Source organism: Vigna umbellata, chromosome 5 (genome assembly GCF_029865625.1).
Source record: "Vigna umbellata cultivar VRB3 chromosome 5, Vumbellata_1.0, whole genome shotgun sequence".
Taxonomy (NCBI): domain Eukaryota; kingdom Viridiplantae; phylum Streptophyta; class Magnoliopsida; order Fabales; family Fabaceae; genus Vigna; species Vigna umbellata.
Window position 1 is genome coordinate 16,507,898 of NC_142169.1, and position 256,968 is coordinate 16,764,865.

The window sequence follows — 256,968 nt, forward strand, 5'->3', positions numbered from 1 at the left end:
TCCATTAAATTTTGATTGAACCATAGTGCTTCTTACAGATATAGTTATCTCATTACTTCTATGTTTCAAATCCTCTCAAGTTCAGAACAAGATTTATGACGAATCTCTCCAAGTTGCAAGTTCCACTCCTTCAAAATTTTTTCGTTAAGTATGATTTTAGTTCATGCATTGTAATTCGTCTTTCTTTCTAATTTTAATAGGTTTTGATTTGAAAATTTAAAAGTGAATTAATACAATTATATTAACCTAATGACATTAATTTTAATTTTTTTAAGTTTGCTAAATCATAATTTAAGTGAGATTAAACTAAAATGTAAAAAAAATAGTCTAAATAACTTCATCATAATTTTAAAATGTGTTTAACAAATTAAAAAATTTAGTATAGTTAATTTAAAATATTATATTCGTTAATTTTTAAAATTTAAATACATAAATATAAAGTTTGAGACAAAAATTAATATTTCAATTTTACATATTTAACTATTTTTATTATTTTATTTCCAAAACCGTAATCAATACAGTTTTTTGAGTGAAAAACCTAATTCTTAATCCAACCGCAATTTAATTTATTTTGTTTCTTAATGCAGTGTAATAATGCTTTGATGAATAAATTTAGTTAGATGTTTTTGTGTATCTGTAATTCAGATAATTTATTTTTCTTATCTTATCTTCAATTATTAATTAATACTTTATGTACATGACGATTATTGCAGAATTATGATCTTGAGTGATTTTTTATTAAAAAGTATATCTTTATAAACATACTCTGCTAATTGTACCGTTCTTTGAATGATTTTTATAATCTAACAAAATGATGATATAGAGCTTATTTGACTTATACAGATAAAATACCAACATTTTAATAAAATACTGTCACAATTTATATGTAATTAAATTATTGAGATGTGTCAATTTTTTATTAATAACGGGTCTTTTTAATCATGTAATTAAATTATTTATATTAAAGAGGGATCTCTTTTACAAAGTTAAATTCCGAATTTCATTATAAAACAGCTATAAAAAAAATCAAACAGTAACTAAATTTCTTAATTGTATGGATTAAGAAAACTAAAGTTTTAGAAAATGCTACATTTAAAGAAAAAAGAAGACATAGTTATATAAAAGAAAATTACCATGGAAAGAATCAAGTCTCACGGTGTTGCAGGCGATAAGCTTTGCCGCAACACTGCCCCAATTGCCGCTACCAATAACAGTGACTTTATACATAGCTATGTTTTGGTTTAAGCGCAAGGGATAGGGAAAACAAGAGAGAAGCAGAGGAAATCCAAAACTGTGGCCTACAATACAACAAAACGCAGTTTAAAGAACATCCAATTGCACAAAACATTATATAAAGGAAGGGAAATGAAATTATTGCCATACACGTTTCGTCACAAACTTTCTAGCAGTTAATTGCGGTTATCGCGTACCTTTTATTGGTTCAGCGCGAATATCATTATATATATATATATATACACACGTTTCTGATAAAGGATAAGTAGACGTGAAAATTTAGTAGTTAAAGATATTTTAACAACATTTTTTTATAACATTTTAACATCATTTACGTATCATTATGTGATTAGTTTATATTGGTATTTATGATTAGGATAATGATATTTTGACAACATTTTAACATCACGTCTTATTTTGTAATTAATCCAAAATTACTTCACAATTAATAATAATAATCATAAAAATTAGCATGGACCAATAACAGAATGACACGTGGATGATGTTAAAATGTTGTCAAAAAAAATGTTGTCAAAGTATCATTATATTAGGATTATTATTATTGATTTTGGAGTAATTTTGGACCAATCACAAAATGACACGTAGATGATGTTAAAATGTTGTCAAAAACATATTGTGAAATTTAATTAATGGTCTTTAGATTAGTTTTGGTTCACCTTTCAATAAAGCCCTCTTTTAGACTTTTATTAGGGGTCAAGGAAAAGTTCTAATCTCCAAAACTCTTTTAAAATAATGTTAGGATCATGATTAAAATAAGATGATTTTATTATAAGTTATATAGTTATCTCATTGCTTGTATGTTTCAAATACTCACCAAGTTCAGAACAAGATTTATGACGAATCTCTCCAAGTTGCAAGTTTCAACTCCGTCAATTTTTTTCATACGTTAAGTATGATTTTAGTTCATGCATTGTAATTCGTCTTTCTTTCTAATTTTAATAGATTTTGGTTTGAAAATTTAAAAGTGAATTAATATAATTATATTAATTTAATGACATTAATTTTAATTTTTTTAAGTTTGTTAAACCGTATTTTAAATAAAATTTAAATTAAAATGAAAGAAAATAGTCTAAATAACTTTAACATAATTTTAATATGTGTTTAATAAGTCTAACAAAAATTAATATAATTAAACTAAAATTATTATATTTATTAATTTTCAAAATTTAAATACATAAATATGAAGTTTGAAATAAAGATAAATATTTTAATTTTATGTTTAAATTTAGAGATTAAAAATATATTTAATTATTTTTTATTTACTTTATTTTCAAAACTGTAATCAATTTATTTTTTGGAGTGAAAAACCTAATTCTTAATCCAATCTTCAAGTTAAGTTTGCAGCCGTCAATTTAGCCCCTCTTACATGGTTTGGCCTTGATCCACATGGGTTGAGACTACTAGAAAAATCCACATGACCAAAAAGTCTTTATAGAAAAAGTTCATAAAACTAAAATATCTACAAAAACCCCGTAGGTCAGGGCCAACCATAGAACTTTTTTTTAGAAAAAAATATTCATTTTGAATATAAAAAAATAGTGAGTTATTACATATTCATTTTGAAATATTTCTCATATTTTCGACCACAACACCATCTTTCATTTTATTATTGTTATTTTACTCATCAAATTCTTTTTTTTATATATACATAAAGTTCACTTTTTTAATAACTACTTTTTATAAGTGAGTTGTCAAGTAGCTCTTTTAGTGTCAACAAATCATTTTCTTTTGTCAAATAATCAAGTTTTCAACTTATTTTAAGTCTCTTATAATTATAAAAAGAATTGAAAGAAACATACAAAATTTACCATGAGCCTTTTTTTTAAATCAATTTTTTTTGTCTCAAAGTTGGCGGAAAAAACCATGGATATAGATCTCAGACAATCAGTTACATGCTTACTTGGGAATTATTCTTACCAAAAATGGATTGACTTAATGCTAGTTGGGTTAAAGATAGCATTCTCATGCAAAAGTTTGAGAATGGTTGGATCATCACACAGGTCAACATAGGTCGACCTAGGATGAAGGTCATGACGATTTGAGTCGAAATAAAGGTTGAGACAAACCGAAATAGGCTAAGGATTGAAACGAGTTGTGTAAGACCCAGGAAAAATAAATAACTAGAAGAGTGGTATGGATGTGGATGACATTAGTTAAAATAATAAAAGATAAACTACACCATAAAATGTAGCATAATTGGCTAGAGCTCTTTAATATGGATTGAAGCTCACATGTTTGATTCTTTTTGTGTGCATTGGATATAAATTATTTCGTTTTATTATTATATTTTTTGGACGTGTCGTGTGCGAGGCTATTTGTATTGTTTGTTGTGTATGTGAATAACAAGATAAAGGTATTTGTCTAATTTGGAAGGTGATTTAAGGTTTTACAATTTTTGTGAAAGGTGAAGAGATGAGAACAAATTCATTGTATCTTATTACATGTGTAAGATTGAGGAAATTGTAGTAGTTAGAGAATAAAGTGATTATGATACTTAAGTATTATTGTTTGGTAATTAATGTGTAATGCTTAGGTGTTTCTCTTTATGATTATAATTGTTATGTTTATTATTTAATGTTATCGTTGATTAGTAGAACACATGATTAGTATGTTGTTATTTTGGTGATTGTGTGTGTGATAGTATCAATGTATTGTGTTGATTTGTTGATAAAAGGATGATTTAATATTGAATAAGTGTGGGTTCAATTTTAGAAATGAAATGAGAAACTTAGATTTTAAGTGTATTTTTGGTCTAGGGGCAAAAGGGGTTTTTTTCTCCTTCATTAAATGGTGCAAAAATTAAGTTAGGGGCTGTAGAAAGTAAAAGAATAAAATTCAAATATGAAATTAAAAGATTACGTGAATCTTTTTAGAAGAGATAGTTGTTGATATATTTTACAAAGTAGTTGAGATAAAATATGAGAGAAAATCTTAGTGGGTTTTAGAAATAAAGTGAGAGATTTTATTAAAGCCAAAAAGATATAGATAGAATAAAAGAAGATAAAAGGAGAAGGGGAAACTAGGGTTTGTACATTGTTCTCTATATCTTAAAATGAAATTGAGAGAGATAAGGGAGAGAAAAGACGTTTTCTAGGAGAAAAGAGGAAGAGTTGTAGAAAATCGTAGTGGAAGGAAGGATTTATGGTGTTTTTGAAGTTAGATAAAACCCTAGTATTGACCAAGGTATGAAAAAACTTACCTGTGTTTGTTTTCTTATTTTTTTTATGATGAATAAGGTTTGCTTTTGATTATCTTGAAAGGTAATGTTGTTTTAACGCATGTGGATGTATGAGAATATGTTTCTGCATGGTGATAAGGTTTATATCGTAGTTGTGTTGGGTTTTCCCTATGAATGTATGTATGCTTTTGTTGGGTTATTCCATAATAGGGTTTCTGATGCAAATGGGGTGGAGAAGCTCGAAGTTGCAGCGACTCAAAGCAAGGCAAGGGAAGCTTGCGCCGCAAAGTGATCACGGTGGCTCTCGAACTCGTGTTGGAAGAGGAGTTCTATGGTTCTGCTTTTCCTTTTTACAAGTTGGGATTATGAGGATGGAGGACGAAGGTGAACTCGAGATGAAGAAGAAGATTCGCGATTAGGTTTTGTGGAGGCACGATGGTTGCGTCTTGATTCTAGCTTCTGCATGTTAGATTTCGTGAAGAGGAGATTGGCGATGAAGGAGACTTTGGGATTTACATGTTCTATTTCACGACTCTTAATGGGGATTTGTGGTGGTTAGGGTTCAATGGTGCAAAGAGATCAAACCTGTGGTGGGTTCATGGCGCCGCAGGGCTAGTTTTGCATGGAGGAACGCTGATTGCGACTGGGTTCGTTTTGGTGCTAGGGATTTCTGCTGGTCTTTGTGATTTAGTTTTTTTAATTTTCTGCTTGTTGGTGTTTCTGGGCGAGATTCATATGTGAATGGCCGGAAAAGATGAACCTATGGTGGTTCTTGGTTGAAGATCAGTGGAGGTACGAAGAAGATGAACATGGTTGCGGTGTGAGATTGGACGTTGGTGGTTCTATTGCGCGAAGAAGATGATGATGATGATGATGAATGCTAGAATGGAGGTGCTGCCATGGTTGATGACCTGCCCTCGGGGTAGTGGAAACAACGACTGACAACGATAGTGACAACACATGAAGGCTAGAGTTCTAATGGAGGGAAAATTAGGGTTTTATAGAGATGAAAGATGATGCTGACGTGGCAGGGCTGATGTGGCAAGGTTAATGATGTGGTAGCTTCATAGTGGTCAGAGGTCGATTGGGACACATAGCAATATCTTAGAGTACCTGACTAATTAGTGGTGGAGGGGTGTATGCTTGTAAAACCAGGGGTGTCTTTAGCTATTTGTAATTTCCTTTCAAAATTTTGATTTTGGGCCTCATTTTATAACTTTGGATGAACTAATTCCATATTTTAAAAGAATAAAACTTTAATTTCAATTGCAAAAATAAACATTAGAATATTTAAAAATAATTTATGTAATTAAAAATTATTTTTTAAGCCCTTTTAATTTCTAAACCCAATAACTTTAATTATTACAAATCTTCTTCAAACTAACCATTTAAATAGAAAAGTTTTATCAAATTACAACATTAGTTATTATCTAACGTATTCTACTAACTTAAGTTGTTAGAATGTTTTGTATAATCACTTATCATAGTAAGACTCATATTTCACGTTATATACTTAATTACCTAAATACATAAATGAATAACAATCTTATAATAACCAATAAAAAATTCAACTATAGAAAAGCGGGAGAATCAAACTTTTTTTATATGTTTGTGTTTATTTCTTTTTGTCTATTTTAAAATCCTCCTTTATTGTTTTTATGTTCTAACATTTATTGAAAATATTTTATTGTAAGTTACATATTCAATTGAATTCATTGAAAGACTATTTAAGTCATTTTAATTCTATCTATATTCTTTTTGTTAATATTATGTGCAATAAACATCTCAGTTCAAAACACTAGACCATTGTGCATACCATTGAAAAATTACTGCAATGTTGTTTTATTAGAAGATTAACATCTGATTGTGAAAACCACTTTATCTTATTTTCTACCACTTTAATGTACGAGAAAAAAATTAAGAGAAAGAAAAATAATTTCTCTTTATTCTCTAAATAGTTATATATTTTATTTATAACAAAGCGCGTTATTATTCTTTTTTCAATTTTTTTAAAAAAAGATATTTCAATTTTATTTTATTTAACAAAAATGTAATATTATGTGTGGTTTGTTTTATCCTTCTTTCTCATATTTTATTTCAGTTTTGAGTTATGATGTTATTATGTATTAAATAAAACGGATATTTTACTTAACACAGATCTTTTTCTTATCTACATATCTATTGAAAATACATTTGTATATTTAAAAGTAGAGAAAGGAAATTCGATGTGTTTTGTGGGAGTCGTTCATCTAGAAGCATAAAAAAGATGGAGGTGTGAAAGTTTGAAACTGAAGACGAGCAATACAGTTTGAAAGCGTATTGAAAATTTCTGCTTGCTTACACCACCGTATGCCAAACGTATGTATGATGTAATTAAAACGCCAGTCAGGACTGGTTGGAATTGACGGGACTTATCAGGTCCACTTGGAATTGACGGGACTGAAAATAAGAATTATTATAAAAGTTAAGATAATGGGTAGTGGAAAAATTGTAACGTTTCAATTATAAAAAGATAATGGTATTTTATAATATTTTTTTTATAATATTTTAATATTATTTGTGTTATTTTATGATTGGTATATGTTGATGTTTATGATTATTATTATTAATTGTGAAGTAATTTTATATCAATTACATAATGATACGTAAAGTTGTTAAAAAAATATTGCCAAAGTAATTTTTATAAAAAATGAAGAAAAATATGGTTCAAAAGTTCTAAACTTTTTTAAACGAATAATAGAAGAGAATAAAAATAAATAAATAAAAGATGTATCATTTAACAGAAAAATGATGTGAAAACAAAAGAGAATGCATGGCCTCCAATTCATTTTTTAGGTTAAAAAGTACTGTCTTTTACATTTTTTTTTATTTCTACAAATTAAATCACGAAATATTGCAATATTGTATCATTTGATCGGAACAAAAACTATTACTGCAATATGGAATATTTTTTGCATTAGATGAAAATATTCTTTTAAGAAAACAAAATATAAATATGATATTTTATCTTTTTTTTCAAGATATTTCCACAAACCAATATAGGGTTATGCTAGTTAGTAAAAAACATATAAATATAATATTTGCATTCAATGCTTATAGGTGCTTTAGTATGATGACGAAAATACATTTTGTCCATAAATCCCTTTTTGAACTATTTGAAAGTTCGAGTTCAAAGAAACAATCACACTACTTTTAAAAGTTTTTTTACATTTTGTCCATAACAATCCCTTTTTGAACTATTTTGGGGATATCACTATCATAGGCTTTATTTAGATTGGTAAAATTGTGATGGGAATAGAAAGGCGATGAAAAATAAGGTAGTTTGATACTTTAAAATATATTGTATTTATTATTAAAAGAATTATTTTTATTTTAATAATAATATATTAATTATTTATTTTATCATGATAAAATATTATAAGGAATCACACATTGTAACTTTATGATACTAATACTTTAATTTGAGTTATACTTTAAAATACTTAACAATAAAATATTTAAGTAGTAATATTTATATGGTGACAATAATTTATAATGTTTTATGTTAAAAAATTTAATATATATAATTTTAATTTTAATTCACACAATAACAATTGTATATATGTTTTTAATAACTATTGGACACTTTTTTAATATACATATATAAACTATAGAATAAGGAGCGGTTCGAGAGGCTTAAAACAAACATAAAACATGAGGCCTTTTATTTAAAATTTATTTTATATTTAAAATTTATTTTTTGAGCTCTGTTTGATTCAAAATTATTTATTAAATTATCATAACTAATTTCATTTAATATTTCTTCTTCAATAGATAATAAGACTATAAAATCTCATAAAATAATATTTTAGAAGTGATGATAGTATAAAAATAATGAAACTCGATTATTTTAATATTAAATAAGTTATTTATAAATAATTTTGTTATAAACGAGTTTCATTATTTTAAAACGTACCATCTCTCCAAAAATAACTTTTTTAGAGTTCTTTATCTTCACTTTAAGAGTTTTAATTCCTAAATTATCTTTTTGACTATTAGGAGATACCTAGGAGATCACGACAAAATAATTTACACATCTACCTGATTAGTTTTTTGTTTAGAGCAAGGAAGTTTTTATTCCTGTTTTTGTTCATTCTCAATTTGTGATTCTGTCCAAGAATCCTTTCTTGCATGTAACAAATATGTTTCTCCTTTGGTTCTTTTGTAAACCGAGGTCCTAAGGACTCTTTTCACCTTCAATTTGGTGTTTCATAGGTGTTTGTAGAATTTTCTTGTGTTTCAAGCAATCAATGAGGTGTTCTTAGAGTTGGGAAGTTCCTTGTAAGGTAAGGTAAGTTAGACCTTGTTTTAGATTATGTTTGTGGTTTGAATTTAGTATCTCTATGAATGATAAAATGATTTCAGTGAAATAACTAGTTGGTTGTTAATACTCTTTGTGTTTAGATGATGATAAATGATTGTATGATGTTGAATGCTTTGTATGGTGTGTTTCAATGTTTCTACTGTCATGATTGTGTGTGGTGAAATTGTATGATTGTTGGAAATTGGATTCAAAGTGTTTGGATTGAAGAAGAGTCAATGACTTGGGTTTTAAGTCTAAAAAGGGGATTTTGATAGGTGAGTTTGAGAAACGGGAGTTGATGTGAGAGAACCACTATTATAAAACTGTGATGAAGTCATTTGAGACTTGTTAGAGGTATTATTAAATTGAAATTTGATAGGTAATTAGAGGTAGTTCATTATTGGGGTTTTAGGGGTGTTTTTATTGTAAAAATTGGATTTTTTTAGTAGTGGAATTCTGAAATAAAGAATTAGGACAGGTTTGGGAAGTTTGGGGCCTTAATTGAGTTTGCTGTTTTGGTGTATGGAATGGTAGAATTGGGTTTAAATAGTCTAGAATGGGTAGTTTGGGGTTTTGAGTGGTCATTTCAAGTTAGAGGTTTGTTCTTAGATATTCCTTAGTGCCTAAGAAGTTGTAGGAACTATTTAAACCTGTGTAGATGGTTACCAAAGTCCAAATAGCTAAATTTAAGAAGCTGATGCATCGCTAAGCACCCCCTGAGCGTCCTTTTTCTAAGAAGAACTCTCCCGAGCGCCCTCAAGCACCCTCTAAGCACCCATGTCTAGGGATTTGGCGTTTGAGCACCCTTTTAAGAGGGGCGTTGAGGGCTATTGCACCATTTTTGGAATTTTCAGGTTTAGGAAATCTCAAATTCAGGGTTCTGGATATTAGTGTTGGACGTTCTTTAGGTTGTCATTGTGGTTTTAAACCCTTCTGAAGCTATTGGTAAGGGTTTCAAAGTTGTTTTCCTTGGCTAGTGGGGGTATCAAGCTACAATGAAGAAAATTTGTGTGATTGTGTGATTTCTGATGAATTGCAATGGTGTTTCGAGTTCTTTTAGTGGTTTCATGTATTGGTATACAATGTAAAAGTGAAAGGAAATGTGTATACATTATCAAATGAATTCAATGTAAAGGTGAATTGATATCAATGGTTTGAAAGTTGTGAAAAATAGTTTCGAGGAGGAACTTCTTGGTGGTGGTTTCAAGTATTGATAGTATGAATGATCGGAATTAAGTACAGAGTGATGAGTCATGTCGTGAGAATAGTATGAGGTCTGAGCTTGAGGGTCCTTTCTCCAATTGGCAAAAGGGCGTTTGTAGGACTGACCTGGTGTGGTAGCTTGGGGTAGTCCAGTTGTTCCACCACACCGGTGCAAGAACCTCTGTAACTCGACATTCTATACAATATTTGGATAATCAATCTAGGTCCTTACATGTTAAGATGTGATGACAACCTTCTTGAACTAGGTTGGGCCAAAGCTTAGGAGGAATCAAGGAGATGGTCCCTATGATGGATATGGTTGTGGAAATGGGTGGGAAAAGGGTGATATGATGCGCAAATGATGGTGGTGTGGTGATAGGCTCACGACTTTTAGTGATAGGATGAAAATGGTGTGTAGTTCGAAGGTTGAAGGAGAGGTTAAACCAACTTCATGAGGTAGGTGACTAGAAGGGCCTGTGTTGTTCTAGTCTTGATCAAGGAAGAATGAGGCTACAATTTGGCAGCATAATATTACTAATTTCCAAGATGAAATACAAGGGTGGAGACACCTCTACTTATAGGCCAAGGGTGTCTCCTTTTAATCCTAAAAACATGATCTCTCACTTTTGTTCTCATTGGAAAAAAATGAGGCCTTCTAACATCTCTAATGATGGAGGACATGTGGCCACCCACAAAACACAATCATCTCCATTCCTAAAGTGTCATGTGACCGCTACTAAAAGCATATCCTCTCCAATGGTGGAGGGACATATGATCACTACCAAAAAGAAAAACTCTCCACTCCTAAGGTACCATGTGGCTACTTTTTAAAAAGCAAATCATCTCCAATGGAAGCATGACACATGACACACACTTTCCACTTGGTTTGGATATCTAACTTAGGGAAAATCCTATGCTACTTAGGCCTTAATACAAGTCTTAATCAAACCTACACTACATGGTCGAATACAAGGACTAAATCCTACATTGCTCCTTTTTCTTCCATGATGGCTCAAGTGAAACACACATTTGTTTCTCCTTCTTTGGATGGTTCTTCCTATAGGAGCTTGACTATTTTTCTAGTGGTTGAACCCTTGAGTATGAGTTTTTCATCATCCCTTCCTCTTGAAAAGGATTTGACTTCAACAAATGGAAGAGTTAAAAAACCATATGGCAAAGATTTTAAAATGTAATTTCTATGGAGGTGAACACCATAATGGTCATTGCTCTATTGTAGATACTATAAGATAAGTGGAGTTACACTTCATGAATCACACTAGAAAGCCAAATAACTACTCCAACAACTAGAGATCAAATCAAAATCAACAACAAAGTTGGAGGCAAGATGGTGGTTCAACCAACAGGCAATTTGCATAAGCAAATTATCATGGACAACAACCTCAAATTGAGGATGCATTGACACAATTCATCTAGGTATCTACTTCAAATCAAAAGAACTAGAAGCTTCACTAAGAAACCTAGAAGTGTAGATTGGACAGCTAGCACAACAGCTGGAAAATCAATAAGAACCAAAGCTCACTGCTAACACTAAGATCAATCCAAAGGAGCAATGTAAAGCCATCACAAAAAGGCAAGGAACTGTTATAGGAAAAGGAAGGTCGTTCGGAGTATCTTCAATTCAGATATTGTTTCCACTCGGTTTCAAGTATGCCAATTTTCTTTTCCCTTTTGGTTATGATTGTTACTATGAGAAATCCTGAAAAATGTGTGTTTTGTGCAAAATTAATTTATCTTGTTTTTTATTGTTCAGAGAAGGGATATATATGGCACATGGGAGCAATATCTTGGACTTGAACACACTGATAATACTCCTAAAAGATCGAATGCAACGAGGGTATAATATTATCATGAAGCTAGCTCTTCATTTTTCTTCGAGGAGTGAGAGCTGGTGAGTTTGTGCTCGTTATTGTAAAATGAGATTACGTTGACAATGATGATGAATGAAAAGAGGAAATTTGTTACAACTGTAGAAGAACGAGATGGGAGTGTCACTGACGGCAACGAAAAGAAGAAGAACGAGATAGGAGCGTTACTGACGGCACCATCGACGTTTTCGGTTCCACCATAGCGGCGCGATGGTTGGTGTTGGTGTTGCTCCTTGGTTTCTGGGTGTCCTCCTTTCCTTTTACATTAACATTGTCACATCAATTATGTCACAACTACCACGTAATAAAAAATTGGACAAGTCACAATTGTTACATCATTATGCTGTTAGCGTTACCGTAACAAAAAATGATCAACTTAAATCATTTTTACATAATATAGGATAACCGTGAACATTTGAACAAAAATAAGACCACTTTAAATACTCAACGAACTAAAATTTGTATTAAGCCTTAATATTCTCATCTTCAAGTAACACCTTATAAATGTTATAATATGAAAGGATAAGAATATTGAATGTATTCTATCAAACAACCATATAATTGACTGATAAATAGTAAGTAGTAATTGTTAGAAATTTTTGGAGCAGTTCTTAGCGTCCTTTGTACTTCATTGTTGTTTATTGATAAAGTGCATTTAATTGAAATATGATCGGATGGATGATGGAATATTGTGGATCTTGTCTCAAACAAACTAGTCCATTATAAAAAAGAATTTTGTAATGGATAATATATAGACGCAATTATAAGTCTTGTATGTTGGTGGGACTATTTTATAACGCAAACGTTACTTTCATAGTGTCCTTTCAGCACTGAAATTGAACTGTCACCCATAAAAAAAAAAATTGAAATGATTATAAAACCCAGTCAAAAATGACGACCCAGTCCATATAACTATAACAACAGTGCTATACGGTACAAATATTTAATGTCAGTGGGTGGATTTCAAACTAATTAAAAATGGAGAATTTATTGTTTGATGTCTTTGAGAGTAAGAAAAGAATAAACAAGAGAATTCAGTAAAAAATAATTGCCATTTTTAAAGGATGTAAAATTTAGTGGAGAAAAAGTCCCTGTCCTATCTAATACGACAAAATTCGAGATAAATTTGAAAATTTAGTTAGATCGAATCAAATAGATGAATAATGTTAGATAAATCAAAAACTAAATTTAGATAATAAATTAGAATTGTTAAAATATATAACTTAAATTTATATTTTAATATTTATAAATTCATAAATATATTTTAATTTTTTAATTCTATTTTTGCTATGATTCTTTTTTGCTAAAATTTAATAATAAAGTATATAAAATTATAATTAATATTAAAAGCATATGTGTTACATTTTTAAGTTTAAGATTGAAAATAACTTTTTTAAAGAAACTAACTAAATATATCCGTAATGTAAATAATTTAATCAAATTAATCTGGAAATAATTTGAATTTGACTAACCGATCATTTAGTCTTTGTTCATTTTCACGAATTTGTTAGTACTACCATAAATTTGCTGTTCAGAGATACATGAGAGAGAAGATATTTGGAGTGGGGAGGAGATGGGAAGGGATATGATGTTATTTATTGTAGCTGTGTGTTTTCACCAAATTGTATCCATGTGCTTTTCTTATGTTGGTACAGGAATGCCCAAGGATGAACATGGAAAAGTGGAGATAGGCAACTGAAATGTCAAATATGGAAGTTTCAAGGAAGTTGAAGTCATGGTTTATGAAAAATTGAATTATTATTCGTATATTAAAGTATATTAAAGGATTTTCTGGGAAAGAGATGTTATATGATTTAGTAATCACACAAGAGTAGTTTGTTATTCTGATGCTGAATGGGTAGAATCTTCTTCTGATAGAAGACTAACATCCTGATATTATGTTTTTATTGGTGATAACTTAATTAATTGTTTAGAGAATTACAATTTGGAGATATCACTCAAATGACGTTTATATGTAACAATTAGGTTCTAATACTATTTTAGAAAGTAGACTTTAAACTAACTAAACCCCACTAAACCGGTTTTTAAAGTGAGGTTTTGCACTAACTTATATATTATAAATTAGTTATATCTCTAGTCGACATGTAACTTGTAACTTCCAACTGTAATAATAATAATAATAATAATAATAATAATAATAATAATAATAATAATAATAATAATAATAATAATAATAATAATAATAATAATAATAATAATAATAATAATAATAATAATAATAATAATAATAATAATAATAATAATAATAATAAAATAATAATAATAATAATAATAATAATAATAATAATAATAATAATAATAATAATAATAATAATAATAATAATAATAATAATAATAATAATAATAATAATAATAATAATAATAATAATAATAATAATAATAATAATAATAATAATAATAATAATAATAATAATGATAATAATAATAATAATAATAAATATAATATTAATAATAATATATTAATTTAAATTATAAAGATAAAATTACAATCTTATATTTTAATTTATTAAAATATATTTTTATCTATCAAATTATTCATGAATTTTATTTTTAAATATTTTTCTTTGACCTTCAAATCTTTTAAAACAAATAACACAAATTTTATTTTCAAATTTTTCTAAATTTATTTATTTATTCTTCCTCAAATTTATTTTAGAAGTAAACAAACTGAATATCAAATATAAATTTTTAAATATTGTATATTTAATTGAAGTGATCAAATTGATTTCGAATTCGATTCAGTCTTTCCAATGTAGTATACAAACAAATGAAAAATACAGTAAAATCATATGTGTGATTCACTTATTTTATTAATTCTCTCTCTTTTTCCTCTTTATCAAATAAATTTAATTAAATTTATCTCTCTTAGTTTTACTCACCCTTCAATAAATACATCGCACGAAAAGGGTGCCACGTGATGAGACTTTGATAAGCGTGCACATTTGTGAAAAAAAGACACTTTTTTCTAATAATAATCTAATTATTATAATAAGTTGTGTTAAAAAAAAACTTAGACTTTGTAATATTTTATTAAGTCTTTGTAATATTTTAGTTTTTAACATTTTTAAAAGTGTTATATCTTTAACATTGAAAACGTATAAAAAATGTAATTACGTGATAATGATACGTTAATATCATGTCAGGGTATCGAGTCAACACCATGATGGTGTTTAAGCATGACGAGGAAGCGACTAAAATAATTTTTTATAGAATAATAAATACATAAAATAATAAAATTTAAAAATAACAATTTATAGAAAAACTAGGCATTTAAATCTCAATATATAAAAGATTAATTTAAAATAACTATAAATTGTTATACTAAATTTTTCTTTTTACAATATAAGAAACAAACTAAGTTTCATAAAATAGGTTAAAAAATTATAAAATATTGAAATAATTAGGTTCGTCTTACTAAAATAATTATTTTAATTTATCATATTTCAAAACTGGGTTGACCCGTCAAAAATCTAACATTTCTAGACTCATGATTATCACAAATATTTTCCCATTCAAATCTTCATCTTGCTCCACCAACCTCAAACAACTTCCCATTTTCTTAGTGAGCCTTCTTGTCTTTATATTAGAAATATCGTTGTTGTTGATTTGTGCATTTTATGATACCTTATAAAGAGGAGACCAAATTATTAATATGTAGGTGTAATAGGTTTCTTATCCAATTATGTTTTTAGTTATTTTAATTCTATTATTTTAAAACTCTTAAATTTTTTTCTTGGGCTTTGTTGGGTTGAGGGTATTTGGAGGAGATGATATCGGAGAGACTCATTGAATGGATTTGAGAGTACATTTTTTGTTGTTTATTTGAGTGAATTTTAAGGTAATTAAGAGAGGATTTGAAAGTAAAGTTTGTGAGAATTAGTGTAGGATTTCATTGATGTGATAAATTTAAAAAATTTGTTTAATGAATAGAAATTAAAGATGACCAAAATACCCCTAGTTATTAAAATAATATAAAATGATAGTTATTAATTTTATATTTAATTGTAAAAATATTTATAAAGAGTAAAAAATTAAAAATAATTATTAAAATTAAAAATAATTTTTAAAAAGTAAGCAGATCGTGATTATTAGAATACACATAAAAAAACAAAAAAAAAATCAAAAGGAATATGTATAATTTGTCATTGTGAAGTTGTCGGAGAAGGTGAAGCACTACGAAAGAATTGGATCGTCTTGGATTACATCATTACACGCAAAATCATTTCGAAAAGGAAAAGAAAAATTCTCTTCTCAGTCTCCACTTACCTAAATTCCCTGCAACATCATTTGAAGTAGAAAAATTGAGAAAGATAGAGTGAAGAGAAAGAAATGGAGAAAATAGAGCAGAGAATGGTCAGGCCTAGTGGTTATGTTCCTCCACGGCTTCTCAGAACTATGGTACTCTAGCTATGGAACCGAATACGTTGCCTTTAAGTTCGTCATCAACCACTGTTCATCGTCTTCTTCAGCTTAAAACACGCAAATCCCATTTCACACTTTCTTCTTCATGCCATCAACACCTTCGTCGTCCTCATTTACAAGCTTGGAACTCAAAAACAACAAGAAAATTGGACAACCAACATACAACAATACTCACCTCACCTCAGACCTTGCTCGTTGTCGTCAATGGAAGAACCGTCGTTGCTCTTCGTCGTCAATGGAAGAAACCCAACACATTAGACTTTGAACACCGTTGTTACTCTTCCTGTTTAACGACTGTGTCAAACAACTTCAGTGCTCAGGGAATCTATGCAACCATGCCAAGCTTCTTCAAGTTTTTAACATGTTGGAATCGATTATGAAGCTTTTGTGAATCAATTTTTTACGTAAAAGCTGATATACATATAGGGAAATGTATAATAAGTTGAGGGTATATGTGACATTTCAGTCACAATCCCTCCAAATCTCTTCAAAGTCGTGGGTGATGAAAAACAGTGGTATCCTGCAAATCCGTCTTCGCCTTTCCTCGCATTTCTTCTCATTAGAACACAACTGCATTCTGAAATCATCGCTTGCATTCGCGTTATAAACAATAAATTTTGTTCAAGCGAACACTGCGTTAAAAAAGTTCGATGTTGGTTAAATTTTTTTGTTAACGATAATTAGAAACTCCTTCGATGAACGTTGTTTGATTCTCATTGGTGGATTAAAGTGTCTCGTGAGTACAAAGTGAGAATGTTTTTGAGTAAATCTTCTTATACCTATTTTACTATATGAACTCAATACGTTTTAATTTTTCTTTTAATTGAAATAAAATTTTGAGTTTTTACGATGTTCAACTCTTGTTCTTTAATTTTTCTTGCAAATTTTATGTTTTCAGTTAGTCATTTTTATTGTTTCTGCACTCTGAAATTAGTTCTTTAGGTCATAATTGCTTGATAATTGTGATACTAGAATTTTATCTTTCTTGTATTATATATTACATTTTATGATAGAATTCTTTGTTTTGATTCTAAATTTTGGTTCAAAAATAACATAGATAAATGTTAACTCTTTTAATTCTTGTCATAGGTTCTGAGTTTAGTTTTGGTTTACTAGATTTACGTTTAGTGATAATTGGCACGCCATGTTCACATATTCTGTTTGAGGCTCAATTCAAATTTTAAAATTTGCTTTGTTTGGTTAATTGAATGAGTTTCCAATTAAGTTCTTGAAATGGAAACTACAAGATCCCAGGATTGACTGATTCAAAAATTCTTTTTGAGCGAAACAGAGATTCAGTTGACCAAATGAATTCACTGTTTAGTTCTGAGTTTTGCTCTCTTGAATTGAGTGTTTACTATTTTTTATTTTTTAATCAAAATACTTTTAGTTATTTATTTATTTTTATTTTTATTTTGTATTTTGATTCACTTTTTTATAATGACATTGATTGAACTTGACTAATCTATAATTAACTGGTGAGGGTTATCGTGTTTTGTTTTCTTTGGTGTTAATTTTAGTGAAGTATTCATATACAATTTTTTTTCCTTAAATCAATATTCATGTAATGGTACAATCACGCGACCCTCACAATCATTAATAATTTAACATAACTAAAAAAAATATTTATGAAGTCCGTTTATTATTAATGTTTAGATTACACTAATTTTATATGGTTTTAAAAGAATTATATAAGTCTACGGTTTTAAGAATGTTTTTTTCTTTTTATTTTATTTTAATGTAAATAATTGTCATCAATCATACTGGTCAATCTAAAAGAAATAATGTAAGATATTCTTATATTTTTTACTACTTTATATAAAAAATTATAAAATGAAATAATTGCTTTAGAATAATATCTTGCAGTACACATGAAACATATTCCATACGATACACACAAAATAGAAGAATCACAATCTTTTAGAAAGATTTAGAATAAAAATTAATCAACACTTTGGGGTTTTGAAATTGAAACATTGTGGAAATTTTCAAATTTATATATATAAGACTAAACCATATTGTACCAGATAAATTTAGACTAATAAAATTAAATTTTGAAGTATTAATGATTAATTAAAGATAAATTCGAAATTAATTATGTTAAAATTGATTATGCTAAATATTTAAAATGATTTAACATTTGAAATCAATTAGGTTGAAGAGAAGTCGTAAATTCACAATATGAATGCAAATTGGATAGAAAACTGTAAACTCCATATAAAACGTTGAATATACACTAAACACAAGTACAGTTTGGTGCCTTGAACGCGTTTACTTGATGGTGTTAGTGTTATTACTAGAAAGCAGAAATTTCCAGTGTAAATGCATGACAAAATTTCAAAGCTTTCAAACTATTATTTTATATTATTCAACATTAACAGGCTAGAAGATTGAATTTCTTTCCTTTTTTTTTTTAAAAATAGTGTAGTTGGAGTGTTACTGATCTAGCATTTTAAGATTATTTTTTATCCACAAATTAGAATAACTATTTTGAATGAAAGTGCTTGTTGAAATTATTCTTCAATTAGAATATTAAGAATTTTAAATAATAAATTTTAAAATTGACATCTTATATTTTTTAATCTATCATTTTAGTTTCTATTTGTCCATGAAGTTTTATATTTTAAATTTATTAATAATGAAAAACTTGGAATGGTAATATAAATTGTTTGTTATTAATCTAAATCATAATTTGTTTACTTATATCGTGATTTTATATATCATAAATAACATTTATTGCATTCTTTGATTTCTTTATAAGAATTCTTCTTCTTTTTTCATCTAATTGAAGAACTCATATCATATGATTGATCATTGTCACAAGATCTTCAATTTGAATGGATTAATTTCTCTATTCGTGTAAGTTAGTATTTTATCCTTTCCTCTTGGTCCAATTTGTGTTATCCTTGCACGCAGTCTTTCTTTTGGTTGCATGTGTTGTTAAGTGATCTAATCATATTTGTGTTCTTCCTAGGTATAGATAAAGTATCTTATGAGTTTGAAGAGGGTTTGGTATTCTTAGAGTAGGTTAAGTTGTCTCACATGTAAGGGAAGCTAGTCTTGATCTGTGTTTGTGTGATTTTTGTTAAATTTGATGAACTGCATGTTGTTGCTTTATTGAATTTGAGGATGAAATTGACTCTTCTTTATAAATATGGTTTGGTGTTTGTTGATATGGTTTTGTATGGTTTGGATGATAGTAATATATTTTGAGTGTTGTGATTGTTTTTTGTTGTGAATAAGAGTGAAATCTAAGGAATTGAGTAATTTGGTATAAATTCCATTCTATGTAAAATTGTTTTTAAACAAAGGGACTAAAAGGAGTACCAAATTAATCAATTGAGCAGGTCCTAATTACTCGATCACATCATGAAATTTTCTGGTTTGTTGATACAACACTAAGTGGTAGTAGATTGAAGTTGAGCACTAGCTTTGTGCTACAAGTTTGGGAGCATTTTAGCTCTAGGAAGATGAGCACCATACTATACTACTAAGTGTCAGACTGTGCCACTGAGCATCAACTTTTATGAATGCTTTAGTGTTGAGCAACAATAGGGTACTACTTAGTGCCAGCTTCGTACTACAAGTTGGAGTATTTTAGCTCCAGATCGTTGAGCATTGGAAGTGTCATTGAACACCCCTTTTTCCGAGTGGTCTCATGCTAAGCGTCAGAATTGTCATTGAGTGCCAATTTCGTTGTTATGTCTTCTCTTTAACTGGTTCTTAGTGTTTTTGTTGATTGGTATATTCGCGTTTATGGCTTTAATAGTCAATATAATTGATGTGTAAGTGTTGTTTAGGGAATGGTTGATAAATTTATGGATAAATATGCATGTGAATAATGATTTATGAAATTGTGATGATGATATACTTGTTAATAAATTTGAACATTGTATGTGTTTGGCGTAATTCCATATGTTTAATGAGGAGATTCTATGACGACCTTTCTTTAGTGTATGTATTGATGTATGGATTTCGTAAAGGAGTATCATGAACTCTAATAATCATTCATGCATATGTATAGTAGAATGTGTTATTTGGTGAAAGTCGTAAGAGGCCATAGTCAATAAGTTTGTTTGGCCCAAGTTGCAAACGAGATTAACCTTGTGTATAAGGGTGATAACCCCTTTGGCTATGGCTCTAAAAAGCATAGAGACCACCACAAGTGTAGGTCTCTAATGAATTCCAATATCAAGGGCATGTATTCGGATAATTGAGTTTAAAATCCTCTATTTCGTGTGCATATATATTCATTGTATTTATATTCATGTTTAGTTTGTATGTATAATATGATTTATTGGTTTCAGGATAACTCTTTTGTAGATTAATTTACCCTTCGTCTGTATTTTTGCCTTTTTTGTCTTTTTTTTTTGCAATGATCACTTTTATTGGTGCGAGTAAATAAGGAATCATGAGTTGATATACTTCAAAAGGGATATTCATTTTTGTTGTCTCGTTGTTAGATTATTTTTCTTTCATCCCTAGAATCTTAAGAAAGATTTTAAAATTTTCCTAATGTATCATAGTTTCATTTAAACTATATCTATATATCTCAATATTATTATGATTATGTCTTAATAAGATAACTATAATACAAATTCTCTATATTGTGATTATCAATTTTGAATATTTTATTAATTTTATACTAATAAAATGAGATGTTATACTTAGGGATGACAACGGGTCGGGTTGGGCACGGGTAGTGCCTACCCGCAATCCGAAAATCGTACCCGCTACCTGATCCGCTACCCGCCGGGTACCCGTTTAAAAATATCCGCGGATATTTTAAAGCCCGCGGGTACCAGCGGATACCCGCAAAAAAAATATTTAATACATTTTAAAAATAAAATTTAAATAAAAATACAATATATATATATATAATATAAATTAAATTAAATGTAAATTAAAATTTAATTTTAATTAAATTTAAACTAATAAAATATAATTTTATTTTATTTTTAATTAATTTAATTAAAAAATATATAAATTATTTGTTTTTAATTTTTTGCGGGTAACTACCCGCCCTGTTTAAAAGCGAGTATTAAAATACCCGCTACCCTTTACTTGCGGGTAGTAAATATTCGCGGATAGTTACTACCCGCCGCGGAGTTTACCCACAGATACCCGTGCCCGCGGGTAAAATTGTCATCCCTAATTATACTATTAAAAAATAATGAATTTTAATATCTTATTTAATTAGAAATTAAACTAAATCAATAATAAACTAAATTGGATATGTTAAATGTAACGTGGTCTAAACCTGTTAACTGGTTACTATAACAACAAAATAATAGAATATATAATTTTTATCCTACCATTAAATATATGTATTTTCTAAGAATTCTATTTTAGTCATTATCAGTAATTATGATTAGTTTAACTACAAAAGTAAAAATAAATGATTAATATAATTAAGGGTTAAATATGTTTTTAGTCCCTAAACTATCAGACGATTTTGTTTTTAGTCCCTGCTCAGAACTTTGATGGTTTTTAGTCCTTATAGTTTTGAAACTCTGAGTATTAGTCCTTAAAAATGGACGGCGTTAAGTTTTTGAAGATGTGGCAAACGGCGATGCCCACGTGATCACTGATCTCTGCCTTCACTCTCTGCCACGTGGGATGTTTAACTGTTGAACTGAGATTAAGGGTTAAGCACTTCGTTGTCTTTTATATATGAGATTTGAAGAAGTTTGGTTGTTCTTCGTGGGTGCAGCTAAGGAGAAAGAACTTGGGTACATCTGAAGGTTGGAGTTGGTATTGTTGAGGTAAGTTTGTATGTTTTGGTTTTGGTCTTCTTCTTCTTCTGTTCTTCGTGTGAATATGACGATTTGGGATATAGGGTTTTTGTGGGCACCAAAGCTGATGAAGGGATTGTTTTCTTGTAGTGAAATGAAAGGTGACAGTGGAGGAAATGGTTGGACGCGAAGGTCAATTGGTTCGTCTAAGTCGCAAAGCTGTGGATCATCTTCACGGTTACCTTCTAAATTGTGTGGTTGTGGTGAAACATTGTTAGTTTTGAAGGCAACTACTGTGAAGAACAAAGGAAGATTGTTTTATAGATGTAGAAATTGGGCAGTAAGTGATTAAATATTTCATTTCATTTGCTGAATTTTGAATTAATCCTGTGTTGTTTTGATTGCAGAGTAATTCAAGTTGTAATTACTTTGAATGGCATGATGAAGGAGTTTCTGAAACTGAAGGAAGCTTTGAAAGAAAACGTGAAGAACTTCAAATGTGTTTGGAAAATGAAAAACTCGTATTGGATCTAAGGAAGAAGAACGACAAGTTGAAAAGGAAATTAGAAGAAGAGAAGAAAGTTGGAAAAATGATGTTGTTGTTGTTTATCTTGTCATGGGCGTTAACAATTTTCTTTTGTATTATGTTTTTGTTAAAGATGAATTGTAACTAAGAATTATGGTTGAATAAAATGAGGATTGTCTGGAAATTGTTTATGTTGTTGTTTGTTTTCCCTTTAACATTGCACTGTTACTGGTATATTCATTTATGTTAATAAAGAAAACAGCTCACAGCATAAGAAAGCACAGGCAGAGTATCTGTAAATGTGGACTTGGAATAAATAAAGTTAACTTGCCATTATGCAAAGATGGAATACAACTGGAAGTTTAGTGGTCCCTTTGAAAATGAAGTGGTCACATACTATTAAATAACATAAGTTCAGTGGTCCCTTTCCACTACAAAAAATATTAAAAGCAACCACACCAACCACTGTAGGCAGTACTATAATTGTTCCCTTAGTGGGTAACTGTGAATTACAAAATTCAATACAATAAAGGGTTGGCTACAATAATTCTTCAATTGGTACTAGCTTGGGACCCTAGATGTTGTGTAGCTAGTCTTGAGGATGTTCTTCTTCCACCGTCGTCCCTTGATGCAGGTCCTGCTCCACTGGCACTTCTTCCCCGTTTTGATGTTCCTCCTCCTTGGTGACTTGATGCAGCTCCTGCTTCACTGCCAGTTGTTCTTCCCCTTGTTGATGTTGGTCCTCCTTCTGACGTTGATGGAGGTGCTTGTGGTTGAGAACCTCCTGCACTGGAAGTGGCCCTTGTGCTGCCAAATCGTCCTGAACTGGAAGTGGCCCTTGTGTTCTGTAAATGGAAGTAAGCAATTGTAAGATTGTAAATAAGTTTGAATGTGTAAATAAGTGAAGTTGTAAAAGATTGATTTTGTACCTTTTTGTTTGCCCTTTTACATGTTCTTACATTATGACCAAATTCATTGCAGCTGCTACACTTCATAAGAAGATTCGTCTTTGATAATTTTGTATGAGTGACATATTCATCAGCCTCCCTTCTTCTTAGTTTTCTAGGCCTCCCAGGGGGTGTTTTATAAATTGGAGGCAGTAGGGAACCAAATTCAGAAGTAGACCACAATTGTTGTCCATTGATTGGAACAATCTCAGGGCCATAACAAGTGTCATAAGCCTCTCTCTTGTAATAAGGATGTACATAGTCTTCAGGGTTTTCTTGTTTGTAATTGATGGCAGCCACAGCGTGCCTACAAGGAATTCCTACCAAATCCCAAAAGTAACAACTACATGAATGGTTACTAAGGTCAACTACAAATTTATCCATAGTAAACCCGTGAGTGATTTCAAATTTTGCTCCCCCTGCCCAAGTTGGAATCCAATTTCCACTCTTCTCAACTTCCCCAGCAAGCCTATTTCGTGGTTTAGGCATCACAACTCCTGTATATGTCTTTGCTTTTTCTCTAAGTGTTGCAAACCTCCTCATAATGTAAGTTCTAATCCATTCCATCATAGTTATGATAGGTTTGTCTCTAGCTAGTAAAATTGTACTATTAAATGACTCAGACAAATTATTTAACAAGACATCGCATCTAGGATAACTACTAAATGCATGTTTACACCAACGATTAGTTGGAATAGATAACAACCAATTGTAAGCATCAATGTTAACATTGGACAACTCACCCATTTTCTTTTCCCAATCCTGTTTGAATGTGGCCTTTGCAGCCCCCATCATAAGATCTCTAATAAGCACTCCTCCACCAAACTTCTTCTTGTAATTGTTATACAAGTGCCTTAAGCACAATCTATGTTCCACTCCTTCCAAGATCTCATCAAAAACTGTCATTAGTCCCTGCAAATCATAAAAGTTTGTTATTAGTCCCTGCAATTCAGAAAAGGTCTTGCTCAATAGTAAGTATTCCAATTGCTACTGTATAAAAATAGGGAAATATTAAAATGAAGATACCTTTTGTTGATCAGAGATGAAAACCCAACGTTGACAATCAATTCCTCCAATATCTTCCAGTAGTAGTGTCAAAAACCATCTCCAACTCTCTTTGCATTCATTTTCAACCACAGCAAAAGCTAGTGGGAAGTATTGGTCATTCGGGTCTCTGCCCACTGCCACCAACAGCTGACCCCCATATGTTGTCTTCAAATGACAACCATCTACCCCTATGAAGGGCCTGCAACTTCCTAAGAAGCCTTGCTTACAACCCTCTAAACACATATAGAATGAGCCAAATCTTGGAGGCAAACTTGGTTGGGGTTGATTGACTTTAATTTTAAATGTTCCAGCCTTCACTCTTAGCAATTCACCCACATAATCATATACACGACCGTATTGTCGCTCTCCATCACCAACCAAAGAATCCAAGGCAATTTGCTTTGCCTTTCCAGCTTTCCAAGCAGTGATTCCAACACTGAATGACTTCTTAATGTCATCAATTATTTGGTTGACAGTCATGTTAGCCACATTTACAAACCTATCTACTAATACTTGTGCAATCCAGTTCACATTTGCACTTTTGTTTCCAAAGGTCCTTCCACAACTGTGTCGTCCAACCAAGGTTTTCACCCTAAATGTTTGCTTCCCTCCTACCTTGCTAGCCATAATCAGAAAACCACATTTGTTTTTACAAACTGCCCTTACTCTGTTCAGGTCATTCTTCACAAACTTAACCTCTTTTCCATTTAATACACTATGCTCCAATAGTGCATTTTTGAATTCCTTTAAAGAACAGAACTCCATCCCCAATTCAAATCTGAAGTTCTTGTTCATATCATCTTTTCTAAACTTTTTAAATTTCCCCTTTGATAACCTCACATCCTCATCACTATCTACATTTGAATCCAATTCATCACTGTTGTATTCTTCATTGATCTCATGATCTCCAACTTCTTCATTCAGTAAAAATGAACCTTCCCCAACATTGCCTCTTCTACGCACACATTTCTTCTTCTTTTTCATTCTATTCCACCTATCCAAAACTGGATTAATGTTTCTCCGACATTGGTCCACCCTATCATTCTGAACATCAAACCCATCATCTTCATTAGCCATTCTGTCTTCTTCACTGTCATCCATACATTCTTCAGCTGAAGCTTCTACTTCCCCCTCGACAACATTCCCCCCTTCCTCTTCTTCCCCAAGATAATCATATTCATCACCACCAACAAACTCTTGTTCTTCCTGACCCATTTGAACATCTTCATGTTCATCATGACCATCACACTCTTCTTCTTCCTCACCCATTTCAACCTCTTCATGCTCATCATCACCATCACACTCTTCTTCCTCACTCATTTGAACCTCTTGTTGTTCATGACCACCACCAAACTCTTCTTCTTCCTCACCCATTTGAACCTCTTGTTGTTCCTCACCACCATCACACTCTTCCTCCTCACCCTTTTCAACCTCTTCCTGTTCATGACCACCATCACAGTCTTCCTCACCCTCTTCTAGACCCATTCCACCCTCTTGTACAATCTCATCCACTTTGGAAACCATTTCCTCCGTGTCTATGTTTCCTTTTTCAACATCATCCTCTTCCACTTCCTCAGCCACTTCACCACAACTAAGAAAGTGAACTTCCACTGCCTCACTAGGAACATGTTGAACATAAATTTCTACCTCTTCGTTATTCTCCTCTGCATAATTAGCCAAGTACAGTGCTTCACTGTCATCACTCAATAATCTGACATTATTCATCAGCCTTTGTTTGGACCCCTTCCACCAAAGTTTGAAGTCTGCATCATACTTAAATTCTTTAACTATTCCAACCGCTTCAAAATATGACCAACGATCCGGATCAACTCCTTTGATCACGTGTATCTCTCCTCCAACATACTGTAGCCCCTTATTACTAACAAACTTCCCCATGTGATGCAAACAAATGTCGAAAACCATTTCTAGACCTACATTCACACATCAACGCTTTACGCACAAATTGGAACAACCATAACCGAAACACAAAAACAATAGCTTAACTTACCTTTACGCTTGTCTTTGACGACCACCGGAACGACCACCGCAACCACCACCGCAAGGACAACCAAGATACAATGCTTCCTGTCAAAGGTTTCCACTACAATGCTTCCACTAAAACTACGTTTTCCCCCAATTCAAATATTTACTTTTGACAAATTCTGAACCCTATACCTAATTTCAATCAACGAAGTGCTTAACTGACTTAATCTCAGTTCAACAGTTAAACATCCCACGTGGCAGAGAGTGAAGGCAGAGATCAGTGATCACGTGGCATCGCCGTTTGCCACATCTTCAAAAACTTAACGCCGTCCATTTTTAAGGACTAATACTCAGAGTTTCAAAACTATAAGGACTAAAAACCATTAAAGTTCTGAGCAGGGACTAAAAACAAAATCGTCTGATAGTTTAGGGACTAAAAACATATTTAACCCTATAATTAAAGTAATATAAATTATTAAAAATTAAAATAATTAAATTTTTTATAGACAAATATTAGTTGATAATATTATGTTAATAGAAAAGTTGAAGGAGAGTCTATTCCTTCCTCCTAACTCCTTGACTTGGACATTATTTTATACACCAAAGTTATTGTGTCTATTTTTTAATAAAAATTTATAATTAATATACGAATTAAACATTAAATTGATCTTGAAGAAGATTTTATATGCTTATTATTATTAAATATTAAATTAATATCTAATTCATAACATAGACTAACATATTAAAAGATATATAATATATTAAAAGATGTTTTATAATGTTGTTAATTAAAGATATTAATACAATGTTTAAAATGATATTTATTTTAGTTTAAAGAAAATTATATGAAATAAAATTATTCTTAATAAAACACAATGTTAAAGTAAATTATTAATGACTTAGTTATATTATTTAAAATTTATAGATCTTAATTATATTAATTGATATATCTTATTTTAATGCTAAACTAGGTATAATTAATTCTAACACTCAAATACATTAAAAAAATTTAAAGCTAACAAATATGTTTGACATACATTTAGAATAAATTAAGAACGTACTTAATTCTCATAAGTTATATGGGAACCAAGATTATTTAATCTAACCACCAATTACATCATTAAGTTTGATTTTTGATTCACCTGATGACAACCTCGTCTACACTGTCTAGTATCCCTTTTAAAATAGCTTACCTACCCTTTGTTTTTCTAACTTCGAGACGATGGAAAATTGATAGATCCATCGCTTTCATATCCCTCAAAATCAACTGCATGGCCCACTTCAGAGAAATTGCTATGGCTGTTGGTATTATTGACTCATCCATGATAATGTTACTATAATTTGCACCAAAGATGATGCCAACTGCACTATCATTTTCCCTAAAACCCAGTCGTCTATGTTGACTTTGAATTTTGCATGTGCATCTTGTCTACTTGCTTGCAAGTGTACATCTTACTGTGGTTTTTTCTTCTTAATATCTACTAATTTAATTTCTTAAATTCACTTTTATTTTTACCTTAGATTTGATGAGAAAAAGCGTTTATACATGTCTTTCTCAAATCATATTGAATATAGTTACAGTAGTTTTAAAATAAATATTTGTTTTTTCAAATTTAATAAATAGAAACCATCTTTCAAATTATTAAAAAAACCAATATTTATCTCTATACTTTTAATAAAACTATACGTAAATTTGTAATATTTCTACAACAGTAACCCTTAATTACCTCTATTGTTTTATTTTATAAAATATATATTAGTTAAAATTTAAATAAAAATATGAAAAAGGCTTTATTTACAAATATTCATTTTTAAAATTTAAGTTTTAGATTATATATTTAATTAAATTTAATCTATGTTATTTTTTTAATAAAAGAAAGGAAGTAATGACACTTTATTAACGATATGAGTAATGTCATTATATTTAAATTATAAGGATGGAAAATACCATTCTATTAAAAATTAGAAAAACTAGAGCTGGTATGATATGTATTTATTTTAAAAATATTGAGTATAATAAGTATAGTTGTTTAATTATAAGTACTTTTTATAACTTGGATGGAGTAATATAGAAACAAAATTCATTTATTTAGAGAATTTTAAATTCTTCATAATATAATATAATGTTTGTTTGAATAAAGTAAAGTAATTAAAATTAAATTGAAAGTTAAGAAATTTTCAAATGTATTTTAAATGAATAGAATAAAAAATTTACAAATATATTAAAAAATACAAGTTATTTGATATTTTACGTCACTCTTACTCTATTTGTAAAGTTTGAGTCGAGTTGGTTGTTAAAGGCTCAATTGAATTGTCCTAATTGAGAAAGGTTGATAAAAGTTAAAGGTAAAAACAAATTGATTTTGATTACAGATCGGGACTAGTTCGTTCAGATCAAAGATTGGATGAGTCAATCTTGACAAGAAACGACATAAGTCAATTTTTTTTCTAGGTCAAAGATCGAGACGAGACGTCTTCGAAAATCAAGACGAGTCCTCTTTAACCTAGGATCGAGATAATTTATTTCAAATCCAAAGTCGAGTTAAATCGACTGAACCTAGAATTAAATCCAATCATTCAAATGTTAGATTGAATCAACCTGAGTCAAATGTTAAAATGAATGCGAGAAGAGTTAATTTAGCCTAAATATCAATTATAAAATAAAAAAATCTTGAAGAACTTTCACAAAAGAAAAATAATATAAATCAATATTTATTACAAAAGATAACCAATATTAATATCTTTTAACAATTATTTAATATTTAAATATTTTTTAAAATTTGGTAGTAATTTAATACTTTGGAAAAAAAATTAAAATTGACTATATTTGAATTTCTTTGTCTAAACAATAAATCTGAAAATAAAATTAAAATAAAATCAATTAAAATTTAATGTATTTAAATATCTTGAGAATTGAAAAATATGTATATAAAATTTTTAAGATGAAAAAGAAAACGAATAAACTAAAAAAGATTATAGAACAATTTAAATATCTTTCAACTTGGGGATAAACATTGTGTGGTTTAACAGATAAAGATAGGTGACATTTTAACAGTGAACATATGTCGTATAAAGAAGGGAATATGACGGTAACAGTATAACGTGGATAATACGCTGTAATAACAACGATTCTAGACCAATTCAACGAAAGAAAAAGTACAATATTTCTTGACTTGGGTTTTTATATATGTCACGCTCAGAAGTATTTGCAAAATCCCATCAACTGCATGCAAGTTATTTTCTCTTGTAATTGAAAATTTCATCATGGTGTTCGTCTTTCCAACGCTTCTGTCCATGAAGCTCAAACCTTTATCGATGCTTCTTGTAATGTTGTTTTGTGCATTTTCACATTATGATGCTGCCAGTTCTTCTGATTCGGAAGCAAATGCTTTGTTGAAGTGGAAAGGCAGCCTTGACAGCCTCAGTCAAGCTTCTCTCTCTTCATGGAATGGCAGTAATCCTTGCAACTGGCTGGGAATAGAATGTGATAATTCCCATTCTGTTTCTCACATAAATCTTACACGTGTTGGATTGAAAGGTACACTTCAAACTTTTAACTTCTCATCACTTCCAAACATTCTCGGTCTGAATATGAGTTTCAACTCCTTGTCTGGAAGTATTCCTCAACAGATTGAAAAGTTGTCCAATCTCAGCGCGCTTGATTTGTCTACCAATAAACTCTCCGGTAACATTCCCAAAACCATCTGTAATCTTTCTAAACTAAAGTATCTGAATCTTAGTGTCAATGGTCTCTCTGGTTCTATTCCTAATGAAGTGGGCCATCTTCAGTCTCTTCTCACATTCGATATATTTACCAACAACCTCTCTGGGCCAATCCCTCCTACCTTAGGAACTCTGCCCCTTTTAGAATCCATTCACCTTTTTGAAAATAAACTCTCTGGACCCATTCCTGCCAGTATTGGGAATCTGTCCAGGCTCACCATGTTATCTTTATCTTCAAATCAACTCACCGGATCCATCCCTCCCCATATCGGAAATTTATCAAACGCCAAGGTCATATGTTTTATTGGGAATGAACTTAGTGGCGAGATTCCAGTAGAAATTGAGAAGCTTACTGGTCTCGAATGTTTGCAACTTGCTGATAATAATTTTATAGGCCATATACCTCAGAACATTTGCCTCGGCGGAAACATGAAATACTTCACAGCTGGTAATAACAATTTCACTGGCCCAATTCCACAGACTTTGAAGAAATGCTACAGCCTTAAAAGACTCAGGCTTCAGCAAAACCATCTTACTGGGGATATAACAAACTTTTTTGATGTCCTTCCAAACTTGAACTACATCGATCTCAGTGAAAATAATTTTCACGGTAGTCTTTCACCTACTTGGGGAAAATTTCGCAGCCTCACGAGCTTCATGATTTCCAAAAACAATTTGTCAGGTGTTATTCCACCAGAACTAGGTGGCGCAACCAAATTACAGGTGCTTGATCTATCCTCAAACCATCTTACAGGAAACATTCCAGAAGATTTATGCAACTTGACCCTCTTGTTTGATCTTTCAATCAACAACAATAATCTTTCTGGAAATGTTCCCTCGAAAATAGAATCACTGGAGGCACTTAAAATTTTGGAGCTCGGGTCAAATGATTTCACAGGCTTAATCCAGAAAAAAATTGGAAATTTGCGCAATTTATTGTACTTGAATCTGAGCCAGAATAAATTTGAGGGAAATATTCCTTCAGAGCTTGGCAATTTGAATTATCTCTCACGTCTTGATCTCAGTGGAAATTTGTTGAGTGAAAGATTACCACCAACGCTTGGTGGAATAAAAGGCTTAGAAACATTGAATCTATCCCACAATAGTCTTTCAGGTGGTCTCTCTAGCTTACATGATATGATGAGTTTGACATCTTTTGACATATCATACAACCAGTTTGAGGGTCCACTTCCTGACATTCCAGTCTTCCAGAATGCCACCATTGAAGCTCTGAGAAATAATACAGGCCTGTGTGGCAATGTCACAGGCTTGGAGCCTTGCCCGAAAGTAAGTGGGAAATCTCATAATAATACTACAAGGAAAGTGCTAATAGCAGTTTTACCCGTTACTGTGGCCATTCTAATGCTTGCACTATTTCTTTTTGGTGTCTCCTACAATTTATGCCGAACTTCAAACGAAGAACAAGAGAAGGCTCTAAGTTCACGATCTGCCAGCATGTTTCCAGCATGGAGTTTCGGAGGCAAAATTATGTTTGAGAATATTATTGAAGCCACCGAATATTTTGATGACAAATATCTCATTGGAGTTGGAGGTCAAGGTCGTGTTTACAAAGCAATATTACCCACAGGTGAAGTTGTTGCTGTGAAGAAACTCCATTCAGTTTCAAACGGAGAAGTCCTCAATCAGAAAGCTTTCACAAGGGAGATCCAGGCTTTGACAGAAATCCGACATCGTAACATTGTAAAGTTTCATGGGTTTTGTTCGCATTCACAATATTCACTTTTGGTGTGCGAATTCCTAGAGAGGGGCGATGTGAAGAAGATTTTGAAAGATGATGAACAAGCATCTGCATTTGATTGGAATAAAAGGGTGGATGCTGTTAAAGACGTGGCAAATGCTTTATGCTATATGCACCATGATTGCTTACCTCCAATTGTCCATCGTGATATATCAAGCAAAAATGTTCTTTTGGATTCAGAATATGTAGCTCATGTCTCAGACTTCGGAACAGCTAAGCTTCTTGATCATAGTTCAGCCAATTGGACATCATTTGCAGGAACCTTTGGATATGCTGCTCCAGGTTAGTTTCCTTTCTATATTGAGTATATATCATGATATTTCAGGTTGTGTTTGTTGATGATTTACAAAATATTTTTAATTTTATACAGAACTTGCATACACAATGGAAGTAAACGAGAAATGTGACGTGTATAGTTTTGGGGTCTTGGCATTGGAAATATTATTTGGAAGGCACCCTGGTGATGTTACATCTTTAATGCAATCTTCTTTATCAACTGGTATGATCTCAACGCTTGATCATATGGCATTGATGGATAACTTGGATGAACGTCTACCTGTTCCAACAAATTCTACTTTGAAAGAGGTGGTATCAATTCTCAAGACAGCAATTTCTTGCCTGACTGAAAGTCCACGATCCCGACCAACCATGAAGCTCGTAACCAACGAGCTTGCATTGTCGAGGTCATCTTCAATGTCACACACAGAGCTGAAAGACTGAACATCCTACATATACATGCTTGAGTTGTACTTGTTCCCTTGATTTTGTACTGTATTTTCTTGTTTCTTATTTTATATAATCTCTTTAATGTTATGAAATATAGATCTTGTAATCGTGAAGTTAGCTTGTCTTTGTAATATAGTACTACACCACGAAAAGAATAAAACTTCTAACCTTTGTTTATTTAGACTATGATATATAGATTAACAATACGTAACTATTTTATTGACTTATTTGAATTTATTTAAAAAAAATATTTAAAGCAGACCAATAATAATGAGTCTTCACGTTGTAAAAAAATTGTAAAAAAAAACATTTTTTATTTATTTTCCTCTGCTACTTTTTACTTGGAAAGCAAACCTTTCTTTTAATGGCAGAAGGGTGCCATGTGCTAGTATAAAAAATGAAGCTGATCTCTTTAAGCTGAGAAAATAACGCCATTTTTCATATTTTCTACTAAAATAGCAGCCGACACCAACTTATTAATTACTTAAATAAATAAGAAAATGACGTTTCATCCTCAAGTGGATACCTACACTTCCTCGATATCCCCAGCCACTTATTACACTCTATTATTAAGTTTGGATTTTCGTTATAAGTTGGAGTTAAATTTATTTAAAGTTGAAAAATATTTTTTTATTGTAGTTTATAAGTTAATTGAAGTTTAAAGTGAATCTTCATTTTCACTAAGTTCATTTTTTCCCAAAACATTTTAGTATATTATTTTTCCAAAAACATTTTAGTATTTGAGTTGAAACTTAAACATACCAAAATTTATATAAGTTAACATTTATAAAATTTATCATAATATATACTACAAGAAAATATTGAAAATAAATATTTAGTGTATGACAAAAAAAATTGTACAAGATTTTCTTTTCTCACACAAAAGTAGGGAACCGTAATTTGATTACTTTTCTTCTAATATATTAAAGTCTTCGATTTCTATTTTTTTTTCTTTTAAAAGTGGAATTGTGCATTGTAAGCACAGTTTCAATTGTTTTATTTTTAAATTGAAGTCGAGTATTTCAAACAAAAATTTAGTTGTTTTTTAAAAAGGTAAAACCATGTTTGTCATGCACAATTTTAAAATAATTGAAGTCGTAGTTGCCCGGCATTATATCAGTTCAAAAATGGAACAATTGATATCATACTTGTAATGCACAACTTCAATTGAAAAAGAAATTGGAAATTGTGCTACCATGCATGTCTTTAATATTATAGTAAAAACTTTAATCACATTAAAATAATTTTTAATATGAACGATTGACTTCCATTAGTATGATTTCTTTAATATGGAGTCATGAACCCATATGATTTACCTATTTTATATGTTGTCTACAACTAGATGATGGTGAAAATAACTCTAGAAAGGTAATTGGGGAATTGAATAAAGACAATTTTTTCCATTTTAAGTACTCTGAAATATATAGCAAAAAACAAATCAAGAATAAAGAAAAATATTTATATTGATTTTCCAAATTCATGGGTTATACGTTGAGTTATTTCTCAATCAAACTACTATTTAAGAGGTTCTACAAACAAATCCAATTGATAATTTATTATAACAAATACATTTTGTTGACAAGTCGCGTTAAGGAAAAAAAAGAACAAGTTTTCCCCTTAATATTTTGTTGGGTAATAGGTTGATGTGGGAGAGAGAAATTAACATCAGAGTCGATGGTTCAGGTCTGGTGATCGGGCTCAAACGAGTACGTCTCTCCATGATAAGGTGAAGCCCTGACAGGTGGCCAGTAGAAGATAGCCAGATGAATCATGGGAGATGAAGAATAAGAAATGCTCAGTGACATGACCATGGGTCTGTAGTGTACTCGGATAAGAAAATACTTCTGCTGTAGGAGAGGTGGAGAACCATAGTCATTTGTTTGATGGGAGGATTGTTAAGATACAAACAAAGTCTCAATCTAAAATAAAACAAGAGATGAACATGAGTTTATATACACATAAGATAGATACATTCCTTAGTAAGATGTCTTTTTGAGTGATATATCAAAAACAAATCCGTAAGGACACGATCCAAAGCAAACAATATTTTATTAATGTATGTGTGTTAAACCTCCCTATACAATTTGATCCTACAAAAATACAAAGAAATTTTATACCTATACAATTTATACAAGACTAAGAAGAAGAAAGAAAATCCTAATATTACAATCTTAAAGTGAAGTCTTCCTCAATGACACTTCATCTTCTTCTATTTTTAGCCAACTGCGTTATCAATGGATGGTTTCCATCAAAAAAGATTTTATAAAGTCTGTACATTCTCGATGATTGCAACCATGCGCTATTGATCATAGCTTTACCGTCTTCTTTCAGCTTGTTCCCAGAGGTGGTATACCAAATTCCTAATATCATTTTTGTGGTAAATTGATTAAGTTATCCCTTCAAGATTAAATCTTTTATATTGTTGGGCTCAATATAGATATGATGGTCATTGTAGCTTATTTTTTAAGCAAGATACTAACCCCATATTTTCTCTCCCAGGATTTGTTCTTATGGGTGATATTAAAACATATTGTCATTTAGATGGTGTGACTTGAGTGAGGTGGTTTAAATGGTCCATCGTCTCTTAGGCATCTTCGTCTAGTGTCTCGCTTTCACCTAATCCATTCATGAACATATGGATCTTGCTCTCTCTCTTCATTTCACTTAACAATCTACAAATCTACAAAGCCATTTTCAAGATTTGATAGTCTCCTAACATTCTGAGAAACATCATCGAACTTGACATTTATGGTTTAGTCTACATAAATAGATTTGATTTTATAATATTCTCTATGAACTTAACAAAGAAAATATTTTAAAAGGTGAAGTAATTTGATTTTATTATATGTCAGATATTTATTTTTCAAAACCTCGATCGTTAGCTAAGAGCAATAATAAATTATTACTAAAAATTATTTTCTATTACATTCTTTCTTCCCAAACTTCCTTTTAGAGTATATAAATCTTCGATTCAGTATGAACACCAAATGCTAAAGAATCCAAAGAGTGTGCTACTTTAGTCTAGAGGTGTCATTTGAGCCCCTGGCCCATGGGTTGACCCTAACCCCTTCTAAAATCAAGCCCCAATTTTCTAGCCCCCTTAATAGGGGGCTTTTTAAAAGCCCCAACCCCTAAAGCCCCACATAAAGTGGGCTGGGGTAGGGTTATGATGGGGCTAGCCCCCAAACTAAATTAGTTCACTTTTAATGTTTTTTTAGTTATTTCTTTTATTTACTTTACAAGTTCAATAATTTTCAAAATTTACATGATATTTAATATCTTTTTAATTAAATATAAATGTATAAATATTGATTTTATAAAAACTTATTTAAAATAATTTTTTAATTATAAGTATATTTTAAATATATAATTTTATTATTTTGGAAAGTTAAAAAAGAAAATTTTTATTATTATTTTTATTTAAAAGAAAATGAAAAAAAATTCAAAAAATAAATTATAAAAGTAACACAGTTGAAAATTCGATTTTTCAATAATCGAATTCTAATATCTATATAAATATTTGAAATATTAATTATGGATAGATTTTAAATTCAAATCTACTGATTGGATAAATTTTTAATATCGGTGTAAAATTTTTATTTTTTATAGTTTGTCATATAAAATTCTTTTGTTGAATGTTTTGTATAGATATATATACATTAAAAAATTAAACCACAAACTTTGTAAAGTTTAAAATTAATTTCACGTAATAAAAAAACTAACTTTTTAGTGAAAATCCTTGTTAGGCAAAATTCTTATAAATATCATATATGTTAGTATACAAGATCTAGATGTAATCCTAGTGGTTATAAAATCATATTTTTTTTCTAACCTTTTAGATTAAATTAATATTTTAAAATCATACTTATCTTTATCCAACAAATATCATTTTTATTGAATTATTTATCATAATTGAGCCGATTGTAATAAAAAATAATTATTATAATAGATACAATATTTTTAAATAAATATAATGTTATAATTTATAATACTAAAATTAAAATTATTATTGTATTTAATTATTAACATATAAAATAAATAAAAATTATAATAATAAATAAATTACATCAATGTCTCTTAATAAGAAACTAATAAAAAAGACAAATGAATATAATATAAAATATATGAAAAAGACATAAAAATATATAAATTGATGTAAATGACTAAATAATACGTTTCATAAATTTTTTTTTAAAAGAATTATATAACTTTGTAAATAATAAATATTAATTTTATTAAATTTGGAAAATTAAAAAAGTTAAAAAGTTATTAAGTCAAAATTTTAACATGCTCACACCAATTAAAAATAATGTAATTTTGATCACAAATCTTAGTCGAATGATATTGATTTAAACTAGTGACAAAATAGATTACCATCTATAAATAAATTCGTTAGTTCATCAAAATTTTATATATTAAATTAAATTTTTTAACTTTTAAACCTATTTTATGTGGATATCTCTGAACCGTCAAATTTACAAACCAAAATTAAGAAACCAAAATTAAGATGAAAAATTATCAAAACAAAATTTGAAAATTAAGAAATAATTGTATAAAAGCATTATTATTAAACTAATTAATATAGAAACAGTTATGAAGTAGAAAATTAATTTTATTGGTAAAAAAATATAATTATACATGAATCAATTATGGTTATAAGTTATTACTAACAAAGATAAAATGAGAGCTGGATAAAAAATACATATGATTTGTGATTACTTGTATGATGATATTATGTTTCTAGACGTTAAATTTTGTAAAAAGGAAAGCCCATGGGCTGGCCCTGGCCTATAGGGCTTTAGGGGTTTTTAGCCCTGTGGGCTTTTTTAATAAAGAATTTTTTTGGCCCTGTGGGCTTTTTTGGCCCCAACCCACATGGGTTAGGGCCAAATCTTATTAAAGGGGCTCATTTGACAGCTCTACTTTAGTCCAATAAAATCGAGTGAATATTTGAAATATAGTACCAAGTTGCATGGAATCTTCCAACACCCCTTCGAAATAGCCTTCTTTTTCCTGTCTTTTCCTACAATCACCCACTTCGAATGGTCATTGAAAATGGCCTCTAGACAATTATTTTTTTTATTTTTTGAATCACAGTCCTCCACTGAATAATTGATATTTATCCCTTTGATACTCAGTTTCAAATAAAACTAAGTCTATGATAAGTGCTTGACCCACCGTAGAGCAATTTGTCTCCATTGTTGTTGACCTTTACAGCTCAATATATGCACTCAATATCAAGTTCAGCAGCTAGTGCTTCCACCATGGAAGCGTGATATTCAAATATTTATCCCACTCTACTACTCCATTATCCTCCGGAGAACGGCGGCGTCTATATTTGACTTTGATTCTTTTCATGTCCAAAGGTCCATAAACTATAACTTTATATTTTGTATTCATAGGAATACATATATTTAATTATTGAACGAATTTTTATTTTATCTTTTATAAAAAATATATTTTCGCTTTTAAATTTTAATGTACCGTTTATAGTTGCTACAAATACCAAGTTAATTTTTGGTTGAATTCTCATAAAAGTTTTCTTTCCAAAAGTTAAAATGTCACTTGTACCGTATTATTTCATTTCAAAATAAATAAATTTTAACTGAACTTAATTTTCTTTTTTTTTTTTTAGAAATGTCATGTACTAACTACATCATAGCCATCTATCTGTCCTTCAAACAAACTATTGTTCTTACAGAATCCAAGTTGTACCAACAAACACTTCAATTCCACAAAATTCTTCGATCTTCACTTTCCAAACTACTCATCTTGTTGGTACTCGTCCTCCATAAGGTGAATGAGTATTGTATTTACAGAACACACATTAACATTCAAGTCAAATTTAAATCTCAAATACAAAACTTAGAAAAAAATAAAGTTGCGGAAAGATGTTTTGGACGCGGTCTATGTTTATTATAATAAGAAATTGCATGGTTATTAGCATAGATAGTTAGAACTCCTTGTTTGCATTGGTTGTCATATGCATTTAATTTTTTTGGTACATAAAATGTGTTTATTTATTTCAATACGCTGTTTAATTAACGTAATGTATTCAATTATGATAGCATGCTTGATTTGGTGAGTTTACATCTTGGCTAGAGATAAAAGGTATTATTACTATTTTCTTAGTCACATATGTTTTCAGTGGAGAGTGAAGTAGGTTCGTTGAATTTAGAGATATGCACTTGAGTATGAGGTTAATTAAGGAAAGAAGAAAGAACATTTTTTTAACGTGCAATCATGATAATATATCACCAAATTTTGTATGCTAAATAAGGTAACGAAGGATTATAATTTCTACCGTCCAATCAAGGAGTTATAAATAGATTTTTTTTTTTTTGTTTAATGTATTTGAGAGTGAAAGGAAACCTTAATCAGATTTGATCAGTAATTAACATAAAATTATTCTTGCAAGAGGAAGGAAAAACAGTTGATGACAGGATTAGGGTAGGCAACGTAATATATTAATGTTTATGCTAATTCAGAAAACATAGCATCGAAAAAAAAATTGAGTAAACCGTGAGCCTGAGTCTGGTGAAACGTAAGTCGTGTTTCTTCTTAGATTAAGGGTAGGGAATCATGAGTCGGGCTGCTGGAATATTAGGGGCTGAAGTTTTATTGGGATAGAGGTAAAGGTGATGACCTTTCTTGTTGCTCTTGGTAAATTTATGTTGGCATGTAATATTTTTCCTGAAGGTGAATTTTGATTGCTGAATGGTAGTAGTTTTGTTTTGGTGCAGGCTTTCATGCGGTATTGGTTCTTACTAATCGGTATGCCATTGTTTTCTTGTCTTATGCAATGCTTCCAATAAAATAATGTTGCGAAGCTTTTTTACGGTGCATTGATATTTTTGGTGCAGTTTTATGTGTCCTCGCAGTTAAATTGTTGTTGCCAACCTTTTGTTTACTATGCATTTACATTTTTTTTACGATGCAAAATTGTGTAGTTTGTTAAAACAAGACCGTCTAAAGACAAGACTCTCCAACACTTTCATGTTTTGAAGTTTAACAAACAATGATAAATGAAATGAGTATTTGACAAAGTATTCTCATTGTAAAAATAATATTGTTGCATGAAGGACATTTTATGAAAGAAGCGTGATGACATCTGAATAAATAAAGAAAAGTTTCAATAAACACGTTACAGCCAAACGATCCTTTTGACAATAGACACATTATTACATAACGATTATTTATTATGAAAGTGTCACTTCATTAAACAGTATTTTAGTAAACGCATCAATATGGTACATGATATTTTTGCTAAATGCACTCTTATTATATTTTACTAAACAATGCAATACATGATGTTTTTTGTAAATGTGCTAAAGCTATAAACAATGCTTCAAAAAAAATGTGTTGAACAACACTTTCTTAAATGTGTTCTTATACTAAACAAAGATCCCTAAACGATGAGTTGTTAGTAAACGCCTTTAAAAGGTTAAACAATACCTTATACTAAACAATGTTTTCATCCAACAATAAAATCTTTATGAACCAATACTTGATATTTTTTCAAAAGTGCTTAAACGATCTACATGTATATAAAAATTAACAACCAAGTTGTTCTTAACGCAATGCAAAGCATTAAATTCACAATGTTTCAAACAACAAAAGTAATAAGATAAAAAACATATATGTCAACATACATCTCTACTATACTCTGTGCAGATGCCTTTTGCACATATCCACCTACTCCATCATGAACAAGTTAGAAGTGGATGTTAGAAACAAGAAAGACATTCATGGAATGATCTCTCCATCAAAAGTCATGTTGAAGATTTCGTATAAACTACTTTGGTTAAAGTACTGCAAAAAGCATGCTTGCTCTAATACATTGACTTCAACCTATGGTTGCTACCTACAAAAAGGCTACGGAGATATGAGGATTGAAGGAAAGCCTTGTCTAACGAATCTTTTCCCATGAAGCCTATAAATAGAAGATCCCTTAGAAAGAAGATCAAGAAGGATAACTACACAAATAACAAATAGATCATCTAAAAGAGAAACTTATACTCGTGCAAGAACAAAAACTTTGAGATACACTCTCAAGCTTTATAGAGTCATAACCTTACATCTGTAAGAAGAGAGAAAATCCTACAAGGTCTATTATATTGAGTTGTAAAGTAAACACATCCTCTTTGTGAGAGTTATCATCGAAGACTTGTAAACAATCTGATTGATTGTACATTCTAAAGAGAATTCAAACATTTGTTGGTTAACTTAGTTGAATTAAACGTCTGCTAGACAAATGTCTAGGGGAAACCAAGAGTGGGTAAAGTCAGACTAGTCAGTGTAAAAGGTGTTACCAAGATTGACTAGGGTTGCCAAGAGCAGTGTCTAATACTCAATTCTAGTAAGCGTAATAGGTGTTACCAGGATTGACTAGTATAACCAAGAGTAGTGTTAATACTTAGTTCTAGTCAACGTAACATGTGTTATTATGATTGACTAATGTAACCAAGCGTGGTGCTAATACTTAGTGGTAATCTTGTTGAGGTTATAGGGGAACAATCTAAGAGGTCCTAGAGGAGAACTCGACATTGCTCAATTAAGTGAATTAGTATAAAATAATTGTATGTTTAATGTTTTAGCTTTACAAAACACCTTATTTATAAATAGTACAGTTGTCTTCGAAGTTAACCATTGATAAACGATCTTGTCATTAGATGTTATTTTTCTCAAGAGTTATTTTTCTTAAACGTTGTATTAGTTTTGCTAAACACTTGAAAAGTACTCTATCTCTAAACGTTGTGGTTTAAACAATGTCTTATAAATCAAGCGTCTAACAACCTGGGTAGACCAACTAATCATCACCAAGGTTGCTACACATCCATCTACGAAAAAGTGTTTCCATAATGTAAGATCCGAGAAATAAAGGTCTTAGAAATAAGGTAGTCTTGTGATTTTGGTGTTTTTTGTTTGGTAATTAGTGTTATTGAGTGTACACCTTTGTTAGAACATAATTGTTATGTTATTTTTTGATTTTATTTATATTTTGGTCTAGGGGTAAAATGGTCTTTTACAATTTGTTAATTAGGTGTATAAATTAAAATAGGGGGTATAGAAATGAAAATCATGCTTATTAAATAATATGGAAATTTAATAAAAAATATTATATAAATCTTCTCGAAGATTTAGTTGTTATTATTTTAAAAAGTTGTTATTTTAAAATGTAACTGAGAGAAAATAGGAGATATAATCTTTGTTGGTTTAGAAATTAAAAGAGATATTATTATTATAAAAATTATTATTAGATATTTTAAAAGATATTTGGAAATATTGTTAATTAAAAGATATCTTGAGATATTATTATATATAATTAAATATTATTGTTAGATAATAATAATCATATAATGCATTATTTAGGGATTTATCATAATCAATTGGTAAAAATATTTAGATAAAATATATTACCTAAGGACTTATTAGAGTTAATTAAGTTAAAGATAAATTTATCTTATCTATATCTTTTATTTTAGTTGGTTTTTATTACTCCTTATGGACTTTTATTATAAATAGAGTACCTTATGTATATTCCACACATAGTTGTAACTATATTACACACCTCTTATAGAAACTCTTACCATTAGGAAAATAGGACAAAATCCTAAAACCTAAAGGTGAGAGAGAGAGAGAGACATTCTTGGAGAGAAGAAAAGGATTCAACTTCAGAAAACTTTAGTGCAAGGGGATATTTGTTGTGATCCTTAGGGTGTAGATAAAGCCCTAGTATTGGTCAAGGTATGAGAAAACCAACCTTTGTTTGTTGTATGCTATACATGCTTGATTTTCTTGCATGGAAATCCTTGTTTGTTGCATGTGTAAATTATTATGGTTATGATTATATGTTGTTATTGTTGGCTAAATGTATGTGTATGTTTGATGATAGGGTTTATGTTATGTTTGTGTTAGGTTTTTCCTATGAAAGTATGTATATTTTATTGGATTATCTCATGATAATATGTATTGATTCTAATGGAGGATAAATGTATGTTGTTTGGGGGTTTTACCATATAAAGATATGTTATAAAGAGTGGTATGATAATCATATGCAATATGTTGGGTTTGTTTGAGTTGTAATCTGCATAATGATGAGTTTTGGATGATTCGAGTGATGCAACATGTGTATTAGGGTCTATTCATAAGGGTATATGAGGTTTGAATGCATGCATGATGTGTTAGGTATGTTCCCTCGTGGTCTAGGGTTGATGCATGTGTGTTTTAAACACTTAAATTCTATCTAGGATGTGTTTTGATTCGATAGGAATCAATTATCATTCGTTATAATCGATTATGTACGCATTGATGTTGAGTTTGGTTTATGAATAATCAACTATCAAGGATGATAATTGATTATCCTAATATGAAAATTTGATGTGCTAAAGCCACTAGAATAATTAATTATCACTAGTGATAATCGATTATCACAGTATATTTTTGTGGAATTGTGAACTTCTTGGAAATAATTAATTATCACTTATGATAATCGATTATCCCAGTATATTTTTGTTAAAAATGACAAATTTGATGAAGAATGAATGTATAAAAAGCTTAGGAGCTGTAGAACGTGGTGACAATCAAATATGAGATTAATGGTTATGTTTAGGGCCATTTTTGACTTGTATTTGAGATTGGAGCATGAGTAAGTGTTGGGATGTATCTGAATGTGTGGTTGATGAACATAAGAGTGAAGGATATGTCTACTTGTATCTAGTAAATCCTGATACTATTTATGGAAAAGGGATGAATGTTCTCTTTGGCAAATAGTTGTGGAAAAGATAATGATGTTTGAGTATTGAACCTTCCTTGTGTGGGGGTGATGGTATTTTTCTTGTCCTTGTATAGTGGAAAGGCATGTTCCTAAGTTGGATTGCAGGACTATTCGAGCATATCTACAAGGGAGGCTACAGATGGTTTGTAGGAGTTATTACAGGCAAGTGAGGTGGGGTACAGAAATGAGACTAATTCTTTCCACTATGGTGTTTATGATATTGTGGTGCTCATGGTGTGGTTCATGATGGTGTTAGTCATGATGGAGCTACATGTGTTGATGATCGTAATAAAGATGATACTCTAGAGGATGTTATGTTAATAGTGATGGTATCATGTGGTGTAGTTAGCATAGGTGTTGATGAGCGGATAGACCAATGGTCTATGTGTGATATGTTAGTGATGACATCAATGGTTAAAGATCAAAGATCGAGGATCAAGGATAGAGAGTCAGGGATCGAGGATCGAGTAATTCATTATGATTGAATTGTTTATGTTATAGGAGGATTAAGAATTATATTGTTATTACTACTATGTTTAGGTGTTTGTTTATGGTTCATATAATCAGTGTGTTTATATCTTGTTATTATGACTGTTTTAATGGTAGTTTATCCTATACGTGTGTGTGTTTGTGAAAATGAATTATAGGCGATGATCGTATAATGTATTATATGTGAGCATATGCTATTGTAGATGTTCAAGAAGCATGATAAATGCGAGAGATGATGGGGAAAGATTCGAGTTTCTTTAAAAGTTCTTTTGGTATAGACTTTTGAGACAATGTAATTCAAAGTTATCTTTATTCCTTTGTTGTTTTCATTATTTTTGAATAATGTAATTGAATAAGATTTTTGAAATTATTAAATTTGATTTGTTTTTGCAAGTTTAAATATTGAGGTTTTTTAAACATATGATTTTGCGTTATAAGAAATTTTAAAGTATATGATTTTTGCAATAACCCATGACACTCTGAAATTTTGAGCGTTTCACATAATTCAACCCCTCCTCTGTTATAGTGTTTTCCTATAATTTCATGGTTTCTTCCAATTGACTTTTGTTGTTGCCATGTGCTTGTATGTGGTGCATTTATATGAATTATTATGATGCTTTTGCCACAAGATTTTATGTATGAAATGTTATTTCCTTTGGTGATAAATGATTATTGTTATGTATCCTTTGTTCTTATTCGAACAGCACACTATACATTTATTTGCTATGCTTCTGTGTGTGTTTGTGTTATGCGGAAACTTAGATAGGAAGGCAAATGTTTTGTAGAAGCTTCAGAGATTTCGTAGATCTACGAGAGGGGAAATAGAATTTCGAGAAGATATTTCAATGTGTATTTTAAAGAAATTATATTAAGTTTTAATAGAATTATATTTTATTTCTAAAAAAAAAATTCAAGGCTTTATGTATACTTATACAACTTGTAAATATTTATTTAACCTTGTATTTTGTATGAAATCAATTTAATTAAGAAATTCTCTTCTGAATTTAATAATTAACTTAAAGTTTATTTGTAAGTGAAATCAATTGAAAAAATTTTAGTCCTTGAGACTTGTGACATCCAAATTAGGGATGTTATCTACAACCTCAAAACTTCTTCTCCAAGCTTCTCACGGTACACAACTCCCTCCCGGTCTCTTCACATCTCTCCTCCCAATGTTACACTCTCTCACGTTTCTATACTCTCTAATAATTCTATCCCATTTCCCCAATCCCTCTTTATGTACTTATTCACCAAGAAACAAACCCTAACCCCTAAATATATCTTCCTTGTCAGTTTCTGTTATAACCATATCTATCTTATGCCCAAACTCAAATTCCTTTAAAACAACATAAATGTGGACCCATGCACATACACAAACAAACAAAAGACCAAAAATTATTGTCCCTGGCAAGTTTGAACCCTGGGCCATGAAATCATAAACACATATCCTAACTTAGACTAAAAACTTTTCTTTGAATAATATACACGTAAATACTTATATAAATCATATAAACCACACACATACTATTAAATTATAAATTAATTTATTTATTTCATTTTATTATTTTTCATTATTATATATTATTATTTTATTATTTTTTTGAGTTAAAAAGAAAATTATATTCTGAATTTTGAAATGCACTTTTTATTTTACATTTCATATGGTATAATTCAAAAAAACAAATTTTATATTTTGAAACTGAAATATATATTTCGGAATTGAAAATGAAAAGAAGTTGAAATTGGAACTTTAAAGTACGGTGCAGGAAAACATTACGGAGGTGGAGGAAGAAAATCCCCCTAAAAGGGCCGCGGTGTTCTCTTAACCTAGGAATTGGGAGATGGGCACCCGCAGCGAAACAAAGATCAAGGGAGGAGAATAGCTTAAACTGGAAAACGAGAGAAGACACGAAAGGTTAGGAAGGAGTTTCTTTCTTTCTTTTTCTTTCTTTTTCTTTCTTTTTTCTTTTTTATTATTAATCATCCTTAGGGCATCGAAAAGCTTGATAGGTAATTTTGCTTGAACATTAACTTTATCTTTACTGTAAGCATTCTGTCAAAGTCCATACACTACCGCACCAATGGTTGGAAAGAAAAGGGATTGGAAGAGATTCTACGGCTCTGTACAGTGGTCATGCATTACGACATTTGCAGAGAAGAAAAGTTGGAATTAGGTGCTTAGTCATGTATAAGAATGTTGCTGATGTTTTGATACAAGGGGTCTAAATTGAGATGATTTTTATTATTGGTCTTTCGTTTCAAGCACTTAGTATTCAATGGGTATAAGTATATTACGCCTGTTATGATAAAGCTTATTATACATGAATGGGAAAAGGAATAGTAATTTGTCTTTTATTATGAATGAGCTCATGTGATGCAGTCCAGTTTAGTATTTTGATTCTCTAATACGTGTTTGGTTTTTTCCCCTCATTTGAGCTGTTGATGTTACAAGGCCCTGGCTAGTATCTGTTTATTTTTATATTTTTATTGATTTCAATTTTTTTGTTGTTCATGTAGTGGACAGTTGCTGTGCTTCACTTTCCTGCCATGTCAATTGATTCAAGTTTCACTGCATCTGAAAAATACGAAAGAGTAGGTCCTGATTACTTTGGGTATTACTCTTCTGAAATTGCAAATCTATTGTCGCAAGACGAGGATGCATTTCCTGTTTCTGACAAAATCTCCGAGTTACCTAAAAGTAAATATGAAGAGGGAAGAAAAAAGAGTTTAGTCAATCAGGGTGATAATTCTAGTCCGCTATATACTAATGGTGTTGGAGCTGGGCTTTCAGACTTTAGAAAGGACAGATTAAAATCCCTTCTCAGACAGAGTGTCAATTCTCTTTCATCTGAAGTTGATGAGGTACATTAAGCATCTTGAACCTTCTTTTTATTTCTCGATCTTGGAGCTGTGATGACTCAGTGCTTTAACTACTTTTATAAGTAGAACTCACGGGTTTGATTTTTGTACATTTCAAACAATCTTGATGATATTATATTCCCATTGATCGTGTTTTTTTTTCTTTATTTCCCATTCGATCATTTATTAAGAGGGGTCTTTTATTAAGATTTTTAATTTATGATCCTTCCTATGAGAATCACATGATATAGATCAATCGGCGATATAGCTCAATTTGTACCAACCACAGCATGAAAGATTGGGATGCAATTTTTAAAGGACAATCACCATCCAGGCTACCTATTCTCCTTCCTTTGATTCCCTTCACCTCGAAATCCCAAATGACTACATGATATCGATGAAGGATTTAATTTGGGAAATTCTAACTGTGAATATTTGATTATTTCTATTCAATTTATTCTCATGGCTTCCATTTCAAAATTTATGCATGTGGTTTATCTACTTCAATTAGTACGTGATTTACTATATTGAGGAAATCTAAGGTATTTAGACACGATCTGATTGTTTAACTGAAAAGCAGATGGTAGAGCCAGTTGTTGCGGCATATCATTTGCAATCCAGGATAAAATGTAAATCAGACTCCTTGAATTGTAGAGTGAATGCATATGATGATTTAGTGCAAGGTCCTAGTAAAAGGATAAAGGTGTCCTCATCTTCATCTTCAGACCTGTTACTTCCACAAACTTCTAACGTCAATCTCCAATGCAGTACCAAGGTATAATTTTTATCCAAGGTTTGATTTGATATGGCCTTTTGTTTGCTTTACCCTTTTAAAATCATAAAATCTTTGTTGGATAAATATTTGTGCTTACCATTGTTGGGGACTCCTCTCCATTTCCTTTGTGCTTTTCCAATAAGCCTAAAGTATTTTAATAATAAAAAAGATGACATATTTATTGAGAATTGACCACTAAGCTTCAACATTTAACCTATTTAGCATGGTTATCTGTTAGGTTTCTTGGAGACAAGAAACCAAATTTCAAATTCAGTTTAAGAAATTATCACACAAATCTTACTACACAATGTATGATCACACTGTAATTAGAAAAAACATAATACAAAAAAATCCAACATTTTCCAAGGGAAGAAAATCCCTTCTACACAAAACAAGCCCTATTCTAAAATGAAAAGACGCACCTCTATAGGAGGAACACTTTCTTCCTTAAACCTCACCTTACAAGCCGGTTTTGTGAGGTTGAGTTAGGCTTAAAGTCCACTACTTAACATTTTCCGATTATTGTTAAGTGTTTTGTAACTTGTAATTTGAACCTTTTTTCTAACATACACCTTAAAAGTCTTACCAATACCCTCTGAATTCTGAACAACCTTGTCCTCAAGGTGAAAATCTAGAAATTGATTGCAAATGGTCCTTATTTTCTCATTCTTTAGGCTCCTCTTCCTCTTCATTCTCCCCCAAAATTAACACTCGAAGGTTCTTATCAGGATATTTATGACTAGGACTGTATGGTCCTCCACATATGCCCTCTTCTCTTTGCTTAATATATTCAGGGTAGGGTAAATTCTGCCATCCCCTTGTTCCATTTTCTCCTGGATGCGAACTACTCACCTTAGACTTTAAGGTTACTCCCCCTCCATCTCTTCTAGCCATGCTAATATGACTAGAACTCTTTGATTCGGTTTGAGTCCCTTTCAATGTTTCTACCTGAGTTACTTCTAGTTGTCCTCTCACCAGACCTTTCATCACTAGAAACTCCTTCCACTTCTCCTTTTTGCAGCCAATTTTTCAAACACTGATGCTCTATCCCTTACTCCAAACCTTTTCATTAATGCTTTCATCAATCCCCTCATGAAGGATTTTTGGTTTTCTTCCTCCAAAATCTGAACCAATGACGGGCTCCACCTTGCATACTAATGAAGGCCAATTTATTTCGCTCCTTGGGTGAAACTTCCTTGACTTCAATTTTTTTTTTAACTCTAGATATCCACCCAATTGGATTCCCTCCCTCAAACGAAGGAAGTTCCACTTTTTTCATCCACCCTGTTGGTATTCTCTTTGTCCTCCACCCATTCATCATCAATCTCTTCTCTTCTTCCCACTCTATCCCCGTTTACAAAAACCTGGACTTCCTTCAAACCCATTTTCAATATTTTTAAGTCTGGCATAACATCTTGTATCATATCATTGAGACTTTGAAAGCTGGCTCTAGATTCCTCCCTCATTTCCTTAATTACCCTCTCTACTGTGCTCACTCTACTCTCCATGACTCTCTTGGTGTTTTTGATCCGGCAGGTCGTTTAACACCCTAAATTTCAAGTGTCACGAAAATGTAGTAATTGACATGTTTTCTTTTTTTAAAAACCATTAATATGCCAACTTAATTCTTGTAAAATTCTTGTAGTACACATTATAAAATAATACCGGAAAAATGTATGAGATGAATTCAATTTCATAATTGGCATTACATTGCCTCAAAAGAATAAAATCTTATTAACAAATGAATTAACCAAGATTCACATTTTCTGATCTTCCCCATCCTCTCGTCATTTCTACATAACATCCATAACATTTGCATTATCAAATTTTCCCATATAATAGAAAAACTAGAATTACACAATGATTGAGATCTTTTAGGAAAGATAGATTTAACATGTTTTCTTAGTTGACATGACTCACATTCTAAGGTCTGGAGACCACCAAGTTTAGGACATATCTTTTTTAATTTGGACAAATGAGGATGGTTAAACCGATCATGTAACATTTTAGGACTAAGAGCTGCAACACAGGATATCCGTGGACGTGATTCAAAATGTTATAAACCTTTGGCTTCATATCCTTCTCTAATCTGTCTTCTCGAGCCACTCTTCTATAACAAAAGATTTTGAATAAAATGTTATTGAACAATTTAACATTTTGGTTAACTGGCTTAAGGAAATTAAATAGAAAGGACAATTAGGGACAAAATGGGTAGATTTCAAATTTAGAAAGGAAGACAGAGAGACTTGACTAACTCCCTTTGAACAAGTTTTAGAGCCATTTGTACAGGTAATGAAATGAGGTTTTTCTTGGAAGGAAAGGGTTGAGAACAAGGAGTTATTACCAGAGATGTGATCAAAAACACTCGAGTCAATTATCCATGAATTTTGACCTTCTATGGATTGAGAAATGTAGGCAACCATGATAGATGGTTCCACTGGTTCATGGGCTTCTTGAGATTTAGGCGTTGAGACACGAAGAAGGCGTGTGGTCAAGGTTTTCATGGAAAGGACCTCATGATCGGTCAGAAGTTGATCTCTGATACGATCAAAGTCGGGATGTAAAGCACATAGAACCATTGCCATATAATATTTGTCAAGCTTCTTCTTGATGTCCTCCTAAGATTCGACTTCCAAGAAGATTCTCAGCTCTTCCACAACTGCTTGGGTTTCAATCATGAAGGAAAGCATATCATGGTCTGCCATTTTGGGACATGCTAGCTTGTTTGTCGTATCATAGAGACACTGAATATTGTTAGCATATGTTTTGAGCTTTCTTCCAAAAAGAGTGACATGTTTTGAAAGCTCTAAGAGATATCAAAAGTTGTGGTTCTATAGATTGCAACAACAAGGCACACAATTGGAAATCTGCTTGTTTCCATTGTTTAGTTTTTTAAGCAGGATTCTGGCTTCCATTTTGCTCAAGGTGGTCATAATGTTCTCGGCCAAGGAATCACATTTCCATGGCAACAAACCAAGATAGATAATTTTTTCCATTTAGCTTGTTGGAAATAATTGAGAGACATCCGGATAATGAAAGAACACTTTTAGATGCCATTTTTGATAAAAAGAGGTGATGGGCACAACAACAAGGAACCAGAAAACCCTAGGGGTTTTCTTCAACACAGAGAGAGGGGGTTCGACGAGTAGAGGGCAGCACATGAACAACATGCGCCTGTTCGTGGCACACAAAGATGATGTGTGTGGCGGCGCGTGGAGGAGAACTGGACTCTGGCACCGATGGGGTTGGTCATTGCTAGAGAGATGAACTAGATCCGGTGGTAGCTGAACGAAACTGCGATGGTGGACGGTGAACGGCGATGGATGGTGACAGACAATGATGAAACAACAAGAATAGTGGTTGACAGTGTTGAAGAGCTTCAAACAGTAGTAGATAGTTACTGGACAACCGTGAACAGTGGCAAACGACACCGAACAGACGCATAATAATTAATGCTGGTGGATAAGGTGGAACAAAAACCATAGCAGGATCGACTTGCTATGATACCAACTTGAGATTAAAATAGATAAAATATATTTCTAGAGGGCTTAAGAGATTCTTCTCACTATCTTCTATTTATAATGAAAATACAAGAGTACATGGAATATTAAGGGATTGCACTAGACACCTAGGTACAAAACTAGGTATGATTAATAAATTATCTAGCATTCTGCATGCCGCTTAGGCTTAATGATGATACATAGATGTAATTATTCTAACACGTATATGTAATAGCTTGGGATACATCATATATGATGAACAAAATAGAATTCTTGAAGACATTTCAAGGAACTAGGTCAAGCACAAAGCACACAACACCTAGCAATAAATTCTATTAGAGATAATTTATTCTAACAAATCCATCTCTTTTTGAATTTTTAGATTAGTGATGATGTTCAATTCCTACTAAAGAATGATAGTGTGGAGGTTGCGGAGATGGTGAAGAAACATTCCAATGAACTCTCTAAAACAGTAATTTTTCTTGAACTTTTGTCATTCCAAAGTTGCTATCAAGTTGTGTTTGGTAATATTCCTGGAAATCACATTTCTTACTAAAAATATGTTTGGGGAATCATATTTCGTCGGAAATATATATTTTGTTAATTATGTTTCTTGGGAAAGTGATAAATATGTTTGATATGTCTAAAATATTCTCAGGAATGAGACGTACTTATAAAAAAATTCCCTTTCCTGAAATCTTGGATTTCCACCCTTTCACGAGGAAGTTTTAGTAAAAAGCTTAATTTAAACAGAATTAAATATGTTTTTAGTTCTTGATCTTTGACACAAAATTGAAAATCCTTTCTATTTGAAACTTTAATACATTTTGGTCTCTTATTTTAAAAATGAATTGATATAATTCTTTTAGTTCAATTACATTAAATTTTTTTGATGTGTCTAACGCGTTTTATGCTAGCGTTTGTTTATACTGTTTGACACATTTTCTTCAATATTAATTTGGGAAACGTGTTTGACACGTAAAAGTTTTTTAACATAATTGGGTTAAAATGACTATATCCATTAATTTATAAAGTTTGGAGACCAAAATGTATCAAAGTTTTGAACAGGAACAAATTCTAATTTCGCATCAAAGTTCACGGACTAAAAACATTTAACCCATTTAAAAAAAGTTCCAACTAATGTTGGATTCTTGTAAACAAATTTTAAAATTGTCACACGAAAATAGGAATACTTCAATCTAACACCACCTTTATGTTTGTATGATTATGAAAATCAGAGTAACTATGATACTGAAGCATTTGTTGTACATTATATAATATGTTTATCTAATTTTTGTTTAATGTTTACTCTTAGCTAGGGTATATGGAAGAAAAACTTGAGTTCCTTCTGGATACTATAATGCTCAAGTGCAGGTATTTTTTTATTACTGTTATACGAATATTTAGAGGAATAATAACTACTTAGAAGAAAGTAGTGACTATTAGTATTTTGAAATTTGAATGTGTCTCTTAGAAGAAAGAACTTAAATAGCTGAATATATTGTTTTATTCCTTTATAATATCTGTTATCAGAAGATATTATTCTGTTTACTGTACTGATTGCTTTTTCTCAATATAAATAAAGTATTCTTACTGTCTCATAAACATAGTTTAACTCAGTATTTCTCTCTTCCTTGGAGTTTAACCTATAATCTAGAGTCCTTTTTAAAATCGTGTTGGCTCGATAGTCTCACTGTCTCCGGAGGTGTTCCTTTATTTTTTTTTTTTGCAAACTTTTCTCCCAGGTTCGCTTTCATAGTTTCCTGGGCTGACATTCATAACTCAATCCCACAAAATCGACTTGTAGGGGAAAGTTTGCACCCACTTATAAACTATGAACTGGCCTTATCTCTAGTCGATGTGAGATTTCCAACACACCCCCTCATGTCGAGGTATAAGCGTGGGATTAATCATATTTAATGGGTGGTTTGATAGCGGCCCGTAGGAGGTGGAACAATATGTCTAGCAAACAACAAATTATCGTTAAGATAGGCTCTAACCATGACTCTGATACCATGTTAGAACTGGACTTTAAGCCTAACTCAATCCCACAAAACTGGCTTGTAAGGTGAGGTTTGCATCTCACTTATATATTATAATTAAGCATTATCTCTAGTCGATGTGGGACTTCCAACACATCCCTTCACGCCGAGGTATAGACATCTCGTGTATGATAGTAGAAATTGGGTAGTCTGATAACGGCCTGATAGCGAATGGAATAGAAATGCCCAAGAAACAAGAAATGTCGCTAGGATAGACTCTAACCACGACTCTGATACCATATTAGAAGGTAGACTTTAAGCCTAATTCAACCCCACAAAACTGACTTGTAGGATTAGGTTTGCACCCGTTTATAAACTATGAATTGGCCTTATCTCTAGTCGATGTGGGATTTTCAACACTTTTTTGTATCAAAAAGAGGGTTATTTATATTGAGAAATAAGATATCTCAAAACCTTATTACTATTATTTTTTTTAATCTTAAGCAATAGCCATATCATCACTAACGTTTACCATCTTAGTGTAACCTTTAGGGGTTCTTATTTACCAATAATTGATATCAGGAAAAACAAAAGATATTTTTGAATAGGTTGAAAAGAACAATGGATAGGAGATAAATCTCTCCCGAGGGTTTCCCTTTCCCAAACTATTTCTCCTTTGACAAAGAATCAAGTCTCAATTTACGACGACAACCAATATCCTTACATCCTTCCATTGATTTAACTCTTTCACACCCTAGCCAACTAATTAGTATCCAAACTATATAACTAACTCCCTGTTTCACAGAAACTTCATATCAAGTGGCTCATTGTTGTGGGGCTAAAGAGAGTTTTTCCCTCTTTTGATATTTTTTGTCCAAAGAATATTGTCCAAATTGGTATGGGCTTCCTCTTCATCTAATGCTCTATATTAGACTCGTCTTTATCTTTTAGAATTCTCTCCCCCTGAAATGGAACTGACAAAGATTCACTTGGTTTCGTGAAAAGTGACACCCGTAGAGACCAATGTTAGACTTTGAAAATTATAAAACTTGTACCTCTTATACACATTTGTGCGCTAAGATCGAACTTGCATGGTGAGGACTATAAGAATGAGCAATGCTATCTATATACACAAATCTTCATGACATGGTGAACTTGACATGGGCAGGGTTTCCACCACGTATATACATGATTTTGCCCATGTCAGTTGTTGATATCTCTAACATTTCCCATGCTAATGAATCTATAGAAACATGGTTTACGACAGATTGAGTCACTCTGATGTAATTGCGAATACTGTCATATTCACAATTCTGTAGTTGAATTACTAGATGAAAAATGCTCCCAAAAAAAATACAAAATTTATATTTCTGGTCATTTGTTTTTCATTTTTGTTGTACTCAATCTTTTTGTTTTCGTTCATTACAAAATCAGACATGATTTGGGGATTCAAGTGACCTCCAAAACCTTCTGCCTACTCTGTTAATCCTTTTCTCCTTTGATGTTTAGTTTGAACCAGACATTCTTACACAACTATATTTTCACTCCTATATACAGGTCCATGACCCTTGCTGAGAAACAACAGCTACAGTGTTTAATTCAGAAGCTACCAGCAAGAAATCTTGTTCGTGTAGTGGAGTTACTTCGTCGAAATACGCCAGCAGAAAAACAAAGTTGTGATGAAGTAATTGTTGATCTCGAAACAGAGGTAGTACTCTAATTGGGTGTGTATCATTGGGTGTGTATATAATGTAAAATTTATTATCTTATCTGCATACTATGTTTCATGATTACAGACTTGATCAGCATTATAAGATGTTCACCCTGTTGATTTGCTGCAGGATAATGCTTCACTCTGGAGACTGTATTACTATGTTGAAGCTGTTGACAAAGCCAAAAGTCTTTCTTGTAGCATAGTGGACTAGTTTTGTAAATGCTTTTGAAAGCCTTAGCCTTATTGATAGTTCCTCATAACTCATTCTGATCTCGTATTTCCAGAGTATACAGATTTTTAAACTCTCTCTTTCGGCTATATATAGGATTTAGTGTCTTTTACCCTGACCTGACATTTCTAAGCATCGTCCGAGATTGTTATAGCAAAAGCTGGACTGTTTCTTCCTGCACCTACCTTTTTCTTCCTGCACCTAAATAAACACAAATACTAAATTACTCATTAAAATTATAATTAAAATAATAGAAAGGTAAAAATTATCTCTACACCATTTTTTTAATGTATTTCGGATAGTACCGTCAAAAAGATATTTATGTTGAATTGTATAATCTAGAATATATTAAAAACGCATTGTATAATCTAGAATATATTAAAAAAAGTTAATGTAATCCGAAAGTTTCTTTGGATTTAGAAATATTTAAATTTCATAATTTGGAATATATTTTAAAAACTTGCATTATGAAATATACATTGAAGAAGTATTTTCTAGATTTAAAAATATTATTTAGATAGTTTGGAATACTTTTTGTATGGTATGTGACCAAAGAATTTATTACTCTATCAGTTAAATATAAACTTGATATTGTATACTAATATCCTATGGGGAGTATATGTTCAATGTCGAATACTTTGTGAAGGATAAATTACCTACACGAAAACATCGATGGGGTCGAATAAAACCGAAGATTAAATGTGATGGTCGAATAAAACCGAAGATTAAATGTCATCCGAAGATAAGTGTGTTTTTTACTAGAGTCAAGTGTCACCTACTAAATCTATCTTTGTTTTTTAAAGACATCGATGTACTAAGTAACTTAGTCAAAAATGGTTGTATATTATCATAAGTAAGATGACCACCTCCGTATGAGCTCATGAATACTTTTATAAATATTATTTTAGTCGAGTTTTGACTTCACTTTTATAATAATTATACTTTTACTAGAATCTTTGACCCAATGTACTAACTTAAGTATTGAAATCTTTTTGCAAGCACCTTACCAATAATGAAGATTTTACTCAACGCTTGGTATCTTTAGAAGAAAAGCTTAATTGTAAAATATTACTTTAACAGTTGGAAATTAAAAAAACACTTTGTTATTTTGAGCAAGCATTAAATGACATTAAATACCCAACATTAAAAAACAACAAAAATGATAAGGAAAGACATATCTACTGCATGCACAATCTACTCTATTCTTTGTAGATGGGCTACTTTATACACATCTACGAGCTTTAGATCAAAATATCAAAAGTGAACGTTAAAGGCAAAAGAGATATTCACAAAATGTTCTTCACTTGAAGCGATGTCTAAAATAACGTACAACCTACTTCAAGCAAAGTACTGAAAAATCATGCTTGTTCTGACAAGTTGACTTTAATTAACGAATGTTGTACACAAAGAAAGAGAAAACACAAGAATTAAAGCCATGAGCTTAGTCTAACAGACATTTATCCAAAAATCCTTTAAATATAAGATCTTTCAAATGAAAAATCAAGAGGATAGCATAAAACAAAATATTAATCCTAAGAAGCATTCAAAAGAAAAACGCATAAAGAGCTAAAGAAAAAGAAGATATATGAGCAAGAAAAAGAGAAGAAAAGAGAAAATAAGAAAAGAAATACTCTCAAGCTTCATTGTAAAATTGCTTACTGATTGTAAGAAAGAGGGAAAGAGAGAAAGAGAAAAGAGAGAAACACCTACGAGTGTTTAGACTGCATTGTATTGTAATCATATCTTCTCTACAAGAGTAATTATCTGAACCACTTGTAAGCAATCTTTGATTTCAATTATGAAGGAATCAAAACACTTGGTGAACTTAGTTAAGTTAAGGAAATCTAGGAAATGTTGCTTAGTACCAAGAGTGGTGTGAATACTCCTCCATGTCTAGGGTAATAGGTGCTTATTCCCTGACTGTGGAGACCAAGACTGGTAGAATACTCATCCAAGTCTAGGGAAACAGGAGGTTATTTGCTGATGTGGAAACTTAGAGCAGTGCGAATACTCAGTTGTAATCTGGTTGAAGATTATAGTGGAATCCTCTGTGGAGGAACTGGACATAACTTAGTTGGAGTGAACCAGTATAAAAATATCTATGCAATTATCTCTTCTCTTTCCTAAATGCTTCTCTTACAAAACCTACAATTATGTTTTTATTTCTAAACACAAGAACCTTCCAAGCTAAACGATTATTCTTTGACAAAAGAAGTTATTACAAACTCTGAAGTGCACATTTTGAATAGTAGAACAAAAGCAATTCTCCTTTATAATTATTTATTAGGTCGAGCATCTAAGCGTTTAAAAGAAAATCCCAAAGCTCAACAACGTGGCATATCAGAAGGGTTGCGAAAAGAATTTTTCAATTAACACTATTCAACAGAATTTTTCAATTAACACTATTCAACACCCCCCCTCCCTTCTAGTGTTTTTCAGGTAGTTCAGATTAAACTTCACATGAATGGCTTCCTCAACTTTTAAGGTTCTAGAGTTGTAGGCTCTAAACGCTCTTGATGTTTCTGAATAGTCAAGCATGATTCCTTCATCAATTTTGGAGTCAAACTTCCTAAGATTGTCCTTAGTGTTCAAAATGAAGAATTGACATCCAAAGGGATGGAAGTAGGAGATGTTGGGCATTTTGTCTTTCCATAGTTCATAAGGCATTTTGTTAATGATTAGCCTAATGTAAATTATACTATGAAGATAGCATGCAGTATTGACTACGTTTGCCCAAAAAGGCTTAAGAGAGTTAAAAGCCTTTAACATTGTTTTGGCCATCTCTTGTAAAGACCCGTTTTTCCTCTCAACGACTCCATTTTGTTGTGGAGTCCTTGAAGTTGAAAAGTTGTGCTTAATGCCAGAGTTTTCATAAATTTTTTTAAAAAGCTTATTTTCAAATTCTCCTCCATGGTCACTTTGGATAAATATGATTTTAAAATTCTTTTCCATTTCTATCTTTTTACAGAGTTTGCAGAAGGCATCAAATGTCTCGTCCTTGTGAGTTAGAAATATGACCTAAGTCCACCTGGACAAAATGGTCTACTACTAATAGTCCATAGTGTTTACTACTCATAGACGTTGTTCTTGTTGGTCCAAATAAATCTATATGAAGCAACTTTAGAGGTTGTTTTGTAGAAACAATATTTTTACTTTTAAAAGACTCTGACCTATTTGCCTTTCATGCAAGAACTACAAAAGATTGTATCATTGAATGATACTTCAGGCAATCCTGTTATGAGATCATGATGTTGTAACTTTGAGATTAATCTGATACTTGCATATCCATAGTTATTGTGCCATGATATTGCCTCATCTTTCATAGATACCAGACATGAAACACTTTGAGACTACAATTCATCTAAGTTTATTTTATACAAGTTACATTTCCTATTAGCTGTAAATACTACTAAACTACTATCATATAATACTTTACATTTTCCTTTTTCAAATACAACATTTTATTCATTGTCACATAATTGATTTATGCTCCATAGATTATGTTTAAGGCCATCTACTAACAAAACATTATCATCGGAAGGGGAGAGGGTTGTACCTATCTTTTCAATTCTAATGATCTTTCCCTTTTGGTTTCCTCAAAAGGTGATTAATCCTCCTTTCTTGCTCCTTAGGCTTAGGAAGATACACTTTTCTCCCATTATGTGTCATGAGCATCCATTGTCCAGGTACCATGATAGGGTTTTTCTTTCGGTCATTAAGCATATATGTAAGAGGAATTATTTGACTCTTAGGTACTCATTGGGTCGTTGTTATTTAGTTGTGTACATATTTTTCTTTCCTAAAAATGATGTATCACTAGTTGAACTAATGAACCTAGTATTCTTGGTTTTAGTATTGAATTTACTAAACCCTAGGCCACATTTATATGAGGGATGCCTACTGTCCTTTAGTAGGAGATATAACATGTTATTCCCTTTAAGTGTTTTATTCAAAACTTTGGTGATAGTATCATTTTCATGCCTAAGGAATTCTACATGTCTAACACTTTCAGCTATGGTTATATCTTTTACAAGTCTTTTATTTTGCAAAAGAGTTTTCTCCTTCTTTTGTTCAGAGGCGGTTAACCCTTTCCTAAGATTACTAACATTTTGTTGTAGCAACTTCACATTACCCTTGGATGAATTAACTTCCTCTTTTAAAGCATTGTTTTCTACAAAAAGTTCTCTACTTTGTTTACATAAAAGCCTGCATGCTAGATAGTTTAGATGAATTTGAAAGCAGTTCATAGTATGTGCGAATAACTGAGTGTATCTATGAGAAATCTACCTTGTCATCAGAGTCGTCTAATGTACTCTCAGTGTTTCCTACCACAAGCCATACTTTTGTGTCTTCATCCTCATCAGATGTGTTCAGGTCCTCCCAGGTTCTCATCAACATCAAATGTGTCCAAAGACCTTATAACAACTGAACAAATGGGCAGAGACCTCATAACAACTGAACTCACTGACTTAGACCCTTGACCACACCATATTTACATTATTAACATATTAAGAGTGCTAAGATAGACTTTGAAAAACTACCAATACTCGAACCATTCAATTAACGTGAACTAAAGGAACCTGAATCTACCAAGACAAAACTTCCTTGTAATCAACCAAACACGAAACCAACCCCCTTTAAAATAACCCAAACCAAGATCAATGGCAAAAGGAGTCAAAAAGCAGGCCAACATAAAAGGACAATTTCTAATACACAGAAAGACATATTGGAGTCTATCAGAAAAGAGGCATGGTACTAAGTTGTTCACCCCTACACTCATAGTTCAAGACAAAAACCAAAGTCTAAACTCGTAATTCATATTATCACAAACATTACAGGTTCATTTTTCATCCAAAACAGCAAACTACAATCAACAAATATCATATTCTTAACCAAGATCACACCAGGCATGGGAAAATGAACAAACAATTGCCATATATCCAATATATCCATTCAGAATCATAAGAATATTCACTTACAAATTTTACATAAAAGAAAACAGTTTGGCACACTCTCATTCAATAGAAAAATAAAGACTAGATCAACTTCCCCATACCTTGGCCAATTCTAATAGCTTTGATATGCACAAATTTACACAACACAACCTAACCCTCTTTCAACTCGCATTCTTGCTGCGAATTAGAAATTCCTTTCACGCTTTTAAACTTTCCCAGCCTTTCTCTCTCAGAGTGCTCTCTCTAAATTTCTCTTGTCTGCTCTCTTTTTCTAAAACATGTCTCCTTTCTCTCTGCTGCCACGGTTTTAGGAACAAAGCAACCTTTTAGTCATTCAAACATTGTTCCATTCACCTCTAAACACATACCCAAACAATTATAACTACACAACAACCATCTTTAATTTAGTAAAACTTTAAACAGTTTAGAATGCAACCCAATTGGAGTGATAAATAGTAGAGCCTAGAATTCCAGCAACACTTTACCATTTGAAACCAACATCAGAGTTCATGATAGCAATTATTCACACCACGTAGTCATACCACATCAGCTACTTATAACTCGAACATGATGTATCATTCAAACCATATTAAATTAAATGATAATCACTTTCCAAACACTGCATAAATAGATACACATATCTTCTATATTACCCATTGCATCATTATAATTAAGACTAACTTTATATGTATTCATTATTAACATTACCCTGCACAACCCAACAACAGAGTAGACTATTTTCTCACACCACACAGGGTATAAAAGAGCACAATAACACATAATGTACATTGTCAAACAAGCTAGATACCACATAATACACTAGTCAGGTTTTATGTATACATCTTGGTCTATTTCAACCTGTCATAGTTATTAACCATCTAAAAATACAATCCATCAAGTCTACTTAATTATGTTAATCTAACATAATTACCTAGTTATGAGCTATTATCATTCATACTGATGCATCATCAAAAGCATGTTATCATAGCACTCTCAACAGGTTTAATATATGTACACTCAAACAAAGCAGAAATAATAGACTTGCACAACTTTGTAAAATAACATTCAGTTGTTCAACCCAATGCAATGTAGTCAACCTAAACACGAACATCAAACAAATATAGGCCTTTTTATGGTTGAACCCAATGAATCACATGCCCATTATACCCAAGTTGGATCGGTAATGTTAGCTCCCCATACTTGGAATGTGTTCCTTCACCACTCTGTTCACTCCCTGTCCTTGTGTTCTCCCTACAATCTTCTCGCTCTTTACCCTTCTCTCTCACCCTTTTTTCTAGACTTTATCTCAAACCCCAATACGAACCAAGATTTCTTGTCAGTCAGGTTCAAACACTTTTTTCTTAAGGTTTGCACACGCGACCTTTAACCCCTTCACAACAAGCTCTTACCATATTAACCACATAACCTTAATGAAAATAAACATTATTTCATTAACTGAGATATTTCTATAGTTGACTTATAGATAAAAGTTATATTAATTTCTCGGGTCTTACAAGCATCGTTGAAGGACCTAGACGCTTCAATATCAGACATTGCTTCGTTAAACACTTATTCTATCTTTCCCTTGCTTATCTACATATAAAAAAAATCTTCATCTAGCTCTGACATGTTATTGTCGGGCTTGTTTTCGTTAAATTTAACATGAATAGCTTCTTCTACCTTAGAAATTCTAGAGTTATACATCGGGAGGGCAACACGTCGGGTCGAGCATGGATAGTGCCTACCCGCAAAGTAAAAATCCAACCCACAACCCGTCCCCTACTTGTGCGAGTAACCGCTTAGAAAATTCTCGCGAATATTTTAAAACCCACATATACCCACACAAAAAAAATTATACATTTTTAAAATAAAATTACAAAAAAAATATATAATATAATATAAATTAAATTAAATATAAATTAAAATTTAATATTAATTAAATTTAACCTAATAAAATATTATTTTATTTTATTTTAATTAAATTTAATTAAAAAATATATAAATTAATTTTTTTTTATTTTTTGTAGGTAACGGGTACCTACGGGTCGGGTAGTATAGTACTCGTACCTGATCTTCTTAGAAGCAGGTATTAAAATACCCACTATCCGTTGCCTTCGAATAGTAAATATTCGCGTGTAGTAACTACCCGCTACGGATTTTACCCGCTAATATATGTAAACCGCAGATTTTTGAGTCAAATTTACCTAAATCATGTTTAGTATTTAGGATGAAATGTTAACATCCAAAAGGATGAAAGTAAGATATTTTGGACTTTTTGTTCTTCCATAATTCATATGGAGTTTTGCAAACGATTGACCTTAAATAAACTCTATTTTGAAAATAACATGTTGTATTGACTACTTCAACTCAAAAGTGTTTTGGAGTGTTAAAATTATTTAACATTATTGTGGTAATTTCTTGCATAGATCTATTCTTTCTTTCAATGACCCCATTTTGTTGTGGTATCCTTGCACTTTAAAATTTCTTATTTATGCCAGAGTTTTCACAAAAAATTTGAAATTGTTCATTTTCAAATTCTCATCCTTGATCACTTTTGATTGATACAATCTTATAGTCCTTCTCATTTTCTATCTTTTTAGAAAGCCTATAAAATGCTTCTGAAGCGTCATCCTTATGGGTCAAGAACTTTACCCAGCTTCAAATAGTAAAGTCATCAACGACTACTAGTCCGTAATGTTCACCTCTAACAGACATAGTTCTTGTAGGACTAAATAAATATATATGTAGCAACTTAAGATGTCTTCCGGTGGAAATAATAATTTTACTCTTAAAATACTCTTTGACCTTTCACATAAGTATTACAAAAGACTGTGTCTTTGAGTGACACTTTAGACAACCCTCTCACGAGGTCATAGCGTTGCAGCTTTGAGATTAATCCCATGTTTGCATGTCCATATTTACTGTGCCATGATATTACATAGTCTTTTATAGATAATAGGCATGAAATGCTTTGATTTTGTAGTTCATTTAGATTTATTTTATACAAGTTACTTTGTCTATTAGTAGTAAGTATAGTTAGACATTCATCGTCTAATAATTTACATTAACCTTTTTCAAAAATAACCTTATATTTGTTGTCACACGATTGACTTATGCTAAGCAAATTATATTGGAGGCCATCAACTAATGAAACATTTTCAATAGCTGGGGAAATGTTTATACCTATATTTCGAATGTCTATTATTTGACCTTTTTGGTTTCCACTGAACGTAATTGTTCCTCCCTTCTTGTTCCTCAAGCTTTGGAACATAGATCTTTCTCTCGTCATGTAACGTGAACACCCACTGTCCAAATACCATGACAGGGGTTTCTTTTCTACTGTCAAGCAAATCTGCAACAAAAATTATTTTGCTTTTAGGTACCCATAAAGCATTGGGTCCTTTTTTGTTAGACTTGATTATCTTATTCTTTTCATAAGGAGATTTATCATCAATATATTTAGCTTTAGTAAAATTGATAGTTTTTTATTTACGAAAAATGGTTTTACCTGAAAAGCCTAATCCTGTTTTGTCAAACGGATGTTTATTGTCCTTGATCAGGAGCTTTAAACACTAGTTTTCTTCAAAAGTTTTGTTTAACACTTTATGTAAAGTATTATTTTCCTTTAGAAGTACTTCGACATGCTTAACGTCCTCAACAATTGTTGAATTCTTGGCAAATCTCTCATTCTTTAGAATGAGATTTTCAACTTCACGTTTTGCCTCAACAAGCTTCCTATTTAGGTCGTTATTATTGTTCTTTAATAGTTTGACCTCATCTTCAAATGACATCAATCTATTTTTCAAGGAATCATTTTCTTTTAAAACTTTCTATTTTATTTTCTTATATTTTATTTTCTTATATTTTTAAAAGCCTCACAGAGTTTAGAAGAATTGGAAAGCAATTCATTATATTCTTGAAGTCTACCTCCTCATTAGAGTTGTCTGATGAGTATTTAGCAACATTTGCCATTAGACAAAGGTTGGCTTCCTCTTCAAGCTCTTCTTTTGAGTTTAATGTGTCTAAATCTTTCCATGTACTCACGTAAACTTTCTTCTTGTCCTTCTTTTTTAATATTACTTTCTTCTTGGACTTCTCAAGATCCGGACATTTTGACCTGAAATGTCCCAACTTCTTGCACTCGTAGTAGACTATTAGTCATTCCTTTCTTTTGTCCTTTGGATCACTCCTCGAGGTTGATCTAGTATGTCTCCATCTAAAAGAAGTTTTTCTCTTGTTTTTCCTAATAGAGTGGATTCTCCTTGAGATGAACAATAACTCATCTTCCTCTTCTTCATTGTTAGAGTCTTCATCCTCGTCAGCCTCTTCTGTGGGATCCATAGCCTTAAAGGATTTTGTTGGTGTCCTTCTAGTAGGCTTCTAAGCTTTGAGAGGAATGTTATTTTCTTTTCTCAGCATATCATCTTATTGAAGCTCTTACTAATGGACTTTAAGGATTCTAACAAGTTCTTTTAATCTTATCCCATCAAGATTTTTTGAGGTTCCTAGAGTTGTAACTTGTGGTCACCATTGCTTAGGAAGGCTATGAAGAATTTAATCAATATTATCAAAGTTTTCATAAAATCTCACATAGTGATCTTAACTCATTTAAAATCGTTTGAAATCTATTGAGCATTGCCCATATGCTTTTATCGTGTAGCATCGAGAAATGCTTATACTGTCTAGTTAGCAGATTGAGCTTATTTCTTTTCACTTCGTTTGATCCCTCAGAAGTGATGACCAAGGTATCTTATATCTCCTTTGCTCCTTTGAAGGCGTGAACCTTCCTATACCTCTCTTCAGAAAGAGCACACATTATAATGTTTCTAGCTTGGGAGTTTAAAAGGTACAATTGTTTTTGGTCATCAGACCATTTGCTTCTTTCCACAACATCCCATATATCAATGTGGAAGGACTCAAAAAATGCAATCATTATGTGTTTCCAATAATCAAATTTTTCTCTCTTAAATAAAAGAGGGTGGTTAACAACGTCCCTTCATTTTCCATCATGCAAGTAGGATCTTTTCCTCGCGATCTTTTAAGAACTAACCCCTGAGGTTAGCTATGATACCAACTGAAATAAAAGAAAACACTAGAAACGGGAGTTTGAATAATGTTTTAAAGATTTTTTGCAAATAGTGATTAAGTTACTTAGTAGTGGTTAGACATATGCACAGTAGTTTAAACACTTGGTTAAATAAAGCGTTTGAATGGAAAATGTTGTTTGAAAACAAATGCGATAGATCAAACTTTTAGTTTTATACTGATTCACTCAATCTAAGTTACACTCAGTTCTCTTTCAACAATCTATTAAGAGGTTTCACTAATACGAGTTTAACCACTCCTGGTTTACAACACTAACCAACTGGTTAAACAAGTTTAACCACTCCTAGTATTAACACTAGACAAATTGTCTATAACATTTAATTCTACTGAGTTAAAGTATACAAGCGTTTTAATTCACTTTTGAATCTAAACACAACAAGTGTTTTTGAGTTCTTACAAGGCAGAAGATTTCTCTCGTAGAAAGGATATATAAATAATACAATGAGCTTTTGAAAACTTGTAAAAGATCTTTTCACAAATGAGTTTCAAATAAAATAACTTAGAGAAAGATAATGAGGTTATAATATTCTTGATAGCAAAAGCTCTACTTTCTTCTCTTCAACATTTCTCTTTATATAGAAATCTTTAAAAAAGATTCATTACTCATAGCTTTGACTTTCTTCTAGGTATGTAGTACTTATGATAGAGTCAGAAGCAATGTTGCTTCCTTGTAGAGCAACTATGTTATGTACGGATGAGACAGACAAAAGACATGTATGAAACGTTCTTTGAATATCTTGGTGTCTCTAAACTTTCTTCCAATTCAGAGTAAGCTTTTGAATAAAGTTGATAATTTGCAAAAAGAAAGATAATACAACACAATAAATAAAAAGTACTTGAATATACATGCATTCATATCATTATGCAGACTTAGGCATTTAATGCGTTAGACAATTTAAGTATTTAAGTGTGATTCCTAGTATAATGATTTGTGCAAGTTTGTTTTGAGTAACTTGTACAGTCGTTTGGTTATGTAACATCTAAAGAAACTTATGTTCAGATGTTTTATCTTTTTGTCAGACGCTATAACGATTAGAAGCTCTGTTAGGAGCTCTATAATGTTTAACGTTTTTTATGTATACATTAGATGTTCTACTGAGTTAAAGTAGCGTTTAAAGCTTTTAACAGTCGTTTAGATGTTATGTTAAACTTGGAAAACAATGTTTGCTTCGAAAACATGATTTCATTTTAATTTTTTTATAAATAATTTTGTATTTTAAGATAATATAGTATAATTATTTTACAATTTAGTTGAGTTTGGTTAATTTTTTCCACCTTTATGTCCGACTAAAAAATGACGACGATTAATTAAAAAAAAAATTAGAGTTACCATCTTTAGCTTTAGCTTGATGAGCAAGATTCATACGTTCATAGTAGCGCTTACTCGGTTTTCGAAGCTACACCTTATACTTCACACCGTTGGGCAACATTGGGGCCCGCCCCTCCAAACCACAGGCTCGTTAAGAAAACACCCTTGACGAGACATAGGTTCGGACACCCAGCCTCTTCCATACCAATTCCAACATAAGCCTTAGTGGAATTTCCCGCTCACTTACGCAGTTGCTTTCGCCTTGCCGACTGAGAACAGTAAAAAAATTGTTCAAGTCGAATACGCCGAAGGTGCCTATTGGATGTGGTTTTTTTCTTCTTCGATACAATGGCTAGGTGAGTTCAGAATAAGTGATTCTTAACACTGCCAGCAAATATTTCGTTTTTGAAGTTGGAGGGATACGTTTTGTTTCAAAAAGCTGTTTCCTTTCTTTTTTTTTTCTTGAGTTTTGAGGAAAAGGGATTTTGTGCAGTACAGGGTATGCCAAAGTTTATTTTATTATTATTATTATTATTTTGTGTGTCTTCTGGTGTTGATGATGGCCAACGATGAATATGGATGCCTTTTTTCCATGTTTTGAAATTATTGTTTGAGGGTATTGTGATATTCCCATTTTTGTTGAGGGTTTGTGGCTTCTGTGTGACAATGGGGCGGTGTCTTGCATTCTTGCAATGTGCGAACGGGAAAAGTTAGGAAGTGCTGCACAGTGAATTTGATGTTCTTTTGGGAGTTTGAAATACACCCATTAATAGTAGTGAATGTTTCAATGAAGCAGTCTGGAGGGTCAGACTTGCTGGAGGCTTCATAGTTACTTATGTCAGTGAAACTATAGGGGTAGACTGTAAGAAAAGTTGTGATGAATATGGACAATGAGTGAAATTGGTTTGCATCACAGGATATTTATCATCCTTGAAAGAAACTACATTTTGAGCTTTGAAGTTGTTTTTATTGTTTTTGGCCATCCGATCCTCAAATAAGCCTCTTGTTAAAACAGTTTTTTCTAGAGGGAATATGAAGAGTGAAATCTACATTAAGTTCAATTGAATGTTATGTCTGTCATGCATCAGGGAGCAGGGTTTCTTTCCGATTGGGTGATAAGGTATAAACAATCCTTGGTTGCGGATTGGGTGGGAAAAAATATTTCTTCTGCTTATGATTTTATTTAATGTCGTTGTACTACATAACACTACTCATCTGCACCTTGCCCTTGCATGCCTATTTTCTTGCATGATTTTATTTGTTTACCCATGGTTGGTATTCAGAATATGAAATTGACATTCTTAAATAACAGGGTGTTTTGTCTTTCAATGATGGAAAGAATCGGGTTCACTTTTGATAATATAAATAACCTTGAAATTCAAGTTTCATCCACCTTTGCACGAATTATGTGAGTCCTTTCAGTTATGAAATGTTGATTTCGTAATAGTTTACCTCTTCATACCTGCTACGCTTCCTCAACACATAACCTTTTGTTTGCAAATAGAAACTTTTTATGTGAAAAAACTTATTTACTTCCGTGTATTTTCTTAGTGTTTTTGTGTCAATTAGACACTACAATTTATAGGTCTGTATAGTGGTCGGGTTTACCACATTTAAAGCACTCAACTTTTGAGTTGCCTTATCGACCTCCTCTCCACTTTCCTCGTCCACCACGACCATGAGTGTTCCAAGCTTCTCCTTTCATGACAAGCTTTTCTTGAAGTGCTTGATCAAATGGCTTCCACTTCTTTTTCCTACTCCGTTGCTCGTGTACTTCAAGCGACCTGACAAACTCTTCAACTGAGAGCATTGACAAGTCCTTGGACTCCTCAATGATGTAAACAATATTCTTAAAGTCATCTGTCAATGACCTCAGAATCTTCTCCACAACTCGGTTAGTAGGCAACATCTCTGCGTTTTTGCCGAGTTAGTTCACCTTGGCTTCAACCTGAGTTATATACATGGCTAATACTTTAGCCTCCTTCTCTTTTGACGGCCAAACCTGCTTCACACCATCATTTTCCTTATATGCCTTCTCCAGAATGTCCCACACTTCTTTTGAAGATTTAACATGGTTATCTTCTCTAAGCCAGACTTATCGACAACTTGGTACAGGAAGTACAGAGCAACCTTGTCCTTCACATGCGCTCCTTTCAACGTGTTTATCTAGGCATTCGAGCAATTTGTGGTGTTGACTGGTTCTTTGCAACCATCTTCAACCACCACCCAATTTTCTTGGGAGCCAAGGAGAACCTTCATCTTTGGACTCCAATTATCATAGTTGACTGCCTTTGTCAACTTGGGCAAAGACATATTGTTTGCAAGGTTGGCCATCTCACTCAAACTCTACCCTAGCTCTCTAACTCTTTTTTCTACTCAGGCATTCAAGCTAATTGGCTCTTGATATCAATTTGTTAGCAAATCGGAACTCTTTATGTGAAAATTCTTATTCACTTCCTTTTATTTTCTTATTTATTGTGTCACCTAGACACTACAATTTATAGGCCTTACATTTTGCTTCTTTACCAAGCCACAATATCTCCAAAATATAACCCAAATCATAACCTATTAAACTACTGATATTTTCTCTCCTAAAACATCCAAATATTACTACTCATAAAATCTCTACTAAATATTTCCTTATTTAAGTTTACCCGAACACCTTTTAGGGCTTACTGATTGATTTTTTGTTTTCTAACAGCCATTTTTTAACTGTATCCAGTTAATGTATTAAAATTTCTTCATCTATTGTTGTTTGTTGGTTATGGAGTGATGACACAGAATACTTTTGTTAATTTTTTTCTGCAGGAGTTGGCTTATTGACTTTGGAGGATTTGCAAAGAAAGTGAAGAACACTACTCTATCTTCAGCTGATCAAATCAAGGATTGTGGGGCATATCGAGAATGTCCTAACTGTCATTATCGTATTGATAACAGTGATGTATGTGTGTTGGAATTCAGAATTATATTCATAGCTTACTCAAATTCAAACATGCACTATAAATAGATTATTAGAAGCAACCTTTGCTCTTCATGTTACTGCTGAGTTCAGTATGTTGATGCTCTACATTATGTTTTTGTTTCATGGTACACAAATGTGAAACGTGCTTGTGAAAATGTTTGCATACTTTACTTCTGTACCTGGATAAATTATTGAAAAAGTTTAGCACGAGTTTGAATGATAGCAGATGTTTTATTACGAATATTTCTCTGCATACAGGTTTCTAGTGAGTGGCCTGGCTTTCCTCTTGGTGTAAAGTTTGATCCTTCTGATGTAGAACTCTTGGAACATTTAGCAGGAAAATGTGGTGTTGGAAACACACAGCCAGATATGTTTATCAAGGAGTTCATCTCAACTCTGGAAGGAGACCAAGGTATTTGCTACACTCATCCAGAAAATCTTCCAGGTAATAATTCTCTGACCCTTCTCCTTTCAATTCAAATATATAAACTTTGCACTCTTTCCGTCATACTTGATTGATAAATAAATGAACTTGTAAAATAAAGTCATCTGCCATACCAGAAAAATACGTGGAGGGAAGACTGATAAAATACTTTCTTACATTTGTAAGTGACAAGGGATGCCCCTTGTGGAATGGAGTATAGATAATATGATTGAATGACCCGTTAATGTTATTAGAATTATTTCTGCACCTTAGAATTCAATTCAATTTTTTAAAAATTTATTTTTGAAAAGGTTAAATAAAGCATAATATAATCCATAATGTTGAAAGTTTAAGTTTATCAAATCTCAATTTACCCCTTTAGATATTATCCTAATCAAGATTCAAACCATGCTAATTGATAGATATGTTTAATACTTTAGTGATAGATTTGAAGGGAGGCAACATTCTTTGATTGCCAAAATATGAGTTGCTGCTAATTATGATTATCTTTAGGTTTAATATCACTTTTGGTTCTTATTTTCGTTGACTTTGTTTAATGTAGGACTCATTTTTTTCGAGTGTTAAATGTGGTTTAATTTTCTTAATTTATGTTTAATTTAGTCTTTTTTTCATGATGTCGTTTAAATAGTTTAAATTTATGTTTAATTTTTATTTTTTTTAATTTTAAAAATGTTGAACACATGTCAAGTCAACAATGTGATATGTGACAATGTTAGTGTCATGTGTTAAGTTAGTGTGTCAGGTGTCAAGTTAGTATTAATGTCATGTGTTAATGTCACGTGTTAGTATCTTATATTCAATTTAGTCTCCATTTTGTTAATTTTGTTCAATTCAGTCCCAATTTTAAATTTTAGAAGAATTTTTTTTCCTTATTTTTAAGATTAAAAGGAAAATTGTTTATTATTTTTAAAATTAGAAGGAATTTTTTCATTATTTTTAAAATTAGAAGGAATTTTTTTCATTACTTTTAAAATTAGAAGGGAATTTTTTCATTATTTTTAAATTAGAATAAAAATTCTTCATTATTTTTAAAATTAGAAGGAAAATTTTCATTATTTTAAAAATTAGAATGAAAATTCTTCATTATTTTTGAAATTAGAAGGGAAATTCTTTATTATTTTCAAAATTTAAGCAAAAATTCTTCATTATTTTTAAAATTAGAAGGAAAATACTTGATTATTTTTAAATTCGGAGATTTCTTCATTATTTTTTAAAATTATAAAGAAAATTCTAATTTATTTTTAAAATTAGAAAGAAATTTTTTATTATTTTTAAAATTAGAAGAAATATTTTTCATTATTTTTAACCAACTCTAACTCTAGTTTTTACATGTAGGAAATATCAAACATAATACGGTTAGAGTTAGTTTTTACAAGTAGAAAATATCAAACATAATACAGTTAGAGTTGATTTAAAAATGATGAAAGAAATATTTAATAAAAATGTGAATTTTAATAAAAAATAAATTTGATCTCAATTTAAAAATGAACAAATTTGGAATGGAATTGAATAAAATTAACAAAAATTGAAATTAAATTGAACAAAATTAACCAAAATTTTATAAGACACTAACACGTGACATTGATACTGACACGTGACACTGATACTAACTTGACACGTGATATTGACATTGTCACATGACACAAGGTTGACTAGACACGTGTTGAACTTTTTTTAAATTTAGAAAAAAATTAATAAAGCTTAAAAAGATAAGAAAAAAAAACCCACTAAGTGACATATGACACGAACGGTTTATCTTCAGTTAATTATTCAAATGGTATCATGAAAAAAAATCAAATTGAATATAAATTATAAAAATTAGAACCACATTAAATACTCGAAAAAATAATTTCACATTAAACAAAGTGGACAAGACAGGGATCAAATATAATATTAAACCTTATCTTTATTATAATTTAATGCCTAAAGGTTTGGGCTATTGTCAAATTTGGTCTCTTTCGTTTCTTCAGGTGCTAAAAAAGATGGTAGTTATTTCCATATCTTTCACAAGACAATCAATGCTTATGCAACTAGTCAAAGAAAGCGTAGAAAGATTCATCATCCACAGGGTTTGAGTGAAGAACATTGGCATTGGCACAAGACAGGTAGGACGAAAGCTATAATGCAAAATGGAATGTGCAAAGGCTTTAAGAAAATCATGGTTCTTCATGTAAGATCTAAGAGTGGGTCCAAACCCTTCAAATCCAACTGGGTAATGCATCAGTATCATCTAGGGACGGAAAAAAATGAAAAGGAAGGTGAGTATGTGGTTTCTAAAATTTTTTATCAACAGCAAAAGCAAACTGAGAAAAATGAGGACAATCCAATGGTTGAAGATCTTGACAATATAGTGTCAAGAACAAGTCCCAGGACTCCAAAACCAAATCCTCCCCATCCACCTCGTGCAGGAAACTCTGTTGATTGTGATGATTGTATCGATGAAACTGTACCTCTGCCTTTTGTCCAGGTGAGTAACTATATTTGATGCATATTAGTTAAATATGATTATTAGTTTCACTATATGGTTAATTATCTTTTAGAAAGATCAAACGGAAAATAGCAATCAACCATAATATTACCAGTGAGATAGCCAGCATAAATCAGTGTCTTGATTTTCTCTGTAGTGTGTTCTAATTCTAGTAGTAATGAGTACATAACTTACGCAACATTTTTACTATTTTTTTACCATCTACCTTTGGCTTACTAAAATTTACTTTTTTTTTACGAATTAGACAATTCTTGGAGAATCACATGCCCCTATATCTGATGTTCAGGACCTAGACAATTCTGCATGCTTACCTGGCGAATTACAAGCTGAGAAACACACTGAATATGATGGCTTGGACGACATATTATTGTGCAAGGAAATCTTAGATTCTTCTGATCTGTTAAATGATTCTGGATTGGACTCCAGCAATCTCTGTGACTTAGAATTCTATGATAATCAAATAGCTAGAAATGATAACGAATCTTGTGGAATATCTGTCCTGGATACGCTGGAATTAGACACTCCGGACTTTGATCATTCTGTAAGCATCTTATTCCCCTTGTTGACTCCACTTTTTATTTAGAGTTATGCAACTTTATAACATACTCTCGTTTTCATTGTGTCAGAATTTGAACTTCTGTTCTCAGTACAGTATCCTTGAGTGGATGGGCAGACTATGAAGTTCTTTTTGATACTAAATCCAGAAGTTGTTTCTTTCATCTCTTTCGGATGACTTAATATAGGGCATCAAGCTTAGGTTTTCGTCATGTGAAGAAGCTTTTGTCCTTGTGAGCTGAAACGGTACTGCCTTTGGTTACCGAACTCAACCTTTTTTGTCAAATCATGTAGTTGAGCTCAATCTAAGCTAGAGCTGGACTTGTGGCCTTCACGTGGGGGTTATTTGTGATCTTGTTTTGAGGCATATTTGTTTCGTCTATGGCCTATTTTATACTGTTGCTTTGACTCTTTATGTTAGCCATGGAAGCGATGAATACATCTTTTTCGGCTAGATCCGAAATGTTGTATTCGACTCTGAATATATTTAGTAGATGTGGTGATGATAGCGGTTCTATTGGAATATTGTGAACACATAATTAATACCTACATTAATTTCCTGTATATGAACAAATATGCTTTGTAGTAAAGATAGAACTGCTTAAACTTATTTATGGACACATGGTGATGTGCGCATGATGGTAGTAAACTAGAAGACTTGTGCTAGAAAATACTAACTCTTGCAAATAAGTTAGTTGTTTTCTTAATTAACAGGGAGAAATATATTTAAAATACAGTCTGAGTGCAAGGGAAGTGATTTATTTGAATTAGTAAAGTTTTTCGTAAATAAATGATTGCTTTTATTGAATTTTAATTTATTTTTGCTGAAATTTGAGATGCTATTTAATGTTTTCAAATTTCCAAGAGAAGCAAATAATGGAATGTAAGCAAGAATAATAAAGTGAGAGGCTTAAGGGATAACAAAAACAGATTTATACTAGTTTACTATTAGAAAAAAAATTATGTCTAATTTAATCATTTTACATTGCATCTCCATTGTTTTTCCCAAAATCAACTTGTTTGGTGCTAATATATGTTTCTCCTGACTGAGGCACATGAGGTCAATTACATGAGTGACTTTATCACTATCAAACATTAATGACCTATAATTGGTACATCACGACGAATATAGATATCATGCTAGACCATACTTTAGGTTCTTAGGTACTAATTGCTCATGGTGAATGCCCATTCTGCATATTAAATATGGCTTTTGACTTGCTTCGGTGTTGATTGCTGATAAACTTCATTATATGCACCGAAAATTGATCCGTCAGAGTTGCTTTGTGCATTAAATACCCTCATTCTTATTCATTGTTGAAATGGTGCAATGGTGATATATATATATATATACATATACATATACATACATACACATACATATACATAGATATAGATATACATATACATATACATACATATATATATATATACATATACATATACATATACATATACATATACATATTAGAAATGAAAGTTTGAATAATGTTTGGATCATGATATATTAACAACTTTTTTATTAGATACGTGTCGTCATTTTATTGGTTTGCTTGAATTTAATTTTAAAAAAATATTTGAAACGGACCCATTACAAGTCACAACCTATGCGTTGTCAAAAAAAGTTGTTAATTTTGTTTTTCATATTGTTTTTAAAGTTTTTTTTTTTTACAAATAATGATTAAGTCACTCGATAATGGTTAGACAATTTACACAATAGTTTAAATACTTAGTTAAAAAGAGTGTTTGAATGGAAAACAAATGTTATAAATCATACTTTAGTTTTATATTGGTTCACTTAACCTGAGCTACATCAAATTCTTCCTTAACAACCTGTTAAGAAGTTTCACTAATCTTATACAAAAATTACAAGTACAAATCATTCTTGGAATACAAGTTTATCAGTCACTTATAGTTCCAACCCTAGTCAGTTTGACTAGAACAAGTTTAACGACTCCTGGTATCCACACTAGAGAATATGTGTATAACATTTAACTCCACTGATTTAAACAATATAAATGTTTGAATTCACTTTTGAATATAACCCAACATGTGCTTTTAATTTCTTATAAGACAAAAGACAACTCTCTTGAAAAGGATATATGAATAATACAATGAACTTCTAAAACTTTGTAAAAGATCTTTCCATGGATAGTTTTAAAGAAATTAGCTTAGAGAAAGATAGTGAGCATGTTGATCTTGATGGCTAAAATTCTTTTTCTTCTCTTTAGCACTTCCCTTTAAATAGGCATCTCCGAAAAAGATATGTTACTCATAGTTGTGAATTTCTTTTAAGTATGTAGACTTCATGATAGAGTCAGAAGTTATGTTGCTTTCTTACAAAGCAATTGTGTTATGTACAAATGAGACAAGCCAAATGCATGTATAAAACATTCTTTGAATATCATTATGTCTCTAAGCTCTCCTGATTCTAATCAGGCTTTTGAATAAAATTGATAATCTACACAGAAAAAGAAAGCACAACACAATATACAAAAAGTACTTGAATGTACATGCATTTAAATCATTAGACAACCTAGCCATTTCATGTGTTAGACGACTTATGCGCTTAGACATGATGCTTGGTATAATCCTTTGATGTTAGTCTGTTTTGAGTAACTTTTTAAAGATGTTTAGTTTTAGCAAAACTTGTATTTAAACATTTTGTCTTTTTGTTTAGACGTTATGACGATTAAACGCTCTGGTAGGAGGTCTACTGCGTTTAACGTTTTTTATGTATACCTTAAATGTCTTGTGATATTAGACGTTCTCATATCATTTAGTCATTTTTAAAGGTAATATTTAACACATTTGATAGTTATCATAGATGATTTAACATTATTTTGTTTAGACGTTATGTTAAACTTTAAAACAAGGTTTGCTTATACAATCTTATCATTACAAGGCAAGGAAATGTCGTAGGTAAAGAGATTGGTGATGATTTGAGAATTGAAGAAATGAGTAAGGAAACTGAAATAGAAAAAGAGAGAGAAAGGGAGAAAGAGTGTGAGACTTACTGTGAAAAACTAATAGCAAAAAAATAAGAAGAGTGCGTGCAAATCCTGAAGAATTGAGAGAAAAACAAAATGTAGAAAAAGATGAAGAGAGTGTACCTAGTCGAAAAGAAAAACTAGGGAGTGAAAAAGAAAGAGAGAAAAAGAGAGAAAAAAGAAAGAGGGAGAAAAGAATAAGAAGAAACCTGTTTGAAAAAGTTTTTGGATATGATCAAGAAACTATAAATCAATACACCATTTACTGAAGTCATGGAGCAGATGCCTGTAGGGAGGTTTCACACCACATACACATAAGATTCCACACTGGTAAGATATTGTCCACTTTGGGCCTAGCCCTCACGGATTTGCTTTTGCTATCACTCAAAAAGGCCTCTTAACAATGGAGGTATCTTATGTGTATATAAACTCATGTCCATCTCTTATTTTATCCGATGTGGGACTTTGTTTGTACCCAACATTCTCCCCTCAAACAAAGGACTACCTCCACCTCCCCTACAGCGGAAGTTTTTTCTTATCCTCGAGTACACCATGGTCATCACTTCTCTTTCACAATCCATGGTCAAACATTGAGCATTTCTTGCTCTCCACCTCTCATGATTCACTTCCAGGCTATCTGCCACTGGCTACCTGCCAAGGCTTCACCTGATCATGGAGGGACGTACTCGACTGAGCCCGGTCACCAGACCTGAACCATGGACTCTGATACCATTTGTATGGAGGTTCAACACACACACACACATACATATACATATAGATCTATCTCTTATTTTATTCGATGTGGGACTTTGTTTGTACCCAACATCGGATAAAATAAGACTGTTGGAAAAAACGTGACCCATACAAATAATAATACTCTTCAATTCTCTGAGGTTACTTTTTCATTAAAACTTGACAACCTTTAAATAGGTGCAAATAGGGCCTTGAGCCAAGTACAAATAATAAAAACTAACAATAGAATATCAACTAACTTAAAATAAAATCTACCTAATCTATCTCTATCTTATATCAATAAAATAAAACAACACTCTCCTTAATAAATGGAAAATTAAAACTACCTATATCTATTTTATCTTTATCAAAATCTAATCAAATATTACTAAACCCAAGACTAATAAAATAAGATTTTAATGAATCCCTAAAATTTAAGTTTATCCCAACAAACTCCCCCATAAACTTAAATTCTTCCTTCCTTCATTCGACTTTCCATGTGCATCATCCCACTCCGGGTTTGCATCTTCTCTCCAAGATTTTTAGCTCCAGTTCATACAACCGGTTCTTCTTTGCTTTTACCTGGGTTGTTAGACGACCATGTTTATCCTTTAAATACAATACCTGGTCCTTCATAAAAACTGAATTACCTTTTTCAATTATCTGACCCATGCTTAAAATATTGCTCTTCAGCTCCGGAACATAGTAAACATCCCTAATCTCTCCAACTCGTCCATTCTTCTGCATATGTCGGATTGTTCCACGCCCTGTCACGACCACCTTGGAGTCATCTCCGAAAGACATAAATTTGGCCTCCACCTTGGTGAGTTTATAAAAAAAGTTCTCGTTTTCACTTATATGATTGCTTACCCCAGTATCTAGATACCATACCGTGTTGGTAGAAATCTCATAGCCTTCATCTCTCCTTCATCTTCTTCTTCCCTATTTTTATCTGGTTCATGAACGCTATATGCTTTCTCTTCCTATTCAAGAGTCGCCTTCTTCAGCTCCTTAAGCTCAACCCTCTGTTCATCTAGAAGCCTCCCTATCCGCTGAATCTCTTCATCTTTTTGTTTGAGTTCTTTCTCCAGGTTTTCCTTCTCCACAGTTGTTGCATCCTTTACCAATATCACTTCATCATTATTGGGATTGGGCCCTCCATGTCCACTGCATCCGAGCTCTTTACCAGTAATAGTTCTTCTGCATCTTCAGTAACGAAATTAGTCTCCCCCTTTATCTCGATCTTGCAATACTTTGCAATATGACCAAACTTGCCACAGTTGTAACTCTTTGTTGACCTACACTTGTTTGCATAGTGACCATACTTGCCACACTTAAAACACTCCACTCTTGACCGATCTCCTCGGCCTTTCCCTTGTCCTCGGTCACACCAATTCTGCTGACCGGTTTGCTCTTCATCATTCTCAAAATTACCTCGCCCACGTTCACCTCGTCCTCGGCCTCCTCGTCCTCTGCCTCCAGGACCTCGACTCTGAGTAATCCGAGTTTTATTCGAGTCAAATTGTACCTATAATGCTTGGTCGTCGGGTTCAACCTGATCATCCCAACTCCTTCTCCTTTGTTCGTGGGCTTCTAATGACCCAGCAAGTTCATCCACTGTGAGAACCGACAAGTCCTTCGATTCTTCGATGACGCACACGATACTTTCGAAATCTTTTGTAAGAGATCTCAAAATTTTTCCCACAACCCGGCTAGATGGCCTTTGTTCTCCATTCTTACTCGAGTTATGTAAGAGTTGGTTGGCCACCTTCTCCACCCGAGTTATGTACTCGGTTATATGCTCTTTGGGCTCCATCTTCAACTGTTCAAACTCTTCTCTAAGAGCTTGTATTTGAACTTGTCTAACGCAATTGTCACCTTTATACACAACCTCCAATATCTCGCAGGCTTCTTTTGCTGATTTGGCATTCGCTATCTTTTTGAATCCCGACTCATCTACTGCATTGTAGATAAAATACAATGCTGACCCATCTCTTGCACGAGTTTTCTTCAACGCTGTCATTTGTGCCACCGTCTGATGTTCATCCTCATCAGGTTCAATATACTCGTCTTCCACCATATCCCAAATGTCTTGGGATCTCAATAACGCCTTCATCTGTAGGCACCAATTATCATAATTGGTTTTTCTCGTCAATTGTGGCATACGCATACCATTAACAACCTTTGCCATCTCTCTCAAAAAATCAAGCACTCACTTTTTCTCTCACGATGTTTGACTCTTTCCTCTCTCTTTTTCTCTCTCTCGGTACTCAGAGCATAAAGCTCTGATACTACTGTTGAGAAAAACGTGACCCACACAAATAATAATACTCTTCAGTTCTCTGGACTTACTTTTCATTGAAACTTGACAACCTTTAAATAGGTGCAAATAGGACCTTGGGCCAAGTACAAATAATAAAAACTAACAATAGAATATCAACTAACTTAAAATAAAATCTACCTAATCTATCTCTATCTTATATCAATAAAATAAAATAATACTCTCCTAAATAAATGGAAAATCAAAACTACCTATATCTATTTTATCTTTATCAAAATCAAATCAAATATTACTAAATCCAAGACTAATAAAATAAGATTTTAATGAATCCCTAAAATTTAAGTTTATCCCAACAATGCCTAGCTAGCTATGCAAAGTTCATGAAAGACTTATTAACCAAAAAGAGACAAATCTTACAAGATAAAATTGTGGAACTAAAGATGGATGCAGTGCAATTATTCAAAATTTTTTTTCGCAGAATCCTGTTGTTTCAGGTAGCTTCACATTGCCTGTAACTATAAGATAACTGACAAGTGGAAAAGCTTTATTAGACCTTGGAACAAGTATCAACCTTATGCTATTGTCAATGATAAAAAAGGATTGGTGATGTGGAGATTCTACTTTTACAAAGATGACACTGTAATTAGCTAATAGATCAATGAAACATTCTTGTGGAATTGGAGAAGACTTGCTGGTATAGACTTTGTGATAATGGACGTTAAGAAAGATATAGAAGTATCATTGATTCTTGGTAGACCATCCATGAAAACTACTAAAGTCATAATAAACATGGGCAATGACAATCTAAAGGTTCAAATACAAGACAAAAAATAAAACGTTGATGTATTTGAGACTTTAAAATATCTAGTTGAAAGAAAAGAGTGTTTTAGAATAGATGTATTGAATAAGATCTGCATGGATAAGCTGTTTATCGAGCAGATCCTCTACAAAAAAAAAACTAATATTATGTATTTTCAAAATTTACAATATAATGTACATAAATGAACTTTTTTTCCGTAATAAAATATAATTAAACACATATCTAATTTAATCCATAAATATTATATATATATATATATATATATATATATATATATATTCTATAAAATAATATAATAAATATATTACAATTTTCTCATAATAATTACAAAATATATAAAATAAGATCATTTAAATTTACTTTTTGATGGATATATTAAAAAATACATTTTAAAAAAGTTCTAATATATTTTTGTTTTGTCATCACAATCAATAAAGACAGTATTTTCTGTTTCAATTTTTTACATGTGGTTAACTTGATTATTAAAAACAAATAAAAAATTAAAAATATTTATTTTGGATCAAAATAGAAATGTTATTATTCTTAACTATTAAATTTATTTTCAAAGATAAATTATTTATTATGGAAAACATTGAAACTAATACATGATATTTGTTTTACATAAATAATTTATTTGGTTTAATCATTTCCAAATTTAATTTAATTTATTATAAAAAAATTTAATTATAATTTAAATTAATATAAGTAAGCTTTTCAATAATATTTTATTCGTAATAAGTATTATTATTTTAATTCAAAAGTTACATATAAAATGAATTAATTTTATAAATTATAAAAGTTATTTATATTATTAAGGTTTAAACCCTCCCTTGGTCCTCAAGTTTGTATGAAAATCTCATTTGGGTCCTCAAGTTTTTTTCTGTCTCAATTGGGTCATATTTTTTTGTAAAAGTGAGCACATTGTACCATAACCGTTAAGTGGTGTGAGACGGCGTTAAATTCATGTGAGCTGGTGCACAGAGAATGTGGTGATGTGTTTAGGGTTTCTTACGTGGACTGTTTTGTTTAAAAAAATAGTGCTGATGTGGCATAAGTACCCTTTATTCATATTAGGTATATCAGAATTAGGGATTTGAAATTGGAATTGGGGATTTAATTTCGTTGTTGCGAGACGAAGCGGAGGACGAACAAGAACTCGAATCTTGAACAAGACGAAGAGGCCAGCTAATAGTTGACGCGACTAAGGTAAGATACTTCGTTTCGTCTTTGGTTTTCTGTTTCAGTGCATAAGTGTGATTTGTGGTCTTCGACAATTGGGTTTTTGTCTTGGTCTGTATGAATTTTTATAATGATTTGTGGTCCCCATTTTGCATGTTCAATTGTTACATTGTAGTTTACATATTGTGGTCCCGAATTTTGTTTCTTGAATTGTTTATCAGTTGTAGTGGTCCCCTGTCTATGAGTGTTTCGTTAGTGGGGATGTTACTTTGTTCCCTGTCCCCCTGTCTTTGTCGGTGTGAGTGTTTAGTTAGTGAGTGAGTGTTTCCGTAGTTGTAGCACTATAATATTCGAAACAGTTGTTAACCCCCATAATGTACAGGTTATAAAAGCAAGTTGTTGATATGGATGACGAACGTATTAAGGTGGTGGTCCACCATTCTGGAAATTTGGTGAGTGATGATAATGGGAACTTAAGCTTTGAAGGAGAGAGAGCAGAATGGTCTTGTGATCCAGACTTGTTTAGCTATTTTGGCATAGTAGCGTCAGTCAAAGAATTAGGTCATATGGACATCAAAGAGTTATGGTACGGTTTAGGAGGTCAGTCTGTGCACCCAGATAGGTTAGAATTATTAACTGATGATAGGGGTGCCATGCACATGTTGAACATTGCTAGGTTAAATGATGAAGTTCATCTGTATGTGGTTCATAATATGATGGAACCAGAAATAATAGAAATGATTGATTGGGTTGGTGGTCAAGTTGATGATGAAGGTGATGTTGCAAGACAATTGGAGGAGGTTGAGGTTGAGGTTGTTCGTGATGGTCAACTTGGAACAGAAATGGTGGAGGGTGAGGGGGATACCCATGAGGGTGATGTTGAGGTCCATACTGAAGTTGGAACAGAAATGGTGGAGGGTGAGGGGGATGCCCAGGATGGTGATGGTCTGGATCATACTGCAGTAGGAAGAAAAATGGTTGAGGGTGAGGATGATGCCCATGAGGGTGAAGGTGATGGGTATGAGGGTGAAGGTGAGGATCATAGTGATGCCTATGAGGGTGATGGTGAGGATGTTGAGATCCATCATGTAGAGGAAGCTGAGGTACATGATGTAGATGATTTTGAGCTAGAGGATTATGGAGAGGATGATGATGTAGAAGACAGTGACGGTGATGCACATCAGGCAGAGTCTGAGGACGAAGATGTAGATAGAAGTGAAGGAAGTCTAATTGATGTCAGCGTGCATTGTGACATTGGGACTTCTAAAGGAAATGTGGGAGAACAAGCTTCCAGTGCGTTACTTAAGTCTGAACGGTCAACAGATAATGAATTTATTGATGATATGTGTGGGTTGTCTGACAATGAGTGGTTATCAGAGGAGTTGTTTAGTGGATCAGATAGTGAGGACAATCATGTGAGGACTAAGATAAGGTTTCCCACTTTTAGTATGCCTAAAACTTTGGTGGGTTATAAATGGGAAGTAGGAACCTATTTTGCTGAGAAAAATGAATTCACAGATGCCATAAGGACTTATGCACTAAGTAATGGGAGAAGTTTAAAATTTATTAAGAATGACAAGAAAAGGATTTCTGTCAAGTGCTTGGGTGGAAGAGGAAATTGTAAATGGTATGCGTATTGTTCCTTTAGGACTGATGTCAGTGCATGGCAACTGAGAAAAGTGTTTGATAACCACAACTGTAGTAGAGATTTCAATGTTAAGTTGATGACTTCAAAGTGGTTGAGTCAAAGGATGGAGAAAACTGTGAGAGAAAATCCTACAATGAAGGTCATGGACATTAGGGACAAAGTTACTAGGAAATGGAATGTAGGAATTTCAAGAAATATGGCGTTTAGGGCAAGAGCAATGGCAAGAGATAAGGTTGAAGGATCATTCAAAGATCAATATAGAAGACTTCACGATTATGGTCATGAGCTGCTGAAAACAAATCCAGGAACAACAGTACAAATTAAAGTTGATAACAGTAATGGTGAGGTCATATTCCAAAGATTTTATGCATGCTTGAAGGCATGCAAGGATAGCTTCATTTGTTGTAGACCTATTATTGGCTTGGATGGATGCTTTCTGAAAAGCAAGTATGGAGGGGAGTTACTAACAGCAGTGGGAAGAGATGGAAACGACCAAATGATGCCCATAGCATATGCTATTGTTGAGGTAGAAAACAAAGACTCCTGGACTTGGTTCTTGGAGCACCTTATTGAGGACCTTGGTGGGGCAGCTATATGTGCAGGATGCACATTTATTTCAGACCAACAAAAGGTCAGTGAATGTTCAATATGTTGTACATATAACTGAATATCTTCATTAAACAAATGTTAATTACAATATGTTGAATATGTCAGGGTCTTTTGCCAACAATACAGGATCTTCTACCTGGTGTAGAACAAAGATTTTGTGTTAGGCATTTATATTCAAACTTCAGAAAAAAATTTCCTGGAAAAAACCTTAAACGTCTGATGTGGCGGGCAGCAACAACAACACACCCACAACAATGGGAGACTGAAATGAGGAATATTAGAGACATAAATTTAGACGCATTTAAATATCTACTTGCCATCCCACCTAGGTATGCATTAAGTCTTCTAATTATTAACTCTTAACCATATTTCAATATTTGCTTGCCATGACACATACTTGACTAGTTATATTCACTTATCCCAGGTTTTGGTCAAGATCTAGATTCACCTCTAGATCACAATGTGACACTCTTGTCAACAACATGTGTGAGGGCTTTAATAGTGTGCTAGTTGATAGTAGGTCTAAGCCTATTATTAGCATGTTAAAAGACATAAGGGTTTACATAATGAAGAGATGGGCTACCAACAGGACAAAGATCACATCATATCAAGGTTCAATCTGCCCCAAGGTTTTTAACAGATTTGAGAAAGAGTCCTGGTTAACTAGATATTGGTTACCAAGGTAACTTTTATGATGTGTGTTTCCATTCATGTTAACTTTCTTTCCATTTATAGTCATCCATCTAATTGTGTTTTGAATTGTGTATTACATATAGGTGGTCAAGAGAAAAATTATTTGAAGTGAAACATCTTTCAGAATTTGGTCACCAATTTGTTGTGAATATTGACAACATGGACTGCACATGTAGAAAATGGGCAATTACTGGCATTCCGTGTACTCATGCCATCACTGCAATGAAATTTTTGAATATAAATGCAGAAGAATACATTGGCCACTGGTTTAGGAAGTCTACTTATGAAGAGACTTACAACACAATAATTAACCCTATCAATGGACAACATGTCTGGGATGTTACACCCTATGCAGATATATTACCACCAAAGAAGAGGACAATGCCAGGAAGGCCCAAGAAGAAACGAAGACTAGAGGAGTGGGAGTTGAAGAAGAATAACAGTGAATTAAGAAAGGGTGGGCAGAGGAAAACATGTGCCATCTGCAAAGAACTTGGACACAACAGAAAAGGCTGTCAACAAAGACCTCCAACAGTAGAGGTTCCTACAGCCCAATCTTCTCAAGTCACCCAACCTCCAGCAACACATGTTCCTATTAGTGACCAAACAACTATGCCTTTATCTGATGAATGATGTGATCAATGATCTAATGTACTGAACACAGTCTGTACTGATCCTAAATTTATATTTTGGTAGCAAATGTTTGCTCTATCATTTTGAACACAGTCTGTGCAAATGTATTGTTATGATGTATTTTGGATATGTAAGACAATTGTTATCATTTTGAACAGCTTCTGTTATCATCTAACACAATGTTTGTGGTTATCAGAAAGTGATTACTTTGTGGACAGTTGTTATCATTTTGCTCATTACTTTATCATCTAACACAATGTATTGTTATGATGTATTTTGGATATGTAAGACAGTTGTTATCATTACTCCACTTAGTCATGATTTTGCTTTATCATTATTCCACTTAAAGTAACAATACAATTAAATGAAATTAAATGACACACATTATCACTGTAATAACTCACCAACATTAATAAAACACACATTACATATAAGCCAAGTTTCAAGTCTGATCACAAATGACACAGCATCAACCAACTTTCACCAACATTGCTAATACAATTACATTCAAAACAAATATGACAAAGATCATCCCCACTAACAATTTAAACCACTTATCTAACTTAACTAAACTTTTCTCTATACAACCCAGTCTGATCTTTGGACAATATGTTTCTTCCATTTGCAACACACTGTCTTCCATGCTCATCACACCCACTTCTTCATTTCTTTCACTATCAGTCCTTTCTTCTACATTAAGCCATTTTCCTTCATTTCCTTCGTCAATGCACCACTTGAAGAAGTTGCAACCAACCAATTCTCCACTCCCACCCTGTTCAACACCAACACACACTCCTTCGTCAAAACCCAAATAAATAGACATAGATTTATTGTTATATCAAACTGACCTTGAAGTTAGGGCAACCCCAGAATTTTTTCCCCTTGTTTTTAGGGGTTCTCGCAATACGAAACACTGCACTGTGACCACAGAGGCATCTTGGGTTTCCATCGAAGCTCCTAACACTGCCACTACTGCGTTGCATGGCCGAACCCAAACATTTGCAAGAGGAAGATGAACGAGACATCCTTACCACCACCTCAACAGTGCTTGCCCAAGACGTAAGACAGCAGCTCTGGTTCACCAAGACGAAACACGATCCTCTCCAACACGAAAATATACTTTGGATGAGATGGGATGCCCTTAAATGTTAGGGCTTCGTAGCCTACGTGGATAAAACACAACAAACAGTCAATTTTAATGCACAATGCCACGTCCGTAAATGGAAAAATCCAGCTCACATCAATTTAACGTCGTCTCACACCACTTAACGGTTATGGTACAATGTGCTCACTTTGACAAAAAATATGACCCAATTGAGACAGAAAAAAACTTGAGGACCCAAATGAGATTTTCATACAAACTTGAGGACCAAGGGAGGGTTTAAACCTATTATTAAATATTAAACTTTGCTATGAAAGAAAACCTGTGCATTGCATTTATAACTGTTAATGAAGAAAATAAGATCATTATACTTTTTACAAATATTTCATTAATTATAATAAATAAAATTTATTTACCATTTCTTATTGGCAATAAATAAAATAAATAAATGGGTTAAATATGTTTTTCGTCCCTGAAGTATCACTGATTTTTGGTTTTAGTCCATACTCAAAACTTTGATGGCTTTTAGTCCTCGTTGTATTGAAACATGTAATATTAGTCCTTAAAAATACGGCGTCAAGTTTTTGTTGATCTGGCAAACGGTGAGGTCAGGTCTTCTGCCAACTTCTGTCTTAAGTATCTGCCACGCTGCATTTTTAATTAATGGAATGAGATTAAGTGATTGGCACGTGTGTTGTTGAAATCATATTACGAATTAGAGTCGAAATCTTTGAATTGGGGAAAAATAGTTTCTGGAAACATTGTTCTGGAAACCTTCCACTTGAAACGGTCCTTGTGGTAGTGGTCCTTACATTGGTCAGGTGGAGAGCTCCACCACCGACAGTGGCAGAACAGGGTTCTATAACTCCATCACCCTTCACCCGGGGGACTTCTGCAACAAGGAGTTGCTCACCTGGGCCCTCATGTCCTCCTCCAACCTCAACCTCCCTTCCTCCACGCGCACCATAAAGTCCATCTCGGAAGTGGAGGCTTTCGCGCTCCGCGCTGAGGAACTAAAGTTCGTGTCGAACCAGTTCAAGCGGTTCCACAGCAAGAAGCTGCACCACGCCTTCCGCTACGATTCCCACCAGTGGAGGGCATGGGGGGCCCACTTCATCCAGGCGGCGTGGCGACGACACCGCAAGAGGAAGCTCGCGATGAAGCTGCTGGGGAAGGAGAGCCTATACTACACGAATGTGGTGGAGATAGTAGAGGAGGATGATGTTGATGGTGATGCAGGTGATGATGGAGGTGGTGCGGGTGAGAGTTCAAGTGGTCCCAACGTGGGTTTTCAGAATCTTGGGACTACCATTTTGGCTTCTAAGTTCGCTGTGAACACTAGAAAAGGAAAGATTAAGACGGTGAAAATTAATCTTCCTGATTCTGATAATTTGAAGATGCCCAAGATGTTCAAGCCTACGGACACTGTGATTCATAATAAAATATGAATTAAATCGTTGAGTTTAAAATACTATTATAAAATGTTCTTAGGAGGTGGGATGAGTATGAATGGTTCGCAAAGTATCATCCAGTATACGACTCAAAGATTGAATTCTTTTCTGAACTCCCACTGCCTCACTGGGACCTCTTCGAGTGGAAGGTTTCCAGAAACTATTTTTTCCCAATTCGAAGGTTTCGACCCTAATTCGTAATCTGATTTCAACACACGTGTCAATCACTTAATCTCATTCCATTAATTAAAAATGCAACGTGACAGATACTTAAGACAGAAGCTGGCAGAAGACCTGACTTCACCGTTTGCCAGATTAACAAAAACATGACGCCGTCCATTTTTAAGGACTAATATTACATGTTTCAATACAACAAGGACTAAAAGTCATCAAAGTTTTGAATAGGGACTAAAACAAAAAATCAGTGATACTTCAGGGATGAATAACATATTTAACCCTAAATAAATAAACGCCAAAAAAGTTTTAAGGAGGGGTTTTGTTTTAAGAAGAACAGGTAAGTAGGGATGACAATTTTATTCACGGGCACGAATATCTGCGGCTAAAATACGCGGGTAACGAATAACGGGTATTTTAATATTCACATATAAACGGATTGGGTATGGGTAGTATACTACTCGTTCCGCGGATATCCTTTACCCAAAAAAAATTAAAAAAGTTTAATAATTTATATATCTTTTAATTAAATTTAATTAAAAATAAAATAATATAATATTTTATTAGATTAAATTTAATTAAAATTTAAATTTAATTTATATTTAATTTAATTTAATTTAATTTAATTTATATTATATATATTTTTAATTTTATTTAAGTTTTATTTTAAAAATGTATTAAATATATCTTTTTTATTTTTTTACGTATCCGCGAGTTTTAAATTAGTGCGAATAATTTTTAAACGCGGATACAAATTTATCCAGGGGATCTGGTTGCGGATAGTCACTGTGCCCGGCCCGTTGCCTTCCTAGGCATCACTTTCTCAGCAGGAGCCACCCACAAAACTGCGTCTCAAAGAAATCAAAGGCAGAGCAGGGAATGGAGGAAAACAATCTCTCCTCCTTTCCCAGAAACCCCGGCGCAACTTTGGAGCAGTGCCAAAGCATGATTCATAAGAGTCTCCTTTGTATGTATTCATCAAATGTCAACACTCTCTGTTCTTAAACTCCAATTGCTCACTCTCTTTACAAAATCACTTAAAAAAGAAGAAAACTTCTAATTTATATTATGTTGCGGATTCATTTGATTTGATTATTTCAGACATTTCTCAGCTCCGCAGGTGAGGTTCTTGAGGGAGCAGTTGGAGAAAGCCGGGTGTCTCGTAGGGGATAATTTCATCAAAGCTGTTAAATGCAACGAGACCGGAATAGCCGGTGGTTACACTAAGGGTAAAGGGGTACTTGTCTCTTTCTCTCTTGGGAGTTTGGCTTCTACATGTTATTATACATGCAATTTAAATTGTGTTTATTCAATGAATGATGCATCACACACTCTTTTGAATATACCCTTCACTATTGGCCAGAAATTTATTGGATGTTACAACTTTTTACAGGGTCAAAGTTCTCTCATTTTATTTAGGTGATTTTTCTGGTGTAGTAGCTTAAAAAACCAAGTTACACAATTAAACTAAGTTGCTATAAGATATAATGCTTGAATAATTATACAATGGCATAATCAAGGTTTTCTTTTGTTGATAACCTTAATTAGGGTTTTCTTTATTAACATGAACAATGATTTTTAGTTTATTATGAGCAATTATTTTGTTTAACATCAACAAATATTATTTTAAGTTGATATTCTTTTTTGTTGTTCTCAACAACATTGATTAGAAAGTGTGAGGTTATTTCTCAACCAACATTAATCAAATTTTTTCTTGACCAATATTAACACAACAATTTCTGGATTGATGTCAACTAGGATGTTTTTTTCAATGCCAATTAGACTTTTTTTTCGAGTAATATAAGTTAGAGTTATTTCTTGGGGGATGATTTTTAGGTTTTTCACAACCAATGTCGGTGGGGTTATTCTTCAGTGCATGTCAACAAATTTTTTCTGTTGAGGTCTTTATTGGTTATTTTTTCTCAATGTTTGAATGGTTGAAGTAGTAATTTTCATATTTGATATTTTTGGAGTTGGTGGTATTTCAAATACTCTATTCAATTAAGATTGAATATATTTGAATTGCCTTATTCAACAAAAAAGCATCTACAAAGTTAAACAATTTGAAATGAAAGGAAGTCCAAATTCAATGTATTTGAATTTCTTTAAATTTTAAAATTCCCTATCCAAACAGAGAATTATGTTAATTATCACACAATTCAACAATTTTTAGCTATATGACAATCCATGATCAGATGACAATTAAAAAATATAAAATCGATAATATTATGCTTGATTGTGATATTATGAGCATTGCAATGGGATAACATCCTTTTATTACACTGGTGTGACTTTGTCTCAGATAGTTGTGTGCTGCAACGAGATGGAATCTCAAGATGATGTTGACCAGGTGTTAAAGCATGAACTTATTCATGTATTTGATGACTGTCGTGCAGCAAACTTGGATTGGACAAAATGTGCTCACCATGCTTGTAGCGAGGTTCCTATCTAACAATGTGCCCCTTATCCATCTAATGAATTTGATGGAGTACCTGCAATTAATTTTTCTCAATGATTATGTGAAACAGATCAGAGCTGGTCATCTAAGTGGTGATTGCCATTTCAAACGGGAACTTCTTAGATTAACTTCCTTGAAAATTCGAGGGCATGAACAAGTGCGTTGATTCTTTCCTTTCTCAGTATATACGAAACAATACTTTTATTTTCAGTGATACATGTAGGATCTTATATTTGATTTTTTTTTTCTCCTTTCCCTTTTACTATCTAAAGATTGATAGTGTAAAGGATAAATTATTCATAAAAAGACTTGGTCTCAGTTTTTCAATTATTATTTGAGTCATCCATTAGTACTTTTGAACATCAACCACGAAGCAACTTCTTTATCCTCATCTTTGACAAAAGAAAAAAAAAAATCTTTTTAGGATAAGGATTCCACTGTAACAAAATGTAAAGAACAAAGAAAAAATGAAGCAATGCTAGAATGGCACGCCCATTAGAAAGACCACGTGACTTGAGTGCGAAATGCCTTAGTTTTATTCTAAATCAAATGTTGATTCAATGAAATCTCCTTTAAGATTTATATATATATGAGCTAATTCCAATTGAATAGATGGATTGCACATTGCGAAAAGGCTTCGGTTTTTTACCACCACCAAAGTGCCTAATAAATTAATGAATTCAACAAGGAAACATCAGCTGATCAATGCTTAGTTTGAGCTTGCACCATGCATATCACACATAAAGGGAAATAAGTTTGCTTGGCCTTCAAACCTGCAAAGTGTCATCAATATGATAGGTACCAGAAATAAGAAAGCACAGTACAACTGAATAATCACTTTATTAGTAAAGAAAACAGGACTGTATCATAATGATATCAGTGCCTGAATCAGGAAAGAAAATACAGAGCAGTAAGACAAGTGGAAAGTATCTCTAGTGTGGGTTCTCCAAGTACTTGGAAACTTATTAAATAATGGGAGATGCTTAGTAAAGTGAAATAAGTTTGCTTGGCCTTCAAACCTGCAGAGTGTCATCAATATGATAGGTACCAGAAATAAGAAAGCACAGTACAACTGAATAATCACTTAGTTAGTAAAGAAAACAGGACTGTATCATAATGATATCGGTGCCTGAATCAGGAAAGAAAATACAGAGCAGTAAGACAAGTGGAAAGTATCTCTAGTGTGGGTTCTCCAAGTACTTGGATACTTATTAAATAATGGGAGATGCTTAGTAAAGTATTTATGTATTTGTTTCTCCCATTTAATAGCTTTCTTTTTAGGGTGGCTTCCCCAAGTGCTTGGATATTTATTAAAGGTTTTTGGACCAAAGGGAAGCTGTGTCTATTCATAATTAACTATTTTATGGAGAGAGAAGTTGTTATGGGAGAGAGAATGTTACTGGAGAGGAATCGAAATTCTGTGTGATATAGTGGAATGGGGGATTGATTGGAGTTTAATGATATTCTGCCTTAGGGGAGGTTTCCTCTCTTTCATCTTTTTATTTTCCTTCTTTTCCTTTTTGATCTGGTGGGAATTATCTTGACCCCAATGATTTGAGTTCATCTTATGTTTTTAAGAGTGCAAGGTGTTCGAGTTAATGTTGCTTAAAAAAGCCACAAGCAAGATTTCCACTGGATTAAGATAAGAAAGAGGTTATCTATATGTGAAGGTACACTTTCAAGAGCTCAAGGAAGAAGTAGATGATTCAATTGAAACAAGAAATTAAGTCAATAAATGAACAATAAAGGGAGGAAGCAATAAAGACTTGATAATAAAAGATCATGAATTAAAGAAGTGAAAAGAATATAAGGGGATAGGGACTGGGAAGGAGGCACGCCACTTGGAGGATGGACCAACCCAAAAGGAGTGGTAGTTGCCTCTACTTAAACCAAGGTTCAAGATAAGACTAAGAGCTAGAATACTCTAAATTGGGTGCCAATTTTTGCAAAAACCATATCTCATTCTCTTCCAAGGCTCGTATATCATTAGATATCTTGGCAGCGGGATGTTGACAAGTTTACGTTACAGAAAATGGTACCATTTTAGTGTTATATAGATATTATAGTGATTTAGGTGCTGAACAACTAATAGAGAAGAAAAACTTTGAATAGTATGATATTATCGATGATGATGTGTTACAGTTAACCCTTATTTATTATACTAGTAATAGATTCCTAATCCTATGAAATATATTGAGATAATTTTTCACATATTCTAAACATTTACTAGGATAAATAGAAGCATGGTTTCTCTTATCTTGGTGATTTTGGTTTATGTGCAAAAGTTGAGTGAATGATTGGTGGAACTTGTTCTTACACCTGCTTTATATATGAGGATTAGGTGGACATTAATTCATATCATAAATGCTTGACTATTAATATTATAACTTGGTATATGATAGTTCGTTTTTTGAAAGACCAAAGCAACCATTGGTCTGTAAATTATGATAGACTGTTTTTGTAGCTCAAATTAGAAACATAGCATAAATTGCTACACATTGGACTTTTTGCTAATAATTTTACCGCATTCATCAGAAAAATGAATAAAAACAGAATAAACCAACTCTAGGCTATTGCTCTCATTGACTTTTGAACTGAAAAATGAAATGTTTCAAGGGTAGTAGTTGAAGTCTTTTTTAGTTTATTCTCCTATTGCTTTGCTAGTAACACTATATGCGTGGTCTGCAATTGAATTTTCTCCTTGCTTTTCAAGAGTTTAGACACTGTTTCTGTTACTTGATGAGTACTGAACCAATGCAATGTAACTTGAAGGAATGCATCAGAAGAAGAGTTATGAAATCATTGTCTGCAAATCCTTATTGCTCTGGTGTGGCAAAGGCTGCTGTGGAATCTGTATGGGATGTTTGCTATAATGATACAGAGCCTTATGACCGAACTCTGTAAAAACTGCATGATTATAACTGGTATTTACTATACCTGCGTTGGGTACCATTTTGGGCTTGGAACTTTTAAGGTGATGATGGCAAATTCAAATATAAGAATGAAGTTTAGCCAGCCAATTCAATGAGAGTTGCACTGGTTCATATTTAAAAACTTAATTGTAGTCTATATGCACTGTCATTTATAGATAAATGATTTCTGTAATAATGTTAGAAGTCAACCTATTAACAAGTTAATCGAGTGTACAAGTCCCGTAGAAACTGAGTATTGAGATGAAAATACGTGCTCAGATATTGAGCTACGAATCTATGAAAAAAAAATTCAAGCTTGTTCACAAGGGAAATGTTAACATGTTACCACATTGATAGTTACAAAATTACCACTGATGTATTTATTTTAAAGTTTTATAATAAAAGCTGTGAAAATGGAAGTAAAAAATAACATAGCATCTTTCGAAATATTGAACATAAATAAAAATTTAATAAAAAACTCAAGTAGTTTTAGAAAAAATTAATTCATATCCCACTTATACGTTGGGCCTTTTATTTTTATTTATGAACAATTTTGAAAGATTACTGCACCTCCAAATATTTCAACTTGGATCCAATGGAGGGTGATAAAATGATTTATTATTCCTATCTTTTTCACTTGGTCTTTTTCCAACATTGACTTGCATCCATTCTACACCTTCCTCTTTTAGTTTTTGTTTCAGAAATTGCCTTAGACATACATTGTCTTGTCCTCTTGATTGAAGAGATTGATTTTTGTAACTATTTTTTTTATTAGTGTATGTTTATTGAAAAATAGATTTAGAATTGCTTGTATTCTTTTTTATTTTCTGTAATGCACAATCTGGTATATAGTTTGGAATTTACACTTTTGAATTACAAATTTTGTATACTTTAATTTTATATTTTAGAATATACTTTATAGAATATTTGAGGTTTAAATCCTCGGATGGTTCTCGTATTTGTTGGAGAATCTCAAGTGAGTCATTGTTTTTTCAACGGTCTCAATTGGGTCCATATACTTGTAAAACTGAGCCAATTAAGTTATGTTCGTTAAATTTTCACAGATGACGTTAAATTGTGATGACGTGTTTATGTTCATGTGCATTGTTTGATTATGTGGAATTTTTATTTAAATTAAAAGATTATGACATGACAAAATTGAAAAGGGAATTAAGGATTTGGAAACCACTCGCGTTTTTCATCCATTTGGAGATGACTGTACTCGTTCATCTTCCATTTGGTTTTTCTTCCCATAGGGGCCTTTCCTTTGTAGAACACCATGGATTTCTTCACCCCAATGACTTTGTTAAAAACAATTGTGTGATATTTAGGTTGCAAGGTAAGGTGGCTATTATCACCGGTGGGAATAGGAGCGAAAGTAGTGAGGATATTCGTGGAAAACGGAGCATTTGTGGTCATAGCAGACATAAAGGACCAACTGGGTCATAGTTTGGCAACTTCGTTTGGCTCAGACAAAGTGAGTTATCAGCACTGTGACGTGAGAGACGAGAATGAAGTTGCAGAAACAGTGGAATTCACAGTAGAGAAATATAACAGCTTAGACATCATGTTCAGCAACGCTAGCATCACATGATTTTATTTATCCATACTAGATTTGGATCTCAACGAATTCGGCAACATCATGGCCATTAACGTTCGTGGGATAGCCGCAACCATCAATCATCAACCCTAATAAAAAGACATATTGAATAACCAGATTCAGTGACTCACAAATACACCAAAATATCTATCCCCATGTGAATGAATAGTTTAATTTCAAATATTCTCTGAATAGTCAGAAGCATTTTTCGGAAAGGGTTAGAGAGATTGAAAACCGGAAGACAAAGGGAATTTCGATAGCAAAAAATCAAACTTCCCTTATTGAAGATAATTGAAAAGATCTCAACTTTACATGTTCATCTCACAAACTCCCCAACAAGAAGAACTTGGGAATACATAACATGTTAGGAATTTTCCACATTAGAAAAAAAAATGCGAGAACATTTCCCTTGATAGATTAAAAATTGAAGTACATTTTTTTGCTTTTCTGCAAGAAAGCCTCCACAGGCTTGGGTGAATGCCAGAAATCACGCAGTCCAAGCGATGGACACAGAGTTGGTCACCCATCTAGACTTTTGCAAAGAACGTCCAAAAGAACGCGATTAGTTTCCAAATCCCTAATTCCCTTTTCAATTTTGCCATGTCATAATCCTTTAAATTAAATAAAAATTTCACATAATCAAACAATGCACATCAGCATAAACACATCATCAGAGTTTAACGTCGTCTGTGAAAACTTAATGGACAAGGCTTAATTGGCTCAATTTTACAAGTACATGGACCCAATTGAGACCGTTAGAAAAACAAGGACCCACTTGAGATTCTCCAACAAATACGAGGACCATCCAACGGTTTAAACCAATATTTGATTTGTAACTTTGTGGATGCGTACAAATAGTAGAGTAAATTGTGCATGCAATATATATGTCTTTCTTATCACTTTTGTTGTTTTTAAACGTTGAACATTTAATGTCATTTAATGTTTGCTCAGAACAATTTTTTGATTTCCTACCGTTAGGTAGCTTTTTATAGTTAAACTTTTTTTTTAAAGATACCAAGCATTGTATAAATACTTCATCGTTGAACGAAGTATTGTTTAGGCTCATGATATCGTTTAGTCAAGTAAAAAATTCTTTTGGTTTTGTATCTTTTTAGATAGATAATGTTTAGTTTATTAAAGCTTTCTTTTCATATTTTAATAATTAAAGTCTTTTAATGTGTTTTGTTAGAGACATCGTCTCAACTGTTTTGGTTTTCGAAAGTTATGCTAAATGTCTCTTTTAGGTATGATAAGCATCAAGCATTTCACTTCAACTCTTTTAAACATTTTAGGCACAATAGCATTTAGCCATGCGTCTTAGTGTTTAAGCCTAGATGTTTTTCTATTACCTAAAATCCTAAATGTTTTCCTAAGCTTTTTTATGTTGTGGATTCTAGTTCTAAGTCTTTGTGTATGTTTTCTATGTTTGGGGATTCTGGTTCTAGGTCTTGTGTTTACACCCTAAGTTGTTTTCAAATTATTATCTCGCTTTAATATTATTTGATTAAACTTCAAAACATGAGAGCGTTTAGGCGCATAGACGATTTTGTCTTAACAATGTATTTTAAGTTAATGAATATTTTATAAACTACCTGTGACATCCTGAACAGGGTGTTATAATTTCAAGCTTGGGTCTTCAAACAAGTAAACTGGTCTCCACATATTGCAAAATGAATTTATATTCAGGGAAAGCCTCGCGATTGCCACTCTCACATCACTAGTGCAACAAAGGGAAACAACAACGGTTGTTTTTGACAATGTGCTTCGATTTTCGAACTGAGACATATACCAGCAAGGTAAAAAGTTGGGGAATTTTGGCCTCAATTCAAACCGAGGTAATAACACGGGCTTATAGCAGCGGTTCAAGCTAGAACCAATGTCAAAGCCCTTTGTTTTTTTTTTTAAAAAATCACGTGCACTCTAAGCTGCCAACCCAAGCAAAAAATACATCATTGGGCTACTGGCCCAAAAGGTTCACTCCAAGTCTGCCAAAACGGAGTTGTCAACGCCGACCACCTTGACACGCATGGCCACCACCATCAGCGCCTTCCTCTCCACCACTTGCGCAACTAAAGAACAACCCAAAATCAAATAACGAACGGGAAACCCCAAATTAAGAGACGAAACCCATATCCCAGCCATCGACCTTAACCAAAATTACAAGATTAAAACACCATACATAACAGGAAAGACCCTAAATTCAATTTGAATGAAACCATACATCTCAAATCACAAAAGAAATCAGATCATCAGTTCATCATAACAAAAACCCCCAAAATTGAAGAACAACCTAAACCCTAAATCGCAGAATCAGCACCACCAAAATCACAGTGTCGTATTTTACGTTGTCGTCATCGGATACTCAGCCCTTCACCCTCGTCGTCACTGGAGGTCACTCGCGACACGTCGCCATTGTCTTCTTCACCACCATAACGCTGTTGGCACCTAGGCTCGGTCAGAACCGAACCTGCGTTTGCTTCGAAGGAGGAAAGCTAATGCGATTCCACCACCACGAGAACGCCCACTAAGACGCCAGAAAAGAAAACCCTCCCTGCGATGCTTGAACCAACACGAAAGAAAAGGATGGAAAAGGGGAAGAAGAGAGTGGTGCTACCTTCTCTTGCATCGCGAGCCAGAAAAAGAAAGAGAAAAGGATAAGGTCTACCAGCGCAACGAAAGGACCCTGAAAGTCCACCACGAACCGCCATCGAAGGCGAGAACACGCTTGAGTCACGCTTGTGTAGTGCCACCATTCTCGCCGCCGTGAGGTCATTGTCTCTCTTTGAGACGCAGAACTTCTCGCCCCCAAGATTGGGTGGTCTACGAGAAGAAAAAGAGGAAGAAGTTGGTTTCTCGCGCTAACGGGAATAGAGAAGAGAATGGGGAAGAGTTTTCTGATTAGGGTTCTTAGTCTGAACCCATTTAGAAAAAAATTCGAAATAAGAAAAAAAACCTACGAAAGGGTATGGCCTCGGTTCTCTGCCTAATCGAGGCCTATTCTATTAAAAAAATTCAACATTGATTTGAAATGGCAATTTTGAAATATTTTTCAACTTTTTTGCCTCGGTTCCCCTTAGAACCGAAGCCAAATCTCTAACGGTCTGACTGCATCCTTTATGACAACAGACTACAGATGTGGAATGTCAGAGTCTTGTAGGGATTTTTGGCCTCAGTTCTATAGACAACCAAGGCCATATACCCTATATGGCATCGGTTCTAAAACAACCAAGGCCTATATTGTCAAGAAAATTTCAAAAATGCCACCGTACCATTTTATGTATCGGTTTATGGTGAACCTAGGCATAACAGGCGTGGTAATATCTCTTTTTTTTACTAGTGCATCCACAATCATTGGATCATCTTAGATCCAATGAACCTATCTAGGTGATGTTATAATATTGCAAAGTTTTGGAACGTTTTACAACATTCATATTCTTTTATTAATTGGCAAACGATAATATTTTTATCAGGTAGCAACGTTAATCATTTATGATTTTTTAATTTCTTTTATTTAATTAATTTTTTCCTAGCTCTATAAATAGAGAGTTCTTCCCTCATTCCAAGACAAAAAAAATCAATCTTCTTTTATTCTCCTTTCTTCTTAGTTTCATCTTCTTTTCCTTTTCTAAAAATATTCTGGCTTATTTTTATACTCTTTTTTGAGATCCTTGCTAGTTATGAGATCCTGAGAAATTCTTATTATATTATGGAAGTTTGCACAATACATCACGGTTAAGTCATTAAGGACAATGAATCTACACGTTTCAAGAAATATTGTTTGGTAAGCTTTTATACAATGACTATCACGCTTCCTAATAAAGCAATCGTCAAATCATCATAACCCTAATTTCAACAACACCCAAGGTCAGATATGTTCTAGTCTCTTCATCTCTTTGGTCCTTGAGACTAGAGGACTACTATACCATAGAGCCCAATAAATCAAGAAAGAAAATTTCTCTTGCAAAAAGAGGCTTTTGGCCAAAACACCTCAAGCTTGGGGCCTAACGTGTAATCGACAACGTGTATCATGACATCATGAAGGCGAGGTAACCTTGACATACAAACCATTAAGGGGTAGTGTGACCTCGACGCCCCAATGTAAATAATGTTGCTTTATTAGAAATAGTATATGGAATTAAAAGAGGATAAAAGACAACTAATCATCGATTAGGAAATCCTAAACCAGGACAAAATCCCATGTAGATATTATAAATAGGCATTATTCACTATGTATGAGATCTGATCCAATTTGTTGAATTTATTGCTTCTTATTATTGTTGACTTGAGCATTAGACTGAGTTTGCAGGCTCCCCTATTGAAGACCAACGAGATCAAATGAAGAAAGAACACTCAAAAAGATTAACTGAAGGAATATCGACTATGAAGAACAAGGATGCAAAAAGGAGTCGACAGATATAAATGTGTATTTGACGAGTGCATCTGGGTCTTTGTAAGACCATTACTTGTACATAAAAATCATCTTATATAATACTTTTATAACTGTTTGGTAACATTTTTATTCATAAATAAAATTCATACATTCAATTATTAACTTTCAATTTATTCATTATTTAAAAATTATTTAATCATAAAATATTATTTCATAAATTATTTTATTTCAATATTATTGTTTAATCAATAAAACATATAATTTAAAGGATTAAATATGTTTCTGATCTTTAATTTTTGAATGCAAAATTAGAGTTAGTCGATGTTTTAAATTTTAATAGATTTTGGTTCTCGAATTTTTAAAAATGAATTAATATAATCCTCTAGTGTTAATTTTTGTATTAAACGACTTTCAAACTAATATTTGAACATGTTTAAAATAGTATAAATAACTCAAACACTAACCTAAAACTCCGCTTACACATCCAAAAAAATTTAACATAAGTTGAAAAAACTATACTTATTCATTTTAAAAACAATATTTAACCCTTATTTAAATGTCAAATTATCCATAAACATAATAAAATTTTCAAACTACATAGCTTAGTTTACAACAAAATTAATATTTTAATTATTTAATAAATAATTATACTGTAATTGATAATCGCAACATACTTCTTTTCTTTTTATCTCTGTTGCTTTAAAAGTTTATAGCATGTCTGACAAATATTCATTGATATTTTTTATTACTTAAAACCAATTTGATGTTTATTTAAAACAATATATATATATATATATATATATATATATATATATATATATATCGTATTAAAACACTTTTTATTATTTGGTTTACTTTCATTATTTATTGTTTCAAATCCTTCTTATGTTCGTTATCTATACAAGTAAAAAATATAGAAAAACTACAAGATATCGGTTTCCGAAAACAAATTATTTGTTTTCTTTCCTGATTAGCTTATTTGCAATTTTTTTTTCTTTAAAATAGGTTTAAATGGAAAAAAAAAGTTCACATAAGATGACTCTCTTTCTCCTATTAATAATAGTTTCTGATGACTGATAAAGATAGAGAAGTGTAACAAAGTTGCCACAAACTATTTATCATTTATACGCAGTGGTAAACTACGCTGTCATTCTTACATGCTTGAAACCAAGTTGGGATGTCAATCTTGAAAAAAACATAACGCAGCATAGTACACAACTGGCACATATGCAATAATGTCGTTTCTACTTTATACACACCTATAAATAGTTTAAAGCTCATTGGCGATGTCCTTCTGGAAGAAGAACCACTTTATGGAAGGGCACAGTCCTTTGAGGTAAAGATCCATCTTCTTCGTCATCATCAAATTCCAACACATAGCTGTTCCAATCACCGCAAAAGTAATCAAACAGGGCATAAACTATTACTCGATTAGGGAGAAAAGCAACACAAAATATAAAGGATAGAAATATTAAGAAAATATAATAGAAAAGGTATGTTATTTGCATAACTAAAATAAGGAAAAAAGTTTAGAAATTTCTTTTTGCTTATCTGGACGAATGAGCATAAAAAAATTAAGATATATAACAACCTTTTATACAGACTAAAATTTAAAATTTCGTATATTATTAAAAATTTATTTTATCTTAGAAAAAACATTTATTTAAATTTTAAGAAAATAAAAATAAAAAATATGAATTTCCCATCTCTTTATGTTCATTAAACCATACAAAAGGGTAGAAAGTAAAAAGAAATAGTGATGTGACTTGATTTTCTATGGTTAAAATAGTAATATTTATAACAAAGTAAACATTCCGTGAAGCCTTAATGAAGTATACTTACTCCTCGGTTTTCCTCTGCACAGTTACGAAATGTTGAAGAATAACCCAGAACATGGGAAATAAATTGGTCAGTATGAAATCTGAGTCACAAAAGTTAAACTAACCACAGGGATTAACAGGCTACAAAATAATGAAAGGAAATCAGGAAATAATCTCACTATACTGAAGAAATGAGAGAATTATTACTCTGCGAGGGCCTTGAACAACTGTTGCTTTATAAAGTGCAGTAGTTCCTGGATAGACCGCCAAAACATGTTTTCCAGGTGGGAAATCTTGAGCACTAGAAGGATCATTACTCTTGGGAAAAGCAATGATATTTCCCATGGGAAGCTTGTACTGTCTGAATGCAGAAAGAGAAACAAATGAACTAAACATGCCATTCAAATGAAGTAACAATTTAATACACGTGGAAACAACGAAACTCCCAAGTATGTTTAAGATGGCACTTCCAGCAAAGCAAGCACATGAATAAACATGACAAATGTCATAATATGGTTCGTTACCTTTGGCCACTGCTTTCTTCGTCATCACCTGGTTCCTCATCTAGTACTTCAAATCTGTAAAACAAATCAAGAACATCAAATAAAATAATGAAAAGGGGAATTAAACAATACTTATGTCAAGATGAAAACTATTCCTTCAGTTACTGATTACAAATCATACACAAGAAACACTACTTTTAACAATTTTTTTCCTTTGTGAAAAAATAACCGTATTACAACAGTCGCAACAGGTTTATTTTAAGTCCTAAAGCAACTAAGCTTGTCCTTAAGTACTAGGAAATGAGTTTAAGTCAAACTCATTCTCATAAAGCCAACTTTTAAGGTAAAATTTTCCACTATTTATAAATTGTAAATTGGCCTTGTTAAAGTGGGATCTCCGATACGCCACCCTTATGTCGGCATCTCATCCCTCAAACTAGATATTTGTAAGTAGTCTCACAATAGCCCGATAGCATGTAGCACGATAAGTCCAACAAAGCTCAAGATCAGTAGATAAGGGGAACATGGGGTATAGGTCAAGTTGGCCAATGAGAAGTTATTCACGGGAAGGAGGCAATCACATGGCCATTATAGGTAGAGGAAAAGGGGAAACTGTGGAAGTCATGAATTCTTCCAGTAAAGCTGAGAAATAGTTCAAATGAGCTTCGATACTTATTGGGTTCATTGTCCTGGGAAGGAGAACAAAGTAGTTGATGCTTTGTCCAGGAAGGTGGTCTGCAATACCATATCTATTGTGCAGACGAGAGTGGGAGGATTGGGAATTGGAGGTTCAAAAGGATGACAATGCATTAAAGCAAGATTTGGTTGTGGATCCTAAGGCTCATGCTAACTATGAATTAAAACAGGAAAGATTATAGGTTTAATTAGTATTTTGGTCCCTATATTGAAGGTAAATATTCAATTGATTCCCAATATTTTGTTTTTGACTCATTTGAATCCCAATTTTGTTTAAATCACACAATATTGACCTTGTAGTTAAATTGACGTCAACACGGTTTGGTGGGTGTCATGTGTTAGTATTCTAAATTTTTATTTATTTTATCTTTATTTTTATTTATTTATTTATTTACTTTTCTTCTTCCCCACACCACCAAAATAGGCAAGCCACTACCAACTCCACCGGTCTTGAGAGCAGAAACTACTTCATGCACCTGCATGCACATCCTCTTCGTCATGCATGTCAGGTTAATGTTGTCCACATGCAGTCTTCCAGCACGAAGGGACACCACCCAGCCATAGTTGGGTTTGATGTCCACTGCACATCCCATTCCAGCACCTATTTGTCCTTTCCTTGCAGTTTGGTTGTTTGACTCTTTCTTTTTCTCTTTGTAGAGTTCCCCATTTTACCCATCATTTCTGGTTGAAAAAAGATTAATAGGAAAATTTATTTGTCTTGAAAATATCAATTTGTTGTTGAAGAGGAAAGACGAGGAGCAAGAAGATGGAAGGGTGGTGTAGGGGAGGAAGAGGAGCAAGGAGATGGAGAGGTGGTGTAGGGGAGGAGATGAAAGGAGATGGAGAGGTGGTGTGGGGGAGGAAGAGGAAGGAGATGAAGGATGAAAAAGAAAACCCATAAAAAATAAAAAGAAAACAAAGAAACTATGAATTGGTCTTATCTCTAGTCGATGTGCGACTTCCAACACACCCCCTCACGCCGAGGTATATACATCTCGAGCATGGGATTAGACATTTTCAACGGGTGGTCCGATAGTGGCTGGAACAATATGCCCAGCAAACAACAAATATCGCTAGGATAGGCTCTAACCATGGCTCTGATACCATGTTAGAAGTGGACTTTAAGCCTAACTCAACCCCACAAAACCGGCTTGTAGGGTGAGGTTTGCACCTACTTATAAACTATGAATTGGCCTTATCTCTAGTCGATGTGGGACTTCCAACAGTCTGGTCCAATATTTCCATGGATTTTATTGGTGGGTTACTTAAGGTTAAAGCCAGTGACACAAATTTTGTTGTGGTAGATCGTCTTACTAAATACATTCATTTATTTGCTTTGTCACACCCATATATAGCAACTATGGTGGCACAATTATTTGTGAGAGAAATTGTTAAACCTCATGGTTTTCCTTTGTCCATAGGTTTTGAAGGGGACCAAGTTTTTCTCAGTCAGTTTTGGAAAGAAGTGCTTAAACAAGCAGGGACTAAACTAAAGTATAGCACAACCTATCACCCTTAATTTGATGGTCAAACAAAAGTAGTTTACCATTGCATTGAGACATAATTGCGTTGTGTGACAGTTCTCAACCTAAACAATGGCCTAACTGGTTATGATGGGGCATGCCTCTTCTACAATGGCTCCTTTTAAAGCTCTTTATGACCAAGACCCTCCTACTCTCCTTATCTCTAGTTGATGTAGAACTTTTAACACACCTCTCACGCTGAGACGTATACATCTCAAGCGTGGGACCAAATATTAATAGATAGTTTGATAGCGGCCAGATAAGCGGGTTGAACAATAAACCTAACAAACAACATGTTTCACTAGGATAAACTCTGATACCATGTTAAGAAGTGGACTTTAAATCTAACTCAATCCCACAAAACCGGCTTGTAAGGTGAGATTCGCACCCACATATATACTATAAATTCACTTTATCTTTAGTCAATATGAGACTTCCAACAAAATGAACAGCTATCCCTTCTTGAGTGGAAAGTGTGAACCGCTCCCAGGTGGAACAAGATGCAATTTTAAAGGAATTAAAGGCTAACTTATGCAAAGCACATGATGATAATTTCGTTCAAGCTAATAAACACAAACTTGAGGTGGTTTACCAAGCAGGCAATTGGTTTTTCTGAAAATTCAGCCATATTGCTCTAAATCACTACCCAGTAAGCTTAAGGAGAAACTACATCGTCAATTTTATGGCCCTTATCAAATTGTAGAACGCATCAGTCAGGTTGCTTAAAAGTTGGAACTTCCTCTGCTGAATCTTATTCCACTGGTGTTTCATTTGTCTTTGCTTTTAAGCCAGCAGTACAGTCTCCAAATTCATATCAACCATAACCAAGAAATTGTTGGACATACAAATTAATTTGTGTGGTGAGTTAGATGTTCTTAAATGGTACCAGCTTCCAGATATAAAAAATAGTTGGGAATTGGTTGCTTCATGTTTAGATATATTGTGTTTTATGTTAATTAAGGAAACATAGTCCCTATCTTTATTATGTTATTTTTACATATTCATTTATATTTGGGCTTAACCCACTTCTCATTATTATAAATAAAGTACCCTATGTGTATTTTCTACACGAGGGAGATTAATCTTATACCTAGTTTTACTATATTCAATACTTTCATTTACTGAGAATTTCCAGATTTTTACCTTGAGGACAAGGTGACTTCTTCATGTGCAGGGTAGATAACAGAATTGTAATTCTTTCAGCCTCTGTTCTATTCCTAAAGCAGTAGGAACTGGATCCGAGTATAGCAAAAATGATTGACACAGAGTGTGTTTTTCATTTTGTTATGAATACTTCTATTAAATAGACTACGATATTACATTAGAAAGTGAGTTTAAACTTAACCTATTTTCATAAAATCAGTTTGTGAGGTGAGATTTGTTTGTACTTATACATTGTAAATTAAACTTATTTTTATTCAATGTGAGATTTCTAACACTACTAAGATAGCACAAGCTAAATATACACCGTTAGAACTCAACTCAATTTAATACCCTGCATTTAGTTAATGTCTTGGCATCAATGTGGTAAAATGGTATAAGTATGTCTTCAAAAATTAATATGGATAATTGCACTAAATACTCCTATATTCAGCACTTATTACACCCTAAATCCTCTCTTTTGGAAAATTACTGCCTTCACATTCTGTTACTACACCTATATGCTTGGTGTATAAAAAATTACACATAGAGTCTACACAAACCTTAGTGAAGTCATAAAAAACAATGTTAGTATCATAAGCAAAACCATAGAGGAGGTGACTAACTACCCCAAATTTATATGCAACTGACAGAACAAAATTGCAAAATTAATATTATACTTACTCCTTTGATTCCTTGTCAAAATGAATCACTTTTACAACAAACCATTCATCCTTATCAGCATTTCGTGGTGTGACCCTAGCTGCCACCTGACAAGAAATTAACTAAAAGGAATAGAACTCTAGATGCTTTAGAAAATTGTTTCCAAAAAACATTCTTCATCATAAACAAGTTGAGTCTATGAAAATGTTACTACAAGTTATGCATAACCTTGTAAGAGATTCAGATAATAGATTTCACTAAAAAATTAATAACAGAATCACAACTGTGAACAGCTCAATAAACTAACTATAACTGAATTTCTAACAGCTGTAATGATAGAACCTTGAGAGTTTATGTAAGGAGAAAGGAAATAGAAAACAAGGCATAGTTGTTAGGAGGGTTAAGAGGGGGGCAGTTATGCAGTTGGCTGTTATGTGTTTTGTGTGAGGGTGGGTATATTAGGGGGAAAGTGTCTTAAGAGCACACGTCTGTTTTGTATCTTTGTTTTGACAGGAGTATTACATCCTGTGTGAGGGGAGGATTGCTCCCTTCGATGCTTACGGACATCATTCTTTTGTTACAAGAATAATAATACAGTTTGTTCCTTGTAAGATTGAGTGTTGTGTATGTTTTTGTGTGCTAATCCGAGGGTTTCCTAGAAACCTATTAATTGGTTCAACCTCCCGGGTCACAAAAAAAGGAAGAACATGGAGGGGAGAATCAGTACGCTGGAGAGGCTGGTCAGGAACAAGGAAGAGCCATAGATGATCTCAGGGAATAGACCAGGGAAAATCATCAAGAACTTAAATATTTGATACTTATGCTGAAATCAAAGAACCAGGATAGTGGTTCTGAGGACAGTCAAGGTTCGGTTAATGAGGAAAGAAGGGGAAGGAACGAAGAACCTGAGGAGGATCTAGAGGAAGAAATGGGGGAAATACAAAAGGGCTGGATGAAAAGTGTAGAATTACCTACCTTTGAAGGAGTAGATCTGGTGGGGTGGATACCAAGAGCTGAAAAGTTCTTTGAGGTGCAGAATGTTTCAGCCAGGGAAAAGATGAGACTGGCCTTCGTTAGCATGGAAGGGAGCCAATCATTGGTTCAGATTTTGGAAAAAAAAAAACAAGAACCCTTCTTGGAAGGAACTAGCAAAAGCCTTGATTAAGAGGTTTGGAGGAAGAAACAGATGCTCTTTTTTTGAAAAGCTGGCTACTGTAAGGCAAAAGGGGCCAGTGGAAGAATATATCCAAGAATTTGAAATGTTAGTATCTCAAACTACAAGTTGACTGAGGAACAATTATTGGGGTACTTCTTTGGGGGTTTGCAAAATGATATTAGGAGCCAAATCAAGCCCCATAATCCTAGGGATTTGTTAAGGGCTATGGAGATAGCCAAGGATATGGAGGAAGTCACTCAAGATCCAAGATTGGGAGGAGGAGTGCCAATAGAAACAGTCAGTCTTCCAAAAGGTATAAGAAGGAATTGGTGCCATTTCTAGAACTGAAATGTTCAAAGGGGCCAGAAGTGGTCAAGGTACCTCTAGCAACGTAAGCACCACAAGGAAATATGAGACTAGCACCACGGTGGGCTCCAACATTTGAGGGAACACTACAAGAGAAAATAGGAACAAGGGGATAAGGAATGTGCCTTACCCAGAATATATCCAGAAAAGAGAGGAAAGGAGATGTTTCCACAGTAGGGGTCCCTACAGCTCAGGACATAGGTGTCCAGAAAAAAAAATATGAGGATACTGATCATGGCTGAAGATGAGAAGGAATGTGAAGGAGAAGAGGAGGAAGAAATGGAGCAGAGGCAGATGGAGCTCTCGGTTTTTTCAGCAGGAGGCTTGACACAATCCAATACTATGAAATTACAAGGATAGGTGAAAGAGAAGTAAGTGTTGGTGTTAATTGATAGTGGTGTCAGCCACAATTTTATTTCGACTAAGTTTGCTTGAGTGATGGATATAAGAAGACAACTAGAGGATGTTGTCACGACATCCCATTATTATTTGAAGGTTTGGAGGTGAAGGAGAGATTTTACTTGTTTGAGCTGGGTGGTGTGGATCTAATTCGGAGGTTTATAGGAGGTTTATATAGAATTATGGATGGAAAGCTAGGCCTTTAACAAACTTGCTAAAGAAAGCATAGTTTGATTGGACACAACAAAGCATGGAGGTCATGCAAGGCCTTAAGGAAGCCATTACTACAACCCAAGTAGTGCTGCCTAATTTTTCTCAAACTTTCCATGTAGAGTGTAATGCATCCGAGAGAGGGGTGGGAGCTGTGTTTTCATAGAACAAGAGGCCTATCACCTATTTCAGTAAATCATTGTCAGAATCCTCTCTTTCCAAGTCCATTTATGAGAAGGAGTTGATGGCTTTGGTGTTAGCCATCTAGCATTGGAGACTGTACCTATTAGGCTAGAAAGTTTTGGTCCATATAGACCAGAGGAGTCTAAGATACCTCCTAGAACAGGGATAACCACCCAAAACCAACATAATTGGTTGGCTAAATTGCTAGGGTATGAATTTGAGATAGTGTATAGGTCTGAGGCCTCCAATAAGGAAGCAGATGTCCTGTCTAGGAAGGCTGAAGAGATGGGGGAGCAGGAGAAGGAACTTAGGGTGATTACTAGATCCTTTAGGCATTCCAAGCTGTTTTGGAGGAGGTAGAAGGAGACTTGGTGCTACAAAAAATCAGGAGGGATCTGGTGGAAGAACCAAGCTCTCACTCAACTTTCATGCTGGAACATGATCCCCTTCATTACAAAGAAAGGTTGGTTTTGTCAGCCCAATCAACATGGATCACGAAGTTTATAGCAGAGTTTAATGTGACTGCCACAAGAGGGCATTCCAAGGTCTTCAAAACGTATAGAAAGGTGGCCTAGCCGTTATATTAGGTAGGGATGAAAAAGGCAGTAACAGATTTTGAGGCTGCTTGATTGGTTTGCCAGCAGCATAAGTACTTAGCTTCTTCACCACAAGGGTTATTACATCCTCTACCTATTCTGCAGGCTGTATGGGAGGAAATCAGCATGGACTTAATTGTAAGTTTACCCAAATCCAATGGGTATGTTGCGGTGTTGGTCATGGTAGATAGGCTAAGTAAATATGGTCATTTTATACCCATTATGCACTCATACTAGCAAAGTCTATAGCAGAAGTTTTTGTTAGGGACATAGTAAAACTGCATGGTATACCCTCCTTTATAGTCAATGAAAGAGATCCAACCTTTCTTAGCTTGTTTTGGAAGGAGTTCTTTAGGCTCCAGGGTACTAAATTAGTTATGAGCACTGCCTACCATCTAGAAACATATGGCCAAACAAAGACTCTTAATAAGACCTTACAAACCTACTTAAGATGCTTCAGTTCGAAATAGCCTAAACGTTGGAGTTATGTTCTTGGGCAAAATACTGGTATAACACTAGCTTTCAAGATTCGGCAATGCACTCCTTTTGAAGTGGTGTATGGGAGAGCTCCTTCATCCTGTTAGGTACAAAAAAAGTCCCAATTCAGATAAAACAAGAGATGGACATGGGTTTATTTACACATAAGATACCTCCATTGGTAAGAGGCCTTTTGGAGTGGTACCAAAAGCAAATCTGTGAGGGCTTAGCCCAAAGCGAACAATATCTTACCAGTGTGGAGATCTATGTGTGTATGTTGAATCTCCCTACAAATGGTATCAAAGTCGATGGTTCAGGTCTGGTGACCGGACTCAAACGAGTACGTCCCTCCATGGTAAGGTGAAGTCTTGGCAGGTGGCCGGTGGCTGATGGTAAATAGCCAGATGTATCATGAGAGGTGGAGAGTAAGAGATGCTCAGTGTGTGACCATGGATCGTGAAAGAGAGCAAAGAGAAGTGTTGATCATGGTGTACTCGAGGATAAGAAAAGACTTCCACTTAGGGGAGGTGGAGAACCATAGTCCTTTGTTTGAAGGGAAGATTGTTAGGTATAAACAAAGTCCCACATCAGATAAAACAAGAGATGGACATGGGTTTATATATATATATAAGATACCTCCATTAGTAAGAGGCCTTTTGGAGTGGTACCAAAAGCAAATCCGTGAGGGCTTAGCCCAACGCGGACAATATCTTACCAGTGTGGAGATATATGTGTGTATGTTGAACCTCCCTACACGTCCCTCACCTGTTTTGTGTTAGGAGAAACAACTGTGGAAGCAGTGGCACAAGAGCTACAAAATAGGGACGAGGCCCTCAAGCAACTAAGGGATCATTTAGAGAGGGTACAAGATCAAATGGCTAAATTTTCCAACAAGAAATGAAGGCCATCACTGACAAGGAGGGAGATTAGGTATATTTCAAGATCAGACCCTATAGGCAAGCATCCATGCCTACCAAATTGCACCCCAAGTTGTCAGCCAGGTATTATGGTCTTTTCCAAGTGACCAACCAGGTAGGACTAGTGGCTTTTAGGGTGCAGCTGCTAGAGATAGCCCGTATCCACCCAGTCTTTTATGTGTCTCAACTTAAATTGGCGATGGGCACCCAACAAGTGGAAAGGGGACTACCGGAGGATTTACATGGGGGAGGGCAAGTTTGTTGTACCCTCAAAGTATTGGAAAGGAGAACAAATCAGTTGCAAGGAGAACCAACACAACAGGTGCTCATTGAGTGGCAGGAAGGAGGGCCAGAAGCTGCTACATGGGAGGATGAGGTGACCATAAGGGAACAATTTCTTTCACCTTGAGGACAAGGTTGTTCAAAGGCCGGTAAGTAATAATAGGACCTTGAGAGTTTATGTAAGGAGAAAGGAAATAAAAAACAGGGCATAGTTGTTAGGAGGGTTGTTAGGCGGTTGGCTGTTATGTGTTTCGTGTGAGGGTTTGGCTATATTAGGGGGAAAGAGTGTCTTAGGAGGACACATCTGTTTTGTATCTTTGTTTTGATAGGAGCATTACATCTTGTGTGAGGGGAGGATTGCTCCTTTGGATGCTTACGGACTTCATTCTTTATTACAAGAACAATAATACAGTTTGTTCCCTTGTGAGATTGAGTGTTGTGTGTGTTTTGTGTGATAACCCGAGGGTGTCCTGGGTTTCTTGCTGCCAAGAAATCTATCATGTAAGCTTTAAACAGACAAACTTATCAAATGCAATGTACTGCTCATACATGTAGTATAACTAACATGGATAAAAACATTGTCAATAAATGTTAATGGAGTATTTGATTTGTATTCATCAAACTTCAGCATAAATGCATACCTGTTCTCCTTTAAGACTGGCACAAGCTTCAAGATGATTTCGCATAGTAGGATTTAGTCTTGAAATATCTGACTCAGTCTTTACTCGTTTCCTTTTCTGCTCATTACCTTCTGTAACACGGATATACTTAGGAGCTAGACTAGGTAAATAAAAACTAGCATCTCAAGGAAATCATAATAATAACAAAGTTTAAGGAAATTATTTGCTTCAACCACAATACTCCACAAACGCTTCCACATATTTGTTCGTATTTTGATTCATAAGTTTGCATAGCCTTGTTTATCAACTGAATGTTGTACAAAATCATTACCATATTGTTGGGGAGCAATGCATCACCATGTATTAGCTGGGGATAACAAAAGCATGCTAAAGCACTCTTGCTAACGAGCTGTAAGTTTGGCTAATCTGTACCTCCGAATCATGATTTTCATAGATATACCCAGCACTTTTTCCATTCTACTTCCACCATATCGGCAGAAAAGGATCGAATGTAAAAATATAAATGAATTGATTAATACACAATTTTCAGTTTTACTTTAAGTTACACGTTAGCATGCCCTCCCTCCCCCATTTTCTTCATGTAGCAGGACTATACAGGACTGACCCACATTGCAGCAGAGATGAGTATCCAAAGAGTAGACTTTACCTTTTCCTGGAAAAAAAAAAGGAGGGAAAGAAAAGATCTTAAAACAACCAAAAATTTACATCAAATGAATTGAAATTTGGCATGTAGTTGTCACAAAATTGTGAGACATTCTTTTCCTCCCCGTTTTCTTATTTTATTTACTTCCTACACTCCTTCCCCTTAAAAAGCATATCTCTAATGCTTTCGACCCTAACTTGGGTTGTATCATTTTGGTTAATCATACCTAGTCTTTGTGGTTAATACATAACACAAATGAAAAGAAAATATTAAAAGAGCAACATACTAAAAGGTTCTACGTTGACAGTATTTATTGTCAACAAATTCTAAATGTCCAAGCCTACGTACAGAGGTTATAATATTTCAAGTGAAAGATGAATATAATTATCTTATGGATGAATTCTAAATGTATAACAAATATGATAATGTTTCAAATGAAAGAACATATTTGTCAAAAATGTGAGGCAAACCTATTCTTCTTCGTGTTTGCCCCTGTGGACCCGTAGGGAGTATTCCATCAATTTGGCTTAACATTAAGCTGGAAATACTGCATCAAAAATCAATACAAGAATCACATGCAATAGAATGCCAAGCCTGGACAGTATATCAAGCGACTCTCATATCAAAATGCATAGCTTAAAGATTTTCAGCATAAATGAAAATAAAATGTAATTCATATAAAATGTTTCTGAGCTACGGACAGATTAAACATACTTTGCTTCACTTTCCGAAAGATCTTTTGCTTGAGTGTACAACACTTTAAGCCTTGCCAATGAGGTATCCCCAGGCTTCTCAACCACTTCAGGAGCTGTATCGAAGTGACAATAAAATATCAACAAAAAAAACAGATATCATAGCAGAATACAAGAATAAACATCAAATTATGATTCTCAGAAATGGAAACAAGTTCAGCCACTCCAGTCAAGCAAGTACAAAGAGTCTTTGGCTAGTCAAATTAGAGTCATTCTAAGTAATTGTTCCCAGCGACTGATTGACTTAAATCTTAAAATTTCAAGTTTCACATTCAAAAGGAAGGAAACTAAAGCAAAGAAATTAAATTGTTTAGTGTGTCATTCCTTAAAATCACTGAAGTCAGAATGCTTCATGAAGAAAAAACCGATAAGTTGGTTGTTAGAAAAAGATAAATGAATGTATTTGTATCATGTCTCACACGTTCGCTCACTCATGTGCCATTGTCATTGAAATGTGCATAATGATCTAGACCTCCTACCTTGTTCTAAAATCCAATTTGTTTTGGGGAGACAAAATTAAATTGTAGAATTGGGGAGGATTTTATACCATATGAACCAAGACATGAATTTTACCCAGTGAAATAAGTGTTTTGTTGCTGTTAATATATACTTTTCTTCAATAATCAACATTTATTTAACATGCCTATTTCTCATGTATTAAATGTTTGCATTTGTTGGCAAAGTGCCTCGTCTTTAAAGGATCATTAATCAAATACCCAAATTATAATGGAAATATTGATTTTAGATTACTTCTGAAACTCAAAGGATTGTTTGTTTTTGTCAAAACAGTGTTGCTCATTATGTGTTTTAGGAATTTTTTATTTTATTCTTGCTTAACTTTTAATCTTTATTATAGTTGTATCTTGCTATTAAAACTAGGATTATAAATTTATAAACAATCCCATAACTACAAGGGGATTAGTTCCCTTAGAATTAGCTTATAAAATAAACAGCAGACTTTTGGAAGTCTCACATCGACTAGAGATAAAACCAATTTATAATATATATAAGTGGGTGCAAACCTCACCTTATAAGCCAGTTTTGTGGAATTGAGTTAGGCTTAAAGTTCACTTCTTAACATGGTATCAGAGCTAAGTTAGAGCTTATTCTAGCTAGATTTGTGTGGACATATTGTTCCACCCGCTATCGGGCTACTATCAGACCATCCATTAATGTCTAGTCTCACACTCCAGATACATATACCTTAGCGTAAGGGGGGTATAAGTGGGTGCAAACCTCCCCTTAAGAGCTAGTTTTGTGAGGTTGATTGCAAACCTTACCTTACAAACTGGTTTTGTGGGGTTGAATTAGGCTTAAAGTTCACTTCTTAACACAAACCCATGTTTTTATAGGTCCATTGATCTCATTATTGAAATATAGAAGAAATATATTATTTCTTCCTAAATTATGAAACGGTTTCAGAACTCCTTATCTTTAGGAGTATCTGACTTTGTCTATCAATCTTAAAATCCTGAACTGCTATAGAATTGCAGAATTTCAAGCACACAGGGACATGCTCTCTAACATATTCTGGTAATTTTCCATTTTCTTTTGATCTTTAATGCTTCAGCTACTCCTTTTCTCATTATTGGCAACTAGACTTTAGCGGCACTGAACATATAACCCCACTACCCATATATTTCTCCATGTGTTCTCCATGTCCTAAAAATAAGAAAATTTCAACAGAAGATGGAAGTCTTATAACAGCGGCAGGACAAGAGATCCAAATAAGCCCATCCATAACCTTTAAAAATATCATTCATGTCCCTAAATAGTCCACTAATCTGATTTTTGTACAAATACACAAAAGATCTTTCATGTAATAAATTTTTTTCCATAGCAATTATTGTATTTTACAGGACAAGAAATCAAGAGGATGATTGGACATGCTAGACAATGCAATGACCTTTACTACACAGAGGACCCTAATCAACCTATCAATAGCCACTCCCTCGTATCTTAATCCATCATGACTAATTAAGAGAAATCTTAACTATAATATACTATTGTCAGCTGGGACATCCTTCATTTCAAGTGATAAAATTTATTTTCCCTTGGCTGTTTAAGAATTTAATGGTGGAAGCTCTCCACTATGAGGTGTGTGAGTTTGAAAAACCCAAGTGCACAAATTTTTCCATTAGCAATATCTTGTTCATACTAATGTATGGAGTCCTACTAATATTGGTAGTATCTTAGGTGATAAATAGTTTATAACCTTTATAGATGATTGTATTCAAGTGACTTGGGTTTTCCTATCGAAACACAAGGTTAGTTCTACCTTTATTCAGTTTGTCACAATGATTAAGAATAAATCTAGAGTCAATATTAAGAGAATTAGGTCTGATAATGCTAAAGACTACTTTAATCTTGGTTTCAACTCTATTTTTCCATAAATAGGAGATAATCCATAATCTTCATGTGTTAACATGCCTCAACAAAATGAAATTGTTGAAAGGAAAAATGGGCACTTATTACAACAAACTAGAGCTCTACATTTTCAATATCATACTCTTTAGGAGAAGCCCTTTTTACTGTCACTTATTTCATCAATAGATTGCCCTCAAAGTATAGAGGAGGATATTGTAGGAGACAAAGAAATGTATCAAAGACTTGTTGACAGACTTCTATAAACGCATGTAACTTCTATAAACTTGAATTGTAGAGTTAACTTGTAAACTTTCAAGGTTACTTAATAGAAAAAATATTATTAAAAAACTTATTTCATAGCATATAGGCTTCACAAAATACTCTTACACGTCAAGAATTCAATAACTCAACTTTACAATAAAACAAAATAGCAAAATAACAACAAAGTGTACACATAAATTAGTACTGAAAAAGATCAGACAACTAAACAACCAAATTATATGTAAATTCATAAAAGAAAAAAAAAAATATTAGAGAAAACATATTAAAAAGGAGTTAATTTCATCAAATCCTTTGAGTCAAGGTAAAGCCCTATCATACATATTGGGGTCAATGATGACAAAAGTTAAAGTTGATTTCAAATACATAGCCTCACTTTTTTACTTCAGCATTTATGCCTGGCCTAACCAAAATAAGAATTTGACAGAGAGCTTGACAATTAAAAATCACAAAATTGTAGGAGTTAAGTTGAGATTGACAACCATAGTTGCAACGTTTCATAAAATAAGCCAAGAAATAGGCAGGCACAATAAGAGAAAACATTACAGAACTTCTAATTTATTGCTGAACTCTAACTTGGCCAAAGATATCCACTTTTCACAGGCTTAAGAGCATGACATATTCCATTTCAAGTTTGGATATTAGTAATCAGCAACAAGAACCAAGTCTTGCCCCATTGCCACAACTTGATGTCTGTTAGAGGTTATATTGATGATCAATCAATGTTATCTTAGAGTAAAGTATATTTTAAGCGTTTCTCTTAATATTTTCTCTACTTGACTCAAACCACAGTTGGCATGGCCATTAAGTTGCTGAAGAGCTCCCATCCAAACTCAGATGAAAATCCAGGTCATGAAACTGAAACCTGGATTCTGATCAGCCATCTGAGATTGAGCCCAAACTGAAGTCTGTATACAACCACGAGAAGATCAAGACGTCGATGCCCAACACCACTCAACCCTGCAATCCTCATACCGTTATGGATATCCAAGGATCCTACCAAGGGCATTCATTATTCTCACTAATATACCCGTACATTGTGACTGACAGTCGAAACTACCTTACCCATGGAAGTGCCTTTAAAACACATTAAAAGCAGTGTCCCACTTGAAATTCACATTGTGATAACAAACATTTCCTTATGTATTTTTCTGTCCTTTTAAAGGGGGCTGACGTCCATTTTTTCACACTAGCACTTCTACTGATGTCCATAACATTTGCCACAACCATATTACACCACTACGTAAGCATGTTTATCACCATTTTCTCTAATAAACTTTCCTGTCCAATATTTTATCTTAATACCAATCAACATAAGCAAATCAAATTTTTTTATGTATGAAATACAAAAAATCACTATTAGTATCTATGTTCGTAAAATTCAAAATCTAAAAACAATTTCAACAAAAAATGGCAATCCAAAAAACAACATAAAACAAGGGCATTTTTGAGGTTAATAAAAGTTGTAACTCCACAAAAGAAACAGCCTACACACTCAAAACAGTTCTTTTTTATAATTTTATATTTTAATTTCAATTTATCCAAAACTAAAATGGATAAAAAAAATAAAACAGAAGAAAGAAACACCTGATTTACAAACAAACATAAACATTAAGAACCTCAGGTCAAAAAAAGGAAAAAAATGCAATATTGAAAAAACAAAAATCAGGTAAAAATAAAGTATTGAATAAGAGATAACTGACTAGTCTGAAGCTTCTTGTGGAGCTTGTTGATTTCTGAGAGAATCTCCTCCTGTTCTTTCCTTACCCGATCGAGCTCCTTCGAGCTCTCCAATAGCGAGACAACGTCCGGAGATGACATCGTTTTGATCTTGAAACAACAACTGCTGCACAAAACCAGATTCTTCCAAAGTTGCTATCCAATTAAATCGAAAATCGAGAGTTGGAATTTCTAATAATATATTTTTCTCAGAAAAATTTAAAGAGTGGAATGTTTTGCTTTCCGCTTGCGTTCTGTTATATATTTTTATTTGATTTTATTTTTGAAAAAAAAAAAAAACTTGAGCAAAAAAAAAAACTTGAGCTTATTGTTACTCTAAAATAATTGGAAACTTTTGGCACCGAAATAATCTTCTCCCAAAAGATAAGCTGATCTTATTCATGAAATACCTTAACCATCCCTCTGCCTAACATGTATATTATAATTAAATTTCGACAGTGATTAATTATTATTTCTTATTTTGTACTCTATTTATTATATTATTATATTTTTAAATAAATATTATTATAATAAAAACATAAACTCGTAAATCATATTAATTGTATAATATAATTAATATTTTTTAAGAAATACTTAAATTACTTTAAACTTTCACTGTCTATCTAAATGTCCATACTTAAAATTTGGATAACAAGACTGTATATAATTAAAGGAAAAAGTAATACTAATAATGAGTAATTATATAATAGTCACTTTAATTATTTTCATAATTTACTTTTACTTTTTAATTTTAAAATATGAGCAAAGATAAAATATAAATATAAATTATGTAAATCAAAATGAAAATTTCTAACATATATATATTATATATATAATTATTATTTTATGAATGAAAAAAAAATATTTTTATATAATTTATAAATATTATTTTTTCATTGCACATACTTGAACTAATTTATATATCTAAAAATAATAATAAACTCCCTGTTATGAAATGTGTGGGAGATAACATTGATTTTTAAGAGGTATGTATATTATATTAATATAATGTGTTAATATATCTTTCCTAAGCTTAAAAGGTTTATAAACATTTAACTACAACACTAACACTGATTTTTAAGAGGTCTATATATTATATTAATATAATGTGTTAATATATCTTTCATAAGCTTAAAAGGTTTATAAACATTTAATTATAAGGGTATCTCAATTTTTTATACTCGACATTATTTCCTAATATCACATTATTCACTCATTTTTACGAACTTAAGCGTCCGAGAGTTGTTATAGGTTCACATATTCTTTCCTCAACAAACTCGTTGAAACTTGTTATAGGTTCAACTATGTATGAGAGGTTTGATGGTAGGTATAGGAGAGGGAAGTTGAAGTGTCTATAGGGTTTGGGGATGGGTACGAAGGTGTGAGAGCTAAGGGTAAGAATGATTTTAGGAGGATCAGTTGTTGTGGTTATAATGGTTTATTGGTCGTCTTAGTTGTTAGTTGAAGGGGGTGAAGGTTCTCTAGGTGGTGAAGGTGGTAATGTTTGAGTTGTGATTTGAGGAGGTGAAGAGAGTGGAGTTTAGGTTGAAGGTGTAGACAATCTAGGTGAGATGGGTTTAGTTGAGGGTATGTGTGGAGATGAAGAGAGTTGGGCTTGAGTGGGAGGAGTGGACAGTGTTTGGGAAGGTTAGTTGGGAGGTGGCAAAGAGATGCCAGACGTTGTGAGAGGTACAAACAATGTGTCTTTAGATGTGTCGAGATGAACGTCTAAGGACTAATTTAGGTCTTTTTGGAGAGGGCTCTGCAATGGTTACTCCTTAAATGTTGAGGGGCATTTCCCGACACATTTTCTAAAGCAGTAAAAACATGTCCATCATTAAAGTATGATTTCTCTTCAGGACATTTCTTAGGTGAAGAAGGCTTATTCACTTTCTTGGCCTTCTTCTCTTTTGATGCAGTAGGTCGAGGTCTTTTTGAAGACGTTCCACCCTTAGATGCTTGAGCCTTTGTTGATGTAGAGTTGAAAGGTTGACCAGACGTTGCTTCCTCAGACGATGAAGGGGATGCTTCAGAATATCAGTTGCTTCCTTTTCCTTTTCTAGCAGCCTCTACCTTTTGTAACCCCTTAGGGCTTGGTAACCCTTTATATCCATCTTCAAGAGATTCAGAGTCTTATCAAATCCTATAACTCTGACGGATTCTTTCTTTTCTACGTCCATGTGAGGATGATTTAGATGATTATTCCTTGTGTTTGCAAACCTTACAGTCTCCAAAGAAGGGATCTTTTCTACCTTCTTTACTTCCAACTGCATCTGTCTAATGTTGGTTATGTTGAATACTTAGCCACGAGAGGTGCCACTCATTACAATATGGTTCCTTATGAGAACATGAACATTTTCAAACATCATATGCTCAAGAACCTTTCGATCAACAATCAATCTGACCAATGAAGTGTAATAGTAGTTGTACACCTTCTTGCTCAAGTCTTGATGGACTGGACGACGTGGATAAGAATCATGTGTGGCAGGTTGAAAGGCATCTCAGTTATCAAATGATATATGACGAATCTACCCATCTTAGTCACATGATCTCTAGAACTGCTCTTATGTAGGAACATCTTCGAGCATACATGTTAGAGGACTTTTGCATAAGGGCTCAAGTTTAACAAAAAAGCATTAAACGAAATATCCCTCTGAATGAAATATTGTTTTAAAGAAATAGTGTTTAAAAGAAATATAGTTTAGAAGATCCTTTCTAGACAAAAACAAGCTTATAACAACGTTTTCTAGACAATATTGTCAGATAAACAAAGCTTTATAAACAATGTCTAATGAAAGGAAGCGTCTTTTTAAAGAATCATCTAATAGACGATATGTGTTACAAACAGCATTTTAACAAATAACGTCTTACTAACATAAGCATCTATCTTTATGCTAACATTGAAGCTTAAAATATGTTTTACTCAAATAATGTTAATTCAAGCAAGCGTCTTATAAAATGTATCGTCTAACAAGAGTCCGTTAAATGTTGCATATCTCAAACAGGTTTTCAACATAAGCATCTAATGTTTACACCGTCTGATATTCATATGTTGAATGGTTTATTAAACGATGCATTTATTAATAAGTTGAAAAATGAGAAAATGTATTGAACATGTAATACAGCCTAACGCTTATCAATGTTCAAAATATTTAATGTATGTACATAAAGTGCTTAGATGCTTGCATACATTATTCTTGATATTTTTGCAGATCACAAAAGTACAAAGACTTTATCAGAATCAATGCACCAAAGATAAAGACGTTCAAAGATATGAAGAATATTAATGTTTCCCTTGAAGACTTATACTCTAACACATCGTACAAGCTATGTTTTGATAAAAGCTATGGCAAATCATTCTACCTTTGCAAAGTAGATTGAGCCTGATTTCTTAAAGGCCACCAGTTTTACATGAAGTCAACCTTATCTAACCGTCATTTCTTAAGAAAAGCTATAAATAGACAAAAGCTTGAAGAGAAGACAAGAAGCATAACATTGAGAACTTTTGAACCCTCATACAAGCTTGCTATTACTCTACTCTTATATCGTCTAATGCAAAATTTTCTAAGAGAAAGAACGCTAGCAAAATCTTAGATTTTGTTGTACTATTTTTATCCTCTTTTTGAGAGTTACCATCTGTATTTGCTCTTAACACTGACTATATTGTACATTCTGAAGAGAACTAAAACACTTGGTATTTAGCTCAGTTGAGTTAAATAGTCTAAATAGTTGTCTAGGATTGATACCAGAAGTGGTTAGAATACTTGTGATGAAAACTCATTTAGGGAATTTCATTCAAAGGGGTATCAACTAAAGCTAAGGCTAAGAAAGGGAAGTGAAGAAGGACTTTTAAAGGCTCTTTCTTGATTTTCTTTCTCTAAGTCTTAGAAGGATTCTCTAAAATACTTATATTGTTGTTTTGTAGGGTCTAAAAAGGCTTGGAGATCATGGTTGAACCACCCAAGAAGCATGAGAAGCCAAGGGAAGCAAAGGAGCAAAAGTTAGGAAGAAATAGGTGGAATTTCGGATTGGGAGGTTACCTTCCGGATTATACTTGTGAAGAAAAATGGCTTTCGCATTGGAATTTCTCCCAGCCAAATCCACTGCACGCCCAGCCACTACTAGATGCATTTTACACATGTTTAATTTTGACCTTGATCAAGGCATGGCTTGCGTGAGCTGATTAGTTGGAGCTTCTTGCACAAACTAATTTAAATTTGGGAGGGAATTTGGGTCAGAAACATGACTCATCTTTACCTATAAATAAGAGAGTCATGGCTATGTAATTTCTCACTTTTGAGCTTAATGAAATGCTCCAGCTTCTTTTGTTCTTTAGTCACCTGAGAATTTCTAATTCTCTCACTCTCCTCTAGCTTCCTTCCTTAGTAGGAAGGTCTTTTGAGCTTGGAGGCATCATACACACACCACACCTTCATCCAAACTTTCATCAAACACCTTATGTGCATCCAATTCACTGCACCAAATCTCATTCCGTTGTGCATCTGTTTTGGAGCTTCTTCTTGCGTGCTTAATGCTAGGAGAGGGTTTCATCAACTTGTATACCAAGAGTAGTTAAACTCAGACTAGCAGTATTGACTAGATGAACCAGGAGTGGTGTTAATACTCGACGTAAACCTGGAGAGGTGAAACTTGTGTAATTTTCTTGAAGATTAGTGGAACCCTTTCAAAGTTCTTAAGGAAGAACTGGATGTAGTTTAGGTTGAAGGAACCAGTATAAAATTTGTGCTTTATTGCTTTGCTTCTTAAAAAAATTTTCCTTTATATGTCCTTCATAAAAACCATCATCTAAACATCTTATTTTAAATCATCTATCTTTTGAGAATCCATTAGACGCTGCTTTGTGAAAAGTTTTAAAACATTATTCACCTCCTCTAGTGTATTCCTATGATTTCACATATTATGTTCCATTTGGTGTCTTGGTTTTAGTTTCTTTTGATTAAAATTATCTTCTTCTCTAGAGTACTGGAAGTGAACCTTCACATCTAGATAACCTTGGTTATCTTAATGTCCAATGAGAATCTTTCTTGAGCTTTCTTAATCACTTACACACCATATAATATTAAACCATAATCTTTATCATTCATTGTGAGTCTTGAACTCATCATCCTCCTCTTTTTGGAGAAAATACAACCACAAATTCTTAAATTCTACATAAAAAGGAGAAAGATCACCCACATTAAAAGTGTCATGTTATAATTAGGGGGTAAATCTAACTTATAAGCATTATTGTTTATTTTCCTAACTACTTGGAAAGGGTCATCCCCTCTAGGGTGGATTTTGGAATTCCTTTGAGTAGGGAACCTTTCTTTTCTCAAGTGAAGTCATACCCAATCACCCTCTTTAAAGGTAACCTCTTTCCTACCTTTATTGGAAAACCTTTAGTATTACCCTACCTTCCTTTCTATGTTACCCTTGACTTAAGCATGTAAGTCTTAGATCATCTTAGCATGCTTTTCTCTGTCTTGGCAAGTCCATGCCTCACAAGTGGGAAAGGGAAAGAGATCTAGAGGTGTGAAGGGATTAAGCCCATAGGCAACCTCAAAGGGAGAGTGTGAAGTAATGGAGTACATCATTCTACTGTATGCAAACTCTATATGAGGCAGAAGATCTTCCCACTTCCTAGGATTATGCATTATCATGCACCTAAACATTTAACCCAAAGTCTTATTAACCACCTCGGTTTGGCCTTCGGTTTAGGGGGTGACAAGTGGTAGAAAATAGAAGTTTAGTGCTAAGCTTTCCCCCACAATGTCCTCCAAAAGTGGCTTAAGAATTATGATCACTTACTATGGTTCTAGGGATGCCATGAAGTCTTACTACTTCCTTAAAGAAAAAATCTGCAATTAATCTTGCATCATCCACTTTTTAGCATGGGATAAAATAAGTTATCTTTGAAATCCTATATATCACCACAAAGATAGAATCCCTATCCTTCTTTGTCTTTGGAAGCCCTAGTATAAAATCCTAAGGTCTCTAGTACACTCCTTAAATAATGCACATGTTCTTCCTTAGACAAGCTATATATGAGAATGTCATCAAAGTAGACTATTACAAACTTGCCTAAGAATTATGTAAGCACATGATGAACGAGTCTCATGAAGGTACCAGGTGTATTAATCAAACCATAAGGCATAATTAACCTCTCATAGTCTAAACTTAGTGTCAAAGGTATTCCTAATTTACATAAGAGTAAAGAAATCTAATGTAAATTTATGTCAGAGTTATTAACAATATAACATAAATTTACGTTGAAGAAATAACCAAATATCAATTTACTTCTTATACAATGTTTGACCTTTAGAAGCCATAAAAAGTCTAAAATAACAAACATAAAAAATCTTCTTTATGTTAGTCTCAACAAGAAAACACTAGGTTCTATAACAAAAAGAATCATGGACAAATGTGTCCACCCAATTTGCCAAAAGATATACATGCATCTTGGTTGAAGGTTGACCTTTTTTTTTTTTTGAAAACAAAATTGCCAAAGACATTTTATTTATTAAAACTATATACACTACATGGAAATTTGCTACAAGTAATCGCTGAGACAATGCCAATCCAGCCTAAATATGTGAAAAGATACTTATGATAGTTGAGGAGTCCCCACTCCAAAAATGACCCAACATTTAAAGTCTTGAAGCATCCAAAATAACACTATTTAAACCTTTTTGCTTAGTTTGACTCAAGGTTAAGGGATTATATATATACCATTATAAATGGATTATATAGACTCTAATCATGAATTATGACCCACACCCTCAACATTCGATTTGATAAAGATTCAATGCTCATACATTTGTCTTTTAACATAAAATCTTCTTTACGAAAATTAAGTTGTCCCATAACCAAATTATTAATCACCTAGAGGCCATGTGTATTAGTTTAGTCTTCTAAAGGGAATAAAACTTATCCAAGTTGGTTATATAGTTTGCTAGTTACTAACACAAAGATCTAATAAAAATTACAAAGAATCTTAAGCAAATTATCTTTAATAAGTTGTTTATTACTCTTTTTTTAGTGTACCATTAAGATCTCAAAATGAATCATATTCATTAAAGTGAGACGAATGCAACCCTTTTACCTTAAATGGCTCAAGGCTAAGGGACTGCATATTGTAATTGTAATAGTTAGAGTTTTATTTGATAATCAGCTAAGAATAAAGTTTAGTGTAGTGTCTACTTTATAACTTAACTAATCATGTATAGAATGATCTGATATTTGAATATACTATTTACTTATAAAACCATATTCTGTGATAATCTTCAAAACACTTACCTTGAATATAGGACTGATAAATCCATGAATAGTTTTTCAATTTTGGTTTAATACATCATTTGATCCCTAGTTTGGGGCGTTGTGTTCAAAGTCGTCATACCTTTTAAATAGTTCACTATTGTCCCATATTTAGTTAAAAACAGTTCAACTTGGTCCTTTTGGCTTACGGCGTTAAAAACATAACGGTGCAATGATGTGACAACAGTGACTTGTCCATTTTTTATGATGCGAAAACTGTGACCCAATTGACGTGGCCAGAAACCCTAATTTTCCTAAGGCCAGAAACCCTTGTGCCATTACCGTGAAACCCTAGCCGCCGCCGTTGTCGTAGAACGAAACACGCCACCACCAAACCCTCACGCCACCATGTCACCGTCACCACTATCAACATAGACCTACAATTCGAAGTAGAGAAACTGTGACCTGTGCAATGTTTATGCGAGAGAGCCTTCATGATTCTGCACCTTGACTCGCAAACAACCCATGGTGGCGCAACGCATTTGATCAGCGATGAACGAAGAAGAAGCTCTCGTTCTAGGCTTTTGCTCTTTGCAAAGAAGACGAAGATGGAGGACGCATGAAGAGGCTTCTTGCACGATGCATGGAGGCACATTGTTTCTACGTTTCTGGCTTTGCAATTTGTAGGTTGGTGTCCATGGATATTGTTTGCGAACTAGGGTTTCTGCGATTTGGGTAGCGATTATGTATGTTTATAGTTTTCTGCAAGTGTGAATTGAGTTTCTAAGTGTCGCAATTGCGATATTCTTGTTCATATTTAAGTTGAAATTTTTAGTTTGCAGGTTAGGGATTTCGATTCAGTTCTTACTTAATGGTGGTGAGGCGCAACACATGGTGGAGATTTTGCCTTGATTACTAGTGACGCGGTTTAGGGTCTCATGGTGGCTAGGGTTTGGTTGGAATTAGGCGATTTGGGTTTGATTTCTGGGTTTTTTGTTGCTTTTCTCTACTTCGAATTGTAGGTCTGTGTTGATGGTGGTGATGGCGGCATGGTGGCCAAAGGGTTTGGTGGTGGCGCGTTTCGTTCTACGGCGGCGGCGGCGGCTAGGGTTTCACGGTGGTGACACAAGGGTTTCTGGCCTTAGGGAAATTAGGGTTTCTAGCCACATCAATTGGGTCACAGTTGTCGCATCATAAAAAATTGGACAGGTCACAGTTGCTACATCATTGCACCGTTATGTTTTTAACGCCGTAAGTCAGAAGGACCAACTTGAACCGTTTTTAACGAAATATAAGACAATAGTGAACTTTTTTAAAAGGTAGGACGATTTTGAACACAACGTCCCAAACTTAGAATCAAATGATGTATTAAACCTTCAATTTTATAGTATTCTCATGTACACAAGATTCCCTAACAATCACTCGTATTAAAAAATAATAGCAGTGACACAAGAAAAAGATAAGCAAATATTGAAACCCTACCCTAAGCTTTGTTCTAGTTCTAGTTTACCAAAATCTAAACCAGAACAAAAGTACGTAATGCGATTCTTCACGCATTACAATGTGTATTCTTCACGTAACTTTCTATTACGTACACATTTAGATCTCTATAATAATATATGAATAATAATGTATGATGAAATATCTTTATTTTATAGAATTTTATGTTATTATTTAACTTCAATTATATTTTAAAATATGATATTTTACACTTCAAAATTATTATTTTGTTACAGCAATACAAAATAATAAAAATAAATCACATATTTATTTAATTGTAAATACAAATGTTCTATAATATAATTGCGCTCTTTTATTCTTCTTTCAAGCAGAAAGTACAATCTATATCATTTGACTATCTTTATTTAAATAATATAATATTAAAATTAATATAAATAATATAAAATGATCCATTCATTCTTATTTATTCATTTTTATTTGTTATCTGTTATTTTGATATTTATACAATTACAATTTCTTTTAACATTTAAAATTTGAAATTTAAAAAAAAATATATATTTTGATATTAAATATTTGACATTATCACTTTTTTTATTATGCTTTTTATATTTTCATAAAAATTATTTAATTAAGATTAGAATAGTAAGAATGCAATTACCAAAACCCAAAACGTATAAACTCTTTTCTGTTCCGTTCCCTGTCATCTCTTACTAATTTAAGGACGTTTCGAAGACTTTTATCCTTTGGGAACTGTGTGCATGAAAGTATATTATTTTTGCCAGCACGTTAGAGTCCGCTCATATATAAAAGGCCACCGAACAATGCCCCAAGAATGTATGAACACGTACGTAGTGGAATACGCTATCACAACCGTTTGGAAAGACCACATTTATAACACTTTCAATTCAAAACATAAACTGTAATAATATATATCTATATCTATATATCTATATCTATATATCTATATATATATATATATAAAGTATATTTCTATACGCGAGATTTGTGGTTTGTTCTTTGAACAAGTGAAGGAAAGAATCATGGCTGCTTGGAATTCAGTTCCGCTGCATGTCTCCTATGAAGTTATGGGTTGGTTTGCTTTTGCTTCCTGGTCCATCAGTTTCTATCCGCAAGTCATCTTGAACTTTCGCAGAAAAAGGTACCATTTACTACCAGTTTTTGTGTAATTTTTTTTCTTTTCAGTTCCTTATCTTATGACTTTTTGCTTCTATTTTATTGTGTTTTGTATTGCTTTGTTGTATAGTGTGGTGGGCTTGAACTTTGATTTCGTGTTGCTGAATTTCACGAAACACTCTTCGTATCTCATATACAATGCATCTCTGTACATCAGCTCTACTGTTCAGAAACAGTACAGAAACAAATATGGTCAGAAAGAGGTTTGTTCATATCCATTTTTTTTATTGAAGTTAAATTGATTAATCTCAGTGTGTGCTAAAGTGAAAGGGGAAAGTTATGTTTGTCACTTTACACAGTTTCGTATCGAGATATTTTGATAATCTGATGTGCTTGCGTTCCAACTTCAAATTCTTGCACTGCATTGTTAGGTTATCGACCCTTATATTGTCCACGGTGGTTCTTGTGGTTAGCACAGTCTTTTCCTTGTATAAGTGTTTGGGCTTTGTCGTTTAATGTTAGGAGAAACTACACATGAGCCAACAAACCCACTAATCCATGAAAATGCCTATTAAAGAAAAAATTGTGCAGACTCATGATTATAGAGTGTGGAGTACTTTAAATATGATGACAAACAAATTTAAGGTTGGAACAATTTGTAAATTATTTTATAATTAATATCTTCGTTCTTGGTATATCGTGTGTATTCATTCTGTCATGCCTCAGGCAAATGCAACTTACGGAAGGCTAGAAGTTTTTTCTTTCTTTGTTTAATGTCTGCATAAATTCATTATTAGCTGAAGGTGATTCAGCATTTTTTGATATATTTCAGATGATACCTGTGGCAGCAAATGATGTTGCTTTTTCAGTCCATGCTGTTTTGCTGACAGCAATTTCCTTGTTCCAGATTGCTGTATATGATGTTAGTACTATGCTCCCTCTAATTGAGCTTATTGTTCTTGTTATGAATTTATGATTATCCTAAAACAGGTTAAGTTTTCATGTAGCGGGGAAGTCAGAAAGTCTCTAAAATCGCATATGGAGTTCTCCTTGTTACATGGACCTCTGCAGCAGTCTGTTTCTTTGTAGCATTGCACAATCATAACTGGCTCTGGCTAATCTCAATCTTCTCGTATGTTTTCTGTTTTAGTTTGTTACATGACAATTGGCATTAATTTGACTTCCTATTGTGGATTATTAAGAAATTTGCGTTGGAGAATCATAATAAGACCAAGTTTTTTACCATGCCATTGTTACATATAACATGCATCATGAATGATGAATGTGTTAACAAATTTCTTTCTGACTTTTCTTGAAACTGATTCACTTGCAGTGACATTCAAGTTTGTATGACGGTTATAAAATACATTCCCCAGGTCAGGACCTATTCGAGTTTTTATGATTTCCTTTTAATTATAGTTTCTCGTGTTTATATTATCTCAATTTGATTGCTGAGATAATTTAGCTCTAGGAACTAGGGACCAGTAAGATTATGATAGTCTTGTCTTCAATGAAGCATATTTTGGAATGCAAACATAAACAATCTGAAGAAGGGCTTTTTACTAAATTGGCGAGAACTGCTGCATATTTCTTTGGTCATAAAGTGAACTTATTGTTTGTTGAAACATGCTAACCATTTTATCTCAAGTAGTAAGTTGTGATATTGAATATAGGCAGTGATGAACTTTATGAGAAAAAGTACAGAAGGCTGGAGCATTGTTAACATTCTACTCGACTTTTCTGGCTCCGTAGCTAACTATGCGCAAATGTCTATGCAATCAATCGATCAACGTAAGTCATCTTCTTTACCAAAGGATTTTGTTCCATTTATAGTTAAAAAAATGCTAGTAGCATACTCTTTTAAACACTCTACTATTGATTGCAAAACATTTAAAATCATATCATTTTGGCTGTTGAACTTTTTGTTAACAAGTCTCAATCATGATTTTGCAATGTTTAATAAGTTCTAAAAATCAATATTATAAAAGAGTATGTAGCTATTATCTTCTTTACGGTTTAAATTGATATCCAACTTTGATTTCCAGATTCTTGGGTGAACTTCTATGGAAATATAGGGAAACTGCTGCTATCTCTGGTGTTTATTTTTTTTTTCTGCAAGAGATTTTACTTGTTAGATAGTTATTCTGATCCAATAGAACTTTTAACTAATATAGCTATTCATAAAATGAACCATTGCAGGTGTCTGTATTCTTTGACATCCTTTTCATGTGCCAACATTATCTGTTATATCCTGTGAAGAAACGAAAATTAGAGGCATCTCCTGAACGTGATAGTGCCAAGTCTTCAGATAAACCATTTGAGAATGTCTAACATGGAACTTGTGTCATGATTTCTCTTGTAATGAACTCAATCCTAATTGATCCTTTTGCATTGAAAATTCAATAACCGTAAATGCTATTAGTGTATAAAGATAAAAGCATCAAACAAAAAGTTGTTAGTGTCCTTATCATTTTCTTCTTTAATTTCCAACCAACTATTCACCCTCTATAAGTATTGGATTGTGTGGCGATGTGAGCTGATATTGTTTTGTAAAATTTAGCATGGTTTGTTTGACCACAATGGCTGACTCGGGTAATTGAGATCCTAAACAAATTTTCTTTTAGTAGCTTGCTCCACTATCCCAAAACAACTTTAACTGTATTGATCTTGCTAAATATTAAAATCTAGTATGTGCTCTTATTTTAGTATTCAGAGTGTGTACTTTAGGTAGAAAAAAGGGTTACATTTACCTTGTGTTTGGACGTGACATTTCAACAATTTCAAGAAACTGAAGTACATTGAATTATTTTCATTTTATAATTACTTTGTTTGGATGAATAAATTAAAATATCTTATATTTCAATTTTCTTATTTGATAAAAAAATTTAGTTTCTCTTACATAATTCTATTTTAAAAATATTTAAACAACTCGACTTTATCCTTTAATACGATACGAGGTGATTTAACTTCACGATTAAGAAATTATGATTAGCTCGATACTTGTTGATCCATCTTAGGTATTCAAGAGAGTAACCTAGAACATGGTACGGTAAGAGCCTGGGATAAGAATGGCAAAGTGGACTAACCCGCTAACCCATTTTGACCCATCTCGCCAAATTAACGGGTAAAAGATCGGCCAACTCATGCTAGTCCGCTTTTCTTTAATTTAAAAATAAAAATAAAAAATAATTTAAAATATTAACTTTTTTATATTATATCTTTTTAAAGATGTAAAAATTCAATAGTATTGTAATTTAAATCATTAACCCTTACAACTTCTAATAATTAGTTATAATGGAATAATTTAACATGTAAATGCATTAATTAGTTTTAGAAATTTTTTTTATAATTAAATATGCTTTTAATATTTATTTATATGTATATATATAAACAATTTATAAAAGTAAAAAATTTTAAAAATAAAAAGTGCTCGCTTGCCTGTCTTGTGGCCAAGTAAGTTAATATTTTTTGTCATTTTAATATGGCGAGCTAGCTCGACCTAACCCATTTTTGGAGGGCCAAGGATGGGTCAGGCCAAAATGGGTCAGATTGGCCCCTTTTTACCACCCTTAGCTTGTGGTTCTTTCTCTTTCTTGTATCCTAGAAGGTGTAAATAACAAATAATTGGAGGTGTTTTTAGCAAAGGAGGCATGGACAACATGGGAGAGGTTTCATTAGGAGCGCAAAGAGCACATGGGGGTTGTCTTAACCCAAAGGAGAACATGGATCAGTTGCTTGGCTTGCAAAGGAAAAAAATATGACGTGTTTAAATGTGTTACATGTTTCAAATCTAAGATCTTAGTTTAGTAGCAACAAATTACGGAGTTAATCATGTTTAAGTTTGATTTAATCTTTTTCCCTAATCAGTTGGCCTCTCATCAATACATAAAAAGCCTCTACTTTTGTATTTCATATTTTAATATTAGTAAAGAAACTTTGGTGTTTTTATAGAGGATCAAGTGACTACTCATGTTTTTAGTCTTATCTTGATTTTTATGTTTAAGTGGTGAGTCATCTTCACTCATATTGGATAATCCTTCTAAGTGACATTGTAGCGAATGTTCTAGCTTCAGTTGAAGTTTGTCCAATCACATGCATCCTTCATTCAGTTCAGTTGATCTTCAACCAAGTGAAAGAAAGTTTAGTGAATCTAAAAGCTTCAAAAACCTTCTTCAAGAGTGAGGATGCATGTATCTTTTCAAGGCACCTTGGCCTCCAAGAAATGTGCTAAGGATTACTTAAGGCCCAAGTAAGCCTAAAAAGCACCTTAGTTCAAATAGTCACTTAAGAATCAAGTTAAAATGTTAAAATTGTAATTCTACAAAATGTTGTATGTTTTAATCGACTATGAAACTTACATATTCGATTAAATTAAAGAAATGCACTCTTCGCATAATGCTATATGTTTTAATTGATTAATTGATTTATATAGTCGATTAAATTAAAGATTATTGTTGGGTGTGGAACAACCCAAGTATATCAGCAAGTATATTAGGTAGTTAGTAGTATAACAAGTGTTGGATTTATAAGATTTGACAAAAAATACTATGTTTTAACTAGTTTTGTCATTCAATGTAAAGTAACAAAGATTTTAATGTGAACAAAACAAGTTTAATTTGTGAAATAAATGTGATATCTGTTGGAAAACACATTAGATTGATAAATGAGTTAATTTCATATGATAAAACTGTGTTGGAGTTCGACCTTACCACTTTTTCCTTCTCTTATAGAAAATCTATCAATACATATGATGATGCTAGTGATCAAGTCTTGGGAGTTCTCTTAGGTGTAACTCTAGATCCATTCCTAACACCTGGAACTTAGAATCATCACCCTTTAGTATGATTTTCAGTGGCTGCTTGAACAGATCACCTACACTAATACCAACACTATGACTCCAACTGCAACTCTAGATTTATTCCTAGCATCTAAAAGCACACAAGATAATTGATTTGACCACAACTTAAAACTAATTCCCACTAAATCTTAAGCTAGTGAAGTAAGACAAGTAATCAATTCATCCAACATTAAGCATAAATCAATTAACAAACTTTGAGTCAAAAGGAAGTAGACATAAATAAAGATCATACCAAATATAAGAGAGTTCAAAGCAATTACACCTCACTCCAACATTTAGGAGATTTAGTTCTTCATAATGAGTAGAAAGAAGTTACAACTTGGAGGAAATTCCATCTCCTAATCCTTTAATGATGTTCTATTTAATATAGAGGAAATGTGTAGAATTTCTCTTTAAATCTCTCTAAAAATCCTTTAAAAAAGGTCTCTCAAAGGTCTGATCCATAAAATAAAAGAGAAACTCTATTTATTTATATAGACTCTGAGACAACATGACTGGAGTGGTAACTTTGTGTGAGATTTTTTTTTCTAGGTGGGTTTCCTCCATGAATTGAGCCTTAAGTCAAAGCTTTTTGAAACCTTCCACGATGTTTTCTTCTTGTGGAAGAACATGGTATCACAATTTGGAGGTACACACAATTATATTGAAGATAAAGCCATATTTCAGTTTTTGTTATTGAATAGATGAAATAGATTATTTAGTGTCTTTAGGTCAATAAAGTCCAATAAAAAAATTATTCTGTTCATAAATTAAGGTCAAATGATTCTACTCTAAGTTCAATAAATATCCAATTCCTTAATTATTGTATTATTAAGCTTTTAATTCGAGCATTGGTCAAAATAAGATATATAAATAAAAAAATACTAAATATTCATAACATGGTGCTGAACGAAATAAGAACGGAACCTTTTTATGTTGAAATTATGTAGTTGGTGAATTTTCAGATATTTAAAATAGATTCAATCGTTTACGTCAGCGTTATAGTCTTTGATATTTAAGGAACGCACCTACGCAGTTGATGATTGCTGTTGCGCGAGCGAAGAAAATGGCTTCGTGGAATTCGTTTGAACTCGAAGTTGTGTACGAGGCTCTGGGTTGGTTCGCTTTCGTTTCCTGGTCCATCAGTTTCTACCCTCAAGTCATCTTGAATTTTCGCAGGAGGAGGTACCATCTTCCTCTTCTCTCATCCTCTATGTTTTTGATTAAACTTAAATATTTTATTATTAATTTTTCTTTTTAATTTAGTGTGGTTGGGCTCAACTTCGATTTCGTGGTACTGAATCTGACAAAGCACAGTACCTATCTCATATACAACGCTTCTCTCTACTTCAGCTCTGCTATTCAGAAGCAATACTTCGACAAATACGGTTATGGAGAGGTTCCTTCTCAAACACTCTTCAATCGTTTATCAATTAAATGAACACGACAACGTTTCATGTGTGCTAAACTCTTCATGTCATATCATATCACGCTCTGAAAGGCAATTTTATCATTATCTGAGAGAGTGGTTCTTCGCATAAATTTCTTAGACTTCCAGGAAAATATGAAGAATAAATAAAATCTACTTTTCTGCATGGTAAAATAAACTTATTTATAAGTTAAAAAATTCAGATTTTTGGAAAAGCTGATGTAAAATACTTTATGATAAATAACTCTACATAAAGTTTTACTGTAGGAAAAAACGCATTTTATTTTTTCTCTTCTAAAAGTGGTTACATTGAAGTTTATGTAAACAAACCCTATATGAATTATGTTTGAATCACAAATTGTCGTATAAGTTTCGTTTATTGAATGTAATATAACTTTAGAGTAGAATGAATGGTGATTCCCGATCGATTGGCTAGTGTAGAAGTGGTTCATATCGTGAGAACAAAAATAGGAATTGCTCTTGAAGGAACGGTTAAGGACTCTTTTGTTGTTGTTTTTTGGAGAAAATTTTGACGATTGGAAAATTGTGAATTGTTTGAGAGTTGAAGTAATATTTGTTGTGTGTATAAACATTTAGAGATCGATGATATGGTTTTAATTCCGCCTACTTCAGATGATACCTGTGGCTGCAAATGATGTTGCTTTCTCGATCCATGCTGTTCTACTGACGGCAATCACGTTGTTCCAGATTGCAATCTACGAAGTAAGAATGATATTGTTGAAAAATGAGAATATTCTTCGTTTTTGTTCTATGGACTGAGTTATCGATTTTTTACTGAACTTAATAATTGTTTGTTTGCAGCGTGGGAGTCAGAAAGTGTCCAAAGTTTCTATTGGAATTGTCTCTGTTGCTTGGCTTATTGCAGCAGTTTGTTTCTTTATTGCTTTGTCAAATCATTCCTGGCTTTGGCTTATCTCCATATTCAAGTATGTTGTCCATGCTTACTTGGTTAATTGCTTTTGTTTCGTTCTTTATGGCCTTCAATTTAATCTCAGAATATATTCGTGGATATAGTTTTTGTTTTATAGGGGATGTTAATTGTTTTACTACTGAAGATTAGATATTGTTTAGTTTCTGACACCAATTTATGGAGCTCGCATGTGGTAAATTTTTCGGTGCTTTCTTGAGACCACTAATTCATCTCGAGCTGGCATGCTATTCACAGAATAGGAGAAAGCTTATTTCTTTTTCATCAATTACTAAGAAGATAATGTGGTCAATCTAAGCAAACATTTTCTGTTTACTCTTTATTTGGGTTGGCAGGTGCATATGAAATTGAAGATTTGGCTGAAAGTATTTATATTCTAATTTGAGAACCTTTATGATTTATTATTTTGTGACCAATCTTATAAAGAAGACATTTCAATTTTTCATGTGATGGGGTTCTTACCACCATGGACTCAGCTTACGGTATGATGTTAAGACAAAGCTTAGAATCTTCTTCTGTATATCGAACTACCTCAGATCCACCTTTGCTGTAGTGCTACAGTTCATGTCCTGTGTTGATACAAAATATTTGGTTGCTTTAGTCTTTGGATGTAATTAAAGTTTTTCTAATTTTTTTGTTTACGTTGATTTTGTTGCAGCACAATTCAAGTAACTATGACGGTTATAAAGTACATTCCTCAGGTTGGGGATTCTTTTTCAAATTTATTTGTCTTCTTTTTTATCTTTAGACTGTTATTGACATCATTTTTTTAAACTAAAATTTCATGGCCGAAACTAATTTAAGTATCTGCTCCTAAATACTAATGAACCAATTCATGTTCTTTTCCGATGTCCTTCTAGTCATTTCTACTTAAAATTAACACTTTCCTGCTAGTGATAGAAAAACCAAGTTATTAAACATAAGGAGTCAGATGGCAGAGGAAATTTGGAACTCAATTCTTTCTCTCTATTCATGGTATCCTCTAATAGTTTAAAATATTCCTGTAGTGATAGTTGAAGCACCATTTTCTATTGTTGACATCGTTCACAATTTGGGCTTTAGACATATACTTCATGTAAAATAATTGACTGGTTTGGAAAAGTGAGCTATCGTACTGTCCTAGACCCTTCCATTTAAGTGGAAAACGTAACAGATCTAGCTCCAGATCTGTAATAATAAACTCTGAAAACTTGAATGGATTGTTTCATCGATGAAATGGGCCTTATTTATCTCTTTTATGTGAGTGCATTATAACATTGAATTAAAGGAAATTATATATCATCATACATTTTCTATTCTCTCAACAGAATCAGGCCTGACTTTACATCCTCTCGCAGTCCATGTAATTATGTTTCTTATGAATGTAGGCAGTTATGAACTTCCTGAGAAAAAGTACTGATGGCTTCAGCATCGGTAACATTCTACTTGATCTTTCTGGAGGAGTAGCAAACTATGGACAGATGGTTGTGCAATCAATAGATCAAAGTATGTCATTACTCACATCTGCTAATTATATTTCTTGTCATTTGATTATATATTTTCATATGAACTTATTTTAAATCCCATCTTTCTAGATTCATGGGTCAACTTCTACGGGAATATAGGAAAAGTGTTGCTATCTCTGGTATGGGAAGCTCTCTTGAGGATTCTTTTACTTCTTTCTTGCGTTATAATTGTTTTTTTTTCATATATTTTGCATGCAGTTGTGATTCAAATACTGATTCTCTTTTTGTTTTGTAATCTTTATTCTAATTTTAAAGTTATACTATTATTTTCCGTTGAAGAATGATTTCTTTTTTATTCAAAAGTGATGCTCACTACCTAGTAGATGCATGTATTGAGAAACCAATTTTTGATTTTGCATAGATCTAGATGGAGCTTGTGCCTGTTAAATTATGCTTGTTTATTAGGTTAGTCATACACTGTTGAGAGAGGCTTGTGACATTGTTTTTTGTGTAATACTCAACTACAGGTGTCTGTATTCTTCGACATTATCTTCATTATTCAACATTATATTCTGTATGCTGGAAATAAATCCTCCAAATCGGATACCACTACGGAGCATGAAGATCAAATCAGAGAGCACCTGGTCAGACCTTCTGATCAATCACCACCAGAGAATGCATAAGATACGATTTGCTTCTTTATGTATATTAAACTTTCAACTTGTTGATATTTGTGTCGAAATCAAATTAGGATGTTTTTATTGTCCCATACATTAGGTACACTATATTATTGAGAACTTCAATAACCAGTGTAAAAGTTTTAAGAATTATTGCCGTGTATTCTTTTATACTACTTTGTATCATAAAGTTACATCATGATATTACCAAGCTACTGAATTTTCTAGTGGTGTTTGTGGCTAACGATCGAATGAAAAACAGATGCAGTACCCAAATAACTTCACATCAAAATTAAGTTTGCAAAAGCCAATTTCATTTAAATTTGATGGTAATATAATACTTTTTATATGTAATACTATGCGCACGTTGAATCAAACAATACCTCTACTATAAGGAAGATGCCCCCATTTAAATAGAATGCTTTGTGCAGGAGAAAGCATAAATAACATTCTACCAATAATTTCTCTAAACGAAAAATGCAAGGCATGCATATCCAATTTTTGCTGGATGCGTAATTACATTTGATGAGATCCTTTTGAAATCTGAATGCTTTTTAGTGATCAATCTGTTGGTTTTGATCTAGCAAAAAGCTGTCTTTTAGGGAAAATTAAACTCTCAAGTCCTTTTTCACTAACACAATGTATATGCAAATTGAGTAAAAGTAGTAAAAATTGTTCCATTATTTACCTTAATTTCCCCCTTCCTTTTTCGTGAAAATGATGATATTCAACTGAACAAAATTTTCATTCTTTCATATTAAAACAATAACAAATAGAACTTTTATTCCAATATACTTCATATTCATTACACTTCATTTCAATTCATCCCTGGTTTTTTCCAAAAATCAAACCTGCTACTTCTTGCACCGCTTTGTTTTCTTTTTGCATCCACCTAAATTTTAAAATCCCTGTTTTACCCTTAAATCAAAGTAAAAACTCTGAATTACATTGTCATTTCCATCTTTTCCCTTCCCCTTGGGCCGCATTGTGCCATTCGTGCGGCACTGTTTAAAATGAAATATTATCAAAGCACAATTCTAGCTTTAAAAGCTTGATTTATTCAATGAAGTAAATGATTTTATATAGTCAATACAGTAACTAATATAAAAAGCAAAAATATCACATAAACAGAACATAACTAAACGTGGTTGAATATTATTGAACGTGACTATTTTTATGGAACATAAAAACTAAGTATTCTATGGTTGAACATTACTAAACGTGACTATTTTTATAGAACATAAAAACTAAGTATCCTATTTCTAAGGATAATATTTATTAACAAAAGAATCAAAACATGGCTAACATTCCTCCCTTAAACCGAACTATTATTTTAGTAAATACAGTCAGTTTATCTCCTCAATATGGCATATACCAAGTCTTCCTCTTAACTGCATAAATGCTTCCAGCTTCAAGGCCTTGGTCATGATGTCAGCTAGTTGATCCTTAATTTCGCAGTATACTAATTCAACTTTTCCTTGGTTTGTCAACTCCCGAAGAAAATGAAATCGAACATGAATATGCTTACTTGGATCATGCATGACTGAATTCTTTGAAAGTTTAATTGTTGAGTTGTTATCACAGTAAATTATACATTTATTTTGCTTAATCCCCAAATTCTCAAGTACACGCTTCATCCAAATACTTTGAGTAGCACAAGCTGTTATAGAGATATATTCAGCTTCGTTGGTGGATAGTGATACCACAGGTTGCTTCTTAGAACTCCAAGCAACTAATCCATTTGACATCTTAAAAACATATCCTGAGGTACTCCTTCGGTCATCATAGTCTCCAGCATAGTCACTATCACAGAATGCTACCAACATCTCTCTTCCTTTTCTTTTGTAAAACAAACCTAGTTCAGTAGTTCCTCTCAAATAGCGTAGAACCCTTTTTATTGCTTGTTGATGCATAAGAGTTGGTGCTTTCATGAAATGAGCCACTAAACTTACACTATACATTAAGTCTGGCCTAGTGACAATTAAATACATAAGGCTTCTCACCATTTGCTTATATGTAGTAGCATAAACCTTCAATCCTCCAACATCCTTTGTGAGCTTACACCTTGGAACGATTGGATTTTTCACAACTAAACAGTTTTGAAAACCAAATCTTTCAAGTATTTGGTTAGCATATTTTCTCTGGCAGATAAAAATGCCATTTGAAGTATGTGTGACTTCCACACCAAGAAAATATATCATCCTGCCCAAATTGGTCATCTCAAATTCCTTTTTCATTGAGTTTCTGAATTCTTGGAACATTTTTTCACTATTTCCTAAGGTCATCTACATTCAAGTTCACAATAAGAACATCTATTGCTCCTTCTTTCTTTGTAAATAACGTGTGATCATTCGTGCTTTTTTCAAAACCTTCCTTGAGGAAGTATGATTCTATCTTGTTGAATCATGCTCTAGGTGCCTATCTCAACCCATAGAGAGCTTTCTTTAGTTTATACACTTGTCTTCTTCACCGATTAGCACATATCCCTTTGGTTGTTCCACATACACATCTTCTGCCAACTCTCCGTGTAGGAATGCACTTTTGACATCTAATTAATAAACTATCCAACCTCGACTGGCTGCAATGGATAAAGTCAATTGAATGGTGTCCCATCTTGCCACAGGTGCAAATACTTCAGTGTAATCAATTCCAGCTTCTTGAGCATACCCTTTTGCTACAAGACGAGCATTATATTTGTCTACTTCTCCTTTTTCGTTTATCTTGGTCTTAAATACCCACTACACACCAATTTTCTTTGCTTTTGTCGATAAGGTTGTTAGTTCCCACATTCCATTTTTGTTGATTACTGCAATCTCATTCTCCATTGCATCCCTCCATATCTGACTTTTGATTGCTTCCTCAAAGGTGGTGGGATCAATTGAATCATATGATGTGAACATGGCAAGTTGCTGCATCTCTTGAGTGAGTTGTTCCACTTCATGTGCCATTTCTTCTTCGTCGTCTTTTTCTGACAGTCCAGCTCCAGATTCATAGTCCCTCATCCATACTGGTGGTTGTCTTCTCCTTTCTGGGAGTTTAGTTCTTTCATCTTTTGTACTTTCTTCTGCATTCTCATTATCTTCTTGATTTGTCACTGTTGAATCTTTACTTCCCTGATTTTCTTCCTCTTCTTCACACTTTATTTCAAGAGAATTAACTCCTTATGACTTCTTCCAGTCCCACTTGTGCATTTCATCAAAAACTACATCTCAACTAATAACCATCCTGTTTGTTTCTGGATCATACATTCGGAAAGCTTTGGACTCTTCACTAACTCTCATATATACACACTTGATGTTTTTCTCATCCAACTTCTTCCTTGTAACATCAAGAATGTGAACATATCCTATGCATCCAAACACCTTGAGATGTGTGATTGAAGGTTTTCTCTCTTTCCAAGCTTCTTCAGGTGTCATATTTGGTAGGACTGAGGTTGGGCATCTATTCAAAATATTAGTGGCTAAGTTTCCTGCTTTAGGCCAATATTTCTTTGGAACATATCGTGCTGTGAGCATGCATCTCACCATGTTCATCAAGGTTAGGTTTCTTCTTTTTGCCACTTCATTCTGTTGTGGTGAGTAAGGTGCAGTGTTTTCTTGTGATTCCATTATTGCTACAGTAGTCATTGAATTTTGATGAGTTGAACTCTCCTCCTCCAGTGCACAAACAGGTTATGTTTTATCCTGTTCCTTTTTCAATCAATGATTTAAACCTTTTGAATGTATCAAAGACTTCATACTTGGCATGTAAGAAATAAGACCACATTTTTCGACTATAATCATCTATAAAGGTAAGGATATACCTTTTATGACTATGAGATTCAGAGTAATTGGACCACATATATCTGAATGAATGAGTTGTAGAGGTCTGGAAGCTCTCCAAGTGCTTTTTCTGTGGAAAGGAAAGTCGTTGTTGTTTTCCAGTCATGCATATGGTGCACAACTTGGATTGATTCTTCAATATTGGCAGGCCTTGAATCATCTTCCTATATGCAAGAGTCCGTAGTCCTTTCATGTTCAGGTGACCAAACCTCTGGTGCCACAAGCTTGTAATATTTTCATAAGTTACATTTAAACATGTTGCCTTTGATATATTAGTATCAACAATAACGATAGATGCCATAAGCACAAACATACGATTTGCAGATATCATAGTTCGTATAATTAGACCTTCAGTAGCATGATAAATGCTACAACATCCATTCTTAATTAGTATAGACAAATTTCGTTCTTGAAGCTGACCAATGCTAAGCAAATTTGTTTTGAGATCAGGAATGTAAAATACCTCTATGATGGTCACAATTCGTCCTTCTAATTTCATTCGAACATTGCCTTTTCCCATGACATTCAATTTGAAGTCATTTCCTAGTTTAACAATATGTTTAAATGATTAATCAAGTTCAATGAACCATTTCTTGTCTCCACTCATGTGATTGCTACATCCAGAGTCCAAAAACCACATTTCATCTTGTTTGTCTCCTTGCATTTCCACATATGACATAAGTAACATCTGCTTTCCTTCATCCAACTTTGTGTGTTCTGCATAGTTGGCATATGTGGAACATTCGTATTGAAAATGTCCCAGCTTGTGACATCGATAACACTCAACTATAGATTTGTCAAAAGCTCTACCTCTGCTCTTCCTCTGCCTCTGTATCCACCCCGCCCTCTTCCTTATTACTGAAATGTTCAGTAACTTGTGGAGCATAATAGTCTTCTGTGACTTTCAATGCTTGTTCAGTTATTTCCTACCTTTTTATCTTGTGTTCATGTATAAGTAATGAACTCTGCAACTCATCTACTGTCATTTCATGGATGTCCTTGGATTCTTCGATCAGCATACAATATAATTGTATTTGTCAGATAATGTATGCAAAATCTTTTCAACAATATGTCCATCCTCCATGGTCTCCCCTGTTCCTCTCATGTCATTTGCAATGATCATGACTCTAGAAATGTAATCATTCACGCATTCACCGTTTTGCATTTCTAGAATTTCAAACTCCTTTCAAAGTCGTTGAAGTTGCGTGCGTTGAACTCGAGCATTCCCTTGATAGTTTTGCTTCATTGAATCCCAAAGTGCTTTGGATTAGCTTTGTTGGTGATGGTTTTCAAAATATTCTTGTCAATGGATTGAAATAAATAGTTCTTTACTCGTAGATCGTTCAGTTTATGTTCTTCTAGAGTTCTGCTCTTTGTGAGTGACTCTAGTATTTTGGGTTCTTCATAACCTTGTTCCACCACGCTCCAGTATTCCTTAGATCTCAGCAAATTTTCCATTAGCATGGACCAATGATCATAGGATCCATCAAACTTTGAAATACTGAGGAAGCTGTGCCGTCAGCCATATATTTATGCTCACCTCTTTTCTCTCGTGTTTTGCTAATATATGTGATACCAGTGTTTAAAATGGAATATTATCAAAGTACAATTCTAGCTTTAAAAGCTTGATTTATTCAATGAAGTAAATGACTTTATATAGCCAATAAATAACTAATATAAAAAACAAAAATACCATGTAAACAAAACATAACTAAAACGTGGGTAAACATTACCGAAAGTGGCTATTTTTATGGAACAGACAAACTAACTATCTTATTTCTAAGGATAATATTTATTAACAAATAACTAAAGATTGAATCAAAACGTGGCCCGTCTCTTCTCATTGTCTCATTCCTGCTGCACATACCTTGACACTATCCTTCAAGCATGGGAACAATATACATTGGAGAGAAATCATCTCTGCACTGAATCATATAACATTGTTATGATTCTCTTTAATGAAGAGAAATCATCTCTGCACTGAATCATATAACATTGTTATGATTCTCTTTAATGAAGGCGTGAAGATGGATGGTAACCGTGATCGGTGGTGAACGATTGAAGAAGGCAAATTTGGAGAATCCGAAGAAGCTATTGGGGATATTGGGCATTTCATAAGATATTTTCGGATCAGAAAAACCTTTGGAATACCCAATTCACAGAATAAAAAAAAAAATCTTGAATCACTGTTCTGCATTGGGAGCATAGTCGCGGGTGTATATATATATATATAATTTGGTCAAGTCTTCCATGTAGATGCACAAATTATCGAATTTCACTTTTAGTTTTGCTTTTGTGTTTAAATAATAAACTATAAAACATATTTCTAGAACTTGTCAAATGCAAGATTGTTATATAGTTTATTTTTTAAAATCTAACTATTGATAACTCCTAAAATTGAACTGAACTACATTTATGAGATTTTAAAAAGAATATTATATGTAATATTTAACAATTAACACGATTTGTTTATTTACTAAATTCATCTCAGAGATTGTAACGACTAACTAACATGTGTTCTCGTTATAACAATCAATACAATTTGTTTATTTATTAAATTCATGTCATAGGATGTTCCAAATAATTCCATGATAATTATCGTTTTCATTACATAAAGATTTATTAAACATGTCATGGCATGTTAGACTATACATGATTTTCTACAAATTTTAAAATATTATGCACATGCACAAGTTAGGGAATGATTAGTGGAATATAAGCATGTTATGGAAAACCTACACAGATAAGAGTATGAAAGAAATAGGCTATAACTAACCTTCAAGCAAGATATGGTATTATGCAAAACATACTAGTATTTGAAACGTTAATATTTGTGTCATACCAATATACTTGTTCAAAAGCAAGGACTTGGACCACTGATTTTGTTCTACATTGCATAAAAAAGTTGGTCTGAAACACCATCAAAATAAATGATAAAAGTGCGGATTTCCATTGGAGAAAGCTCCACCTTTAGCTCTTTTGGATCAACGGGTCCTCCTCTTGAAACATGTCTATTTCCATCAGAGCCTTCTACTTTCCAATGAAGTCTTTTTTTCTCCATCTCTGTTCTTTCTTGATTGGCAGATAAGTTCATCTCCTTTACCTCTTTGATCTATTTTTCAAGGAAATAACTTGAGTTAGAAAACAAGCTAAAAAAAAAGGGTAAAAAACATTTTTATACTCTCAAGAAATGAAACCTATCACTTACCTTCCTCCCAGGGAAGAGCTTTTTCAGCTCCACAGTTGTCGTTACAGAGAGATCCTTGTCTTCTTCAATCTATGCATTAGTTTGATGGGCAAAAGAAAATGAGGGACCAAAGCATGAAGCAAATTCATTTTCTATTAACTATTAATTACAGTAGAAAAAGACAATGAATAATCTAATGAGCTTAAAATTCATAAGTAACAACCATGATGTATTTATTTAGTTGGCAAACAATCACCATGGCAGTAATCCATTCTATACAAAACTTGTGCCAGTCTTGGAACAGTTTTCTCCAACACTAATAGGTTCACTGATTTATTCCAACAAAACTGCAATTATTATTTTAGAAGAAAATATGCATTCTCTCCATTCATGTATTAGTCAGTGCACTTTAATTTTAATGCCAAGGCTTATACTTCATTCCAGAAAAATCATGAAATAAACATACAAGAGCAATGGTACCAATAAAACATTACAACTTCTCTTTTCAAATGTGAAGTCAAAGAAAAACTCGAGAGAAATACTAAATAAGATGAAGTGGAGAGACCTCATATAGATGTGCTAACCGTAGAAGAACCCTCCCATTTTCAAGTTCCTGCAAAGTCCAAGAAAATAGATATATTAGAAGCCATAGAATTTGAACACAACAGATTTCATAAATTGTTAGGAACCAAGAGGTAGCAAAATTGAAGGTCTATCTAGAAGGAAAAAAGATCATTTAGTGGTGTAAGGTGTTATTGTTATACAACAAGTAACACGTGTTATGGTTTTATGATTAATTTCTCAACCCTTTAATTCTCAGGTATCAATTTGTGCTGCGAGTTCCAGAAAAATTTATGGAGTATCGTTTCTTATTGTTTTAATAGCCATCAGTTGTTGAACATTGGTTATATCAGTAATATGTATTCGATTAGTTATAACAAGGTGAAAGACATATGTATCCATTCATAGAAATTCTTTTTAGTGAATTGAATGTTCCTTGATTTCTTTTTCTCTATATGTCTTTCTCTTTCTCTCCGTTTCCACCCTTCTGATCTTGATGGCCTAACATATGGGCACTTCCTCACACACAACACAAAGAAAACAAAGTTTTGATACCATCATTGTATTAGCCCTGTAAATTCACTTGTTACTGAACAAATACTATTGAGGATAAGGAAATCCCTTTAAGCTGAAGACACATATACCTGTAATGTTATAATAGCGATATTATCAGGTAATGCGTAAGAAGAATCTATTCCTGAAAATGTTAATACATTGGAATTCATCCACTCATCTTTATCATCCTGCACAATGAAATAGAGCTTTAGTACCTGATACATGATATAATTCTAAATGTTCAAAATTTATCAAATAAAAAGTAGATATATGTTCAAGAATGTTGAATATAGTAAAATTAGGTATATGATAAATCTTTCTTGTATAAAAAATACATACAGAGTAATGTAATTATAATAATGAGAATGTGGGTTAAGCCCAAATACAAATAAATAGTAAAAATAACATAATTAACATAGGAATTACATTTTCCTAATTAACATAAAACGCAATATATCTAACACTTCCTCTCAAGTTAGTGCATATAAATCATATGTATCAAGCTCGTTACAAATATAATCAATTCTCAATTTCCGTATGAAAATAACTACTAACTGATCATTTGAGTTGACGAACTTAGTCTTGATGTCTCCAGATACAATCTTCTCTCGAATGAAATGACAATATGATAGAATATAATGTGTATGATAGGAGGAAACAGATTAAAAATGAGTTGTTAGGGTTGAGTGAGACTTTCTTTATATAGTGGGGGTCTTTGTAGGTAGGGGGGGAGTTGTTTTTGGATGTTTAGAGAATTGTTGATAGGATCATTACCATCCTGTGTGAAGGGAGCTTTGTCCCTTGGAGGCATTCTTGCTATTCTGGGTGCTTAGAATCAATAATACCATATCTTTTCGGTGAGCTTTGGTGTTTTATAGTAGTTTTCTTGGTTTCTCTACCTAAGAACCTAACAAATTGGTCCGACTTCCCGGATAGAGGAAGAGGTGGAAGCATGGAAGCCAGAGTAAATACTTTTGATAGAGGGGGCAACAAACAAGGAAGAGCCATGACAGAAAAAAAGACAGTATGCAAGAAATAAGGGAAATTTTCCAAGAAATAAAAGAAATGCTGCAAAAACTCATAAGTCATGGGAGGGGCAGACCAACATGAGATAAGACCATCAACCATTGCAATCGTAGGTAAATTATCCGAAAGAGGATAAAGAAGAAAACTAAGATTTGTTATCAATGATGTGATTTGTGGCACCTGAGTCAAGAACCCATGGTCCAAGGGAAGAAGGTTGAGTTAGGCCAAAAAAAATATAGATGTGCATGCAACAAAAATAGTGAAACTAGAGTTCTGACGATCCTCATACCATTTAAGAAATTCATAGAAAAGAGTAAATTGGTTTGCGCTATTGGAAGAGGGAGCAGAAGAAGCCACAGAGAGAGAAAAAACCCTAAAAAAACCAAGGTTTTCCAATCAAAGCAACAAGCACATATTCTGAAAGAGGACAAGGAGACGACCTCAATGCAATTGATAGTTGCCCAACTAATACGATCCTATCTAGAAAAAAGTACAATCGTTTCCGAATTTGATTCCTCTCGTAACATAAATAACGAAAATAAGAGAAGAACACAAAAATAAGATTGAGATGGAAATCCCATAATCTAGCATATTGATGAGTCAGTAAAGATTTGCCACAACAACCTCAATCTTTGATAAGAAAGAGTGTTCTATGACAAGGACCAAGAGAATTCTCTCCCAATGAATTCAAAATTCAAATATTGACTATCAAAAGCTTTAGGCTCTAGATACCATATTGAATAGAGTAAAACTAGGTATAGGATTAATCTTCCTTGTACAAAAAATACACAGAGGTAATGTATTTATAATAATGAAAATGTAAGCTAAGCCCAAATACAAATGAATATGAAAAATAACATAATTAACATAGCGACCATGTTTCCCTAATTAACATAAATGCAATATATCTAACAAATAACTATTTTGTTTGCAGTATTCAATTTCACCTTTTCAGCAAAGGCTAAAAGAAGTGGAGAATATATTTCCTGGCCAAAAGTACGACGCCACTTAGCACCCTCGCCTAAGTGGTCTATTCTGTAGTAATATTTGCCTTGGACCTACAACATAGATTGTTAGTGACATATTACCAGTTATGAAAATCTAAATCATACAGCAGACATTTTCCATGAATAACATTAAACAAAATGCAGGAAAACTGCTCCAGCCAAATACATTAACAGCCAAAACTACACACTGCCAAAAAATTTGGGTAGACATAATTTGTTGACAACATTGGGAATAAATCCTTTTTAGAAAGCAATTGAAAATTGACAAATTTCTTTCTCATTTATATATCAATTAAACATTTCTAAATGTTAGAAAAATGTTTCTAATATTCTTGATAGAGGAGAAATTGCTCCTAGATAGAATACAAAGACTTTATAATTGAAAATCCTAATTTATAATGAATATAATCTATTCCTACAATTTATGATCTGTACACAAAATATAAAATATACTATCATCTTGTTAATCCTCCTAATCATGAAATGTAATTAAATCTCCTAATTATGTAATTAAAACTGTATAAGGAAATATTAACTGCAACATAAATCATAGAATTTTGACACCCCCTCAAGTTGGTGAATGGATGTCATTCATTCCCAATTTGCCAACACTAGACTGAAATGTAACACCACTTAGCCTTTTTGTCAATACATCTGCAAGTTGATTTCCAAAGGATACAAATGCAAGTTGATTTCCAAAGGATACAAATGGTTGTGCTGTTACCCAATTTCTCCTTTCATGATGTGTTGATCGACTTCAACATGCCTAGTTCTATCATGTTGCACTGGATTATGTGCAATATTTATTCCTAACTTGATATCACAATACAATCAATATTCAGGTCTTCTAAAATTATCTTTAACCATAGTATTTATCAAATTCCTAAGGCCATGGCTGTAAACCCTACTTGACCTTGCCACAACATTTTTTCTTTTGCTTCTCCAATTGACTAAATTTCCTCTAAGAGAAGTGCAATATCCAAAGGTAGATCATCTATCATCTATAGAACTTGCATAGTGAGCATTTGTGTAGGCTTCTAAGATAATCTCATTCCCCTTTGTAAATAAAATTCCTTTACCAGGAGTTTTTTCAAGTACTGCAGAATGTGATAAACAATTTTGAGATGAGTCTCCTTTTGAATTATGAATGAACTCACTTAGAACTCCTAGAGAATGGGCAATGTCGGGCCTAGTGTGAGACAAGTATATCCATTTCCTGACCAGTCTTTGATTAGACTGTCTATCCACAGCTACATCTTCAATTGTTTCACCAAGTTTGTGACTTTATTAAATAGGTGTCTCTATTCGTTTGTGTTACGATCTAAGGTAGGAGTAATAATAAGGGTTGGAAAGTATATGAGCAGAGAGAATATTTAGTATAAGTTAATTAGAGTAAATAAATATAGTATAAGTTAATTAGAGTAAATAAATATATATTTAGGGAAATATTCAATATAAGATATTTATAATTAAGGATATATGCTAGGATAATATACGGAGAGATATTTATATTAAATATAGAGATATTTATATTAAATATAGGGATATTTATATTAAATATAAGGATATTTATATTAAATGCAGATAGAGGAATATTTAATAAGAGATGGGCTGGAAATAATTAATATAAATAAAGTTAGAGTCTAGGGTTAAAGGTATGCTGGTGATTATTGAGTTTTGTGACAGACATTATTGTCTTGTGAGGGAGGTTATGCTCTCAAAGTAATTGAAGGAGGTTATGCTCCCAATTATTGTTTACCCTTGTTTATTCAGATATTACCATCAATAAAAGAGATTCATTCATCCATTGTTATTCGTTTATTGTTCTATTACGTGTGTTTATTGTTCTATTACGTGTGAGAGAGCGTGCAAGGTTGTATTTGGCTAGTTTACGTACTCAGGTACGTAACAGTTTGCATCCTAATTTATCAGTTTTAACCAATAAATACAGCAAATAATTTTGTTTGGAGATGAAAATACCATGATGGGAACGAGCCACTTCAATGCCCAAGAAATATTTCAATCTACCTAACTCCTTGATTTCAAATTCTGTTATCAAACATTTTTTTAAGGCTTCCATTCCTACCTGATCATTTCAGGTTAGAACTATATCATCTGCATACACAATTAGTGAGGTAATTCTGCTGAAGTTGAATGCTTAATAAACAATGTACGGTCACTTTGCCTTTGCTTGTACCCCATGATCTTCATTACTATAATAAACCTGTCAAACCATGCTCTAAGAGATTGTTTCAATCGATAGAGTGCCTTCCAGGGTTTACACATCTTTCCTTCCTCGACTTTAAACCCAGGTGGAACCTCCATGTAAAGTTCTTTCTCAAGATTGACATGTAGAAAGGCCTTTGTAACGTCAAATAGTTGCAAACTCTATTTATAGTTATTCATAGTTAGCTGCTAGAGACAATTAATTCTAACTATATTCATTTTACGACAAGTAAAAAAGTTTCAAGATAGTAAGTCCCATATGTTTGAGTACTCTTTGCTATAAGCCTAGCCTTATATCTTTTTAGCCATAAGCCTAGCCTTATATCTTTCTAATGTCCCATCTGCCTCGGATTTAGGTAGATCCACCAATTCCCAAGTTTTGTTCTTTTCTAGATCAATCATTTCAACCTTCATAGCATTTTTTCGATTATTAATATTCAGTGCCTCATCCATAGTTTTTGGAACAGTGACAGTATTTAGATGACCAAGAAAGCTTTGGTGACTACGGGATAGTTTGTCATAAGACACAAAGTGTGACAATGGGTACCTTGGCTTTTGAGTACATCCTCGGACACCTTTCCTTACTGCAATTGGAAGGTCCCAAACTTCAATGGCTAGCATATTCTATTCTTCATTAATGTCAGGTATCTTAGGTATAGATTCATATTCATGGACTTGTGGTGATTGAATAACAGAACTTCTCCTTCACGAGTATACCTACAGTGGATGGGTAACAATGAGTTTTCTCTCCAGTTATTTTTGGTGAAGCAACATGACTGACTACACTCAGTAGATGGTGAAGTATTAGTTTCAATAGATGATGAGGTGTTAATGGGACTTAATTTTGGAAGAATGAGGTCTTTTTGTAGAGAATGAATTATCCTTATCTTCAATACACGAGCTTTTTGCCTAAGTATATTTTTATCAAATTTATGTCTAATTCAACCTCACAAAACCAGCTTGTAAGGTAACATTCATCCCACTCATTATACTTCAGTCTTACTCCTATCAATGTGGGATCTTTAACACATTTCCTCATTATGAGGAATGAACATCTCGAACATAGGATTATATATCTGTGAGTGGTCTAACAAGATGCCCAATAACAGTGGCATAATAATCCCAAAGAACTTGAATAGGATAGGCTCTAAGTGACTTTGATGCCATATCAGAAAACTGTTATGATATTATTCATTGAGGAGCAATTGCTTAATAACTGAAAATCCCAAGTTATATTGGATATAATCTATTCCTACTATTCAGGACCAATGATCCTATACAATAGATATAAAATATAGCGTCAGCCTATTAATCCTCTTAACTATGGAATGTGATTAAATCTCTTAATTATGTAATTAAAATTGTATAAGAAAATATTAAATGCAGGTCATGGGATTTTGACACTAAATGCAAAATTATGACATTGACATTTTAGTCAGCTTTAGAAAAAGTGGATTGACATTGATTTGTCAAACCTTTTTCTGCCATCAGCATTTTAAGACCCATTTGAGAGAAATTGTCAGCTGATAAAATGAGAATATATACGCAAAATACACATCTAACATTAATAAAAGAAACAAACAACTAAATAACATAAAAATATGCATGAAATTCTTACAGTTAGACCCCTGCAATCACCACCAACACAATCTGTTTCATTTAGAGCCTCTGCAACACCTTTTGAATCATCAAGTAGTAATCTCCTGTTTATGAGAAGAAAGAAATTATAATCCTTTAAAAATGACAAAAATACAATGACAGAATCAAACAGTGAAAATAGACACCCTGAAAACAAGACTTAAAAAAAAGGGGTTGCTGCTGGTTGCATGGGTAAGGGGTGGGAGATGGGGGAAGCAATCAAAAGCAATGAGAGGTCTCTTGACCATTGCATATCCCCCGCTAAGTAGACCCTCCTCACCCACTAAGGCACCAATACATTAGACAGGTACAGTTGGAATTCATGAAAACTTCAAATTGTAAAAACAACACACCATGACAGATGTTTTTTTTGTTCATCAAAATGCCAAATACTTTAAATCGATTGCATATTTCCTTTATAAATACCAATAAATTTAATAGCATTGTTTTTTTCAAAAAGAAGTATTGAAGAAAACCTAACATACTATGTAGTACGTTAGTAAGAAATGTAATTCACTAATTAAAAAGATAAGTAAACAATTATTGATGGCAAGGTCAAACTAGTAAGAATAACATCATTTATTCTTCATAAGAAAAAAATTACATAAATGACAGAAAATATAGATTTTAACACCAAAAAAAATACTTTTCACAGTTCTTGTGAAAACTTTAGAGCACAAAAAGTCATGTCAGACCTCAGATGACCAAAATTTTTACTCATGAGTTAATCCTATCACTCCGAAAGAAGCAATCCAAACTCTAGTGTGAAAAATTGGAGATCGTGATGCTGAATTAAGCAATTTATCCCCACCTCTCAAATGATGAAGACTCAACCAACATGCCCACACTTCAAAATCTGAAGCAGATAAGTTATCTAAAAAAAGTTGCATTATGCTTCACTAAAGTACCAAATCACTAACTAAATTGTACATCTAAGAAATTTTCCCCTCCTTTCTTCCAAAACATTTTAATTATTAAAAGCTTTGCTCCCTTCTATATGCTTACACACTTTACCATAGGTGGAAAAAGACCACATTTCCAAGAAACAAGGCCTTGCAAAGTTCTAAATAAGAGTAGTTCAATTATAATTTCAAGTAACTCCAGTACAATATCAATCTATTTAACACATCATTTGAAGAACAACACATACCTGTGGACCATCAGCTCTATTTGTCCATCTTGTAAGCTGGATCCTCCAATAGATCTGTCCACCAAAACTGAGAATTCTGTTTTATTATCCTCCACGTATATCCCAAGATTAATCTGAAGGATAAAATAAATAATATTAAGAACCTAAAGAATGGATATAACTTGTGGAATTTATCAAACTCCTGTGCCATAAAGAAAGCAGTCTGAATTCTGAAGTGTAGTTGGGCATACATCTCTGCAATCAATTCTAAAATGGATTTGCATGTGGATGACTTACAAAGCTCATGAAATAATGATTTCAATAAGCCAAATAAGTTAAAAAAATGCAGTTTATTATTAGAAGTTTCATATTTTAACATACAAGAACAAACAACAGTTTGCAAGCACAACAGTTTCAGCAATAGCATCCCTGCAGGAAAGAGGGGGAAACTAGGTCTTGAACACCAATGATGAATATAACAGAAATGTTGTATAAGAGTTCACATACAGGATAGTAATTTCCAGCAGGGTTGGTTCACTTCCAGATCCCAGTCAGTTCTGTAATCCCGTATCTGCAGTGAGATGAGTTTCAAAAATTTACTTTACAACTGAAGGAAAAGAAATGAATTTTTTTTGCAGATACTTCTATATGCCATCAACAAATTTAAGATCAAATAAAAAGATATGTTGTTTCCATTTCTTGACTTCCATGAGAGAATTATATTTTGCAACAAAACCCAGCATCTGGAAATAGAAAGACGTTGGAATATCTTAGAATATCAATATTACATCTTCCAGAATATTGAGTATCTGCAAACATATCCCATCAAGTCAATATCAGTTCTAGAAATAACACAATCAGTTATTTTATTGCCTGATAGACTCCCTTGTTTTCTCTTAGACTCCCACAACCAAGGTCATCTAGCAGAGTATCTTGTTGATTGATATCTTCAGAATACCTTAGAGTATCTTAAAAATATATCTCTAAGGATCAAATTCTTTATTTTCTCAGTTTCCTAAAACTTTAGTATTTTATGATCTGTTTCCTTTTTCAATTCGAATTATTAGTATCAATCTTCATTTTCTCCATTCCCTCTCTCTATACCTTAAACCAAAGAATTTCAACAAAAGAAAATAATGAAAACGTAAGCAAGGTAACATCTGGTGCCAACAATTATGTATGATCTAAATTACTTAGATGTAGTATTACAAGGAACATTAGTCTGATCTGCATACCCTTTTGATAAAATCTCGCCCGTTAGAATCCGTGTAAAATGTTTTGTTGGTTTCCATAGTAGTTGAAATCTGAGTGGCAACTTCTTTACCAGTTCCATCTTCAATCGGTATAGGGCCAACCTGATATTCCACATACCATAAGTTCAAATAAGCTTCCAACATTATCCATAAAATCCATATAAGAATATATCTCAATAGTTATCACGGTATTTACCAAACTACAAAGGAAATCAAGCTGTCACAGACAAATTGTAACATGACTAGGAGAATGACACAAATGTAAATATAATAACCAATTATTTAAAGCTTACGATAAACTCCACTTCAACATGCTCTTTTCCTTTGTATAGTCTGGTAATCTGCGAACATATTTGAAGCATGTTAATTTCTAATGTCAGGTAAAAAGAAGATAAAAAGTCTCATTCATCAACATTTATTACTATAATTATAGAAAAAATTAGGAGCTGGGGCAAATAGAAACTGAAGTAGAACAGGTACTGATAATGGGATTGGTTCCACTTCGCTAGCCCTCATTCATGAAGTGGGACCTACTTTATTAAGTGTTTGGGCCGATGTATAAGACTGTCTCCAGGCTATTTATGGCAAAATTCATTTATTATTTTGCAACAATTGAGACTGCGAAATAAATTACCCGTATGGCACTAAGGGTATTCCCTAAGCTTTATTTACTCTTTTTGTTTACTTAAAGTAAAAGAACATTGAAGTAATTTGCATAATGTAAAATATCAAGACCTGTTGCACCTAAAGTTTTGAAAGTAAGGTGAAGCCATAATTATCATATAGAGGAAAAACTATAATAAAATCAATTGTATTGTCTATATAAATAAGTAAGAACTATCATATTAAGATTGCCAAGAAGTTAACATGCAGTTCCCGTCTTCCTTTTTACACACCACATTTTATTCAAATTATTATGTGACCACAATTTCATGTAACTAAATGGGAAAGAAGTTTATTATTATTACTAAGAAAATAATATGAAGATGCTGTTAAAGATGTAACAAGCAAAATACCTGATATATCCATGGATTGATTTGTTGATGAACTTCATCTAGTACTGGTCCATTCAAAACAGTTAATAGAGCCTGAAAATTCAAGTGAATGTGACACTTGTTATGGGAATTCGTTTGTTGGGTTAGAATATAGCAGGAAGGACTTCAAACCTTTTTTTCATGGTTTATTGGAAATGTGCCATTTGGACGGAAGACATAGGCCCCGGAATTCTGTGAGGGGAATTAAATTATGAAGTTATATCCAAAATAGAATTGCGAGAGACTTAAAGGGATAAATATGTTTTTAGTTTAGCATTTGAAAATAGGATTATGTTCACTTTTAATTCCTGAAAAAATTATCCACTCTTTGGTCCCTCTTTTGTGGAAATGTGTCATGTATGGTCCCTATTTCCATAAACAAGGGAAAAAAGGAGACAGCTTTTGGGTACTAAAAGTGAACATTTCTATATTTACAGAAATTAAAAATATATTGAACCCGTATGACATTGATATCTATGGTCAAAATGTTTATCTACCTGCGGATCCTTTTGATTGGTTCCATTGTATCCAGAATAGTAGAGGTAACTTAGTTTAACCTGTTCCTCAACCTGACATGTCAAAAAATAACATTTTTAATCAAGTTCTACTTCTTTTGCTTTTACATTTTTCTATCCACGTAAAATTCGAAGCTATAGAATATATGAAAACATGAAACCAGGAAAGAGAACATCACAAAATACAGAGGCATGATTGCACAGATAAAGGTGTTCTAGTGAAAAGGGAATCGTGTGGTGCAAAGTGAAGTATCACAAACCAGGTTTCTTATATTAACATAATTGGTACACTTCTCTTGATCAGTAGAAAATGTAAGCTTCAAATTTCCTTGACCAACTTCAAATTTAGACTTTTCACTACTTTTATATGTAGCTACTGACGATCTAGTTGATCCTGAAATCAAATAGAAATCATTTATTTGTTATGAGCATGGAAATTAACTCTTGTAAATTAAATACTAAAGCAATATATATTTGAACCTGTTCTTTTCGCAGTTGAGACAGTGTAGGTGCTAAAACCAAGTGGGGGTACAGAAACTGTAAATGCAAGCCAATACTTAGGTGTCTTAAGTGGAGCCTGACCCATATATGCCTTCGCATAGTAGTTTCTTAAGTCTAAATATTTCTCAGCCAGAGGAAGAAGTTGGGATTCTATTTCTGAACCGTTAGAGTCCTGAACTCTAACATTGGCCTCAGTAACCTGAAGATGGTTGCAACATTAGTTACATCTACACACACAACGGGTAAGTACTATAATAGTTGCAGAGAAAGTTACTAGCCCATTTTAGCAAATATTATATATGTCTAAGTGCATTAAAACATCAATCTCGAAAAACCTTTAACATCATAATAGCTGCCCTAAATAAAAATCTATTAGGAAGTTAGTAGCCAAGTGCACCAGCAGGCTTTGTTAGCTATATATTGGCAGATTCAACTTAAAGCCAATTTGGATTATGCGAACTTTCCCAATACATATATAAACCATACTCCAAGAATTGGGACAGACAATGTTGGACATTCCCAACATCACCCCTCTATAGATGCTTGTCAAACCATGGCAGCCTATCAAACTAATTGTTATCAATAAGCTTTGATACCATGTCAAATTTCAACTTAAAACTATTTCTTATCAATTGAAGTTTTCTAATAGTTATATAAGCTTCACTCCAAGAATTGAGGCAGGCCATATCAGACTTCCCAACATACACGCTTAGTTGGTAACTGATTATGTCAGCTCATTTGACAACTAACATAGTCAGTTGGTGTATTTTACATCTAACTTTTATTAGGATTTAATAGTCTAAAAAAATATAAATTTGGTGAGTTTGTTTTGGGCATTTTTGGTTTCTGCTTTCAAGGGTAGCCATTATAAATGCTCCCTTTTGTATTCATCTTCACACAGATAAAAATAATAAAATATCATATCAGTTTCTCCAAGAACTTTCTAACATATTGAAGATACATTAATATTTCATGATTGAAGACCACTAGAAGAACAAAAAAGATAAGATTATGATTATTTTCATCATATTAGTTTTAATTTCTCTATGTTCCACCATATACTGAATTTAGAACAATCAACAAATACTAGAGTGACATCACTCACCGGAAATCGAATGACTTCATTCCTCCTCCAACCAAGAGAGTTGTAAACCACAATGAGCTAAGCATGGAAAAAACTCGTGAGAAGATAGAATTTAAGAAATGAATATAAAACAATATAACTAATGAAAGGATAACAAAATATGTGATGAATTTACCAAATTCTTCCCTCGAACCAGATCAACTTCTGATGCAGGACAATAACTTATGTTCAAAAGTGGACACTGGAAAATATGAAAAAGGAAAAAGTATATTGAAAATATAAAAAACTCGAACTTAAATATGATAATAAAAACTATCATATCTAATAGTTATTATCTTTTTTGTGAAAAGGGGAAGGCACAAAGCTCACATGTCATTATATAATAACTAAATTGAACTACATCAAAATATAACAACAAAGATCGGATGGACAAACTGTATATATTAACATGTTAAAAAAATTATTGATTACAGCAAATAGAGAAATATGATATGATTTGATTACATAGGGAAATATCTTATCAAAAAGATGAAGAAAGGAATATAATCCATTAAAAATAAACAAAATCAGGTTTGACATGTCATACACCAAACGGTAATTGAGCCAAGGAATAATAAAGGATAAGAAATCATTTATCAACAGCTAAAATTTTGAAAAAAAAATTTAAGACGAGGAAGAAGCAAGCCATTTCAGCAAATAATACAAATAGTGAACAAACTTAAAAAGATTCTAGATCTTTTACTTGTTGAAACTTTGTAACTGGGTTTTGACATCTAGAAAGCAATGGTGATTCAACCAAGCAAGCCAGTGATGATGAAACCAATTCTCTGCCTGCAAAAAAGCAATATGCCACTAGACGATTCACTAACAAATGGTTATACACAGTAACTTGAAACAGACTCTGAAACTGCACCTCCTTGTAGCCTATTGCCAGCCGTTTGGAATAATCATTGGCAACATGCTGCTTTTCTGTGCCAGTGACTGCATCATGGTGTTGAGCAATTGCTAAAGCATCAGCTAATGAGTCTGTATTTGGCCCTGAATTCATTCTCCCCCTAAAAAATTCTAGTTGTCTTGCAGCCTAATAATTTTTTTGTAGAAAGTAAATATCCAAACACTGGTGGACTACGGATGATTATTACCTTGTAAACTACAAATATACAAATCATACCAAGTAATAGCCACTCATTAATCTGACATAGCGTTTGATAGCTGGTCTACTGGTAAAGTATCCTGTCCAGTAACCATTTGCACGATCTGCATAACTGGTATTTTGTTCATGAATATATGAGGAGAAACGTCATACCATACAAATATATAATAATTAAGCAAAATGGATTATGAAACAGCTACAAATTAAACTCACGGGAAGAAATCATCAGTCTTGATTGGCCAGTACTCATTGGTAGCAAATTTTGCATCAGTATATATGGATGGCGTAGAGTAAAGAGCATTAACGCGTCCATCCTAAAGTTGAAAAATATTTAACAATCAGAGTTCATAATAACAAGAATAAGCACATGAATCAAACCACAAACAAATAAATTCATGTATACGAGTGAGTTACCTTGTTTACATAATGAATGAGTTTATCCAGCTGCCGGAACCATGTATGTGCATATTGATACTTAAAATCAGTTCCCATTGTCCACATTATATGATTTGTTCGAGTTATGTTTGCCTAAAAATAAAATAGTGTAAGATAGCAATTAAGATGATTCTGAATAAAAGCAATTAAAGTTCCCGCTATTCCAAACCAGTGGCCCAACCTCAAAGACGGCTCAATCCCATCATGAAAGAGGAGGTGAGGAAAGAGGTTCTAAAGCTTCTTGAGGCCGAAATCATTTATCCTATTTCTGGTAGCACTTGGGTGAGTCTGCTGCAAATAGTGCCCAAGAAGGGTGGCATGACAGTGGTGTGTAATGAGAAGAATGAACTCATCCCTACTCATCCCTACAGTGGAAGTCTTTTTCTTCGTTTGAGCCCAGTCACCAAACCTAAACCATGGGCTCTGATACCATTTGTAGGGAGGTTCAACACACACACATACACATAGATCTCCACACTGGTAAGATATTGTCCGCTTTGGGTCAAGCCCTCACAGATTTGCTTTTGGTACCACTCCAAAAGGCCTCTTACCAATTGAGGTATCTTATATGTATATAAACTCATGTCCATCTCTTATTTTATCCGATGTGGGACTTTTGTTTGTACCCAACATATCTCTAGTCGATATGGGACTTTGTTAGGTTTCTGAGTAGGAAACCTAATTAACCAAGATCACAGTAGGCAGAAAGGATAATGAAAGAATGAATTTCTCTTATTAATGGTAATAGAATTCTCTAAACAAGATAGTTGAGAGCATAACCTCCCTCACAGGACTGTAGTCGTCTGTTAACAACCTCAATAATCAAAAGCATAACCCTAACAATAGAATCTAGCTCTATTTATATTAAATATTTCCCGCCATCTTATACTGAATATTTCTCTAGAATATAGTTCTATTTACTATAAATATCTTATACTGAATATTTCCCTATAATATAGTTCTATTTACTATAAATATCTATAATATAGCTCTATTTACTATAAATATCTTATACTGAATATTTTCCTATAATATAGCTCTATTTAGTATAAATATTTCCCGCCTATCCTAACTGCTACAACAGTTAGGATACTGCTACAACAGTTAGGATAGTAACTCTTCAATCAATCGGTTCTAGTTCTTCACCTCTTTCCACTATTCGGCTCGAGCCCTCACCGCCTTCAGCCGTTCGGCTCGACCTCTCCCGGCCTTCCACCGTTCGGCTCGACTCTCCCCGCCTTCCACCGTTTGGTGCCCTTCTTCTTCTCTCCTATACTTTCTTCTTCTCTTGTATACCTTCCAACCCCTAACATTATCTATTACCTTATATCCTATCAGACTTCTAACACTTACATTAATATCTTACGCGAGTTTGGCTCATTGAATCTCCTTGGTGAATTCTCCTCGAAAGACCCAACACCTCTCAATCACTCAATTCAATTTTTAATTTCTAACCATATTCTTGCATCTCAAGTCAAATAACATTTTTAAGAAGTCTGAAGATAAACACGCTCAACTTACTTGTGATAATGCAGCTGCAACAAAGTCATTCACTCGTTCTTGGACATTGTAATCAAACAATTCCATGTTATCCTTCAGGAAGAAGTAAACAAAGTTTAGCATAACAAAGAACTAAAATAGTTATATGTGATAACAAAATTAACAAGTTCTTATAATATTACTTGAACTATTGCTGAGTTATCATTAACTTCAAAGTAAAATCCAGCAGGTGGCTCATAATTTTCAGGGAACGCTCCAGCAAAAATCTACAAGAACAAAAAGGATACTCAACATAATAAAAGGAAACATTTAATTTAAGAGAAACCAATCATAAAAATAAAAAGACTCTTTGTAAGTAAATTTATGTCCAATTCAACCTCGTAAAATCCCACAAAACCGTCTTATAAGATAAGGTTTGCATCCATTTATATACTATAAACTTCTCTTATCTCTAGTCAATATAGGATCTCCAACACATCTCTCTCACATCTTGAACGTGGTACTAGACATTAATGAGTGGTTCAATAGCTACCCGATACCAGGTGACACGATAGGCCTAACAAATAAACAAATTTCCGAATAGTAAGTGGCATAATAAGTCGAACAAATAACAAATTCTTGCTAACATAGGCTTTAACACATGGCTCTAATACCATGTTAAGAAGTGGACTTTAAGCCTAACTCAACGCCACAAAACTAGCTTAAGGTTTGCACCTATTTATGTATTATAAACTTATCTTATCTCTAGTCGATGTGAGATCTCCAACAAATACAAAGACTCTTAGTAAGTGAACTTATGTCTAATTTAACCTCACAAAACCGTATTACAAAGTGAGAATTGCACCCTACTTATATACAATATAATTCGACCTTATTCCTAGTCAATGTAGAATCTCTAACAAAGACAACCATAAAATATTTAAAGAGAAAAGAAATATATTTCTTGATATTCACCTGGGCTGAAGAGCCAAGGCTCTTACTACCCTGCCAGATAACCTCAAGACTCTTCTCCTTTTTGCGGTTAGCCCTATCTTGGTAGTCTATCCGACCAAAGAAAAGTGAGTCAAAGCCAACCTGCATACAAAGTAGAACCAATTGATAACCCACACAGCAAATAATAATTCTGACATATATCTTCTTCAAAATATATTCATTAGTCATTATCAAAATCATGCTTTGCTCATTATGTATTTTAGAAATTTTTTATTTCATTCCTGCTATAATTTTATTCTTTATTGCATGTGTATATTGGTATTAATGCTAGGATTATGTATTTAAAAACAATCCCATAGTTATAGGGATTTGTTTCCTTAGAATTAGCTATCTATATTTCCCAAAATAACTACCAAGCTTATGTATTTATAGGTCCATTGCCCTCATTATTGAAATACAAGAGAAACATATTCTTTCTAAATTTGAGAGTCATGATAAGATTCATTGCTTGAAGATCTATGCCATACTTCAGCTCCCAACAGGTAGGCCTGCACAGCAGAGTGTCCAAAAGGATCAATTTGCCAACCAATTCTAGGAGTCACACCAAATTCCTCTTTCAGAAATTGATGACCAAGTGCAGTCTGATCAATCATGTCTATGTAATGTGTAACTGCCTCATCATGCATAGACATGGCGCCATTTCTGTAACAAGGAGAAAATAAAGGAAAGAAATAGCATCAATCCCTAAATAAAAGACGATTGAAGATACCATAATGGATAGATAATTGCCCATAGATATTGGAACCCTCACAAAGGAATTCTTAATCAGGTTGTTTTCACAGTAAAGGATGGCTTTCATTTTACAATTGAAGAATGACTTTGTTCTTAATCACATTGAAATCTGTTGTCAGAAAGGTATTTACATGAACTCTAGTTGACCCGAACTAACAAGTTTCTTAACAACATCCTGAACAGCTTCACTTTGATCTCTCCACCATCTCTTGAAAAATGCCTGCATTGATGAAAGTGAAAGAATTAAGAAGAAACAGCCAACACGTAAAATGAACATATAGTTGCATGCTACGTTCGAGCATATAAACATTGACAGGGTAGGAACAAAAACAGGAAATGTAGAAGGAATTTAAATATATATGGAGTTGACGCCTTGGTGTTAGACAAATCCTCAAATTTTCTTGATATTCCTATCTATCAATTTCATTAGCTAGTTAGTCCTATCACACAGCCACACCGAGTTGATCCCAAGAGAGAGCATTTCACATTAGCATTTAAAGAAAGCCTTAAAAGTAGTCCATATTTTCAAAAACATAGTTTTCCTCATTTTCCTAGTATTCCTATTTGTCAATGTCACGAGCATTAACAGTCTAGGAAATTCAAGCTTGTTGTAGGAGCAACATTAATCTGTTGCCACAAGAAGGATGTGAAATATAAATCATGAATCTGGTAAAAAAAAGTTGCAGAGGAAGGCATGAACTACATAAAGGAAATGAAATGCTTTGCCGGATTGTGTCTTGGAACATCACAGCACTACTTTTAGCCCAAAAAAGCAACTTCAAAATTTCCTCTTGTCACGAGCAGTAGCACTTTGATCCAACAAAGAAACTCAAGAAAACAACATATAAGGGATTTAAAAGAAGCCAACTTACCATCTCAACATAGATAAACTTTCTGTTCTTGTCAGCCAACAGCGCGTGCACCATAGAGTCCAACACATTCTGCACACAAGCGCCCTGCACATTGCAACATAACAAACAAGACCCTTAACTTGCAATCTTCAGACACCATTGTTCACAAGTTTAGCCAAAGAAAGAGAATTAAATCAACACCTGAATTGAATTGTTAGAACCAACATAGTACTGATCAACTGTCTTCAACCAACCAACATCGTCATGGGTATGAGCTACCAGATGAACATTGAGCTTGTCAGGGACTATACCCTGTGATGTGTTGTACACCATAAACTTGGATTGCCCACAGAGCAGTATTTCCAAAAGGGTCAACAAAAAGAGCAATTTTTTCGCCATTAGATGCTGAAAATGAGGAATGGTGGATTCACCCATGAAAGGAAAACCGTCTCAGACGCCAAAGAAAAGGTGAAAAAATATAGTTTTTCTTAATTTGTCTGCGAAAATGGAAGATGGAACACCTTCCACTTGGTGATCATGCACAACGGTGATGAAGCAAGCTCATCAGAGTCACTTCCATGTGTTGTGTTCGAAGGTTACCAGCACACACTGGTGATTTTATCGGCTCTTGATTTTTTACTTTTTCTTTTTGTTGTTACTTAATGGTAATCAAGATCTCGTTTTGGTAATCATCTATTCTTACGCTGACTTCGCTTCCAATCTAGCCAAAATAAATGACAGAGAAAGTACATCATTTTAAAATTAAATGTATTTCGGATAAGATTGTTTAAATTCCTTCACATTTTCATAACAATTGATAAAAAAAAGTCTTAAAAAACACTGTTAACACTCCTAAAACAAAAATGATGAATTGATATATATAATGAGTAAAGATTTTTAACATTCTTTATCAATTTGTATAACAAGACTTAATAATCATGCTATTAAAAAAACTACTAAAGAAAATAATGGCCCTTATTAATATAGTTTGGTGCTGATGAAATCTAAAGAAATACTTGCTTATTTTAAAAAAGTTATTTCCAAGGTTAATTAAATAATAATTGTTTTAAAAGAATTACTAAATAAAGAACACCATGTGGAATCACATATTAATAACAAAATAACGAGTCCAAAACATGTATTAAAATATATTTTATCCGTAATCAAATCGTCTGTCAAAATAAATGGAAGTCTCCTCCATCAGTTGTTAGCATTGTCTTCATTCGTCTGACATAATCACTACAAAGCATTTTCCGTTGTATTTTTTAATTTAATAATTAATAAGGTTTTAGGATAACTGACCCAATTTAGATAAAGACAAGTGATTTTTTTTTAAGTTAGATCATAATACACGTATATTTTTATTATATATATATATTAATCATTTATTTTTTTTCTTTTCGACTTTCTTTTTTATCATATTATATATTTTAAAATATTTTTCTTTCTAAATATATTTTATATGGTGATCAATGTGTTAGATATTTCCTCTATTTTTTTTTTTCTAAAACAAAAGTAAATGTGGGGTTTCAGACATATCCCAAACTTGTATAATTTCTTATCCATTTGCTGACTCAGGAATAATTTGAAGTATGAAATGTCGGCCCCACACATCATCTAATGGATTTAACTTAATCCATGTCTGATGTAGTTTATAGTTTTTTTAGCTTCATCTTGGATTATATTAACCGATTACATTGGTCTACTTTAAAACATAATTTTAAAATTTAATTTATATTAATTAAAATAATTTTAAGTTTAATATAGTGATTTGATGCATAACTTATCACATATATTTTTCATGAAATAAAACTATTTTTATACTTTTAGATATAATTATTATTGATGTCATACATTTTGTTTTATTTAACCATGTTCATTTTATAAATTTATAGAACTAACCTATCGGATCAAACTCATTTTAATTGCTTTATAAATCATGATTTAGAACATTTAGATTTTTTATTTATTTTAATAACATGTTAAAAAAATTAAGAAAATATTATATTGTTTCATCAAGAAGTGCAAAGAAATTTATTATCATGCTGTTTAGAAAATACTTTAAAAGTTGTAATTATTTTAATGATATATTTGATTATTTTATTCATAAAATGTTAATAGATTTTAAATAATTGAGGTTTTTCTTCCTAAAAACTATTATTAACATTCCAAATTAGTAATATAAAACTATAAAAATAAAACATATATAGATGAGAACTTACAAGGAATTTGAGGTTATTAGAACAAGAAATTTTATCATTGATGGATCAAAGATTATCTATTATGTTGCTTTTCTCTCAACCAAACGTTGAATCCCCTGAAAGATGTTCTTCCTAAACTTACACCATTTAAGTAATTATCGCAAAAGAGAAAACATATAAAAAGACATACAACACAAATGCAAGGGTAAGCTAGTAGATAAATAATTCATCTTATTCAAAGAAAGTTCCATCATACATTATATTACACGCATAAGATAAACATTCATCCTAAACATGCCACAGACTTAGACTTGACCATCTAAATGCAGTATGAATGTCGAGCTACGATGATTCATGCACTTGTGATGGCCTTCAACAATACCCATTCAAATCCAAATACAAACGCCAACCTATGTCATCCACAAGGTTAGTCCGTTAACACCTATATCCTTAATCAATGAACATAGACTAGGACTTCCTACTACTTTCCACCACATAACAATCAATATATACCTGAGATTGGGGTTATTGAGAGCTTCAGGATAAACCGTTGGATTAACTCCAGTCATTCATACAAACAACACTACAAGACACTACCATGTAACCCTTCCACGAGGATCATGAAATTACATCCATTAATACCATTCAATTCATTCACAAACTACTCATCACAATATTCATATACATCATTTTCATTCTCATATACACCATATACATATTCATTCACTTTTACATTTCATACCAACATAAAACACCACTGATCATGCATTGAAATACCATAAACAACCAAGTAAGTTATCAGAAAGTACTTAAAACATAAGCATAGAAGTACAAAGAATGGTTGATGTGTGAATAAAATGTAATTGCATTCATATCTTAGTTTAGACAATTTGTAAATATAATTACATTAATTGAATGATTTTATCATGCATTATCTTTGTTTCAGATTATACACTTGAGTTTTGAGTTTTTCTTATAAATTAGTGTTTCTAAGTGTTAAAATCACAACGAAAAGAATTTATGTCCGAAATGTAGAGTTAAAACCAAAATTTTTCACAAATTATAATATTATAGTGTAGTTAACAATTATAAGGTACAAAAAACAATAACCAACCGATCATCTAACGGACCGTTAATATTATACTTGAATAATTTGAGCAAGAAACCTTAGACTTGATTTATGAAGATAAAGTAGATATATTTATCAATTAGCAAAATATTATAAATCAAGGGGATGTATAGGGTTGTGTGCTCAATGAAATCGTAAAAACTAAGTTATTGTTAATCAATGAGAGATTCTGTAACACAAATAGACAAAGAATGATTAGCAATTTGTGTTTAAGTATCTCTTCACCAATTTTTGCGTAAATATCAACTATCCACCTTTTTCTTTGTGATGGCTTATTTAATTGTTTGTAATTTATCTTTGAAACAATTTTTTCTTTCTTGTAATTTGTGTTTCAGTGTTTTGTTTAGTTTTAGATTGATGAGGTTATGAAACGGTAGCTAACTATGAAAGAAAGATTGTAGCTAGCGTGGACAATACCCAACCATAATCAGTGAGTTTTGAACACTTCACCTCTTTATCATGATATTGGGGAATCAGACGTAAAAGGAGTCTAAAGGGTAGTGTGGGGAGAAAGAGGAAGGAGATAAGAGATTAAAAGATAAAAGTTCAGTAACACGTGACACTTACTACCGTCAATTTAATAAAAGTGTCATTGAGCGAAAAAAAATTAAAAGTTAATTTTTGATTTTAAACAATATCGAAACTTATATCAAATAAAAAAATTGAATATTTTTCTTAATTAAACCTTAATATTATCAATAATAAATGTTTTTTTAAGACATAAATTGGAACAGAGGAAGTAGACATAGGATATTCATATTTTAAAGTTAATTGTTTAGTCCACTTGTGTTTTTGGGCATTATATAATTCAGAAAAGACTTCTAGACTATGTAATGCAAAATCGATGCTTAAAATTAAAAAAAAAGGAATCTGTCAGACAACTCTGTGACCATCCTAAGCCACTGCTGACCAGGAACGATCCTCTGCAGCTGGAGATTACACTAATCCGAAGAGAAGATCATCTAGCCGTTAATCACGCTCTGATCACAAAGTCATTGTTCATCCACCAGATTTCAGTTCCTGTCTCCTTAGAACTTAAGGATACAGAGGTACGAGCCTATAGAACAGATCCTGTTCAAGTAAGGTCGTGACCATGCTTATTTCTCTGAAGTATATAAACTGTTGTAATTTTTGAAAGGTTCTCAATGTGGGACAAGCGGGCCTTCCAATACGACAAATATCCCGCATTGTTTGGGTGCAGTGATGTGTGTGTGCCATCATATAACTGAAATATTTTATTGATAACTGCTCTAGAAACTACATGCCATCATGTCTCTAAATATCATATAAAAGCCTTAAAATTATCAGTTTATGAAGCATTCAAATCACTCAAACATTTCAAATGTTTCCAATCATCATATATCTTACATACCCTCAAGTCAATTGCTGATATGTGAAAGTATGCACTTGCTTCTTTAAGGATAATGATTCATGACTAATAATTAACCTTAGCTGTTCTGAAAACAATCTCAATTCATAGTTGCGTAGCTCTCAACGAGATTCATGGAATAAATGTGTGAATAGGAATCATGTGCTTTTGCAAAAACAGAACATGTCGAAACTTTTGTTGCAGGTTCTTGTAGAATCAGGGATTTGCCTCAGAAACAGTTCTCTAGCCATGGATTTGTTCCGGGAAAGACTTCCTTATATGTCGCTAAGGGCTTATGGATTCTCTTTTTCGTATTTGTTTAATATTTTAATGTTTACTCATTGGGACTTAGACATTATAATTGTTGCAGAATGAAATGTATATTGGCCAAACCAGTCACATTGGTTCTTTCCTAAGTCTTCCTTTTTCATTTTTAGGAGTTAGCACTTTTAATGATGGATGCATGAAATAGTAGTTTATTTTGGGGTTACTTTAGTGGTATAACTTCGAAAAAGGGGATCCAAACTCGGATTAATTCTGCATGAAAATTTCTATAGAAAACTGATGCCTATATCATTCAAGGAACCACAGATTCTGTCGCCGATCAAATTTTGTTTAAAGACATGCACTTTCAGATGAGGAGCGCTGTTTTTGATTTATTTGGGATCCTCATGTTTTCGATGTGGGTCTTCGAAGTCAAATGTCACTTGTTTCAAATCTTGAATTTCGACTTATATGTTGAAAAATAAATTTGATACTAAATGATTTTAAGCAAAATATGAAATGTTTCTTATTGTGTTATTTACCTTCTCAATAAATATAGAATGAGCTACTCATAGAAGCTAAGCTGACATATTTTATGTACACTAAAGGCAATTAATTTCTACATCAAGGCGATATCTGTTTTACTTTAAACTTGTTCAAAACTTAACCCATACGAAAATGCATAAAAAGTAAAAGTAAGGAAAATAATACTTTAACATCGTTAAAAAAATACAAAAGACATTGATTTTACAGCTTTTTATAATGATATAATAATATTTATTTTAAATTAAAAGTAAAACAAATATGATTAAAATATTATTATATTGAATTATTGGGTAGGTATATTTTATTTAATTATCATTACTCTATGTAAAACACATGCCATACATCGTGAGAAATGAACTCATTGTCCATATAGAAATATGATAATTGTTTTCTGCACTCTATCATTTTCTTCCTATACACTATCACTTCTCCTATCATCCCCGAAATTTATTTTTTAAAACATTATAAACAATTTCAGATTTTTTTTTGTTTGAAAATCAATCATCCCCTCCTTTTACGGAAATTTTTTATGAGTGGGAGGAGAAATTTGATGGGTGCAGAAGCTTTACCTAGAAATATATCTCCAGTCTAAGAGGGTTCCCTAACCAATTGTTGGGGCTTTCGCTTCCGATACTACATGCACTTATTTTATTTTTAAAATATCTTTTATGCTTTATGATAGGTCATAAGTAATAAGAATCAAGGTGGAAAGTGAACATGGGTATATTACTCAACAAAGAACAATTATAGAAGAAACAATTAGGTCTAAAATATAGAAGGTTTATATCAGAAAAAAGAAAGTGGGATCAGGAAAAGAAAAAGAAAAAGTGAGAAGTTAGTTAGGATGAGAAATGATGTGTCAAGAATTCAAGGATGAGGAAATTTTGTTACAGGAGAGAGAAATGAGAGTGTGAAGGGGTATGTTGTAGGAAGTTGAGTCGGAGTAGGAAGTTGTGAGTCGGTTAGGAGGAAAGTGATCTCTTGAGGAGTCTAGTGTTCTGGGGCTGCCTTATTGATGTAGAGTTATCAACTCAATAACATTTTACTGCATAATATTCTAAAGAATACAGACTTGGATATTCAGTTATTTCTTGGTTTTTATCATTGGCCTGACCTATCGGATCTCGAGAAGAGCTAACATTGATGTCCATGCCACCCAAAAGTTTTGACCGAGTTGAAGCATTGAGTGTGACACTTTAGGAGCAGAGATAAGAGCAATATTAATGCAAGATTGTCAACCGATAGCTTATTTCAATAGAGCTTTGTCACCGACTAATTTAAATAAGTCAGCCTATGAGAAAGAACTAATGACATTAGTGTTAGCGGTCCAACATTGGAGACCATACCTGATTGGAAGGAGTTTTAAGGTGTATTCAGACCAAAAGAGTTTGACACACCTTTTACATCAAAGGATCACCACATAGGCTCAACAAATTTGGTTGGCAAAGTTGTTGGGATATCAGATTGAGGTGATTTACAAACTTGGCCCAGATAATAAAGTTGCTTGACTCGTTGTGACAAATGTTTATAGGTGGTGAATTGAGGGAGATTCAATCTTTTCCCATATATATGCTTGCGGGAACAACACATCTAAAAGGAAGTGGAAGTAGATCCCTTCTTACAACAAGTGGTGCAGAAGTTGCAACAGGAGGACTCATCTATTGTAGATTTTAGTTTGTAACGAGGAGTATTATTTTTCAAAGGATGCTTAGTATTGTCAGCTAAGTCAGATGTAATTCCCACCATTTTAACCGAGTTTCATTCTTTGCTAGCAGCGGTTCACTCGGGTTTTTTAAGAACTTACAAACACATCATAGGAAATTTATATTGGATAGTATGAAGAAGACGATTCAAGAATTTGTTAAAGCGTGTGATGTGTGCCAACGGCATAAACATGAAGTAACATCTCCAATAGGATTACTTCAGTCGTTGCCTATTCCAGATAGGATTTGGGAAGATATTTTCATAGACTTCACTACGAGTTTACCAAAATCGAAAGGGTTTCAAGCTATATTTGTAGTGGTGGATCGGTTGTCTAAATATGGCCACTTTATTTTGATGAAACATCCTTACACTGCAAGGAAGATTGCTTAATTGTTTCCTAAGGAAATTGTAAGACTTCATGACATTCCATAGTCGATTGTTAGTGATCGAGACCCTTTGTTTATGAGCCTCTTCTGGCAGGAATTATTTCGATTACAGGGAACAACTTTGAAAATGAGTTCTTCTTATCATCTTGAGACTGGTGGTCAAACGAAAGTAGTAAACTGATGTTTAGAAGCTTATTTACGATGTTTTATGTCGAAACAATCCAAATATTGATCATATTAGGTACCTTGGGAAAAATTATGGTATAATACTACTTTTCATGGACAGATAGGAAAGACTCCTTTCGAAATCGTTTATAGGAGAACACCACCTACATTAGTGCGCTTTACATAGGGAGAAACACATGTGGAAGCTGTAGTTGTTGACTTGGTTGATAAAGATGAAGATATTCGACAATTGAAATATCACTTGTTGCAAGCTCAACAACAAATGAAGAAATTTGCAGACAAAAAGTGTAGATTCATCTAGTTGGAGGTAGGAGAGTGGGTGTTTATTAAATTGCGACCACATAGACAACTAACCATTGCTCGACGTATTAATAAAAAGTTGGAACCTTGGTATTACGGGCCTTTTTTATGGAGTTGCTGGAAATAAGCCAAAGTACATCCAATTTTTCACATTTCCCAACTGAAAAAGGCTATTGGAAACCATGCAGTAGAACCGACTTTACCAACATAGTTGAGTCTTTGAGGAGGAAGATAAGGAAGAGTCTGAGGCAGTGTTAGTAGCAAGGGAGATTCTGGAGGGTGGTAACATCATCAAACAATGGCTAGTGAAATGGAAGGGGAGAACAGTGGAGGAGACAACTTGGGAAGATGAGGTGCTACTGCAGAATCAATTTCCTCCTTTCAGCCTTGAGGACAAGGCTGTTGTTGTAGGGGAGGAGTAATGATAGGACTCCTAATAAGGATCATAAGGTGAAAAGTGAACATGAACCTGTTACTCAGCAAAGAACAATTATAGAAGAAACAATTAGGCCCAAAATATGGAATGTTTATGTGAGAAGAAAGAAAGTGAGGTTAGGAAAGGAAAGAGTGAGAAGTTAGTTAAGATGAGAAATGACGTGTCAAGAATCCGGGGACGGGAAATTCTGTTATAGGAGAGAGAAAGGAGAGTGTACAAAGTAGGAAGTTGTGAGTCGATTAGGAGGAGAGTGATCCTCTAGAGGACTCTAATACTATGAGGTTGCCTTGTTGCTGTAGAGTTATCAACTTAATAATATTTTATTGTATAATATTCTAAATAATACAAACTTGGATATTCAATTATTTCTTGATTTTTATCACTTTATTTCAATGGAACCTCTCCTTCACTTTTCTTGCTTGTAAATGTGTTCTTTTACAACATTGAAAATTTGTTCTCCATATGAAAATGTGTCATGTGAATGTCAAGGGAAACATGAAGTAAATTTTATGATGTAAATTTTATTTAATATTGTTTTGTAAAAATTTCAGTTAGAGAAGAATGTAAACATCTTTATGTTACAAAGTTTTTCTATGAATTGAGAGTGTGGTAAATTATATTGTTATAAGACGATACCACTATAATTGTTTATGAAAAAGACAAATGGGATGTTAGAATTTGTATTGATATTAGTGAATAAATGGTCTAGATATAGTTATTTTGATTAAACACACTAATTGAAACACAGGAAATAGACACAGGATATTAATTTCGTTATAGGATAATCATTTCTTCATATTTTCAATTGTATAGCACCTTTTTTAAGCATTATGTAATTCAAAAAGGACTTCTAGATTATGTAAAGCAATTTTTTTTTTCGTAATATTGTTCAACAATCCAATCTAGAGTGTGCAATTCAATGTCCAAAGCAAGAGATCACAGGGGACCAATGAAGATTAAAGGAGATTTAGGAGGTTGAATTGGTTATAAAACTAAAAGGACAAAATTTAGCAATTTTTAAAAAATGGGAGTGTATGAGGAAAATACGTGCATATAAGTTATTGGTTGTTTCTCTTTTATTAGTATCCATTCTGTCTTGTACGCTAAAGCTATGTGGATTATCCTTTTCATGGAACTTGCTATCTCTAAGGGATGAACTTAGGTATGGATTCAATGTGACATAGAACTATCATCCAAACTTTTCATAGTAATAATTTGATTTTACAATAGCAATGGTTATAATTTTTTGCAAAAAAAGCCTCGTTTTAATAGTCACCAGACACAAACCACGCAAAGTTTTACTTATATTTACAAGAAAACATACATTCCAATGGAACATCATCGGATTGCAACCAGACACAATGCATAGATGCTACTTTATTGGATGCTTCGATAATTTGACATATGATTTTCAGCTTCAGAAACTGTTTGGAGAGGATTAAAGTCAATGAAGAATGTCCGGATCTCCATTGGAGCAAGTTCAACCACCAAGTTTATAGGATCAACAGGTCCTCCCCTCACCACCTCAGGTTCTTCAGTGGAACCTTCTACCTTCCAATTTAACTTCCTCTTTTCCATTTCAGCTCTTTCTTGATTAGCAGACAAACTCATCTCTGTTACTTTATTTATCTGAAAAGGATGAGTTGTTAAAAGGAAACCTATACATGGTACATGATATCTGAAAACATAACCTGGAGTAGTTAGTTATCGCTCTTACCTTCTTGTTAGGAAACAACTTTTTCAATTCCACACTAGCCATTATTGAGTAATTATTGTCCTCTCCGATCTTTATATGTAAACAGGCACCAAACAACAATTCATGAATATAGGTTATTTGATGTTTGAATACAGAGCAAAATATGTGATACTCAGGGCTAATAAAAATAATGGAAAAGTTGTCGTACTTCCTAAAGATTCCAATTGATATCAGAAATCATTCATAGCTAGATTATTAATGTCTTTGCGTGGTTAAGCTTAGTCTATGGTAGCATTGACAACTGTTATTGATCCCTAACAGTGACGTAAAAAATATTATTTCCATTACTTTGATTGAAATGTATACATTTTGCATTTTCATAGCATAGGTTAAGAGCAAGTAAAACATGTACGTGTCAGAAAATAATTCCAATCATGGTTAAGAATATAAGATTGCAAGCAATCCTTAGAAGATCATTTTGTAAGGGGCAGTTTAAATCTTTCATTATTATCAGTATATAAGTAAAAGAAATTACTATACCTCGTAAAGGTGAGCCAATCTTACGAGTACTTTTCCATTTTTAAATTCCTGCGGAAGTACATAAAAACAATAGATACTTATCAAAGATAAAGATAATGTAAAATCTTAGAGGGAATCTTAAACTCATTCTATTTTATCTCTCAATGTTCCCAATCTTCCTTGCACACCTGGAGGGTTAAAAGAGCAACGTTGTTTGGTAAACTGTAGGAAGAATCTATGCCTGAAAATGTTGATGTAGCAAAATGTAACCAATTATCCCCATCCTGCATAACGAGTGGAAGACAGTTAATCAAATGATTAAGCTACCACCTTCTCGGGGGTCTCCCTTCTTTTTACCTGTTCTGTGAAGGCCAAAAGCAGCGGTGAATATAACTCCTGGCCAACTGTGCGACGCCACTTGGCACCTTCACCTTTATTGTCAATTCTAAGGTAAAGTTTTCCTTGAATCTGTAAACATACAAACTTGTACTATTAGTAAATTGTAAGTTGGTGATATGATGGGAGCCAAATTTCAAATGGATTAGTGACGAGGACCACAAAATTTCTCAAGAGAGAGGAACATGAGCAGGAATAAAGAAGCTAGGGGAAGGAATTGCAGACCATAAAATAGACAATCTATTTTGTAAAAATGAAACTTTTTGTTTTTAGATATGTTAGAATACTCTAGAAGCTTCAAGTATATTCTACAACGCAATTATTATATAAAGAGGACTTTCATTGGACAACATAGGCTCAAAATGCTTTTGATGAATTGAAGAAAGCGATTTCTCAGTTACCAGTTTTGGCAGTCCCTGATTTTACAAAATCATTCACCCTAGAAACAGATACTTCTAGCAATGGTCTAGGGGTTGTGTTATTACAAGAGGGGAGGCCTCTCGCTTTTTGGAGTCAAGCCTTATCATCGGACAGAGCCCAACAAAAGTCTGTCTATGAATGGGAACTAATGGCCATAGTACAGGCAGTGAGGAAATGGAAACACAATGCCAAATATTTAGAGAATATGGTTAGAACTGTAAGAAATATCTTCAAATATTATCTTAAAATATTTTAGAGTATCTTAGATGATCTCTTAGGGTTTATTTTTCTTTTATATTTTTATTTATTTCCTTATTTAATTTGGCTCTTTATAATTAGAGGAAAATATATGGTTAAAATCAGATTTATTATATGATTTTATGGGCCTATCATATAATGAATATAGGATTAAAATATCCTTATAATTATTCGTATTTATTGTCATCAGTCTACATAAGATGGAGTCTGATATGTAGTCCATACAACCACTTTTCAGACTCTCTTCCATCCATTTCTCTCACAACAAGAGCAAATTTTATAATATCTTAAATGTTCATTGCAAGCAGACCAGGATCCACACACAAAAAAATGGTATGTATGGAGAGATCAACTAAATAAAATCACGTGCTTGCACTTAGTAAGACAACATGCATCTCTCAACAACAAAAGTCAATACATCGAGACCTTATCAGAGCATCAAAAATTTCCCCTCACAAATGAACACAAACAGAAATCATTGTGCAAGCAGTTGTAGATGAATTGTTGGAAAGATTTACTTAACCGTTAAGCCCTCGCACTTATCAGCAATGCAAACTGTTTCATTGAGTACCTCACCTACACCTCTTGCATCATCATGAATCAACCTCCTAACAAAATATAAAACCAAATCACAAAAACGAGTAAATGTCAATCATTATTCATTATTTCATTATTGAACTTGGCCAATATAACCCACCTATGCAGCATCACCTCCATTTGGCCATCCTCCAAGCTGGAACCTCCAACTGAGCGGTCCACCAACACTGAGAATTCCACACTACTATCTTGAATATATATTCCTAAATTAACCTGAAGGAATAGTGAAAAGCCATAATATTTATTAATATCTATTCGAAGAACAAAGCAGATGGTCTATAATGCAGAAATATCTATTTCAAACAAATCAACAAGCTTAAGAAATAAAAAAAAAGCATGTCTTGCAAGTGAAGCAGAGAGCAAAGATCAATGTGAGTGTAAAACTCTGTATATTGGTTAGTTAGTTAGTATTAACTACAACTTGTTCTTTACTCTAGTTAGTGTAGCTTCTTTGGTTAGGAAATTACAACTAACTTATAACTGGACCGTTATAAATGTAGATATTTGTAAACAAAGTCAATGAGTGAATGTAAAATCTTTCAATTCATAGTTAACAATTTTATTTTCTCTCAACATGGTATCATGGGCTCTTTGGTCCACCTTTTAGATGGCTTCCACTACAAATCAAGAAGGTCCAATTTGCAGGACTCTAGCTCAATGCAACCTTTCCCCAATGATGATTCTCTTCTCAAATTCCAATGGTTGACAATATTGTTTCATCAGATCATAGAAAAACTCAATGAGAATTATTGTTTGTTGTGGTGATATCAAATTAAAAATATTATCAAAGCACATAATCTGTTTGATTCGTTGTCTCCCATATATATGCTTTCTGACTAAGGAATATATTGACTAAATCTTGTCGAACTAGATGGTCAAGTTTGGGAAAAGAAGATCAACTGCTTCTTGTGTGGTGGCAACCATCTCCATCGAGCCCTATGCTTGATGTAGAATGTAGATCTCTGTAAACAAAGTCTATAAGTGAATGTATATTCTTTCAGTTCATAATACAGAAGTTTCATTTCTCTTAACACAATGCTTGGCATTTAAATAAAAACGTGAAAAGAAAAAAAAATGCAAAAAAAATTCATTCACTCAGGGAAAGGAAAACTTACCGTAGATAGTAAACGAATCCATTCATAAAAAAGTACCTGATAGGATACAACCTCCTACTACAAAGGTTTGAGAGAAGAAATAAAGGAAAACGGGAATAGAGCTATTTGATGTAATTACAAATAGTTGGGAATAAGTAACCATGTCAATAGAGTTAGTTCAAGAATAAGAGAGGTTTGTATAAATAAGTTTGGGGTCAGAAGAAAAAGGAAGGAAAAGAATGTGGGAGGATCTTGAACCCTGGAGGAACAAGAGTTATTCTTTCTGTAATACTTTTCATTGAGTTAAATAACAAGCCACTCAATATTATGATGCTATTAAAAGGACAACAAGATGAGGAAGAGTTGGATACAGAGGAATAATTACTGAGGAGGTGCAGAAGGAAACAACTATCACTGAACAGTATAGCAGGACTCAACTAGAAGATCTCTGAAGTTGTCAGCTCATAAGGTGGTGGCATTATTTGATTGTGGAGCAACTCACTGCTTTATTTCTACCAGAAAATATTCGGTTGAGGTTGGTGATGGCCATAATAATGTGTGTAGAGGTATGTGTAAATGATTACTACTAGAGTTAAAGGAGTTGACAGTACGGCAAAATATTTTCTTGTAAGGAAAATTTTGATACCTTAACCCTCCAATTAAAAATTAATTGAGAGAAAAAGTTGTTGAAAGCCGAACCTAAATAGATCAAACCTGCAGTTTCTATAAAAACAATTAGAAGGGTTTTGCAAGATGAGGGAGAGGGGTACGTTTTGGAATGGAAGCAAATATTAGATACAACAACGTGGCGTACCAGGGTTGTAGAGTGGTTGGACAGGGTCATTGACAAATATTCTCATGTTTTTAAAGCTCTTAGTACTCTCTATCTCTTCAAAGGAGGCAAGACCATGGATTTGGTTTTAAATCGGACTCTCAAATACCAAATATTAAGCCATACAAATATCCCCACTACCAGAAGACAGATTGAAAAATTGGTGATAGAGATGTTGGGAAAAGGCATCATTTGCCGAAGTGTAAGTCCTCATGCTAGATCTATTATTTTAGTCAATTAAAAAGATGAGGGATGACAATTTTCTATTGAATTTAGAGCTCTGAATAAAATTACAATACCCAATAAGAAAACCAAGTACATCACACACAAAAAGAGTCCACATAAGATGCACAGCAGAAACACACGAGCTCTCTCCCCAACATCCTCCTAAAGAATCATAACCTACCATTGATACCAAAAATGTAACCCCATCTAGGATGTCATTGATAATTAACAAAAAGCAACTACTTAACTCCGATACCAACCTTTTAACAACGGAAACTAAACTTTATTCATCATGTATAGTCAAACTTCAGGATTTAAAATTCTTAACCTCAATTGAAACAAAAAGTTACAAAAAATTAAGAAATTCCTTTCTCCCAAAACTCGTTTCATCTTCACAAATAAGATACAAAACAAGTTTAAGTTAAAATATGTTGAAACAGTTAAAACAACTAAAACAATTAAAATTGTTAGATCCCTTCACCTGAATTGTTACTTCACTCTAACTCTTGATACTTCACTGTTCTGCTAACTGTATTGCGCTTAACTCCAAAAAACTTAGCACTTTTCTCTAACTCAGTATTTTTCTCTCTTTTCCTTTTACCCTACAGACTCCCAAAAGGCACCGTCCCAAAATATGTAGACTATCCCAAAGCTTTTGCACTTAAGAAAACCCTAATCACTACTTCAGGCCTTATTTCACATTTACTACTCTTCTCCTAGCCCAAATTAATTAATCTTCCAATACTTATTTTAATAGCTCTTTTTTCTAAGGAATTCAGCACCTATAAATTCAATTTGACTCAATCTCACCCAATTCAATTGCCATTCACGTAACTGCACCAATTCCACATCTAAATTAAATTTTTGAAAAAGGTCTAAAATAAAAAGTTGTTGGTGGGAGTTGAACCCAATACCTCCCATATGTTAGCCAAGTACTCTATAGAAATGAGCTATATAACTAGTTGGCTATTTTACTCATTCTTAAATTTATAATTTGAACTTAACTCATTTTCATTATTCTACTAAATAAAAATTTTCTAGGGTCTTACATTAGGAACTCAAACTCGTGTGAGCACAGCTTATCATCCACAAATGGATGGACAAACCAAGGTTTTCAATAGGCTCTTAGAGGTACAAAACCAAGAGAGTTTAAACTTTCCTTGGGTAGAGTTTTGGTTCAACACAAATTATAATACATCTTTGTTAATGTCTCCTTTTAGAGCACTGTATGACCAAGACCCTCCTACCTTGTTAAGAGGGACCACAATTATTTCTTGAGTTGAAGAAATTACTCACCAACGAGACACATTGTTAAAGGGGTTACAAGAGAATCTGTTGAAGGCCCAAGATCAAATGAAAAGATATGTTGATCATCATCCTAGAGATGTTTAGTTAGAGGTGGGGAACTGGATGTATCTCAAACTACAACCATGTAGGATGAGATCTTTGGCTAAAAAGTTGAACAAGAAGTTGAGTCCATGCTATTATGGTCCTCACAAAATTCTAGCCAAGTTAGGGGCAGCAGCGTATCAGCTGGAGCTTCCACCTCATTCTAAAATTTCACCCAGTACTCCATGTGGCACTCAAGAAAAAAGTTATACACACAAAAGTCTCAACCCCTGCCCAAAGTACTAACAGAAGGTCATGAGTTGAATTTGTTTCCAGAAGATACTGTGTTGTCTCTTTTATCTCTGTAAACTTCATCTTCCTTAAGTTTTCTGATCAAGTTTCTATAAGTACCACAGTACACAAACATAATATAAGTTAAAAATTGGAATGCGGATAGTGAGTCTTCAATAAAATGAAACATACTGGATAATAATTTCCAGCTATGGGTTGGTTCACTTGGAGATCCCAATCTTGCCTGAAATCTCGAATCTGCAAAACAATTTGTATCAATTGAAAAAGAAAATACATTAAAGAAAACAGGGAACAAAGCTAGATAACAAGCCATCCCCTCAAGAATAATACAAAAAATAAACATCGAAAACTAGAGATTGAATCAAGTAACATGGCTTCCCAAACTCTGCATATCTAATAAAGAAGTGATGAGAAAAAAAAGTGTTCAAGATAACACTAAATAAGTTTGAGAAAAAAATAAAAAAACACTGTCCATGATTTTGTCTAGCATGCTTTCCTGCAAATTCTAGCATTCCTTTCCAGCCAAAATCATCTGAGAACAGAGGAGAGCATAGCAACCGTTATTGACAGATGAAACCCTAATTTTCATGAAGAGAAACTGATGCAACCCTTAAGACAGACTCAACTCTCAAAAAATCCCAAATAATCTAATTTCAGAGAATATATGCCGCAGATCAATTTAAAATAAGAGGATTTCCTGTTTCCAAACTAGAACAGGACAATAAACACGTCAGGTGACAAAGCAAAGCACTTTCAGGTAGGCCAGCACTTTGTCAGATGTCATTAGTGTTAAACCTAAATGAAGTCTCTTCGAATTTCACCCACCCATCATGGATCCTATGTGTGAGATCCCCATTATCAAGATGGGTTCAACTCAGGGTTTTCCTATTAATTATATTGTGTCTTCTACTTGCAAAAGTGTTGGAATTCTCAAATAGAAAATTTGAATAGTTTATCATAATACAAAGGCCAGCAGAGTTGATACTACAATCTAATAATCACTTGTATGCATAATTTATAATACTAGGTGAGGAGAAAACAAAACAAACCCTCTTAATGAAGTCACGTCCATTAGAATCGGTATAGAATGTCTTGTTGGTCTTCATTGTCGTTTTAAATTGAGTAGTAATTTCTTTCCCAATGCCATCATCCACTGGTATAGGCCCAACCTACATATATATATATATTTAAAATGCAACAACTCAAATGTTTCTGATAATTGAAATGAAACAATTTTTACACTTCCAGTTTGATAACGTGAAAAGTAACCTACTGTGAACTCAATTTCAGCATGCTCTTTTTCCTTGAATACCCTTGTAATCTGTATATGCAAAAAAAAAAAAAAAAAAAATTAGACTTCCATGCTTAAGCTGTAAGGAAATAGAAAATTACAAGAGATATAACTTCTAATTTAACTGAAATTTGAGGGGACAGGGGACGCTGCAGGCATTGGGAGTGATGTGTGAACGTGCACATGAAAGATTATTCATATAATAGCTATTTTAACCATATTTTACCTGGGATACCCATGGATTGAGCTGTTGATGCACTTCATCCAATATTGGACCATGCAGGACAGTAAAAGATACCTGAATGAAAACCATACAAAATAAATGTAAATTATTGTCTGGATTGACCATAAATTAAAATCATCAACCATTGAATGTTTGAAAAGAAAAGTCCATAACCTGATTATCTGATTTAATGGGAAACGAGCCATTTGGACGAAAGACATATGCCCCCGAAGCCTAAGAAAAATGTAGTATGCAGTTTTAACAAATATTTAACCAAGTTCATTAAGAATGTTACAGATTAAAGTAAGAAAGTGATCTTATCATAGTTCTAACTAGAAGACAGAGTAAAGGAAAAGCCAGAAAAAGAAACTAAAGAAAATGAGAAAACATGTACACCTTAAGTCAATCTTCTGATTAACAAATGTTGGCTCTTTTATTGTTTCTATTTGCTAGGTTAATGAGAGCATATAGGCTCGATTTGAGTGTACTTTGTGCTGCATATACTACACTCTCAACACGGTATTTCATATGGCATAGGGAGACCATGCTATACAAATCATCCCCTTAGAACATAATTCTCTTTTCTCCTTTCACTAGCCACCAACCATCTAGGGCAACCTGTTACCAAAAAGAGTCCTACCAGTGAGCCAACAGCTACTGGTGGGATCATGAGACTTGTATGGTGGCCAAATCCTAATAAAGAAACCAACCACATCCGAAAACAAAGGGTGTGGCAACAATCAAGTGTAGATACTGATGATTTGATTATAAGAGCAAAACAAGTCTCCTTTCAGCAACGGAGAGGAGAATCTCTCTGATCTGTTGAAAGCCCAGTCATTTTCAGGGGCTTTCTTTGGTACTGTTGCTATTTTTGGAAGCAAATTGGCCAGTTACGACACTGTTAGGTGAAAAATGTAATTCTTGGCTGTTACGATGCTCTTTACATTTACCAAACGAAATACTATACCAAAATATGCCTAACAAAGAAATGTCATCATCCGGCTAGGACAACCTGATTTATAATATTGCACAGAGCAGAATAACAAAGACAACTATATCAACCAAAAAATTCTTCCCACTAACAATGTAGTACAAAATTAATAGAAATGATATTCAAATATATAGAAGCTTCAGTATATATGTAACCTGGGGATCCTTCTCAGTCCCATCGTTTCCAGAATAATAACTGTATGATTGTTCAACTGGTGCTGTAACCTTCAACCAAAAATAAAATAAGAAACTTCAGCATTGCTAACTTTATTCCTTAAGCAAATTGAACTCAGAAAATAATGGCATCCCTTACCAGATAACATCTGATCTTGGAGCATATTAAGACTACAAATAGAAAAACTAATAAGCTCATTGAAACTTACCAGGGTTCTACTGTTAACATAGTGAGTCAGTTTTCCTTCATCTGCTGAATAAAGTAGCATTAGATTCCCTTGTCCAACTTGTATGCTTTTATTAGTACTTCCCTGTGGACTTGAAATCTTTGAGATTGTTGAACTATCATCTATGTCATTCAAAGAGTCATAAAGTTGAAGTTAATTAGTATTATCTTTCAGTCCCACTACACTGACACAGACAACAGACCAGAGACAAATAAACGAAGTTAAGAAAGCAAGAACATATATCACTAACTTGATTGATCAGAGCTTATCACTGTATAGGTGCTGAAACCAAGGGGAGGTACAGACACAGGAAATGCAAGCCAATACTTGAGTACGTTGCTCCCAGGAGCTTTTCCTCTATATGCTTTGACATAGTATTTTCTCATAGTCAAAGTAGCATTAGACAGAGGCAGAAGCTGAGACTCAATTTTCTTCCCATCCGAATCCTGAACAAAAACATGTGTAGTGGAAATCTGGCAAATATGTTCAGGAGTCAGTCACACAAAGCATAAATTAGTGTCTGAAGTGATTGAATAGTTAGAATTTATAAATAATCAGAATGATAATCACTAAAAGTTGAATCAAAGGAATTTGTTCGAATATCCTATCTGATGTATATGTACATGCTGTTTCTTTCAGCTTGCTTATTGGTCAAAGTACGCATCAATGCATACAATTAAAGATCCAAGGGGAGGGAAATACGAATAAATGAAACAGTATATGAATGCCTATAGTCCCTCAATTAGCTCATTCCACCAAACTTGAAGAAATTATCAAAACAAAAGTATGTTTTTCTTATCATCTTTAAGCCTTCTAACACGCAATAAATAAACTTTGTGATCCTTCAAGAGGCAAACAAAAAACTCTAAAGAATAAAATTTGCAAGAATAAGTGAATTAATATATTTTACAAGACAACAAAATGACCCAATGATACACCCAAGTAAATGGAACATGGCAGCAATCACAGATTTTGAAGTGATGGAATACACCTTTCACAGCCCAAACCCAAGTCTGACAAGAAATAAAATAAACAAACTACCAGTAGAACTTACAGGAATTCGAATTACATCTTCCCTCTTCCAAGCAAGAGGATTATAAACAACAATGACCTAAAACGGGAATAAAATTTGTGAGAAACATTTCAATTAGAAATTTTCATATCTAATTATAGTCATGCAAAAAATCAATACTATCCTTACCAAGCTCTTTCCATTAACCAATGTAGTTTCTGAAGGAGGACAGTAACTTATATTAAGAAGAGGACACTGAAAATAGATTCACATAATTTAGTATAATATCAAATGTTCTTAAACTAAGAAGATTTAGGAAGCCTAAGTTAATAAAAAAATAAGTGACTGATTGATAATAGTTAATAGCACATATCAGAAATAAAAAACAGTTAAAAGCAGCCAAAAACATTTTCATTGGGATAAATAACTCCTTTGTCGTTCATTTATATCACTTATCAAGAACATAATATGACAAAAGAAATAGGAATCCTTACCAGATAAGAAAGGTTAATGTAGAGAAATGTGTACCACTAAATATGTATAAGTTTAGATTGACCATGATTCTGTATAAGTATCAAGAGGAAAATGGAGAGAAAAGGAGCTCTGATACCAAATTAAGAGATAAAAAGAAAATTATAGGGAAAAGAAACCTTTGTATTGAAAACTGAGTTTGAAAAAGTAGCTAGCTTGTTCAGACCAATTACAAATGTCGAGCAAAGCTCCTCTAGCTTGGTCTGTGTTGGAAGTTCTAGATCGACTATAGATAAGGTCAATTCACAATATATAAAAGGGTGCAAACCTCACCTTACAAGCTGGTTTTATAAGATTGAGTTAGGATTAAAGTCCACTTTTTAACATGGTATCAGAATCATAGGTTAGAGCCTATTGTAGTGAAATTTGATGTTTGTGGGGTCTATTGTTCCACTCGCTATCGGATCACCCATTAATGTATATACCTAGCGTGAGGGTGGTGTGATGGAAGTTCTGCATTGACTAGAGATAGGGTCAATTCACAATATAAATAAGTGAGTATAAATCCTACCTTACAAGCCGCTTTTTTGGGATTGAGTTAGATTTAAAGTTCACAATATAAATAAATGAGATGCTACTTTTGGTGAAGACCCTAATGGAGATGGAGATTAAGTAGAAGGTCAAAACCACTACTTGCCGGAGACAAAAATCAACACTATTAAACATTTGTTGGTCACTCAAGCAATACCCATTGTGTAGGATAACAAAAATAGCGTCCTTGTAAATAACATGGTTGTTCAAAAAAATTAATAAACTTTCAAAAAACCTTGTTAATTAAATTCACGTGATTAAAAGTCTTCTCTTCAAGTGAAAGTGTGTTAGAGAATAACTAGCACAAATTGCTACAAGGTGGACCAAACAAAGTTAAATGTGGGAACGATCAGATATCCCATAATGTAATCCCAACAGAGAGGGGATATGTAAATCAACCCTTAATCACAAAGTCAATTCAAGACCCAATTGGAGAAGGGAACACCAACGCAAGTTAGGGGCGGGCCAGACGTGCCACTACCTGCGGCTTCCAGTGACTGCTGGAGAGAAAAGAACATTTGCATCTAGTCGCATGTGGTAGCTTTGATGGCCAGAACTTTGGTGGTACAGTGGTCACCTAGACAACGTGACTCTAATGGTGAGGTAGCTGGTTAGAAAGCTGACAACAGCAGCGGTAATAGCAAAAATGATGGAATACAACTGTTAAAAAATTGCAGTGAAGAGAGGATGCAAAAAATTAGAAAGAAACACAATTTTCAGAAAAACAATTTGGCGCCTATGGACAGTGAGTCCATTGTGAGGGATTGGATTCAACAAGTTTTGGATACCACCTAGAGATAAATGATAGAGTCTCATGATGGGATCCTTGTGTATCTCAAGCACAAGGGAAAACATAGAGATGGGCAGCCGAGGACCATATAGTAAAATACATCTAACAAAAATCATTCATCTTTGATTTTTAATTCACTATCAAGTCAAACTGTACCAAATAGTAGGTAATTTATGATTGATTCTTCCATAAAAAATTAAAGAAACTTGTGCCATGACTGTGGTGCATTGCCTGTTGGAGGTTTGTCACTGGGTTCACCCTATGCGAACTTAGTCTTTGATTTACCAAGGAAGCAAGTGCAGATGCAACCAACCTTTCTGCCTGAAAATTAAAAAGTTGTATGCATAAGTTTATGTTTATGATATCAATACTAAAGGAGAAAATTGTTAAAGTACACCTCTTCATATCCCAATGAGAGTCGCAGTGCATAATCAGAAGCAACATGCTGTCTTTCTGTGCCACTAACTGCATCATGGTGTTGGGCAATTGCTAAAGCATCAGCTAATGCATCAGTATTTGGCCCTGTTTCATCCCTCCCTTTAAAATATTCCAATTGCCGTGCTGCCTAAATGTCAATAAAAGAAAAGCAATAAAGATAGCCCAAACAAGAAAACTGAGCCTTTAGCTCACAAGCACTTAACAAATTACTTCATTAAGTAAAATAGGTCAAAAATTTTACCTGATAGTAAGAACTCATCACTCTCACATAGAACTTCAAACCTGGCCTACTTGTAAAATATCCAGTCCAATAAGCATTTGGGTGATCTGCGTACCTAAAATGTTGTGTCTTGAATTTAAAATTGGATCTTTAAACTATGTGGAAGCTTTAAAGTGAAGGAAGAGATGGGAAGGGAAGTAAATGAAGGTGGTAATCTTCCTATTTGTCAAGATCCAACTCTCACAAAAATTTATGTTAGTGTTAGAATGAAGTTGCACATATTTAATAGATCTTATCACATGTATATAATACTGATAAGCTGTTATTGAATACTATTTCTTAGTTGATCAAGTCATTAATTTCTGACAAAATTGGCCATCAAGAATTAGCATCAGATTCTGTCAGAACCATTAAAAACGCACCTAAATCTTCATGAAGTATTCGAAGGAAGTGTTTCATCCTTTGTGAAGACTCAAAGAAGGTGCAGGTTCATCTCTTGTGGTATCAAGAGAGGTGTTTTCTAAACTTTTACAAATTGTTTCTTTGTGATTGTAATTTGTAATTGTCTTGTGAGTAGTGAACTATTTATCTTGTTTTGAGATAAGCGACTGGACGTAGGATTGGTAAGATCCGAACCAGGATAAAATCATCTATACAAATTTCTCTCAACCTTACTCTTTTTATTTATCATTATTAATTGCTTATTAAGTTAAATTGAGTAGAAATTTTTAAAAGGCACACATTCTTATTAAAAACCAATTCAACCCCCCCCCCCCGCTGCAGCCGCTCTGACATAGATTGTTAAAAATATAGGTAAGGAGAATGTAATAGAGATGAATGAAAATAATAAAAGTTATTCTCTTTCTCAAGATGGTATCAAAACTCTCGATCTTGGGAGCTCCGTTTCCGCTGCAACAGTAGTCACCGTCGTTGTTGTCCGGCCAATGCAGCTGCCGGGGTAGCCGATTGGGGTCGTTGATATGGCAGAAATGTGCATCTAACTCTGGCGAATACACACCGAAAATCGCTCCAGGAAAGAAGCCGCCATATGCCACCATCGTCACGAGTGCATGTAGCCCATTCGCCTAGCTCCAGTGAGACCCACTCGTTGATGCCGTCACAGAAAGGGTCGTCGAAGCCTCTTGAGTCCATTCCACGGGTAGCCCATGTGCCTACCTTCATCGAGATCCACTTGTCACTGCCGTCACAAAAAGGGTCGTCGAAGCCTCTTAAGTCCATTCAACGGGTCGGTGAGGTCCCATTTGGCCCAAATTTGAGTAGATCTGGTTTTTTATGTTCGGCTCTTGTTTTTCGGTGTAGCCCACATGTCATCGTCATCTCGGATAGAGTCAACGGAGATTCTGATTGTGTTCCAAGTCATGTTTGAAGTAAAAATTATTCCTTTGGGTCCTAATGATCTTCCAAATGTGGTGGGTGCCTATCGGTTGGATCGTCAGAATTTCTTACAATGGAGCCATTACATTCTAAAGATTCTCAAGGGACATTCAAGACTACAAAGATGGAGGAGGGCCAAGACTAGACGACACTCATTTTCCAATTTGGGACAATGAAGATTCACTAATTATGACTTGGATGTGGCATTCCATGATTCCTGAAATAAGTCGAAATTATATGTTTCATTCTTTTGCCAAAGAGATATGAGATGACTTACAGAGTACTTTTTCATTGAAAAAGGATTTTGCTATATGTTATGACATTGAAAAAGGATTTTGCTACATGTTATGACATTGAAAGTAGGATATTTAATACAAAACAGAGCTCCCTTTCCATATCAAAATATCATGGATTCAATTAGATCAGTACCAAACAATAAAGATGTGTAAAACATATGCATCCACACATGCTAAAGTCGTGGAAAGAGGAAGAATCTTTAAATTTCTCCATGGCCCGAATCATGAGTGCGACCTAATCCGAGTATAAATTTTAGGAAGAGAAAAATTACCATTCCTATCAAAAGTATTTTCATGGTAAGAGGGGAAGAATCTTCACTGATTCGTCAATCTGCTAGATTTTGGCATCTCCATCTCTATCTTATTTTCACGTTCTTGTCCGATTTTCTTTGTTTATGTTATGAGAGGAATCAAATTCAGAAACAAGCGTACTCGTACCTAGATAGGATCATTTCATCTAGGCAGCAATCAACTACGCAAAAGTCGCCTCCTTCTCCTCTTTCAGGATCTGTGCTTGTTGCCTTGATTGGAGAACCTTGGTTTTTTAGTGTTTTTCTCTCTCCATGGCTTCTTCCACTGCCTCCTCTGATAACGCAGGCCTAACTCAAATTTCTTCTCTTGGACCTTGGGTTCTTGACTTAGGTGCCAAAGATCACATTATTGGTAAGAAATCTTTGTTTTGTTCTTTATCCTCTCCGGATACTTTACCTACGGTTACAATGATTGATGGGTCTTGGGTCTTATCTGATGGTCTTGTCTCATGGTGTGGGTACGGTTAATCTTTTTCTAGCTTTAACCATTGATAATGTTCTTTATGTCCTTGAGTTCCCCTTTAACTTATGATCCATTAGTCATCTAACTCGTTCTCTACCCTTCAACACATGTTGGCACACTTATGGAGTTTCCATCTCTTCAAACTCAATTAGGTTATCACAGTCTTGTCAAACATAGTCATAATTCCTATCCTCGTAGTGTCTCACAACGTGCTTCGTCACCTTTTGCGTTAGTTCACTATAACATTTAGGGACCTAAACGTGTCAAGTGTAATTTAGGTTTCTAGTATTTTGTTACTTTTATTGATGATTATTCTAGATGAACTTGGTTGTTTTTAATGAAAAATCGTTGTGAGTTATTTTCTATATTTCAATCCTTTTATAATGAAATTAAAACTTAGTTTGGGATTTTTATTCGAACTTTGCAAAGAAATAATGGCTGCAAATACATTTTCCATTCTTTTAAACATTTTATGGCTTCTCATAACATTCTTCCTCAAATTTCATGTGCTTATACACCTGCACAAAATGGGGTGGCTGAACGCAAGAATAGACATCTTGTGGAAACAACTCGAACACTTTTAATTTATGGTGAGGTTCCTCAACATTTTTCGGGTGCTGCTATTCTTATTGCATGTTATCTTATTAACTTCATGTCATCTTTGATTATAAATAACAAAATTTCTCATTCTATTTTATTTCCTCATGCAACTCTACATCCTTTACCTACTAAAGTTTTTGGGTCTACATGTTTTGTTCATAATCTTAGTTTTGGTCTTGATAAGTTATCTTGAAGATCATTGGATTGCAGTCATCTTTATATTAAAGTACATTAAAGGATTTCCTAGAAAAAGTTTGTTATATGGTTCCAATAACCATACAAAAGTTGATTGGGCAGAATCTCCTTCAGATAGAAGATTTACCTCCGGGTATTGTGTCTCCATTGGTAGTAACTTGATTTCTTAGAGGAGCAAGAAACAAAGTTTTGTGACAACATCTAGTGCAAAAGCAAAATATAGAGCTATGGTCTCAGCCACTTATGAACTTGTTTGGCTTACGCAATTTCTTAGAGAGTTACAATTTGGAAATGTCACTCAAATAACATTTATATGTGACAATCAGACAACTCTTCATATCAATTATATTCCTGTCTTTCATGAAAGAACCAAACACATTGAGATTGATTATCATTTCATTCAAAAAAAGATTGTATATGTAGACATCAAGACTTGAAATTATCAGTTAATAGATATTTTCACTAAATTTTTTAGGGGACCGAGAATTGATTATATTTGCAATACGATTTGTATACACTAGCTTGAGGGGAAATGTTAGATATATTTCGTTTTATGTTAATTAAGGAAACGTAGACTTTTGATATTGTTTGATATATTAAAACAATATCTTCTATTCACCATATTTGTCTGGTTATAATATATACTTGTATCATTCTTCGTTAGAAATATATTATCCTATGTGTGTTTTGGATACAAGAGAGATTAATCCTATATTTAGTTTTACTATATTCAATAGAAAGAAGGTGTACTTTCTTCCTTTTGTTCATTAGGACTTAAAATGGGAATTGACATTTATATCTGTTATTTAATTTAAAATAAGTTATTTACCTTTCTTTTCCCTCACTAAAAAGCTCCCAAACAGAAGGTTGTGACTTTCCACCCCTTCCCTTCTCATTCCTTACCTCTAATTTCAAAGATAAATATAGAACATAAGTATCATAAACTCACGGGAAGAAATCACCAACTTTAAGGGGCCAATATTCATTAGCTGCATATTTTGCATCAGTGTAGATAGATGGTGTTGAATATAATGCATTGACACGTCCATCCTGAGAGAATGTAACATGATGTGCAAGTATAAGTTGTAATTCCAAGGCGCAAAAATCAGTAAGTCTCATCAATGATATAAAACAATAACTCCAAAGAAACACTTTAGACAAAAACACAAGCTAGATTACCTGATTAACATAGTGAATGAACTTATCCATCTGCCTAAACCATGAATTAGCATATTGATAACGGAAGTCTGTACCCATTGTCCACATAATGTGATTTGTTTTGGTCACATTAGCCTAGAAACAGGTAGAAAATTTATTTTGTATTTTCCATGATATACAAATACTCCATTTCAAACAACACAAAACCAACTAAAATATATGAATAAAAATAAAAGGTTTACTCTCAGAAATATACTGATTTGTCAAGCTTTTCAAAGGCCGTGGTGTTATAGATTCTTGAAAAAAGATACCTTGCAAAATTGTATTAAGACTTTAACTTAAGGCTACAAATTTGCTTTGGTTACATCTAACAAAAGTACAAAAGATGGATGTTACAAAATTAAAATGGGTAAATGTTTAGGTTAAAGGAAAAATGTTACAATTAATAGAAGCCGGATTCTTTTTAGGTAATTCATATTCTTTATCATCCATGCCTTTCGTTGAGTGATGAGAAAATATGTTGAGTTACAAAGAGATATTGTAATTATTAAAAGTGTGCTACTCTAAGATACTAGAAATCATTGTAATCATTACTCTAGAGGGTAGAGGTCTCTGCATATATTGCATATATTGGACTGATTTACATTGAATCAATTCAATCAAAGTCTTTTTTCCCCTTATATAGCTAGCCCTTTTCAAGTTGGTATAGATATCCCAATCTTAGGGGCTTTGCATCCGCATCTTACACATTGTCAGCTTAGCTACAACTCTTTTGTTTTAGCTCAAAATTTTGCTCATGACCTAAATTGTTTTGTAACTTTCTTTTTCTCTCATTGTGTTTTTCAGGATATTGCTACGGGGAGGATGATTAGAATTGTTAAGAAACAAGGACAGTTATATTGCCTTATAAAATTGGAAAGTGTTTGTACTTTAGTTAAGAACCTTTGAAAAATTCCTTGAATAATTGTGCACCTAACCTTGATGACCAACCTATTGCTTTGGGAAAACGAACATGGTTGTTGAGATGTAATGTTATTTTATTTTATCTCTTTTTGTGTGTACTCAACTTTAGGTTAGGATTTGAGGTAAATGCCTTACCTCTTTTTGTAACCTCTATATTTACATCAATAAAGTACAACAATGTAGGTTGAATACACCATTTTCCTCTATCTTATTTATTCAAGTTGTTATCACATAGGGTACAATCATGCTCTATCTTCTCCTGCGTTATCACCACTATCAACATCATCGTTTACCATCGTCCAATGTTGTTCTATTGGAAGAAGTCAGGGTTAAGTACACCTCAAAGGTCATGATGAAGCCAAGTTACCAATCGACCATCCAACATCATCAAGGATCAATCTACAACATCCGATTTTTGGCGCATGTCCTCCACATGCCACCTTCCCATTGTCCAAACCACTTGGCAACATATTTGTCTACTCTTTGGTCGTTTTTGTTGAGTTATGATAGGAACTCGGAAGGATTTGCCAGATTTTGAAAATTCGTGGGAAGCTCTATCAACAATGAAGGAGCATTTTCCTGATTTCCACATTGAGGGCAAGGTGCGTCTTGTGGAGGGGAGTGTTGATAGGAACCCGGAAATAGTTAGGCCCAAACACAAAAATATCTAAGGTAACAGAGAAGAAATGGCAAAGTAGGGGATCAAAATGACAGAAGAGAGAATGAGAAGAATCTTTCCATGTAACAAACTACTAAGCTGGCACAGTAGGAAAGGAGCGATGTTGTACAGCTATAAGGCGTGGGAAGATAGTGGGGGAGGGGGAGGGGGAGGCTGGAATTGGTTGGGAATTAGGAGAGACTAGGCACTCTCTAAGTGTCTAGTGATATTTTTTACTTGTTTTACTGCTCTATATTTTCTTCCCTAAGATAACATACTGATGCAATCTTGTTTTCTTTACTAATAAAGTGATTATTCAGCTATAGTGTGCTTTCTTATTTATGGTATCTATCAAGTTATAAGGACATATTGTAATTATTGCATATGGTATTGTAAGATACTAGTAATCATAATTATTATTCTAGAGGGTAGAGTTCCTTATATGTATCTTGTTGTATAAAATTATTTTGAATTAACTTTCCTATCATTATAGCTAACCCTTTCAAGTCCTTCTTTAAGACGCATACTTTAGGTGTCAAAAAGATCATCTGGAAATTTTAAAATTACAAGTTCATAAAATACCTTTCCCACCAACACATATTTTGGCCTTCAATGTGAAAGGTAACAAATCAAAATCTACTACATTCCTAGTTTACTAACTAGAGTTTAACTTGCATTCTTACACCTCCATTTAGCATTTGAGCTATCAATATAGAGATTCATATAAAAAGAAAAAAAAAACAAAAGAGGTTCAATTGTCAGCCAGATCTCACCTGAGCTAAGGCAGCATATACAAAATCGTTGACCCTTTCTTGAACATTATAGTCAAATAGTAGAATGTCATCCTTCAAATGGTCAAATAGAGAATTAAACATATTCTTCAAGTAAGTTTTAAATAAATAAACGAAGACTACCTGAATAGGAGGGGAAACATCATTTATCTCAAATGTAAAACCATCAGGAGGATCATAATGCCTAGGAAATATCCCAGTAAATATCTGCAACGAAGTGTACCCATAGGGATGATTCCTCTAAAGTACTTATATGAAGGGAAAAAACTCTAACTTCTAAGGAGAAACATAATCATTAGGGAACTAACTTGTGAAGAAGAACCAAGAGACTTGCAACCTTGCCAAATAACCTCAAGAGTCTTCTCCTTCAATCGCTTGGCTCTATCTTGGTAATCAATTCTAGCAAAAAAGAGAGAATCGAATCCTAGCTGCACCAAAGATACAATCACATAGGACTTGCAAATTCATAATGACATGCAACAACTTCAATATGATTGTGTGTGAATGACTTTAAACATAATAGTACAATTTTCAAGTGACCAGAAGTGAAATAAAGCATATTATGTTGGTAATTAGTACACATAATTGTCCAAATGGTTCAGTTATGATGAACATACCTCAGCACCAAGCAAGTAAGCCTGAACTGCAGAATGGCCAAATGGGTCAATCTGCCAACCAACTCTTGGAACCTTACCAAATTCCTCTTTGATAAATTGATGCCCAAGCGTGGTCTGGTCAATTAGATCAATGTAATGCGGGGTGGCCTCATCATGCATACACATACCCCCATTTCTTCAAAAACAGAATCAGGAACCAAAACAAAAAATAGCACAAGAATAAGAAATTACTAATCAGATTCAAAAGTCACTGACATAATCTATGCCAGTTATAAATTAGGCAAAAACACTCCCAAATTAGACATGAATTAGAAAAGAAGTAGCTATTAACTAGCTTCAGGAAGAATAACTTAGGGTAGACACATTACATGAATTCCAACTGACCCGAGTTGACAAGCTCCTTGACCTTAATTTTCATTACTTTACTTTGCTGTCTCCACCACCTTTGGAAAAAAGCCTACCCATAAAAAAAATTAAAACTCAATTAAACCCACTAATCACTTAGTTCTTGCCATTTATAATCCATCATGTAAAAAAATAAAACATCACAAAAAGCACAGGAAGGTACTATTATTTATTCCTGTACACAACTTCAAAACTCACTCACTCAGTTAGGAAATCTTAATACTTTCTCACTTCTTTCCTTTGTTGATGTATTTCACACATTATGCTTGCAACTAATTAAGAGATTCTCTCAAACCATCGTATTTTTTTCTTTATATGTATAATTAATATTTTAATCACTTCTTATTAAAATAAATTTTAATACTTTTTTTAAAAAACTGTCTCTAGTTAAAAACATATTTAATCATTATGCAAAGTCCTCATTATTAACCCAAAATATAGTTTATATATTCATAGACATATACTCCTTTTAATGCTTCATGAAAGAAAGAACTAATTACAATGCAGGAAAAAGATGCCCATGACATCAGCTAATAATCAATCCTGTAATTCTAAAGGAGGAGAACTTTGAACAACAAATGGCATGGACGCTAAAAGCACCCTGATAAGGATGTAGTTGGACAAAAGTATTCGAGTTTCTTCATAATTAAAATTAGTTTACACATAAGCTAATTTGTAAAATCTCTCTAATATAACTTCTTTAATTTTGGTTTTACTTGTAAATAAGCAAATTTTAACTTACAAAGATGCTCATTTTCACTTTTATCATCTAGAATTACTCAGAAAGAAATTTGTCCAAACATGAGTCTCTTTGGACCAGCTCATATTAATTCGTAGAATTTCTCACATATAACTTCTCAAATATTTATTTTTAACAAATTAATTTTAGTCATTCAGATTTATCATTATATTCGTCTCTTATAAAATTCTTTACAAAAAAGTTCATCCAAAATAAAAGCTACGCAGTGCAATGCAACTGAAATACCATATATGATCAATTACCATCTCCACATATATGAACTTGCGATTCTTGTCCTCCAAGAGCGAGGATATCACAGAATCCAGCACGTTCTGCACACATGCACCCTGCAACCACAAGTCACCTCAACTAATTGTTCATATTACAATTCCTAACTTTGCAGAGAAAATTAATAATAATAAATTATAACAAAAGAAAAGACAGACCCGAATGGAGTTGTTGGCCCCAACGTAGTACTGATCGACGGTCTTGAGCCAGCCAACATCGTCGTGGGAGTGAGGTACCAAGTGCACGTTTATTTTGTCTGGTACTATCCTCTGCGTCGTATTGTATTCTATGTACTCTGATTCCACAACCCAAATCGCCGCCACCAAAAGGGCGAATACCACTGCCGCATTGATCATCTCTGCTGCTACCATTTTTGCACTGATTTTGGCTATATGTACTGAGAGTTTTGTTTCATGGTTAATGAATTAAGTAAATGTGGAGTGCAAGGAAAGGCACAAGGGCCCAAAGTGAATAATTAACTGTCTTTCTCAAGGAAAAATACTTCTTTGGATGTACAGACCCTGAGTGGATAAGCTTTCATAAAAGTTGAAAATAAAAAGAATAACCACGGGAAGGAATAAAATCCAGTAAAAAAAAGTAAATTTGAATGTATAATCTGATGTATAAATAAAATTGAGTGAAATAGATAATTATGATGTAATTTGAATAGAAATTTAAAATTTTATAAAAAATTTACTCAATTTAAATTTATATTTTAATATTTATAAATTGGTTTAATTGCTTAGATAATCTTCACTTTTACAATAGTGTGTTGTTTGGTTTCCGTTTTTTAAAAAATGTCAACTTGATTTGTAATTGAGTTAATGTGTATCAATCAAATCCATTATGTTAATTATCTAGTAACATATTGACTTAGTAATGATATGACAAAACACATTTGCAACTTGTAAGTCACGAGGGTTTTCTAGTATAAAAATTTGATATTAGGATTTAGGAAAAATATTATCCAAGTTTTGAAGCACCTAGGGCCTCCACCACCACCACGTCGGAGTCGGAGTGGAATGGGAGTTCCCCCAACAACACCTACACCTATGACATGAGATTCCTTTCATCTACAACACATAATATTTAAACTTGGTAGGTGCAGCTAATTTATCTAAAGAACAAATCAAGTCATTGTTTCTCATACTTTTATAGACATAGAATGAACGAGTTTATCATCATCTCCGTGTAATATTGTTTCATTCTCTTTCTTTTACAGTGAAGCAATTTGAACCAAAATTCACTTTTGCAAACACTCATATATGACCACCATGATCAACACCATCTTCACAATTTCTTCTTTGAACAATATCCAATGAGCTACATTACTCTTTGAACTAGATTGAGATGTTGCGTATGTGGACCTTCATGATATTGTTTTTGCTACCGTGGAACGCCAGAGAGGATTGTATCACCAAGATTAATATCGTGATGATGAAGAAGACTCTATGAGACACCTTTTGTAGTATTGTGATTTTCGTTTCCTTTTTTGCAACTTGTAAGTCATGAGGGTTTTCTAGTATAAAAATTTGATATTAGGATTTAGGAAAAATATTATCCAAGTTTTGAAGCACCTAAGGCCTCCACCACCACGTCGGAGTCGGAGTGGAATGGGAGTTCCCCCAACAACACCTACTTCACCTATGACATGAGATTCCTTTCATCTACAACACATAATATTTAAACTTGGTAGGTGCAGCTAATTTATCTAAAGAACAAATCAAGTCATTGTTTCTCATACTTTTATAGGCATAGAATGAACGAGTTTATCATCATCTCCGTGTAATATTGTTTCATTCTCTTTCTTTTACAGTGAAGCAATTTGAACCAAAATTCACTTTTGCAAACACTCATATGACCACCATGATCAACACCATCTTCACAATTTCTTCTTTGAACAATATCCAATGAGCTACATTACTCTTTGAACTAGATTGAGATGTTGCGTATGTGGACCTTCATGATATTGTTTTTGCTACCGTGGAACGCCAGAGAGGATTGTATCACCAAGATTAATATCGTGATGATGAAGAAGACTCTATGAGACACCTTTTGTAGTATTGTGATTTTCGTTTCCTTTTTTGCAACTTGTAAGTCATGAGGGTTTTCTAGTATAAAATTTGATATTAGGATTTAGGAAAAATATTATCCAAGTTTTGAAGCACCTAAGGCCTCCACCACCACGTCGGAGTCGGAGTGGAATGGGAGTTCCCCCAACAACACCTACTTCACCTATGACATGAGATTCCTTTCATCTACAACACATAATATTTAAACTTGGTAGGTGCAGCTAATTTATCTAAAGAACAAATCAAGTCATTGTTTCTCATACTTTTATAGGCATAGAATGAACGAGTTTATCATCATCTCCGTGTAATATTGTTTCATTCTCTTCTTTTACAGTGAAGCAATTTGAACCAAAATTCACTTTTGCAAACACTCATATGACCACCATGATCAACACCATCTTCACAATTTCTTCTTTGAACAATATCCAATGAGCTACATTACTCTTTGAACTAGATTGAGATGTTGCGTATGTGGACCTTCATGATATTGTTTTTGCTACCGTGGAACGCCAGAGAGGATTGTATCACCAAGATTAATATCGTGATGATGAAGAAGACTCTATGAGACACCTTTTCTAGTATTGTGATTTTCGTTTCCTTCTTCCTTCTTCCCCTTACCTTTTTTGGGCAAAGACGGGAAACCCTAACCCCAATTTTGTTTCTCTTCTTCTTTGTTCGAAATCTCAATTTCACTTCTCTTCTTCTCTATTCAAAATCCTCAATTGTGTTTTTCTTCTTCTCTGTTCAAAATCCCCAATTGAGTTTTTCTTTTTCTATGTTTTAAAACCCCAAATTAAGCTTCTCTTCTTATATGTTCGAAATCCCCGAATTCATGAACTCTTCTTCTCTATCCCTAGTTTCATAAACATTTAATTTTTTTCTAAACATTAATCCCAAAATTTCCACGTCACCAAGTCCTTATTGGGTTGCACATCACCAAACAAATGTGACGACAATGTCATGACTAGGGATGACAATTGGTCGAGTCGGACACAGATAGTGTCTACCCACAACTCGACCCGCCGGATAAAATTGTATCCGTTATCCGTGCGGGTACCCGTTAAGAAAAATACCGTGAGTATTTTAAAACCTGCGCATGCCCGCAAAAATAAAACAAAACATATTTTATACATTTTTTAAAATAAAATTTAAATAAAATTACAAAAAAGATATATAAATAATATAAATTAAATTAAATATAAATTAAAACTTAATTTTTAATTAAATTTAGCCTAATAAAATATAGTTTAAATTTATTTAATTAAATTTAATTAAAAAATATATAAATTAATTTTTTTATTATTTTTTGCNTTTGAATCCCAATTTTGTTTAAATCACACAATATTGACCTTGTAGTTAAATTGACGTCAACACGGTTTGGTGGGTGTCATGTGTTAGTATTCTAAATTTTTATTTATTTTATCTTTATTTTTATTTATTTATTTATTTACTTTTCTTCTTCCCCACACCACCAAAATAGGCAAGCCACTACCAACTCCACCGGTCTTGAGAGCAGAAACTACTTCATGCACCTGCATGCACATCCTCTTCGTCATGCATGTCAGGTTAATGTTGTCCACATGCAGTCTTCCAGCACGAAGGGACACCACCCAGCCATAGTTGGGTTTGATGTCCACTGCACATCCCATTCCAGCACCTATTTGTCCTTTCCTTGCAGTTTGGTTGTTTGACTCTTTCTTTTTCTCTTTGTAGAGTTCCCCATTTTACCCATCATTTCTGGTTGAAAAAAGATTAATAGGAAAATTTATTTGTCTTGAAAATATCAATTTGTTGTTGAAGAGGAAAGACGAGGAGCAAGAAGATGGAAGGGTGGTGTAGGGGAGGAAGAGGAGCAAGGAGATGGAGAGGTGGTGTAGGGGAGGAGATGAAAGGAGATGGAGAGGTGGTGTGGGGGAGGAAGAGGAAGGAGATGAAGGATGAAAAAGAAAACCCATAAAAAATAAAAAGAAAACAAAGAAACTATGAATTGGTCTTATCTCTAGTCGATGTGCGACTTCCAACACACCCCCTCACGCCGAGGTATATACATCTCGAGCATGGGATTAGACATTTTCAACGGGTGGTCCGATAGTGGCTGGAACAATATGCCCAGCAAACAACAAATATCGCTAGGATAGGCTCTAACCATGGCTCTGATACCATGTTAGAAGTGGACTTTAAGCCTAACTCAACCCCACAAAACCGGCTTGTAGGGTGAGGTTTGCACCTACTTATAAACTATGAATTGGCCTTATCTCTAGTCGATGTGGGACTTCCAACAGTCTGGTCCAATATTTCCATGGATTTTATTGGTGGGTTACTTAAGGTTAAAGCCAGTGACACAAATTTTGTTGTGGTAGATCGTCTTACTAAATACATTCATTTATTTGCTTTGTCACACCCATATATAGCAACTATGGTGGCACAATTATTTGTGAGAGAAATTGTTAAACCTCATGGTTTTCCTTTGTCCATAGGTTTTGAAGGGGACCAAGTTTTTCTCAGTCAGTTTTGGAAAGAAGTGCTTAAACAAGCAGGGACTAAACTAAAGTATAGCACAACCTATCACCCTTAATTTGATGGTCAAACAAAAGTAGTTTACCATTGCATTGAGACATAATTGCGTTGTGTGACAGTTCTCAACCTAAACAATGGCCTAACTGGTTATGATGGGGCATGCCTCTTCTACAATGGCTCCTTTTAAAGCTCTTTATGACCAAGACCCTCCTACTCTCCTTATCTCTAGTTGATGTAGAACTTTTAACACACCTCTCACGCTGAGACGTATACATCTCAAGCGTGGGACCAAATATTAATAGATAGTTTGATAGCGGCCAGATAAGCGGGTTGAACAATAAACCTAACAAACAACATGTTTCACTAGGATAAACTCTGATACCATGTTAAGAAGTGGACTTTAAATCTAACTCAATCCCACAAAACCGGCTTGTAAGGTGAGATTCGCACCCACATATATACTATAAATTCACTTTATCTTTAGTCAATATGAGACTTCCAACAAAATGAACAGCTATCCCTTCTTGAGTGGAAAGTGTGAACCGCTCCCAGGTGGAACAAGATGCAATTTTAAAGGAATTAAAGGCTAACTTATGCAAAGCACATGATGATAATTTCGTTCAAGCTAATAAACACAAACTTGAGGTGGTTTACCAAGCAGGCAATTGGTTTTTCTGAAAATTCAGCCATATTGCTCTAAATCACTACCCAGTAAGCTTAAGGAGAAACTACATCGTCAATTTTATGGCCCTTATCAAATTGTAGAACGCATCAGTCAGGTTGCTTAAAAGTTGGAACTTCCTCTGCTGAATCTTATTCCACTGGTGTTTCATTTGTCTTTGCTTTTAAGCCAGCAGTACAGTCTCCAAATTCATATCAACCATAACCAAGAAATTGTTGGACATACAAATTAATTTGTGTGGTGAGTTAGATGTTCTTAAATGGTACCAGCTTCCAGATATAAAAAATAGTTGGGAATTGGTTGCTTCATGTTTAGATATATTGTGTTTTATGTTAATTAAGGAAACATAGTCCCTATCTTTATTATGTTATTTTTACATATTCATTTATATTTGGGCTTAACCCACTTCTCATTATTATAAATAAAGTACCCTATGTGTATTTTCTACACGAGGGAGATTAATCTTATACCTAGTTTTACTATATTCAATACTTTCATTTACTGAGAATTTCCAGATTTTTACCTTGAGGACAAGGTGACTTCTTCATGTGCAGGGTAGATAACAGAATTGTAATTCTTTCAGCCTCTGTTCTATTCCTAAAGCAGTAGGAACTGGATCCGAGTATAGCAAAAATGATTGACACAGAGTGTGTTTTTCATTTTGTTATGAATACTTCTATTAAATAGACTACGATATTACATTAGAAAGTGAGTTTAAACTTAACCTATTTTCATAAAATCAGTTTGTGAGGTGAGATTTGTTTGTACTTATACATTGTAAATTAAACTTATTTTTATTCAATGTGAGATTTCTAACACTACTAAGATAGCACAAGCTAAATATACACCGTTAGAACTCAACTCAATTTAATACCCTGCATTTAGTTAATGTCTTGGCATCAATGTGGTAAAATGGTATAAGTATGTCTTCAAAAATTAATATGGATAATTGCACTAAATACTCCTATATTCAGCACTTATTACACCCTAAATCCTCTCTTTTGGAAAATTACTGCCTTCACATTCTGTTACTACACCTATATGCTTGGTGTATAAAAAATTACACATAGAGTCTACACAAACCTTAGTGAAGTCATAAAAAACAATGTTAGTATCATAAGCAAAACCATAGAGGAGGTGACTAACTACCCCAAATTTATATGCAACTGACAGAACAAAATTGCAAAATTAATATTATACTTACTCCTTTGATTCCTTGTCAAAATGAATCACTTTTACAACAAACCATTCATCCTTATCAGCATTTCGTGGTGTGACCCTAGCTGCCACCTGACAAGAAATTAACTAAAAGGAATAGAACTCTAGATGCTTTAGAAAATTGTTTCCAAAAAACATTCTTCATCATAAACAAGTTGAGTCTATGAAAATGTTACTACAAGTTATGCATAACCTTGTAAGAGATTCAGATAATAGATTTCACTAAAAAATTAATAACAGAATCACAACTGTGAACAGCTCAATAAACTAACTATAACTGAATTTCTAACAGCTGTAATGATAGAACCTTGAGAGTTTATGTAAGGAGAAAGGAAATAGAAAACAAGGCATAGTTGTTAGGAGGGTTAAGAGGGGGGCAGTTATGCAGTTGGCTGTTATGTGTTTTGTGTGAGGGTGGGTATATTAGGGGGAAAGTGTCTTAAGAGCACACGTCTGTTTTGTATCTTTGTTTTGACAGGAGTATTACATCCTGTGTGAGGGGAGGATTGCTCCCTTCGATGCTTACGGACATCATTCTTTTGTTACAAGAATAATAATACAGTTTGTTCCTTGTAAGATTGAGTGTTGTGTATGTTTTTGTGTGCTAATCCGAGGGTTTCCTAGAAACCTATTAATTGGTTCAACCTCCCGGGTCACAAAAAAAGGAAGAACATGGAGGGGAGAATCAGTACGCTGGAGAGGCTGGTCAGGAACAAGGAAGAGCCATAGATGATCTCAGGGAATAGACCAGGGAAAATCATCAAGAACTTAAATATTTGATACTTATGCTGAAATCAAAGAACCAGGATAGTGGTTCTGAGGACAGTCAAGGTTCGGTTAATGAGGAAAGAAGGGGAAGGAACGAAGAACCTGAGGAGGATCTAGAGGAAGAAATGGGGGAAATACAAAAGGGCTGGATGAAAAGTGTAGAATTACCTACCTTTGAAGGAGTAGATCTGGTGGGGTGGATACCAAGAGCTGAAAAGTTCTTTGAGGTGCAGAATGTTTCAGCCAGGGAAAAGATGAGACTGGCCTTCGTTAGCATGGAAGGGAGCCAATCATTGGTTCAGATTTTGGAAAAAAAAAAACAAGAACCCTTCTTGGAAGGAACTAGCAAAAGCCTTGATTAAGAGGTTTGGAGGAAGAAACAGATGCTCTTTTTTTGAAAAGCTGGCTACTGTAAGGCAAAAGGGGCCAGTGGAAGAATATATCCAAGAATTTGAAATGTTAGTATCTCAAACTACAAGTTGACTGAGGAACAATTATTGGGGTACTTCTTTGGGGGTTTGCAAAATGATATTAGGAGCCAAATCAAGCCCCATAATCCTAGGGATTTGTTAAGGGCTATGGAGATAGCCAAGGATATGGAGGAAGTCACTCAAGATCCAAGATTGGGAGGAGGAGTGCCAATAGAAACAGTCAGTCTTCCAAAAGGTATAAGAAGGAATTGGTGCCATTTCTAGAACTGAAATGTTCAAAGGGGCCAGAAGTGGTCAAGGTACCTCTAGCAACGTAAGCACCACAAGGAAATATGAGACTAGCACCACGGTGGGCTCCAACATTTGAGGGAACACTACAAGAGAAAATAGGAACAAGGGGATAAGGAATGTGCCTTACCCAGAATATATCCAGAAAAGAGAGGAAAGGAGATGTTTCCACAGTAGGGGTCCCTACAGCTCAGGACATAGGTGTCCAGAAAAAAAAATATGAGGATACTGATCATGGCTGAAGATGAGAAGGAATGTGAAGGAGAAGAGGAGGAAGAAATGGAGCAGAGGCAGATGGAGCTCTCGGTTTTTTCAGCAGGAGGCTTGACACAATCCAATACTATGAAATTACAAGGATAGGTGAAAGAGAAGTAAGTGTTGGTGTTAATTGATAGTGGTGTCAGCCACAATTTTATTTCGACTAAGTTTGCTTGAGTGATGGATATAAGAAGACAACTAGAGGATGTTGTCACGACATCCCATTATTATTTGAAGGTTTGGAGGTGAAGGAGAGATTTTACTTGTTTGAGCTGGGTGGTGTGGATCTAATTCGGAGGTTTATAGGAGGTTTATATAGAATTATGGATGGAAAGCTAGGCCTTTAACAAACTTGCTAAAGAAAGCATAGTTTGATTGGACACAACAAAGCATGGAGGTCATGCAAGGCCTTAAGGAAGCCATTACTACAACCCAAGTAGTGCTGCCTAATTTTTCTCAAACTTTCCATGTAGAGTGTAATGCATCCGAGAGAGGGGTGGGAGCTGTGTTTTCATAGAACAAGAGGCCTATCACCTATTTCAGTAAATCATTGTCAGAATCCTCTCTTTCCAAGTCCATTTATGAGAAGGAGTTGATGGCTTTGGTGTTAGCCATCTAGCATTGGAGACTGTACCTATTAGGCTAGAAAGTTTTGGTCCATATAGACCAGAGGAGTCTAAGATACCTCCTAGAACAGGGATAACCACCCAAAACCAACATAATTGGTTGGCTAAATTGCTAGGGTATGAATTTGAGATAGTGTATAGGTCTGAGGCCTCCAATAAGGAAGCAGATGTCCTGTCTAGGAAGGCTGAAGAGATGGGGGAGCAGGAGAAGGAACTTAGGGTGATTACTAGATCCTTTAGGCATTCCAAGCTGTTTTGGAGGAGGTAGAAGGAGACTTGGTGCTACAAAAAATCAGGAGGGATCTGGTGGAAGAACCAAGCTCTCACTCAACTTTCATGCTGGAACATGATCCCCTTCATTACAAAGAAAGGTTGGTTTTGTCAGCCCAATCAACATGGATCACGAAGTTTATAGCAGAGTTTAATGTGACTGCCACAAGAGGGCATTCCAAGGTCTTCAAAACGTATAGAAAGGTGGCCTAGCCGTTATATTAGGTAGGGATGAAAAAGGCAGTAACAGATTTTGAGGCTGCTTGATTGGTTTGCCAGCAGCATAAGTACTTAGCTTCTTCACCACAAGGGTTATTACATCCTCTACCTATTCTGCAGGCTGTATGGGAGGAAATCAGCATGGACTTAATTGTAAGTTTACCCAAATCCAATGGGTATGTTGCGGTGTTGGTCATGGTAGATAGGCTAAGTAAATATGGTCATTTTATACCCATTATGCACTCATACTAGCAAAGTCTATAGCAGAAGTTTTTGTTAGGGACATAGTAAAACTGCATGGTATACCCTCCTTTATAGTCAATGAAAGAGATCCAACCTTTCTTAGCTTGTTTTGGAAGGAGTTCTTTAGGCTCCAGGGTACTAAATTAGTTATGAGCACTGCCTACCATCTAGAAACATATGGCCAAACAAAGACTCTTAATAAGACCTTACAAACCTACTTAAGATGCTTCAGTTCGAAATAGCCTAAACGTTGGAGTTATGTTCTTGGGCAAAATACTGGTATAACACTAGCTTTCAAGATTCGGCAATGCACTCCTTTTGAAGTGGTGTATGGGAGAGCTCCTTCATCCTGTTAGGTACAAAAAAAGTCCCAATTCAGATAAAACAAGAGATGGACATGGGTTTATTTACACATAAGATACCTCCATTGGTAAGAGGCCTTTTGGAGTGGTACCAAAAGCAAATCTGTGAGGGCTTAGCCCAAAGCGAACAATATCTTACCAGTGTGGAGATCTATGTGTGTATGTTGAATCTCCCTACAAATGGTATCAAAGTCGATGGTTCAGGTCTGGTGACCGGACTCAAACGAGTACGTCCCTCCATGGTAAGGTGAAGTCTTGGCAGGTGGCCGGTGGCTGATGGTAAATAGCCAGATGTATCATGAGAGGTGGAGAGTAAGAGATGCTCAGTGTGTGACCATGGATCGTGAAAGAGAGCAAAGAGAAGTGTTGATCATGGTGTACTCGAGGATAAGAAAAGACTTCCACTTAGGGGAGGTGGAGAACCATAGTCCTTTGTTTGAAGGGAAGATTGTTAGGTATAAACAAAGTCCCACATCAGATAAAACAAGAGATGGACATGGGTTTATATATATATATAAGATACCTCCATTAGTAAGAGGCCTTTTGGAGTGGTACCAAAAGCAAATCCGTGAGGGCTTAGCCCAACGCGGACAATATCTTACCAGTGTGGAGATATATGTGTGTATGTTGAACCTCCCTACACGTCCCTCACCTGTTTTGTGTTAGGAGAAACAACTGTGGAAGCAGTGGCACAAGAGCTACAAAATAGGGACGAGGCCCTCAAGCAACTAAGGGATCATTTAGAGAGGGTACAAGATCAAATGGCTAAATTTTCCAACAAGAAATGAAGGCCATCACTGACAAGGAGGGAGATTAGGTATATTTCAAGATCAGACCCTATAGGCAAGCATCCATGCCTACCAAATTGCACCCCAAGTTGTCAGCCAGGTATTATGGTCTTTTCCAAGTGACCAACCAGGTAGGACTAGTGGCTTTTAGGGTGCAGCTGCTAGAGATAGCCCGTATCCACCCAGTCTTTTATGTGTCTCAACTTAAATTGGCGATGGGCACCCAACAAGTGGAAAGGGGACTACCGGAGGATTTACATGGGGGAGGGCAAGTTTGTTGTACCCTCAAAGTATTGGAAAGGAGAACAAATCAGTTGCAAGGAGAACCAACACAACAGGTGCTCATTGAGTGGCAGGAAGGAGGGCCAGAAGCTGCTACATGGGAGGATGAGGTGACCATAAGGGAACAATTTCTTTCACCTTGAGGACAAGGTTGTTCAAAGGCCGGTAAGTAATAATAGGACCTTGAGAGTTTATGTAAGGAGAAAGGAAATAAAAAACAGGGCATAGTTGTTAGGAGGGTTGTTAGGCGGTTGGCTGTTATGTGTTTCGTGTGAGGGTTTGGCTATATTAGGGGGAAAGAGTGTCTTAGGAGGACACATCTGTTTTGTATCTTTGTTTTGATAGGAGCATTACATCTTGTGTGAGGGGAGGATTGCTCCTTTGGATGCTTACGGACTTCATTCTTTATTACAAGAACAATAATACAGTTTGTTCCCTTGTGAGATTGAGTGTTGTGTGTGTTTTGTGTGATAACCCGAGGGTGTCCTGGGTTTCTTGCTGCCAAGAAATCTATCATGTAAGCTTTAAACAGACAAACTTATCAAATGCAATGTACTGCTCATACATGTAGTATAACTAACATGGATAAAAACATTGTCAATAAATGTTAATGGAGTATTTGATTTGTATTCATCAAACTTCAGCATAAATGCATACCTGTTCTCCTTTAAGACTGGCACAAGCTTCAAGATGATTTCGCATAGTAGGATTTAGTCTTGAAATATCTGACTCAGTCTTTACTCGTTTCCTTTTCTGCTCATTACCTTCTGTAACACGGATATACTTAGGAGCTAGACTAGGTAAATAAAAACTAGCATCTCAAGGAAATCATAATAATAACAAAGTTTAAGGAAATTATTTGCTTCAACCACAATACTCCACAAACGCTTCCACATATTTGTTCGTATTTTGATTCATAAGTTTGCATAGCCTTGTTTATCAACTGAATGTTGTACAAAATCATTACCATATTGTTGGGGAGCAATGCATCACCATGTATTAGCTGGGGATAACAAAAGCATGCTAAAGCACTCTTGCTAACGAGCTGTAAGTTTGGCTAATCTGTACCTCCGAATCATGATTTTCATAGATATACCCAGCACTTTTTCCATTCTACTTCCACCATATCGGCAGAAAAGGATCGAATGTAAAAATATAAATGAATTGATTAATACACAATTTTCAGTTTTACTTTAAGTTACACGTTAGCATGCCCTCCCTCCCCCATTTTCTTCATGTAGCAGGACTATACAGGACTGACCCACATTGCAGCAGAGATGAGTATCCAAAGAGTAGACTTTACCTTTTCCTGGAAAAAAAAAAGGAGGGAAAGAAAAGATCTTAAAACAACCAAAAATTTACATCAAATGAATTGAAATTTGGCATGTAGTTGTCACAAAATTGTGAGACATTCTTTTCCTCCCCGTTTTCTTATTTTATTTACTTCCTACACTCCTTCCCCTTAAAAAGCATATCTCTAATGCTTTCGACCCTAACTTGGGTTGTATCATTTTGGTTAATCATACCTAGTCTTTGTGGTTAATACATAACACAAATGAAAAGAAAATATTAAAAGAGCAACATACTAAAAGGTTCTACGTTGACAGTATTTATTGTCAACAAATTCTAAATGTCCAAGCCTACGTACAGAGGTTATAATATTTCAAGTGAAAGATGAATATAATTATCTTATGGATGAATTCTAAATGTATAACAAATATGATAATGTTTCAAATGAAAGAACATATTTGTCAAAAATGTGAGGCAAACCTATTCTTCTTCGTGTTTGCCCCTGTGGACCCGTAGGGAGTATTCCATCAATTTGGCTTAACATTAAGCTGGAAATACTGCATCAAAAATCAATACAAGAATCACATGCAATAGAATGCCAAGCCTGGACAGTATATCAAGCGACTCTCATATCAAAATGCATAGCTTAAAGATTTTCAGCATAAATGAAAATAAAATGTAATTCATATAAAATGTTTCTGAGCTACGGACAGATTAAACATACTTTGCTTCACTTTCCGAAAGATCTTTTGCTTGAGTGTACAACACTTTAAGCCTTGCCAATGAGGTATCCCCAGGCTTCTCAACCACTTCAGGAGCTGTATCGAAGTGACAATAAAATATCAACAAAAAAAACAGATATCATAGCAGAATACAAGAATAAACATCAAATTATGATTCTCAGAAATGGAAACAAGTTCAGCCACTCCAGTCAAGCAAGTACAAAGAGTCTTTGGCTAGTCAAATTAGAGTCATTCTAAGTAATTGTTCCCAGCGACTGATTGACTTAAATCTTAAAATTTCAAGTTTCACATTCAAAAGGAAGGAAACTAAAGCAAAGAAATTAAATTGTTTAGTGTGTCATTCCTTAAAATCACTGAAGTCAGAATGCTTCATGAAGAAAAAACCGATAAGTTGGTTGTTAGAAAAAGATAAATGAATGTATTTGTATCATGTCTCACACGTTCGCTCACTCATGTGCCATTGTCATTGAAATGTGCATAATGATCTAGACCTCCTACCTTGTTCTAAAATCCAATTTGTTTTGGGGAGACAAAATTAAATTGTAGAATTGGGGAGGATTTTATACCATATGAACCAAGACATGAATTTTACCCAGTGAAATAAGTGTTTTGTTGCTGTTAATATATACTTTTCTTCAATAATCAACATTTATTTAACATGCCTATTTCTCATGTATTAAATGTTTGCATTTGTTGGCAAAGTGCCTCGTCTTTAAAGGATCATTAATCAAATACCCAAATTATAATGGAAATATTGATTTTAGATTACTTCTGAAACTCAAAGGATTGTTTGTTTTTGTCAAAACAGTGTTGCTCATTATGTGTTTTAGGAATTTTTTATTTTATTCTTGCTTAACTTTTAATCTTTATTATAGTTGTATCTTGCTATTAAAACTAGGATTATAAATTTATAAACAATCCCATAACTACAAGGGGATTAGTTCCCTTAGAATTAGCTTATAAAATAAACAGCAGACTTTTGGAAGTCTCACATCGACTAGAGATAAAACCAATTTATAATATATATAAGTGGGTGCAAACCTCACCTTATAAGCCAGTTTTGTGGAATTGAGTTAGGCTTAAAGTTCACTTCTTAACATGGTATCAGAGCTAAGTTAGAGCTTATTCTAGCTAGATTTGTGTGGACATATTGTTCCACCCGCTATCGGGCTACTATCAGACCATCCATTAATGTCTAGTCTCACACTCCAGATACATATACCTTAGCGTAAGGGGGGTATAAGTGGGTGCAAACCTCCCCTTAAGAGCTAGTTTTGTGAGGTTGATTGCAAACCTTACCTTACAAACTGGTTTTGTGGGGTTGAATTAGGCTTAAAGTTCACTTCTTAACACAAACCCATGTTTTTATAGGTCCATTGATCTCATTATTGAAATATAGAAGAAATATATTATTTCTTCCTAAATTATGAAACGGTTTCAGAACTCCTTATCTTTAGGAGTATCTGACTTTGTCTATCAATCTTAAAATCCTGAACTGCTATAGAATTGCAGAATTTCAAGCACACAGGGACATGCTCTCTAACATATTCTGGTAATTTTCCATTTTCTTTTGATCTTTAATGCTTCAGCTACTCCTTTTCTCATTATTGGCAACTAGACTTTAGCGGCACTGAACATATAACCCCACTACCCATATATTTCTCCATGTGTTCTCCATGTCCTAAAAATAAGAAAATTTCAACAGAAGATGGAAGTCTTATAACAGCGGCAGGACAAGAGATCCAAATAAGCCCATCCATAACCTTTAAAAATATCATTCATGTCCCTAAATAGTCCACTAATCTGATTTTTGTACAAATACACAAAAGATCTTTCATGTAATAAATTTTTTTCCATAGCAATTATTGTATTTTACAGGACAAGAAATCAAGAGGATGATTGGACATGCTAGACAATGCAATGACCTTTACTACACAGAGGACCCTAATCAACCTATCAATAGCCACTCCCTCGTATCTTAATCCATCATGACTAATTAAGAGAAATCTTAACTATAATATACTATTGTCAGCTGGGACATCCTTCATTTCAAGTGATAAAATTTATTTTCCCTTGGCTGTTTAAGAATTTAATGGTGGAAGCTCTCCACTATGAGGTGTGTGAGTTTGAAAAACCCAAGTGCACAAATTTTTCCATTAGCAATATCTTGTTCATACTAATGTATGGAGTCCTACTAATATTGGTAGTATCTTAGGTGATAAATAGTTTATAACCTTTATAGATGATTGTATTCAAGTGACTTGGGTTTTCCTATCGAAACACAAGGTTAGTTCTACCTTTATTCAGTTTGTCACAATGATTAAGAATAAATCTAGAGTCAATATTAAGAGAATTAGGTCTGATAATGCTAAAGACTACTTTAATCTTGGTTTCAACTCTATTTTTCCATAAATAGGAGATAATCCATAATCTTCATGTGTTAACATGCCTCAACAAAATGAAATTGTTGAAAGGAAAAATGGGCACTTATTACAACAAACTAGAGCTCTACATTTTCAATATCATACTCTTTAGGAGAAGCCCTTTTTACTGTCACTTATTTCATCAATAGATTGCCCTCAAAGTATAGAGGAGGATATTGTAGGAGACAAAGAAATGTATCAAAGACTTGTTGACAGACTTCTATAAACGCATGTAACTTCTATAAACTTGAATTGTAGAGTTAACTTGTAAACTTTCAAGGTTACTTAATAGAAAAAATATTATTAAAAAACTTATTTCATAGCATATAGGCTTCACAAAATACTCTTACACGTCAAGAATTCAATAACTCAACTTTACAATAAAACAAAATAGCAAAATAACAACAAAGTGTACACATAAATTAGTACTGAAAAAGATCAGACAACTAAACAACCAAATTATATGTAAATTCATAAAAGAAAAAAAAAAATATTAGAGAAAACATATTAAAAAGGAGTTAATTTCATCAAATCCTTTGAGTCAAGGTAAAGCCCTATCATACATATTGGGGTCAATGATGACAAAAGTTAAAGTTGATTTCAAATACATAGCCTCACTTTTTTACTTCAGCATTTATGCCTGGCCTAACCAAAATAAGAATTTGACAGAGAGCTTGACAATTAAAAATCACAAAATTGTAGGAGTTAAGTTGAGATTGACAACCATAGTTGCAACGTTTCATAAAATAAGCCAAGAAATAGGCAGGCACAATAAGAGAAAACATTACAGAACTTCTAATTTATTGCTGAACTCTAACTTGGCCAAAGATATCCACTTTTCACAGGCTTAAGAGCATGACATATTCCATTTCAAGTTTGGATATTAGTAATCAGCAACAAGAACCAAGTCTTGCCCCATTGCCACAACTTGATGTCTGTTAGAGGTTATATTGATGATCAATCAATGTTATCTTAGAGTAAAGTATATTTTAAGCGTTTCTCTTAATATTTTCTCTACTTGACTCAAACCACAGTTGGCATGGCCATTAAGTTGCTGAAGAGCTCCCATCCAAACTCAGATGAAAATCCAGGTCATGAAACTGAAACCTGGATTCTGATCAGCCATCTGAGATTGAGCCCAAACTGAAGTCTGTATACAACCACGAGAAGATCAAGACGTCGATGCCCAACACCACTCAACCCTGCAATCCTCATACCGTTATGGATATCCAAGGATCCTACCAAGGGCATTCATTATTCTCACTAATATACCCGTACATTGTGACTGACAGTCGAAACTACCTTACCCATGGAAGTGCCTTTAAAACACATTAAAAGCAGTGTCCCACTTGAAATTCACATTGTGATAACAAACATTTCCTTATGTATTTTTCTGTCCTTTTAAAGGGGGCTGACGTCCATTTTTTCACACTAGCACTTCTACTGATGTCCATAACATTTGCCACAACCATATTACACCACTACGTAAGCATGTTTATCACCATTTTCTCTAATAAACTTTCCTGTCCAATATTTTATCTTAATACCAATCAACATAAGCAAATCAAATTTTTTTATGTATGAAATACAAAAAATCACTATTAGTATCTATGTTCGTAAAATTCAAAATCTAAAAACAATTTCAACAAAAAATGGCAATCCAAAAAACAACATAAAACAAGGGCATTTTTGAGGTTAATAAAAGTTGTAACTCCACAAAAGAAACAGCCTACACACTCAAAACAGTTCTTTTTTATAATTTTATATTTTAATTTCAATTTATCCAAAACTAAAATGGATAAAAAAAATAAAACAGAAGAAAGAAACACCTGATTTACAAACAAACATAAACATTAAGAACCTCAGGTCAAAAAAAGGAAAAAAATGCAATATTGAAAAAACAAAAATCAGGTAAAAATAAAGTATTGAATAAGAGATAACTGACTAGTCTGAAGCTTCTTGTGGAGCTTGTTGATTTCTGAGAGAATCTCCTCCTGTTCTTTCCTTACCCGATCGAGCTCCTTCGAGCTCTCCAATAGCGAGACAACGTCCGGAGATGACATCGTTTTGATCTTGAAACAACAACTGCTGCACAAAACCAGATTCTTCCAAAGTTGCTATCCAATTAAATCGAAAATCGAGAGTTGGAATTTCTAATAATATATTTTTCTCAGAAAAATTTAAAGAGTGGAATGTTTTGCTTTCCGCTTGCGTTCTGTTATATATTTTTATTTGATTTTATTTTTGAAAAAAAAAAAAAACTTGAGCAAAAAAAAAAACTTGAGCTTATTGTTACTCTAAAATAATTGGAAACTTTTGGCACCGAAATAATCTTCTCCCAAAAGATAAGCTGATCTTATTCATGAAATACCTTAACCATCCCTCTGCCTAACATGTATATTATAATTAAATTTCGACAGTGATTAATTATTATTTCTTATTTTGTACTCTATTTATTATATTATTATATTTTTAAATAAATATTATTATAATAAAAACATAAACTCGTAAATCATATTAATTGTATAATATAATTAATATTTTTTAAGAAATACTTAAATTACTTTAAACTTTCACTGTCTATCTAAATGTCCATACTTAAAATTTGGATAACAAGACTGTATATAATTAAAGGAAAAAGTAATACTAATAATGAGTAATTATATAATAGTCACTTTAATTATTTTCATAATTTACTTTTACTTTTTAATTTTAAAATATGAGCAAAGATAAAATATAAATATAAATTATGTAAATCAAAATGAAAATTTCTAACATATATATATTATATATATAATTATTATTTTATGAATGAAAAAAAAATATTTTTATATAATTTATAAATATTATTTTTTCATTGCACATACTTGAACTAATTTATATATCTAAAAATAATAATAAACTCCCTGTTATGAAATGTGTGGGAGATAACATTGATTTTTAAGAGGTATGTATATTATATTAATATAATGTGTTAATATATCTTTCCTAAGCTTAAAAGGTTTATAAACATTTAACTACAACACTAACACTGATTTTTAAGAGGTCTATATATTATATTAATATAATGTGTTAATATATCTTTCATAAGCTTAAAAGGTTTATAAACATTTAATTATAAGGGTATCTCAATTTTTTATACTCGACATTATTTCCTAATATCACATTATTCACTCATTTTTACGAACTTAAGCGTCCGAGAGTTGTTATAGGTTCACATATTCTTTCCTCAACAAACTCGTTGAAACTTGTTATAGGTTCAACTATGTATGAGAGGTTTGATGGTAGGTATAGGAGAGGGAAGTTGAAGTGTCTATAGGGTTTGGGGATGGGTACGAAGGTGTGAGAGCTAAGGGTAAGAATGATTTTAGGAGGATCAGTTGTTGTGGTTATAATGGTTTATTGGTCGTCTTAGTTGTTAGTTGAAGGGGGTGAAGGTTCTCTAGGTGGTGAAGGTGGTAATGTTTGAGTTGTGATTTGAGGAGGTGAAGAGAGTGGAGTTTAGGTTGAAGGTGTAGACAATCTAGGTGAGATGGGTTTAGTTGAGGGTATGTGTGGAGATGAAGAGAGTTGGGCTTGAGTGGGAGGAGTGGACAGTGTTTGGGAAGGTTAGTTGGGAGGTGGCAAAGAGATGCCAGACGTTGTGAGAGGTACAAACAATGTGTCTTTAGATGTGTCGAGATGAACGTCTAAGGACTAATTTAGGTCTTTTTGGAGAGGGCTCTGCAATGGTTACTCCTTAAATGTTGAGGGGCATTTCCCGACACATTTTCTAAAGCAGTAAAAACATGTCCATCATTAAAGTATGATTTCTCTTCAGGACATTTCTTAGGTGAAGAAGGCTTATTCACTTTCTTGGCCTTCTTCTCTTTTGATGCAGTAGGTCGAGGTCTTTTTGAAGACGTTCCACCCTTAGATGCTTGAGCCTTTGTTGATGTAGAGTTGAAAGGTTGACCAGACGTTGCTTCCTCAGACGATGAAGGGGATGCTTCAGAATATCAGTTGCTTCCTTTTCCTTTTCTAGCAGCCTCTACCTTTTGTAACCCCTTAGGGCTTGGTAACCCTTTATATCCATCTTCAAGAGATTCAGAGTCTTATCAAATCCTATAACTCTGACGGATTCTTTCTTTTCTACGTCCATGTGAGGATGATTTAGATGATTATTCCTTGTGTTTGCAAACCTTACAGTCTCCAAAGAAGGGATCTTTTCTACCTTCTTTACTTCCAACTGCATCTGTCTAATGTTGGTTATGTTGAATACTTAGCCACGAGAGGTGCCACTCATTACAATATGGTTCCTTATGAGAACATGAACATTTTCAAACATCATATGCTCAAGAACCTTTCGATCAACAATCAATCTGACCAATGAAGTGTAATAGTAGTTGTACACCTTCTTGCTCAAGTCTTGATGGACTGGACGACGTGGATAAGAATCATGTGTGGCAGGTTGAAAGGCATCTCAGTTATCAAATGATATATGACGAATCTACCCATCTTAGTCACATGATCTCTAGAACTGCTCTTATGTAGGAACATCTTCGAGCATACATGTTAGAGGACTTTTGCATAAGGGCTCAAGTTTAACAAAAAAGCATTAAACGAAATATCCCTCTGAATGAAATATTGTTTTAAAGAAATAGTGTTTAAAAGAAATATAGTTTAGAAGATCCTTTCTAGACAAAAACAAGCTTATAACAACGTTTTCTAGACAATATTGTCAGATAAACAAAGCTTTATAAACAATGTCTAATGAAAGGAAGCGTCTTTTTAAAGAATCATCTAATAGACGATATGTGTTACAAACAGCATTTTAACAAATAACGTCTTACTAACATAAGCATCTATCTTTATGCTAACATTGAAGCTTAAAATATGTTTTACTCAAATAATGTTAATTCAAGCAAGCGTCTTATAAAATGTATCGTCTAACAAGAGTCCGTTAAATGTTGCATATCTCAAACAGGTTTTCAACATAAGCATCTAATGTTTACACCGTCTGATATTCATATGTTGAATGGTTTATTAAACGATGCATTTATTAATAAGTTGAAAAATGAGAAAATGTATTGAACATGTAATACAGCCTAACGCTTATCAATGTTCAAAATATTTAATGTATGTACATAAAGTGCTTAGATGCTTGCATACATTATTCTTGATATTTTTGCAGATCACAAAAGTACAAAGACTTTATCAGAATCAATGCACCAAAGATAAAGACGTTCAAAGATATGAAGAATATTAATGTTTCCCTTGAAGACTTATACTCTAACACATCGTACAAGCTATGTTTTGATAAAAGCTATGGCAAATCATTCTACCTTTGCAAAGTAGATTGAGCCTGATTTCTTAAAGGCCACCAGTTTTACATGAAGTCAACCTTATCTAACCGTCATTTCTTAAGAAAAGCTATAAATAGACAAAAGCTTGAAGAGAAGACAAGAAGCATAACATTGAGAACTTTTGAACCCTCATACAAGCTTGCTATTACTCTACTCTTATATCGTCTAATGCAAAATTTTCTAAGAGAAAGAACGCTAGCAAAATCTTAGATTTTGTTGTACTATTTTTATCCTCTTTTTGAGAGTTACCATCTGTATTTGCTCTTAACACTGACTATATTGTACATTCTGAAGAGAACTAAAACACTTGGTATTTAGCTCAGTTGAGTTAAATAGTCTAAATAGTTGTCTAGGATTGATACCAGAAGTGGTTAGAATACTTGTGATGAAAACTCATTTAGGGAATTTCATTCAAAGGGGTATCAACTAAAGCTAAGGCTAAGAAAGGGAAGTGAAGAAGGACTTTTAAAGGCTCTTTCTTGATTTTCTTTCTCTAAGTCTTAGAAGGATTCTCTAAAATACTTATATTGTTGTTTTGTAGGGTCTAAAAAGGCTTGGAGATCATGGTTGAACCACCCAAGAAGCATGAGAAGCCAAGGGAAGCAAAGGAGCAAAAGTTAGGAAGAAATAGGTGGAATTTCGGATTGGGAGGTTACCTTCCGGATTATACTTGTGAAGAAAAATGGCTTTCGCATTGGAATTTCTCCCAGCCAAATCCACTGCACGCCCAGCCACTACTAGATGCATTTTACACATGTTTAATTTTGACCTTGATCAAGGCATGGCTTGCGTGAGCTGATTAGTTGGAGCTTCTTGCACAAACTAATTTAAATTTGGGAGGGAATTTGGGTCAGAAACATGACTCATCTTTACCTATAAATAAGAGAGTCATGGCTATGTAATTTCTCACTTTTGAGCTTAATGAAATGCTCCAGCTTCTTTTGTTCTTTAGTCACCTGAGAATTTCTAATTCTCTCACTCTCCTCTAGCTTCCTTCCTTAGTAGGAAGGTCTTTTGAGCTTGGAGGCATCATACACACACCACACCTTCATCCAAACTTTCATCAAACACCTTATGTGCATCCAATTCACTGCACCAAATCTCATTCCGTTGTGCATCTGTTTTGGAGCTTCTTCTTGCGTGCTTAATGCTAGGAGAGGGTTTCATCAACTTGTATACCAAGAGTAGTTAAACTCAGACTAGCAGTATTGACTAGATGAACCAGGAGTGGTGTTAATACTCGACGTAAACCTGGAGAGGTGAAACTTGTGTAATTTTCTTGAAGATTAGTGGAACCCTTTCAAAGTTCTTAAGGAAGAACTGGATGTAGTTTAGGTTGAAGGAACCAGTATAAAATTTGTGCTTTATTGCTTTGCTTCTTAAAAAAATTTTCCTTTATATGTCCTTCATAAAAACCATCATCTAAACATCTTATTTTAAATCATCTATCTTTTGAGAATCCATTAGACGCTGCTTTGTGAAAAGTTTTAAAACATTATTCACCTCCTCTAGTGTATTCCTATGATTTCACATATTATGTTCCATTTGGTGTCTTGGTTTTAGTTTCTTTTGATTAAAATTATCTTCTTCTCTAGAGTACTGGAAGTGAACCTTCACATCTAGATAACCTTGGTTATCTTAATGTCCAATGAGAATCTTTCTTGAGCTTTCTTAATCACTTACACACCATATAATATTAAACCATAATCTTTATCATTCATTGTGAGTCTTGAACTCATCATCCTCCTCTTTTTGGAGAAAATACAACCACAAATTCTTAAATTCTACATAAAAAGGAGAAAGATCACCCACATTAAAAGTGTCATGTTATAATTAGGGGGTAAATCTAACTTATAAGCATTATTGTTTATTTTCCTAACTACTTGGAAAGGGTCATCCCCTCTAGGGTGGATTTTGGAATTCCTTTGAGTAGGGAACCTTTCTTTTCTCAAGTGAAGTCATACCCAATCACCCTCTTTAAAGGTAACCTCTTTCCTACCTTTATTGGAAAACCTTTAGTATTACCCTACCTTCCTTTCTATGTTACCCTTGACTTAAGCATGTAAGTCTTAGATCATCTTAGCATGCTTTTCTCTGTCTTGGCAAGTCCATGCCTCACAAGTGGGAAAGGGAAAGAGATCTAGAGGTGTGAAGGGATTAAGCCCATAGGCAACCTCAAAGGGAGAGTGTGAAGTAATGGAGTACATCATTCTACTGTATGCAAACTCTATATGAGGCAGAAGATCTTCCCACTTCCTAGGATTATGCATTATCATGCACCTAAACATTTAACCCAAAGTCTTATTAACCACCTCGGTTTGGCCTTCGGTTTAGGGGGTGACAAGTGGTAGAAAATAGAAGTTTAGTGCTAAGCTTTCCCCCACAATGTCCTCCAAAAGTGGCTTAAGAATTATGATCACTTACTATGGTTCTAGGGATGCCATGAAGTCTTACTACTTCCTTAAAGAAAAAATCTGCAATTAATCTTGCATCATCCACTTTTTAGCATGGGATAAAATAAGTTATCTTTGAAATCCTATATATCACCACAAAGATAGAATCCCTATCCTTCTTTGTCTTTGGAAGCCCTAGTATAAAATCCTAAGGTCTCTAGTACACTCCTTAAATAATGCACATGTTCTTCCTTAGACAAGCTATATATGAGAATGTCATCAAAGTAGACTATTACAAACTTGCCTAAGAATTATGTAAGCACATGATGAACGAGTCTCATGAAGGTACCAGGTGTATTAATCAAACCATAAGGCATAATTAACCTCTCATAGTCTAAACTTAGTGTCAAAGGTATTCCTAATTTACATAAGAGTAAAGAAATCTAATGTAAATTTATGTCAGAGTTATTAACAATATAACATAAATTTACGTTGAAGAAATAACCAAATATCAATTTACTTCTTATACAATGTTTGACCTTTAGAAGCCATAAAAAGTCTAAAATAACAAACATAAAAAATCTTCTTTATGTTAGTCTCAACAAGAAAACACTAGGTTCTATAACAAAAAGAATCATGGACAAATGTGTCCACCCAATTTGCCAAAAGATATACATGCATCTTGGTTGAAGGTTGACCTTTTTTTTTTTTTGAAAACAAAATTGCCAAAGACATTTTATTTATTAAAACTATATACACTACATGGAAATTTGCTACAAGTAATCGCTGAGACAATGCCAATCCAGCCTAAATATGTGAAAAGATACTTATGATAGTTGAGGAGTCCCCACTCCAAAAATGACCCAACATTTAAAGTCTTGAAGCATCCAAAATAACACTATTTAAACCTTTTTGCTTAGTTTGACTCAAGGTTAAGGGATTATATATATACCATTATAAATGGATTATATAGACTCTAATCATGAATTATGACCCACACCCTCAACATTCGATTTGATAAAGATTCAATGCTCATACATTTGTCTTTTAACATAAAATCTTCTTTACGAAAATTAAGTTGTCCCATAACCAAATTATTAATCACCTAGAGGCCATGTGTATTAGTTTAGTCTTCTAAAGGGAATAAAACTTATCCAAGTTGGTTATATAGTTTGCTAGTTACTAACACAAAGATCTAATAAAAATTACAAAGAATCTTAAGCAAATTATCTTTAATAAGTTGTTTATTACTCTTTTTTTAGTGTACCATTAAGATATCAAAATGAATCATATTCATTAAAGTGAGACGAATGCAACCCTTTTACCTTAAATGGCTCAAGGCTAAGGGACTGCATATTGTAATTGTAATAGTTAGAGTTTTATTTGATAATCAGCTAAGAATAAAGTTTAGTGTAGTGTCTACTTTATAACTTAACTAATCATGTATAGAATGATCTGATATTTGAATATACTATTTACTTATAAAACCATATTCTGTGATAATCTTCAAAACACTTACCTTGAATATAGGACTGATAAATCCATGAATAGTTTTTCAATTTTGGTTTAATACATCATTTGATCCCTAGTTTGGGGCGTTGTGTTCAAAGTCGTCATACCTTTTAAATAGTTCACTATTGTCCCATATTTAGTTAAAAACAGTTCAACTTGGTCCTTTTGGCTTACGGCGTTAAAAACATAACGGTGCAATGATGTGACAACAGTGACTTGTCCATTTTTTTATGATGCGAAAACTGTGACCCAATTGACGTGGCCAGAAACCCTAATTTTCCTAAGGCCAGAAACCCTTGTGCCATTACCGTGAAACCCTAGCCGCCGCCGTTGTCGTAGAACGAAACACGCCACCACCAAACCCTCACGCCACCATGTCACCGTCACCACTATCAACATAGACCTACAATTCGAAGTAGAGAAACTGTGACCTGTGCAATGTTTATGCGAGAGAGCCTTCATGATTCTGCACCTTGACTCGCAAACAACCCATGGTGGCGCAACGCATTTGATCAGCGATGAACGAAGAAGAAGCTCTCGTTCTAGGCTTTTGCTCTTTGCAAAGAAGACGAAGATGGAGGACGCATGAAGAGGCTTCTTGCACGATGCATGGAGGCACATTGTTTCTACGTTTCTGGCTTTGCAATTTGTAGGTTGGTGTCCATGGATATTGTTTGCGAACTAGGGTTTCTGCGATTTGGGTAGCGATTATGTATGTTTATAGTTTTCTGCAAGTGTGAATTGAGTTTCTAAGTGTCGCAATTGCGATATTCTTGTTCATATTTAAGTTGAAATTTTTAGTTTGCAGGTTAGGGATTTCGATTCAGTTCTTACTTAATGGTGGTGAGGCGCAACACATGGTGGAGATTTTGCCTTGATTACTAGTGACGCGGTTTAGGGTCTCATGGTGGCTAGGGTTTGGTTGGAATTAGGCGATTTGGGTTTGATTTCTGGGTTTTTTGTTGCTTTTCTCTACTTCGAATTGTAGGTCTGTGTTGATGGTGGTGATGGCGGCATGGTGGCCAAAGGGTTTGGTGGTGGCGCGTTTCGTTCTACGGCGGCGGCGGCGGCTAGGGTTTCACGGTGGTGACACAAGGGTTTCTGGCCTTAGGGAAATTAGGGTTTCTAGCCACATCAATTGGGTCACAGTTGTCGCATCATAAAAAATTGGACAGGTCACAGTTGCTACATCATTGCACCGTTATGTTTTTAACGCCGTAAGTCAGAAGGACCAACTTGAACCGTTTTTAACGAAATATAAGACAATAGTGAACTTTTTTAAAAGGTAGGACGATTTTGAACACAACGTCCCAAACTTAGAATCAAATGATGTATTAAACCTTCAATTTTATAGTATTCTCATGTACACAAGATTCCCTAACAATCACTCGTATTAAAAAATAATAGCAGTGACACAAGAAAAAGATAAGCAAATATTGAAACCCTACCCTAAGCTTTGTTCTAGTTCTAGTTTACCAAAATCTAAACCAGAACAAAAGTACGTAATGCGATTCTTCACGCATTACAATGTGTATTCTTCACGTAACTTTCTATTACGTACACATTTAGATCTCTATAATAATATATGAATAATAATGTATGATGAAATATCTTTATTTTATAGAATTTTATGTTATTATTTAACTTCAATTATATTTTAAAATATGATATTTTACACTTCAAAATTATTATTTTGTTACAGCAATACAAAATAATAAAAATAAATCACATATTTATTTAATTGTAAATACAAATGTTCTATAATATAATTGCGCTCTTTTATTCTTCTTTCAAGCAGAAAGTACAATCTATATCATTTGACTATCTTTATTTAAATAATATAATATTAAAATTAATATAAATAATATAAAATGATCCATTCATTCTTATTTATTCATTTTTATTTGTTATCTGTTATTTTGATATTTATACAATTACAATTTCTTTTAACATTTAAAATTTGAAATTTAAAAAAAAATATATATTTTGATATTAAATATTTGACATTATCACTTTTTTTATTATGCTTTTTATATTTTCATAAAAATTATTTAATTAAGATTAGAATAGTAAGAATGCAATTACCAAAACCCAAAACGTATAAACTCTTTTCTGTTCCGTTCCCTGTCATCTCTTACTAATTTAAGGACGTTTCGAAGACTTTTATCCTTTGGGAACTGTGTGCATGAAAGTATATTATTTTTGCCAGCACGTTAGAGTCCGCTCATATATAAAAGGCCACCGAACAATGCCCCAAGAATGTATGAACACGTACGTAGTGGAATACGCTATCACAACCGTTTGGAAAGACCACATTTATAACACTTTCAATTCAAAACATAAACTGTAATAATATATATCTATATCTATATATCTATATCTATATATCTATATATATATATATATATAAAGTATATTTCTATACGCGAGATTTGTGGTTTGTTCTTTGAACAAGTGAAGGAAAGAATCATGGCTGCTTGGAATTCAGTTCCGCTGCATGTCTCCTATGAAGTTATGGGTTGGTTTGCTTTTGCTTCCTGGTCCATCAGTTTCTATCCGCAAGTCATCTTGAACTTTCGCAGAAAAAGGTACCATTTACTACCAGTTTTTGTGTAATTTTTTTTCTTTTCAGTTCCTTATCTTATGACTTTTTGCTTCTATTTTATTGTGTTTTGTATTGCTTTGTTGTATAGTGTGGTGGGCTTGAACTTTGATTTCGTGTTGCTGAATTTCACGAAACACTCTTCGTATCTCATATACAATGCATCTCTGTACATCAGCTCTACTGTTCAGAAACAGTACAGAAACAAATATGGTCAGAAAGAGGTTTGTTCATATCCATTTTTTTTATTGAAGTTAAATTGATTAATCTCAGTGTGTGCTAAAGTGAAAGGGGAAAGTTATGTTTGTCACTTTACACAGTTTCGTATCGAGATATTTTGATAATCTGATGTGCTTGCGTTCCAACTTCAAATTCTTGCACTGCATTGTTAGGTTATCGACCCTTATATTGTCCACGGTGGTTCTTGTGGTTAGCACAGTCTTTTCCTTGTATAAGTGTTTGGGCTTTGTCGTTTAATGTTAGGAGAAACTACACATGAGCCAACAAACCCACTAATCCATGAAAATGCCTATTAAAGAAAAAATTGTGCAGACTCATGATTATAGAGTGTGGAGTACTTTAAATATGATGACAAACAAATTTAAGGTTGGAACAATTTGTAAATTATTTTATAATTAATATCTTCGTTCTTGGTATATCGTGTGTATTCATTCTGTCATGCCTCAGGCAAATGCAACTTACGGAAGGCTAGAAGTTTTTTCTTTCTTTGTTTAATGTCTGCATAAATTCATTATTAGCTGAAGGTGATTCAGCATTTTTTGATATATTTCAGATGATACCTGTGGCAGCAAATGATGTTGCTTTTTCAGTCCATGCTGTTTTGCTGACAGCAATTTCCTTGTTCCAGATTGCTGTATATGATGTTAGTACTATGCTCCCTCTAATTGAGCTTATTGTTCTTGTTATGAATTTATGATTATCCTAAAACAGGTTAAGTTTTCATGTAGCGGGGAAGTCAGAAAGTCTCTAAAATCGCATATGGAGTTCTCCTTGTTACATGGACCTCTGCAGCAGTCTGTTTCTTTGTAGCATTGCACAATCATAACTGGCTCTGGCTAATCTCAATCTTCTCGTATGTTTTCTGTTTTAGTTTGTTACATGACAATTGGCATTAATTTGACTTCCTATTGTGGATTATTAAGAAATTTGCGTTGGAGAATCATAATAAGACCAAGTTTTTTACCATGCCATTGTTACATATAACATGCATCATGAATGATGAATGTGTTAACAAATTTCTTTCTGACTTTTCTTGAAACTGATTCACTTGCAGTGACATTCAAGTTTGTATGACGGTTATAAAATACATTCCCCAGGTCAGGACCTATTCGAGTTTTTATGATTTCCTTTTAATTATAGTTTCTCGTGTTTATATTATCTCAATTTGATTGCTGAGATAATTTAGCTCTAGGAACTAGGGACCAGTAAGATTATGATAGTCTTGTCTTCAATGAAGCATATTTTGGAATGCAAACATAAACAATCTGAAGAAGGGCTTTTTACTAAATTGGCGAGAACTGCTGCATATTTCTTTGGTCATAAAGTGAACTTATTGTTTGTTGAAACATGCTAACCATTTTATCTCAAGTAGTAAGTTGTGATATTGAATATAGGCAGTGATGAACTTTATGAGAAAAAGTACAGAAGGCTGGAGCATTGTTAACATTCTACTCGACTTTTCTGGCTCCGTAGCTAACTATGCGCAAATGTCTATGCAATCAATCGATCAACGTAAGTCATCTTCTTTACCAAAGGATTTTGTTCCATTTATAGTTAAAAAAATGCTAGTAGCATACTCTTTTAAACACTCTACTATTGATTGCAAAACATTTAAAATCATATCATTTTGGCTGTTGAACTTTTTGTTAACAAGTCTCAATCATGATTTTGCAATGTTTAATAAGTTCTAAAAATCAATATTATAAAAGAGTATGTAGCTATTATCTTCTTTACGGTTTAAATTGATATCCAACTTTGATTTCCAGATTCTTGGGTGAACTTCTATGGAAATATAGGGAAACTGCTGCTATCTCTGGTGTTTATTTTTTTTTTCTGCAAGAGATTTTACTTGTTAGATAGTTATTCTGATCCAATAGAACTTTTAACTAATATAGCTATTCATAAAATGAACCATTGCAGGTGTCTGTATTCTTTGACATCCTTTTCATGTGCCAACATTATCTGTTATATCCTGTGAAGAAACGAAAATTAGAGGCATCTCCTGAACGTGATAGTGCCAAGTCTTCAGATAAACCATTTGAGAATGTCTAACATGGAACTTGTGTCATGATTTCTCTTGTAATGAACTCAATCCTAATTGATCCTTTTGCATTGAAAATTCAATAACCGTAAATGCTATTAGTGTATAAAGATAAAAGCATCAAACAAAAAGTTGTTAGTGTCCTTATCATTTTCTTCTTTAATTTCCAACCAACTATTCACCCTCTATAAGTATTGGATTGTGTGGCGATGTGAGCTGATATTGTTTTGTAAAATTTAGCATGGTTTGTTTGACCACAATGGCTGACTCGGGTAATTGAGATCCTAAACAAATTTTCTTTTAGTAGCTTGCTCCACTATCCCAAAACAACTTTAACTGTATTGATCTTGCTAAATATTAAAATCTAGTATGTGCTCTTATTTTAGTATTCAGAGTGTGTACTTTAGGTAGAAAAAAGGGTTACATTTACCTTGTGTTTGGACGTGACATTTCAACAATTTCAAGAAACTGAAGTACATTGAATTATTTTCATTTTATAATTACTTTGTTTGGATGAATAAATTAAAATATCTTATATTTCAATTTTCTTATTTGATAAAAAAATTTAGTTTCTCTTACATAATTCTATTTTAAAAATATTTAAACAACTCGACTTTATCCTTTAATACGATACGAGGTGATTTAACTTCACGATTAAGAAATTATGATTAGCTCGATACTTGTTGATCCATCTTAGGTATTCAAGAGAGTAACCTAGAACATGGTACGGTAAGAGCCTGGGATAAGAATGGCAAAGTGGACTAACCCGCTAACCCATTTTGACCCATCTCGCCAAATTAACGGGTAAAAGATCGGCCAACTCATGCTAGTCCGCTTTTCTTTAATTTAAAAATAAAAATAAAAAATAATTTAAAATATTAACTTTTTTATATTATATCTTTTTAAAGATGTAAAAATTCAATAGTATTGTAATTTAAATCATTAACCCTTACAACTTCTAATAATTAGTTATAATGGAATAATTTAACATGTAAATGCATTAATTAGTTTTAGAAATTTTTTTTATAATTAAATATGCTTTTAATATTTATTTATATGTATATATATAAACAATTTATAAAAGTAAAAAATTTTAAAAATAAAAAGTGCTCGCTTGCCTGTCTTGTGGCCAAGTAAGTTAATATTTTTTGTCATTTTAATATGGCGAGCTAGCTCGACCTAACCCATTTTTGGAGGGCCAAGGATGGGTCAGGCCAAAATGGGTCAGATTGGCCCCTTTTTACCACCCTTAGCTTGTGGTTCTTTCTCTTTCTTGTATCCTAGAAGGTGTAAATAACAAATAATTGGAGGTGTTTTTAGCAAAGGAGGCATGGACAACATGGGAGAGGTTTCATTAGGAGCGCAAAGAGCACATGGGGGTTGTCTTAACCCAAAGGAGAACATGGATCAGTTGCTTGGCTTGCAAAGGAAAAAATATGACGTGTTTAAATGTGTTACATGTTTCAAATCTAAGATCTTAGTTTAGTAGCAACAAATTACGGAGTTAATCATGTTTAAGTTTGATTTAATCTTTTTCCCTAATCAGTTGGCCTCTCATCAATACATAAAAAGCCTCTACTTTTGTATTTCATATTTTAATATTAGTAAAGAAACTTTGGTGTTTTTATAGAGGATCAAGTGACTACTCATGTTTTTAGTCTTATCTTGATTTTTATGTTTAAGTGGTGAGTCATCTTCACTCATATTGGATAATCCTTCTAAGTGACATTGTAGCGAATGTTCTAGCTTCAGTTGAAGTTTGTCCAATCACATGCATCCTTCATTCAGTTCAGTTGATCTTCAACCAAGTGAAAGAAAGTTTAGTGAATCTAAAAGCTTCAAAAACCTTCTTCAAGAGTGAGGATGCATGTATCTTTTCAAGGCACCTTGGCCTCCAAGAAATGTGCTAAGGATTACTTAAGGCCCAAGTAAGCCTAAAAAGCACCTTAGTTCAAATAGTCACTTAAGAATCAAGTTAAAATGTTAAAATTGTAATTCTACAAAATGTTGTATGTTTTAATCGACTATGAAACTTACATATTCGATTAAATTAAAGAAATGCACTCTTCGCATAATGCTATATGTTTTAATTGATTAATTGATTTATATAGTCGATTAAATTAAAGATTATTGTTGGGTGTGGAACAACCCAAGTATATCAGCAAGTATATTAGGTAGTTAGTAGTATAACAAGTGTTGGATTTATAAGATTTGACAAAAAATACTATGTTTTAACTAGTTTTGTCATTCAATGTAAAGTAACAAAGATTTTAATGTGAACAAAACAAGTTTAATTTGTGAAATAAATGTGATATCTGTTGGAAAACACATTAGATTGATAAATGAGTTAATTTCATATGATAAAACTGTGTTGGAGTTCGACCTTACCACTTTTTCCTTCTCTTATAGAAAATCTATCAATACATATGATGATGCTAGTGATCAAGTCTTGGGAGTTCTCTTAGGTGTAACTCTAGATCCATTCCTAACACCTGGAACTTAGAATCATCACCCTTTAGTATGATTTTCAGTGGCTGCTTGAACAGATCACCTACACTAATACCAACACTATGACTCCAACTGCAACTCTAGATTTATTCCTAGCATCTAAAAGCACACAAGATAATTGATTTGACCACAACTTAAAACTAATTCCCACTAAATCTTAAGCTAGTGAAGTAAGACAAGTAATCAATTCATCCAACATTAAGCATAAATCAATTAACAAACTTTGAGTCAAAAGGAAGTAGACATAAATAAAGATCATACCAAATATAAGAGAGTTCAAAGCAATTACACCTCACTCCAACATTTAGGAGATTTAGTTCTTCATAATGAGTAGAAAGAAGTTACAACTTGGAGGAAATTCCATCTCCTAATCCTTTAATGATGTTCTATTTAATATAGAGGAAATGTGTAGAATTTCTCTTTAAATCTCTCTAAAAATCCTTTAAAAAAGGTCTCTCAAAGGTCTGATCCATAAAATAAAAGAGAAACTCTATTTATTTATATAGACTCTGAGACAACATGACTGGAGTGGTAACTTTGTGTGAGATTTTTTTTTCTAGGTGGGTTTCCTCCATGAATTGAGCCTTAAGTCAAAGCTTTTTGAAACCTTCCACGATGTTTTCTTCTTGTGGAAGAACATGGTATCACAATTTGGAGGTACACACAATTATATTGAAGATAAAGCCATATTTCAGTTTTTGTTATTGAATAGATGAAATAGATTATTTAGTGTCTTTAGGTCAATAAAGTCCAATAAAAAAATTATTCTGTTCATAAATTAAGGTCAAATGATTCTACTCTAAGTTCAATAAATATCCAATTCCTTAATTATTGTATTATTAAGCTTTTAATTCGAGCATTGGTCAAAATAAGATATATAAATAAAAAAATACTAAATATTCATAACATGGTGCTGAACGAAATAAGAACGGAACCTTTTTATGTTGAAATTATGTAGTTGGTGAATTTTTCAGATATTTAAAATAGATTCAATCGTTTACGTCAGCGTTATAGTCTTTGATATTTAAGGAACGCACCTACGCAGTTGATGATTGCTGTTGCGCGAGCGAAGAAAATGGCTTCGTGGAATTCGTTTGAACTCGAAGTTGTGTACGAGGCTCTGGGTTGGTTCGCTTTCGTTTCCTGGTCCATCAGTTTCTACCCTCAAGTCATCTTGAATTTTCGCAGGAGGAGGTACCATCTTCCTCTTCTCTCATCCTCTATGTTTTTGATTAAACTTAAATATTTTATTATTAATTTTTCTTTTTAATTTAGTGTGGTTGGGCTCAACTTCGATTTCGTGGTACTGAATCTGACAAAGCACAGTACCTATCTCATATACAACGCTTCTCTCTACTTCAGCTCTGCTATTCAGAAGCAATACTTCGACAAATACGGTTATGGAGAGGTTCCTTCTCAAACACTCTTCAATCGTTTATCAATTAAATGAACACGACAACGTTTCATGTGTGCTAAACTCTTCATGTCATATCATATCACGCTCTGAAAGGCAATTTTATCATTATCTGAGAGAGTGGTTCTTCGCATAAATTTCTTAGACTTCCAGGAAAATATGAAGAATAAATAAAATCTACTTTTCTGCATGGTAAAATAAACTTATTTATAAGTTAAAAAATTCAGATTTTTGGAAAAGCTGATGTAAAATACTTTATGATAAATAACTCTACATAAAGTTTTACTGTAGGAAAAAACGCATTTTATTTTTTCTCTTGTAAAAGTGGTTACATTGAAGTTTATGTAAACAAACCCTATATGAATTATGTTTGAATCACAAATTGTCGTATAAGTTTCGTTTATTGAATGTAATATAACTTTAGAGTAGAATGAATGGTGATTCCCGATCGATTGGCTAGTGTAGAAGTGGTTCATATCGTGAGAACAAAAATAGGAATTGCTCTTGAAGGAACGGTTAAGGACTCTTTTGTTGTTGTTTTTTGGAGAAAATTTTGACGATTGGAAAATTGTGAATTGTTTGAGAGTTGAAGTAATATTTGTTGTGTGTATAAACATTTAGAGATCGATGATATGGTTTTAATTCCGCCTACTTCAGATGATACCTGTGGCTGCAAATGATGTTGCTTTCTCGATCCATGCTGTTCTACTGACGGCAATCACGTTGTTCCAGATTGCAATCTACGAAGTAAGAATGATATTGTTGAAAAATGAGAATATTCTTCGTTTTTGTTCTATGGACTGAGTTATCGATTTTTTACTGAACTTAATAATTGTTTGTTTGCAGCGTGGGAGTCAGAAAGTGTCCAAAGTTTCTATTGGAATTGTCTCTGTTGCTTGGCTTATTGCAGCAGTTTGTTTCTTTATTGCTTTGTCAAATCATTCCTGGCTTTGGCTTATCTCCATATTCAAGTATGTTGTCCATGCTTACTTGGTTAATTGCTTTTGTTTCGTTCTTTATGGCCTTCAATTTAATCTCAGAATATATTCGTGGATATAGTTTTTGTTTTATAGGGGATGTTAATTGTTTTACTACTGAAGATTAGATATTGTTTAGTTTCTGACACCAATTTATGGAGCTCCCATGTGGTAAATTTTTCGGTGCTTTCTTGAGACCACTAATTCATCTCGAGCTGGCATGCTATTCACAGAATAGGAGAAAGCTTATTTCTTTTTCATCAATTACTAAGAAGATAATGTGGTCAATCTAAGCAAACATTTTCTGTTTACTCTTTATTTGGGTTGGCAGGTGCATATGAAATTGAAGATTTGGCTGAAAGTATTTATATTCTAATTTGAGAACCTTTATGATTTATTATTTTGTGACCAATCTTATAAAGAAGACATTTCAATTTTTCATGTGATGGGGTTCTTACCACCATGGACTCAGCTTACGGTATGATGTTAAGACAAAGCTTAGAATCTTCTTCTGTATATCGAACTACCTCAGATCCACCTTTGCTGTAGTGCTACAGTTCATGTCCTGTGTTGATACAAAATATTTGGTTGCTTTAGTCTTTGGATGTAATTAAAGTTTTTCTAATTTTTTTGTTTACGTTGATTTTGTTGCAGCACAATTCAAGTAACTATGACGGTTATAAAGTACATTCCTCAGGTTGGGGATTCTTTTTCAAATTTATTTGTCTTCTTTTTTATCTTTAGACTGTTATTGACATCATTTTTTTAAACTAAAATTTCATGGCCGAAACTAATTTAAGTATCTGCTCCTAAATACTAATGAACCAATTCATGTTCTTTTCCGATGTCCTTCTAGTCATTTCTACTTAAAATTAACACTTTCCTGCTAGTGATAGAAAAACCAAGTTATTAAACATAAGGAGTCAGATGGCAGAGGAAATTTGGAACTCAATTCTTTCTCTCTATTCATGGTATCCTCTAATAGTTTAAAATATTCCTGTAGTGATAGTTGAAGCACCATTTTCTATTGTTGACATCGTTCACAATTTGGGCTTTAGACATATACTTCATGTAAAATAATTGACTGGTTTGGAAAAGTGAGCTATCGTACTGTCCTAGACCCTTCCATTTAAGTGGAAAACGTAACAGATCTAGCTCCAGATCTGTAATAATAAACTCTGAAAACTTGAATGGATTGTTTCATCGATGAAATGGGCCTTATTTATCTCTTTTATGTGAGTGCATTATAACATTGAATTAAAGGAAATTATATATCATCATACATTTTCTATTCTCTCAACAGAATCAGGCCTGACTTTACATCCTCTCGCAGTCCATGTAATTATGTTTCTTATGAATGTAGGCAGTTATGAACTTCCTGAGAAAAAGTACTGATGGCTTCAGCATCGGTAACATTCTACTTGATCTTTCTGGAGGAGTAGCAAACTATGGACAGATGGTTGTGCAATCAATAGATCAAAGTATGTCATTACTCACATCTGCTAATTATATTTCTTGTCATTTAATTATATATTTTCATATGAACTTATTTTAAATCCCATCTTTCTAGATTCATGGGTCAACTTCTACGGGAATATAGGAAAAGTGTTGCTATCTCTGGTATGGGAAGCTCTCTTGAGGATTCTTTTACTTCTTTCTTGCGTTATAATTGTTTTTTTTTCATATATTTTGCATGCAGTTGTGATTCAAATACTGATTCTCTTTTTGTTTTGTAATCTTTATTCTAATTTTAAAGTTATACTATTATTTTCCGTTGAAGAATGATTTCTTTTTTATTCAAAAGTGATGCTCACTACCTAGTAGATGCATGTATTGAGAAACCAATTTTTGATTTTGCATAGATCTAGATGGAGCTTGTGCCTGTTAAATTATGCTTGTTTATTAGGTTAGTCATACACTGTTGAGAGAGGCTTGTGACATTGTTTTTTGTGTAATACTCAACTACAGGTGTCTGTATTCTTCGACATTATCTTCATTATTCAACATTATATTCTGTATGCTGGAAATAAATCCTCCAAATCGGATACCACTACGGAGCATGAAGATCAAATCAGAGAGCACCTGGTCAGACCTTCTGATCAATCACCACCAGAGAATGCATAAGATACGATTTGCTTCTTTATGTATATTAAACTTTCAACTTGTTGATATTTGTGTCGAAATCAAATTGGATGTTTTTATTGTCCCATACATTAGGTACACTATATTATTGAGAACTTCAATAACCAGTGTAAAAGTTTTAAGAATTATTGCCGTGTATTCTTTTATACTACTTTGTATCATAAAGTTACATCATGATATTACCAAGCTACTGAATTTTCTAGTGGTGTTTGTGGCTAACGATCGAATGAAAAACAGATGCAGTACCCAAATAACTTCACATCAAAATTAAGTTTGCAAAAGCCAATTTCATTTAAATTTGATGGTAATATAATACTTTTTATATGTAATACTATGCGCACGTTGAATCAAACAATACCTCTACTATAAGGAAGATGCCCCCATTTAAATAGAATGCTTTGTGCAGGAGAAAGCATAAATAACATTCTACCAATAATTTCTCTAAACGAAAAATGCAAGGCATGCATATCCAATTTTTGCTGGATGCGTAATTGCATTTGATGAGATCCTTTTGAAATCTGAATGCTTTTTAGTGATCAATCTGTTGGTTTTGATCTAGCAAAAAGCTGTCTTTTAGGGAAAATTAAACTCTCAAGTCCTTTTTCACTAACACAATGTATATGCAAATTGAGTAAAAGTAGTAAAAATTGTTCCATTATTTACCTTAATTTCCCCCTTCCTTTTTCGTGAAAATGATGATATTCAACTGAACAAAATTTTCATTCTTTCATATTAAAACAATAACAAATAGAACTTTTATTCCAATATACTTCATATTCATTACACTTCATTTCAATTCATCCCTGGTTTTTTCCAAAAATCAAACCTGCTACTTCTTGCACCGCTTTGTTTTCTTTTTGCATCCACCTAAATTTTAAAATCCCTGTTTTACCCTTAAATCAAAGTAAAAACTCTGAATTACATTGTCATTTCCATCTTTTCCCTTCCCCTTGGGCCGCATTGTGCCATTCTTGCGGCACTGTTTAAAATGAAATATTATCAAAGCACAATTCTAGTTTTAAAAGCTTGATTTATTCAATGAAGTAAATGACTTTATATAGTCAATACAATAACTAATATAAAAAGCAAAAATATCACGTAAACAGAACATAACTAAACGTGGTTGAATATTACTGAACGTGACTATTTTTATGGAACATAAAAACTAAGTATTCTATGGTTGAACATTACTAAACGTGACTATTTTTATAGAACATAAAAACTAAGTATCCTATTTCTAAGGATAATATTTATTAACAAAAGAATCAAAACATGGCTAACATTCCTCCCTTAAACCGAACTATTATTTTAGTAAATACAGTCAGTTTATCTCCTCAATATGGCATATACCAAGTCTTCCTCTTAACTGCATAAATGCTTCCAGCTTCAAGGCCTTGGTCATGATGTCAGCTAGTTGATCCTTAATTTCGCAGTATACTAATTCAACTTTTCCTTGGTTTGTCAACTCCCGAAGAAAATGAAATCGAACATGAATATGCTTACTTGGATCATGCATGACTGAATTCTTTGAAAGTTTAATTGTTGAGTTGTTATCACAGTAAATTATACATTTATTTTGCTTAATCCCCAAATTCTCAAGTACACGCTTCATCCAAATACTTTGAGTAGCACAAGCTGTTATAAAGATATATTCAGCTTCGTTGGTGGATAGTGATACCACAGGTTGCTTCTTAGAACTCCAAGCAACTAATCCATTTGACATCTTAAAAACATATCCTGAGGTACTCCTTCGGTCATCATAGTCTCCAGCATAGTCACTATCACAGAATGCTACCAACATCTCTCTTCCTTTTCTTTTGTAAAACAAACCTAGTTCAGTAGTTCCTCTCAAATAGCGTAGAACCCTTTTTATTGCTTGTTGATGCATAAGAGTTGGTGCTTTCATGAAATGAGCCACTAAACTTACACTATACATTAAGTCTGGCCTAGTGACAATTAAATACATAAGGCTTCTCACCATTTGCTTATATGTAGTAGCATAAACCTTCAATCCTCCAACATCCTTTGTGAGCTTACACCTTGGAACGATTGGATTTTTCACAACTAAACAGTTTTGAAAACCAAATCTTTCAAGTATTTGGTTAGCATATTTTCTCTGGCAGATAAAAATGCCATTTGAAGTATGTGTGACTTCCACACCAAGAAAATATATCATCCTGCCCAAATTGGTCATCTCAAATTCCTTTTTCATTGAGTTTCTGAATTCTTGGAACATTTTTTCACTATTTCCTAAGGTCATCTACATTCAGGTTCACAATAAGAACATGTATTGCTCCTTCTTTCTTTGTAAATAACGTGTGATCATTCGTGCTTTTTTCAAAACCTTCCTTGAGGAAGTATGATTCTATCTTGTTGAATCATGCTCTAGGTGCCTATCTCAACCCATAGAGAGCTTTCTTTAGTTTATACACTTGTCTTCTTCAACGATTACCACATATCCCTTTGGTTGTTCCACATACACATCTTCTGCCAACTCTCCGTGTAGGAATGCACTTTTGACATCTAGTTAATAAACTATCCAACCTCGACTGACTGCAATGGATAAAGTCAATTGAATGGTGTCCCATCTTGCCACAGGTGCAAATACTTCAGTGTAATCAATTCCAGCTTCTTGAGCATACCCTTTTGCTACAAGACGAGCATTATATTTGTCTACTTCTCCTTTTTCGTTTATCTTGGTCTTAAATACCCACTACACACCAATTTTCTTTGCTTTTGTCGATAAGGTTGTTAGTTCCCACATTCCATTTTTGTTGATTACTGCAATCTCATTCTCCATTGCATCCCTCCATATCTGACTTTTGATTGCTTCCTCAAAGGTGGTGGGATCAATTGAATCATATGATGTGAACATGGCAAGTTGCTGCATCTCTTGAGTGAGTTGTTCCACTTCATGTGCCATTTCTTCTTCGTCGTCTTCTTCTGACAGTCCAGCTCCAGATTCATAGTCCCTCATCCATACTGGTGGTTGTCTTCTCCTTTCTGGGAGTTTGGTTCTTTCATCTTTTGTACTTTCTTCTGCATTCTCATTATCTTCTTGATTTGTCACTGTTGAATCTTTACTTCCATGATTTTCTTCCTCTTCACACTTTATTTCAAGAGAATTAACTCCTTATGACTTCTTCCAGTCCCACTTGTGCATTTCATCAAAAACTACATCTCAACTAATAACCATCCTGTTTGTTTCTGGATCATACATTCGGAAAGCTTTGGACTCTTCACTAACTCTCATATATACACACTTGATGTTTTTCTCATCCAACTTCTTCCTTGTAACATCAAGAACGTGAACATATCCTATGCATCCAAACACCTTGAGATGTGTGATTGAAGGTTTTCTCTCTTTCCAAGCTTCTTCAGGTGTCATATTTGGTAGGACTGAGGTTGGGCATCTATTCAAAATATTAGTGGCTAAGTTTCCTGCTTTAGGCCAATATTTCTTTGGAACATATCGTGCTGTGAGCATGCATCTCACCATGTTCATCAAGGTTAGGTTTCTTCTTTTTGCCACTTCATTCTGTTGTGGTGAGTAAGGTGCAGTGTTTTCTTGTGATTCCATTATTGCTACAGTAGTCATTGAATTTTGATGAGTTGAACTCTCCTCCTCCAGTGCACAAACAGGTTATGTTTTATCCTGTTCCTTTTTCAATCAATGATTTAAACCTTTTGAATGTATCAAAGACTTCATACTTGGCATGTAAGAAATAAGACCACATTTTTCGACTATAATCATCTATAAAGGTAAGGATATACCTTTTATGACTATGAGATTCAGAGTAATTGGACCACATATATCTGAATGAATGAGTTGTAGAGGTCTGGAAGCTCTCCAAGTGCTTTTTCTGTGGAAAGGAAAGTCGTTGTTGTTTTCCAGTCATGCATATGGTGCACAACTTGGATTGATTCTTCAATATTGGCAGGCCTTGAATCATCTTCCTATATGCAAGAGTCCGTAGTCCTTTCATGTTCAGGTGACCAAACCTCTGGTGCCACAAGCTTGTAATATTTTCATAAGTTACATTTAAACATGTTGCCTTTGATATATTAGTATCAACAATAACGATAGATGCCATAAGCACAAACATACGATTTGTAGATATCATAGTTAGTATAATCAGACCTTCAGTAGCATGATAAATGCGACAACATCCATTCTTAATTAGTATAGACAAATTTCATTCTTGAAGCTGACCAATGCTAAGCAAATTTGTTTTGAGATCAGGAATGTAAAATACCTCTGTGATGGTCACAATTCATCTGTCTAATTTCATTCGAACATTGCCTTTTCCCATGACATTCAATTTGAAGTCATTTCCTAGTTTAACAATATGTCTGAATGATTGATCAAGTTCAATGAACCATTTCTTGTCTCCACTCATGTGATTGCTACATCCAGAGTTCAAAAACCACATTTCATCTTGTTTGTCTCCTTGCATTTCCACATATGACATAAGTAACATCTCCTTTCCTTCATCCAACTTTGTGTGTTCTGCATAGTTGGCATATGTGGGACATTCGTATTGAAAATGTCCCAGCTTGTGACATCGATAACACTCAACTGTAGATTTGTCAAAAGCTCTACCTCTGCTCTTCCTCTGCCTCTGTATCCACCCCGCCCTCTTCCTCTATTACTGAAATGTTCAGTAACTTGTGGAGCATAATAGTCTTCTGTGACTTTCAATGCTTGTTCAGTTATTTCCTACCTTTTTATCTTGTGTTCATGTATAAGTAATGAACTCTGCAACTCATCTACGGTCATTTCATGGATGTCCTTGGATTCTTCGATCAGCATACAATATAATTGTATTTGTCAGATAATGTATGCAAAATCTTTTCAACAATATGTCCATCCTCCATGGTCTCCCCTGTTCCTCTCATGTCATTTGCAATGATCATGACTCTAGAAATGTAATCATTCACGCATTCACCGTTTTGCATTTCTAGAATTTCAAACTCCTTTCAAAGTCGTTGAAGTTGCGTGCGTTGAACTCGAGCATTCCCTTGATAGTTTTGCTTCATTGAATCCCAAAGTGCTTTGGATTAGCTTTGTTGGTGATGGTTTTCAAAATATTCTTGTCAATGGATTGAAATAAATAGTTCTTTACTCGTAGATCGTTCAGTTTATGCTCTTCTAGAGTTATGCTCTTTGTGAGTGACTCTAGTATTTTGGGTTCTTCATAACCTTGTTCCACCACGCTCCAGTATTCCTTAGATCTCAGCAAATTTTCCATTAGCATGGACCAATGATCATAGGATCCATCAAACTTTGAAATACTGAGGAAGCTGTGCCGTCAGCCATATATTTATGCTCACCTCTTTTCTCTCGTGTTTTGCTAATATATGTATCAGGCCGTGTGTGAGCTCTGATACCAGTGTTTAAAATGGAATATTATCAAAGTACAATTCTAGCTTTAAAAGCTTGATTTATTCAATGAAGTAAATGACCTTATATAGCCAATACAATAACTAATATAAAAAACAAAAATACCATGTAAACAAAACATAACTAAAACGTGGGTAAACATTACCGAAAGTGGCTATTTTTATGGAACAGACAAACTAACTATCTTATTTCTAAGGATAATATTTATTAACAAATAACTAAAAGATTGAATCAAAACGTGACCCGTCTCTTCTCATTGTCTCATTCCTGCTGCACATACCTTGACACTATCCTTCAAGCATGGGAACAATATACATTGGAGAGAAATCATCTCTGCACTGAATCATATAACATTGTTATGATTCTCTTTAATGAAGAGAAATCATCTCTGCACTGAATCATATAACATTGTTATGATTCTCTTTAATGAAGGCGTGAAGATGGATGGTAACCGTGATCGGTGGTGAACGATTGAAGAAGGCAAATTTGGAGAATCCGAAGAAGCTATTGGGGATATTGGGCATTTCATAAGATATTTTCGGATCAGAAAAACCTTTGGAATACCCAATTCACAGAATAAAAAAAAAAAATCTTGAATCACTGTTCTGCATTGGGAGCATAGTCGCGGGTGTATATATATATAATTTGGTCAAGTCTTCCATGTAGATGCACAAATTATCGAATTTCACTTTTAGTTTTGCTTTTGTGTTTAAATAATAAACTATAAAACATATTTCTAGAACTTGTCAAATGCAAGATTGTTATATAGTTTATTTTTTAAAATCTAACTATTGATAACTCCTAAAATTGAACTGAACTACATTTATGAGATTTTAAAAAGAATATTATATGTAATATTTAACAATCAACACGATTTGTTTATTTACTAAATTCATCTCAGAGATTGTAACGACTAACTAACATGTGTTCTCGTTATAACAATCAATACAATTTGTTTATTTATTAAATTCATGTCATAGGATGTTCCAAATAATTCTATGATAATTATCGTTTTCATTACATAAAGATTTTATTAAACATGTCATGGCATGTTAGACTATACATGATTTTCTACAAATTTTAAAATATTATGCACATGCACAAGTTAGGGAATGATTAGTGGAATATAAGCATGTTATGGAAAACCTACACAGATAAGAGTATGAAAGAAATAGGCTATAACTAACCTTCAAGCAAGATATGGTATTATGCAAAACATACTAGTATTTGAAACGTTAATATTTGTGTCATACCAATATACTTGTTCAAAAGCAAGGACTTGGACCACTGATTTTGCTCTACATTGCATAAAAAAGTTGGTCTGAAACACCATCAAAATAAATGATAAAAGTGCGGATTTCCATTGGAGAAAGCTCCACCTTTAGCTCTTTTGGATCAACGGGTCCTCCTCTTGAAACATGTCTATTTCCATCAGAGCCTTCTACTTTCCAATGAAGTCTTTTTTTCTCCATCTCTGTTCTTTCTTGATTGGCAGATAAGTTCATCTCCTTTACCTCTTTGATCTATTTTTCAAGGAAAGAACTTGAGTTAGAAAACAAGCTAAAAAAAAAGTGTAAAAAACATTTTTATACTCTCATGAAATGAAACCTATCACTTACCTTCCTCCCAGGGAAGAGCTTTTTCAGCTCCACAGTTGCCGTTACAGAGAGATCCTTGTCTTCTTCAATCTATGCATTAGTTTGATGGGCAAAAGAAAATGAGGGACTAAAGCATGAAGCAAATTCATTTTCTATTAACTATTAATTACAGTAGAAAAAGACAATGAATAATCTAATGAGCTTAAAATTCATAAGTAACAACCATGATGTATTTATTTAGTTGGCAAACAATCACCATGGCAGTAATCCATTCTATACAAAACTTGTGCCAGTCTTGGAACAGTTTTCTCCAACACTAATAGGTTCCCTGATTTATTCCAACAAAACTGCAATTATTATTTTAGAAGAAAATATGCATTCTCTCCATTCATGTATTAGTCAGTGCACTTTATTTTTAATGCCAAGGCTTATACTTCATTCCAGAAAAATCATGAAATAAACATACAAGAGCAATGGTACCAATAAAACATTACAACTTCTCTTTTCAAAAGTGAAGTCAAAGAAAAACTCGAGAGAAATACTAAATAAGATGAAGTGGAGAGACCTCATATAGATGTGCTAACCGTAGAAGAACCCTCCCATCTTCAAGTTCCTGCAAAGTCCAAGAAAATAGATATATTAGAAGCCATAGAATTTGAACACAACAGATTTCATAAATTGTTAGGAACCAAGAGGTAGCAAAATTGAAGGTCTATCTAGAAGGAAAAGAGATCATTTAGTGGGGTAAGGTGTTATTGTTATACAACAAGTAACACGTGTTATGGTTTTATTGATTAATTTCTCAACCCTTTAATTCTCAGGTTTCAATTTGTGCTGCGAGTTCCAGAAAAAATTATGGAGTATCGTTTCTTATTGTTTTAATAGCCATCAGTTGTTGAACATTGGTTATATCAGTAATATGTATTCGATTAGTTATAACAAGAAGGTGAAAGACATATGTATCCATTCATAGAAATTCTTTTTAGTGAATTGAATATTCCTTGATTTCTTTTTCTCTATATGTCTTTCTCTTTCTCTCCGTTTCCACCCTTCTGATCTTGATGGCCTAACATATGGGCACTTCCTCACACACAACACAAAGAAAACAAAGTTTTGATACCATCATTGTATTAGCCCTGTAAATTCACTTGTTACTGAACAAATACTATTGAGGATAAGGAAATCCCTTTAAGCTGAAGACACATATACCTGTAATGTTATAATAGCGATATTATCAGGTAATGCGTAAGAATAATCTATTCCTGAAAATGTTAATACATTGGAATTCATCCACTCATCTTTATCATCCTGCACAATGAAATAGACCTTTAGTACCTGATACATGATATAATTCTAAATGTTCAAAATTTATCAAATAAAAAGTAGATATATGTTCAAGAATGTTGAATATAGTAAAATTAGGTATATGATAAATCTTTCTTGTATAAAAAATACATACAGATTAATGTAATTATAATAATGAGAATGTGGGTTAAGCCCAAATACAAATAAATAGTAAAAATAACATAATTAACATAGGAATTACGTTTTCCTAATTAACATAAAACGCAATATATCTAACACTTCCTCTCAAGTTAGTGCATATAAATCATATGTATCAAGCTCGTTACAAATATAATCAATTCTCAATCTCCGTATGAAAATAACTACTAACTGATCATTTGAGTTGACGAACTTAGTCTTGATGTTTCCAGATACAATCTTCTCTCGAATGAAATGACAATATGATAAAATATAATGTGTATGATAGGAGGAAACAGATTAAAAAATTAGTTGTTAGGGTTGAGTGAGACTTTCTTTATATAGTGGGGGTCTTTGTAGGTAGGGGGGGAGTTGTTTTTGGATGTGTAGAGAATTGTTGATAGGATCATTACCATCCTGTGTGAACGGAGCTTTGTCCCTTGGAGGCATTCTTGCTATTCTGGGTGCTTAGAATCAATAATACCATATCTTTTCGGTGAGCTTTGGTGTTTTACAGTAGTTTTCTTGGTTTCTCTACCTAAGAACCTAACAAATTGGTCCGACTTGCCGGATAGAGGAAGAGGTGGAAGCATGGAAGCCAGAGTAAATACTTTGGATAGAGGGGGCAACAAACAAGGAAGAGCCATGACAGAAAAAAAGACAGTATGCAAGAAATAAGGGAAATTTTCCAAGAAATAAAAGAAATGCTGCAAGAACTCATGAGTCATGGGAGGGGCAGACCAACATGAGATAAGACCATCAACCATTGTAATCGTAGGTAAATTATCCAAAAGAGGATAAAGAAGAAAACTAAGATTTGTTACCAGTGATGTGATTTGTGGCACCTGAGTCAAGAACCCATGGTCCAAGGGAAGAAGGTTGAGTTAGGCCAAAAAAAATATAGATGTGCGTGTAACAAAAATAGTGAAACTAGAGTTCTGACGATTCTCATACCATTTAAGAAATTCATAGAAAAGAGTAAATTGGTCTGCGCTATTAGAAGAGGGAGCAGAAGAAGCCACAGAGAGAGAAAAAACCCTAAAAAACCAAGGTTTTCCAATCAAAGCAACAAGCACATATCCTGAAAGAGGACAAGGAGACGACCTTAATGCAATTGATAGTTGCCCAACTAATACGATCCTATCTAGAAAAAAGTACAATCGTTTCCGAATTTGATTCCTCTCATAACATAAATAACGAAAATAAGAGAAGAACACAAAAATAAGATTGAGATGGAAATGCCATAATCTAGCATATTGATGAGTCAGTAAAGATTTGCCACAACAACCTCAATCTTTGATAAGAAAGAGTGTTCTATGACAAGGACCAAGAGAATCCTCTCCCAATGAATTCAAAATTCAAATATTGACTATCAAAAGCTTTAGGCTCTAGATACCATATTGAATAGAGTAAAACTAGGTATAGGATTAATCTTCCTTGTACAAAAAATACACAGAGGTAATGTATTTATAATAATGAAAATATAAGCTAAGCCCAAATACAAATGAATATTAAAAATAACATAATTAACATAGCGACCATGTTTCCCTAATTAACATAAATGCAATATATCTAACAAAGAACTATTTTGTTTGCAGTATTCAATTTCACCTTTTCAGCAAAGGCTAAAAGAAGTGGAGAATATATTTCCTGGCCAAAAGTACGACGCCACTTAGCACCCTCACCTAAGTGGTCTATTCTGTAGTAATATTTGCCTTGGACCTACAACATAGATTGTTAGTGACATATTACCAGTTATGAAAATCTAAATCATACAGCAGACATTTTCCATGAATAACATTAAACAAAATGCAGGAAAACTGCTCCAGCCAAATACATTAACAGCCAAAACTACACACTGCCAAAAAATTTGGGTAGACATAATTTGTTGACAACATTGGGAATAAATCCTTTTTAGAAAGCAATTGAAAATTGACAAATTTCTTTCTCATTTATATATCAATTAAACATTTCTAAATGTTAGAAAAATGTTTCTAATATTCTTGATAGAGGAGAAATTGCTCCTAGATAGAATACAAAGACTTAATAATTGAAAATCCTAATTTATAATGAATATAATCTATTCCTACAATTTATGATCTGTACACAAAATATAAAATATACTATCAGCTTGTTAATCCTTCTAATTATGAAATGTAATTAAATCTCCTAATTATGTAATTAAAACTGTATAAGGAAATATTAACTGCAACATAAATCATAGAATTTTGACACCCCCTCAAGTTGGTGAGTTGATGTCATTCATTCCCAATTTGCCAACACTAGACTGAAATGTAACACCACTTAGCCTTTTTGTCAATACATTTGCAAGTTGATTTCCAAGGGATACAAATGGTTGTGCTGTTACCCAATTTCTCCTTTCATGATGTGTTGATCGACTTCAACATGCCTAGTTCTATCATGTTGCACTGGATTATGTGCAATATTTATTCCTAACTTGATATCACAATACAATCAATATTCAGGTCTTCTAAAATTATCTTTAACCATAGTATTTATCAAATTCCTAAGGCCATGGCTGTAAACCCTACTTGACCTTGCCACAACATTTTTTCTTTTGCTTCTCCAATTGACTAAATTTCCTCTAAGAGAAGTGCAATATCCAAATGTAGATCATCTATCATCTATAGAACTTGCATAGTGAGCATTTGTGTAGGCTTCTAAGATAATCTCATTCCCCTTTGTAAATAAAATTCCTTTACCAGGAGTTTTTCAAGTACTGTAGAATGTGATAAACAATTTTGAGACGAGTCTCCTTTTGAATTATGAATGAACTCACTTAGAACTCCTAGAGAATGGGCAATGTCGGGCCTAGTGTGAGACAAGTAGATCCATTTCCTGACCAGTCTTTGATTAGATTGTCTATCCACAACTACATCTTCAATTGTTTCACCAAGTTTGTGATTTTGTTAAATAGGTGTCTCTATTCGTTTGCATCCTAATTTATCAGTTTTAACCAATAAATACAGCAAATATTTTTGTTTGGAGATGAAAATACCATGATGGGAACGAGCCACTTCAATGCCCAAGAAATATTTCAATCTACCTAACTCCTTGATTTCAAATTCTGTTATCAAACATTTTTTTAAGGCTTCCATTCCTACCTGATCATTTCAGGTTAGAACTATATCATCTGCATACACAATTAGTGAGGTAATTCTGCTGAAGTTGAATGCTTAATAAACAATGCACGGTCACTTTGCCTTTGCTTGTACCCCATGATCTTCATTACTATAATAAACCTGTCAAACCATGCTCTAAGAGATTGTTTCAATCGATAGAGTGCCTTCCAGGGTTTACACATCTTTCCTTCCTCGACTTTAAACCCAGGTGGAACCTCCATGTAAAGTTCTTTCTCAAGATTGACATGTAGAAAGGCCTTTGTAACGTCAAATTGTTGCAAACTCTATTTATGGTTATTCGTAGTCAGCTGCTAGAGACAGTAAATTCTAACTATATTCATTTTTACGACAAGTAAAAAAGTTTCAAGATAGTAAGTCCCATATGTTTGAGTACTCTTTGCTATAAGCCTAGCCTTATATCTTTTTAGCCATAAGCCTAGCCTTATATCTTTCTAATGTCCCATCTGCCTTGGATTTAGGTAGATCCACCAATTCCCAAGTTTTGTTCTTTTCTAGATCAATCATTTCAACCTTCATAGCATTTTTTCGATTATTACTATTCAGTGCCTCATCCATAGTTTTTGGAACAGTGACAGTACTTAGATGACCAAGAAAGCTTTGGTGACTACGGGATAGTTTGTCATAAGACACAAAGTGTGACAATGGGTACCTTGGCTTTTGAGTACATCCTCGGACACCTTTCCTTACTGCAATTGGAAGGTCCCAAACTTCAATGGCTAGCATATTCTATTCTTCATTAATGTCAGGTATTTTAGGTATAGATTCATATTCATGGACTTGTGGTGATTGAATAACAGAAGTTCTCCTTCACGAGTATACCTACAGTGGATGGGTAACAATGAGTTTTCTCTCCAGTTAATTTTGGTGAAGCAACATGACTGACTACACTCAGTAGATGGTGAAGTATTAGTTTCAATAGATGATGAGGTGTTAATGGGACTTAATTTTGGAAGAATGAGGTCTTTTTGTAGAGAATGAATTATCCTTATCTTCAATACACGAGCTTTTTGCCTAAACATATTTTTATCAAATTTATGTCTAATTCAACCTCACAAAACCAGCTTGTAAGGTAACATTCATCCCACTCATTATACTTCAGTCTTACTCCTATCAATGTGGGATCTTTAACACATCTCCTCATTATGAGGAATGAACATCTCGAACATAGGATTATATATTTGTGAGTGGTCTAACAAGATGCCCGATAACAGTGGCATAATAATCCCAAAGAACTTGAATAGGATAGGCTCTAAGTGACTTTGATACCATATCAGAAAACTGTTATGATATTATTCATTGGGGAGCAATTGCTTAATAACTGAAAATCCCAAGTTATATTGGATATAATCTATTCCTACTATTCAGGACCAATGATCCTATACAATAGATATAAAATATAGCATCAGCCTATTAATCCTCTTAACTATGGAATGTGATTAAATCTCTTAATTATGTAATTAAAATTGTATAAGAAAATATTAAATGCAGGTCATGGGATTTTGACACTAAATGCAAAATTATGACATTGACATTTTAGTCAGCTTTAGAAAAAGTGGATTGACATTGATTTGTCAAACCTTTTTCTGCCATCAGCATTTTAAGACCCATTTGAGAGAAATTGTCAGCTGATAAAATGAGAATATATACGCAAAATACACATCTAACATTAATAAAAGAAACAAACAACTAAATAACATAAAAATATGCATGAAATTCTTACAGTTAGACCCCTGCAATCACCACCAACACAATCTGTTTCATTTAGAGCCTCTGCAACACCTTTTGAATCATCAAGTAGTAATCTCCTGTTTATGAGAAGAAAGAAATTATAATCCTTTAAAAATGACAAAAATACAATGACAGAATCAAACACTGAAAATAGACACCCTCAAAACAAGACTTAAAAAAAAGGGGTTGCTGCTGGTTGCATGGGTAAGGGGTGGGAGATGGGGGAAGCAATCAAAAGCAATGAGAGGTCTCTTGACCATTGCATATCCCCCCCTAAGTAGACCCTCCTCACCCACTAAGGCACCAATACATTAGACAGGTACGGTTGGTATTCATGAAAACTTCAAATTGTAAAAACAACACACGATGACATGTTTTTTTGTTCATCAAAATGCCAAATACTTTAAATCGATTGCATATTTCCTTTATAAATACCAATAAATTTAATAGCATTGTTTTTTTCAAAAAGAAGTATTGAAGAAAACCTAACATACTATGTAGTACGTTAGTAAGAAATGTAATTCACTAATTAAAAAGATAAGTAAACAATTATTGATGGCAAGGTCAAACTAGTAAGAATAACATCATTTATTCTTCATAAGAAAAAAATTACATAAATGACAGAAAACTATAGATTTTAACACCAAAAAAAATACTTTTCACAGTTCTTGTGAAAACTTTAGAGCACAAAAAGTCATGTCAGACCTCAGATGACCAAAATTTTTACTCATGAGTTAATCCTATCACTCCGAAAGAAGCAATCCAAACTCTAGTGTGAAAAATTGGAGATCGTGATGCTGAATTAAGCAATTTATCCCCACCTCTCAAATGATGAAGACTCAACCAACATGCCCACACTTCAAAATCTGAAGCAGATAAGTTATCTAAAAAAAGTTGCATTATGCTTCACTAAAGTACCAAATCACTAACTAAATTGTACATCTAAGAAATTTTCCCCTCCTTTCTTCCAAAACATTTTAATTATTAAAAGCTTTGCTCCCTTCTATATGCTTACACACTTTACCATAGGTGGAAAAAGACCACATTTCCAAGAAACAAGGCCTTGCAAAGTTCTAAATAAGAGTAGTTCAATTATAATTTCAAGTAACTCCAGTACAATATCAATCTATTTAACACATCATTTGAAGAACAACACATACCTGTGGACCATCAGCTCTATTTGTCCATCTTGTAAGCTGGATCCTCCAATAGATCTGTCCACCAAAACTGAGAATTCTGTTTTATTATCCTCCACGTATATCCCAAGATTAATCTGAAGGATAAAATAAATAATATTAAGAACCTAAAGAATGGATATAACTTGTGGAATTTATCAAACTCCTGTGCCATAAAGAAAGCAGTCTGAATTCTGAAGTGTAGTTGGGCATACATCTCTGCAATCAATTCTAAAATGGATTTGCATGTGGATGACTTACAAAGCTCATGAAATAATGATTTCAATAAGCCAAATAAGTTAAAAAAATGCAGTTTATTATTAGAAGTTTCATATTTTAACATACAAGAACAAACAACAGTTTGCAAGCACAACAGTTTCAGCAATAGCATCCCTGCAGGAAAGAGGGGGAAACTAGGTCTTGAACACCAATGATGAATATAACAGAAATGTTGTATAAGAGTTCACATACAGGATAGTAATTTCCAGCAGTGGGTTGGTTCACTTCCAGATCCCAGTCAGTTCTGTAATCCCGTATCTGCAGTGAGATGAGTTTCAAAAATTTACTTTACAACTGAAGGAAAAGAAATGAATTTTTTTTGCAGATACTTCTATATGCCATCAACAAATTTAAGATCAAATAAAAAGATATGTTGTTTCCATTTCTTGACTTCCATGAGAGAATTATATTTTGCAACAAAACCCAGCATCTGGAAATAGAAAGACGTTGGAATATCTTAGAATATCAATATTACATCTTCCAGAATATTTGAGTATCTGCAAACATATCCCATCAAGTCAATATCAGTTCTAGAAATAACACAATCAGTTATTTTATTGCCTGATAGACTCCCTTGTTTCTTCTCTTAGACTCCCACAACCAAGGTCATCTAGCAGAGTATCTTGTTGATATGATATCTTCAGAATACCTTAGAGTATCTTAAAAATATATCTCTAAGGATCAAATTCTTTATTTTCTCAGTTTCCTAAAACTTTAGTATTTTATGATCTGTTTCCTTTTTCAATTCGAATTATTAGTATCAATCTTCATTTTCTCCATTCCCTCTCTCTATACCTTAAACCAAAGAATTTCAACAAAAGAAAATAATGAAAACGTAAGCAAGGTAACATCTGGTGCCAACAATTATGTATGATCTAAATTACTTAGATGTAGTATTACAAGGAACATTAGTCTGATCTGCATACCCTTTTGATAAAATCTCGCCCGTTAGAATCCGTGTAAAATGTTTTGTTGGTTTCCATAGTAGTTGAAATCTGAGTGGCAACTTCTTTACCAGTTCCATCTTCAATCGGTATAGGGCCAACCTGATATTCCACATACCATAAGTTCAAATAAGCTTCCAACATTATCCATAAAATCCATATAAGAATATATCTCAATAGTTATCACGGTATTTACCAAACTACAAAGGAAATCAAGCTGTCACAGACAAATTGTAACATGACTAGGAGAATGACACAAATGTAAATATAATAACCAATTATTTAAAGCTTACGATAAACTCCACTTCAACATGCTCTTTTCCTTTGTATAGTCTGGTAATCTGCGAACATATTTGAAGCATGTTAATTTCTAATGTCAGGTAAAAAGAAGATAAAAAGTCTCATTCATCAACATTTATTACTATAATTATAGAAAAAATTAGGAGCTGGGGCAAATAGAAACTGAAGTAGAACAGGTACTGATAATGGGATTGGTTCCACTTCGCTAGCCCTCATTCATGAAGTGGGACCTACTTTATTAAGTGTTTGGGCCGATGTATAAGACTGTCTCCAGGCTATTTATGGCAAAATTCATTTATTATTTTGCAACAATTGAGACTGCGAAATAAATTACCCGTATGGCACTAAGGGTATTCCCTAAGCTTTATTTACTCTTTTTGTTTACTTAAAGTAAAAGAACATTGAAGTAATTTGCATAATGTAAAATATCAAGACCTGTTGCACCTAAAGTTTTGAAAGTAAGGTGAAGCCATAATTATCATATAGAGGAAAAACTATAATAAAATCAATTGTATTGTCTATATAAATAAGTAAGAACTATCATATTAAGATTGCCAAGAAGTTAACATGCAGTTCCCGTCTTCCTTTTTACACACCACATTTTATTCAAATTATTATGTGACCACAATTTCATGTAACTAAATGGGAAAGAAGTTTATTATTATTACTAAGAAAATAATATGAAGATGCTGTTAAAGATGTAACAAGAAAAATACCTGATATATCCATGGATTGATTTGTTGATGAACTTCATCTAGTACTGGTCCATTCAAAACAGTTAATAGAGCCTGAAAATTCAAGTGAATGTGACACTTGTTATGGGAATTCGTTTGTTGGGTTAGAATATAGCAGGAAGGACTTCAAACCTTTTTTTCATGGTTTATTGGAAATGTGCCATTTGGACGGAAGACATAGGCCCCGGAATTCTGTGAGGGGAATTAAATTATGAAGTTATATCCAAAATAGAATTGCGAGAGACTTAAAGGGATAAATATGTTTTTAGTTTAGCATTTGAAAATAGGATTATGTTCACTTTTAATTCCTGAAAAAATTATCCACTCTTTGGTCCCTCTTTTGTGGAAATGTGTCATGTATGGTCCCTATTTCCATATACAAGGGAAAAAAGGAGACAGCTTTTGGGTACTAAAAGTGAACATTTCTATATTTACAGAAATTAAAAATATATTGAACCCGTATGACATTGATATCTATGGTCAAAATGTTTATCTACCTGCGGATCCTTTTGATTGGTTCCATTGTATCCAGAATAGTAGAGGTAACTTAGTTTAACCTGTTCCTCAACCTGACATGTCAAAAAATAACATTTTTAATCAAGTTCTACTTCTTTTGCTTTTACATTTTTCTATCCACGTAAAATTCGAAGCTATAGAATATATGAAAACATGAAACCAGGAAAGAGAACATCACAAAATACAGAGGCATGATTGCACAGATAAAGGTGTTCTAGTGAAAAGGGAATCGTGTGGTGCAAAGTGAAGTATCACAAACCAGGTTTCTTATATTAACATAATTGGTACACTTCTCTTGATCAGTAGAAAATGTAAGCTTCAAATTTCCTTGACCAACTTCAAATTTAGACTTTTCACTACTTTTATATGTAGCTACTGACGATCTAGTTGATCCTGAAATCAAATAGAAATCATTTATTTGTTATGAGCATGGAAATTAACTCTTGTAAATTAAATACTAAAGCAATATATATTTGAACCTGTTCTTTTCGCAGTTGAGACAGTGTAGGTGCTAAAACCAAGTGGGGGTACAGAAACTGTAAATGCAAGCCAATACTTAGGTGTCTTAAGTGGAGCCTGACCCATATATGCCTTCGCATAGTAGTTTCTTAAGTCTAAATATTTCTCAGCCAGAGGAAGAAGTTGGGATTCTATTTCTGAACCGTTAGAGTCCTGAACTCTAACATTGGCCTCAGTAACCTGAAGATGGTTGCAACATTAGTTACATCTACACACACAACGGGTAAGTACTATAATAGTTGCAGAGAAAGTTACTAGCCCATTTTAGCAAATATTATATATGTCTAAGTGCATTAAAACATCAATCTCGAAAAACCTTTAACATCATAATAGCTGCCCTAAATAAAAATCTATTAGGAAGTTAGTAGCCAAGTGCACCAGCAGGCTTTGTTAGCTATTAGCTATATATTGGCAGATTCAACTTAAAGCCAATTTGGATTATGCGAACTTTCCCAATACATATATAAACCATACTCCAAGAATTGGGACAGACAATGTTGGACATTCCCAACATCACCCCTCTATAGATGCTTGTCAAACCATGGCAGCCTATCAAAACTAATTGTTATCAATAAGCTTTGATACCATGTCAAATTTCAACTTAAAACTATTTCTTATCAATTGAAGTTTTCTAATAGTTATATAAGCTTCACTCCAAGAATTGAGGCAGGCCATATCAGACTTCCCAACATACACGCTTAGTTGGTAACTGATTATGTCAGCTCATTTGACAACTAACATAGTCAGTTGGTGTATTTTACATCTAACTTTTATTAGGATTTAGGTTTAATCCTTTACTACATCCCTATTTATGTACGAATTTCTCAATTGGGTCCTCGTTTTTTAAAGTGTATCAAAATGGTCCCTAATTTTGAAAATTGATATCAATTGAGTCCTTTCCGTTAAGTTGGCTAGACGGCGTTAAAAAAATTGATGAGTGGATGCTGAGATGACAAACGAGCGCTCGTCCACCAGCGAACGAACGCTCGTCCAGCAGCGAACGAACGCTCGTCCACCAGAGAACGAACGCTCGTCGACCTCTTACTGCTGGACAACCGTTCGTTCCACACTGGACGACCGTTCGTTCGGTGGTCGACGAGCGTTCGTTCGCTGATGGACGAGCGTTCGTTCGCTCGTGGACGAGCGCTCGTTCGTCATCTCAGCATCCCACTCATCAATTTTTTTAACGCCGTCTAGCCAACTTAACAGAAAGGACTCAATTGATATCAATTTTCAAAATTAGGGACCATTTTGATACACTTTAAAAAACGAGGACCCAATTGAGAAATTCGTACATAAATAGGGATGTAGTAAAGGATTAAACCTAGGATTTAATAGTCTAAAAAAATATAAATTTGGTGAGTTTGTTTTGGGCATTTTTGGTTTCTGCTTTCAAGGGTAGCCATTATAAATGCTCCCTTTTGTATTCAGCTTCACACAGATAAAAATAATAAAATATCATATCAGTTTCTCCAAGAACTTTCTAACATATTGAAGATACATTAATATTTCATGATTGAAGACCACTAGAAGAACAAAAAAGATAAAGATTATGATTATTTTCATCATATTAGTTTTAATTTCTCTATGTTCCACCATATACTGAATTTAGAACAATCAACAAATACTAGAGTGACATCACTCACCGGAAATCGAATGACTTCATTCCTCCTCCAACCAAGAGAGTTGTAAACCACAATGAGCTAAGCATGGAAAAAACTCGTGAGAAGATAGAATTCAAGAAATAAATATAAAACAATATAACTAATGAAAGGATAACAAAATATGTGATGAATTTACCAAATTCTTCCCTCGAACCAGATCAACTTCTGATGCAGGACAATAACTTATGTTCAAAAGTGGACACTGGAAAATATGAAAAAGGAAAAAGTATATTGAAAATATAAAAAACTCGAACTTAAATATGATAATAAAAAACTATCATATCTAATAGTTATTATAATCTTTTTTGTGAAAAAGGGGAAGGCACAAAGCTCACATGTCATTATATAATAACGTAAATTGAACTACATCAAAATATAACAACAAAGATCGGATGGCCAAACTGTATATATTAACATGTTAAAAAAATTATTGATTACAGCAAATAGAGAAATATGATATGATTTGATTACATAGGGAAATATCTTATCAAAAAGATGAAGAAAGGAATATAATCCATTAAAAATAAACAAAATCAGGTTTGACATGTCATACACCAAACGGTAATTGAGCCAAGGAATAATAAAGGATAAGAAATCATTTATCAACAGCTAAAATTTTGAAAACAAAAATTTAAGACAAGGAAGAAGCAAGCCATTTCAGCAAATAATACAAATAGTGAACAAACTTAAAAAGATTCTAGATCTTTTACTTGTTGAAACTTTGTAACTGGGTTTTGACATCTAGAAAGCAATGGTGATTCAACCAAGCAAGCCAGTGATGATGAAACCAATTCCTCTGCCTGCAAAAAAGCAATATGCCACTAGACGATTCACTAACAAATGGTTATACACAGTAACTTGAAACAGACTCTGAAACTGCACCTCCTTGTAGCCTATTGCCAGCCGTTTGGAATAATCATTGGCAACATGCTGCTTTTCTGTGCCAGTGACTGCATCATGGTGTTGAGCAATTGCTAAAGCATCAGCTAATGAGTCTGTATTTGGCCCTGAATTCATTCTCCCCCTAAAAAATTCTAGTTGTCTTGCAGCCTAATAATTTTTTTGTAGAAAGTAAATATCCAAACACTGGTGGACTACGGATGATTATTACCTTGTAAACTATAAATATACAAATCATACCAAGTAATAGCCACTCATTAATCTGACATAGCGTTTGATAGCTGGTCTACTGGTAAAGTATCCTGTCCAGTAACCATTTGCACGATCTGCATAACTGGTATTTTGTTCATGAAAATATGAGGAGAAACGTCATACCATACAAAAATATAATAATTAAGCAAAATGGATTATGAAACAGCTACAAATTAAACTCACGGGAAGAAATCATCAGTCTTGATTGGCCAGTACTCATTGGTAGCAAATTTTGCATCAGTATATATGGATGGCGTAGAGTAAAGAGCATTAACGCGTCCATCCTAAAGTTGAAAAATATTTAACAATCAGAGTTCATAATAACAAGAATAAGCACATGAAGTCAAACCACAAACAAATAAATTCATGTATACGAGTGAGTTACCTTGTTTACATAATGAATGAGTTTGTCCAGCTGCCGGAACCATGTATGTGCATATTGATACTTAAAATCAGTTCCCATTGTCCACATTATATGATTTGTTCGAGTTATGTTTGCCTAAAAATAAAATAGTGTAAGATAGCGATTAAGATGATCCTGAATAAAAGCAATTAAAGTTCCCGCTATTCCAAAAAACTCAATAGCAAAATTCAAATTCATATTCAAGCTTCAAGTTAAGAACATGTCAGTTTGGTTGAAATGGATTTCCATTAAAGAAGGTTGGAAACATCTTTTAAAAGCACCAACTATAAGAAAATCTGATAGATTATTACATACTAATATCATCTTTTTCTGTTTTTTCCATTTGCTTTAAATTTAAGGTCATGGTTGAGTTCTTGTTTACAGTTTAATATCCTTTTGAAAACTTTGAGGATTGAATCGGTAAAACCCTTTTAAGGTTCCTAGTTCGTCTAACTCTTCCAGATCATCTAATGGTTCAAGTGAGTCTGACTTCATCAGTACATCTTCAACACACACATACACATAGATCTCCACACTGGTAAGATATTGTTCGCTTTGGGTCAAGCCCTCACAGATTTGCTTTTGGTACCACTCCAAAAGGCCTCTTACCAATTGAGGTATCTTATATGTATATAAACTCATGTCCATCTCTTATTTTATCCGATGTGGGACTTTTGTTTGGACCCAACATATCTCTAGTCGATGTGGGACTTTGTTAGGTTTCTGAGTAGAAAACCTAATTAACCAAGATCACAGTAGGCAGAAAGGATAATGAAAGAATGAATTTCTCTTATTAATGGTAATAGAATTCTCTAAACAAGATAGTTGAGAGCATAACCTCCCTCACAGGACTGTAGTCGTCGGTTAACAACCTCAATAATCAAAAGCATAACCCTAACAATAGAATCTAGCTCTATTTATATTAAATATTTCCCGCCATCTTATACTGAATATTTCTCTAGAATATAGCTCTATTTACTATAAATATCTTATACTAAATATTTCCCTATAATATAGCTCTATTTACTATAAATATCTATAATATAGCTCTATTTACTATAAATATCTTATACTGAATATTTCCCTATAATATAGCTCTATTTATTATAAATATTTCCCGCCCATCCTAACTGCTACAACAGTTAGGATAGTAACTCTTCAATCAATCGGTTCCAGTTCTTCACCTCTTTCCACTGTTCGGCTCGACCTCTCCCCGCCTTCCACCGTCCGGCTCGACCTTTCCCCGCCTTCTACCGTTTAGTGCCCTTCTTCTTCTCTCCTATACTTTCTTCTTCTCTTGTATACCTTCCAACCCCTAACATTATCTATTACCTTATATCCTATCAGACTTCTAACACTTACATTAATATCTTACGCGAGTTTGGCTCATTGAATCTCCTTGGTGAATTCTCCTCGAAAGACCCAACACCTCTCAATCACTCAATTCAATTTTTAATTTCTAACCATATTATTGCATCTCAAGTCAAATAACATTTTTAAGAAGTCTGAAGATAAACACGCTCAACTTACTTGTGATAATGCAGCTGCAACAAAGTCATTCACTCGTTCTTGGACATTGTAATCAAACAATTCCATGTTATCCTTCAGGAAGAAGTAAACAAAGTTTAGCATAACAAAGAACTAAAATAGTTATATGTGATAACAAAATTAACAAGTTCTTATAATATTACTTGAACTATCGCTGAGTTATCATTAACTTCAAAGTAAAATCCAGCAGGTGGCTCATAATTTTCAGGGAACGCTCCAGCAAAAATCTACAAGAACAAAAAGGATACTCAACATAATAAAAGGAAACATTTAATTTAAGAGAAACCAATCATAAAAATAAAAAGACTCTTTGTAAGTAAATTTATGTCCAATTCAACCTCGTAAAATCCCACAAAACCGTCTTATAAGATAAGGTTTGCACCCATTTATATACTATAAACTTCTCTTATATCTAGTCAATATAGGATCTCCAACACATCTCTCTCACATCTTGAACTCTCTCACATCTTGAACGTGGTACTAGACATTAATGAGTGGTTCAATAGCTACCCGATACCAGGTGACACGATAGGCCTAACAAATAAACAAATTTCCGAATAGTAAGTGGCATAATAAGCCGAACAAATAACAAATTCTTGCTAACATAGGCTTTAACACATGGCTCTAATACCATGTTAAGAAGTGAACTTTAAGCCTAACTCAACACCACAAAACTAGCTTGAGGTTTGCACCCATTTATGTATTATAAACTTATCTTATCACTAGTCGATGTGAGATCTCCAACAAATACAAAGACTCTTAGTAAGTGAACTTATGTCTAATTTAACCTCACAAAACCGTATTGCAAAGTGAGAATTGCACCCTACTTATATACAATATAATTCGACCTTATTCCTAGTCAATGTAGAATCTCTAACAAAGACAACCATAAAATATTTAAAGAGAAAAGAAATATATTTCTTGATATTCACCTGGGCTGAAGAGCCAAGGCTCTTACTACCCTGCCAGATAACCTCAAGACTCTTCTCCTTTTTGCGGTTAGCCCTATCTTGGTAGTCTATCCGACCAAAGAAAAGTGAGTCAAAGCCAACCTGCATACAAAGTAGAACCAATTGATAACCCACACAGCAAATAATAATTCTGACATATATCTTCTTCAAAATATATTCATTAGTCATTATCAAAATCATGCTTTGCTCATTATGTATTTTAGAAAGTTTTTATTTCATTCCTGCTATAATTTTATTCTTTATTGCATGGGTATATTGGTATTAATGCTAGGATTATATTTCCTTAGAATTAGCTATCTATATTTCCCAAAATAACTACCAAGCTTATGTATTTATAGGTCCATTGCCCTCATTATTGAAATACAAGAGAAACATATTCTTTCTAAATTTGAGAGTCATGATAAGATTCATTGCTTGAAGATCTATGCCATACTTCAGCTCCCAACAGGTAGGCCTGCACAGCAGAGTGTCCAAAAGGATCAATTTGCCAACCAATTCTAGGAGTCACACCAAATTCCTCTTTCAGAAATTGATGACCAAGTGCAGTCTGATCAATCATGTCTATGTAATGTGTAACTGCCTCATCATGCATAGACATGGCGCCATTTCTGTAACAAGGAGAAAATAAAGGAAAGAAATAGCATCAATCCCTAAATAAAAGACGATTGAAGAATACCATAATGGATAGATATTTGCCCATAGATATTGGAACCCTCACAAAGGAATTCTTAATCAGGTTGTTTTCACAGTAAAGGATGGCTTTCATTTTACAATTGAAGAATGACTTTGTTCTTAATCACATTGAAATCTGTTGTCAGAAAGGTATTTACATGAACTCTAGTTGACCCGAACTAACAAGTTTCTTAACAACATCCTGAACAGCTTCACTTTGATCTCTCCACCATCTCTTGAAAAATGCCTGCATTGATAAAAGTGAAAGAATTAAGAAGAAACAGCCAACACGTAAAATGAACATATAGTTGCATGCTACGTTCGAGCATATAAACATGGACAGGGTAGGAACAAAAACAGGAAATGTAGAAGGAATTTAAATATATATGGAGTTGACGCCTTGGTGTTAGACAAATCCTCAAATTTTCTTGATATTCCTATCTATCAATTTCATTAGCTAGTTAGTCCTATCACACAGCCACACCGAGTTGATCCCAAGAGAGAGCATTTCACATTAGCATTTAAAGAAAGCCTTAAAAGTAGTCCATATTTTCAAAAACATAGTTTTCCTCATTTTCCTAGTATTCCTATTTGTCAATGTCACGAGCATTAACAGTCTAGGTAATTCAAGCTTGTTGTAGGAGCAACATTAATCTGTTGCCACAAGAAGGATGTGAAATATAAATCATGAATCTGGTAAAAAAAAGTTGCAGAGGAAGGCATGAACTACATAAAGGAAATGAAATGCTTTGCCGGATTGTGTCTTGGAACATCACAGCACTACTTTTAGCCCAAAAAAGCAACTTCAAAATTTCCTCTTGTCACGAGCAATAGCACTTTGATCCAACAAAGAAACTCAAGAAAACAACATATAAGGGATTTAAAAGAAGCCAACTTACCATCTCAACATAGATAAACTTTCTGTTCTTGTCAGCCAACAGCGCGTGCACCATAGAGTCCAACACATTCTGCACACAAGCGCCCTACACATTGCAACATAACAAACAAGACCCTCAACTTGCAATCTTCAGACACCATTGTTCACAAGTTTAGCCAAAGAAAGAGAATTAAATCAACACCTGAATTGAATTGTTAGAACCAACATAGTACTGATCAACTGTCTTCAACCAACCAACATCGTCATGAGTATGAGCTACCAGATGAACATTGAGCTTGTCAGGGACTATACCCTGTGATGTGTTGTACACCATAAACTTGGATTGCCCACAGAGCAGTATTTCCAAAAGGGTCAACAAAAAGAGCAATTTTTTCGCCATTAGATGCTGAAAATGAGGAATGGTGGATTCACCCATGAAAGGAAAACCGTCTCAGACGCCAAAGAAAAGGTGAAAAAATATAATTTTTCTTAATTTGTCTGCGAAAATGGAAGATGGAACACCTTCCACTTGGTGATCATGCACAACGGTGATGAAGCAAGCTCATCAGAGTCACTTCCATGTGTTGTGTTCGAAGGTTACCAGCACACACTGGTGATTTTATCGGCTCTTGATTTTTTACTTTTTCTTTTTGTTGTTACTTAATGGTAATCAAGATCTCGTTTTGGTAATCATCTATTCTTACGCTGACTTCGCTTCTAATCTAGCCAAAATAAATGACAGAGAAAGTACATCATTTTAAAATTAAATGTATTTCGGATAAGATTGTTTAAATTCCTTCACATTTTCATAACAATTGATAAAAAAAAGTCTTAAAAAACACTGTTAACACTCCTAAAACAAAAATGATGAATTGATATATATAATGAGTAAAGATTTTTAACATTCTTTATCAATTTGTATAACAAGACTTAATAATCATGCTATTAAAAAAACTACTAAAGAAAATAATGGCCCTTATTAATATAGTTTGGTGCTGATGAAATCTAAAGAAATACTTGCTTATTTTAAAAAAGTTATTTCCAAGGTTAATTAAATAATAATTGTTTTAAAAGAATTACTAAATAAAGAACACCATGTGGAATCACATATTAATAACAAAATAACGAGTCCAAAACATGTATTAAAATATATTTTATCCGTAATCAAATCGTCTGTCAAAATAAATGGAAGTCTCCTCCATCAGTTGTTAGCATTGTCTTCATTCGTCTGACATAATCACTACAAAGCATTTTCCGTTGTATTTTTTAATTTAATAATTAATAAGGTTTTAGGATAACTGACCCAATTTAGATAAAGACAAGTGATTTTTTTTTAATTTAGATCATAATACACGTATATTTTTATTATATATATATTAATCATTTATTTTTTTTCTTTTCGACTTTCTTTTTTATCATATTATATATTTTAAAATATTTTTCTTTCTAAATATATTTTATATGGTGATCAATGTGTTAGATATTTCCTCTCTTTATTTTTTTTTCTAAAACAAAAGTAAATGTGGGGTTTCAGACATATCCCAAACTTGTATAATTTCTTATCCATTTGCTGACTCAGGAATAATTTGAAGTATGAAATGTCGGCCCCACACATCATCTAATGGATTTAACTTAATCCACGTCTGATGTAGTTTATAGTTTTTTTAGCTTCATCTTGGATTATATTAACCGATTACATTGGTCTACTTTAAAACATAATTTTAAAATTTAATTTATATTAATTAAAATAATTTTAAGTTTAATATAGTGATTTGATGCATAACTTATCACATATATTTTTCATGAAATAAAACTATTTTTATACTTTTAGATATAATTATTATTGATGTCATACATTTTGTTTTATTTAACCATGTTCATTTTATAAATTTATAGAACTAACCTATCGGATCAAACTCATTTTAATTGCTTTATAAATCATGATTTAGAACATTTAGATTTTTTATTTATTTTAATAACATGTTAAAAAAAATTAATAAAATATTATATTGTTTCATCAAGAAGTGCAAAGAAATTTATTATCATTCTGTTTAGAAAATAGTTTAAAAGTTGTAATTATTTTAATGATATATTTGATTATTTTATTCATAAAATCTTAATAGATTTTAAATAATTGAATTTTTCTTCCTAAAAACTATTATTAACATTCCAAATTAGTAATATAAAACTATAAAAATAAAACATATATAGATGAGAACTTACAAGAAACTTGAGGTTATTAGAACAAGAAATCCTATCATTGATGGATCAAAGATTATCTATTATGTTGCTTTTCTCTCAACTAAACGTTGAATCTCCTAAAAGATGTTCTTCCTAAACTTACACCATTTAAGTGATCATCGCAAAAGAGAAAAAATACAAAAAGACATACAACACAAATGCAAGGGTAAGCTAGTAGATAAATAATTCATCTTATACAAAGAAAGTTCCATCATACATTGTATTACACGCATAAGATAAACATTCATCCTAAACATGCCACAAACTTAGACTTGACCATCTAAATGTAGTATGAATGTCGAGCTACGATGATTCATACACTTGTGATGGCCTTCAACAATACCCATTCAAATCCAAATACAAACACCAACCTATGTCATCCACAAGGTTAGTCCGTCAACAGCTATATCCTTAGTCGGTGAACATAGACTAGGACTTCCTACTACTTTCCACCACATAACAATCAATCTCTACCTGAGATTGGGGTTATTGAGCTTCAGGGTAAACCGTTGGATTAACTCTAGTCATTCATACAAAGAAACTACAAGACACTACCATGTAACCCCTCCACGAGGATCATGATATTACATCCATTAATACCATTCAATTAATTCACAAACTACTCATCACAATATTCATATACATCATTTTCATTCTCATATACACCATACACATATTCATTCACTTTTACATTTCGTACCAACATAAAACACCACTGATCATGCATTGAAATACCATAAACAACCAAGTAAGTTATCAGAAATTACTTAAAACATAAGCATAGAAGTACAAAGAATGGTTGATGTGTGAATAAAATGTAATTGCATTCATATCTTAGTTTAGGTAATTTGTAAATATAATTACATTAATTGAATGATTTTATCATGCATTATCTTTGTTTCAGATTATACACTTGAGTTTTGAGTTTTTCTTATAAATTGGTGTTTCTAAGTGTTAAAATCACAACGAAAAGAATTTATGTCCAAAATGTAGAGTTGAAACCAAAAAGTTCCACAAATTATAATATTATAGTGTAGTTAACAATTATAAGGTAAAAAAAAAAAACAATAACCAACCGATCATCTAACAAACCGTTAATATTATACTTGAATAATTTGAGCAAGAAACCTATTAATATTTAGACTTGATT

At 33.3% G+C, this 256,968-nt stretch overlaps 17 protein-coding genes, 1 non-coding gene and 1 pseudogene across 31 annotated transcripts in view; 10 read left to right on the top strand and 9 right to left on the bottom strand.

Annotated features, from left to right (window-relative positions):
• Positions 1–1,296, bottom strand: part of LOC124820783 (glycerol-3-phosphate dehydrogenase [NAD(+)]-like) — a 7,378-nt gene extending 6,082 nt beyond the window's left edge. For both annotated transcript variants that reach the window (XM_047292543.2, XM_047292544.2), the window contains exon 1: positions 1,134–1,296. In XM_047292543.2, the coding sequence (XP_047148499.1) occupies positions 1,134–1,227 (94 nt within the window). In that variant the 5' untranslated portion in view covers positions 1,228–1,296. The remainder of the gene's footprint in view (positions 1–1,133) is intronic.
• A 28,458-nt stretch (positions 1,297–29,754) lies between these two features.
• LOC124822875 (uncharacterized) lies at positions 29,755–32,933 on the top strand. Its single transcript, XM_047294953.2, has 2 exons — positions 29,755–32,308; positions 32,397–32,933. Exons 1-2 carry the CDS (start codon positions 29,809–29,811, stop codon positions 32,744–32,746), a joined length of 2,850 nt encoding a protein of 949 aa, XP_047150909.2. The 5' UTR covers positions 29,755–29,808; the 3' UTR covers positions 32,747–32,933.
• Positions 32,934–45,748: 12,815 nt separating this feature from the next.
• LOC124822872 (uncharacterized) lies at positions 45,749–55,257 on the top strand. 4 transcript variants are annotated; one of them, XM_047294947.2, is made up of 7 exons: positions 45,750–45,933; positions 46,536–46,880; positions 47,458–47,652; positions 51,535–51,624; positions 52,468–52,526; positions 54,692–54,842; positions 54,976–55,257. In XM_047294947.2, the coding sequence occupies exons 2-7, from the start codon at positions 46,566–46,568 to the stop codon at positions 55,057–55,059; spliced, it is 894 nt and encodes a 297-aa protein (XP_047150903.1). In that variant the 5' UTR covers positions 45,750–45,933; positions 46,536–46,565; the 3' UTR covers positions 55,060–55,257. The 4 variants fall into 4 exon arrangements, with proteins under 4 accessions (XP_047150906.1, XP_047150903.1, XP_047150905.1 ...); XM_047294949.2 differs by lacking the exon at positions 45,750–45,933 and adding an exon at positions 45,934–46,028; XM_047294948.2 differs by lacking the exon at positions 45,750–45,933 and adding an exon at positions 46,039–46,192.
• Positions 55,258–66,487: 11,230 nt separating this feature from the next.
• Positions 66,488–73,461, top strand: LOC124822873 (SUPPRESSOR OF GAMMA RESPONSE 1-like). Of its 2 annotated transcripts, none has more exons than XM_047294952.2 (6): positions 66,488–66,803; positions 69,256–69,388; positions 69,668–69,854; positions 71,825–72,321; positions 72,629–72,883; positions 72,969–73,461. In XM_047294952.2, the coding sequence occupies exons 1-6, from the start codon at positions 66,796–66,798 to the stop codon at positions 73,020–73,022; spliced, it is 1,134 nt and encodes a 377-aa protein (XP_047150908.1). In that variant the 5' UTR covers positions 66,488–66,795; the 3' UTR covers positions 73,023–73,461. The 2 variants fall into 2 exon arrangements, with proteins under 2 accessions (XP_047150908.1, XP_047150907.1); XM_047294951.2 differs by having other exon boundaries at positions 66,491–66,803; positions 72,587–72,883.
• Positions 73,462–82,239: 8,778 nt separating this feature from the next.
• LOC148197824 (uncharacterized) lies at positions 82,240–84,289 on the top strand. Its single transcript, XM_088115306.1, has 4 exons — positions 82,240–83,178; positions 83,262–83,485; positions 83,581–83,838; positions 84,205–84,289. Exons 1-4 carry the CDS (start codon positions 82,243–82,245, stop codon positions 84,287–84,289), a joined length of 1,503 nt encoding a protein of 500 aa, XP_087971432.1. The 5' UTR covers positions 82,240–82,242.
• A 662-nt stretch (positions 84,290–84,951) lies between these two features.
• LOC148197825 (uncharacterized) lies at positions 84,952–85,507 on the bottom strand. Its single transcript, XM_088116329.1, has 2 exons — positions 85,331–85,507; positions 84,952–85,254 (listed from the first exon to the last, which is right to left on the bottom strand). Exons 1-2 carry the CDS (start codon positions 85,505–85,507, stop codon positions 84,952–84,954), a joined length of 480 nt encoding a protein of 159 aa, XP_087972455.1.
• A 195-nt stretch (positions 85,508–85,702) lies between these two features.
• On the top strand, positions 85,703–87,032 carry LOC148197826 (putative cyclic nucleotide-gated ion channel 16 pseudogene; annotated as a pseudogene).
• A 932-nt stretch (positions 87,033–87,964) lies between these two features.
• Positions 87,965–92,736, top strand: LOC124828370 (mitochondrial inner membrane protease ATP23). The gene is made up of 5 exons (XM_047301653.2): positions 87,965–88,176; positions 88,322–88,446; positions 89,512–89,649; positions 89,738–89,824; positions 92,440–92,736. The coding sequence occupies exons 1-5, from the start codon at positions 88,089–88,091 to the stop codon at positions 92,569–92,571; spliced, it is 570 nt and encodes a 189-aa protein (XP_047157609.1). The 5' UTR covers positions 87,965–88,088; the 3' UTR covers positions 92,572–92,736.
• Positions 92,737–99,660: 6,924 nt separating this feature from the next.
• Positions 99,661–116,242, bottom strand: LOC124828369 (SAGA-associated factor 29 homolog B-like). Of its 4 annotated transcripts, none has more exons than XM_088115278.1 (10): positions 115,886–116,242; positions 111,499–111,592; positions 111,255–111,331; positions 110,746–110,793; positions 110,142–110,251; positions 104,936–105,036; positions 100,914–100,967; positions 100,597–100,750; positions 100,412–100,425; positions 99,661–99,949 (listed from the first exon to the last, which is right to left on the bottom strand). In XM_088115278.1, the coding sequence occupies exons 1-10, from the start codon at positions 116,001–116,003 to the stop codon at positions 99,847–99,849; spliced, it is 873 nt and encodes a 290-aa protein (XP_087971404.1). In that variant the 5' UTR covers positions 116,004–116,242; the 3' UTR covers positions 99,661–99,846. The 4 variants fall into 4 exon arrangements, with proteins under 4 accessions (XP_087971404.1, XP_087971405.1, XP_087971406.1 ...); XM_088115279.1 differs by having other exon boundaries at positions 104,936–105,021; positions 115,886–116,236; XM_088115280.1 differs by lacking the exon at positions 110,746–110,793 and having other exon boundaries at positions 115,886–116,239.
• Positions 116,243–125,595: 9,353 nt separating this feature from the next.
• On the top strand, positions 125,596–128,261 carry LOC124828367 (cystinosin homolog). Its single transcript, XM_047301642.2, has 8 exons — positions 125,596–125,775; positions 125,881–126,013; positions 126,583–126,672; positions 126,758–126,882; positions 127,084–127,126; positions 127,424–127,541; positions 127,796–127,845; positions 127,950–128,261. Exons 1-8 carry the CDS (start codon positions 125,657–125,659, stop codon positions 128,079–128,081), a joined length of 810 nt encoding a protein of 269 aa, XP_047157598.1. The 5' UTR covers positions 125,596–125,656; the 3' UTR covers positions 128,082–128,261.
• A 3,316-nt stretch (positions 128,262–131,577) lies between these two features.
• Positions 131,578–135,314, top strand: LOC148197827 (cystinosin homolog). Its single transcript, XM_088091835.1, has 8 exons — positions 131,578–131,772; positions 131,854–131,986; positions 132,650–132,739; positions 132,839–132,963; positions 133,624–133,666; positions 134,333–134,450; positions 134,540–134,589; positions 134,938–135,314. The coding sequence occupies exons 1-8, from the start codon at positions 131,627–131,629 to the stop codon at positions 135,091–135,093; spliced, it is 861 nt and encodes a 286-aa protein (XP_087947961.1). The 5' UTR covers positions 131,578–131,626; the 3' UTR covers positions 135,094–135,314.
• A 2,511-nt stretch (positions 135,315–137,825) lies between these two features.
• On the bottom strand, positions 137,826–138,695 carry LOC148197828 (uncharacterized). The gene is made up of 2 exons (XM_088115644.1): positions 138,309–138,695; positions 137,826–138,224 (listed from the first exon to the last, which is right to left on the bottom strand). The coding sequence occupies exons 1-2, from the start codon at positions 138,693–138,695 to the stop codon at positions 137,826–137,828; spliced, it is 786 nt and encodes a 261-aa protein (XP_087971770.1).
• Positions 138,696–141,674: 2,979 nt separating this feature from the next.
• LOC148197829 (putative alpha-mannosidase At5g13980) lies at positions 141,675–160,944 on the bottom strand. Its single transcript, XM_088115897.1, is given in 30 exon segments — positions 141,675–142,020; positions 142,117–142,185; positions 142,661–142,708; positions 143,301–143,399; positions 145,185–145,295; positions 149,089–149,173; positions 150,259–150,371; positions 150,745–150,763; positions 150,765–150,808; positions 151,473–151,592; positions 151,784–151,831; positions 152,507–152,578; positions 152,657–152,716; positions 153,022–153,093; positions 153,300–153,433; positions 153,520–153,739; positions 154,646–154,702; positions 154,800–154,865; positions 155,367–155,451; positions 155,533–155,705; positions 155,796–155,889; positions 155,991–156,091; positions 156,192–156,305; positions 157,734–157,805; positions 157,895–157,978; positions 158,667–158,786; positions 159,173–159,347; positions 159,569–159,657; positions 160,310–160,393; positions 160,490–160,944. Coding segments are annotated over 30 exon segments (3,087 nt in total). The 5' UTR covers positions 160,724–160,944; the 3' UTR covers positions 141,675–141,795.
• A 3,541-nt stretch (positions 160,945–164,485) lies between these two features.
• Positions 164,486–164,707, bottom strand: LOC124846091 (small nucleolar RNA U3). The gene has a single exon (XR_007029499.2). It is a non-coding gene; the product is annotated as a small nucleolar RNA U3 (small nucleolar RNA).
• A 5,278-nt stretch (positions 164,708–169,985) lies between these two features.
• LOC124846090 (alpha-mannosidase At3g26720) lies at positions 169,986–192,262 on the bottom strand. 2 transcript variants are annotated; one of them, XM_047323308.2, is made up of 29 exons: positions 191,952–192,254; positions 191,769–191,852; positions 190,730–190,818; positions 190,362–190,536; positions 190,053–190,172; positions 189,868–189,951; positions 189,727–189,798; positions 187,354–187,467; positions 187,124–187,224; positions 182,936–183,029; positions 182,654–182,821; positions 182,488–182,577; positions 180,594–180,659; positions 180,447–180,503; positions 179,643–179,865; positions 179,375–179,514; positions 179,148–179,216; positions 178,176–178,235; positions 178,005–178,076; positions 177,761–177,808; positions 177,537–177,656; positions 176,659–176,724; positions 172,796–172,908; positions 172,622–172,706; positions 171,382–171,492; positions 171,213–171,308; positions 171,046–171,093; positions 170,527–170,595; positions 169,986–170,438 (listed from the first exon to the last, which is right to left on the bottom strand). In XM_047323308.2, the coding sequence occupies exons 1-29, from the start codon at positions 192,162–192,164 to the stop codon at positions 170,187–170,189; spliced, it is 3,099 nt and encodes a 1,032-aa protein (XP_047179264.1). In that variant the 5' UTR covers positions 192,165–192,254; the 3' UTR covers positions 169,986–170,186. The 2 variants fall into 2 exon arrangements, 1 of the variants encoding a protein (XP_047179264.1); XR_015786728.1 differs by lacking the exon at positions 169,986–170,438 and having other exon boundaries at positions 172,617–172,706; positions 191,952–192,262.
• A 5,934-nt stretch (positions 192,263–198,196) lies between these two features.
• Positions 198,197–209,599, bottom strand: LOC148197830 (SAGA-associated factor 29 homolog A-like). Of its 4 annotated transcripts, none has more exons than XM_088115481.1 (6): positions 209,219–209,595; positions 204,832–204,925; positions 204,588–204,664; positions 204,079–204,126; positions 203,475–203,584; positions 198,197–198,354 (listed from the first exon to the last, which is right to left on the bottom strand). In XM_088115481.1, the coding sequence occupies exons 1-6, from the start codon at positions 209,334–209,336 to the stop codon at positions 198,265–198,267; spliced, it is 537 nt and encodes a 178-aa protein (XP_087971607.1). In that variant the 5' UTR covers positions 209,337–209,595; the 3' UTR covers positions 198,197–198,264. The 4 variants fall into 4 exon arrangements, with proteins under 4 accessions (XP_087971607.1, XP_087971609.1, XP_087971606.1 ...); XM_088115480.1 differs by having other exon boundaries at positions 198,250–198,369; positions 209,219–209,599; XM_088115483.1 differs by lacking the exon at positions 204,079–204,126 and having other exon boundaries at positions 209,219–209,594.
• Positions 209,600–218,809: 9,210 nt separating this feature from the next.
• LOC148197831 (cystinosin homolog) lies at positions 218,810–221,597 on the top strand. Its single transcript, XM_047301641.2, has 8 exons — positions 218,810–219,111; positions 219,217–219,349; positions 219,919–220,008; positions 220,094–220,218; positions 220,420–220,462; positions 220,760–220,877; positions 221,132–221,181; positions 221,286–221,597. The coding sequence occupies exons 1-8, from the start codon at positions 218,993–218,995 to the stop codon at positions 221,415–221,417; spliced, it is 810 nt and encodes a 269-aa protein (XP_047157597.1). The 5' UTR covers positions 218,810–218,992; the 3' UTR covers positions 221,418–221,597.
• Positions 221,598–224,859: 3,262 nt separating this feature from the next.
• Positions 224,860–228,649, top strand: LOC124828366 (cystinosin homolog). The gene is made up of 8 exons (XM_047301640.2): positions 224,860–225,108; positions 225,190–225,322; positions 225,986–226,075; positions 226,175–226,299; positions 226,960–227,002; positions 227,669–227,786; positions 227,876–227,925; positions 228,274–228,649. The coding sequence occupies exons 1-8, from the start codon at positions 224,963–224,965 to the stop codon at positions 228,427–228,429; spliced, it is 861 nt and encodes a 286-aa protein (XP_047157596.1). The 5' UTR covers positions 224,860–224,962; the 3' UTR covers positions 228,430–228,649.
• A 6,365-nt stretch (positions 228,650–235,014) lies between these two features.
• LOC148197832 (putative alpha-mannosidase At5g13980) lies at positions 235,015–254,200 on the bottom strand. Of its 2 annotated transcripts, XM_088115129.1 has the most exons (29): positions 253,780–254,185; positions 253,600–253,683; positions 252,859–252,947; positions 252,462–252,636; positions 251,990–252,109; positions 251,201–251,284; positions 251,040–251,111; positions 249,492–249,605; positions 249,290–249,390; positions 249,095–249,188; positions 248,837–249,004; positions 248,665–248,754; positions 248,091–248,156; positions 247,937–247,993; positions 246,251–246,470; positions 246,031–246,164; positions 245,753–245,824; positions 245,388–245,447; positions 245,238–245,309; positions 244,515–244,562; positions 244,204–244,323; positions 243,470–243,535; positions 242,984–243,096; positions 241,816–241,900; positions 238,543–238,653; positions 236,659–236,757; positions 236,015–236,062; positions 235,471–235,539; positions 235,015–235,374 (listed from the first exon to the last, which is right to left on the bottom strand). In XM_088115129.1, exons 1-29 carry the CDS (start codon positions 254,011–254,013, stop codon positions 235,150–235,152), a joined length of 3,090 nt encoding a protein of 1,029 aa, XP_087971255.1. In that variant the 5' UTR covers positions 254,014–254,185; the 3' UTR covers positions 235,015–235,149. The 2 variants fall into 2 exon arrangements, with proteins under 2 accessions (XP_087971255.1, XP_087971256.1); XM_088115130.1 differs by lacking the exon at positions 236,659–236,757 and having other exon boundaries at positions 253,780–254,200.
• Between the last annotated feature and the right edge of the window lie 2,768 nt (positions 254,201–256,968).

Bases quoted from the DNA above. Each gene is read 5' to 3' on its own strand.
- LOC124828367 (XM_047301642.2), top strand. From the start codon at position 125,657: ATGGCTGCTTGGAATTCAGTTCCGCTGCATGTCTCCTATGAAGTTATG. The intron at 125,776-125,880 runs GTACCATTTACT...TTTGTTGTATAG, and splicing joins TTGAACTTTCGCAGAAAAAG to TGTGGTGGGCTTGAACTTTG. The intron at 126,014-126,582 runs GTTTGTTCATAT...GATATATTTCAG, and splicing joins ACAAATATGGTCAGAAAGAG to ATGATACCTGTGGCAGCAAA.
- LOC124822873 (XM_047294951.2), top strand. The intron at 69,855-71,824 runs GTAATAATTCTC...TCGTTTCTTCAG, and splicing joins TCATCCAGAAAATCTTCCAG to GTGCTAAAAAAGATGGTAGT. The intron at 72,884-72,968 runs GTAAGCATCTTA...TCATTGTGTCAG, and splicing joins CTCCGGACTTTGATCATTCT to AATTTGAACTTCTGTTCTCA.
- LOC148197824 (XM_088115306.1), top strand. From the start codon at position 82,243: ATGTGTGGGTTGTCTGACAATGAGTGGTTATCAGAGGAGTTGTTTAGT. The intron at 83,179-83,261 runs GTCAGTGAATGT...TGAATATGTCAG, and splicing joins TTATTTCAGACCAACAAAAG to GGTCTTTTGCCAACAATACA. The intron at 83,839-84,204 runs GTAACTTTTATG...CACCCTATGCAG, and splicing joins ACTAGATATTGGTTACCAAG to ATATATTACCACCAAAGAAG.
- LOC124828366 (XM_047301640.2), top strand. From the start codon at position 224,963: ATGATTGCTGTTGCGCGAGCGAAGAAAATGGCTTCGTGGAATTCGTTT. The intron at 227,003-227,668 runs GTTGGGGATTCT...TTATGAATGTAG, and splicing joins TTATAAAGTACATTCCTCAG to GCAGTTATGAACTTCCTGAG. The intron at 227,787-227,875 runs GTATGTCATTAC...CCATCTTTCTAG, and splicing joins TGTGCAATCAATAGATCAAA to ATTCATGGGTCAACTTCTAC.
- LOC124828369 (XM_088115278.1), bottom strand. From the start codon at position 116,003: ATGTCATCTCCGGACGTTGTCTCGCTATTGGAGAGCTCGAAGGAGCTC. The intron at 111,593-115,885 runs GTCAGTTATCTC...ACTTCGATACAG, and splicing joins CCACAAGAAGCTTCAGACTA to CTCCTGAAGTGGTTGAGAAG. The intron at 100,968-104,935 runs GTAAGTATAATA...TTTGTTTTACAG, and splicing joins TTTGACAAGGAATCAAAGGA to ATTTGAAGTACTAGATGAGG.
- LOC124822872 (XM_047294947.2), top strand. From the start codon at position 46,566: ATGTCAATTGATTCAAGTTTCACTGCATCTGAAAAATACGAAAGAGTA. The intron at 52,527-54,691 runs GTATTTTTTTAT...TCCTATATACAG, and splicing joins ACTATAATGCTCAAGTGCAG to GTCCATGACCCTTGCTGAGA. The intron at 54,843-54,975 runs GTAGTACTCTAA...GATTTGCTGCAG, and splicing joins TTGTTGATCTCGAAACAGAG to GATAATGCTTCACTCTGGAG.
- LOC148197830 (XM_088115480.1), bottom strand. From the start codon at position 209,336: ATGTCATCTCCGGACGTTGTCTCGCTATTGGAGAGCTCGAAGGAGCTC. The intron at 204,665-204,831 runs GTATGTTTAATC...TTTTTGATGCAG, and splicing joins CTTTCGGAAAGTGAAGCAAA to TATTTCCAGCTTAATGTTAA. The intron at 198,370-203,474 runs GTATGCATTTAT...TATTCCTTTTAG, and splicing joins CCAGTCTTAAAGGAGAACAG to TTAATTTCTTGTCAGGTGGC.
- LOC124828370 (XM_047301653.2), top strand. From the start codon at position 88,089: ATGGAGGAAAACAATCTCTCCTCCTTTCCCAGAAACCCCGGCGCAACT. The intron at 88,177-88,321 runs GTATGTATTCAT...GACATTTCTCAG, and splicing joins GATTCATAAGAGTCTCCTTT to CTCCGCAGGTGAGGTTCTTG. The intron at 89,650-89,737 runs GTTCCTATCTAA...TATGTGAAACAG, and splicing joins CTCACCATGCTTGTAGCGAG to ATCAGAGCTGGTCATCTAAG.
- LOC124822875 (XM_047294953.2), top strand. From the start codon at position 29,809: ATGGTGTTCGTCTTTCCAACGCTTCTGTCCATGAAGCTCAAACCTTTA. The intron at 32,309-32,396 runs GTTAGTTTCCTT...AATTTTATACAG, and splicing joins CTTTGGATATGCTGCTCCAG to AACTTGCATACACAATGGAA.
- LOC124846090 (XM_047323308.2), bottom strand. From the start codon at position 192,164: ATGGTAGCAGCAGAGATGATCAATGCGGCAGTGGTATTCGCCCTTTTG. The intron at 179,866-180,446 runs GTAAGTTCTACT...CATATTTGCCAG, and splicing joins AAGATGTAATTCGAATTCCT to ATTTCCACTACACATGTTTT. The intron at 171,493-172,621 runs GTTAAGTAAATC...GTATGTTTACAG, and splicing joins ATAAGTGCGAGGGCTTAACG to ATTCAAGGAAAACTTTACCT.
- LOC148197832 (XM_088115129.1), bottom strand. From the start codon at position 254,013: ATGGGTGAATCCACCATTCCTCATTTTCAGCATCTAATGGCGAAAAAA. The intron at 245,825-246,030 runs GTTTGTGATACT...TTGACATGTCAG, and splicing joins ATGTTAATATAAGAAACCTG to GTTGAGGAACAGGTTAAACT. The intron at 245,310-245,387 runs GTTTGAAGTCCT...TTGAATTTTCAG, and splicing joins CAATAAACCATGAAAAAAAG to GCTCTATTAACTGTTTTGAA.
- LOC148197831 (XM_047301641.2), top strand. From the start codon at position 218,993: ATGGCTGCTTGGAATTCAGTTCCGCTGCATGTCTCCTATGAAGTTATG. The intron at 219,350-219,918 runs GTTTGTTCATAT...GATATATTTCAG, and splicing joins ACAAATATGGTCAGAAAGAG to ATGATACCTGTGGCAGCAAA. The intron at 220,463-220,759 runs GTCAGGACCTAT...TATTGAATATAG, and splicing joins TTATAAAATACATTCCCCAG to GCAGTGATGAACTTTATGAG.
- LOC148197827 (XM_088091835.1), top strand. From the start codon at position 131,627: ATGATTGCTGTTGCGCGAGCGAAGAAAATGGCTTCGTGGAATTCGTTT. The intron at 131,987-132,649 runs GTTCCTTCTCAA...CGCCTACTTCAG, and splicing joins ACAAATACGGTTATGGAGAG to ATGATACCTGTGGCTGCAAA. The intron at 133,667-134,332 runs GTTGGGGATTCT...TTATGAATGTAG, and splicing joins TTATAAAGTACATTCCTCAG to GCAGTTATGAACTTCCTGAG.
- LOC148197828 (XM_088115644.1), bottom strand. From the start codon at position 138,695: ATGGAATCACAAGAAAACACTGCACCTTACTCACCACAACAGAATGAA. The intron at 138,225-138,308 runs GTTATTAGTTGA...CTTGAAATAAAG, and splicing joins ATCCAGAAACAAACAGGATG to TGTGAAGAAGAGGAAGAAAA.
- LOC148197825 (XM_088116329.1), bottom strand. From the start codon at position 85,507: ATGTCTCGTTCATCTTCCTCTTGCAAATGTTTGGGTTCGGCCATGCAA. The intron at 85,255-85,330 runs GTCAGTTTGATA...GGTGTTGAACAG, and splicing joins GGGGTTGCCCTAACTTCAAG to GGTGGGAGTGGAGAATTGGT.